Consider the following 288358-nt stretch of genomic DNA (forward strand, 5'->3'; position numbering starts at 1 on the left):
TGAACATTTAAAGATGTTGAGGATACAGGGAATTTTGCTGACGACAGACCATGAGGCAATACAGAAAGGGTGTGAGGTAGGCAGCGTGCCTGGCTTCCCGAGCGTGAAACCTGTGTGTTCACCCGGAGCCCTGGACTCAGAAAGATCTACATTCATTTTAATGTTGTGCTGATACCATTGTGAAATTGTTAACACTTTTTAAGGAAAGAGACCCACACTGTCATTATGCCCTAGGGCCCACTGGTGTCCAAACTTCTTTCTTTTCTGCCGCACATTAGGATTAGAGTTATCTTGGGCTACATATTAAATACACAAACACGAACTGTGGGAGGTGGACAGGCTGATCTCTCCATGGGGCCTCCAATTCAGAAGAAAGCATGAAACTGAGCCATCCCTGTGGCTCCTTATCAAGAACTCTGCAGATGAAAGGAGACTGGAGGTAGCCCCCACAGGGTCACATCATCAAGACCACCCCTGCCTGGAGACTCAGCAGGCAGGTGGGACCTGTGGACTCCTGATAGGCATTCAGATTGGGGAAGATAGCTTGTTTTCCCTGTGGAGATGAAACTTGTTTTCCCCTCCTGCTTTCTGAACATGTTATCAGGCCATTGTTGACAATTTATTGCCCTGTGTTCTTTCACCCAACTTTCCTGGGGACTTGGGATTCTTTTTTATTTTCTTATTTTTGAATTTTGACACCTGTGCATTTTTTCCCCGAATGCTTTGTGTTAGAGATCAATAAAAGGTTTCTGAGGAATTGGACCACTGCTGCATTGCCTCCATCTGCCTCTCAGCTATCGAAACAGCCAACACCCCTCCAGGCTTCTCAGACTTTATGCATTCAATTGGGGTGAAGTCTCCTTCTTTCTTCAGCAGACTCTCCCTTATCAGTCCCCAGCTGATGAGCAAAAGAAAAGGTCTGTGAATACTTTTCATAGTATCTGACACCACTACAAAGCAAAAAAATCTTCAAATAATCTGCATGTGGCCCACAGGCCACAGGTTGGACACCCCTGAAAGGCTCTGCAAATTATGTAGAGAATAATGATTCTTCAGGTCTAATTGAAGCTTCCTCCTAGGATAAGGTGAGGGAGTTGGGAGGAGGGATGCCTGGTGAGGGGCAATGCCCTGGGAGCACTTGTGCTGTGGGTCTGGAGAGAGGAGGTGGCCTCACTCAGGTTCAGGCACAGGAGGTGCTCAGTCATTTCCCTTCTAGACTGCACTGCGAAGTGTGGTGCTGGTCTCCCTCAAGTCCCATCGTAGGCAGCATTGTATGTGGAAGAAAGTCTTCCTACACGATATCATATAGCCAGCTACACATTTCAACTGTAGTAAAATATATTTAGACTTTTGCTTTCTGCTTTCTGAGTATGATGTCCACCTTAAAAAGCCTTTAACCCCTCTCCCCAAACTATCATATTTTGCCATATAGAGGCACACATTTTTTTGCCCACGTTTTTGAAGGAAAAATAAGGATGCTCATTATGTACACATAGTACAGGTCAGGAGCGGGGAGCCCAGCAGGCTCCCTGGGGTCTCCATGTCCTCCTGCCTGGGTCTGCTGGGCACATGGGATTCCAGTCTGGAGGATCTAGAATCTGGTGAGAGCAGCCAGAACGGCCTCCACCAAGCACGGCAATCAGGGGAGGTGGTGGTGGTAGGGCTGAGGAGGCAGCCACAGCCACGCAGGTGTGGGCCAAGGCCTGAGGTCCAGCCACATAGAGGGGACCAGGAGCCCCATGCAGGCCCCGGGGACCCACCTGGCTGCCTGTGAGCCAAGTGGCCTCAAGCTTCTGCCCTGCTGGCCATGTATGTGACCATCGTGGCTGTGGCCCCCCACGTGATGGAGAGGGAAGGACTTCTGGGAGAGAGGGAAGGGGACAGCCTTCCCAGGGTGAGCAGCTGCCAGAGGACAGTGTGATCTTCGTGCCACCCGGGTCTCTCCCATCAGGGAGCCGGCCACTTTCTCCAAGGGTATTTTCCTGAAAGTTTGGGTCAAAACCATGAGTATGAATTAGACATAGGAGTGCATTTTACACAGCAAAATATGACATACAGTTTCTTAAGTATCTTCCAACAATTTTTAGTTTTTATGTTTAGCCATAATTCACCTGAAATGTTATTATTATATGGTGTATAGAAGTAAGGATTTAATGAAATTTTCCAATATCATTTATTCATCAGTTTATCCTACATTAAAATAGGTCTATTTTTGGAAGTCTCATTCTATTCTATTGATCTATTTTTCTATGGTAGGCAACATCATCGTTTTGCTTACATGATCGTGTCTCTAGAGTATATTTTAATATTGTATGGTAAAGGCTGATTTCTTTTTCAAAAGTTTTCTTGGCTTTTCTTACTCATTTCTCTTCCAGAAAAACTGTAAAATCCATCTTGTCAAATAACAGAAATAATTCTGCTAGAATATTGATTTGTATTGAATAAAGTTGATAAATTCTGTTAGGAAGAATAAGCCCTTTTACAATATTATCTCTTTTCATTTGGGAACACGGTATGCAACTTATGTTTTATGTTTTTTTCCTTGCTTATTTTTTATTTTTATTTCTTTGCTTTTTGCTTTTTTTTTTTTTTTGGGACGGAGTCCTACCCTATGCCCTGAGCAGAGGACAATGCTGTCATAGCTCGCCGCAACCTCAGACATCCCGCTGCCTCAGCCTCCACAGGCCCCTGGGATTACAGGTGCTTGCCTTGTCGCCTGGCTGGGTTTTTCATTTATTTAGGAGTTGGGGTCTCACTCTTGCTCAGGCAAGTCTCACGTTCCTAAGCTCAAGTAATTCTCGTGCCTCAGCCTCCCACAGTGCTGGGATTACAGGCGTGAGCCACTGCACCTGGCTAAATCTTCAATCCTAATTCTGTTCACCCACCTATGCTAATTTGTTTATTTTACCAATAATTTCGTCCTTTTCACATTTTCTACCTTTGGCGGGACACATGGCATCTCCCGATTTACAGCCATATGTATTTCTCCGATAATTATGAGGGGCAGTAAATTCAAAGGGAATAGAGAGTTGGAGGCTAGTCAAAACTTTATATTCAGAAATTTTCTCACTGCTAGGACCTTCTGCCCATTTCTTACATTTAAAATGTTGAATTGTTTATTCTCTTACGCATTCTGGAAAAGATTTGAAAAGTTTTGTTTCAGATCCTGAAGATATGTATGTCAATACTTCCTCCATAATCAAATCATTAAGATACAAAGACATAGGAAATTAAATGCCATGCATCATTCCGAATCAATAAGGATATTCAGGAAAAAAAAATATTTAGCCAGTTTACCTTCTCTACTGTCCAAGGCTAATCAGGCATATGGTTAATATACTCCCTTAAAATTGCATCCTGGGCAGTGTTTTATGAAGGTTTAGTGCAAAAACTTTGGAAGCATCTGAGTGCTATGGTGAAGTTAGTTCTGTTCATTTATGACTTAGCATGAGTTTAAAGAGTAGTTGATACTAAAAGCTAATGTTTTTACTGTTTTTCATAAGCATTTTCTTATTCAAACTGAACTGAAAATGTTGCCAAATGTTGGAGGTTAGTTAACCTGCTAAAAGACTCGAAGCCAGAGATTTGGAATCAGAGGTGGTGGGTGGACTGGACAGTCTGATAAAATCATGGAGCCCAGCAGGTGGCAACAGCAGCTCTTGTCTTTCCTCCTCGCCCCGGCATTTTGAGTTATCTTGCTTCTTAACCCGTCATTAAGGCAAACGTAATTTCAATTATGGTCCCCTTGTTCTCACGGGAATAAGGGCAGGAGGACTCAGAGTAGAATAGAAGGAATGAAAGCTTGTCCATAAAGTCTGAGCCCTAGAGAAGGGCCTTGCTTTCCTCAGTGACTAAAAATGCCTACTCATAAAGAATATGGACATTTCAGGAGTCTCTGGACAGGTTAAGCAGTATAAGGACTTTTTAATTTTTTTAGTTGGGCCACGTCAATACAATTTTAACCATCAATAACTTTCAGTTTAATAGTAAGGCTCTTGGAAGCTTCTTTGGTATAACTTAACTAGTTCAAAGGGAATTCACCGATATCCTCGACCTATAACCTATTCCTGACTATTTAAAAGAGTGAAAAATTTTAATATCCCCAGTGTTTTCATGTGAGACAGAGAGCAAACCAAGGTGCTATTCACAAGGAAAATTTGGAAGAAGGGAAAATTCTATCACAGGTTGATTTAGTATTCTAATTCACACCAAAATAAAAGAAGAGATAATTGTTTACAAAGTATCTCAAAGATCTTTCCAGAAGGAAGACAGGCATTATCTATGATGGGTTTTATTTGGTTTTAATATTTTTGAAGTATCATTGGTGGAAACAGAATAGACTTTGGTGCTTAGAACTTGAGTTAACAATTTCATCTCCATCAATTATTACACATGGAATCTTAAAAAAAGACTCATCTTTTTTGTACCTCAGATTTTTATCGGTAAAATGAAATTAATATTAAAAAATAAAATTAATATTAGAATTTATCCCATAGGGCTGAGAATAATAGATGTAAAGCACTTAGAACAGTATCGTCTTATAGAAGTACTCAATCGATACCGGCTATCATGGCAGAGACAGTTGGTGCTCACTGCTTATTAATTTGTTCTTTTACATTTCCCAGCCAACCTTGCAGTTAGTTTAAGGCCATGTGTTTATTTATAGCCAGTGAAATGGAGGAGAAAGATTGAAGCATTTAAAAGTGGCTGGGCCAGTGTCTCACATCTGTATTCCCAGCTGTTTGGGAGACCAAGGTGGGAGGATCGCTTGAGGCCAAGAGTTTGAGAGCAGCCTGGGAAATATCGTGAGACCACCGTCTGTGCAAAAAAAATAAAAATGAAAATAATTAGGGTGGTGCCTGTGGCTCAAAAGGGTAGGGCGCCAGCCTCATATACTGGAGTTGGTGGGTTCAAAACCCGGCCCCAGCCAAAAAAAAAAAACAGAAAAAATGAAAATAATTAGCCAAGTATAGTGTCACTTGCCTGTAGTCCCAGCTACTTAGGAGGCTGAGGCAGGAAGATGGCTGGAGCCCAGGAATTTGAGACTGCAGTGAGCTACAATTTCACTGCTTATTGCGCTCCGGCCTGGGGGACGAAGCAAGACCTTGTCTCAAAAAAACAAAGGGCCAAAGTGACTTTGACTTTGAACTCTCTCTTTCCCTAATGAGGAGGCTTTAGAGGCCCCAATATGGAGGAGAGCTACCACCCGTATCCCACAACAGGGTATGAAGTGAACTTTTGTTACATAAATTCACTGAGATTTCAGGGCTAATTTGGTACCATAACTTAGCTTCACTGTAGAAGAAAGATGTAACATTTGATGAAGTTTCTTTAAATGTACGGTATTATTATTTCTAAATAATGACTAACAAAATGTCAAGGTAAAATAAGTAACAGACTGACTTCTAGTTCTTAATAAGCAGAATGTAACTGTCTTTGAGAGTAGAGCCTTTATCTTATTTATATACTTACTAAAACCCCAGTATCAAAATAATGCTTGGCACAAAATAAGTGCTTAAATATGTGTTTTTCTGAAAATGCTGCACATTTTCAATATGCATGGCACTGTGCATAAATTGTCCAGAACACAAGAAATTAAAACCATGATGTTTGCCCTCAAGGAGAATATAATCCAAACTGAAGAGGCAAGTGGCCGGGTACAGTGGCTCACACCTATAATCCTAGCACTCAAGGAGGCCGAGGCGGGTAGATTGCCTGAGCTCACAGGTTCAAGACCAGCCTGAGCCAGAGTGAGACCTCATCTCTAAAAAAATAGCTGGCATTGTGGCAGGCACCTGTAGTCCCAGGTACTTAAGAGGGTGAAGTAAGAGAATGGCTTAAGCCCAAGAGTTTGATGTTTCTGTGAGCTGTAACACCACTGCACTCTATCAAGGGTGACAAAAGGAGATTCTATCTCAAAAAATGAAGAGTCAAATACAACCATCTCTTCTCTTGTCCCCTTCTATCCCTAGATGCACAAACCAGTGACCTTGCTGCGTCAGCTAAGAGACACTATATTTAAATGCTAACTTTTGCCACAGAATGAAATTATACAGATGAAAGAGTGGTTGGAGGGCTGCAAACAAGTGGGACATGAAGAAGGGATAATATCTCAATAGGTTAGTGAAGGAGAGAGACCCAGGTTAGGGGTGAAATATAAAAAGTGAAGACTCAGGATTCTGGACATGATAATAAATATGGTAATATAATAGGTCCAGATTAGAAGAAAAACAAGTATTGGAGAAGAGAAAGATAAAGAATTAAATGGTGGACACTGCGGTGGCATTTCACCTTCAGATTTCCACCTTCAGAGCTAAAGCCCTCATTCCCCCAGCAGCTGGGATTGTTGATTGCCAAAGTCTTGCAGCTGTGATCCCTCCAGGACTTGCTCTCCCTCAGATGAAGAGAGCCACCTGGGCCACGGTCTCATCCCCACTTCACAGGACATGATATCTCATGACTGACTGATGCTATAGTCTAAAGGCTATGTACCCTCTGCCTTAATGGAGGGACAGCTCCGCAGGACCATCCCAACTCCAGGGCTTCCCACAGGACCATCACAGGACCCTGCTGTGACCATACCACCACCTAACATCTCTCTGCCCAATCCTGCTCCTGTCAAGAGCTCTCCATGTAAGGACATTTTCCCAAGGCTGTGGATTCCCAAAGTGAGTTCTGTACTTTTCACATGCAGATCGCTACACCAAAATCTCAGCAATAGACAGTAAAAGCGAAACAACTACCTAGAGGGTCACAACAGCCAGGAAAAGCTTATTCTTGTAGAAGCAGAAAAAAGAGAATAACTAATGGTTTCTGAAGAGTGTCATGACAGTCTTAGCAGGATAGAGCTTGGAAATGGGATGGAAGATGAGAGGCAAAGCTCCTACACTGGGAAAGGCAGGAATTGCTTTCAGGAATTCTGCTAGACAGGCTGTAGAGCACTAGAGTGCAGTTCCACTGTCTAGACCCCAGAGCATTTGCCTGGAATGGGCCTCCCATTTCCAAGCCCACATAGGGCTGACTGTGAGCTCCAAGGTTAATGAACAAGAGAGTGAAATTCCTTTCATGAGTCTACTTCAGGTAGGATCATTTGACCAGAGATGAGTTTAAAGAGTAGCCAGAGTTAAGGGTGAATTCTCCCTTTCTTGAAGAAAATGTTAACATTTTGTGACCTTTCACAGTACAGAATCTAAATTGTGAAGGGATGTGCAATTGGAAGGAAGATATTGTCCTTAGATGGAGAGTTCGCCACAGCAGCCTCCTCCTTACCAGTCAGGTGGTAGCATTCAGTGGTAGTGTTGGCCACAGAATTAAAAACCAGCTGACCGTAGTATTCTGTAGGCAGAGAAAGAGAGAGAAACAGAGGACAGGGAGATAGCTAACACATGCTAAGAGACATAAGCAGAAAAATATTGTGCAACAAATATTATTGATTGTTTGACAGGATAACTTTTCCAGACATAATATTTAAGATCATTTCTCTAGAAATCATTCTAAGTGCCAACAGGAAGACATCGTCTTTCTTCCCAACCTTCTTTTGATTTCTTACCTATTGTCTTAAAGACAGTGCTAATGACCCTGGGAGTACCAGGACATCACGCCCATCACTATCATAATATGCTCATTTGACAAAAACTAATGTAAATCTAATAAATGTTGTCCATGGAGTCTTTGGAAATGATTATTTTGGCTGGAGCAACTTTGGAAGCATCGATAAAGCATTTCAATAAAAACTTTGGGGAAAAGGTGAGTTTCCCAAAATGTTTTTCTAATTGGGCCATTATTCCAATTCTGCTTGGCAAGCCCTGTTGGTGATCCCAGATGGATGGAGCCAGTGCTTAAGGCATAAGTGTGGGAATTTATTTATTCAAAGGAAAGAACAAAGGTGGGACTCCCAAGACAGGATGTGTGCACTGAATGCTTTTGACACTAATGAGTCCAGGAGGGTGGGAATTATCTGCCTTCTAAGCTCAGTCAACAAACATTTCTTAAGCCTCTATTGTGTGCCAAGCAATGCACGGAGGGGTGGTGCATTTGGCAAATGTATGAAGAATTAGAACTGGGAAGACTTTCTGAATTCAGAAAGAAGAGGGAAAATTCAAGACTAGGGGGAAAAGAACTGAAATCTATAATTTGGCAAATCAGGAGAACTGAGTCTGTACTAAGAAAAGGTTGCTTGCTGAAATGCCCTTGTAACTGCAACCAAAGCAGGTGATCCTGTGACTTCTGAGAGCAGAGGTGCAAGGTAGAATTACAGCGTGATTGGAACAGTGACTTTCTTTTTTTTTTTTTGGCCGGGGCTGGGTTTGAACCCGCCACCTTCGGCATATGGGACTGGTGCCCTACCCCTTTGAGCCACAGGCGCCACCCTGGAACAGTGACTTTCAATGGGTGTGCCATGAGAGGATCTTAAAGTTATGGTGAAACTTTTTAAAGATTAATTAAATTATTTTTGAAAGAATTTCAAAGCACAGTATGTATATTCTTTCCCTCTCTCTCTCTCTCTCTCTCGATCAACATAATTTAAGTGTGCCATGGAAGTTTAACTATACTATAGGTTCACGTGTGCTGTTAGACGAATGTGTTCCAGAGTCAAGCTGCCCATGTTCACATCCCATTATCAATCACTGCATTTTTGGACTTGGCCTAGTTTCCTTAATCTTTTCACCCCACAGTTTCATCTGTACAATGAGGCAAATATAGCACCTTGTGGAGTTGTTGCTAGAAATTAGTAAAAATATTTCCGGCCGAGTGCTCAGCATCATGCCCGACACGCTATGAAAGGCTTTGTAGATGTGCACGTGCCCAATCATGGTAGAAGTGGTGCAGGGGGCCATCTCACTGGAGACATGAAACGGGCATCTGTCCTGGGATGCCATCCGGCCCAAAGTCCTCCCCAAATTCCTTAGAGGCTGAGAATGGAGAAATCACCCCGTACAAGGGGAACAAAACTGGGATACATTCTCTATGGAGTCATTCATCTCATTACAGACATCTAACCGACATGTGATTTCTTTTCTTTTAAGTTTATAGCTTATAGAGTGTCTGAGCGTCTGATTGACTGCAGGTACCTGCCGGCAAGACTTAAGCAATTTTCTCAAGTTTTGCTTAAATGGAACAATTCATCCTAAGTGCCAAATCTTTGTAAGTAGTTTCTGACAGATGAAACAGTTTATAAATCCTCAAGATCTTTCTGTCATCCCTTGTAAGAACCTTTACACTTACTATCTGTGTGCCCTGAAGGTCTGTTGTATGGGAAGGATACTCACTCAAAAGAACAAAGGCGGGAAAAATAAAAAAAAATAAAAACCATAGTTGTCCTGCACAACAACGACTGTCTTCCACTCTGTGCCTTGAATGACTGTTCACTTTTAGCATAAATGCATTGGCGAAAAATAGGAGTGAGCCAGATTCACAGGACCTCCATGTCAACAAAGCTGGGTCCTTGCATGACAGGTGACAAATGGCTTCTCTTTTTTTTCCCTTCACCCCAGTAACCCCTGACATATCTGAACTCTGCTCTTGCTTTTTCTCTGGCCTTTGAAGATAACAAAGGCGCCCCATTTAAGCAGAGATTAAGTAGCCTTTGAAAGGATTATTTTGGCTGTCATAAAGTCCAGATAAGAATAAATGAAAGTAAGGAGCAGTGATTTAGTTTGCTTCAAGTGACAATATAGTCTGACAGGAGAGAGAAATAATATTTGGGGGTCTTTCTGATGCCTGTTTGCTGCATCAATCTTTAACTCCCATCAGATGCCCCGAGCCAGATTTCCCAGAAGGGGAATTCGTCACTTGCTGTCTCTTTCTTAGCTGGACACTGGGCTTTCTAGCTCTCCTCTCAACTTATTCCCAGCTCCTGTCCCAGCAGGTACCAGAACCATGTCAAATACTAGAGGATATCTTCGTGTGCCAATTAGCTCAGTAAAGGCCCTTGAAAAACTCCTTCCAGAGACACGATGTTGGGGCACAATTCTCTATGCGTCTTATATTGCTTGCAAAAGATGTACTGACTGTCCTTTGTTCTGGTTCATAGTTTAAAGAAAGTTTATGTAATGAGAGACGTGGTGTCTCCCTCTAGAGCAGTGTTTTTTCCAACCTTTTTTTTAATCTCATGGCACGCTTGAACTTATAAACTTCCAGAGCACACTTAAATTATGTTGACCAAAAAAAGTAAAAAACAAACAAAATATATACATACACGCATACACCTATATACACTTACTGTGCTTTGAATTTCTTTAAAAAATAATTTAATTAGTGATCTTAAAAAAAATTTTATGGCACACTGGTTGAAAATCTCTGCTTTAGAGTAAGGGGTAGGTATACTGACTGCCTTTATGAAAGATTCCGGTTCCCTGGGCTCAGGATGGTTCCTAAACGTAACCCACCATGAGTGCTGGTGTGGTATGGCTCTCCTCACGCTGACCCGGAGAAACTGGGGCTCAGGGACCAGCGTAGAAGTGTTGTGCCTGCTTCTGTCGTGTGTTATAGGCTATCCTTTATCTCTGTTCAGGAGTCTTGTGTCTTTTGCCAGCAGCCATAAAACTATGGCCATCTAACTTGTTTGGATGTAAGTTAAAATATTAGATCTTTCCCAGTTCTTGGTACATGCTTCCAAATTTAAAATGATCTCAAGAGACTTTTTAATGCACAGAACCCCTGACAAGCATTCCTTATGTGCTGCCCACCATGATGTTATACTGAACTGCTCAGAATATCCATCTACTTTCTCAAATTCTCATAGACGCATCCTAGCAAGTGTGTAACAACAGCTGCGCTCAATCAGCCTTCTCCTTGAATCCTTATTTCTGGAACCTTTTAAAAAGTTGACCAAAGAAGCCTTCAAACCCTCCTATCACTTTCTAAATGTTATCAGATCTCTATTCCATGGAATAAGGATTAACCCTCTGTAAAAAGCTCAGGCAATTGGTGTTTAACAAGAACGTAAAAGTTGCTTCCGCTCCCACTGCATAGATTGGCCTAGTCATTCTGATCCATTCATTTATTCAAATCAATTTATGCATTGAATTAAAAAATATTTTCTGCAGAGTTGAATAAGAGAGGTGTAGTACCTGCCTTTATGGAAATTATAGACTAATGAGAAAGAAAATATTAAAAATAATTATAGAAAAACTACTTCATAAGTCACAAATACTATGAAGAAAATACTATGAAACATGATGTGAAAATACATAATGGGGGATTGTTAAGATTCTGAAATGTCAAAAGTAGCATAAGTTAGCAAAGAACTCCACTATAAAACATTTTGGACAGTTGAGAAATCAACGTCTCTTTTTCCTTACTTTTTCTTTTCTTTTTTACAGATTAGCTTAGATCTTAGCAAATGAATAAAAATTAAGAACTAAAATATATGCTCTTCACAATTTTACCCAATAAAGGAACGTTTCCCCTGGTGAAGTGGATTTTTGGAAGGTTTCAGGAAGATCTCTCGAGAAAGAAAAAGCATTGCTCCACTGGCAATCTTCAAGGAGAAATTGGAGTTTGCTGGCTGTCATGTAGGAATGAGATGCTGAGAGGAATCTGAGAAAAAAGAAGAAACATACTTTGCTTCTTAAAATAGTAAGGTAGACTTAAGTCATGAAAGAATTTCCTCTTTTTTCTCAGCAATATTGTAGACTACATGTAGGTGACATCAGCCTATAGTGATGAACACCTCATCTGTTAAGCATTAAATTTAAAATAAGCCTGTTAAAATATGAAAGGGGAAAATATGAATACCTGGAAAGCAATAATTAGTGAAAACCATTCCAAATAAAAATTTCAGAAAAAGAGAAACTTGTGAAATTTTCCAGGGAACTCTCACTTCATCCAACTCCCAGGTTTGATTGGAGCAAAAACATTACAAAACAGACAGGATCAACCAGTATTTTAGAGCTATAGGGAATAGGCTGGTTAGCACACACGACTGTCTCTCCTTCTCACTTTCTTTGCTACGCAGGTGTATTTTTTGCTCCAGTTTTCTGGAATGTTTGCATTATTTCAAATTCTGCAGATAATTTACTAAAATTAGCACTTCACACCCCCTTTTGCTAAGAAGAGAGGGTCATAAAATTTGTGTACTAAAAGTTATTTTCCAGTGGGAATGAAAGAAGAATAGGATAGAAAGGGATCTGACTGAGGAATGGCTTAAAAAAAAAAAAAAAGAAGGTATTATTATGTTCATCTAGATTAAAGGAACCTAATCTAATTGAAATTCTTCTTTTAAGGCAGTGCCAGGAAGGAATTTATTTTTCTTTGTAGTAATGCTAGGACTTGAAATAACTTACCCAGTAATTAGTTACTTCATGGGAAAGAAAAATCTCATTTGTGTTTGCATTACTAAAAATGAAGAGGAAAAGACCAAGCTGTGGTAGACCAGTTCTCTCCATCTGTCAGCAATGGTAGATGTTTATCTGTTTTATCCTGAACGCTGCGTGTACGTCTAGATGAGGCAGAGGCTTCCTGCCAACATAGACAGAACTGATCCTTGCCATCCAACGAACCACACTGCTTCCAACTATGGCTTCTGGCTGGGTGACCTCACTCTGCAGCTCAATTTGGACAGGCACTGTTCGATATGATCACCTCTTTCTCCTAAAAGCAAATGCATTACAAATGGGCATAAAATTTCCAGTTTCTTTTCAGAGCATTGTTAGATGAGTGTGTTTTCTCTGACTCTGTCACTTTCCTCTCCTTCAACATTTTAACTCTAAAACATCTTCCCCCTCTGCCATCAAGATCAAATAAAACACCCTAAAGTCTGCAGCTCTCTCCATCCACATCTTTATCCCCGTGAGGGAGGGAAAGGTGTGCATGGGGCTAAAAGGTCTCTTTGTGTGAGAAGCAGGACTTTGTGGATATTGCCTGCATTTATCCCAATAGTGTTCAGTTTCTTTTTTGACACCCAACACTGGCTATTTCTGGCACCTAAAAACAAAATCCTGGTGTTTCCTGTACGATTCTTGGAGACAGCTACTACTTTATCTGAATTACCTCTTGTAAAATAATGTAAGCAATTGCCTCATATTGTATTAATGAAGGAAATTCTCCTGCTGGCTCCAAGTCAATCTCACGTTGTCTAAACAGAAACAACCGTATTGCAGCGGGATGGCATTCTTAGCTCTGTTTCTACAAGGGTGGACCTAAGTGATATTACCTTAAGAATTTTGTATACAGTGAGCTACTTCCATTTAATTGCACCTGAAAATAAAGCAAATATTTTCATCTGCAGAAAGTTATCTTACATAAGCAAAAATTTCCATGGACAATTTGAAGTAAGAGATGGTACCCAGAGAAGCTCTGTCTTTGGATGAGTTTTTAAGTGGGGTAGAATAGAAAAATGAATTTTTTTTTTTTGAAGAAATAAAAAACAAGGTAAGGGTGATGGGAATGCTGAGAGGAGAGTTCAATTTAGATGGGTAGTCAGATAAGTGTCTTGAGAAGAGATACTTGAGCACAGAATTAAAAAAGAGAATGGAGGCCATTCAAGAGGCCATTCTTGATAGTCTGTAAGTTACTCCACGTCTCCTAGGGGCTGAAATAGATAAATACCAACCTTGACTACTGATTTTTGGACCAGCTATGTCAATTTCAGTAGGGGAAATTTAAAAGTGATAGAGATTTGAAGACAGAGGCCCCACAGATTCAAGTTCAGTCCATCTCAGACACAGCTTTGTCTCAGTTTAATGTCACTTGGACATCTCTCACTTGATTTTAAGATATGCCACGTTTAGTAAACTATTTTGAAATCCATAATATACTTTAGTTACTTTTTCTGTATTGTTTTCTCATGAAAATATGGGGAAACAAAATGACAACCTTTGATCATGCCAAAATAAATACCCTAGTGCTTTTTAAACTTTTTTTTTTTTTAAATAAAATGTGATGGCAAAGCACTGGGTTGTTAGGAAGAGCCAGCTCAGGCAAACTTATGAAATGTGTCAAACATGGCTTAGATACTCTGTACCAGGCCCTCCCATAGTCCATGTTTGTACCATAGCCTAGGTGTTTGTACCCATCAGGATAAATTAGGTTATACTGTGAAAACAAACAGTCCCCAAGTCTCAATGGCTTAATATAGCAAAGCATATTTATTACATATGCTGTGAGGAACTATGGCTTTGCTCCATAACATTTTCTCTGGGGCTCAGGTGGACAGAGGAGCCTCTGTCTAGAACCCTGCTGGTTATTGTGGCTGAGGGGCAAAGGAGACATTGTGAACTATCTCTGGCTCTTAAAGCTTCTTCCTGGAGAGGATCTGTGCCTGAATTCCATGGGCAATGTATATAATTCTCCCACAGGGAGGATATCACATATTTGAGAAGGAGAGAGCACTACATAATTCTCTTTAGAACATAAATAGTGCTAGTGTTAAGCGAACAGAAAACAAGTATTTGTCAAGACCTACCATGTTCCAGACACTGCCTGGGAGGGAAATCCGAAATCAATGGAAAACGCAAAATTCCTGAACTCTTAGGGCTTTCAGAGAGGGAATGGAAGGGGGAAATAAAAATAAATGTTTGTTGTTTTCTTTTTCTGAAGAAAAACAAAACAAGATAAGGGAATAAAAGTGATGGAAATGCTGAGAAGAGAGTTCAATTTAGACAGAGTAGTCAGAGAAGTGTCTTGAGAAGAGATACTAAAGCACAGAATTAAAAAAGAGAATGGAGCCCATTCAAGACTGGAAGGAAACGACTTTGAAACACAGACAGCAGCAACGGAAAAGCTCTTAAGGCAGGAATAAGTATGGCCTGACTGGGCTGACTGGGTGTCTGAAAGGAGTAAGCCTGCGGAAAAAAGGAATAAGGTAGAAAAGGTAGACAGGACCCTCATTAAGTAGGACCCTGGAGAGCCCAGTCAAGGCTCTGAATTTTCTTGCAAAAGATGAAAAGCAATTGGAGGATTTTGTGAGAGGGAGTAATATAATCATATTTTTACTTTAAAGGAATTTTTCCATCTCCTGTTTGAATATAGACTATAAAGAAACAAGAGTGGGAGAGGGTGACCAGCCAGGAGAGGATAGTTAGGGAGAAATATTGGTGGCTTGGACCAAGTTGATGGTTGTGAAAGTGAGAAAAAAAAATTTTTTTTAATATATGATAGAAAGAGCTGGCTAGATTTACTGATGGGTTGGATGTGAGTTCTGAGTGAAGAGAAGGACAAAAAAAAGAAAAAGAAAGAAAGTAAGAACCTTTCTTGCCTGAGTAACTGCGTGAATGAAATTCCACTTTGTGTTGAGAACTGGGAACTTGGAGAAGAACTAGGGGAAGATCAAACATTACTTTTTGAGCAATTTAAATATGAGATGCCTATTACACATCTAAGTTTGGGTGTATGATTTGGAATACAGAGGAGAGTCTGGGTTAAAGTTATAATTATAAACTAGGGAGCCAAGAGATGGATGAAATCTCTTAGGAAATAAGTGGAGATAGAAATGAGAAGCAATCCAGAGCTGAACCCTAGGATACTCCAAAGTTTTGGAGCTTGAAGTGGGAAAATATCCTGCAAGGACTACTGAGTAGGAGAAGACCATAACATATAAGGGAAACTAGGAAAACCTGGTACTCCAGCCTTTTAGGATGGAGTAATTATGTATGTCAAGCACTGAGACATTGACAAAAATGAGGACTGAGAATTGACGGATTATTTCAACATTGTGGAGGTCAGTGGTCATTTTGGCACAGGAGACTTAAGCGAAAAAATAAGTATATAAAAGCTTGACTTGACCAAGGTTGGAAACTGAAAATTTGGAGTGCAAATACTGACTCTTTAGTGGTTTTTCTATAAATGGCAACATATGGGGTAGGGTTCATTACCTAGTAGCGATCTTTTCAACTGTAATTGTACCATTATGCATATACTTGCCAGTAGTATTTTAGGAGTTCCCAGTTGTTCCACATCCAATACATAATAGTGACCAATTCTTGCTAATTTTAGCCATTCTAATGAGTACATAGCTGCATCTCCTTGTGGGCTTAATTTGCATTTCCCTGATGACTATTGATATTGAGCACCATTGCATGTGCTTATTGGCCAGTTGTACAGCTTCTTTTGTTAAGTTACTTTTCCAACTGCCCATTTTCCTACTAGGTCTGCAGCCTTTATCACTGAGATATAGGAGTGCTTTGTGGACCCTGGAGACAAGTCCTTTATCTGATGCTTGTTTCACCAATATTTTCTCATTAACCATGGCTTGCTTTTTATACTCCTGTCCAGCTCTCTACCCTGTAGTCTGAAATTCTCCTCTCATTCTGCAGCTGCTGGAGGCTCACTTTCTTCTTTTCTCTGGCCAGAGTTATTTCTTGGAGTTTTAGCCACATACACTACTGTGGCTGCAAAACACAAAGGTCAGAGCCACAAGGGGAAGAAAAAAGAAAGGAGAAGCAATCCCTTTCTCCAAGTTTTTACACCCTTTCAAATGATGATTACATTGTAGCATCTTCAGGTAGTTTTTTTGTTGCTGTCGTTGTTTGTTTTTGCATAAGTTGATTTTTATTCTTCTTGTTTGTTTATCTATAACTTCAAAATTTTCCACTACCTTTCCACAGGTATTTGTTGTTGTTTTTTTCTATTTTCTACAGATTTTTTGCTATACTCAGTGAGAGGAATAGGGCATGATGAAATTATGTGCAATGCCAGTACCAAGAAGTTTTAATTTTTAAGTAGAAAACTACCCTCTTTTCAAGAGGAATTTTGAATTTTGTATCTTATCCAGTAAAGTTTTCTTGACTCCATGACTTGTCAAGTTTTCTTGACTCCAAATATGTATTTTATACATATTTAGAAAGCACGTAATCCATTTCGTTTCTTTGAGCACTTTCAAAGTTCTTTGGTTTTGTTTGTTTTATCTCAAATTTACTTAATATACAAATAAAATTCATTTAAAAAATTTTAGTTTTGATAAAATAACCTTAAAATTGACCATCTTGACCATTTTTAAGTATATGGTTTAACAGTGGTAAATACTTTCATATTGTTGTACAAACACTCTCCAGAACTTTTTCATCTTGCAAAATTGAAACTCTATGTTCATGGAACCATAACCACCTATTCCCACTCTCAAAATTCCTTTTTTTCTTTTTGGCATGAGATGACATAGATCTAATTTTATTTGTTTGTTTACTTTAAATGGATGGTTAACAGTCCAAGCACCATTTGTTGTATAGGAACATCATTTTTCCAGTGATCTGAAGCACATTTTAAAAATATAAACTAAATTTGTATGTGTGGGGGTCTGTATGTATGCACATACCTGGATTTATTTCTAGATTGCATTTCATTCTGTTGATCAATTTGATTATTATTTTCTAATACCTAACATTATTACTTTAATTCCTTTTTTGATTATAATATATATTATTCTTATTACTATATTTTCACAATTATATAAAAGAAATGACATCAGCAAGATGGAAGAGTAGGAGATCCTGGGCCCCCCTTTCCCATGCAAGCATACCAATTCAGGAACAATTCACCAACAGAGTCCCTTTCTGAAAAATATGGAAACTACTCAGAAGGCTCCACAGCCCTGGATGACCACAAAACCAGAATCATTGAAGCTGGTAGGAAGATTTGGGATTCTTCTTCACTAGAATCCATACCCATGGCACAGGCCATATGATCAGGAAGAGACTAAGTAGCTACCAATTTCTCCCAAGGGAGGAAAAGATCTGGTTTAGGTATCCAGAGCTCCAATATTCCTGAAAGCTTTTGTCTTGTCAGTTGTGGAGTTCTGATGGGTCCAACACAATCTCACTGCCTAGAGGAGAACAAAAACAGAGGCTTAGTCTGGGACATGACATAGCTTCTCCCCCTCTCAGTATAGAGCAAGAAGATGAAAATCATAGCTCTCTGCTTCTCTTAGGGGAGGAAAAGAGTTGATAGAAGCCTCAAAAAGCTCTGTCTGGAATGATTGGTGGGGTCTTCCCCCAATGCAACACTGCTCCATGAAGACTGGGAGAGGCACCAGGGAAACATATAGACAAATAAAGAATATTGTATTACTATGATGGTGGTGGATGTCACTTTTAATTTTAACATAAAATTTAAAAGACAAAAGCATTAAAAATAACTATAACTAAAAAAATCTTAAAAGATACACAATAAGAGGCAGTGCCTGTGGCTCAAAGGGGTAGGGCACTGGCCTCATAGGCCCGAGGTGACGGGTTCAAACCCAGCCCCAGCTAAAAACTGCAAAAAACAAACAAAAAAAGATACACAATAAGAATAGGTGTAAATTGTGACAATACATAAAATGTGCATGTGAAGTTAGAGTGCAGATGTTCTTGTATCTCATTGAATTTCATTTGTTATCAGCTTAAAATAGACTGTTACATAATTATAACATATTTTATGTAAGCCAAAGGTAACTACACACTCGCTCACACAAACAAAACAAAACAACAACAACAAAAACCCAGTGGAAGTTACACAAAAGAAAAAGAGAAAGCAATCAAAGCGTAGTAATATCAAAAAATCAACAAAACATCAAAGAAGACAGCAAAAGAGGAAAAGGCAAACAAAAGAACTACAAAACAAAGGTAAAATGATTAACAAAACGGCTATCGCACATACTTCCCTATCAATAATTACTTTAAATGTGAGTGGATTAAACTCCCCAAACAAAATACATAGAATAGCTGAACATATTTGAAAAATAAAAACAGACCCAATTTTATGCTATCTGTAAGAAACTCCCTTCAGATTTAAGGACACATCTAGGCTGAAAAGGAAGGAACAGAGAAAGATATTTCATGCAAATAGTAACCAAAAGAGAGCAGAGGTGACTATACTCAGATCAACCAAAATGGAGTTTAAGTAAAAAATTATATCAAGAGAGAATGAAAGACATTGTAAAATGATAAAAAGATCCACCCACCAGGAAAATGTAACAATTATAAATATATATGTGCACTTAACATCAGAGCACCTAAATATACAAGCAAGCTCAGACAATTAAGTTTGTCAACTCATCATGGCTGAATATCACTATAATCACCTTCAAAGTACTCTCCTTGGGAACCTATGCACCGATTGCCAACACCTACTGCACACTTCAAAGCAATTTCCACTGTTTCTGGAATGGCCATCAGAGTGGTCATCCTATGAGGTCTATTTAGTTTGTGAACTCATCCTTAAAAAGTGCTACATACCTCCTTGCTGAATATCACTACAGTCACCTTCAAAGTACTCTCTTTGGGAAGCTATGCACTGGTAATAGCACCTAGTCCACCCTTCAAAGCTCTTTTTCAGGGATAAGTTTGTGAACACAATTGTCAGACCTCATACAATGACAGCTCTGATGGCCATTCTAGAAAAAGAGCTCCAAAATTGTTTAAAGAGTATACTAGGCACTGGCTTCAGTTCATAGCTTCCCAAGGAGAGTATTTCAGAGATGACCATAGTGATGTTCAGTAATGAGGTATGTAGCACTTTTTCTAAGATGAGTTTGTGAACTTAATCATCTGACCTCATATAAAACAAACATTGACAGATTGAAGGAAGAAAGAGACAGTAATGTAATAACAGTAGCAGACTTCAATACCCCACTTTCAATAATGAATAAATCATCCAGACAGAAGATCAATAAATAGGGATCTTGCGTGACAGTATAGACCAAATAAATCCAACAGACATCCATACAGAACGTTTCACACAGCAGCAGAATACACATTTTTCTCATCAGACATAGATCTTTCTCCAGCATAGACCACATATTAGGTCACGAAATGACCTATAATGAATTTAAGAAGACTGAAATAATACCAAGTATCTTTTCTGAACACAATTGAAAGAAAATATATATCAATACCAGAAAGAAAACTGGGAAATTTACTAATTTGTATATTAAACAACACACTCTTGGGCAACCATGGGGTCCAAGAGGAAATCACATAGGAAATTTTAAAATATCTTGAGATAAACAAAAACAAAACTCAATATATCAAAACTTATGAGGTGCAATAAAAGTAATAATAAGAGGGAAGTTTACTCAGATAAACACCTACATTAAAGCAAGAAAGGTCTCAAATAAGCAACCTAACTTTACACCTCAAGGAGCTAGAAATAGAAGAACAAAGTGAGTCTAAAGTTCAGATGGAAGAAAATAACCAAATAAGAACGAAAATAATTAAAATACAAGAAAATAGAAAAAAATAAGCAACATTGTTTTTTGAGAAGATAAATAAAATTTACAAGCCCTTTATTAGACTAAGAAATGAAAGAGAAGATAACACAACTGATGTCCCAGAAATAAGAAAAAAAATCACAAGAGACTACTATGAATAATTGTATCTTAAACTGGAAATCCTAAAAGAACTGGAAAAATTCCTAGAAACATATAACTTACTAATACTAATTCATGAAGAAATACCAAGTCTGAACAGATGTAAACTAGTATGGAGATTGAATCCATAATCAAAAATCTTCCAACAACAACAACAACCATCCCCTACAGAATCTCCAGTAAATTCCACTAAAACATGTAAGGAAGAATTAATCCTAAGCCTTCTCAAAGTATTCCAAAAAATGGAAGGGGTTAATTTTATAAAGCCAGCATTACTCTGATACCAAAGCCTGACAGTGACTTCAGAAGAAAAGAAAAGTTTAGGTCAAGATTCCTGGTTATTATAGATGCAACAAAATACCAACAGGACATGAAAAGAATCGTACACAATGAACAACTGGGATTTATTCCTGGGATGCAAAAAATGGTTCAACACATGGAAATCAATTAATGGGATGTTCCACATTAACAGGATTAAGGATCAAAATCACATAATCATCTTAATAAATGCAGAAACAGTTTTTAGCAAAATTCAACATCATTCCCTGACAAAAACTGTCAATAAAGTAAAAATAGAAGAAAAGTACCTCAACACAATATAGACCACTTGTATATGACAAGCCCTCAGCTTACATACTCAGTAGGGAAAAACTAGAATCCTTCCCTATAAGAACAAAGCAAGAACTTCCACTCTTCCCAATTTTATTCAATATAGTAGTGGAAGTTCTAGCCAGGACAATTATATAGGAAAAATAAATAAATAAAAGACATCCAAATTGGAAAGAAAGAAGCAAAATTGTTCCTGTTTGAAGATGGCATGATCTTATATATGCATAGATAACTCTGTAAAAAAGTTAGAAAAATCAAATTCAGTAAAGTTGCAGGATACAACAGCAACATACAAAAATCATTTGTTTCAGGTGGCCCCTGTGGCTCAAAGGAGTAGGTTGCTGGCCCCATATGCCGGAGGTGTGGCTTCAAACCCAGCCCCAGCCAATAACTGGAAAAATCATTTGTTTCTGTAATGCTAACAACAAAGAACCTAAAAAGAACATTAGGAAAACAATCCATTTATAATAGCATAAAGAAAGAATAAAATACTTCAGAATAAACTCAACTAAACTGGTGAAAAAGATGTGTATTGAAAACTACAAAATGTTGATAAAAGAAAGAAGGCATAAACTAATGCAGTCATTCCATGTTCATAGTTGGAAGACTTAATGTTGTTAAAATGTCTGTACTACCCAAAGTGATATACAAATTCAATGTCATTTCCATCAAAATCCTAATGGCACTTTTGACATAAAATTCTATAATTTAATACAAAATCACAAAAGACCAAAAATAGACAAATTAATCTTGAGAGAAAAAAAAAAGAACAAAACTGGAGACATCACACTTCCTTGTTTAAAAATATATTACAAAAGTATAGTAATCAAAACAGTATGATGCTGTCATGAAAACAGACATGTAGAACCAGGGACATAAATAGTCATTTCTCCAAAGAAGAAATAAAAATGACTAAGAGATGTATGAAAAATTCTCAACATCACTAATCATCAGAGAAATTCAAATTAAACCACAATGAAATATATCACTTGTCAGGATGACTATTATCAAGAAACAAAAGATAGTAAGTGTTGGTGAGGATGAGGAGAAATTGGAATCCTTGTACACAATTGGTGGGAATGACAAATGATATAGCTGCTAGGGGGGAAATGTGGAGGTTTCTCAAAAGATTAAAAATGAAACTATTATATGAGATCAGACAGTTAAGTTCAAAAATTCATCCTAGAAAAAGTGCTATGTACCTCACTCCTGAACACATGGTCCCCTTTGAAGTACACCCCTTGGGAAGCTATGTAACAACACCAGCACCTCATATACCCTACAAAGCAATTTTGAAACTTTTTTTTCTGGAATGGTCATCAGAGCTGTTGTTGTATGAGATCTGACAATTAAGTTTGCAGACTCGTCCTAGAAAAAGTGCTTTAAAGTGTAGATTAGGTGCTGACATCGATGCAAAACTTCCCAAAGGGAGTTCTTTGCAGATGACTATAGTGATAACCAGCAATGAGCTATGTAGCTCTTTTTCTAGGATGAGCTCACAAACTTAATTGTCCAACCTCAATCTCACAATCCTACTTGTGTGCATATATCGAAAAGATTAAAATCAGAATCTCAAAAAGTTATGGACATTCTCATATAAGTTGTAGCATTATTCACAATAGCCAAGATATGAAAACAACTCAAATGTCCCTTCCCTGAACAGATGAATAGATTGAAAAAACATGGTGGATACATACAATAGAATATTATTCAATCTTTGAAAAGAAAGGCATTGGGCAATATGCAATAATACGAATGAATCTTGAGATCATTATGCTAATCTAAATAAGTAAGTTGTAAAAAGGCAAATACAGTAAATCCTCAGTATCATCGACAAGTTTTTGGAAACTTCAATTTTAAGCAAAATAATGTGCAACAAAACTAATTTTACCATAGGCCAATGGATAGAAACCAGAGTTAAGTTCCTATGGCATATTTCTGGTCACAGAAACATCACTGAACTTCTAAATAAAGACCAAAAACCCTTCTAATATTAAACATTGAAATGAATGTGAGCTATGCATACATTTAAGAATGATTAATAAAAACAAATAAGATAATTATTTACCCAAGTTTTGGTAAATCAGTGAGTGATGGCAGTAAAAGTAGTGATTAGTTAAGTCAAGAAATAAATGTTTGCAAAGCAAAATTTGTGAGGAGCAGCTCATCCCATCGTGCAGTGCAAAACCAAACAAGAGCAAATATGGTGGCTTTATACTGATTATTTATTGTTGTGCATTTGTATAATAATTTGAAACTTTATGAATTTTTAACACAATAAATTGTATTTATTCATTCATTTTCCAACCTTTTTATTCATGTTGTAAGTGGTGAGTGGCCAGAACCTATCCTGGAAGCTCTTGGCGCAAGGCAGGAACCAAGCTTGGACAAAACACACACACACTCACTCAATCCTACTGGGACAATTTGGACATGCCGAGTAACCTCAAGTGTTTGAGACATGGGAGGAGAGCAGAGTATCAGAGATAACTCATCAGACATGGAGATAATATACGAACTGCACACAGAATGGCCCTGCCTTGGGATGGACTTTTTTTCTGATCAACATTATCAGGAAACCACATTCAATGAAATAGCATAACTTGAGGATCTGGCATGCTGCATAATTCCACTTATATGAGGTATTTAAAATGGTCAAATTCACAGAATCAAAGCGATTGCCATGGTCCAGGGGGTGAAGGAGAAAAATGGGGAGTTACTAATCAATGGGTGTAAAGTTTCAGTTAAGAAAAATGAAACAGAGAGATCTGCTATATAATATTGTACCTACAGTCAACAATACTACACTGTACGCTTAAAAATTTATTGTCAATCTCATGTTAATGGTTCTTGTCACTAAATAAAATTTTTAAAAATATTATGTAATATAGGACTCTAACTTTCTTAAAATGGTTAATTGTTTTGCAACTGTTTTTTCATAACCCATGAAACTGAAACCCATTTCTCACTGATTTGAAATGACTTCTTTTAATAAAAGTCATGTCTGTTTATACACACACTCATTTCTACACGATCTATACCATTCCATTGACCTATTTGTTACTTTTCCAGTATTTGGCAGTACCATATTAAACTCTTCTTGATCATGATGTATATTATTCTCTTAGGGAAGTTCCTCATTACAAGTGCTAATATTTCATTTAGGGTTTTTGTATCCAGCTTTGGAAGAGGTTTATTGTGTTCTTTCCTTTAACTATCCAGGTCTGGCTTTGTAGAATTCTCTCATAAAATAATCTGGGCCTCAAAGCTGTAGATGCTGGCATGGTTGGAGAGAACATGAAATTCTTTCACATTGTTGGAGGAGTTGAAAACTAATATAACCTCTTTGGGGGAAAGTATGGAGAAGCCTCAAAGAGCTAAAAGTAGACCCTCCATTTGACACCACAATCCCATCACTAGGTATCTACGAAGAAGGAAAAAAAATCATTTTACCATAAGAACATTTGCACTAAAATGTTCATCATAACTCAATTCACAATTGCCAAGATGTGAAAGCCATCAACCCATGAATGTATTAATAAACTGTGGTATATGTATACCATGGAATACTATTCAGCCATAAAAATCTGGAGACTTTACTTCTTTTGCATTTACCTGGATAGAGTTAAAGGACATTCTCCTTAGTAAAATCACAAGAATGGAGGAAGCAAGTATCCAATGTACTCAATACTAATATGAAGCCAGTAGATGAACAACTGCACATCCACACAAGAAATGGATAATTAAATTCAAAAAGCATAATTAAATTCAAGTGAGGGAGGGGGAGGAAAGGGGAAGGAGAGGCCAGGGGAATTGGCAAGCTCCCACTTACTGGGCACAATGTAGGTGTATATGGCACCTGAGTGAAGGCTCGGCTACAACTTGGACTTCACCTAACAAATGCAAACATTGTGACATAACCATCGGTACCATCACATTAATCTGAAATAAATAAATAAATGGATAAATAAATAACTTCAAAAAATCATTCTGGGACTGGCCTTTGACTGTATTTTCCATTTTGCCTCTGGTGCTGGTCTATTCTGTTTTTAATTTCTTGATATAATCTCATATTTTTCTAGGACAGTCAATCATTTTGATTTTTAAAATGATGTTTTATAACAATGTTCTTCATTGCTTTAATAATTCCTAAATTTATAGTTTTGATTTTTTATCATTCTAATTTTTTTTGTTCTTAATCAGATCGCCAGAGTTTTATTTATTTTATTGGCATTTTTGAAGGCAAATTTTGACTTCACGTATATATTCTATTGTAATTTGTTTTCTATTTAATTAATCTCTTTTTCTGTCCTTTGTATCATCTATGTTCATTGAGTGTGTTTTTTTTATTCTTTGTCAAGTTTAATTATGTAGCTCATTTACATTTAATTTTTATTTCATTAAGCAGTTTTAATCTTTGTTTTACTTATTATCACCATTCCGTATGTTTTCAAATTTCTAAGTGAATTGATTTTTCTGTCTTGGTTTCTACTTTTTCACCTATCCTTCAGGAGTTTTTAAAATTTTATTTAAATGCATTTTGGTTTGAAGATGTCACATTATGGTTTCTAATTTTTTGAGCTTATTAATTTTTTATTTTTAGCTGAATATGTGATCTACTACTGTGAATGAATTCTATGTGTTTGAGAAAATTTTCCTTTGATAAATGTGTATCTGTTTAAACATATTTTTTTCTAAGTCCGACCATACTTTTTCTTTTCTACCTGTGTTTCTGAGAAAGGTTGCTAAAGTTTCCCAAATTAGAATCCTTTCCTATTACTGGAATAGTCCCAGCAATTATATCCTAAAGTACCTATAGATTGCACTTTCCATGACTTTTCATCACCCCTGGAACCAGCTCAGAGTTCCAGCAGGAGAGAGCTAGGAAGACAATACCCCAAGGGCCTCAACGCAATGCCTGTTGCATCATCTCTTTGCTACTCTAGCTAAAGCCAGACCCGCCGTGCACTTGGCAAGTCAGACCCTCTCTCTGAACGTAACTGCATGTAACTGATGAGCAAAGCAGTCTCTCTCTTTGTGTGACTTTACTTGTAAGATGTACCTGATTCAAAGGAGGAAATAGAATTCCTTTCCCCAAGGAATTTACTTCCATAAAATACAGATTTGTAAACCATTTAGCAACTAAAAACCTTTGATAATGCTATCTCCTTCTCAAGGAAGAAAGTTTGACTTGTAAGGAAGTTGAAAATGTCACGGATTGAAAGACATTTTTTCAAAGCAAATTAAAGTTGCTTATACTTCAGAGAATATTTTCGGATACTCTAGATAGTTTCATATGCACAATAATTCTAGGAGAGAAGTAAAAAAGTGTGACTATCATCACCGTTCTGATAGATACCACCGAGTACTGGGAATCAGAAATGACTCATTCAAAGTTCTACAACTCTGTACATGATGAAATCAGTGTTGGAATACACACAGTCTGACGGCAAATGTCCAGGTATTTACACTTCATCACAGCAGTCCCTGAAAACCTGGAGACGCCTGGACTTCGATGTATGTGAAATTCCTCAGATGTAGTTGTAGAAGAAATATTAGTTGATTTTAATAGAAATACGCTAGATCTTTTCCAGTTCCTCCACTTATTCTTTCCACCCTGTTCTGCACAGCAGGAGGCTGACTAAGCACAGCATCATGGGGCTCCCTTGCCCTTTGAGATCCAGGAGAGTTGACGAACGGGAGAACCAGTCACTTAAAGTGTATGGTTTCAGTAAAAAAAAAAAAAAAATTTCTGAGTGAGGGGACAAGTTTCTTAGCTAAGTCTTAAGCTATTCATATACTAACATTTGATTAATACAGTTTGGAAAAGGAGTTGGCTTCTTTTAATATATTCTTCATTGGGGATTACACATTTTCTGGACCAGAATCATAATCAGATCCAAAAGATTTCTAATACTTTATATATTATTAATACAATTTAACAGTAACAAAAAAATAAAGAAAAACAACACTTTCAGTTTCCAAAGCAGAGAGAAAAACCAGTGCAGTGTTCCTACATCATTCTGTTGCTATGCTAACCTCACTGCCACACCACCCTGAGAATTCCTTAGAAGAGTGAGCGTCTCCCGATTCTGAGTCTTTGGCTAACTGAAGACTGCACAGGGCACTGCAAAGCTCACTGTCCAGCATTCACTGAAAGAAAAGAATCGGATTGATGATCACATATTAGAGGACGGATTGAAACGTCTCACATTCAGCAGGTAGCATCTATGCATGAGAGTTCACACACACACACACACACACACACACAGAGCCAGAAAGGCAAACCTGCAGAGAAAAGGGTGTGATTTTCAGAATTCATTCTGGTGCTTGGAGACTAGATAGGAATGGAGGCTATTAATTTCCCTCTGAGCCAGAGCACGGTGATATTCTGACATGTTTTGTATTTTCTGCCAGTTGGCCACAATTCGGGTGAATGGGAAAATAGACTTCATTCTCCTTCTCCTCTCTTATTCCCTTGCCATGGGCTAGGAATACAATACAATACCATAAGAAACATTATAATTCAAAAAAAAAAAAATACTAGGCTGCATAGTTGCCTAATTGATGTAAGACAGGTTTCCACTGTCAAAGTGGAACGGAGCTCCATCCTCCAGGGGATTTGTTTTCCTGGTGTTTGTACAGGAGTTAGACTGACCACATTTATTAGCTCTTTTGCATTTTAATGAGAAGAGGGGATTGAAAACCACACATTGTGGTTGAAGTCACTGAAGGTGAGATGGATTTCAAAAGCAGGTCTTTCATTTTAACCATTTTCAGTTTTGAAACGAAATCTCTTCTTTGTCATTCACGCTAAGGAGACAATGTGGTCTACTAGAGATTGAAATTTTAAATTTTGTGTCCTTGAATTACTGTGGGCTGCTAGTTCTTTGGTTGTATTTTCAGCAATATAATAGATACTTCCCTAGACCACCAATTTAGGGGGCACAAAATAACAAAACTGTTTGTGCATCATTCTTTTTTGGTTAAAAACAAGGGAGATGAGAGTAAGCACTTAGAAATTAAAATTATGATTAACAAAATTAATATTTATTTTCTGGTTTCTCAAAATGAGGAGAAATATCTGTATCTTAACTCAAAATTGATATACATTAGAACCTCTGTAAATTGGCCCCCAAAGGATGATAACAAACTGGTCAATATATGGAGGTGGTCAACATAAGGAACTAGGCCTGCTGTACTGACACATACATGTGGTGAATGGCTGGTCTATGAAAATTAGGTCAACTTAAGGAACAATCAGTGTACAGAGGTGGTCGATTACGGGGGTCCTACCGTATTAAGAACCACAAGAGGCTGGGTGCTAAGGCCACACCTGTAATCCTTGGGAGGGTCAGGCAGAAAGATTGCTTGAGGCCAACAGTTTGAGACCAGCCTGAGTGAGACCTTGTCTCTACAAAAAAAATAGAAAAATTACCAGGCACGGTAGCATGCACTTCTAGTCCCATCTACTCAGGAGGCTGAAGCAGGAGGATCACTTGAGCCTAGGAGGTTGAGGTTGCTGTGAGATGAACCGATTCCACTGTATTCTACCTGGGGGACAGAGTGAGACCTAGTCTCAAAAACAAAACAAACAGAACAAAAATCCATAGGAGCAATAGAGCTAGCTAGACACTCCTGGCATTCTTTCCCCATAAAAACCCCAAATAACAAGTAAACAAGTATCATTTCAACCAAAACAATTGAAGGAGAACACCAGAGAGCAGCAAAAACAAAGCCAAAATCCTGTAGAGCAGAGAAACTCAGGATGGCCACATACAGACGGCAGGAAACACTTTGTCTTCATCCCCCAACCTCCCACATCAGGATCAACTCAGAACCAGAAGGACTTCTCCCTGTAGGGAAAAGGTAACCTAGAGTACCCTAGCACCGGCTGTCACCACCACTGACACCTGCAGTCTATACTACTGCAGGCTCTTTTTGTCCTCACAGGCTCTGAGCCAGATGAGAGAGCTCCCCAGAGTCCACATGCTGAGCCAGCTACCCCCAGAGAAAGTGACAACACTGTGTCCCCCACCCCATGTGGCCTGTGCTGCTCCTTTTCTGCACTATCTTGGAAAGAGAGATACTGCTAGAATATGCCCTGTTCTGGGTTAAGCAGCCTTGCATTTCTTCATCCCTGAGAATTAGCTACCACTACACCATGCTCACCCATCAGGTGCTGACTCCAAGCCAAGCTGATACCACCAAGGGTTGGGTGACTGCACAGCCACCACGTTCATCCCAGTCACTGGTACACTTTCCCCTTAGGCCCAAAATGAAGTGGTGCCCTGTCGTTGAGGACTTGGATCCTCAAACTATTGAAGCAGTCATGTCTTCTGGCAGCACCCTGGGCCCTGGCAACCCCACCCTCTAGCACCCTAGATCATTTGCTCCCACCTTAGCACAGGGAAGGCAGCACCCCATCACCTGGGGAATCCATGTCCCTGGCATACCAGAGTGGTTGGACCTTCTGGCGCTACTGCTGACACTGCACCCTTTCCCTGTTATCTGGAGGCTCCGCTGACCTAGGTAACCATGCTTTCTGGAGCTAAGCAGATATGACACCAGTGTTGCAAGGAATCAAAGCCTTGCCTGAGCTATACCATATTAGGTGATCCAGGCCCAATAGCCACAATATCTAACCTACCTGAAACTGAACTATACCCTCCCACACACACCATATTCCAAGCTTCTGAGGCATCTTGCCTCTCTGGTGTGTGGAATCATGGCTGCACTATTCCCTGTTCCCCAGGGCCCTACCTACATTAGCAATTTCCCATTCCTAAGTCTCTGCTGCTGCTGCACCTGGTCCCAGAGGACCTGGATTACTGCCTTGTCTCACCATCCCAGGGTCAAGAGTCAGCTCTGCATGCTACCTTATTCACTGGAGCCTAATCTATCACTATACCCTATTGGTTCCAGGTCCAAAATTTTCAGCTGTGCCCTACTCCGCAGAGCCTGAGCCTCCAGAGCACCCTCCTTTCTCTAGAACCATGTCAGTGCTGTTCCCTTCCTATCAAGAACAGAACCACATCTAAATCCCCTCCTCTGAACCTGAACTGCTAAGGCGTGCCTAAGAGCAATAGACCCTGATTTAATGGAAGAGCTGTGTCTACTTGTGCTGGAAAGTGAATATGGACCTCAAGTCTCAGGTGCTACTATAGTTTCATAAAACCTTGAGCCCAAAACCTGGCCCACAACTGCTCTAAGCACCTGTGCCCAAGAATGCCATACCGGGCAAAGCTGGCCCTCATAATGAAGGAGAAATAAAGTATTTTACAGATAAGCAAAAAATGAGGGAATTCATTACCATAAGAATTGTCTTATAAAAATTGCCGAAGAAAGTTCTTTAAGCAAGAATGAAAGGATGATAATTACTACCACAAATGCATACAAAATATAAAACTGACTCGTATAGGTAAATACACAGTAAAATCTAGAATATTCCAGTACTGCAATGGTGGTGTTTAAATAATACATTTCTATAGTACGAAAGTAAAAATCCAAAATCGTCAACAATTTAAAAAGCTAAAATAGTTTTGTAAGTAATAAACAATATAAAAAGATGTAAATTGTGCTATTGAAATAAATTGTGAGATCAAAAACATAAATTGGGGGGGTGGCAGAAAAGTCTAGAGTTTTTAAATGTGATGAAAGATATTATTAGCTAAAATAGCAAATTATACCTACAAAATGTTCTGTGTAATCCTCCAGGTAACCACAAAACAAAAAATTGGAGCAGGTATACAAGTGACAAGAAAGAAATTAAAGTTTAGCATTACAAATAATATTGTCAAATCATGAAGATAGACAATCAGAGAGAAAGAAAAGGGGTAAACTGCTACAAAGCAGTGAGAAAACAAATAACAAAATGGCAGTAGTAATTAATCTTTATACCAGATGAAATAGACTACAAGTCAAAAACTGTTACAAGAGATAATTGAAGATTATTATTTAATGATGAAAGGATCAATTCATCACAAGGATATCATTATTGTAAATATACCTGCACCCCCTTTGAAAAACCTAAATACATAAAGCAAATATTAATGAACATAAAGTGAGAAATAGGTAGTAACATATTAATAGTAGGAGACTTCAATACCCATTTACCGTGAGATATCAACTAGACAGAAAAGTATTTAATAAGAAAATATTGGACTTGAATTGTACTTTTGATCAGCTAGACCTAACACACAGATACAGAACTTTCCAGACAACAGCAGCCAAATACAAATTTTTTGTAAACACACATGCTGCATTCTTTAGGATATACCTATGTTAGGCTACAAAACTACTCATAACAAATGTAAGAAGATTGACATCATATCTGGCATTGTATCATCAGACAATGATAAGAAACTAGTAATCAATAATGGGATAAACCTTGAAAATTCACAAGAAGATGAAATTAAACAACATGCTCCTGAACAATCAATGAGACAAAGCAGAAATCAAAAGGGAAATTTAAAAATATTTGGAGAAAAATGACAATGGAAATACAGCATACCAAAAACTACAGGATACAGCATTTTGGATGCAGTTTTAAGGGAGAAGTTTATGGCAAAAAGTGCCTATTTTTATTCCAAATAAATAGTCTAACAGTATGTCTCAAGAAACCACAAAAAAAAATAAATTAAACTCAACATTAGCAGCAGGAAGGATATCATAAAAATCAGAACAGAAATACATCAAGCAGAGAATGGAAAGCTATAGATTCAATACAAATAAGAGTAGATTTTTTAACAAAATGGACATATCTTTAGTCTAGCTAAGAAAAAGAAAGAACACTCAAAAAATAAGAAATAAAAGAAAAAATACACTTTAAAAATAAAAAGAATTATAAGTGACTATTATGAACAAGTGCATGCCAACAAATTAGATAACCTAGATGAAATGGATAAATTCTTGAACAAATACAAACTATCAAATTTGAGTCAAGAAGAATAAAAAACCTGAACAGACCAATAACAAAGAGATTAAAGGAGTGACCAAAAGCCTCCTATCAAAGAGAATCCCACAACCAAATGGCTTCATAGTTGAATCTACCAAAAATCAAGAACATTAAAAATAATTTAATAAATAAAAATAAGTGTTACATTCTTGATTATAAATCACAATATTTAAAGACTATTCATCTGTTAATTTTGCTCAAAATAATCTACAATATCTGAATATTTTCATTCAAAATTAAAGCAAGATATTTTTAGGAACTTGTAAATTATTCTAAAATTAATTTCAAAAAGAGTTTAGTGAAAAACCCAAGAAAACTTAAAAGGAATTATTTATTTATTATTTATTCATTTATTTAATATTAAATCATAGCTATGTACATTAATGTGCATTAATGTGATCATGGGGCACCATACACTGGTTTTATAGACCATTTGACACATTTTAATCACACTGGTTAACATAGCCTTCCTGGCATTTTCTTAGTTATTGTGTCAAGACAATTTATATTCTACATTTACTAAGTTTCACATGTACCTTTGTAAGATGCACCGTAGGTGTAATCTCACCCCCCTCCCTCCTCTTCCTTTCCCCTTTCCCCCTATTCTTAGGTTATATCTGGGTTATAGCTTTCATATGAAAGCCATAAATTAGTTTCATAGTAGGGCTGAGTACATTGGATACTTTTTCTTCTATTCTTGAGATACTTTATAAGAAGAATATGTTCCAGCTCCATCCATGTAAACATAAAAGAGGTAAAGTCTCCATCTTTCTTTAAGGCTGCGTAATATTCCATGGTGTACATATACCAAAATTTATGAATCCATTCGTGGGTCGATGGGCACTTGGGCTTTTTCCATGACTTAGCAATTATGAATTGGGCTTCAATAAACATTCTGGTACAAATATCTTTGTTATGATGTGATTTTTGGTCTTCTGGGTATATACCTAGTAAAGGAATTATAGAATTGAATGGTAGGTCTATTTTTAGATCTCTAAGTGTTCTCCAAACATCTAACCAAAAGGAATGTATTAATTTGCATTCCCACCAGCATTTAACAAGTGTTCTCTTTTCTCCACATCCACGCCAACATAACTGGCTTGGGGATTTTCTGATATGGGCTAATGTTACTGTAGTTAGATGATATCTCAAAGTAGTTTTGATTTGCATTTCTCTGATGATTAAAGATGATGAGCATTTTTTCATGTCTGTAGGCTGTGCGCCTGTTTTCTCAGAGAATTTTCTCTTCAAGTCCCTTGCCCAGCCTGTGATGGGATCACTTGTTCTTTTCTTGCTTATACGTTTGAGTTCTCTGTGGATTCTGGTTATTAAACCTTTGTCGGAGACATAACCTGAAAATATCTTCTCCCATTCTGAGGGCTGTCTGCTTGCTTTACTTACTGTGTTCTTGGCTATGCAGAAGCTTTTTAGTTTGAGCAGGTCCCACTATGTATTTTTGAAGCTGCTTCAATAGCCCGGGGGGTCCTCCTCATAAAATACTCTCCCAGACGGATTTCTTCACAAGTTTTCCCTGCACTCTCTTCTAGGATTTTTATAGTTTCATGTCTTAAGTTTAAATCTTTAATCCAGTGAGAGTCTATCTTAGTTAATGGTGAAAGGTGTGTGTCCAGTTTCAGTCTTCTACAGGTTGCCAGCCAGTTCACCCAGCACCATTTGTAAAATAGGGGATCATTTCCCCACTAAATGTTTTTAATTGGCTTGTCAAAGATCAAATAACGGTAAGTAGCTGGGTTCATCTCTTGGTTCTCTATTCTTTTCCATACATCTACCTTTCTGTTTTTATGCCAGTACCATACTGTTTTGATCACTATTGATTTATAGCATAGTCTGAGTTCCAGTAGTGTGATTCCTTCTGCTTTGTTTTCATTACTGAGTAATGTCTTGGCTATTCAAGGTTTTTTCTGGTTCCATATGAAACAAAGTATTATTTTTTCAAGATCTTTAAAGTATGACAGTGGAGCTTTAATAGGGATTGCATTAAAATTGTATATTGCTTTGGGTACTATGGACATTTTCACAATGTTGATTCTTCCCAGCCATGAGCATAGTATATTTTTCCATTTGTTAACAGTTTCATAGTTCTCTTTATAGAGATCTTTCACATCCTTTGTTAGATAAACTCCCAAATATTTCATCTTCTTTGGCGCTACTGTGAATGGAATAGAGTCCTTAACTGTTTTTTCAGCTTGACTATTGTTGGTATATATAAAGGCTACCGATTTTAGAATGTTGATTTTGTAACCTGAGATGCTGCTGTATTCCTTGATCACTTCTAAGAGTTTTGTAGTAGAATCCCTAGTGTTTTCCAGATATAAAATATTATCATCTGCGAAGAACAAAAGTTTGATCTCTTCTGAACCTATGTGGATACCGTTGATCGTCTTTTCTTCCCTAATTGCGATGGCTAAAACTTCCATTACAATGTTAAAGAGCAGTGGAGACAATGGGCAGCCTTGTCTGGTTCCTGATCTGAGTGGAAATGATTTCAATTTAACTCCTTTCAATAACATATTGGCTTTGGGTTTGCTGTAGATGGCCTCTATCAGTTTAAGAAATGTCCCTTCTATACCAATTTTCTTAAGTGTTCTGATCATGAAGGGATGCTGGATATTATCAAAAGCTCTTTCTGCATCAATTGAGAGAATCATATGGTCTTTGTTTTTTAATTTGTTTATGTGCTGAATTATACTTATACATTTACACATATTGAACCAGCCTTGACTCCCTGGGATAAAATCAACTTGGTCATGATGTATAATTTGTTTGATGTGTTGCTGGATTCTCTTTGTTAGGATCTTGTTGAATATTTTTGCGTCTATATTCATTAATGTTATTGGTCTATAATTTTCTTTTCTTGTTGGGTCTTTTCCTGGTTTGAGGATCAGGGTAATGTTTGCTTCATAGAATGTGATGGGTCGTCTTCCTTCTTTTTCTACCTTTTGGAACAGGTTGAGTAATATAGGTACTAGTTCCTCTTTAAAGGGTTGGTAGAACTCTGACGTGAAGCCATCTCATCCTGCGCTTTTCTTTTTAGGGAGATTTCATATGGTTGATGCTATTTCATAACTTCATATTGGCCTGTTCAATATTTCCACTTGATTCTGGCTATGTCTTGGAAGATGACATGCTTCCAAGTATTGGTCAATTTCCTTAAGATTTTCATATTTCTGAGAATGAAGTTTCTTGTAATATTCATTAAGGATTTTTTGAATTTCTGAGGAGTCTGTTGTTATTTTGTCTTCGTCATTTGTGATTGATGAGATTAGAGATTTTAGTCTTTTTTCCTGGTTAGGTTAGCCAAAGGTTTATCTATTTTATTGACCTTTTCAAAAAAACAACTTTTTGATTTATTGATCTGTTCTATAATTCTTTTATTTTCAATTTCATTTAATTCTGCTCTAATTTTGGTTATTTCTTTTCTTCTACTGGGTTTGGGGTTGAAATGTTCTTCCTTTTCCAGTTGCTTGAGATGTCCCATTAAGTTGTTAACTTCATCTCTTTCTGTTCTCTTGAGGAAGGCTTGCAGTGCTATAAATTTCCTTCTTAGGACTGCCTTTGCGGTATCCCAGAGGTTCTGATAATTTGTGTCTTCATTGTTGTTTTGTTCCAAAAATTTGGCAATTTCCTTCTTAATCTCATCTCTGACCCAGCTATCATTCAGCATAAGGTTATTTAACTTCCATGTTTTGTATGAGTATACAGATTCCTGTTGTGATCAATTTTGGAGTATGTTCCATGTATTCAGTTTTGTTGAGATGAAATGTTTTGTAGATTTCTGCTAAATGCAAATTTTGGATGGTTAGGTTGAAATCTAAAATTTCTTTGTTCAGCTTTTTATTGGAGGATCGATCCAACACTGCCGAAGGCATGTTGTAATCTCCAACTATTATGGAGTTGGAGGAATTCAAGTTGTTCATGTCTGTTAGAGTTTCTCTTATAAATTGAGGTGCATTCTGGTTGGGTGCATAAATATTAATAATTGAAATCTCATCACATTGAGTATTATCCTTAACAAATATGAAGTGACCATTCTTATCCTTCTTTACTTTTGTTGGTTTAAAGCCTATTGTGTCTGCAAATAGAATTGCAACACCTGCTTTTTTCTGATTACCATTTGTCTGAAATATGGACGACCATCCTTTCACCCTGAGTCTATATTTATCTTTTAAGGTAAGATAGGATTCTTGTATGCAGCAAATATCTGCCCTGAGGTTTTGTATCCAGTCAACCAACCTGTGCCTCTTTAGAGGACAGTTTAAGCCATTCACATTAATGGAGAATATTGATAAGTCTGGTAAAATTTTGGGTATCAAGTTTTTCAAAAGTTCAGTGGACATTATTAATCCTTTCGCCACTGTGGAAGTTAGAGTTTGATCAAAAGTTTCTGAGTGATTTTACTTTTGTGGTAGAGGATTGGGCTGGTCATTATGGAAGATAGGTCTGAGAATATCCTGAAGAGCTGGTTTGGTTATGGCAAATTTCTTCAACATATGAATTTCATTAAAGTATTTAATTTCTCCATCATAAATGAAACTCAGTTTAGCTGTTTATAGGATCCAAGGTTGAAAGTTATTTTGCTTTAGGAGATTAAAAGTTGATGACGACCCTCTTTGGGCTTGAAAAGTTTCAACAGAGATATCTGCAGTCATTCTAATATTCTTCCCTTTGTAGGTAATGGATTTCTTAGGTCTGGCTGCTTTCAGAATGTTCTCCTTCATATTAACTTTAGCGAAGTTAATTATGATATGCCTGGGGGATGTCTTATTTGGATTGAGTCTTGCTGGGATTCTAAAACTGTCTGCTATCTGAATTTCAGAATCCCTTGGCATGTCTGGAAAATTCTCTTTCATAATTTCTTGAAGAAGGGGCTCTGTGCCTTGTGAGGCCACTTTATTACTTCCAGGGATTCCAATGAGGTGGATATTACCCTTCTTCGAATTATCCCAGAGCTCTCTGAGAGAATGATCCATTTTTGCTCTCCATTTCTCTTCCTCTTTGAGAGTTTGGGAGCATTCAAAGGATTTGTCTTCAATGTCAGAAATCCTTTCTTTTGCTTGCTCCACTTTGTTACTGAGGGATTCTACTGTATTTTTCAGATCTTTGAGGGCTGCAAATTCTTGCTTCAGTGCATCAAGATCTTTGGTGGTTTTGTCTTTAAATTAGTTAAATTCTTGAGATAACTTTTGAATTTCTCCTCGAATTTCTAATTCCAACTTTTGAATTGTTGCTCGAATTTCTAATTCCGAATTTTCCTCCCTTCTATTAATCTTGTTTGCAATCCAAATTCTGAATTCAATTTCTGACATCTCGACCAGTTGTTTATGAATGGGATCTTCAGTTACATCTGCCATATCTTTCCTTGGGGGGAGGGGTTGATCTACTCTGGTTATTCATATTGCCAGAGTTTTTCCACTGATTCCGCCCCATGTTTATTTTACACCTTTTGACTTTTCCCCTGGAGCTTTGCCGAGGACCCATACCGTGCTACGGCCTGAGAAACTGGGAACCTGTTTGGTGTGGTGGGGCTAAGTGGCTCTGTCTTGTTTTCAGCTGGTCTCTGTCCAACCCTAGTGAAAGAATTACTCTGAGTTGAAGTCTCAGCTGTGGAGAAATACCAGCAATTAATTCACTCCGCCCCCCACAAGTAACAATTGGAAAAGGAAAATCAATCCTTCCTACAACCACACACCCAGGGCACCAATTGGATAGTCCTTAGGCGATTGCCTCAGTTCAAAAGGTCCAAATCAATTGTTTCAGTCAGCACCTGTCTTTGGTGGGAGAGTTTAAAAGGTCTCTGGCAACAAGATCACAGGGGTCTGCTGACAACTCAAATATGACTTGTTCCAGTGCTCCGTGAGGTCAGGAGGACCCACCCAGCAAATAGATTAGTCTAGGAATGTTGATGCCTCCTTCCCCACCTTGCACCTCTGTCAAACCCAGTCACTGATAACCCCGCAGGGCTGTGACCCAGTTGCCTCCAATAAGCAGATATTCCAGGTGTTTTGCACCTGCCTGAATTACAAGGAGATCTATGTCTGCTCATCCAGGCCACTGCTCTCTGCCACTATCCAGCAGGGGGAGGTAAGGCCTGACAATCTTGGGAGGCTGGTGCTTTTCACTCAGTTCCAGCCCCGCTCCTGATTGATGTTACTGACAGAATAGAACAACTTTGCAGGAATTTGTTTCTGTCCCTGCTAAATTCCCCTGCAGAAGAGGAGCTGTTTTGAGTTCCCAGAACCTGTGCCTCAGGCCCTGTCTGTGCTGCGTACAGTCTCAGCTGTAGTTTGTACCCGCAGCTTGGTTACCTGTCAGTTCCAGCCTCTGCCTGCCCTCTTTTGTTTAGGGGCAGATGATCCCCTGGGGGCCAGGTGCATCTTAGGCTCAGTAAATGGTCCTCTGTGTCAGCCCCACCCTGGGAATCTCCCTGCTCTGCATGTGCATTTTATAGTCCCTGTGCTCTACCCAGGCCGGTACTGCCTGAGGCAAACCCTTTACTCACGGGGCTGCCATTGGTTCCACCTGAGAAGATGTCAGGCCTCCTCTGGTTGCCCAGAGTGACAGGGGGTGTGACTACAGAATATCTATGGGTGAGCCCTATTGTTGAGAAAAACGGCTGCTGCTCTGTGCCTCGGGGCACTGCTGCTCTGGTGTGGTTCCCTCTCAGCTAACCATCCTTTCCTCACTCCCATGCCACAGAATCAGCACTGACCATCTGCAGTCCAGGCCCTATCCACACCCCCTCGAGAAATCACTCAAGAATCTTGACTCCTGGGGGACAGGCCTCCAGACCTCAGAGTGAAGTGGAGGTAGTGCTGGGAGCTCAGAATTATAGGTAGAAAATATATACAGTTTTACACAGTTTTATGCCTGGCAGGAGAGCACCATGGCACCCTAGTAGGGGAAGTAGGTATAGTTTTTAGATGGTCTCTCCCATGGAGTATAATTGGAGGACTTTTGAACTCTGCTCATTTGTTTATGGGGTACTCCACGCCATTCTCATGGGGGAGAGGACTCCCGTCTGTTTGGTGATGGATTTTGTACCTTTTGTTTGTATCCTTGGTGTTGTACCTCACCTCAACAGGGTTGATGTGTGTTCTTCAATCTTCTCTCTTAGCGCAGCTATAATCCACCCGGTTACTTGCTAAATTTCTGTCCTTTAACTCTCCTTCTGGATGGGAACCTCTTCAAGCTCCTAATCTGAAAATTCTAGGATTGTAGGAGGTTATCTCTCCCAAAGTTCAGAGTTGATTGTCCTAGCAATAGCAACATAGCTTGTTACCACACCAAATGATTTTTGGCACCTCTGATCAATTGACTACTGACTGCGAAAAGTGAGGACTTAATTCCCAGCAAAATTATCTCCTGAACTAAACATTCCAGAAATCTGGCTTTCTGAACTGGCAGAGGCAGGGAGAGATCAAACGCACACCAGAGAAAAAGGAAGAAAAAAACGGAACAAGTTAAGACAAAGTCTTCAAGCAGAGACGGTCGCTACCTCGGCTAGGCCAGATTTTGAGGTCTGGGGTGAGGGTTCTTCCCAGACAACCACAGGGCACCCGAGTTCACTATGGAAACACTTAGGAGACACTCCCCAAGTAGTTTCAAAAGGAATTTTTTTAAAAAGGAACTATAAGCATACTTATTCCACTAGATATTAAAACATATGAATTACAATATCCAAACCAGAGCTGCTACCAAGGCACAGAGATCATCTAAATTGAAACAAAGAAAAGGAGCTAAAAATAGACCCAAGGATATGTGGTAGTTAAGTATATCATAAAGATAGCATTTCGAATTGGTAAGATGAATAAATAACACTGAATTTACTGGCTAGACATTTGGGAAAATGAAAGTTGAATCCTTTATGGGAAAATAACTTCCAGATGGATCAAAGATACAAATGTGTAGGAAAAAAGGAAAGGGAAAAAAAGAAAGGAACTATAAAATACTAGAAAAAATATGAGTGAATAATTTTATAATCTTAAAACAGGAATGTCTTTTTAAGCAGTATAAGAAACTCAGGATCCATTACAAAATTTAATAAGTTTGGTTACGTAATAATATAAAATTTCTAACCATAAAATTACCTTTTAAAGTAAACCTCCAAAGAAAATACCAACTGGAATACATCTGAAAAAATTTATTATGTAAAGAGTTCTGGCAAATCAAAGAGATACAGCAACAATTCCAACAGAAAAATTGTAAGGAAGATAACAGGCAGTTCAAAAACAGAGAAATAAAAAGGATTGAAAAACAAGTGGAAAAGAGAGCCACTTTCACTAACAGAGACATGCAAAGGAAATTATATGTAATTTTCCTCTCATAAAATTAATAGACGTTCATGTGACCATAGGTATCACTGAAACACCTAAGTCTTACTGGCAAGAATGCAATTATATAGATTTCTGGAGGACAGTGTGAGAATGTGTATAAAAACTTAAATAGGATAACTTTTGGCCTTACAACTACCCTTTTAGAAATTTAGGCAGAAGAGATAATTATATATGTTAAATTAATATATTTTCACCATGATTTTCTTTAGTATATTTAAACAATATGCAAATGTCTCTCAGTATGAAATTGATTCAATAAATTACAGTACAAATTATAGAGCATTAGATAGTCAATAAAATATCAATAAGATCTGAGTATAATTAACCAAAAAGGTGCTCCTGATGTATATTTTCGTTGAGAAAAGCAGGTTAAAAAATAGTAGGTATCCCACATAAATATTGTCAACTGATCTTTGACAAAAGAGCAAAGGCAATACAATGGAGCAAAGGTAGCCTTTTCATAACTGGCCATCCACATGCAAAAAACAATAATAATAATAATCTATACAGAGACTCTACATCCTTCACAAAAATTAACTCAAATTGGATTACAGACATAAATGTAAAATGAAAACCATAAAACTTCCAGAAGACAAAATAGGAGAAAATCTAGATGACTTTGGATTTGATGATGACTTTTTAGATGTGACACTAAAGGCATGACTATAAAAGAAAAAATTGACAAGAGAGTTAAATTAAGTTTGTTTGCTTTTTGAAAGATACTGTCAAGAAAATTGAAAGAACAAGCTACAGACTGAGAGAAAATATTTGTGAATGGTATATCTGATAAAAGACTGCTATCTAAAATATACAGAGAACTCTTAAAACTCAACAATAAGAAAATGAACAATCTGATTTTTAAAATGGACCAAAGACCTTAACAGACACCTCACCAAGGAAGATACATAAATGGAAAATAAATACATAAAAATATATTCTACATCATGAATCATTAAGGAATTGTAAATTAAAATGGGACACCACTCTTGCACCTAATAAGATGCTCAGAGTCCAGAACACGGACAACAGCAGACACTGGAGAGGAGGTTGAGCAAGGCGCTGTATGAGAACTCTCAAGACATTTTGGCAGTTTCTTATAAAACTAAACATACTATTACCATACAATCCAGCAATTGTTCTCCTTGATATTTATGGGGGGGGAAGCTTAAAACTTGGGTGCACACAAAAAAACAGTACATAGATGTTTATGGCAGTTTTATTTAGAGTTGTTAAAACTTGAAAGCAACCAAGATATCTTTCCGTGGGTGAACAGATAAACTGTACTACATCCAAACAATGCAATATTATTCAATCCTAACAAGAAATCAGCTGTCAAACCAGGAAAAGACACGGAGGAAACGTAAATGCATATTACTATGTAACAGAAGCTAATCTGAAAAGGTTACCTACCATACGAGTCCAACCATCTGACACTCTGGACAAAAACAAAACTATGGAGACAGTAAAAAAATCAAGTGGTTACCAGGGGTTGGGAAGAGGGATACAGATGAAAAGGCAGAGCACAAAGGAACTTTCAGAGGAAAAAGCCTGTTCTGTATGATACTACAGAGCTGGATACATGCATGTCATCCCATACGTTTGTCCAAGCCTGTAGAATATACAGTACCAAAAGTCAATGCCAATGTAAGCCATGGACTTCACATAATAACGCTGTGTCGCTGTGTTCAATTGTAACAAATGTATTCAGTCCTTCATAGTACTCATCTATTTAAAAAAACCTGTGACAGGTATCCCACCCTGCTGGAGGATATTGATAATAAGGGAGAGGCTATGCTTGCATAGGAATAGAATATATAAGAAATTTCGGTTTTGCTGTGAACCTAAATCTGCTCTAAAAGAATAAAATGTTTTTAAAATAGTAAGTAAAGAATGATGATTATGAGATTATACATAATAATATCCAACTATGTATATGTATACATAGAAATAAATACACAAACTTTTACGATCATGCATCAGTTAGGTTTTGCCAGGCATGGTGGCTCACACCTGTAATCCTAGCATTCTGGGAGGCCAAGGCAAGTAGATTGCCTGAGCTCAGGAGTTCAAGACCAGCCTGAGCAAAGAGTGAAATGCCATTTCTACTAAAAAAAAAAAAAAAAAATAGAAAAGCTAGCCAGACATTGTGGCAGGTGCCTGTAGTTTCAGCTATTCAGGAAGCTGAGGCAAGAGTATCACTTGAGCCCAACAGTTGGAGGTTGCTGTGAGCTGTGACCCCTCTGCACTCAACCCCAGTCCAAATAGAGTAAGACCCTGTCTCAAAAAAAGAGCGGGGGAGGGAGAGAGAGAAACTCAATCCAAACTACATAGTTTAAGCGAAAGGAAAACTTTGGCTCAGATATTGAAAGTATAGAGTATTTATTTTCGGATGCATTTTTTTTCAGGGCTTCAAACAGAATTATCATAGAGATCCAATGTCTCTTTGCACGTAAAAATTCAGAGGCACAAAAAAGTTCAGATGCACAAAACTCAGATGCACATAAAAGTTCTCTAGGCACTGATCTAAGGTAACCATTCACCAAAGGCAGCATCAGATAGGCTTTGGAAAGCCACCCTTCCCTCCAGTGACCACACGTAAACTTGCCATCAAAGTAAAAATTACTTTGTCTCTCCTGCCTTCTCTGTGAGGCTCCATTCTCAAAACAAGATCTTGCCTCATGGTACCAAGATGGAAGCCCTTGCCTTCCTGTCTTCCTTTCAGTACTCACATGAAACAGAGAAAATGTTTTCCTGGCTCTTCAATCGAAAGCTCTAGGTTCCTTAAGCCTGACAAGGGTGCATACCCAAATCAACACTGTATTCTACAGAATGTAAGACAAGCGGGTGCTGTGTCACAGCTCCACCCTGAAGGACGCTACCTACAGCACATGACCTGAGAGCTGGGTAGCAAGGGGGACAAGGAATGTCCTTAAAGAAAAACTGGCTGTGTAATTACCTGGAGAAAGGTAAGTGGATGTGCTGCCACTAAACAAATAGAAGAAATCTATCCCTTCATCATGGTGTTTCTTGGTATACTGTTTCCCCCCCTACTTTTTTGTATTATTTGAGAATTTACCTTTATTTTGCTACTTAGCAAAAACTATGAAAATCCATGTGCATGCATCATTTGTGTATTTAAATAAATAATAAATCCATTTTCAATATAAATAAAATATACAGATACTTGTTTCTGCCTTATGCTACTTTTGTTCATTTTTGAGCCTTGTCTTTTACTTATATATATTATTTTCATATAAACCCCTCAGTATTTCTCCTTTCTGTTATCTTTTCATAGCTGCTATTCAAACTTTTAGAAGTTACAGGTAACAGAATCTGTGCAAAATGTGAAGTTATTTATCCTAGGAAGTATTTTAGAGAAAGAAGGGTAGAGGTAAAGAAACGTGGTGGCTCGAGAACGCTTGAAGAAAGTTTTACAGAACTGGTCTTGGAATTATATTTGCATATCAAACATAATTTTTACTTTGATGGCAAGTTTACGGGTGGTCACTGGAGGGAAGAATGGCTTTCCAAGCCTATTTGATGTTGCCTTTGGTGAATGACTACCTTAGATCAGTGGCTAGAGAACGTTTATGTGCATGAGTTACCTAGAGATCTGATACTTTAATGGCAAGTTTATGTGTGGTCCCTGGAGGAAAAAGTGGCTTTCCAAGCCTATTTGATGTTGCCTTTGGTGAATGGCTACCTTAGATCAGTGGCTAGGGAACGTTTATGTGCATGAGTTATCTAGAGATCTGATAAAGTACAGACCCACTATGAGCCACTATGTCTGTGTTGGGGACCCAGGTTTGTTATTTCTCATAAACTCTCAGCTGATGCTCACATTGCAAGTCCATAAACTAGACTTGGAAAAGCAAGGATTTGCATAAAGTATTCCTGTCTACCAAGTAAAGAACTGCACAAGTCATCTTCTGCATATTTTTATTAAAACTAGAAATATATTAAAATATACTTTTAACTACTATAGGTTCATTTCTCTATGCTATTATTTTTCTATTTTGGGCTAAATAAAGCAAAGTCAATAAAATTTGATTTGGTAGTACCTCATCTTAAAAGAAGGTAGTATTTGAATTTTCTCCCCCACCATCTAACATAAAACCTCAAATCTCTTTTTACACTATTCAGCAAAGGAGAAAGTGCTTTCTTGCTGTCATAAATGCTATTTTTCTTGTTCTTGAACCAGATATGACTCACTTCAAGTTTGAATTACACTGAGATTGTGTGGAAAATATTGTTTGAGATTTGACAGTGTGCTCTGTCAAGGGCAAACTCAAGAGCCAGGGGTGTTTATTTTATGGCTGTCAACAGTGTAATTTGTAGAGTAAAAGGAGCAAGGTGCTAAGGATGTGTGTTGGAGAAAAAGTATTTTGAAACTTACATCCCCCCTTGTGCAGAAATGGCAGCTCTTCCTCCTTACTGTGGGCCCATGTGACCTTGAGCAGCAGACATAGCCTTGTTCCACCTTTTAACACCAATATTTTCTAAAGATCCAAGACATTTAACCTGTCAAAGGCCAATTTTGTGGCTACATATGAATTCACTTTGGGTTACAAACAATTTTTTAAATAATTTTTATGTTTTCAAGCTTCACATACCCTCTCCAACTTTAGGCCCTTTGCCAGTCTCTCTTGGCTCCATTAAGAAGAATGGAATCTGGAAAACAAGGTCAAGAGCAAGAGTCTGCTTTGCTTAAGAGGAGTGTGTGTGTATGTGTGTATATGTGTGTGTAACTGTGGGTGTGTATGTGTAAAAAAGAAACTCCTTTCTTCTTGCCTCAACCGGTTTGAGTATCTTTCTGCACTCTGGCAGGCCGTTCCAAAGCAGCAGATCTGCTATCATTTTTACCTATGTAGAAGGGCCTCACTTGCCTTCCATTTCAGCTTGTGTTTTTGAATATGCAGCGCCTGCTGGCTGAGCCATGATGTTGCCACTGAGCCGTTGTTGTTATCCTGGCTACATACTCAGGTTACCTTACCTTTAAGGAGCTTGCTCAGTTGGACTTTCACACTATACTCAGCACCTACAACTGTCTGCCTCTTCTCTGGCTCCTACTGATGTCCACTGGCTAAGTATTTTTCACATTCTTACTTGTTTGGTTATGCCTCTGTTAAAGTGTCTGGCACTTGCAAAGAAAACAGACTGATACAATAACAGCAACATTTATGAGAACAAAAAAAGCTTATTGACTATAAAATAGTGACGTTTGTTTGATGTTGGGCCTTTGGGTGACCACTGGTGCAGGCAGCCAAAATCCTTGTGTGGGTTTAGCCATTAGCCTTGCCATATTGATGACAGAAATAGAGACTCTTCCAACACCCTCCTCTCACTTCCAAATTTCCTTTACCCCTCCTTCTCTTGTCCTCAGACACTGTGATGGCATGTCATTTCCCCATCAGGTTACTGGGAACCTCCTTGGAATTGTAGAGTTCATGGCCACAGAACAGTTAATAGACAGTGGGGAAAAAAGGGTTGTAGGTCTAGCAATGTAATTATTCTTTAAATGTATAAGAAGAAAACTATGGTTTCAGTTCTTTGATTTTTGGATGCAAAGCTTAAACTATGGAAGAAAAGGAAAATGATTCAAATATGTTTTGAATAATCATGTATTTTAATGCATCTGGCAAACATAAATGTAGAAGTATGGAAGAACCTCCATGTTAACAATGACTACTTTCTAAAGAACAGTAAGGGACATATATTTTAAAAATAAACAGCAAGAAAGCTTAAACCACAATCATCTGCCACAGAAATAATGACTACAGAAATCACAAAGAATGGTGATAATAAGCAGAAGGTTATGCCTTTAAGTCCTGCCAGTGAAATCCAATTTAATTAAATGCGGGTTTAATTATAAAAACAAAGATGACTTTCACTTCTATTTTTAATTTTATGGATGAAAAGTAAGCCTTGGAAATATGAAAGAACCAAATAAAGTCATCAAATCAGAATAACTTAAACTCCTTCTGTTATCCTGGTTTGTAGGGGGCTGGGGAGTTGTAGAGCAGAGGACGTTTGGCAGGCAATAGATAAATATAAGCAAACTGCAAGTCCTTGATTTTGCCTTAAGTGGCAAAATGCATGATGAGGACAAGGCTGAAAGGGTTTGAGTTGATAAACATGAAGGCAATTATTGTCCTTATTATTGGCTTCTCAAGTACATCTTGCTTAATACGAGGTGCCGAGCTGCTGGGAAGCAGAAAGACTAGTAAAACCCCAACATGAAGATGTCCTGAGAGCTGAAGCCAAAGGTGAATTTTTCATTACTTCAGAAAAGAAGGTATCATATGTAGAGCCTCACCCAAAATGAATGCTATCCCACGTGTCAGGGTGGCAGTAGCGTTGAACTTGAATGAAGAATTTAGGTTAAAGTGTTAAAACTAATGAACATGCTTAGAATAAAAGTTATTCTCACTCTTATGTCCCTTTTTAAACATTTTTTTCTGGGTGAGAGATGATTACAGGGAAGGGGTGGGGAAGGGAGGGAGGAGGCAGGGAAAGAGTCCAGAAAGAGAAGGGCCGCAGTGGTTAAGCAAAAATTGGTTAAGTTGATTCAGAGCAACTCAGTGGGAGGTTTATATCATATTTTTTAAATTTTGTAAGAAATCCAAAATTGTATGGGTCTATTTTTCCTACACTGACAACCCTATGTGGGGATGCTCCTCTATGCCCAGACCGAATGGGCATAAGCACAAGAGCAAAGAGCTAAAGAAAAAAAAAAAAAATGTGTCTGTCTCCAGGACATTTTAAAACGAATTTACGTTACTTTACATCATCATCAAGGAAGATTATTTAAACAGAGGCACAGTCTACTTTTTGAACATCCTACCCTGGGACTAAAATTAGCAACTAAACCCTTGAATTTAAACCATTCCACGTTTCGAATCCAATCGTATTAACCTTTCTACCAGTTTTCCTGCCTGGTTGAATCTGATAGCCCCAGGAGATGGGCTCTGAGCAGTGCCTGGGCTATTGGGGAAGGAAGTGGTTAAGAAGGAAGAACACTTCTTGGCTGAGTGTCTGAGCATGCAAGGACTTCACTCAAAGCTGGAGTAGACAGTGCCTATATATCTTTATACCCAAAACTATAATTTAGAGACATCACAAGGCTTATCAGCTCTAATAGTCCAGATAGCCCTACTGTAAGTTCACTCAACAAAGACAATTTGTTAATTACACATTTGGGGCAGTAGGCAAGTTTTGTGCTTGGTGTCTCTGGATGGCTTGAGGGGTGAATGAGACACGGTCTTTGATTTCACAAAGAGACCTACTTCACATCTGCTGGGCTCTGTCAAGAGTACAAGCAGAAACTCACATACTGCATGTCTAAATATTTAAAAGCTATAATTTAACTTTTAAAATAAAAAATATTTGTCAAGATGAAAATATTTGTTTTAAAAACAATGAAATGTCACTAAATATTTTTATAAAAATACAACTATTTGCATTTCTAGCATTGAGTATGTCTTTCATTGCCAATATAAAGAATGAGTAGCATACTTTGTGCATATGATTTCTGGACCTACACATGTGAACAGTTTAAGGTTTCAAAATGTCCTTCAACCACTATGGGCAACTGTTGTGAATATCATACCGCCAGAGGCTTGGATTGGAGCGCAAAGACAAGCAGGAAAAGAGACTCTTGGCACTCTAGAGAAATGATTCTTCTCTGCAAAATTTTGTTGGATTCATGCTGTATAAATGGAAGAATTTGACGCTTAATAACTGTATTTTCCTTAAAGTACCTCTGCCCACCAGATCTTTTTCTTACTTTGGATGAGCATTTTTTAAAAATCATTTCCTTCTGACAAGGGCAGTGGCAGAGACAATGAACCTTTATAATACTCAAGGGTAATCATCTTGGTCTTGAGGACACAGGACGAGAAATATGGACTAGGCTTTGCCTGGACTTGAATGGAGCTGGTGTTTTAGGATGATGGGCTACATTTTACCAATGTTAAGAGGGGAATCTTGAGTACCTATGCATTCTTTAACAAATTTAGCATTTTGGTGTTTACAACATATGGGACTCAGTAACACGTAGCTTCTGGGTCATGGGTCCCTCTTACCTAGGCCAAGGGTGAAACCGCCATAGAGCTTATGATTTAGCAAGGAAAATAGACCTAAAAATCATGAATTATCGTAGAAGATTAAATGAAGGAGCACTGTGATAGAAGTATCACAATAATACCCAACTTTTATTGGCATATGGGAGTCTCACAAGGGCTTTATATACATAGTTTCATTTGAACTTCACAGAAGAGTAAAAAGTGAGAATTATTACAAAACACGGACTAGAGGCACGGGAACATTAGGCAAGTTACCCAAGGATGTGAGTGTCAACCAGAGACCACATTTTTATATAGAAGTCTGCTGGATATAGTGGTTTATCAAATGTTATTTTAGATTTTTGACTATATGTTCATGAAATGCACTTTTTTCATTATTATAATTCTCTTGTTGGGTTTTGAATTCTTAATAAAAATTTGGCAAGAGCTGTATGTGTTTGCACGTGTGCAGTTTTGTAAATGAAGAGGCTAAGTCTAAACTGTATATGGAAAAGTCAAAGGCCAAGAATGACCAGGACAACATTGCATAAGAACAAAATTAAAATATCTACACCAGTACATATCTAGACACGCCACAAATCTACAGTTATTAAAACAACATGGAACTTGCAAAAAGAACAAACAAATCAGGTAACACTGTAAGAAAGAAACAGAACCACACTTCCAGGGACCTTTGATCTATGCCAAAAACGGTCTTACCCAAAAGTAGGGAAAAGGCAGACTTTTCAATAGATGATGACAAGTCAATTGGCTAACTAAATATGAAAATTAATGAAATTTGAGTTTAACATCACATCAAACCCAACCACCAATTCCAGGTGGATTGTAGATCTAAATGTGAAAGGCAAAGCTTCAGTGCTTCTAGAAGTTAATGTGGGAACATTCCTTTCTGACTTTGAGGGATGAATAGACAATTTTTAAAATGGAACATAAAAGCACTAATAAAGAAGAAGATTTATAAATTGAAATACATCAAAATTAATTTCTGTTCATCAAAAAAACATCAGTAATGGAGAGAAATCTTGTCAGACTGTGACAGATATTTACAGTGTACCTTGAGAGGATTCATAGCTAGAAAATATAAGGAACTCTACTAATCAGTAAGAAAAAAAGAGCATGCAGTAGAAAATGGACAAAAACTCTGAGCAGGCACTTTGTAAAAGAGAGTATCCAAGTGCACAATAAACATGAAAATGTGCTACACTTTATTACCCTTGATGGAAACAAGTCAAAACCACAATGAGATATGACAGTATTTGCAGAATAGCTAAAATTTAAAAGATGATTATCAGCATGAAGTGTTGATATAGACATAGAACTCTTATACTTTGATGGCACACATGTGAATTAGCACAATTACTTTGTAAAACTTATCTGCAGTATATATTAAACTTGAAAAATTCTTATTTTATAAAATAGTAATTTTGCCCATAGATACACAGCCTATGGAAATGTATATATCCATGCATTAAAACATATGGCCAAAAATGTTCATATCTGTATTATTTGTGATAGTTCCACATTGGAAACAAATTTTCCATCAATACTAAAATAAATAAATATGTTGTGATACAGGTTAATATGTATAAATACATCGCAATATATTTATACAGTCAAATAAAGTTCAGCAATGAAAATGAATGAACCACAACTGTTTGCAGCAACATGGGTGAATCTCATAAACTCCATTGCATGGAAATGCTTAGGTGTGAAAAGCAGGTTCTGCCTCATGAAGTTCAAAAACACACAAACTTTCTACGGTGCAGGTGTCACATTTGGGGCTACCTTTGAGCAGAAGAGGAGAAATGGCCCAAAGGAGGGATGAGGTGGGACTCTGGGATGCTGATCATGTCCTACTTCTGGACCTGCCCAAAAGTATCAGGGGTACCTATGTAGAAATCTATCAAGTTGTAGCCATGATGCATATACTTTTCTGTAAACACTAAATATTGTGATACAAGGTTTTAAATTCTGTGAATGAAATAACATTGGTGGAATAGAATATAATTGGATTATAGCTTTCATATAAAAGCTATAAATTTGTTTCATAGTAGGGATGAGTACATTGGATACTTTTTCTTGCATTCCTGAGATACTTTGCTAAGAAGAATATATTCCAGCTCCATCCATGGAAACATGAAAGAGGTAAAGTCTCCATCCTTTTTTAAGGCTGCATGTTATGAAAGCTATAACCCAATTATAGCCCAAGAATATGGGGAAAGGGGAGAGGGTGGGGAGGAGAGGAGGGAGCATGGGCGGAGGGAGGGTAATTAGTTGGACCACACTCTGGTGCATCTTACAAGGGTAAATGTGAAACTTACTAAGTGTAGAGTATAAATGTCTTAACACAATAACTTAACACAGTAACACAGAAAATGCTGTGAAGGCTATGTTAACCAGTTTGATAAAAACATTTCAAATTGTATATAAAACCAGGACATTGTACCCAATGATTGCATTAATGTACACAGCTAAGACTTAATAAAAATAAAGAAAGAAAAGACATAAAGGAGCGGCATGGGGGAAATTCGCCTTGTGAAGACAACACATTAACAGTCTTAGAGGATAGGATAGAGGTGACAACTTGGGAAAGCCTTATGCTCTCTGCAAAGGTGAATGCATTACCTTATTTTCCCACTGATTGTGTAGTTATACAATTAATTCATTATTGCTCTTTTTGTCTACCAAAGAGCAAGACACTGTGCCACAAAAAAGATGCCTTGTGATGGACCGCAGGACTGAGGGAGATTCAGAATTACGCGATGCTCACGTCTCCTGCTCTCACCCTCAACCCTTGCCTCTGGTAACCACCATTTGACTTTCTGTGTCTCTGTATTTGACCTTTTCTTTTCAGATTCCATATATGAATGAGGTCATGCAGTCTTTGTTTTTCTGTGTCTGGCTTATTTTACTCAAAATAATGTGTTGTCATAAAAGGCAGGATCGCCTTCCTTTAAAAGTTGGGTAATATTCTGTTGTATTAATACATATATAATGTACATCATATATCACAAAGTCTTCATCTCTTAATTTTTGATACATTCATCAATCACTGGATATAGGTTAATTCCACATCTTGGTTGTTGTGAATAATGCTGCAATGAACACGGGTCTATAGGTATTTCTTTTACTTTGGATATATATCTGGAAGAGGGATTGCTAGGTCATATGGTGGTTGCATTTTTAATTTTTTGAGAAATATCTATGCTGTGTTCCATAATGACTAAACCAATTTACATTCCCAACAGTCTACAAAGGGTCCCTTTTCTTCATACTCTCACCAACACTTATTTCTTTTTGATAATAGCCATCCTGACAGGTGGAAGGTGATACTTCATTGTACTTTTGATCTGCATCTCCCCACTGATGAATGACATTAAGCACCTTTTCAAACAGTTGTTGATCGTTTTTATGTCTTTTTTGGAGAAATGTCTATTCAGGCCTTTGCCTGTCTTTTAATTGGGTTATTCATTTTTATTTCTACTGTCGTGTGAGTTTCTTATCCATTTTTGGACCACTTGTCAGACATATGGATCCTAATCTGTAGGCCATCCTTTCATTTTGTTGATTGTTTCCTTTGTTGTGCAAAAGTTTTTATTTTGATGTTTCACTTGGTTACTTTTGCTTCTGTGTTTTCGTGTCATATTCAAAAAGTCATTGTCAAGGTAGTGTCAGGAGCTTTTTCCTTCATGCTTTTTTCTGGGAGTTTTATGATTTCAGGTCTTAAGTATATGTCTTTCATCTGCTCTGAGTTGATTTTGTGTATGATGTAAGCGTTCTAATTTTATTCCTCATTACATGGATATCCAGTTTTTCCCACACCATTTATTGAAGAGACCCCATCCTCCATTGCGTCTTCTTGCTGCCCTTGTTGAAAACTAGTTGACTTTATATGTTTGGATTTGCTTCCAGGCTCTCTGTTATGTTCCACTGACAGCTTTTCTTATCTTCATATAGAGTTATGAAAATTCTTGGCTATGCAACAGAATAGGTAAAAATTAAAAAGTCATTAATAACAGGGTGAATCAGATTCTGGCCACACTGCTAAGAAAAGAGAGTGAGAATTAGAAAAGCTCCAAGATTTTTCAAGTTGTCCAAATGCCAAAATACAAATAATTAATACTAATAAACTAAAGTCTAATCAGAAACTATTCACATGAGATGCTTTTGATACATAGGCAAAAATTTAAGGAGAAAAAGTATAGCCTCCCAGAACCAATCTCAATAATCCAATGATAATAAAATATGAATTCAACATACATTATAATTATATTATGGCATTTGAAAACATTGAGCTTTCATAATAAAGGCATAAAATTTTCTCTAAAATTAATATATCCCATAAAAATAATTTGTAAAAGAACAAAAAAGGCAATGTGAGATGCTGCCCAGAATATGTGCTCCTGCAGAGACATCGCTGGGAACAGAGCGAGGAGAGGGAAAGACGGGGAGATGAAAAGAAAGGAAAGGGAATATTCAGTTCCATCCTGTCCACCTTCATCACGCCACCTCGCTTAATCCCAGTTACTGAATGGAAGAAGCAGAACCAAAAATACCAACAAAGACAAGAGCACAAGAAAGTGTCTGAAGACGGCTGCAAAATATCCAGTTATGTGTGCACAGATAGCACCTGCACGTAGACCCGACCGTGCATTCACATGAGCAAACACACGGGAGGGGACCCAGCAGCAGCACAAATACCAATAGTGAGTGTGGAGAGGAGAGACCGAGAGGAAGGGCTCCATCAATAGAGAAAATCCTTACATTAGATACGCAAGTTTGTGTGACATCATCTGGAAAATATTAGCTGCTATTTGGACGTTGTTTATTTTTCAAAAAAAAATTACATGCACAAAATGTAAGAACTGATGAACAAAAAGGAAATGCAAAAAAAAAAGAAAAAAAAAAGCTCCCGAATGACCTCAATTGATGTTATAAATGAATAAATTAGAACCACATACAGGAACCACAGCAATACAAAAAAACACACAAAGCCATTCTCTACTGACCTTCAGTAGCGTCTTTGCATTAGTAGGAAGTATCTCACACGTTACTCTTCTGCACAAACAGCTTTTACATACAAACTTGAGAGTGCTTGTGCTTTTAGGCGAAAGGCTTTATAGGCTAACGAGGGTGAAGACAAACTTTTGCACCTCACAGTAACATAAACACTTGTGCATTCATACACACTAACTCTAGCTAAGGTTTGAGAGAATCTCACAGTGTAATTTAATTAATTCTTCTCTCTGACTTTTTATTTCAGGTATTTTGTTGTGCACAAAAAGACCCAAAACAATCAAACGAGCTTTAGTCATGGAAATAGTCTGAAAAAAATATATAAAATCAAGGACAGTTCACATTAGATTTCTAAAATGATCACAGTGCAAGACCATAAAATTCTCTTTTCCAGGTGGGAACCAGATGCTACAAGATTATTTTAAAATACTTTCTCTTCTGAAAAGACTTTTCTTTCAACATATTCTCAAGGATTATGTACCAATGATTCACACTTGTGTTGAACACATTCCAAATTGCCTAAATAGGAGTACCTTCTCACAAAAATCAAAGGCTTTTTGAGCACTTATTTAACTGGGTGGTTTATGGAAAAGCATTTATTTTCTAGCACTTCAGGAGAAATCTCTGAAAACAAGTAAAAATGTAATGGAATATTATAATTATTAAAAAGCGATCAGTGTTATTAAATTAGAGCTTATAAGGCCGTAAAAAGGGAAAAAGTAATAGGCATATTTTTATTTATAGGCTACTTCATCTTTATCATGTGAGGCAATAGCCAGCTCATTATAATAAAAGACTTCTCTTGGAGTAAACAGATATGAAATTGCTAGGAAAAGAAATTCAGTACTATCATAAAATGTATAAAATGATGAACCCCATTGTTTTAATAAACTTATATGTAGCCAAGCATTATAAGATTAGCATATATACACATATATGTGACATAAATGTTATGATTAGATTGAATAGAAGTAAATTCAATTTCATTACACCCTAGGTAAAACTAAGAAAATATTTGTACTTCTTTTATTTATTTGTTTATTTATTTATTATTATTATTATTTTTGTAGAGACAGAGTCTCACTGTACCGCCCTTGGTAGAGTGCCGTGGCGTCACACGGCTCACAGCAACCTCTAACTCTTGGGCTTACGCGATTCTCTTGCCTCAGCCTCCCGAGCAGCTGGGACTACAGGCGCTCGCCACAATGCCCGGCTATTTTTTTGCTGCAGTTTGGCCGGGGCTGGGTTTGAACCCGCCACCCTCAGCATATGGGGCCGGCACCCTACTCACTGAGCCACAGGCGCCGCCCTGTTTATTTATTTTTAATTTTCTCTCTACATATGCATGTGTTTATTTGGTTTCCACTTTTTGCCTTCACAAAATTAAAAAGGGTTAAAATTTAATAGCAATAACAATGTATAAGATAAGGACTAGAAACAAAAACCTCGTAAAGAACAAACGAAGACAAATACTTTCAGAAAAGAAATGAAAATATTTATACTTCTGTCCCCAAATTTCTTGCTAACTCTATGCCCTAAAATTAAAGGCTAGAAAAGTACAATTTATACATATATACCATGTAGAAACCACAAAGCTGATTATGATCATTATTAAACAATTTGTATGTAAATCAAATAATCACTATGAATATATACACCCTGTACTTGTCAAATATTTTAAAATAAAAAAATTAATTAAAGTTCCAAGTAAAAGCCCACAAAGCTTTCAGTAATGCCCGGCCAAATATCTCCACATCCCATCGGGTACTCCTGTGAGCCCTGAATGAGGGGAAGCTGGATGTGCACAACCAGCAGTCTCCAAAAATCCATTATGAAAAGAGGAATGGGTAAAACAATTCCATAGCAGCCGAGGCATTTTTCTAAGTTAATTGGGATGTGACGATATCACAGCAGAATGCTCCCTCTGTCTACACCTACTAGTTTTCAATGACCACAGCAGAGAAATTTCACCTTGTGACTTTTCCTGCATCAGGAGAATAGCCAATTTCATCCAGGCCAGTGATGCATTTGCCAGATAAATGCTGGAAGCAGCTTCCATAGACTGCCTAATGTGCAATTATCATAACTCCTTAGGCAAACTCTCTAGGACCACACCCACGAGGACCCTCCCCAGAAAAATGCACCTTCCCCCCGCCCCCTCTTTTTCCCAGGTCTCCTCCTGGCCTCCTTTCCCTCTGGGGCTCATCCTCAGACGCCCATTTGCTCCCTTTCACCCCTTTTTATTTTTCCTCTCTCTCGTTCTCTTCCCCATGCCATTTTCTTCTTTCTTTTCCCTCTATTTCTTACTCTCTCTTACCCATTTCTTCCTCCCCAACCCTTTTATCATACCCTTCCTCCTCTCTATTGCTCCCGTCTCTCTCTCTAATCTAATCTTTGGGGATGGATACTTCGGGGGTGGACGCCTTTCTGCAGAGCCTGTCTCAGCAGCTCTCCTCATGTCATAACCTTTGCTTCAAAACCTGCTCATACTCACTCTTTGGAACCCAGACACATCATTGCCTTTAGGGAGATGGAGTGGTTAGAGGGAGAAACACCTTACAGAAAAAGCAAAATCCTACTGATTTATTAGCAACAATAACACATTTAGGCCAGATTTTCGAGGGCCTTCCTTTTTCAGAGCCTTCCATTTTTAAGGTGCCTGTTTGATTTATGCTTAAAGCCAATAAATTGTTTTCTGCAAAATAAGAAGTAAAAAGCCAACTTGCTCTCATAAATTGGATGCTGTTCCTTTGAAAATCTAGCCAGAAATGTTGGTGGAATTGCTCCACTCATCAAGACTCAAAAGAGAAAAAAAAAAAAAGACTCAAAAGAGGAAGAGAATGAAAATCTTTAGGAGAGGGAAAAAAACCCACCAGGGGCTGTGTCTGCTATCTCAGTGGTTTAAATAGATGATGTCAGAGCCAGCAACTGATAGTACTGATGAGTTACCAGGACGTATCAGTAATGAAATTGTTAAAGCAAAATATGCTTAAGGTGTTCAAATGCATCCTCTCCAAATATGTTTAATTATATTTGTAAATAGTTCACAGTCATACATCAAGGGAAAAAGCCCCTTGGAGCTGAGTTAAAGAGTGCTGTGTGCGTGGACATGGCTCTGTGCATTCAAAAGTTTGAAATGTTGCTGTTCCCCCACAGTAATACAGCTGCCTGGTAATGAACTGGACTATTAGATTATGTGCCCCTCTTCCCTCCTTTCAAAATTCAGACTGTTTGACGCTTACATTGTGCATTTTCTTAAGATAAAAGTAAGGGTTAAAAATAGTGCTTGTCTGTGTTCTTGACAGAATTTCAAAGGCGCCTAATTCTCTCATCCTGCTTGAGCCAGGCCAGAAGTTACTGCTCTCATGTTCTCTTACTGAATCCTATCAGCTGTTTCATGATTCACAACTTACTATGTGATCCTGGCATTATCTGTGATTAGCCTCATATTAAAGTTTACCTTGTCTGCTTTTTTAGATTTTCTTACTGGATGAAAGAAAAATCCTGAGCATTCAGTGGGAACTACGATAATGAAAATGATCCTTGCCAGCCATCCTGGCACTGAATATGTGCCGTTTGCTAATTGCAGAGGAGAAAGAAAACCTATCCTGTATCAGACTGAAATCCTCATCTGTTAACGAGCAGAAAGCTTGTTTCTTTGTTGAAGGAAGCCTTTGGGCGGCGCCTGTGGCTCAGTCGGTGGGGCGCTGGCCCCATGTGCCGAGGGTGGCGGGTTCAAACCCGGCCCCGGCCAAACTGCAACCAAAAAATAGCCGGGCGTTGTGGCGAGCGCCTGTAGTCCCAGCTGCTCGGGAGGCTGAGGCAGGAGAGTCGCTTGGGCCCAGGAGTTGGAGGTTGCTGTGAGCTGTGTGAGGCCACGGCACTCTACCCAGGGCCATAAAGTGAGACTCTGTCTCTACAAAAAAAAAAAAAAAAAAAATCAATTGTTCTCTTTGTATCAGAGTCTAAGAAATCTGCTCTTGTCACTTGAAAAATTTAACAGAAGTTGATATATTTGTATGTAAATGCAGACTAGAGAAACATTTTTAAATGGATAAGGGTACAAGCCAAGGATGAAACGGATGCCAGTTCATTGTTTAAAGCCTGTGAGTATTCCGTTTCAAGTAAGATATACTGTAGATATGTATTCAAGATCTTGAAATGTTTGAATGTTTTCAAGCAATCATACAGTGTTTACATTGAAGCGTACTTTAGAGACCATTCATTGTTTCTTAAATTCCGCTTGCTTCAGAAATACCTGCTGGGCTTGCTAAAGCACAGATCCTGGGCTCACCCATGGAGTTTTTGAGTCAGTAGAATTTGCATTGCCCATGTGTCCCAGGTGATGCTGATATTACTAGCCGAGGAACCACGCCGAGAGGACCTCTGACTAGTCCAACCTCTGGTTTTACAGACGATGCCCAAGGCTCAACAGCTGGTGAGTGGATGAGGTAGGAAAAGAAACTGATTCTTCTTGTTCAGTGTTTAATTCTTCATTTACTACGGCAGCGTTTCTAAAACTCTGATGTGTATACAAATAACCTGGGGAGCTTCTTAAAACACAGACCATGGTTCAGAAGATCTGGGGAAGGATCTGAACTTCTGCATTTCTAAAAAGCTCCCAGGCACCATTCTTGCAGCTAGTCTACCAGCGCACTTCAAGTAGCAAGAGCCTGCACTGTGCTATGTGGCAGGGCTGTCTTTTATTTTAATTACTTACATTAAAAAAATAAAGGGTAGAGATTCTTTTATTTTTTAAATACATATTTTAGAGCAGTTTTAGGTTCATGCCAAAATTGAGCAGAAGGTTTCCACAGACCTGCCTCCCCTATCTTTCCCACATTAAACCCACCCCCTACTCCAGCCCCACCCCCTGTTATCAACATTCAGCACCAGGTGGTATATTTGTTACAACTGATGAGTCTACACTGACACCTCATTATCATCCAAAGTTCATAGTTTACATTAGGGTTTATTCTTGGCGTCATATATCCTGGAGGTTTTGGCAAATGTGTAACAACTTGTATTCCCCATTATAGTATAACACAGAATGATTTCCCTGCCCTAAAAATGGTCTGTGCTCCAGCTCTTTTTCCTTTCTTCCCACCTAACCTGGAAACCACTGATATGTTTACTGTTCCTGTAGATTTGCCTTTTCCAGAATGTCATATAGTTGGAATCACAGAATATGTGGCCTTTTCCGATTCTTCCATGTCATGTAGTAACATGCATAAAATTTCCTATCTTTTCATGGCGTGATGACCCCTGTCTTTTTTAGCACTAAATAATATTCCATTATGTGGATATACCACAGTTTATCCATTCACCTAATCAAAAACTTCTTGGTTGTTTCCAATTTTTGTCAATTACAAATAAAGTTGCTATATAATAACATGCAAATTTTCGGGGAACATATCATTTGAGTAAATCCTAAGGAGTTTGACCACTAGTTTGTATAGTTAAAACATGTTTTCTTTTTAATTTTTTTTAAACTGCCAAACTGTCTTACAAAGGGGTTGGAGCACTTTGCATTCCCACCAGCTGTGAATGAGAGTTCCTGCTGCTCCATGCACTTGACAAAACATTGAGGGAGGTTTATGTTTAGTGGGCTGAACAAAGAAGAGAAATAAAATAGAAAAAGGGCATCTTCAGAAACCAGGGAGAAACTAATAATCAGAGCTCTTTTTAAGAATGGAATAGAATTGCCTATTGCTTGCTTGCTATCATATTCCGGCAGACATAAATAATGAATATCAAGCTTCTCCTCAGCGTTTTAGTCTATAGAAAACTTAACTGCCTGGAGCTCATTAGGACTAATAGTTAAGGCAGAAAAGGGGGCTAAACTTCAGGGATTCATATACATTTTAAAGTCATAATTTTAAAAGATATCTCTTTTTAGCAATTGAAGTGTAAACTAATAGGTGAGCTCTTCTAAGTGTAATATACTTTAATGTAATTTAATAAGACAGAATCAATTGGCTAGATTGCAAGCATTAAGAGGGCAGGGACTCTACTCCTAAAGGTTAATTACCTAGTGTTTTCACCTCTAATCCTGCCCTTTACTTCTTTAAAAACTTACATGTATTTTTTAAAGCAAGTTCTTATTTTCTCTCTACATTTATTCACAATGTAGCTCAGTTGTAAGCCCCTGCTCTTTTTGGCAGCAGATTTTTCTTTAGGGAGCGATCTTTCTCTGACCAGACATTTCTGCCTTCCCTCCCCTCTTGTGTAAGACCTCTACCTAAATTTTCCAGCTATATTTCAGCTAAAAGATCCCTTCTTTCCTGTGTGGGTAAGACGTTTCTCTCCAGTTTACTTTCTACTCTGCAGTTTCCCTGTCTCTCCCATAGAAGAAAGAACCTTTAGAGAACTTTCTTAGCTCTCAACGTATAAGAGCCCAGTGATTTAGAGGTGTGCTAAAATTTTTTTCTCAGATATGGCTTTTTAGATTGAGAGTTAATACTTGTAAATACCAAGAATCTCTTCTTCAAGTGGAAACTTAAGTCTAACTTTAACTTGTTATATGCCAATCAACTGATTTTCATTTTCTATATAAGCTATTCTTTTTGGTTACCATGTATGGGTTAAATATAAAGCATTGTTATAATTTAAGGATTTTTTAGGATTAAACACAATTAAAATAATTATTATAGACCATCACATCGGTTCAGAAATAATTCTGCATTTAAAATGAAAATATAAATACAGAAAAATAAACTTCTAACATCATCAAGCAGAAGGAAGGAAATAATAAAAATAAAAGCATTTATCCATTAAATTAAAAACAGGAAAACCACAGAGAAAATCAATGGAACAAAAAGCTGGTTCTCTGAAAAAAAAATCAATAAAATTGATAAACCTCTGGCAAGACTGACAAGAAAAAAGAAAGAAGGCACAAATCACCAATATCAGGAATGAAACAGAAACTATCACTGCAGATCCTGCAGGCATTCAACGAATAAGAAGGTAATACTACGAACAACTCTGTGCTCATACATTAGACAAGTTGGAAGAAATGAATGTGAAAATCCACAGACTATCAAAACTCAGCCAAGATAAAACCAGTAAACTAAATAGTCCTACAGACACTAAATTTAATTAGGAATTAGAAACTTTCTGGAGGAAAAAAAAAAATCTTTAGGCACAGATGGTTTCACTGGAGAATTCTATCAAATATTTTAACAATTAAAATCAAATTTATTGGCCAGGTGGGGTGGGTTCATGCCTACCATCTTAGTGCTCTGAGAGGCTGAGACAGGAGGATCCTTCGAGCTCAAGAATTTGAGACCAGCCTGAGCCAGAGAAAGACCTCATCTCTCCTAAAAATAGAAAAATTATCCAGGTGTTGTGGCAGATACCTGTAGTCCCTGCGACTTGGGAGGGTGAGACAGGAGTATTACTTGAACCCAGGAGTTTGAGGTTGCTGTGAGCTAAGCTGAGGCACTGGCACTCTAGCTGGGACAGAGTGAGAATTGGTCTCAAAAAGAAAAAAAGGGAAAAAATCAATTTTATACAATCTTTTCCAGAAAATAGAAGAGGAAGCAAGATTTCCAATCTCATTTTATGAAAATAACACTATCCTGATACCAAAATTAAACAAAGACAAAAAGAAAAAAAAAAACTATAGGTAAATGTCTCTCATAAGTTTAAATGCAAAAGTTCTTAACAAAATAGTATCAAATCAAATCAAGCAATGTATGAAAATTATTATATAGGATGATCAAGTGTTATTTAGTGATGATCTAGTTTTGCAAGCCTAGTTCAACATTTGGAAATCAATGAACATAATTCACCATATGTCCAAGCTAAAGAAGAAAAATTGTATGATCATATCAATTGATGCAGAGAAAACATTTCACAAAATACAACATTCAATCATAAAAATCCCCAGAAAACTAGGAATCAAGGGGCACCTTCTTTAACTTGATAAAAATGCATCTACAAAACATCTACAATTAATATCATATTTAATGATGAAAGACTCGAGGCAAGAATGTCCATTCTTACTCTTACAATAGTAATTATGTTCATAGTAATGTAATAAATGATGTTATTAGCCTCTTCAAAGAGGCAAAAAATTAATGAAACATGCATATGTTAGAATGAAATAAATAAAACTATCCCTATTTGCAAATGACATAATTATATAGACTATCTTGAGAAATCCTCAAAAAATATTTCTAAAACTGCTACATTAAGTAAGGTCAGCAAGGTTGCAGGACCCAGAATCAACACACAAAAATGTATCACTTTTCTATATACAAAGAAAGAACATATGAAAACCAAAATTAAAATCACATTAGCATTGACAGTCCAAAGAAAATGAAATACTTATAAACTTAACAAAACATATACAGTATAATTATACTAAAGATTACAAAATGCTCATGAAAGATATCAAAGACATAAATAAAAAATCAGTTTCAATTTTTTTTTCCATTTCCTGATTACTTGATACAATTTTATCATTACAAAAGAAGGGAAAGGAGTCAAATTAACATCTACTTCTATGGGGTTGGGTGCAGGGGCTCATGCCTGTAATCCTAGCACTCTGGGAGGCCAAGGCAAGTGGGTTGCCTGAGCTCACAGGTTCAAGGCCAGCCTTAGCAAGAGTGAGACCTCATCTCTAAAAATAGCCAGGTATTGTGGCGGGTGACTCTAGTCCCAGCTACTTGGGAGGCTGAGGCAAAAGGATCCCTTGAACCCAGGAGTATGAGGTTGCTGTGAACTATGATGCCATGGCACTCTACCAAGTGCCACAGAGTGAGCCTCTGTCTCAGAAAAAAAAAAAATCTAATTCTATGAAAATCTAATAAGGAATTACTAATCTATTTTATAAAATGCTAATGTTTTAGATACATTTATGTAGGTCATTAATTAATTGTATCAATTCTACAATGAAAAGTAAAAATCTCAAAATTTCTGTGCAAAAAAATTATAAAAGTACAGTCAAGAAATTAAAGACCAAAGGCCCTATGAAATTGCAAGCCAAGTCTGAGGTCATCTAAGTTAATGATAGTCCATCTCTAACATTGGTCACACAAGCTTGGTTAGATTCCCAGTGATAGGTCAGTGACTATTTTGCAAAGAAATTTCTTAAGCCATTCATTAAATTTTTTATTAGTACCTATTTCTTTTTTCTATAAAACTAAGTTTACAGAAATTAATGAACTACAAATATCTTAAGTACCTAAAGAAATATATTGCCTACTTATTAATAGGATTGCTTGCTCTTTTATTGTCGATTACTTTGATTTTTCTGTAGATTCTAGGTATCAGCCCTTTGTCAGATTCCAAGCATGCAAAAATCTCCTCCCATTCTGAAAGTTATCATGTATGCTTCGGTCCAGTGGTTCTCAACCTTCCTAATGCCGTGGCCCTTTAATACGTGACCCACAGATTGAGAACTGCTGCTTTAGTTGTTAAAACCCTTAGCTGCAAAGAAGCTTTTTAGCTTGCTCACTTATGCTCCATGTATTTATTCTTGATGTTGCTGCAATCGCCAAGGAGGTCTTCTTCATAAAATCTTTTCTCAGGATGATATTGTCAAGACTTAATCCCACAGTTTCTTCTGGTATTTTTATTGTTTCATGTCTTAAATTTAAATGAAATTCCTGGGAATGTACCTAAAAAAGGACATGAAGGATCTCTACAGAGACAACTATAAAACCTTGAGAAAAGAAATGGCAGGAGATGTTAGCAAACGGAAGAACATACCATGCTCATGGCTGGAAAGAATCAGCATTGATAAAAGGTCCACACTACCCAAAGTAATCTACGGATTTAATGCAATCCCCATCAAAGCACCAATGTCATACTTTGAAGAACCTGGAAAAATAGTACTTTGTCTCATATGGAAGCAGAAAAAAACCTAAGTGGCCAATGCAATTCCAAGAAACAAAAAACAAATCTGGAGGCAACACATTATCAGGCTTTAGGTTATTCTACAAGTCTACAGTGATCAAAACAACGTGGTATTGACACAAAATATATAGTTCTGTGGAATAGAACAGAGAACCTAGAGATGTCACATATCGCCATCTGATATTCAGCAAACCAAACAAATATATACTCTGGGGTAAAGAATCCCTGTCTAATAAATGGTGCTAGAACAAGTTAGTCATACGTAGAAGACTGAAACCAGATTCACGCCTCTCAATACTGACAACCATTGACTCTCTCCGGGTAAAAGATACATTTTCATTATTTTTAATTGACAATGAAGGTAGAGTGAAAGATGGTTGACTGTTAACCAATAGTCAAATAGGAATCTATTCACAAGGATGAATTCTGTGGGCTTAGAGTTTAAGGATGGTAACACTAACATACAAGTCTTCAGATAACTTTTCTCTCAATGTTGTTTTATTATAACAGGAATGAGGAAAAAAAAATTGATTCCTTGCTAGGGCCACTATCTGTGTGGGGTTCGCATGCATTCTCCCGTGTTGGTATGGGCTTTCTCCAGGTACTTTGGTTTCTTTCCATATCCCAAAGATGTGCCTGTTGGGTGAATCAGCGTGTCTAAATGGCCCCTGTCTGAGTGAGTGCAGGGGCATGGGAGTGTGCCCTGTGATGGGATGGTGTCCTTGTCCCCTGAGCTGCCAAGACAGGCTCTGGCCACCCACGACTCTGTTCTGGGATACACAATTTGGAAAGTGGATGAATGAACAAATACAGATTATTGCAAAATGAAAACATGGAAAGCATATGATAATTATACAAATGCAAAACAGTAAATGCTGTGTGAAAGCATTTGTGATTGGTGTTTGTTTTTGAACTGTGAGAGGAAGGGCTCCTTAAATTTTATTCTTTCATCTAATTCGCCACCACTACAAACGCCATCACTCACTGATTCCCCCCAAATTGGGTAAATCATTATTTTTATTAATCTTTCTGAAATGTATGTATAGCTCACTTTTATTTCACTGTTTAACGTAAGTGTCTGGGGTTTTTATGTAGAAGTTTGGTAATTTTTTATGATCAGAAATAGAACTTAACTGGTCTTTATATCCATTAACCAATTCAGTCCATGTTAATATTGGTTTCGTTATACATCCATCATTTTGCTGAAAGTCCCAGTTTTCAAGAACCTATCAGTGCCATTGAGTGAGGTCTTACTCTATAGAGAAGTCTGGGATGTTGCGGTGGGATATAAAGAAAAAGATAAATTAATACTTATCATCATAGGGCAGTGTGATGAAGAATTAATCTTTTCCAGATGTGTGAAAATTTGTCAGATATGAATTTTCTTTCCAGTTGTAGTTGTTTCTGCCTACTGAATCTCAAGCTGATAAATAATTTAAGTGTATATGTTTATCATTAATTCTCTGAAGAGTTTAGGAAAGGTGCTGGGATCTCTCCATTTGCATATTAATTGATGTGGGATGTCTCTCTTTTTGTGTGTGTGTGTTCATCTGATACGCTTTCATATCAGACACTTAGTAGAGTCTAATGTCTCTTTCCCTATTCCCCCTGAGTCTGAGCACTCTGTTCTACGTGTGAGAGAGATTATTGAAGAAGGGAAGGTAGAGAAGTGATAAAGGAAGGCGATTATCCCACATAGACTCCATTGAAAAACTGATCTTAAATTTCTTTGAAATTCCCAGAACCACTTCCATTAACATAGGAGGTGATTTTCATCTTAGTAAAAAGTAGCGATAACAAATGTATTGAGTTCAACAATCGTAAAGCAATGTCTCATTTGTCTGTGGGTGTTGATAAAGCCTCAAATACAATTGAGTTATAAATTTCTTTAGATCATTTTCGAAACCACAGGCTACAATCTTGGAAATTTTTTAAGCATTAAAGTAGTTTGACTTTATCATATTCCAGCTCCAATTTGACTACTGAGTGACTTAAAAAAATATGTTAGGTCTTAAAATGTGAACATGAAGAACTTTCGCATCCACCCTGCTCTCTTAGAGCTATTGTGAATTTATATAACAGACCTGTTTACCTCTGCACATTTCAAAAAAGAAACCTATTCAGATCAACAAAGAGTGTTTTTAATTTAGCCTGATGAGCTGTATTTCAAACAGCCAGGCAGATAGGAGACTGGAGAATCATTTGCTCACACACATACACACGTACACACCTACCCATTTGATGATCACAAAGCAAACTCTTCTAATCACAAGATTGCAGGGCTGAGCTCCTTGGGGGACATGGCATTCTGAAACCCACAAGTTCACAGGGACATTTAATTACTACCTTGCCCCACGGAGCTTACTCTCAACTCTTGACGAGTGGATTTCATGTTGACCTTGTAAACAAAATGTCTAAACTCTTTCTGCTCAGAACTTTTTTAAAAAAATGGATGCACATTTTCTCAAGTAATCAGTCCCAAGATGAAGAATCTCCAAAGAAAACAGTAATTTATTTCTAAGTTGGTGTGGTAATGTCAAATACCAGAAACCATACAAAAATACCCGGTAGGCCTAATTCATGCGAAGGTCTAGTTTACTCACCTGAATAAACCAGCCTCTGATAGGCCATGAGTATGAGGTCAGAGTTCTCTTCCTTGGATAATACCGAATATGGAAGCTCATGAATCCTGTGTTTCTTTGAATAGCTGTGGTTTTAATTATTTGAAAGCATACATGGTATTTGAGTATGATTGAGTGCACAGTTTCAAAGCATTTGTTTCAAATTATGAATTTTTCACATTGGACAAATCATCACACCAAGATGCCTAATAATTACCCTCAAGGACCAGACTGGTAGCTTCTTCTCCTGCACTTAGGTTTTCTCCCCAAATCTGTCATTTCCTTGATGTCCAAATAGGAACTGAAGGTAGTTAAAAATAACTGTAAAGGCAGCATAGGAGACGAAAAAACCCAAGGACTGGGTTGTTCTTACAGGGTCTCCATCTTTTGCAAGTGTTAACAGATTGAAATTCTGGGTTTGTGGTTTTTGGCAAGTGTGTTCATTTTGTACTGATGGAAATATTTGGCTTTGCAAAATGTGTTTTGGTCAGGTAAACTCATGACCCAAGCCATTCATCACTAGGGTAATGTCAGAACTAGGACTACTTGGCACATCACTAGGAGAACATGAATTTCCAGGATATGCAGCAAAGAGCATTCCTCAAATGAGCAGGTGTCTGGGGTGGTGCCACATGGTCCAAGTACCAGTAGTAACCGCAGGTCCTTCCCGCCCTCCCCATTCCACCCTGTGTAGACCTGCAAATTACAGAGTGAGCCATGCTTTCCTTACTGCTGGGAGAAGAGTATAGGGGACCACAACAACTTGAAAGGTGAGAAGAGGTCTCGTGAAGGTCTGGGCTAACTGTCCTCACCTCCCAAGCTGGGGGGATCGCTCAGCAGTCATTCTATCCTATTGTATATGAGAGTTCCTGCAATAGGTCTGGCCATGTGGTGGGTGTGAACTGGGGGTGTGAGGTGCAGAGGCTAGATGATGACACATCCTTACTCTTGCTACAAATTAGCACAAAGTTTCTACTGTGGGTCACACTCAATCACTGTAAATGGCAAAGTACCGTAATTCACAGCGATTAAGACTGTCCACACATATATGCCAAAATCCTGTTGCAAGGGATAGGTAGGCCAGATGGGCATATTATCAGCATTTAATAGGAAGCCCAAGCACAATTTGCTGTGGCATAATGCTGCAATGTTGCTATCATTACATTAACAAAGTGGGGACAAAAACGTATTCCTTGTTTGGACTGTACCTAATGCCTAACCTCAAGCCCTCTGTCCCTAAACTGGCTTGTACTTAAACCCGGTATACCATGTACAGAAGGTTGACATCCAGCTATTATATCTGTGCTGTAACAAACACTATTGACAGTTAGGATCAAATGCTACAATATCTAAAACATCTCCTCATTTCCTCAGAGCCACAAACTTTCCTTATGCTTAAAGCATGCCTTGCTTTTCATTATATCCGGGTATGATTGGAGACAAGCTCCTGATGTGATTTTTCCAGACCCTTTGGCTTGTGCTACAATCCCCTTCGCTAGGTGCATTGCCTGTTTCAAAGGCATTTGTTCTTGAAGTGCCTAGTTTTTTTTTTGTTGTTGTTGTTTTTATCTGATATTATAGCAGATTTGTATTTTCACAGTTTATAGATGTAGACCTCTTCATGGTGAGTTAGGCACATCCCGGCGCCTCGTCATCAAAGCACAGGAGAACACTCTCCACTACTTCTTTCATCGTGGGGTCTTGAGCCCCTTCTGTGTGTTTAGGAGTTGGAAGTCAGAGTGGGGGCATTTCTATTCATAGATGAAAGATAAATTGAAGAGACAGACTATTTAAAGATAAGCTCTGGCAACATACGCGTAAAGCTGGCACTTCAGTTCCCGGCCGCGGAGTGTCTGGGATGAGGAGGAACGCTGCAGACCCAGCTGCTTCTTATTTGCCGCACCGTGAAAAACTCCCTGCTCTGAAACGCCTGCTTTTTTAGGTATCACATGATTTTTGCAGCTGAACCAGGCCTTCTCTAACTTGGCTCTTTTACATGCAAAATATTTGCAATCAGATGCCCATTTGCAGAGAGAACCTTAATTCCAATCTTTTAATTTAAAACAAGATTTGTTTACTTTTACTAAAATAAGGAGGGGCTCTTGTAGGGCAAGAGGGGTCAAAAATGCTTAATCTCAGTTGGATGCCATGTTTATCACCTTTATTGTTCCGAGATTTTTCTTTCTGATTATCTTATGTTTCCAAGGTCTAGGCAGATTTATGTGCTAAAATGTTTTTGAAAAACTATGCCAGAAAGAAAGAAAACAATTGTCTCAATAAAGCCAAAACCCAAATATCCTCAACTGATTTTTCACCTAATTCCTCAATCCTTTTCTAAGAGTGCAAATGATTAACAAAAATTCATTACATACACATTAGAATTAACTATGTCCAGTGTGCACCTCTTGGACTTGTGATCTTAAATAGAGGGACCAACTCTGGCTTTTGGGAGCTGAGGTTAATGAAAGAGAGGGAGAACTTATGGAAATCAGATTTACTAGTGACCCTCTTGAACAGCGTCTGGACTTCTTTTCCAGTGCTCAGATAGGTGGAGGCCTCTTTATTCTGGGCAAGCTCTGCTCAGGTCATGTTCTCTAAGAATCACGGATCTGTGACCTATTTTGATAGGAAACGCAGAAGGATGTGTATTTCTGGAAGCATATGTGAAACGCCGGCCGTGGAGTTGTCCCCACGTGGCCAGCATTCTGGAGCCACCCTTGGTTTAATATCCAAACTGGATCAATACGCTGGCCCCGTGCCCTTCTTGCGTTTTCCCAGATTTCCCAGGGCGCCATGTTTACCGACAGTCTCTTGTCTGAAGTCCGCGCCTGTGCAGCCTACCCCACATCCCACTGCGCATGGCCGAGGGTTATGTCATTGCACAACTGTAGGGGGCAGCACTTCCTTTGCACTCTTAAGTGAACGCTACCTTCCAGGGCACATCTTGGAGTAAATGATGTCCCTGTAACTAAGCTACATCTGAGCTGCAAACAACTACAGACAAAATGACCAAAAACACCTCTTTTTTTTTCATTTGCCACAGAACTCAAGGCTGATATGGGTGATAGTAATCTACAGAGGCGTTGTGACTGACAGGGAGTGAATTACATTTGAGATGAGGACTGCTTTTAGGTGAGATATTAGGAGGGAGGGGACTTGACTTTTAGAGCCAAACAGTCCAAGACCACGAGGGTATTTTCTTTTTTTTTCCTTTTTTTTTTTTTCAGTTTCCAAATGGTTATTCTATCAGATTGTTTGAACATTAAATTTATCCTTGTTTGCAAAAATCCAAAATAGTTACCTGAAGTTTGCTGTTTTTTTTCCGTGTGTGTGTGTGTGTGTGTGTGGGTGGGTGTGGGTGTGTGTATTTACCTTTATTGTATATGTTTTCTAAATTCTTTGGCACAATCCTCTGGGGGCATTCAGACAGCCACAAAACTAAATCTGGACAGAGCTTTTATCTTGTGCTTCCAGTTCTGAGCATTGAAATTTTGGTTTGGGTTGTGTACAGACCAAACTTGCTTGTTTTTGAAGTCTGTATTCGTTATTCGTAGCAATTGTACTTTTATTTTTTCTATATCCTCTAACTTCAGAGTTTTCTTTTTAAAAAAAAAAAAAAGGGATTCCATCTTCTTCCTAAACCTTTTCTTCAACATGCTAAAATGACAGGTGTTTTTATTGCCTTTACAGATGGTTTAAGGAGAAAAGAGGAAAGGATAAGATGAGACCATATGGATGATTTAGAACTATGGCAAAGGCTCAAGCTGAAAACCTGAACTTCCTGGATTCATTTCTGTTTGCCGTTTCACATTATGTTTGGTCTTTCCCAGAGTAAGAGCAAGAGGAAAATACGGCTTTCAGAAACAAGTTTCTCTTATCTATCCAATGTCAGCCAATCGTTGGCTCAATCGATTTGAAAATCTTCCTCCTACCCTGAGTATTTCTTACATTGCCAATTAGCTTGTTTCTAATGTCCTGTCATCAACATTAGATCCCCTGATTAGGGATTTATAACTGCAATTTCACTTTTATTATATTTCTTGACATGGAAAATTTCCCCCACTGGGTAATTCCTCTCTCCTAAACATGATTGGTAAATACATATTAAATGAGTGAAAAGTAAATAAATTTTCCTTTTATATAACTGATTTATGAGACCCTAATGCAATCCAAATCAAAGTCTTCGATTATTCTTGAATCCTTCAAATAACTACTTCATTGAATATAAAATTAACTAATGTTGTACCCGTAAGTTTTCTTTATGAAGCACTAAAGCTAAGTAAACTGAATAAAGATTCTCACCTATGGAGAAATTAGAAAGCACCAATTAGACAGAACCACATCCAAAATAATCAAGTAGTTGGGAAAATCTGCCCCTGGTAATGGTACTAATAGGCTATTCCAGACCACCTCATAAAAGGGGAAAAATAGAAATACAAGGACTAGACAGAGGACTAATTATCAAGCAAATTTAGGGAAATACTTACAGGATTTTATGTATTATAGTCAGTGAAATGAATTTTACATACATTTAAGAAATATGGAGAAATAGACAATTTCTCCATTAGAAACTTAGATTAACTTCTCTTCCCTATTATCTTAATCAAAAATTACACCCCATACTGCAGTTTCAGTAGCTTCTTGGAATACATGGGTGAGTTGCTACAGAGAACCTATACTGTTTAAAGGAAAACAATCACAGTATGAAACAGAGTAATTGAAGACATTAGAAAAGATAGGATGGAGGTTAAAAGGCAAGAGACAAAAGTAATAATTGAGTCTGTTGGAACAATACTATCTTCTCCATGTCAATTTGACCCAACATGGGTCTCTTTTCAGCTCCCTGGTTAAATAACATGTGGTAGGTGTTTAAATGAGGTTCCATAGAAGCAGTGAACACACCTAGTCACCCGGGTGTCCCGTAACAGACAAGGGCAGGTTAGCCATATGAACAAAATGAGATAAGGGCATAAGGAAAGTAATCGTTAAAATTTACATGTTTCAAACCACAAGATCTTTTACTTCCTCTCTTATGGAGCATCAAGAGGCTGCCTGGTGCTGGAGAATATTCCTTGCAGACCTCTCTCCTCTACTGTGGGGAGACGAGCTAAGGATGGCTGGGCTGTAGTCATAGCTCCGTTAGGATGGTCCGTCACATCTCCCTAAAATGGCAGACAGCCAGGCCTAAATCTGTGTGGTAGGGAGTTGCCTCTAGCATGTTTTGAGAGGTTTCTAAAAGCAGCTCTGTCATCAAATAACTTCTGTAAGAAGGTGCTGCCATAACTTTGATTCCTTTTGCATAAAAGACATCCTAACCACACTGAGGAGAAGCCTGAATACCATATAGAGTTTATCAAGAGATGGACCCACATCCCATAACCATACGTAGGACCATACAGAGTTTATCAAGAGATGGACCCACATCCCATAACCATACGTAGGACCATACAGAGTTTATCGAGAGATGGACCCACATCCCATAACCATACGTAGGACCATACAGAGTTTATCAAGAGATGGACCCACATCCCATAACCATACATAGGACCATGCAGAGTTTATCAAGAGATGGACCACTAGTGGCCTTAACTTGTATAGGTTTATCAGTTTGGTTTCAGAGCCTATCAAGTATATCTTAGTGGCAAGTGTTGGGTGGAAACAGAGAAGTTGGAGAAGTGGCACACGTTCCAGCCCTAAGAGAAAAGACTCTAAGAGTAAAGTGGGGTCTTGGGCAGTGCAGCCCTGGGTGAGAACAATGGGTTTCTAGAGTCCAGGGAATGTAGGGACTGTTTTGAGAGAGAGGGCAGTTGAAAAGAGAATTGAGCTGGTTGGTACCCAACATAAACTTTGCCAATGCCACAGTTTTGCAGTCAAGTCCTGACCTTGAGGAGACCCTGCTTTGGCAGCAGCCATTATGACTCATGTTTGATTATCCAACAATGTAAAATAGAAGAAGTTTCAGAAGTCTGGCTGCTATGGGCTTCTGGCTCCTTCCTGAATGTCAACGTTGAACAGGAATCTGTCATCAGGGGTTTTTCTTTGTCATCAACAAAGACACAGGGCTTGCTGTTTTAACTGGCCAGTGTTTTTTGGCCACATACTCTGCCGCATTCAGAGATGTCATTACAAAATTGTCCCACGTTATTTTGTTAATTTTCTTACCTTCCATAGAACTGAAAAAACAATAAAACAGAAATGAAATGTGTTGTGCTGTGTCTCCGGGGTCACAGTCCAGGCACCTGCACATCCTGTACCAGTCAGGTTCTCTGCACAAACCAGGAGAGGGGACAAGGCCACATATCAGTCAGCACATTTCATCTTGCTGATTTCAGGCATAAAAAATGCCAGTGCAAAGAAAGTTAAGCCAGGTGACAAACCACCACAAAAAGGGATTGTCTTTCAAGTTTTCTTGCCTGAAGAAGACAGAGGAAAAATAGTAAAGGTAACTGCGTCAGGCTTCTGAAACCTTGAATATCATGTAATATCCCAACCCCATCCCCAAAGAGGGCTGGTCCCACCAGCAGATCTAATAATGATACGAAAGCAAAAAGGAAAAGAAAAGACTGAACTGTTTTAACACTCTAGATGTTTCCTGAGAAAGAAATTCCAAGAAGAAAGTAAAATAAATGAATCCTGTCCATGAGGCTGATTAAAGAGCGGCAATTGTATTGTCAATCCTTCCAGGACTCAAATGCCCCCGCAGAATTAGAGGCCTAGTAAGCCTCTTGATCTAGACAAATGGACAACAGACATCTGCCTGAAGGTGAAGAACCATTTTACTAACTGTCTTGTGTGGTAATTGACAGAACCTGACAATGAAATGGCAGAGAAAAGGGTTAAGGGGTCAATCATCTGCCAAGCCCTGTACACCCGGAGCATGATTTGAATGTTATACATGAACACAAGAGAAGATGGCTGTGCGGGTGTGACTGTGGGTGCAGAACTCACTGCTCCTGGGCCAGATGACTTATGCTGATGCCTCTTCTTGTGTCACCTGTCAAATCACTGACTGCTGCCTATTTCATCCCACCTGGCACATTAAGGATGCATGCAAGATGAAGGTTTGTGTCGGCTCCAGTCTTGATTATTAGTTCCTAGATTGCAATTGGAAAAGTTCTGCAATAATATAATTGGTCACAAGATTTTTTTTGTTTTGTTTTGTTTTTGAGACAGAGTCTCATGCTGTAGCTCTGGGTTGAGTGCTGCGAAGGCACAGCTCATAGCAACCTCAAACTCTTGGGCTTAAGCGATTCTCTTTACTCAGCGTCCCAAGTAGCTGGGAGTACAGCTGCCTGTCATAATGCCCAGCTATTTTTTTTATTTTTGTTGTTGTTGTTGCAGTTGTCATTGTTGTTTTAGCTGGCCCAGGATGGGTTCAAACCCCAGCCTCAGTGTATGTGGCCAGCGCCCTACCCACTGAGCTATGGGTGCCACCAGTGGTCACAATTTTTAAAGGAGAAGGGTATAAGGACATTTCAAAGGCTGTTTAATATGTACATCGGGTCTAATAGTAAAAACAAAAGAAAACATATAACTGGAGGCAGACTAAATGTCCATCAATACATTGAAATATTAATCAGCCACTAAATCAGAGGTGGTGTATAAGTCTATGCATAAAATGAAGTCCCTAAAATGCCCTAAATGGCTAAACATGAAAAAAATTAAATTGGGGATGAGATATATATTTTGATTCTATTTTTTGTTAAAAAATATGTTTGGATGTATGTAAGGAAAAGTGTATACTCCAAAGGATGTACTTGAGGAATGGGCCTGAAAAGAGTAAGGTTTGGATTTTTTAATTATTATTGAATATACTTCTTTGTTATCTATGTTTTCTAAAATGGGTGTACATTAGCTTATTAATTTTTAAAAATAGCCATTTCATTTTATTTAAAAAGAGAAAATGGTGGGGGGCGGCGCCTGTGGCTCAGTGAGTAGGGCACCGGCCCCATATGCCGAGGGTGGCGGGTTCAAACCCAGCCCCGGCCAAACTGCAACAAAAAAAAAAAAAAAAAGAGAAAATGGTGGAATACAAAAAAACAATATGGAAATAACTAAGAGATGTACAGAATTCAAATCTCTGCACTTCCATGTACAGATCACTTGCATTGGCAGCGGTTAATTTGATTATAAATTAGTTTGTGTTCAAATTCTGGTGGATAAGTTAAGATTGATATTTTCACTTCAGAATTTCTGTGTGTATGCAGGGGTGTGTGTGTATGTGTGTGTGTGTGTGTGTGTGTGTGTGTGGTTTCTGCTAACCACAACGAAAGAAAAGAGGAGAAAATATTGAATTAACTTCTCCCTTTCTTCTTTTTGTTCCCGATTTTGAGAGGCTTTTATTGTTTTTTTTCCTTCATTTATCACAGTTTTTTTGTTTTTTTGTTTTTGTTTTTTTTTTTTTTGCACTCAAGCATCATAGATTAGTCATGAATCTTCTGATGACAAGAGACAGAAACCAACTCAAGCTAGTTTATGCCAAAAAGGGAAGCTGGGTGGAAATTCTGTGATTGTATAAGCAAGAAACCCAGGGGCTTAATTTTTTTCATGAAGATTTTCTTTTTCCACCTGTCATTGCTACTTTTCTCTATATAGGTTTCATTCCCCACCAGGCTGTCCCTTCAGGGTAGCAAAGATGTCAACCAGAGCTACCCCAGACTCCTACCATGCTCTGAGCTAACCAACCTAAGAGACAAAGAAAGAATGCCTCTTCTTCAATAGCTCCAACCAGTGCCCCGTGCTGTGCTATCTCCATGGCCAAGAGGGTGAGAGACACAGAATGGTTAGTGTCTGTCATGTGCTCATCCACCACGAAGGAGGCGGGTCAAGCATTTAATCCATCTATCACTTGGAGGCAGGAGGAGTTTGCAAAAGAAAAAAGGCAATAGCCCTTCAAAGAAAGAAGATGGTCTGTCAAGACAGCAAGTACAACAGATACACACTAAATGTGGGGCTTAAATATATGTCGCATTTCGTATGAAGAAGTAACAGAGCTACTACTCTCATTTTCTCGGTCTTCCTAAAGTGTTGAAAGTTTCCCTGCCCAGGGTTTCTATTATTTCTTCTAAAAATTTCTCACTGGCTTGGAAGGCACGGTTGTTTGGGGTTTTGTACCCTTGTGTACAGAAGGGTTATGAGCAGAAGGCTTTCTTTCTCTGGTTTGCGCAATTGGCTTGTCACTGGCCAAAAACAATGGTTTTTCTCAAAAGGAAATTCTGGTAAAATGAAAAATTCTGATTTTAAGATTCCTTATTTGATTATGGGGGAAGAAAATACACTGGTTCAGATAGGGTTTTTAAAGTCTTGAACTGGCCAGTTGTTGCATAAAAATAACTTATGTTCTTTTTCCTGAGCCAGCAGTACTTTAAAAAGCAGGTGTTCCGGATATTAGAGATGACAAACAGCTTTATAACTAATGTGAGGAAGAGCAGAGGACAGCAGACTCCTCTGCCAAGAGTGAAAGCCAAGGGGAAAATAGCCCCGAATGGAGTTTTCTGTAACCATCTCAAAACAGGGGAAGCCAGAGGATTAGTAAAACAGTAAGCTACAGTCTGGTCACTTTGAAGCTGGACACATTAGCTGGTTTGCTAACGGCATACATTTACATAGACCTTATAAAGGGAAAAGAGTCTTCCTTCAGCCAAGTCTTAAGATCCCATAGGGTTTTTTTTTTTTTTTTTTTTTTCTCTCTCTCTCTTCAGCTCATGTTGAGTATCATCAACATCTGTTGCATAGTCTCACTTGGAGTGAGACTATTTTTATGAAGTTTATGAAATGCACCCTGGATGTTTAACCCTCTGACTGCATAGGCTTATTTTCTGATTATTGAGTTGTTTCTGGACTGAGAGAAAGAAAGGGAGATCGGATGTAGATTTGGAGAATCATGTCTACTCTTGCTCCAATTGAAAAAACACAAAAGATCCAGAAAATTCTGTAGTCCCTTTGTTACTGAGCACAAGCATAAAATAGTTGGTTTGGTTTTATTTTTAATATTCTCAGTTTTGTTCTTTGGGAACGTCTACAGAGTACCTCAGTCATTTTCTCCTGGCATTTATTGATGAGTTTTCTACCGAACATCAATTTTCCCAATACTGTGTACCTGTCACCTCCATCTGTTACCTTCCCTGTAAACTTGATGATTACCCACCCTTTTCCCCCTGTTCACAACACTGCCATCATTTTGACAGAATGGTTTGAGATGGATGTTTATGGAGCAGGTAGGATGGAGGAGATTTTTCACATTCTCAAGACCAGAGCTGTCCAACAGAAATACCATCTGAGTGAAATATGTGGTTTTTAAGGTTTCTAGGAGCTAGATTGAAAAAATTAATGAACTATGATTTAACAATAAAAAATAAATAAATAAAATATTTCTCTCCAATAAATAATGGGCTTTCCCAAGTGGAAAAAAATAAATAAAATAAATAAATACCAGTACAATAAAAAAAAGAAAAAATTAATGAAAATAACAGATGAAATTAATTGTAAATATTTTATGTAATTTATCTAAATATTATGTAATTATGAATAGGATGTTTTACATTATTTTTTCCTTACTAAGACACTGAAGTCAGTGTATATGGTACCTTCATAGCACCGCTCAACTTGGAGGAGCTAAACTCCAAATGCTTCGTACCTTTGTAACTGCAGCTTCTGTTACAGTTACACACCACAGCCCCACACCGCCCCGTAGGGTCCAAGTATTTGCTGGGAATTTATGGTCCTTTTATGTAATATGACGTAGTTGTGAGTAGTTCAGGATACTGGCAACACAGAAAGTTTGTTGTTGTTTTTTTTTTAAATCCTTGTTTCTTCACATCTGTACCAAGATTCCCAGTTCTTTTCTCCTATTGAGTATAGCTACTAAAAGTCATTTCCGAAGTCAGGATGGATTTTAGACAACGTGGAATGTTAGAGGGTAAGGAGGAGCACTCCAAATTTCCAGGTCAAAATTATCAAGTTAAAATCCATGTAAGATAATAAAACATTATAAAGGAACCTACCAGCTTGTTTATGATTCTCATAGGCTTTTTTTTCATCACCTTTATAATTTGCTGCTACCTGACTTAATAATGTTCCATTTATTTTGTGTTCCAGTCTCAATTGTCCAAGGTTTGGGGATAATTAATCTCTTTTTTACCATGGCTCCAGTAATGCTACATTTCCAGTAGCCTTGCTCACATCAGGGAGGCGGCCCTAGGGGCCTGACTTTCCCCCAAGACTCACTGTCCAGTGATCAGCAAAACGCAGTGACCCTGGGGACAGAGAGGCTTTGCCATCAGTGTAATATGTTGGATTTCCACTTCTGTTCTGGCATCCATGGCTAGCAGTGGTGGTGTTGACGACTGTTTTTGTTTGTGTAAGTGTGTGTTCCGGTCCGAGAAGTAGATTGCATATGACCCTCCTGAAATCCCTGGTTATTTGAGAACTGCTCCAAACACCTTTTTGGCTTCCGAGTTTGGTGAACAGCACTAAGCAGTGCAAGCTGCTTCCTGTCCCTGGAATATTCTTTTATTATTCACATCATTAGATTCTTCTGGTTCTTCAAAACTCAGAGGTCTTCCCTTAACCACCCAATGCTATATTAAATCCTCTCTCTATTTTCTGCCAAGGTTTTTGCCTGTCTAGCTCTGAGCAACACTGAACTATACTTGTTTCTTGTCAAACTAGCAGGGAGTCTGCTGGGTCTTTCCCGTTCACCTTGGTGTGTCCTAAACAATTAGCACAGTGCCTGGTGCACGGCAGGTGACCATGTATTTCCTGACTACGTACGTAACAGAGTACTGCGTATTTTCCCAAGCTATACTTCTCCAGTTATACCACATTAACGGTAAATATATCAAAATCATATCAAATTCAGTCCTGGAGTTAAAAATGCTAATGATATTCCTGTCATGAAAGATGTTTCATTTGTGAAAATTCTTCCTTTATATTTGTTCCTGCATTGTTAGTCAAATTACCATCAGAGGTCTGGATAGAATGTTAAATGCTGTTTACAATCCAAAGTTAAGTATCAAATGAGAGGTTCCAATTTTTTAAAAGCCTTAAATTACCACAGAACCAATGGAAATACTTAAACATGAACCAAAAAGTTTTCTAAATAACATTTCATATAATCCTCAGTGATTATAATAAAAGTGGGATTGTGAACAATTATACACATCATCATATAAGAGCATAAGATGTACTATTATTATGGTTTAAGGAACAAAGAATTCTAGTTCTATTTAACACTGTGAGGTACACAGAGAAATTGAGATAGCTATCGCCACCTAGCCCTGCACCCACCTCCACAGTCCTTATCGCTAATGAATTCACCCAGGTGCCATAGGCTCTGTAGAGTTTATTTACTTGGCCAATACATCCATTTTCTTAATATGTTTAATTGCAGATTCTTTTAAGTATTACCTTATTTAATCCTCATAATAATCTTTTGAAGTGGAGACTATTAGAATCCTATTTTGTAGTTGAGGAAACTAAAGCCTGGTCACATTAAATAACTTAGAAGATAAAGAAGTAAAGCTGAGATTTGAAGCCAGGGGGTCTGACACTTAGGTCAATACACTTAACCCCTTTACACTACAGGGCTACCTTGAACTTTGAGTTTAAACATAGGTATCCTATCAACAGTTTATCCTTTCTCTATTGCTGCAAACTAGTTTTTTAAAATTCTTCATGATTTACAATGAACATTTTTTTTTTAAATCAGCTGTCAGCATTTTTCCATCCAGTTCATTATGTATTTAACATTTTTTCTTCTTACTTTTTTTCTAAAGAGGACCATATGTCCCCAGGCCAGGAATTGGTTACTGGAAGCTATAACTTTGGAGACAAAAGTAAAACAAGATAGACATATCTAAGAAAACTGAAAACCTTACTTCATTTTCAGAATTAGTTTTTCTTCCTCCAAACGGTTTGGAAATAGGATTTATTCTGCTTTGAAACAGTGGGGATTATAATTACTTAAGCATTCCTTTCACTGACAGCTTTCTGCTGCTGCTTAGAGGTAACCAATTCTAATGTCTTTTTGCATGACTTATCCAGGGGGAAAAATTTGCTGTTCTATTAACCCGCTACAAGCTGCATAAAGATAAAGCAAGAGACTAAAAGTCAGTTATAGCTTTAATCCCCCTAAGATCTAAATCCTCTTTTTCCATTTCATAGCCAAATGTATGTCCTTGGTCTTAAGCTAGAATAGGCAACAAAAATTGTGAATTATTTATAAAGACAACAAAAAGCAGATTTATACCCCTATCATAATAATAGCAAAGCATAGATTATATGCTGTAGTAAAATTATCAAAATGAAGAGAGGAGATTCTGTAGTTGCCAATAGGACCAGATGCAATTAAATACACAGTGAAGTTACTATTGATAAGTAATCTATGGAATGCATTTTTGTAAGTTGTGTAGTCTGCAACTGTGGCAGGTCCATGGGAATGTGGTGTGCTGTTCGGAAAATGACCTGCATTCCTCTTCAAATCATTTAACCACACTCAGCTGACCAGAATTCTTTGTTAAAACAACCTAATCAAATTCATTTCTGATACCAAAACCTTCCGTTAGAGATTTAATCTGTGTTTATGCACACGTGTGAAATGTTTAATATCTCAACCTGCCTTGTCTTAGTACTATGTGTTTATGAAATATGAATTTCATAAGACTTCTCAGTTTTTCAGTCTTAAATGAACTGTCTTACTTCCCCCCCCACCCCTGAAAATGGAAATCCCTAGACAGGGTCAGATTGTCCTCAATGACGTTTGGTTTTATCAGAGAATCATTCTGAGAGGGAATCTACAGGTTCCCTCCCTGAGCACCTCAACCCCCACTCCCCACCATGTGGCCTTTTAATCTTTAAGACACCAATTGTTGAAAGCACTCTTCCTAGGTCAAGGATCCATGTGTCCTATGGCCCAAGTTGGAATATATTGTAACCCAGCAGGCAAATTAATCCCATGGCATAATGTCCAGTATGGCTGAGTTTTTAATAACTAAGGTATCGTTATATACATGTCATGTTATGAAGCAAATATAATGCCCATTCAGCAAATATATATAACACTTTCATTTATCCCTAAGATGAATACTCTCATGTAGGAGGTTTATTTATTTCACCAGTAGAAAAAACAAACATGGGAAAAAGTTTAATAATAAAAATATACAACTTGAAGGGTTTTAAACACTGCTCAGTTATTGCTATTAAGTATTTCCCTTATAGGCAAAAATGTTAGCTGTAATAAAATAACCATCTTATTCTTAAATAACAGATCCATGATAAAAATTCACATTAGTGACTAAAGCGGCTATTAATGAAAACAAAAAGAAAGCACAGAATCCAAAGGGGAAAAAAGATGGTGTAAAAAACAAAAAGCAGACAAGACTGATTTTATGCAGGTTCTTGAAACAGAACGAGCACCCTAATTCTGAATATCAAAGCTTTTCTGCACATTGCTTTTGCCTTTAGGGACAAGTAGACAAATTATAGGTGGGACAATTTACAGTTAGGGATTTTTGCAATCAGAGGAAGTCTAGTCTAGGTCAGTTAGCTAAAGAGGAAATATTTCTGTGTCTAGTGAGTTTCAGAAGGACAGTTTTAATCTCAGCTAATCATTCATGAGATAAAGAATGGGAAATCAGAGTGTCTGTGTCTGGTCTTATCAGCACGTTCAGGCAAAAGGGAAAAAGTCTGTGTTTGATCTTGTCATAGGTAAACAAAGGAGTAATCTGTGAATCTCATGGGAGTCATGAGAAAGAGTGGACTGAGAGTTTTATTTAAGTCATGTAGGCAAGGGTGGCTTTTTGTGCTGAGCCATTTCCTGGAGCACAAAAAGGAGATGGAGGACACGCCTCAAACTGCAGTGTCTTCTAGAGGCACAGGTAGATTTTTCACCACTGTTATTGACAACTTGATTCTGACTGGAAGTGTCAGTAGATAGGGAGATGTGATGTGACTCAAGGGGAGTCATTCAAATAAACTTGAAAACAACAAGCCACCTTGGCAGGGAAAAGACTTTTTAGGAAAAGTATCCAGGACAAAGCAACTTGTGAAGGCAATGTGGGCAGTATCCCTAAGAGAAGAGACCAGTCAATGGGGCTCAGGGAGCCATAGACATACCACTTTTAAATCAAAACTGAAGGTTTACAGATGATGCTTAACTAGGATGGGCAGAGAGTCTCTCAGAGCCAAGGTGAAGAGAGAGCCCAAATCACCTTCAGTGCTAACATGCAAAAATCTGACTATTGGGTTAAAATGTACCTAAATCTAGTCACAAAGCCTACACATTTCCTGCCTGAACAGAGTTTGGAATTCGTAATATTCTATGAATTCTCTCTGTATTCCTACAGCTTTGCAGATTCACTGTCATAATAATTCATGATGGAAAATGAGAATGGGGGCAAACCATAGCCCCCAAATCAGATGATTTCCAGAAAAGCCCTTAGTGCCATGGAGGTATTCTCTCTGTATTTTTGCTTGAGGCTGCCTCATAACACATAGCAAGACACATTGATTTGATTGTATTTTTGTATATGGTTTAATTGTTTCCATTTAAAATGCCAAAAACAAAATTTCTAATGATATTTAAGAATGGGTAAAGCAAAGTGATAAGATTAATCAAAATCCCAGTGTAATTTCAGGGAATAAGTTTGACAATCTATAAAAGTTCTTACACTGGGTGGCACCTGTGGCTCAAAGGAATAGGGCACTGGCCCCATATGCCGGAGGTGGTGGGTTCAAACCCAGCCCTGGCCAAAAACTGCAAAAAATAAAAAGTTCTTACACTAAGTCTTTTATGAAAGCTTCTATATTATAAGCAGCTATGGGATTTCATGTCTTGCCCCACTTACAACTTTACTACAGGTGCTAAGATGAAGCAAAAGGCTAAAACTTGGACAAAGAAAGAAAAAGAAAGAAAGAAAGAAAGAAAGAAAGAAAGAAAGAAAGAAAGAAAGAAAGAAAGAAAGAAAGAAAGAAAGAAAGAAAGAGAAAGAAAGAGAGAGAGAGAGAGAGAGAGAGAGAAAGAAAGAAAGAAAGAAAGAAAGAAAGAAAGAAAGAAAGAAAGAAAGAAAGAAAGAAAGAAAGAAAGAAAGAAAGAAAGAAAGAAAGAAAGAAAGAAAGGGGAGGGAGGGAGGGAGGGAGGGAGGAAGGGAGGGAAGGAGACAGACTAAATACTGAAGGAAGAACTTAATCGTTTAACATGAAAAAAGGGATCATAGAAAACAGGTCAGGTGAGAAATGTCAAAATCTTAGTCATGCTCAGCTCATGGGCATGAGGACACACAGGGTGACAAAGATGGGCTCTGATCTAAACATGTATAAGATAATGAAGTTATGTTCAGGGAAAAGGAGGCAGAGATCAGTGGTGGGGATTTCCTAATATCTGGTAGAAAACTGGAAACTCCATGTTTTTCTATAAACATTCCTTTCTTTGTGAAATTTAAAAATATTCAAAACTGGGTTTCTAATCATTCTTGGTCAAAGTCCACATTTTTTTTAACTCTTGTTTCTGCAGTTATTTCAGAAATTAAAACTGCTATAGAATTCATGCTTTTCTTCTCCATCAATTTTTCAACATGTTTTATACCTTTTACGTAAAATACTCAGGAAATTTTCTCATGCTTCGTAACATCTACAAGGAAGCATAATATGTTCACACTTTCTCACGTTATTATTTATCAGTTATTGTGGGTATGGAGTAGCATTGCACTTCCTTGTTCTAATGTCGTTGGCTAAAGCCACACAACTAGTTCTGGCCAATGAGTTATAAACAGAAGTGACTTGTGTAACTTCTAAGCTGGAGCATTTAATTCCTAGTATAAGATACTCCAGAGATTTCTCCCCCTATCCAGAGTGACCAGCCACATTGCTATTAGTGGCTGCTCCACTGGATTGGCGTCTTAAGTGGAAAAGATATGAAGCAAAGATCCGGCTTACCTGCAATTGTCACACAGTGAAAGGAAGGAACACATTTTTATTAATCTTTGGAAGTTTGGGTTTGTTTGGTGGAACTGTTTGTTACCACAGCATAACCCAACCTATCCTGACTGATAGTCTCATTTACATAAAATGTATGTTCTGATTCTTGATATAACTTACAATAATTTATATATGGTGGCAGCCAAGCAAATAAAACAAGCTTGTCTTCAGAATGAGTAGCCTGATGCAATCAAATTATAATGCCCAACCAGAAATTAGAGATGACTTCATAAAGGGCTCTCTTCAATAACCCAACCTCAGCAATGAGAATAAAAAACCTGAGACTTTACTACAGAGCTGGATGTTTCATTGGGTAAAATCACCACTCAAAAAATAAAAACAAAATAAAGGAAAAAATTTCTGTTTGATCACTGGCATCTGCTAGTTTTATCTAATTTTTGTAGCACAATGAAGATGTAGAAATTGAGTAAAAGGATAGAAGAGGCAGATGTTTAATTGTAGTCATTGAATGAACAATTACATGGCAGCTCTTTGGCAGATGATATACAGTGAAATGTACTTCTGTACTAATTATTTTCAGTAGCTCACTCTGAGTATTAAAATGTGTTCAGTGTTGAGGATCCAAATATGAGTAATATGGAGTCCCTTTCATCATGATGGGAACTGAGAAGTGAATAGAAGGGGACTAGAAACAGACACAAAGCAGAAAAATGCTAAAATTCTCTAAGAGGAGCACATCCCATACTGTGGCAGGGATGGGTGTGGGCTATTCCTAGAAAGGGCGAAGAGTCCCGGTCAATGTCTGCTAAGCCACTTCACTGGTACTAACTAGCCTATGGAGGCAGCTGCTAGATTAGAAAATGGGGTCAGAGACTGGCTGTCAGTAAGAAGCAACCGACACTCCACTTCCACATGATGCTGTATCAATTTGTGGTTTGGATTTGGCAAGGGTTTGCACAGGAGAAGCAAACCAATAAACAAACTCACAGGCTATGTGGGAAAGTGTATATAAGCCTAGATTTAAATCAGTGTAAAAATAATCACATGGAAACAATGGTAAATATGTAATCAAAAACATGTTCCAAACAGAAAAAAAGACATAACAAACGAACTATAAAAAATAGGGGAAAGTATTTAAAAAAAAAAAACTCAAAAATTGTTCTTTTTACAACACAGCATGCTATTATTTCTTTGGCTATGCAAAACCAGAAAACTTTCCTTCTCAAGATGACCCATTTTCTGTATATACCACACAATCGGACCCCTTCTTGTTGAATCATTTATACTGAGTTAACACCTGGATCCTTGTTAGAGCTAGTAGGTGTTTAGGACAGCTGAAAGGAGATAGCTATTTATAATGCTTCAATAAATCACTCCTTCATTCAGTTAAAATGTAATTTTCCAAAAACAGGGTGTCAAAATATTTAAGAGGATGGGAATGTAAAATGAAAGCATGTTCTCTATAGATCACGTCAAGGGTGACACCAATTCTATCCACATCTTGCTTTTCTCTCAAGAGTTTACACCAGGCCCAAAAAAAAAAAAAAATGTTTTATTTTAACCAGATGTGAACAAATTAAACCCAATATTTTCGAGTATTTTTAGTGCCATGTGATGTCATCCGATTTTATATTTTCTACTGAAGGATAATGTGTGTTTTTAAAATAGTGAAGGCACTTTCCACGTATATACCTAGTCTTATACGTGATAAATTACAATAAACAAATTACAACACTATAGACAAGCTCTTGGCTGTTTGTTGAAAGCTGGGAGAAAATTTTTGTTTTTCAGTAGGAAATGGAATGAGAAGCACGTGACATGTCTTTACTAGTATTCTAGGTAGTCCTTATTTCAGGGACTACCGTCCTGGTCAAACAGGTTCAAACAAGCATTGCTCTGTCCATACCCTCCTAGTGCTACAATCGGCTTTTCCTGAATGCCAACAGAGCTGCCTGTGCACCCCCAGGTGCTGCCTGGAGTCCCCCTGCTTACCCCGAAAACCCAGATTTTTAAACAACCAGTTGCGCCTTCTTTCTTGTTAGCAAACATTTTCCATGAAAGGCTCACACAAGACATCCCCGTTGCCACTGTCCCAATAGTGCAGCGTTTCCCAGGATCTTGGTGCCACTCTTGTCACCTGGAACTAGCAGGGGCGCAAGGGTGCCCCGAAACCCACCAAGCATCACTTCCTTACACCCTTCTCTGGGGCAGCTTCAGGCAAGCAGCCATACCCTGGAACAAGAGTGTGGTCCTCTCTGGTTCTGCTGAGTGAACTTCTCAGAGTCATCTCGCCTGGGAAAAGGATTTCTTAAAAACCATTTAAAGCTTTCCAGAGGGCAACAGCCAGACGGTCGTGAGCCAACGGTACCATAAATGCTTCCACTCCCCCTGATTTCATTTCGGAAATAAAGAGGCAGTCACCACTGCAGGCGTGGCTGACGTCTCATCCATCAGCCGCCCCCACCCCACCCCTCAACAATTAAGAAACGATAAAAGTAAATATTACTGGGGGACGTTTGGTACATTAAAACGTTGAATTAAAAAGCCATTATTTCAGATCAAAATCTCCATCCACCACCCACACTAAAGCACACAACATTCCGGGCAAAACCCCCTTGCCCTTCGCTCCTCTGCGAAGTGCTCGAAGGTGGGTGAGCGGGGGGAAGGCTGGGGGCGCAGACTCGGTGCCAAGGCAAAACAGTCTGCCCAGGGCTTCTCAGACACAGCAGTCCTTAGGACCCCGGCCACCTTCCGCGTTCCCCTTTCCCCAGTCTCCTTTCCCAGCCTAGGCTGGAACCCTGGAATGGTGGGGGACCAATGAGGTGGCCCGGGCTGACGCTCTGCCCACGGCGAGGGGGCGACTTCATCTCCAGGGGGAGAGGCTGACACGCCAGGGGGGTGGGCAGAAGGGAAAGTGGGAGGGGGGGCACGAAGTGGGCGGGGAGGGGAGGAGAAGCCCAGCCGGGGAACAGCGAAGGCAGTCGAGGTGGAAGAGCCAAAGGTACAGAAGAAAGAGCAGGTTGGTGGACAGGAGCCGGCGGGCGGCCCGCGGGGATCGGGGCGAGGTCGCGGCGAGGGAGGGGCGTGGGCCGGGCCGGGGACGCGGCGGGGAGGGTCGCTGTCACTCAGGCCGAGCGGGGCTCCCCGGCCCGGGGGTTGGGGGGGCGCGGCAGCCGGAGGGCGCGGAGGCTCCGGGAACCCCGGCGGGAGCGGGCGCGCCCCGACCCCGGCAGTGCGCCCCCCGCGCGCCGAGTCGCCCCGCGCCGGCCCCGGGCCGCGGTCGCCCCGGGGCTGCCCACTCGGCGCGCGCCCGTTGGGGGCCCGGGGGAGCGGCGCCCGCGGCCGGGCCGCATTGTGACGTAGCGGGGCCGCGGCAGCGCCTCCGCCGCCCGCCCGCCGGGGCCGCTCCTGCTCCCGCCGCCGCCGCCGTCCACCCGTCGGTCCGCCGGTCCCCCCGCGCTCCTGAGCTGCCCGCGCGCCCGGCGCCCGGCGCCCGGGGTGAGTCCAGGTCCCCGGCGGGCGCCGCGGGGAGGCGAGGGGGGCGGCGGCACGGGCGGCGGAGCCTTTCCAAGTTTGCACCGGGCTACCCCGGCGGGTGTCGCCCATGCCCCGACCCCCTTTGTGCCCCACGTCCCCTCTGCTCCGGGCAGCAGCGGCGCCTCTGCAGGAAGGGTTCGGGGGGAGGTCTCTATAGTAACGGTGGCGGCGCAGGGGCTGCCAAGCGGCGACTTCACAGAGGGAAGGGGGAAACCACCCTCGCCTGGATTTCCAGAGGATGGTTCTTTTCATTTCCCGCTTCGTGTGGTTCTTATTCTCGCTGCCACCCGGGATCCTATCGGTAGCAGGGATGGGCAGTGCCGGCTCCCGTGAGCTGAGATCCGGAGGGGCCAAGTAACAAGAGTAACACCAGTACTAGCAACAATAATAATAAACGGGGAAGGGGGGCGCCGGTGCTGCTGCCGGTCAGCGCCCGCTCCCCGGCTGCCGCGTCCCGGCCGCCCACTGCCTCCCTCGGCTGCTGTCCTGCGTCCGGGGCTGGTCCGCGTCGATTTCAGCGGGGACTGTTCCTCTCTTGGCCTTCTTTCTTGGCGATGACTTTCATCTGCAGGTGGTAAGTGAGGTGGACACAATTTTGACTATTGTCTAATGCCACGTTTTGTTTATTTCATTTTTACGAAAAGAAAAAAGGGAAAATTATGAGCCATTGCTGGCAGCCATACAGTTTCCACAGGAAATACTAGCATTCTTGGAGGAACACGCTACTGCTTGCAGCGAAGAAAAGTCTTTAGGAAACAAAAAGGCGGCGGCATTGTTGCTCATTTTCAATGGACCGCTAGGAGGGGAACCGTGTTGTTTTTTCCTGTGGGAACGTTGCTTGCCCTGGGAAAGTTAATTAAGGAAGCATTACTGTCGGTGTCCGTTTTTCACGTGCTGAGGGCTGGGCCCCCCTGCTCTTGGCTATTACTGACAAGTGCCCATCAAAGAGCCCAGAGCACAGAGAACCGTTGCAGGACGGTCTCGCCACACACCACGTGCCGTGGAGCCCTGCCAGGGTGCAGTTTGCAGAATGAAATAAAGGCTGTCTGGGGAGGTTTATGAGGATTACATGTGTGCAGAGGATGTCAGTTCTCCGAGGTGTCACTCTAAACACGTAATTTTCAAGCACCACTTTCGTTACTGGATAGGCAGGAAGGCAAAACCCTATTTCTCTTATTATGGAACAGACATCCCAGTTGGGAATGGGTTGAAATCTGTATTTCATTTGTACATATTGAAATTTTAAGAGGCAAAGAGAACAAGGTCTAGGAAAGCAGTATGCTGATATGTACACATCTGGGGAGAGAGAGTCTATGGCTGTTTCTGATGCATCTCAATGTTAAATTTAATTCAGCACAGTTAGAGTGTAAGGAGACATTTCTAAGGTGTATTTAAACCTATTTGAAAAAAGATGTGACATCATGGGATCAACCAGAAATCTCTCCAGAAGGGAGTATTAACTGAGTTTACCTATAGCCAAAAATGTATGTATTTCCAGGTATACAATCAGAAAGAAAAACAAGAGGTTTCTCTTACAGATCTTTGGGTGTCTCAGTTAGAAATAAAATATAAAATGGGATTTTAAAAAGAAAGGATGTAATTTTTAATATAAACTTCATTTTCCCCGTAGGAAACATTTCACGAAGGAAGGTTTCAGATAGAAGATTTGAAATGATGATGCATTCATTAATTTGACATTTACAATTTGCTGATGTCTGAAAGGAAGTGACTAAAGCAAATGGATTTATCTGTCTCCTATGTTGCAGCTTTGCTAATTCCAGGCAGATGTTCTGTCTCAGGTGTACAGTGGAAATGCGGAACAGAGGCCAAGAACTTTGTATGTGCTTTTGTTCTGGAAGGAATTGTAGCAGTACTTTATTGCTCTTAAGAGGAGGGAAACACAAACATGTAGTACAAATGATCTTTGATATTATCAGAAAAAGTCTGGAGCTTTTTTTTGTGCCAAATTTAAGGCATGTCTTGTCAAAAAATGAAATCTCCCAAGAAGCAGGTGCATCTTTATAAGAAGCACAAGGGAATTGCTCTTTTAAATGCAAAATCTAATTGAACAGCAACATGAGAATCAGTAACACTTAGAATAGAAGCTTTGCTTTTTGGCAGTCTGTCAGGTTACAGTTGCAAACCACACAGGAGAAATTTGTGTCTTGGGAAAAAATAATATCCTGATGAAAATCAAATAGTTGCTTCTGAAACTTTTGCCCTTATATTTTTGTACCCCCTGATTGGTAAGCAGATTCACTTGCAGGAAGCAATCTTTACTGAAAATGAATCAATAAATTGGTTGCTAATACAATATATGCTGTTTATGATTCTGTACTTCATATAAACTAGATAACTAGATTTTATATTTTACATTTTGCATCTTATCAGCTTTTTAAAACCTTGTAAAAGTAATGATCAAAGCATGTGTTGAAATGATGATTGTTAATTGATGTGATTGATAACTGGGCCTTGAAAAAGTACTAACTGATTCCTAAATAGTTATTGTGTACTCACGTTGTACATATGCTATAACACTACAAAATGAAAAATCTCTTCACAAGGAAAATGTAAGGGGAGAAATAGGACCCATGAAAAATTAAATAGTGATGCAAAGAACATAAGAACACATTTTATAATTGAGATACTAAATAGCAATTGAAAAAGAAATTCTTTGGAGGAGAAAGTGATTGAATCAGTTTAGATGTTATATTGTTGCAGGAAAAAATCCCCCCAAAACGTAATTACTTAAAGGAGCTATTACAACTCATGATTCTGGTGGTCAGCAATTTTGGGCTGGGTTCAGCAAGATGGCTCTTCTGCTATTCTTAGTTAGGTTTTCCTCCGGCATCTTCAGTCAGCTGGTGGAATAATTTTGAATGGCATCATTCATATGTCTGGCAGTTGTCACACAGTTGGCCAGGTTAACAGGTGACAGGAACATGTACATCTCATTCTGCGGCATACTACCCTGGGCTTCTTTATACAGGTGTCAAACAGTGTGTTAAGAGCAGGAAAAAACAACCCCCAATATAAAAGCAACTTTTTGTTTGTTTTGGGGGGCTGTTTTTGCAGTTTTGGTTTTTGGGGGTTTTTTGGTTTTTTTTTTTTTTTTGGCTGGGGCTGGGTTTGAACCCACCACCTCCAGCATTTGGGGCCAGCACTCTACTCCTCTGAGCCACAGGCACTGCCCTACAAAAGCAGCTTTTAAACCTATGTTTGTAACACAGTAGCTATTCTTCCATTAGCCACATCAAATCAAAAGTTCATCCCAGCTTCAAGAGGCAGAGAAGGACTCACCTTATGATGATAGGGAGCTGGAAAAACATGATAGGTATTTTTTTTTCAATCTCCTGCATGTTTGTGGATACTTGTTGCTAGCAGATGTTTTCTGCTGAGAATAATATAAATTAGGAGGGAGTTAAAGCCTGCTTATGGACAGCCAGAATTACATTAATTGAGGAATTGTCCTCCTTGACCTGTAATCTTTGTTCTATAAACCACAGGTGGAAAAGACATGACATAATGATAATAAAATGTTAGCCACATCTTTCTGACAGTGGAATTGAGATGGTTTGGAAATAGTAGCTTGGTGGCAGAATCAGCAGAGTATTGTTAGGTGTTGAGGAAGATTCTGACAAAAGTGAAGACCGAGAAAATGGAATGGAAGGAACCAATCTGGGACATGCCGTAACCATGATTAGATGACTATTACAGGGAATTACTGAAAGCAAAAGTCAAAACCATTCTGAGATTTAAAAAAGCTTAAGTGACTGAACAAATGATTGTGCTATTGTGAGAAATAGAAAAATCAATAAGTGATTAGGGGAGAAGAAAAATTCAGTTTCAGAAAGGTTGATTAAAAGAGATAAATTGAATGCAAGAGTACTTTATAGGCTGCAGGGTATGCTGTTAGTGTTAGCTACTGTTGAGTGTTTAAATCGCTGTAGACTATTATATATGTTAAATAGTTAGATTTCTTTAGTTGTAAAGCAACAGAATTCCAGGAAGCACCCACACCCTTAAGCCAGAGCATTGACTGACAGTACACAGTGGGGAATCAGTTGGAGCTTCTCAAAGGAGGTTGGAGCACTGCTATCATAAGAACTGAGGATAGAGACACAGGGTGATACGACCAATAATGCTCACCACAAATGGGCAAGGGAAGATTGATTTGAGTCTAGGCATGGGGACGCACACAGACAGGACAGGAGGTAACAATTTAGGCATATTTACATAGAGATGTAAATGCATTAATAATAGTTGGACCCATGCTGGAGGTGGGGTTTTCTCATGGAAAGTAAAGAAAGAATAGAGGGCCTGGCATAATGCCTTATCCAGACTCCTCCATAAATGTTAGTGGATGTTATATTAGAGAGCAGAGGAATTCTAAACACTTTCTGCTCTTTCACCTAAAAGCTCATTCAAGGTGCTGCTTCACCAGCCTCATTTTATAGATGGCCAAACCGAAATTCAGATGGTGCCCTTCCCACCAAGTGCAGCTGGTGGGCCAGACAGAAACACCTGGCCCCTCGACTTCACGCAATTAGTCTTGAACAGCACACACAGCTGCTCTTTATGGATCGACCTTGGATGGACCAGCTCAAACCCAAGAACACACTTCTCTAGTTTTTATTGCAGAAGTCTAAAAACCCTGAAGATACTCAATAAATGTTAATTGAATGAGTGGACGTGCCATTATCTAGCGCAGTAACAGTTTCTAAAACAATCTGGTCTGGCTTTTCATTATTCAGGATAGAGTTTGCTATAAAATCCCTAAGTGCCTTTTGTAGACTTAAATGTTTTAAGGCACTTTTGTCACAGTAAAGTAGGCCTTTTTAATTCACCACTCATAAAAATAAACTTGTTTCTTTATTGAAACACATTTCTCTTTACTCCTTACATTTGTCAGAACTCTTGGTTACAAGTGAGAGAACCCACTTTCTGCTTGGTCAAGTAGGAAAAGTCATACATATCTGGCTCCAATAAAAGACAAGGTCAGAAGGGATCAAGTTCTGATTTCTTCTTGTCTTAATGGTGGCAAAATTGTCATCCACAGCTTTAGGTTTAACCCCTGCTGGAATAGAGAATTGGGGACTAACTATAATTAGACCACTTTGATTGCATGTGCATGTCTGAAGCAACTCCTATGGCACAGATTTGGACCATGTCACTGGATTCAGCCTTGACTGTGTGCCCAGTGTTAGAGACTGCTGGAAGGGGCAGGTGGTGTGTGTGAGGAGTGGCGGGGTGCAGGAGGTGGATGGGAGTGCATGGGAGAGTGGTCAGCAAACCCCTCCTAAACTATATGACTTGAGAGCAGGGAAGGGTGGTTTTGAAAAAGCAAATATTGAAAAGAAGAGAGAGTGGATGCTGTGTAGGCAGAAACAGCACACAGCTACCCTGTTTCCCCGAAAATAAGACAGTGTCTTATTTTAAGGTGTGCTCCCAAAGATGCGCTAGGTCTTATTTTCAGGGGACATCTTATCTTTCCTGTAAGTAGGTCTTATTTTCGGAGGATGTCTTATTTTGGGGGAAACAGGGTACTATTCCATCTGTTTTCCCTGAGGATATTCAGTATCATCCTGTCACTATACCCCTGGGCCAAAAACCTGGGAATGATCTGGACCTGACCTTCCTTCCCCCTTTCCTCCTCCACCCACTCAGTCACTAGGATGCTTGCTTCTTAATCTTCTCTTCCTCCTTTTAGTTTAGACCACATTTCATTCTTCCCAAGTTGCCTCTAAAAATGTTGCCTTCAGTGTCTCTGCTTCCAATTTATCCTATTACCACTGCCAGAGTGCTCTTCCTAAAGACCAGATAGATACAATCAAAGCCTGTAGCTCCCTGATAAGAACCATTCAAAACCTTGTGGTAGCCCTGGGAAAGTTCAAGGTCCTGACCATGAATTCCAAGGATCCCCAGATAAGCGTCCTGCCTCCTGTGGGTGAAGCAGATGGGTAGACACCAGTGTGTTCAGCAAAGCCTTCTAACTGCCTGCATTATCCTCATGCTGGACTGACCTGTGTGATGTTAAAAAATTCCATTTTCTCTCTTATTTTATGCTGTCGTCTCTGTGGAGTATTTCTTCTTTCTTGACTTTGAACATTTACTTACCTTTCCAAAAACTCAACCCAAGTATTACTCTTTCATGAGCCCTTTGCTGAACCCCTCCTCCCCCAGCCCCTGTGTCATGCCCTACTGTGAGGCACAGCCTTGGATAGACGTGTCTGTCTCTCCTCTGGACTGACAGTCTTCAGGGATAGACTGTGCTTTTTCATCTTTGTACATTCCTATACTTAGTACCAGTGCCTCTTACATGATATGTGCTCAATAATGTTGACGTGAATGAATGAAAACAATGAATGCTGAATCATTAATCTTTAGGCTTGTCAGGCAATTTTCTTTTAGGTCAGTGGTTCTCAACCTTCCTAATGCTGCAGTATTAAAAAGGGGGTCGTGGCCCACAGGTTGAGAACCGCTGTTTTAGGTATATTCTATTTCCTTGAACTTGATTTTCACTTTTGCATCCAGAATACTGGCTAGGAAGACAGGTTCTCTTTCAAGTTGGTGCTCAGACACATAGTCAACAGTTTTCCCAACTGTCTGTGTGCTCGTTGTTTACTGGGTCACTAGTAACTGCCTTAAGATGCTGAAACATTTCTGTCGTCCAAGGTAAAAAAATCTCTAGGCTAAAGTCTGTGGCTCAGAAACCAAAGGAGGAATGAGTTTTCTTCCTGCCATCAAAGATGATATTTAATAGTTAATATTTATGAGGCACTCTGCTTTGGGTGCTTTCCAGATGACTTACAAGTAATTACCTTCTTATTTAATTCTTACGGCAGCCCTATGAAGGAGGTGCTATGATTATTATCCTTTCTACATGGGAGGAAGTGAAGATTTAGAGAATCCAAGTGGCACACTCACCCCTAAGCTCCCTCTTCCTGGAGATGGCCAAACTGCCATACACTCATCTGGGTAGCTGAGGAGTAGAATCCAGCTTCCACTTGGCTCTTCCAGTTCATCTATTATGATTATTGTTCTTCTTCTAGGGAAAAGTGACTACCTCTTAAGAATAAAATAATCCAGCTGCCTTCCTTGGCCATTAATTGTGTCAAAAAGACTATAGAAAAAGATGTATCTAAAGAGATAAGGGCTCTAGAACTATAGTTGAGATTAACATGAATTTATTTCTTCTTTTTTTTTCCAGACAGAGTCTCACTCTGTCACCCAGGCTAGAGTGCCATAGCCTCAGCCTGGATCACAGTAACCTCAAACTCCTGGGCTCAAACAATCCTCCTCCCTCAGCCACCCAAGTAGCTGGCAGTACAGGCATGCACCACCACACCTGGCTAATTTTTCTATTTTTTGTTTGTTTGTTTGTTTTTTGGTAGAGATGGGATCTCACTTCAGGCTGGTCTCAAGCTGCTGACCTCAAGTGATCCTCCCACCTTGGCCTCCCAGAGGGTTAGGATTGCAGGCATGCGCCACCATGCCCAGCCTAACATGAATTCCTGCTTTAGCAATTCCAATCTTATTCCTGTGACACTACTGCTGCCCAATAATAAAAACCTCTTACATGCTGTGTATAAAATGCAGGTCTCTTGAGCAGCCATACAAAAAGCTGGATTTTGAGAGTCACTCACAGAGGTATTCTATAGACACGTAAAAAGGACTAGACGTTTTGGAAGCCACAGAAGCTCTGTGGTTCCCAACCTGTTTTCAGTCGGAGAGCCTTTTGAGGTTCTGATGAAAGCTTTGGATTCTTTGCTTGGAAGATAAAGATGGGCACAAACACACCACTTTGCATTTAATTTCAGGGGTTCGAGGATCCATTGAATCCCATCTATGGATTTCCTAGGACTCCACAGACTCCAGTTTAAAAACTCTGTTTAAAAGCTGACCCAGAAAGAAGATACTAGCCATTGTTATGTATTTAGCATGTAACCATCAATTAAGTGTTTACCACACACCAGCCCCTTTTGAAAAATGCATTACTGCTAACCAAGCCTCTAAAGACGTGCATTATGAGCCTAGTTTTAAGCTAAAGGGGAGAATGAGATTCAGAGAAGGAACTTACCCAGAGTCTGCCAGCTGGCAAATGGTGAGAATGGAGTGAAACTCAGAACCCAGGTCTAAATCACTGCTGCTTCACGCTGCTCCCATGTTCATTCATCTTACCAAATGTGGTATATGACCTGCCCGGTGAAATTTGGAGCCTCTGTTGGTCCTGACTTCCCTTGGCCTTCAACTCCTCTTGTTGAAAGTAGATTGACTACTTCTGGCACAAGAGCCTTCTGGACTGTTTCCAGTGCAGGAGCAGTTGAGGACGGGGAAGGTCTCTGCTAACTCTCCTCTTTCACCTGTCACGACTTCTTCACACACCAGGGCAGACGACATCACTAGTGTGATAGCACCACTGGTTTGATTCCTACCTGATTCCTGACTGCAGTTTGCACACTTGGAAACTTTAACTCAACAGATGTTCAATGACAAAAATGACTGCAAACCCTCCATGGGATTCCCCTTCTACAGACATTTCCTGGGCTCTGGGCTCGAAGCTACAGTCACAGCAGTGAGCAGACACATGTGAACCGAGAGCTCGTGGCACTTACATCTAGCTTATATGTAGTATCTTGCCAGGAAGGAGGCTAATAAATAATCTAAATGAAGTGTGATAAGTTTTATGAAAAAGGAAGTATAAAGGATTTATTCTACTCAAGTTTCTCCATTCTTTGCAGCTTCAAAACTCTTTGTCACAAAACAGTGTCTCCTTCTCCAGCCCTTCCTTCCCCCAGGATGTGTAGAATGCTTTGTGTTTCTGGAGACTTAGGGGGTGGAGTCCCAGGCAGAGCAGTTAATCTCAGTCTCCCCTTTGCAGATGAGAAGGCAAGAGTGACCAAATGACTTAACCACGGACAGGGTGAAGACAGGGGGGACTAGTTGGTCTTTTCCCCAGTAGAGCATTGCTCACTGTACAACCCCAGCTCCTTCTGATTTATTTGAGAGGTTATTACCATCACTTTTATATTCTTGCTCTCTCTTTCCTGCAAATGAATCTGCAGACAAGCACTGCTCAGAAAGCAGATGCCCCATCAGTCTCTGCTCCCTCTCTGTTGCTCCGGCTGGGTTCCCCTGTGTGTTTTCTTTTCTTTTTCTTTCTTTTTTTTTTTTGCTCCATAATTTCTTCTCCCCATGGGTCTACCCATGTCCAGGGCAGTGTCCCCAAATGCAGTGTTGTGACCACTTCCACTGCGCTGGCAGATAGAGATGTAATAGGATCCAAAACTGTGAGCCAGAGAGGTAATTTCACATTCACATTTTCTGGTAGGGACCTTAACAAAGTTAGGGAAACAGGTGACATCAATTGTAATATATTTTACTTATTCCAATATAGCCAAGATAATAGCATTTCCATATGTAATCAATACCAAAAAAAGTGAACTAGATACATTCTTATTTTTTTATACTAAGTCTTTGAAATTTGGTGTGTATTTTATACATACTTTAAGAATAGCCACGTTCCCAATGCTCAATGCCACAGGTGACCCCATAGTGGACTACAGGTTTGGACTCTGAAGAGGCCCAGGGAGGCCCAGGACTCACTCAGCCACCATCTCCTCAGTCTCCTGCAGCACTTGGCTCAGACATGATTGTTGCCCCTACAGGGATGTACATGGCTGTTTGTGTTCTTGAACAGCAGTTATTTGTTACTTTCCCATCCCCTGCAAATGGAGCAATGCTTAGCAGGGCCACGATTGACTGGGTACAAGGTGAATCATCAGTGAACCAAGGAGGGCATTTGTGAGCCCAGGAGCTGACAGGTTGCTATGTGGAGGCTCATGTCAGCAGCCCCTGCTCACTGGCTCTGCTCCCCCATCCCAGTGTCACCCAGCACTGTCCTATACCACTCGCCTGCATTTGAGTCAGACGAGTGGACAGGAAGCCTCTCCGGTCACTGGTGTAGGCCTCTAACCTGAATTGTGATGAGCCTGTGCACATCTTGTTTAGCTTTTGGTTTCACCTCTTATGATATCAAATACTGGAGGAACTTAAAGCAGTCTTTAACTTGTAAGTCTTATTTAATAAGATGAGGGGGGGAAAAAAACAAAGAGAACCCACCAAACACAAAAACAAAAACTCATCCACTGAACAAGACTTCTACTGAGATTCCAAAAAAGGCCGACTGACATCTAGAACATAAATACGGGAAAGACCAGCCTGTACCAGGAATCTGTCAAAGTCATCATAGTGTGGCTTTCTTTAGGTTTTCAGTAGTTTTAGAGTCATCATTCTCTTCCTAAGAGAATATAAGATTTATACCCTAAGTCAATTTGCCTTTGCACACACACTATTTACATTTTGCAAGTGCTTCTAACCAATGTGCATGTATTTGCTCATCTACTTTACCCCCGAAGATAAATGTCACTAAAAATAAGTTGTACAACACAGTCTAAAAGATGGGTACTCTCCTACAACCAAACCAACCACGTATTCAAATAAACCCAGAGTTTGAAAATGTTGTTTGATCTTGTAAATCATATAAACTTTTTAGAAAGGGAATTTTTGTCTCAGGAAAGAGTATGGTACCTCAAGCCCACTGACACAGGTCATTGAAATGGAAAGTTAGGTAAGGTCTAACCTCGGTCTTACGGGTGATTACCAGGTTCAAGGGGAGCCCCCATCGCCCTGCTTTGGGTTTTCGTTTGTGAGTGCATACAGGAAAAATAAATCCTGCTGCCACATACAATGTGTTAGGAGGATGAATGAAGCCTAGAAAACGATTTGAACAATTTCTCCAAAAAACTATTTGGAACAGTTTGGGAGTGAGGGAGCCTGCCAGTATGTTTGCAAAGTAAAATCTTTAAAGAAAAATCATAGCATACATCATATAGGAGATAACAGAACATTAGCTCTGTTTAAGTAATTTGATGATCTCTTCTTTAATAGGACAAAGATAGTTCAAGATAGAGTTCTGCATCTGTTGGCTGAAGTTTAGGGAATGTTGCTTTCATTTGGGTTTCTTAAAAAAGAAAGCATGCCTCTCTGCAACTCACATATATTTCTTTAAATGTGACGGCTCTGGTGTGCTGTGTTGGTGTAATAGAAAACCTATAAAAAGACTGAGAGCTACTTTTGAATTGGCTCAGTGAACTTGGACTGGATTTGTCAAAGTGGTGAAAGGTTTAAAGGAATTTTCATAAATGAGGTCTCCAAGCTGTGTTTTAACCAGAGAATTCCAATGAACTCCAAGGCCTGTGAACTTGGAGAATAGTGCCTCAGAGAAGAGCCGTCATATCAAGATGAAAATAAATGATTCATTTTCATTCCCCACGTTCTGCAGACATAAGCACACTTAGCCGCTGATAATCATAATTTAGCAGCGCTGTTGTGCACTAAAAATACCATTTAAAAGCCTAATCTTTAATTAAGTTGAGTACTCACAGATTAGCCTGGTTACAAATCTTGGACACTGGATGTAGTACAATGTTTACCCTTGTTGCTAGGAAATACAGCAGAGCTCTTTGAAAGTTAACAATTGATTTGGTGAGAAGAATGATGTGTCTCCCAGTAACCGACTTGATCATTGCTTCTCTCTTATGTAATGTATGTAAATGCTTTTCATGCAGCAGAAATCCTGCAAACTCGGATTTTGCTGGCAATAGAAGCACAGGTGCGTGAACCTAAATAAACCTTAAGAGCATATTTGAAAGAGTAACTTTTATCTAGAGATCCTGGATGAAATAAGCATCATGAAGTGAGTATTTGGGTTCTAGTGAAATACGTTTTTCCATTTGTTAGAATTATCAAGAGAATAAATTGCTCTTTAAAATCTAATTATCATGAGGGTAACTGATGGCTTTGCTTCCTTGCCATTCATGGAAAACTTATATTAAAACAGAAATTTGGTCTATGTTGATGGTTTTCCAAAATTATTCAAACTTGCATGTAGGAAACCAAAGCTGCTTTTCTTTTCTTTCTTGCCCAGACTTTGGGGAACCTTGTTGCATGACACATCATGCAATAGTTTTTTAAAAATGCGAAGTTGGTGTTTGCACAGCGTGACAGGGAGTAGCTATTCCAGCCCACTTGCCTTGTCCCTAAAAAAGACGAAAGATCGCTATGTGCTATTTCAGTCAGGATCACACACGAAAGGTCAAAAGCATAACTAAGAAAAAAACCTATGGTGACAAATTCCTATTTGATCTATTTGAAGGAGGTCCTTACACAAAGGGACTGGCATTTCAAAGTGGAGAGGGGTCCTTCCTAAGAGATGGAAAGTAACAGAATACTTTTTATCATCTCAAAGAATGAAAGCAGAGTTAGAATGACTTGTACATATTACAGGATTATATCCTTTATCCAAACTCAAGACAATCTGGATAGAATTAGGGCAGGACATGCTGGAGGCCAGGATCATGACCTCCCTCCAGCGTGCGTGCCTGTGACATCTTTGTAACTCACACATTTTGATTGCCGTTTGAATAATTAATTGACTCCTTCCCATAGAAAGCCAGTTAATGTTGGTCCTTAACCTGTGCAGGTAGCTAGCATAGAATTCGGTGTGTACTGTGCAATCAATGTAGCTGAATGAATGAATCCTTCCACTTGTCTTGCAAATAAATGTGTGCCTACCATAAGACCTAAGGCTTACTCCATTGTAGTTAATAGAGGTTAGGGGCTTACTTTTGCAAAAGATACCATATTACCTGTGTTACTGACACTCAGAACAATCCGCAGCAGGGACTGTAGAAAAAGTGGACAAAATGCTGTTTGAAGGAAGTTTTCATTGCTCAGCCACTAGTTGCAATAGGTGGTGGAATTCTAAGTTTAAGACCTGCTTTTACAAAACTATTGCTAGTAGGCAATTTGGATCTTTGACAATAGGAGATGAAAAAGTAAGATAAAACTGACACACAGATTGCACACTTTTTTAGGGTATTAATTCCAGTCATCGCCAATATTTCCCAAAACACCCAACAGCACATAAATGGCACAGAGATGGTGGCTACGCTGCCAATAGCATGCTGGTTATAAGCATGGATTGAACCTCAGACCAAGGCCACACATGGTGTGCGTGATTTGGGACAGCTCACTGAACCTCTCAGTATTTTGACATGGTGTCTTCCCATTTTTACCAACAAACATTTATGGATTACCTCATTTATTCAAGGTAAGTTTTAGACACTTAGGATAAAATGTAAATAGTAGGTATCAGATCTAATTGACTTTTCTCTGCCAGCTCTGTGTGCTCAGATGGCTGCCCAGCCTGTGGAATGAATCAGCAGGCTCCTTTCTTCTCTGGGTCCTCATTGGCTTTGCCCAATGGGAGGAATCACCAGGAGACTGGCAAATAGATGGGGGAGTTTGGGCTATTTATTCCCTGGGCTGCCTCCTTATCAGGTCACTTTGCTGTAAGGCAGGCCATACCTGCTGGCAGGCAGTGTGTCTGAGGCTGCTGTCTGGGTCCTGGTAACTGTGCCCTCCCCACCGACACCTAAGGCTGATAACTGCTCCCCTTTCGTGTTACTAGCTCAAGGTACTCCCCCATTTCTTGTTATTCCTCCAGATTTTGGCCACACCTTTGCATATAGTCCTTTTATTAAATAACCTTCACATTGCATTTGAGTGTGCCACCTGTTTTCTGTTGGGAACCTGGCTGATGAAAGTGATTATCTGTCCCAGAGGACACTGTAGGAAAGGCATGATTTAGGTAGAGTTTAGTACAATGATTACAATGATTCACGTATATGCAGTCAATAAAGTTAAGTATTATTACCATCATTAGCTTTTCCTTTTTTATTTTTGGAACTATATATATACTTTTTTTTGACTCTCCAGATTTCAAAATTTACATACTAAGATTATTTAAAAGCATGTTAGTTATTTTTCTCATCATAGTTTAAAATGTAAATCTTTTTTATAATTGAAAAGTAAATTTATTTCAGGTTTATGTGAGGGTACAAACAACCAGGTCAAAATATTTGATTTTGTTAGGTAGAGTCCCTCTTATGGGTATGCCCCAAACACTGAAGGTGTGCCAAACACCCCCACCCCATGCCCATTCAGCAAGAGCACCCCATCCCCTCTCCCTCCCTCCTTAACCCTCCCCCCAACTTGAATTGAAATGAGTTTTTCTCCAATATGGGCATGCATTAGATCATCTACTGGCTTCATATTAGTATTGAGGACATTGGATACTTGCTTCTCCATTCTTGTGATACTTTACTGAAAAGAATATGTTTCAACTCCATCTAAGCTATTTCAAGAGATGTGACGTCACCATCTTTTTTATGCCTGAATAATATTTCATGGTATGCATATACCACAATTTGTTAATTCATTCCTGAGTTGATGGGCATTTAGGTTGTTTCCATATCTTGGTGATTGTAAATTGAGCTGTGATAAACAATCTAGTGCAAATATTTTTATGAAAAAAAATGATTTTTTTTTTCCTTCTGGGTAGATGCCTAGTAGTGGGATTGTGGGGTCAAATAGAAGATCTAATTTGAGTTCTTTGAGGATTTTCCATACTTCTTTCCAAAGAAACTGTATTAGTTTGCAGTGCCACTAAGAGTGGAAAAGTGTTCCCCTCTCTCCACATCCGAGCAAGCATCTGCAACTCTGGGACTTTGTGATGTGGGCTAATCTTACTAGGGTTAGGTGATATCTCAGGGTGCTTTGATTTGCATTTATCTGATGATTAGGGAGGATGAGCATTTTTTTCCTGTATTAGCTTTTCTTTTTAACTAAGTATTGGGTTTGCAGTGTTGTTGCCTTGTTAAATTTTAAAATTTTCTTCTCTTTTAAAAATTTAAAATGTGAAAATGAGAGTATTATCTTTCCAATGTGAAATGTGAGTATGAAACAGATCCAGGGCTAAGGTCCCATGGTGCACCTTGTTTCTCTGTATGGGGTACGTAGTCACAACATGTCTAGAAAAGAAGGCTGCAACTTCAAAATCTTTACTAAATTAAAACATGACCGACTTGGGATAATTGGGTATGCCTCAAGTAATAAACCCTATTTGTGAACTCTAAATAATAACTGGGTTGAATCATAGATGGCTCAGCATCTTCAACTTCATTACTGCAAGGGCTGGGACTATACATTTTCACATTTATATCCTCTTGTTAATTTCAAAACAGATAATTCTTAGGACTACATTTTGTTCTTTTTTTTTTAGGACTAAATTTCTTTTTTTTTTTTTTTAATATTCTTTTTTTTTTTTTTTTGTAGAGACAGAGTCTCACTGTACCGCCCTCGGGTAGAGTGCTGTGGCGTCACATGGCTCACAGCAACCTCTAACTCTTGGGCTTACGCAATTCTCTTGCCTCAGCCTCCCAAGCAGCTGGGACTACAGGCGCCCGCCACAACGCCCGGCTATTTTTTTTTGTTGCAGTTTGGCCGGGGCTGGGTTTGAACCCGCCACCCTCGGCATATGGGGCCGGCGCCCTACTCACTGAGCCACAGGCACCACCCGAGGACTAAATTTCTTATAGGCTTGTGAGGGTAGATCTATTCATTTATGATCAACACTGAATAGGTGACCAGTATTCTAAGGCTGCTTTAGCAGATTTTCTGCTCATACGCTATGTTTTTCTGACCTCTGTCTTATAGTTCTTGAGACACAAAATAGGTCACGCTGATATTTAGAGTCATTTCATCTATAACTTACAGAAGTTACATGACAGATATTTAGAGTCATTGCATCTATAATTTACACTCATTGACCTGTTTTTCAAGAACGAAAACTAACAAATTCTCTAAAAGGGCAATGATGAGTTTGAAAAACAAAACATACTAAAACTTCTTTCAATTGGATAATAAATTTACCATAGTTATCGAAATTTCAGACCACATGAATGTATTGTCTTAGGAAAATTGTCCCAGTATTCTCCAACTAGAAAGGAAAAGAATTTCAGAAATGTCTCTCTCTCTCTTTCTTTTTTCTTTTCTTTTACAATTAAATAGAGTCAAGGGAGAAATAGTAATTTGAAAGGCCTTTTGATGTCAGCCCAATAAAGATTTATAGATTGTCCCTTCTGTGCAAGGAGCTGAGTAGGCAAAAACAAATTTCCTGTTGCCAGAAGATCTCATGCTTCAGGTCTCTTTTTTTCTTTTGCACTCTCTTTACGATCAACCCCGGGCAGGGGTCCTGCCTTCTGTCTTTATAAAGAATATGCTTTCACGTATTGGCACTTAATAAATAGAAACTTTCTGAACTATTTATTTATTGTCTTTGAATTATCTTTTTTGGAGGAGATACTGCATCAAAGGGCCATAGTGACCTCCCAGTTGATCCTAGTGAAACCTCCCATTGCTTCATTCCAGGCTTACGTCTGTTTAGATTTCATGTCTTCTAATTTTTTTGCCTTGAATGAAACACAATCACTTTTCATTTATAGGAACTAGTATAATCGTAGACTATTGTTCTAAATGATAACACTGTTTTTCACCACGCCAGTTGTGGTGACATGAGTACCAGTGATGTGAGAATAAACGTTATTAATGGTTCATACTGGAAATACCACATTATACCAAAGAACTTGCTGTGGCTGCTTGCCAAACAAAAGTATTCGTGGGTCTTTTGAGTAATTAATGGTGTTTGCAGATGGAGGACACATTACATTATGCTGTCATTCTGTGAACATGCTTTGGTATCTTGTGTGGATGCAATGTTTTCCTTTCAGAATATTTCTATCTAGTGGAGAAGAAAAACTTGTGTATCAATAGTAGAAGCATGTACCAAATGTTATAGGTAGGAAGGAGGGAGAAAGCAATGAACTCTACATGAAATGGGGAGGAAGATAGTCAGATTATCAAAGGCTTTGTAGGAAAAGTGACATTTGATTTAAAGTTAAAGGCCAGGTGGTGTTCACCAGGCAGACAATTGAGGGGAGAAGGTTGGGGTTTGACAGAACTTGGGAAATTTTAAGTCTTTTGATGTGACTTCAAAGTAAGATAGATGGTGCAGAGTGGCAGGAGATAATGCTAAAAGGATGGTCTGAGCCAAGTTTTGATCTGTTTTCCGCTGCTTATACAGTTATATTTTCCAATTAATATTAATAAATAATCCTACATAGATTGTGTCATCCATTCTCAAGGCTTATACCAGCATCTTATTGGTGACTTCTGAAATTTTATTTCTAGTTGCAGGCTCGAGATCCTCTTTGTCTTCAGGCCAACTACATTTTGATGTTTATCAGCTCTTACAAAATCTGTATATCCAAAGGAAATTCATGACCTTTCCTTGAAAATCTTGTCTTTATCTCCACTTCCTGGTTTAGAGAATGGCCCCAGCTTTCAAAGACAGTATCCGTAATATTCTCATCCCTTGAACAAATCTAGCCTTAATCATTTGTTAAATTGTTCTCAACATTTTTTTCTCTTTTTCATGCCCGTTTTCAGCAGCAACTTTTTGGGGTTGTCATCGTTTTCCCCTTTGATTACTGCATCAGTCTCTTAACCCAATTCTGCCTCTTCCTGATCAATTCCTGCACCATGATCACCCTTGAATTTTCTGAAATTGGTTATGCTAGTAAATTTTTAGTAAGTCCCTACTGGCTTTAGGATACAATCCAAATTCCTTAACATCTCCTATTAGCCCTTTTGATTTTGGCCCTGTCCACTTGTCTGGCCTTATGGGACCTGTGTCCAACCCTCTACTCTTCTCGAACCTTATTGAATGATTTGAGCATTTATAAAATTTCCAGAACCTATTAGTCTTTTTGGTAGTTTTATATTTCTATTCTAGTTCTTCCTAGTCTTCTTACCCTGTCTGCTTATTTCTCCTGGCCTCTGCCTCTATCCAAATGGAGAAAAGTGTTTTCACAACTGTATGATGATAGATCAGGACAGTCCACATATTTCAGAAAAACAAGTGAGAATTTCAAAAGGATCTCTACCAGGGTAGAGGTGATACAAATTGATTGGAGAGAATGTATTACAGTGATTTCTAAAGATACTGACGGGGTGGATAAATAGATAAATAGAGAGCCTAGCTTGTGTTCCTTAGAACCCACTGAGGAACTTATTTAACTTAAAAATCTTAGTAACTTTATGGGCGGTGCCTGTGGCTCAAAGGAGTAGGGCGCTGGCCCCATATACTGGAGGTGGCAGGTTCAAACCCAGCCCTGGCCAAAAACTGCAAAAGAAAAAAAAACAAACTTAGTAACTTTAGTAAAACAAGCTTATTAGGATTAGAGAAGCAGCTGTGTGATACAAGTGCAGAAACAGCTTCAAAGGCAGCAGCTTGAGAGGCCAAAAGCAGGTAGGTGATGACAGAGCAGAATGGCAGGACTTTTAAAAATAGATACTTAAAATTATAAAAGCACATATAAAATTAGTAAGTTACATGGAATTGCTCAAATAAGTATGACAGTATGTTATGCACTTTAAACTTGTTTAATCAAAAATGACATTGTAAATGGTAATTGTAAGCTTAGGGGCAGTCAGGACAGAGTAAGAGTTAAAAGGACGACCCTGGGATCAGGGTGCCTGGTTTGAATTCTTGCTCACTCATTTCCTAGCTGAGGACCTACAGAAAAATTACTAAACCTCCAAAATGGAAGAACCTTCTTTGTTGGGATGTTTTAAGAATTAAATGAAAACCCAGCCTCACCCCATCAGGCTTGGAGAAAAAAAAATAATTGAAAAAAGAAAAGCACGTAGCCCTGTAGCATCGTGGGATGTGATGAGCACTCAGTGAGGTGTGAGCTTGCCTCCATGTACAACTTCACTCCTTAGCAATAGTGAGGAGGGAGCCTTCCTTGTATTTAATATTGTTGACCAGCTTTCACGTTTTATAGATGTGTTATACAAAAGATCTGTCTTGTTTTCTATTAAAAAATGGCAATTTTTCTGTACCAAGATTTACTTCCAGGAACTTTGTGTTTGTTAGGATACAGTCTAAGGAGATTTTCTTTTCCTACATAATTTATGAAAAAAGTTTCTGAGATGAGCAAATGTTAGTGGTAACCCATCATTTAGTGCATCCAATATGTTAGAAATGGTCCATAGTTCATCCTTGTTTGGCGGGAAATGTCGAGTTCATTAGTTTTGAGCAGTCTCGGTTCCTATTCATTATTTTAGCTACTTAGTAAACCATTTTAACAGAAAGAATCCTTAAAATACAGTTTTCTTGATGTCAGGAGATATAATTAAGTCTTCACCTATTTCAAGGTACTGGTTCCCTTAATGAAAATTGTCTATAAGTAAAAAAAGATTCATTAATTTAATAAAAGATTCATTAATGACTGCCTGTCTTAGTTCTTTCAGGCTGCTATGTTGATAATAAAATATCACTATTCAGGTAGCTTATAAATAACAGAAATTTATTTTTCACAGTTATTTGCAGCTGGGAAGTCCAAGATAAGGCCCCAGCAGATTTGGAGTCTTGGGAGGACTTGCTTCCTGACAAATAAATGGCATTTTCTTGCTGTGTCTGTGCACGGTAGAAGGGTCAAGGCAGCTCTCTGAGGACTCTTTAATAAGGACACTAATCCCGTTCTTGAGGACTCAGCCTTCATGACTAGTCACCTCCCAAAGACCCCACCCCAAACAGCCCAAATCGCATTGGTGATTAAGTTTCAACATAGGAACTTTAGGGGGACACGAATTTTCAGACCATAGCACTGCCTAACAGATAATAAATGATAAACATCTGTATTTTTTAACCTAATGAGGCATTTCTATTTATCTGGTTAGCTGCTTTGCCCTCCTTAGTTTCTTTGATTGATACAGACTCAACACATCTGGTGACTCCTCCGAACCCCCTAACCTTCTCTGTAACTTTTATATTACTTTTGCATTATAACACTTACCCCAACTTAATATCTGATGTTTGTTTAAACAAACAAACAAACATCTATCTCCCTTACAGAACATTAGATGATAAGTACAAGACTTTCCCTTTGTCCACTGCTATGTTCATCAAACTTAGCACAAAGTCTCGCCCATAGCATAAATTTAGTAACTATTCGTTGAATGATTAAGTGTACAGATGCAGACCTGTGCTATGTAGACAATCCTGAGCAGATAATGCTGCCATATGAGTGCATTTTTGGTAAACATTGTTTGCTGAACATAATGCAATACTTGTTGACTGTCTTTGAATTTTTCAAGTTTTGTGTTTACACAAAACTTGAAAAATATGTCAATATTTTTGAAATATGAATATGAAAGACATGTCAATATGTAAATTTAAAATCATTCTCCAATCTGAGTCAGTAATTTAACATTTTGGTATGTCTTCTTCCTTCATGTACCAATGTCGTATTATGTTTTAAGTAATGGTAGAGTGAACTTATTATTTCTCCCCACCTCACAAAATAACAGAACTAATGAAAAACGGTGACGAAAATCCATCTGGAATGAAATAAGTCACTGGCAACAATCCCCAAGCACAAACCTTGGCACATCATACCTGCTCAGTCTGTAATGTTTGGACACAGGTGAAGAAGGACCTTAAGCAAGATATAGATTTCCACCAAATTAGGTGCAATGCCATAAAAGGTATCTCCAGCATTCCTGGAATTATATGACTCTGGGAGAAATTGAGAGTGACTCTGTAAGAATCCAGGTATCACTCCTGAAAGGCAAGTGAGTAGAGACCAGAGGAGAAACCATTCTAATGCACCAGTTTAATTTTCCTTCCCCCTGGCTTGCTGGGTGAGGGAGCCTGGTGTCAAGAGGGAGAGCAGCTGCCGTTGCCCTTGAGAGCTTTGCTATGAGGCCTATTAGAGCAGGCAGTGGGGGGAGCAGGACATAGAGAAGAAAGTCTTTCTGGAAGAGTTGGCCAAGCTTTTAGGAAAGTGCTTTACTTATTTCAACCTCTGAAAACAGTCCAAGACACTAAATGATATTTGCTGAACTGAAAGGGTGAATGCTTTCTCCTAACCTATTTGGTCTAGAGACATGGCCTCTATGGAGAAAATAACCCATTAAGATTAGAAATAAGAATGAAATAGCTGAGCTTGTACAAACTTGGTGTAGTTTGCAGAAACAGGTTAGCACAAAGATAGAAGCCATAAATCATAGATTCAGCAACATGGCACTAAAGGGCATGTGTTTCTGTAATTGTAAAACGAGCTTCCCAGCAAAAGGTAAAGCTCAGCTTTTCAAATTGCTGCAGTGTCACTGCTTATTTATGAGCCCAGATAAAACTCATTTTTAGATAAATGACTAAATTGAAATACTATAATGCCTACCATTCAAGTGCTGTTATGGTTAAAAAATGCGACTATAAAAATGTCACATTATTACGGAACCTATTTGTTGGTTAGGTATTTCCTGAGTCCTGTCGACTCGGCTCATTGACTCCCGTTAGGTTTTTCTGCTGCTTGCCTTGCATAGCCAATGCACAGTAGCTATTATGAAGACAGAGATAGTCCTTTTACCTCACCCAGACCTGGAGAATCTCAGAAACTCTTTAAACCAGAGCTGATATTGTTGTTGATGATGTTAGATGACGGAGAAATAAAAGCACTTTGTTGGCAGAGACCATACTTCATTTACAAAAAAAGCTATGGTCTCTAAAATTCAAGTTCATGTTTAATTTGAATCTACCTTTTACTCTAATTGTTCTACCATTTCCCTTGGGTGCTTAAGCTATCACAGTGTCTCTCTGCCAAACTGAGCCAGGATGGAGCTTATTATATAACCTATTAAATAAGGAGCACCAGGCTGCCTGATAGCAATGGTCCTATGTTTTGAGTTCCTTGAAAGCTTTGTAATGTACTGTCAGTGCTAGTAAATCAGACTTTGTACGTTCACGTGGCTAAGTGGGTGAAATATTTACAGAAAGACAATAAGAAGTGACAAGTTATGGAAAAAGGAATATACACTGGGGTGGAGATGGATTTGAGCTTTTATTTTTCTTGATTGAATCCGAAGTACCCCTTTGAAGGTGTAGCGCAAGTTTGTACACCAGCTTTAATGAAAAGCAAAAGGGGCTTGGTTGTCACGGTACAGGAAGCACAGCAAGTTTCAGCAGGTTTCCTTAAGCTAGAACTGTGGCACTTCAGTTCTCCAGGAAACAAATTCTGGGCAGGAAGTTTATTAGGAACTGCTCTGGGATCCAACACCTGTGCAAGGAAGAAGAGTCAAAGTGGGCGGAGGAGAAGCTGGGCTCTGATGAAGTCTCACCTAAGGCCTTAGCCAACGCACAGTGAGCTCTGAAGCTGGGAGGGCCTTCAGCATTGTGCAAGGTGGAGCATGAGAGCCTGGCCTGTCTAACTCCATGCCGTCCGTCACTGGGTATAGGCTGCCCCAGACAGATGGCTCTGTGGCCAGGGGCCTTCCTCTAGAAAGCAGACAGCTGAGGGATGTGAGGCACATCCTTTCTCAGGGAGAGGATATGGAGGGAATAAATCCTTCAGGCTCGAGAAGTAATCTGGACAGTAACACAACAGTTACCTCTCTAGTCACCCACTAAAATATTTTGAAATTTTAAGAAAAGTAAATAAACGAAAGGGACATTTTGTTGTTGACATTTAAGTTATATATAGTGTTATCACAGAGGCCTTCTTCTACGGACACAATAAATCTAAGAGAAATCTTATTATTTGAATGAGCCTTTTTTGCATAGAAAGAGAAAGGACTTTATATTCATATTCTGAATGACTAACTGAAATATTTAGGTTATTAAGGGTATGTGTGTATGTTATAGATAAACAGAGCATGCCACTTTTAATCTTAAGGGCTGGATTAGGTCCTTAACATATGTTCAATAATTTAATGTTTTTAACTCTGTTGTAAGGAAGGTACTGTTGTCCTAATTCTACTGCTGGGTAAACAGAATGAGAGAAATTAAGGGATTTGGCCAAGTTCAGACAGCTAGTTAGTAGTGTAGTCATGACTCTAGCCAAGTCCTCCCAAATCATAGTCTTTTTTTCTCAGACCTATGTTGCTGTTTTGTTCTAGTCCTTGAACCTCACCCAGACATTTTCCATTTCAACCCATAGGATTCTGCTCCCAGCTTAATAATGTTACTGTATCTAGTTTTTTTGCCCTCATAGAACTGAGAAATTTGACTTTTAAGCTGAGTATTTATCTTGTGTGTCCCTTGCCACAGCCGTGGTCAGCATACAGAAAAGTGTTTTATCTGCCCTTTAGCTGGACTATAGTGCTGATGAGTGAGGCCAAGGATCTTAGGAAAATAGGACCATCCTGGAATGACTTCTCCCCTACACTTTTGCTTGCATTTAGTAGACAAGCTAACAGGGAAAAGAAATCCATGATGCACAATGTGGTGGGAATCAGAGAGTGAATGTGGGTCTATAGATTCCAAACCCTACCCTTGATTTCTTCCTCAATGGGATTAACATGGGAAGAGGAAGAATATAGATGTACACTACATTGTATAGGCAGAAGCAAAATCTTTAAACAATCCTTCATTTTATTTATGGTGAAGAGATTCTGGAACCAGTTGATAGAAATAATTTTAGTGGCCATTAGGAAAAATACAAGCATATACACTTTGAGTATGTTACTTAAATGAATTTTGAAATGAACTTAAACCTCAAATTAGAATAACTTCCTAAGAAGGGCTTCTTGATTAGAATGCCTGGCCCGTGGGTCTCTTTCTCTGAGAGAATATGGTTGACTGGTTCCCCACAGTTGAATCAGGTTACAAGGGATACAATATTTCCATGGCTCTGTGACAGTCTGCTTCCTCTGGTTTGTTTTTGACAATTAAAGTAAAAAAGTTCTCTTGTTTCTTTGTTTATTTTAATAGGGGACTGCTTGTGTTAGATAATTCAAGAGGTTTTAAAACGTTTATCAGATTTATATATAGTATTTCATCTTCTGTAATAAAACAAGGAATAAAGAGAGCTATTGTAATATTTTCAGTCACTTAAATCCTTTGATGCAAGCAAACAACAGATAATCTCAAGTCTGAAGTCTTTTATATCATTTCTCAAGCAATTATAACTTTATTCATATTACTAGTTTCAACTCAAGTCTTAATTTAATGAAGGATTTTAAGAACAATTGAACAGAGCAAATACTTCTGCAATGCAATGTCTTATATATATAGTGTAACTGAGCATTACAAATTATTTGTTATGTTAGTATTAAAAACATGATAATATTTTGAAATGCAGAAATAGGGACATAGGAATTTTAATGTGTTACAAACACATATACATGCAGGTGTGTTCATTAACAGCCAAAAGTCAGCTTTAAAATACACATTCACCGTGTTGGGAGAACTGCTCAGCTACATGTAAAAGATGGAAACTGGACTCCCACCTCTCATCCCTTACACAAATTAAGTCATGATGGATGAAAGATTTAAGTTTAAGATATAAAACTATAAAAACCCTAGAAAAGGTGTGGGGAAAACGTTTACTCTCATCTACCTAGGAAAAGAATTTTTGAAGAAGATCCCACTGGCAAATGCAGCAACAACAAAAATAAATAAATAGGACCTGATTAAACAGTTTCTGCACAGCTAAGAATACTATCAACAAAGCAAAGAGACAACCTTCAGAATGGGAGAAGATACTTGCATGCTGTGACTTTAGCAAAGGGCTAATAACCAGAATCTACAAAGAACTCAAGCAAATCAGCAAGAAAAGAACAAATAACCCCATTAAAAACTGGGCAAGAGACACAAACAGGAACTTTTCTCTTGAGGACAGATGAATGGCCAATAAACATATGGAAAAAATGCTCATCGACCCTAAGCATCAGAGAAATGCAAATCAAAACCACTTTGAGATGTATCACCTAACCCCAGTGAGAAGAGCCCACATCACAAGATCCCAAAGCAAAGGATGCTGGCCTGGGTCCAGAAATAAGGGAACCCCCATCCACTCTTGGTGGGACACACACTAGTGCAGCCTCTGTGAAAAGAAGTATGTAGATTCCTCCAAGCACTAAGACCTACCATTACATCCTGACATTCCATTACTAGGTATCTACGCCCCACAAAAAAAGACATTCTACCATAAGGACATTTGCACTCAAATGTTCATGGCAACACAGTCGTACTCACAAAGATGTGGAAACAACCCAAGAGACCTTCGATACATGGATGAATTAATAAATTGTGACATATGTACACCATAGATATTATTAAGCCATAAAAAGAAGGAGATGTTGTACAACTTGAACACATTTGGAGATCTGTTTCCTAAGCATAGTATCACAAGAATAGAAAAACAACCATCACATGTACTCAGTACTAAATAGTAAATCAACAACTACCTGATCAAAGAGAGAGAAAAATTTAGTTAAATTCAGTGGGAGAGGAGGGATGGGTAAGTTCCCACCCAACAGGCACATTGCGCGGGTATATGACACACTTCCTGGAGGAAGGACACAACTACAACTTGGACTTGAACCTTACAAAAGCAAACCATGTAACTTAATCATACGTACCCTCACAGTAATCTGAAATAAAAAAATAGACATTCACAATTTACAGGAACTAATTTAAAGGTCTACAAATTGGGTTATCATTACTGGTATTATAGAGATCAAGAATTTATTCTTTTTTATTGGTCGGGGTATTAAGATGGTTGCAGAACTACAATAATACTATTTTTTATCCACACATACAAATATTAAGTTATACTTGATACTAACAATTTATAAAGATTTATGAATGAGAACCAAATTAAGGATGTCTTTGAGTTTTCTTTTTGTGATTACATGAAATCAAAATTCAAGTACTATTATACAATCTTGAGAATTCATATTTATTGTACAGCAATTTAATAAAGACTTTCAGGTTTCATTGTTTTAGATTCCCTAGCATTTGGAAGAAGTTGTGTGTGACTTTTGAGTCTGTTGCCCTGAATCTTTAAGGGAATGCTCATTTCCTAAAACATGTTATGATCTAAAAATAAGAAATCATAGTAGGAATTACATGCACCTCTTCTTCTTAGCCAGGGACCCCAAAATTGTGTTTGTGCAGAGGCCAGAAAGTACTTCAGTACCAGGAGGAGCACCTGATGTACTGTGGGAAGTGGTAAAGACCAGCAGGGCAGATTGATTGATGTAGGCCAAGAAGCAGTTGGGTTTGTGATTGTTTGGGAATGTGATGCCAGTACCCTCTGATTTTCCTGCTTTTTTTTTTTTTTTCCTTCTTGGACACAGAGTCTGATTTTGTCACCCTGGGGTTGAGTGCCGTCGCGTCATCATAGCTCACAGCAACCTCAAACTTGTGGGCTCAAAGCGATCCTCTTGCCTCAGCTTCCTGAGTACCTGGGACTACAGGCATCTGCCACCATGCCCTGCTAGTTTTCTATTTTTAGTAGAAATGGGGTCTCACTCTGTCTCAGCCCAGTCCTGAACTGAGCTTAAGTGATCCTCCCACTTCAGCCTCGCAGAGTTCTAGGATTACAGGATTACAGGCATCTGGCCCTGACTTTCAATATAAGATAAAGCTATGGATGTTTTGGTGAAATGTCCTGGTTTTTAGACTGCTGGGTGGGCCTAATCAATCCCTCATATGGGCTGCATGTGGCTCAATGGCCTCTTCTCTTCTGTTCTGTTCCATCTGAGTTGATGGGAGGCTGAAATCCTAAGTTGTCTTCTATTTTATATACACAGGATGCCAATATATTTTAATATATTTTGAGTAGGAAATAATTATCTTAATGGAATCTTCAAAATAGACTCAAAACCAACTTTTAATAGGTTAACTTTTCTTCCTCAAGTGTCAAAAATAAAGTGACCCTCCAGTTGTTTAGTTTAAGCCACATATGTGTACGTTTTAGCCACTGGTGGAGCTGTTGGAATTCTATTTCATTTGGCATATTGTCTTTTATTATTGATTGGTTCAAAATTGGACCCCCGATTTCCTTTTTTCCATTTATATCTCAGTCTGAGGTTTCCTGTCTTGATTCAAACCTTTGTGCTCAGTTTTTATCTGATCATTTGTCTGATATCCTTGATATGTTTTTATAATATTTTTAACAGAAAATGTAAAGGCAGTTTATAGAATACAAGCTGGTCGGCCATGAAGGGTCTCTCGAGATTTCTCAAGTTGTTTTCACATTCAACTGATACTAGCTTCTAGAACAGAAGTCTGGGAACTAACAATGAATGTTAGATCACTGAACACAAGTTTCCTTCCCTTCCAAGTCTGTCTTCAGGGGCAGAGGGAAAAGATGAATGAGAATGGAAAATAGATGAGTATGCAGGGAGTTAATTATATTAATTTCATACTCAACTCAGCTTGAAAACAATATGATAATCTATAAAAAATGGAATGCCAACAAGCTAAGCTACTATTACCTTTTTCTTGTTAAGAGCACAATATGTTATAGTAATCAGAAGCTCATAAATTGCCCTTACAAGCCATTTAGAAAAAGACACCACACAAAACATTGGAAACTGTGTAGAGAGATTCTTTTCCCCATTGCACCTGAGACATTTTTTCCATATGTTGAGTTTTATTTGGGTTGTTCAGCAGAGAACATGGGAGTTCTGCTGTGCTTCCCAAACTGGATGGATGAGGCCAGGATCAAGATGGAACTGAATCATCTTAAATGCCAAGGAGCAAGATGTAAATAGTACTCTGCAGCACTGTCCCTTCCTTGCATATGAGAACACAGGATGCTGTCACGTTTCCCATCTTATTAATTATATGAAGTTACCTGGTATGAATTATTAAGCGGTGGATGAGAATGAGAATAAATAGAAGGGAATGACAAAAACTTCCAGTTTCTTCCAACACAAACCTCTCTCTTCCCTCACCAAAAAAGCTTCTATTCCTCAGATTCATCAACAATACAAAGAGTCTACAAGTAAAAGAGAATTAAGAACTGTTGATACTTCAATGCAAAGGAATGGTTTTTAAAATATTTACAGCAGCAGGGAAAGTAACTTAGAGGCAACCTGAACTTGATCAGCATTGTCAGTGGTCTACGGCGTCCTTAATATTTACTGTTGTTTTGTCCTACATGCACTACCAATCATTTCAATGACTGCTTTTGTTAAAATATGTGAACATTTATATGTAATTATTTGAAAGCTCATGATCCTATAAGTTCCATGGAAATTTTAAAGTACATTTTACTACGTCATCACCTGTGTCTAGACAAATTTATTAGGCACTTGCTAATGGTGAGTAAGATCTGTTTATTAAGCTGATTTGCAGGCTGCTTACATGAGCGCTTTCATAAATTAGGTTTAGTACCTTAGAATTTAAATTTAAACAGGGATTAGGCATTCATAAATTGAATCAAGTGATCCTGGACTAAGAGGGAAGAAAAATGTTTTTTAATGTATTTCTGGCCCACCACCCCTCCCTTTCTTTCCACCCCAAGAGCCTGCTTTACCGTTAAGGACATATTTAAAGTCAGACTCTCGAGTGCCAGAAATTTCTACTTTATGTCTTGGCTAACCAGTGAAGATAATCAGCACCTTGTCTCTCTTAAACCTGACATGGTACATTTTTTAAGTGTTGAAAGAGAAGTATACAGAGCTTACAGGTTGAACAATCTCAATTCCCTGGCTCGGCAAAGGTTTGGAAACTTAACGTTGTTTTCAGTTGTCAAAGTCAAGCGCCATGGTCAGTTAAATGAATCAGCTACTTTAGTCATTGATATTGTTTTTGCAAATATAGAAGGATTGAAAGTGCATGCTCTGAGATATAAAAATCACCATTATGCATAGCAATGACCTTTTTTAAATAATTTTATGTTGCTTTCATCAAAGAGAACAATATATTTCCCGGTTTGTCAGCTGTTTCAGTGTATGAAAAAGGCAAACCCATTTAAAGACTCAGGTTTAATCCTTTGGAAATTAACCCAATCCTAAGTTTTAAGTGAACTCTGCCTAAATTCAGAGAAGTGTAGTGAGCGTTCTGTTTATTTTGCACTTTTATTTGGAAAACAGTATGGTTTTCCACACCACCCTCTGTCACTGTTTAACGCTGCAGCCCCTCCAGAGCCCCTCAAGTCATCTGTAAGAGCCTTTGTCTCTGCAGTTCTGCAGGAAACTCGGTTGTCTTTGGGCAGACGCCAACATGTGAAATCCACGCCTTGTATCTTGGAAACGCTGGAGAGGAGGAGATACGGTGGGGTGTGGTGGGAGTAATCAGTACTTAAATAAACAATACTCCATCCTGAATTTCGCTGCTTACTAAATCCCTTTGTCACAAATCCACTTCTTATTTATGTCATAGAATCAGAAGTTAAAGGGGTATCAAATAAAGGTAAAGGAAGTTTCTGTAGCAAAGTTAAACAAAATACACTTTTTGTCTTTAGGCTACCTCCCCCACCCCCAAGATGGGAACTAGCATTTCTGCAGAAGATGATGTATAGGATGTTGTAAGTTGTAGCTATTTGCCCGTCAGTTGCCCACTCTTACACCGATCAAGCTACCAGTTGCAATTGTTTAGTTTTTCCTTTCCTCCTTTTCCATTCTTCTCCTCAATAGCCTACCTGCTGTTGTCTTGTCACCCGAGTACGTAGGTCAGAGGGAGGAGACCAGAGGACAGAGCTGGGCAGTTTGGGAAATGGAAGAGTGAAACAAGCAACTGTTCTGTTCATCCCAATGGGAGTCACTGCCCCTAGTGTACAGGTCTTCAGGTCATGTCCACAGGAATGACCACTGCAGGCGTCCAGGAACCTCCTGCAAGCACAAACCTGGGATGTCTTCCCCATGGTTTAGATCATTGCGTTGGATTTGTTTACTAAAGAAGACAAGGCCATTTCAATCCACAGGCGGCCATGACTGAAGTCCTCATGGAGCACCTAGTGAAGTGGGAGTTCCTTCTCCTTTAGTGCTCAGGACGGTTCTAGGGGGACCCGGGATGACCATTACCCCAACTTACAGATGAAGAAACAGGGGCTTCCAGGGAGAGTACAGAGCTTGCCCATGGTCATTCTTCAGGTAGGTGGTGGTGAAAGGCCTCAGTTCTGGCCTCAAGCCCAAGTCCTATTAAAGCCCTGTTGTCTCCCAGCAGCCAGTTTCACTCACCAGTGAGTATAGCATTTTTTACAACATTAGCTTCCTTTTTCTGTTACTTGTTTTCATGGTGACAGTGTGTTGAATAAGGCGTTGCTCTTTTTCCAGTGACAGAATGTGTAAAATATGTCATTCTTAGAGATGGTTTGTAAAAGATATCTGCAATTGATATATGAAATGGTATCTCCGTATTTTCCCTAAGTTAGTAACAAAATAGAATGTCTTTTTCTTCCTTTCTTAGTAAACATGTGATTACACTTGTATTGGAAGAGATTCCTGGGCAGATGGTATCTTAAAATAGTTTTAGCAAATATGTTCATGAGTTAAAATTATAGAAGTCCTCATACCAAACAGATTTTCCAATGGCATGATGCAAACTGAAGGCACTTAGCTCTCGAACTAAATCAACTCTTTTCTGTTGACTTCTTAATTGTGGACAGCTAAATATTTGCTTACAGAGCTAAAGTCTTTCCTGTTAAGAAGGGTTTCTCCTTCACCTCACTTTTTTTCCTAACAGTTGCTACCTTCTGGATTCTTTCATTCAAATAAGAACACATCAGTCAGATTGGCACACACTTTTTTAAATTGAATAATTTGAACCAGAGACGGTTGTAATACAAATTTTAACTACTGACTAAACAACAGCAGTATGGCTTTTAGATGTAAGCAGTTTTCTAAACTGAAGTAATGGAATATTAGTAATTATAGCTTCCTTCAGTGGAGCACTGAGAATCTTTGGCAAGTTGGTGCTCACGGATGACAGTTTGTTGTTCCTATTTTCTCTTAGGCAGCTACTGAGGGTTTTGCAAAGGCCAGTTGTGTCTCAATCTCCTCAGCAGCATCTCTCAACCTCAGTCCTACACTTTGGATGGTGTCATTTGTTTTTTGTGGGCGCTGTCCTTGTGCATTGTAGAATATACAGCAGCATCTTGACCGCTACCAAGTAGAGGCAAGTAGCAACCTCCTCCCCAGCTGTGATAATCAAAGATGTCTCCAGACATCGCCCACATTCCCCTGGAGATAAAATCACCCCTGGCTGAAAACGACTGCTCTTTGATTCTCAACTAGATGAGAAACCATAGTTAGACAGGCATCAGAATATCAGCTCTGTTAATGTCCAAGCTGAAGAACGTGCCTAAGGTCTAAGGCCAAAATGGTTTTTTTCTCCTTTCTTTTTTTTCTTTTAACATTTTTGGCCACGTGTCATTTTACTAGGCCTTCCATGGCCACTTATTCAAAAACAACACAACCGTATGCCTGTTGCCCTCTAAACTATCCATCCTCCCTGCACCAATTTCTACCTAGAATTATATATCTAACTGTCAATGGTCTTCTTCCCCCACTAAAATGTCAGCATCACGAGGACAGGACAATTTTTTTTCTTCAGTGCTATAATCTGAGAGCACAGATCAATGCCCGGCACATAATTTGCAATCCATGAGTAATTGTTGACTAACTGAGTCAATTATTTAGAGATACTTGCTGTAAAAGGGGGAAGACTGAGGATATTAAAGATCACAAATGTAGCTGAAAATGAATTGTTGAGAGAATTTTTATTGAGGAAGCAAAGCTTAAAGAATGATAATCCTACCTAATGGTTTTATAATTAATTATTCCATAATTGAGATTTAAGTTTTTCCCTCATTTTATGTAATTGGTTTTGTTAGAGTCTATTTTTCATGTAGAGCAAACAATGCCTTCGGAGAGAAGAAAGCTTTCAGCTGTAAGGAAATGGAGGAGAGAAGGCCCAGATGATGCATGAAGTGAGAAAATGGTAGGAAAATTCCTACCTTTTTTTATACCATTGCTGCAAATATATCAATAAGCAAAAGGCTATTATTAGGAGTTTCACTGCAAGGTACAGAAGAACAAGCACAGTATTCCTTTGACTGCTGTTTTGAGTTACAGAGCTAACAGCTAAGAGTTTTGAATTTCAAGCAAGTAACAATTTATCCATTCAGAGTATAAACATTTTATTCTATATTTCCAAAGCTTTTCTTGATTTGTAGAAATACTTTTTTTCGGCTTCCCAAATTTAACAAATATTTTTAAGTACGATCGTATTTAATTTTTTGAATCCGAAGTAGTTACTCTCAATAGAAAATCTGCATTTCATCATAAAAATGGAACACAAAATCCTTGGTTTACTTGTAAGACTCAGAAGTGGTTGGGCTAAAATGCTGCAAGATTAACAAATAAGAAAGATACACATCCCATCAAATGTTTTAGTCTTGAAAAATTATGGACATGTCTGCTGGCAAGGTAAAGAACTCAGCCTCTTCAGACTCTCCTGAACACCCCTGAAATTATATGTGGCAAGAATGACCAACCGGGTCATGGGAAGATGCCAGAATTCACCAGGATTGTCAACAAGAGGACTGTGGTAATTTAATATTTTAAAATTGTTTATATCAACTTTATTGTTATTGGTTAATTGGAATGTCCTCCTGTATTTCTTAATTACAGTGCCTATTGAGCTCTTTCAAAGAACATAATGTTTCTTACTTTTAAACATAGGGTCAAAATAATTAGTAAGAATATTGGGTTTGTCTGCTGGTGTTTTTTAATTTTTTTTCCTTTCCCTATACCTGCTTCCTGGGGGATATGTAAAGCTCTGAAGAGGCTAGTTCAGCCCTAAGGCCATGGATTGGGCTCCTGTTTCTTATAGATTAGTTACAGGTCTAGAAGAACTAAAGGGAATATTCTGTACCATTTTCCATTGGGGGAGGCGTGGGGAGGAGTTGACTCCCCCACTCCCACAGCACCTTGGCGATAGATACTTTTCTGAGACCCAGCTCCCATGATATCTGTGCAGTGTTATTCCCATTTTCTATTTATGGAATAATATGAGCATATCCTATTCCTTCTGGATTCTAACATGACTCAATACCTAGTATAGTTTTATAATGATGATGAGGGGAAGAGATAGGGAATAAAGAAAGAGGGAAAACGAGCAGAAGGCTGCTATTTCCTGAAGTTCTGATAACAGAACATTATCAGTAGACCTGTTAAGTCTCCAGTAAGTGCAAAACATCACAACAAGTGGATATGGGGAATACAAAGAGGAGTATGACCTACAGTTCAGGAAGGCATGCCTTCCAATTGTTAGCTTCCTTGAGATGGTCCAATGCAGCCTATAAGCCACAGATCTTCCTGGACATGTTAGTGATTCAATAAAACTATGCTCCTGTGACTTTTGGGTACACAGCCCAACGCCTTAACCTACACAGTGAGGCTAGTAGAATTTTTATTATTCTTTAGAATTCATCCTCTCAGAGACTTCTTTAAAAAATTAATATGTATTTGACTTATCCCATGACTTTTTTCTGGGTGCCTTTATATTTTCTAGGTACATTAACATCACTAAATGAAGTTAGAAGTGGGAGTCCAATGTTACCAATGAGGGAATAGAACTTGTCTCATTTAGCGGATGATTTTTCCAAAGTCAAAATGAAACTTCCTCTTTTCCCTTCCTTCAAATAGAAGGCAGTTTGACCAATGAATTCAATTAGGTCCTATCTATTGCAAAGCCTCACAGACTATTAATAGAGTTTTAAGCTCTAAAATGAGAGATAACCTAGACAACTGAGTCGAGTAGATACTTAGTGCACATCTTCCTTCTAGTCATTGAGTAAGAGGACTCATATTCATTCCCAATGACTTATTGGACTTCGAGTAAATGAAAATAGGATTGAAATGATCTATTAGAATGTCCTTTGACGTGTCCGGTCCATAATAGTATGAGCCAAGAAGTCAATTTTAAAATCATTTATTATCCACATAAAAGTAATAATTTTGACTACTGAGGTATTTGAACTGCGAGCTTCTAAGGGACACTGATGATATAATTGTGGATATAATGAAGAAAGCAGCTGTCAATGGATTGTCTAGGGGTTTTTTCAATCATATCAACTCTATTACCAAGTAATTAAAACAGAATTTGAGACAAGCTTTCCAGGAATGATTCCCAGATGTGAGTGAACTAATTTTTATCATTAGATTAGAGATAACCCAGTTGGTTAATGCAGCTGGAACAAAAAAAGCATCAACTTTGGTAGAACCTTCAAGAAGCCATTGTTACTTGCCTCTCTTCATCTTACCCACAAATTATTTGAAAAAATAGACTATGAATTCTTTGTCATCTATAATATGTTACAGCTTTCAGGAAGGTCTATGTGAAAATTGCTTTTCAAAGCTTGCTGGGATCAAGTGGCGATCATAATATCTTTACCACAAAGAACATCTGTTTACCAGCTCTGTTTTCTTTGACCGGTTGTAGGAGTGCTGTAGGGAATGATTTCTTTTTTTTCGCTTGACAGGCTTCTGTGCTTGAGGCCAGACTGCAAAGATAACAAAAGTATGTGAGTGCTTGTGTTTCTATGTGTGTATGGATGTGGGCACATGTGTAGCGCATGCTAAAATCATGAGCATAGCCAAGTAAGAATGTGTTGTATTTGTCCAGATGATTTGAAGGTCATTAACTCTTCTATTTCTTTTCTAAGTTTCCAATTTTTATAAATTTTATATTTTTAACTAAAATTATACATTTGATGTTATGCCTTGGAGTAATGAACACCTATTCAAACACTTCTATTTGTGTCTCATTTATAGAATATTATAGAAAGAAGAATCTTGGGTTTTCTCACCTAGAATAGGACTGAGAAGACAAGGTTGAATTTGGGAAACGTTCATTCTCATTTTTCCTCTGATGACATTTTTAATTTTTAAAAATCAAAAATAAGGGTATTTTCTTTTCTATTTTCCATTTTTCCCTTAGCCTTTGAATATCCAACATTATCAAGCATACTATGAGCAAACCAAGCTATCAATACTTTGTTTTTACCTCTTAAATCAGTAATAGTTTGTGAATGTTTAAGAATTCTACACATATTGACTATATTTAGTTGTTTCTCTAATTAGTGGGATCCCCCATTATTTCAGATTTCAAAGGGCATTTATGTTTCATTCAAAATATTTTAACAATAGAGATACAATGTGAAAATTTTTAAGTATTTATATATATATATCACTTAAATAAATGCAAAACATAGAAACAACTATTTATAAAGTTTATTCCTTCATATTTGTTAGGATATCTTTGCTCATTAAAGGAAAAAGATATAAATCTGGATTTTACTTTCTTTCTGCAACATTATAGTCTAGGCAATTACTACTGTTTATTACCTTGATGTTGTTTAATAAGTAATGTGGTAATAGGCCCCCTTCCCTCAGCATCTGAGTCCCCACAGTTCAGATATAAGGTGAGTTGTCATAAGACAAACATGTTCATTGATGAAATGACTAATTATAATAGCAGTCTTCTTCTAAAACCCCGTGAAGTTAATGTTTTGTTCATCAGTTTGAGGCTGATTATAAGATATTTACAACAGTTTAATGCAATAAAAAATATAATACTGAAATTATAGTACATACTGTCCATATAAGAAAGCAAATTTATTTTTAAGACTTAATTCAGAGAAATTAATTTTAAAAAAGCTGAATCCCATATAAATTCATAGATAAATGAGGAGCCAGCAAAGTTAGGTCATTGAACAACTGAAAATAAGAAAATAAAAATGGATGTGGACATCCGTACATGTTTTATGTGAGAATTATTTCAGAATCAAAGAAGAAGAAAATCGCTTAGAAAGTAAAAGATGACTTTTTAGCATATTTGCAATAATAGCTCGAGTTTAGATTGCATTGTTTTGTAATTTTGTACAAAAAAAATTGTGGAAAATATTCTTCTTAGCAAGGTATCTAAAGAATGGAAGAAAAACTACCCAATGTACTCAGCCCTAATATGAAGCTAATTTATAGCTTTCATACGAAGGCTACAACCCAATCTCAGTACAAGAATATGGGGAAGGGGGCAAGGGACGGGAAAGTAGGGTGGAGGGAGGGTGATTGGTGGGTCCACACCTAGGGTGCATCTTGGAAGGGTGCAGGTGAAGTTTACTAAGTGTAGAGTATAAGGGTTCGAACACAATCATTAAGAACATGCCATGAAGGCTATGTTAACCAATTCGGTGAAAATATTTCAGACTGTATATGGAACCAGCACATTGCACCTCATGATTGCATTATTGTACACAGCTATGATTTAATAAAAAATATATATATAGTATGTATGTATATTATGTATATAGGCAATTTTCAAATAGATGTTTTGCAAATCTTTAAAAAAAAAAAATTGTGCCTGAAAAATCTACATTGGATTGAGTCGTTACTCCAGTTTATAGTTGCAATTATAGTTTAAACTTTGTCTCTGGTGATATAATTTTTAATGAACTTATTTAAGGTAATACTGCAGTATGATCTGTGTCACTATTTCTATGAAAAAGTGGGTGACTCTGTTCTGTTACCACTTACTCTCTAATCATGAAGACCTCTGGACTGAAGCCATGACTCTGAATTTTCCATCACCATGGACTATGAGTGGATGTGCCTCAGTTGCTCCTTCCATCTATCTCCCTTTCCAGGATGTTTATTTAGCACAGGGATTCTCATCTCTGGTCAGACATTAATGTTACCCGAGGAGTCTTTGAATATACTAATGCCCAGACCCCACTTCCAGAAAAATTAAATCAGAGTCTCCAGGGTGGGGTTGAAGCCTGAGACATTCTACTTTTTAAAGCTTCCCATGAGATTCTAGTGAAGCCCACTGATAATACCTAAAAAGGATATTAAAACTTCCAGCAATCAACTTTGCAACTAAAGAGATAAATACGAAATATGATTTGCCTGTCATCCACACTGTTTTAATATGTTGAAACTTCTCAAGTGTGCCTTTATATAAATCAATTTATGAAAAAAATGACAGCTTAGTAGGTTTTTAGTGACAAGAAAGAGAAAATTCTTAAACAAGATAACTCGTTTCTGTATTTTGACCAAGGTGTCTCTTCGATTGGTTGTTTTTTCTGTTCTTTCTATCTTTAGAGGAAATACCACAGTGAGAGTGAGGGCCTGGTGGGCAGGACCTCCATAAAGTCTCACCACCTCATGCTTTCGCCCCTCTGCTGTCAGAGCCCATAGTGTGATCCACTCTAGCTGCACAGAGGTTTCTTTATTTCCTAAGCTCATGGTGTCTCGCTGGGCTTGTGTTGCTTTGGATGGGGCCCTTCCTTTGCTCTTGACTGACCTGCTTGTTCACCCCTCTGAAGATCACCTCTGGACTTCCACAGCCCTTTGCTCCTATCAGCGGAGGGTTCTCTGAGAAGAGCAGCAGTCTTGTCATCTCCCTACATGGAGATAATAATTTGCTCATACGAGTTAGACTCTCCTTAAGTTCTTGTTCACCTAGGGAATGATGGAAAAAGGACAGACGGGTGGGAGGCAATCTCAAAGTTGCATTTAACTATCATAAAAGTCTATGCAGAATTATTTTAAGAAATGCATCTTCTTGGTCATGTCACATTTCTACATTTGGTATAAGTTAAGTGTGGTAGTATCTGAATTCAGGAGTCCATCCCAGCTGAAAAGTTTTGTAAATACATAAATAAGTTTTCTGATCTTTATGTTCAGAGAAAAGAAACATCAGAGGTGATTCTTCCAAATATGGCAAATAATATCCTCCTTCTTGATTCAGTTTCCCAGAATTAGTTTTAACTAATGAACTTTTTAAAAATTAGAATAATTTTTTAGTATTATTTTTTAATGTCAGTATATTCTAAGTAGATATTATAGTTTAGATGTACACATTCCTTTTGGGTGCAATGCATCACAAAATGTTTATAAGGATTAAAGAGCTTTGCTTGCATCAATGCTGATAACTAGGGAAGTCTTACAAATCACTCTTCTGTTTTCTAGCGTAGACTCACTCACAGCTCATTGCTGGCCAGCCTTACTTGCAAGTGTTTTAGTTTAACAAACATATTATTTTACCTTCCTTACAAGTAAGTGTAAGGAAGTCTGGAGCTCACAGAATGTGTAGAGTTGTGGGTTATGAGATGGGTACCCACAAGCAGTTTTGCAGCAAAATCTGACAAAAAGAGGGGCCTCAGATGAGAAGATGGAGTGAAGGAAAGGTTCAGGGGCAGTCGTAAGGAGATAAGGGTGTTTGTGATGAAATGAGGGGAATAGATGGGGGCAGCAGTAAGGGTTTTCTTTAGAAGGAGACTTAACAGAAGCCGGAACACCAAAGACAGTGTAGGAGATAAGATGTTCCGTGTTTACTGTTGCTGATACTGTGCAGCACTGTTGACTGTCTTTGCCCTTAAAGGCCATCGTTGGAAACATTACATATGTGTCTAACACATCAGTTACTATGACCCATATCCCGTTTTACTTTCCCTCCACTGTACCACCAACATTTTTCTATTGATTCAGCATATTTCATTTGTGTTCTCTTTAGATATAAAAGTGTTACCGTTTTTAAGACTTTTTCTACGCTGTATAAATTCAGTTTTGTAATATCTTTTCTCCTGAGTTAACATCTTCCTTCCCAACTTAATACATGTGCTTATTTAATTGTAAAGGAAAATTAAGAATGCGGACTTACTAAAGATGTGTACGTAGCATAGCCGGTGAGCAGCCTTTCTTGTTTTGCACTTCACATCATTAGGACCCAGACAGGCCTGAACAAAGGATACTAATCAGCGGCGTGCAACATCTCCTGTCTGTGTTTGGAGCCAGCTGTAACTGGGATGTTTGCACTGACCTCATCAGGGAAGGCTGGCTGCTTAGCAACTTTGGCCAACTCTAACCCAGACCAAATAAGTTTGTATACAGTGTTTGAGTTGTATACCAGAAGACCAGATGATGGCCTTGCTCAGGAGAGGTTTGTCAGTGGAGATGACCTCTTGTCTTTAAAAAGCAGGATGGTCTGATCTCACCCACTAATAATATCTTCTAGGAGGGAGGCCATGTCTGATTCATCTAATGGCTCTGTTGAAAGCAACAAGGTTAGGAACCAACAGCAAAGTGCAATTTTCAAAATCTTGGACCCTCAGTGTTTGTAAATGATGTTTTCACAAATGTATTAAATTGGTAAATGTAGAATTTGTAGTGGAAGTCACTTACCTTTTTGTCTCTGCTCCTCTTATCAGATTTCACCTAGACCCTCCCAGAAAAAATGAGTTTCTGTGTTACCAATTCTACATTGTTATCCAAAAAAGATTACAGCGCTGCTTAGGTAAAAATCTCCAAGGTCGTTATAAAGTTTCCAGCGATGTTATTAAGTCTCCTTTTTAAATGTATTCATAGATTTGACAGATTCTTTTATATTAGTGGTCTTTCCATCGTGCTAATCTTCTCTGATTACTGAGTTTTCTCCTTCTCTTACTGATGGACAAATTGCAAATACGACATTCGAGTGATTTTTTTTGCATTTGCGTGGTTCTGTTCTATCATAAATCTTCACTAAAAACCTTTTTTTCATGGTTTTATATAGAGATGGGAAAATTGCTCCCAACTACAAAAGCAGTTCCTGGAGGATTTTTGTTTCTTTGAATTTTCTAACATCTTTCAAATTTTAGATAATTCTTTCCCAATATGAACCTTGTAAAAAGAATCAGACTTTTTAATCCTCATAGTCAAAAACCAAGGGGAAAAAAAAAGCATGAATTGTGGGCAGACAAGACATCAGAAGACAACTCTGGGTTTCTTGTCTTATTTCATTCATTCAACAAATATTTATTTTTAGCTTTATGCAAATGAGTTGCAGGCTACTTGAAACCACCTTGTTTTATAAATAAATTTTTGGTTATCCATAGATGCCTGTAACCAAACAATGCATTAGAACCATAGAGTCTTGAAAAGTTTAACTAGAACAGTTCTGGAAGCATCATCAGCTTTTGTTACCCATCACCAAGAACATGGATTTGACATCTGCATGGGAAATCCTTTACTACCCATACAAAGATGACAGCACCCAGGCTGGTGGTTCTTAACCTTCCTAATGTCTCCTAATACCCTGACCATTTAATACAGTTCCTCATGTTGTGGTGACCCCAACCATAAAATTATTTTCGTTGCTACTTCATAACTCTAATTTTGCTACTGTTATGAATCATAATGTAAATATCTGATGTGCAGGATGTATTTTCATTATTACAAAGGAGTCACGACCCACAGGTTGAGAACCACTGACCTAGGCTTTACCTGCTCTGAGTTTATTACTATGACAAATTAATATTACCTCTGATACTTTCAAAAGTATTTTTTTTTCATCTGTTGGGTTAGTAATTGACACTAGCAGAATTTTAGAACTGGAAGGAATTAATAATTAAGAGCATAGATGAATTTTCCAAATATTATATGAGCCCAAAAAAAGGGGGTGTGTGATTCGAGAATACATGTTACATAATCCCATTTATGTAAAGTTAGCAAGGGAAACCAGTCTATTGTGTTGGGATTTGGGGTTGTGCTTACCTACACTTGGGATGGGACACTGACGGGAATGGGTCAAGGGGAGCATGGCTTTTAATTTTTGAAAATTCAGTAAGCTGTACAATTATGATTTGTATACTTTTCAACGAAAAGCTCTAAATCATAGTAAAAGATAATTAGGCAGAAAACCAGCCACTGTAGTTTGATCAGGGATTGCAGGGAGGCAGGAAGAGCCCAACATGGGTCTGGGTGAGGTGAACCCATATGAGAATCACAGGTCTAACCCCACCACCACATTTTCCAGTTGAGGAAAGCAGAGCTCCTTCAGAAACTATGATTTGCCCCAAATTATATGGCTATTGATGACACCATTTATTAACTTATTTAATAACTATATATTGAGCATATACCATGTCCCAGGCCTGGTGCAGAATACAGGATATAGAGTGGGACAGTCTGGGACCCAGCCGACCCTGACCTCCCAGAATGTAGACCTCAGGTCTTCCAGCTGGCTCATCTGCATGACCTGCCTGGCTCCAGTAGACATTGGAATGAGCATTTCCTTGATTCACATCAATCTTCCTATTTCTGAAAACTATATGCTTCATTTTGTTAAGGCACAGACTGGACTTTCCTTCCTACTTTAACTTGTTGCATGTTTCACTGTGGTGAAGGAGGGATGTTTTGAAAATTGAGTATAGTTTAATCTACTTTAAGAGAGACACTGGTCTTCCGGGGAGGCTGTGATGAGAGCAGAGAGAATTCTTGCTTAGAGCTGCCCTGGGCTTGCAGGCTACAGAGCCTGTCAGTTCCGTGCAGTGGACTGTTCACATCTCTTGGCTCCCAGGCCTGTCATTTGATCAGGCTCTCATCTGCATGTCAATGAGGCTTAAAGCCCATGGAAGGAATTAACTGGCCTGGGATGTTTATGCAACTTTTCAGCAAAGGCAATTGAAAGGAAAGTTGCCCTGACTGAGATGATTGTCTTGGAGCAGACATGTAGTGAAATAATCATGTTAATATTATGTGACTTGAGTTATATGATCCTTTCAATGATCAGCCTAGTAGGAGTTTAAGAGCAAACACAAACTAATCAAAAACAGTAAATGAAACATCCCTTTTAAAGCAGATCAATTGGCCTTTTATTTATTTTTATACTTCTTATTCAGATTAAAGCATAGTATGAATTCAGATTTTCTTCAAAGTATATGAACCATGCTTTGTATGGAGTTTTTTAACCAACAATATTAATTTCAAGTTATATGTCTTTTCCTTTAGGACTAATTAAAGAAAATATGTTTGTTTTTCTAGGCATCACTCCCAAATCTGCAAGTGCCAAGATGTAAATTCTGGTTTTATGTTCCAAAAGAATGTTTAGGTTTTGAGATCATATAATCTTTAGTCGACAAAAGTGTGTGTGTGTGAGAGGGCCCATGTGTTCTTTGTTCGGGAGTTTAGCCTCATACCATAAACATTTCTAGAAAGTTAAGCAAATGCTGTGCAAAGACTTTCCTGTTACTTGTCCACAGGTTAGGTAAACAAACACATAACGAATCCAACTTAGATTCAAAACAATATTTCAGAGGATATTTCATAGGTTAAAACTCCTTGAAATTTGAATATTCTCTTTTGTTTGTGTTAATATCCTTCAGCTATAGGATGACTTCCCCCCAAATTTCTTATGAGTGGGCTTGATTTTCAAATTCTTCCAAACCATGTAGTAATAGAAGATCCTTCATGATTTTTCTTCTAAGTAGAAGCAACTCTGTGCTAGTAATACTCATCTTATAAAGCAATTAGGTTATAAATTCAATACATAAGGCAAAAGTTATATCTAGTCAAAACGACCCTTAAAAGCCTATTAAATTGTCCATAAAATTCACCTCCCCATAAACCCAGCACAGCCAGTTTTTCACTCTAGCATTGGACTTATCATTCTGTCTCTGAGCATCAGATGAAGAGCACTTTGTCTTTGAGCATCACACTTGCTATCTTGCAGGAAAAGGTATGTTTCCTTTAAACACTGGCCTGTAAGATCCCATACCATGAAATCAATGGAAACCAAATTAACAGAGAAAACAGCTAATTTGCTGTCCTACCTCCCGTGTTGGTTAGCAGGCATAAACTCATGGAGGGGATGGTAAGTCCAAGTTCATGTACTATGCCAGTTGTCCTCCTTTCTTCCCGCCTGTCCAGGTACAGTTGAATTTCAGTTAAATGCACCCCTGCAGGGCCAGGTCTGGGTCTGTGAAGCTCCTGTAGGGTTTTTCCTGCAGACACGTATAACACCTATAATACAAGTCAGGAAATAGGTTGTCAACTCTGAGGTTAAACACTTGAAAACAACACTTACGATGAAGGAATTAAGTGGTTTGTACCCCAATTCTCCTAGTAGATACCATTTGATGATGGTTTAGAATACCTGTTTTTGAAGGCAGATATCAGTTATGCATGTTTAAATTAAGTACATAGATTATATTTAATACTACACTGAAAAGTAGTTTGTCAATGATATAATGTTGCAAGAGTTTCCTTTTTAAAAGATCATTACCCGGTTTATGTAAAATTACAGCAATTCTTTTTGATCAGACTGAACTAATTGGACCCATTGTGCTTGGACTTTTCCTCACACGTACATGCACACATTCATGCACACATTCATGCACACATTCATGCACACATTCATGCACACATGTGTTCACCTGCTTCCTAGCATACTTAGCTAAGGGCTTTTCTGATGGGACAGCTTCTGGGGATTTGAGCACCTTCTTTCTCTTGGTGCCAAGGCAGTTCCTTGGCAGTGGTTGGCAGCATTGTTGTGGGATAAGGTCTGCAACTAACCTTGGACTCATCCTCAACTCTTCCCTTTCCTCCTTCATAAGACATCCATGCTTGCCGTCTGCCATCTGTCACCCAGGCCTGTTGACGCCACCCTCATAGTTCATTCTGAGTCTGCCCACTGGCGCTGCCCTGCTGGAGTGTGGGGCCTGGACCCGGGCAGGACCCTTCTCATTGGCTGCTCCTTTTACACTTCTTCTCTCAGTCTGGTCTCTGCTAGTCCGTCGTTTGATCTCATTAAACATAAATCAGCTCGAAACTCTTCCCCTTGAAACCTTTCACTGGCCTCACTATACATCAGAGTAAATTTCAGACTCCTTTCCACGGGCCATAGGGCCAGCATGCTCCTGACTCTGCCCACCTCTGTCTCCCGATTCTCTCTCATTCTCCTGCACCCTACCCTTCTCGCTGTGTCTATCCCCTGAGCTCATTCCCAACACGAGCACCTTAGGACCTTCTAGTGTCCTCAATCTGTACTCTTCTGCCCCCATGTTTTTGTATGGCTTGGTGTCTTTGACAATTAGATGTCTGCTTTCATGTCACCTTTTTTTTTTTTTTTTAATTTTTTTTTTTGTAGAGACAGAGTCTCACTGTACCGCCCTCGGTAGAGTGCCATGGCATCACACAGCTCACAGCAACCTCTTAACTCTTGGGCTTACGCGATTCTCTTGCCTCAGCCTCCCGAGCAGCTGGGACTACAGGCGCCCGCCACAACGCCCGGCTATTTTTTGGTTGCAGTTTGGCCGGGGCTGGGTTTGAACCCACCACCCTCGGCATATGGGGCCGGCGCCCTACTCACTGAGCCACAGGTGCCGCCCTCATGTCACCTTTTTAAAGAGGAATTTCTTAATCCACCAAATTGGAGAGGACCCAACTTTCTCCCCTTCCTCCCCCAAGCCTAATTATTTTCTTTATTGCACTGATCTAAGCCTGCAAATGTCTTAATATACTTAGTTACTTACATGTTTATTATCTGATTAATCTACTAGAGCTGTGCTTTCCAATAGGACACCATGTGGCTATTTAAATTTAAATGAAAAAGTATCCAATGTACTCAGCCCTACTATGAAGCTATAACCCAATTACAGCCCAAGAATATGGGGAAAGGGAATGGGGGGAGGGGATGGGGGAGGATGGGTGAAGGGAGGGTAATCGGTAGGACCACACCTACAGTGCATCTTACAAGGGTACATGTGAAATTTACTAAGTGTAGAATACAAATGTCTTAGCACAATAACTAAGAAAATGCCATGAAGGCTATGTTAACCTGTTTGATGAAAATATTTCAAATTGTATACAAAACCAGCACGTTATACCCCATGATTGTATTAATGTACACAGCTATGATTTAATAACAAAAATCAAAAAATAAATAAATAAAATAAATGTATTAAAATAAAGTTTAAAATTCACTTCCTCAGCTGTACTAGCCACATTTCAAATGCTCAATGGCTACATGTGGATAGTTGCTGCTGAATTAGACAGCACAGATACAGAACATTTCTATGAGCCAGAAAGTTCTGTTGGACAGTGCTGTGTGCAGTGTGAGCTCTGTCAGAACAGAGGGCCTCTTTGCTCACTGCTGAATGCCCGGTGGCCGTGTCTGATGCACGGTGCTCAGGAAGTATGAGTGAAATGGATGGATGAATGAATGAACAAGAGCCTTATGTTTTTCAGGAAGAATGGGCATCATCATTTTAATATTCATCTTCTTTGTTTTTGTTCTGTTGTGTTTTGAGACAGAGTCTCACTCTTCATCCTGGGGAAAGTCCCATGGAGTCATAGCTCACAGCAACCTCAAACTCTTGTGCTAAAACAAACCTCTTGCCTCAGCTTCCCACATAGCTGGGACTACATTTTCCCACCACAATGCCCAGCTTGTTTTTCTATTTTTAGTAGAGACAGGGCTTTGGTCTTGAACTCCATATCTCAATCAGTCCACCTGCCTTGACCTCCCAGAGTGCTAGGATTACAAGTGTGAGCCACTGCGCCTGGCCCTAATATTCATCTTTAATCCTTCTATACTTCCACATAGACTTAAATTCCAGAATTAAAGAAATAAAACTTTGTTTTTTAATACATAGGGGAAGACTTGGGAGAATATTTAACCATGATAAAGGACTCCCTTCTAACGCCCTTGAATTTGCCATCTATCACCTCATCTCCTTAAAGCCTTGCTTTGGGAATTCATGTGCTTCGAAAAATATTCTTATCTGACTCCCAGAAGAAAGGCACATTTTTCCTGGTATCTATTAGTGAGGTAAACCATGTTCTTTCCTTTATCTCCACAATGTATGCAGAGGGTTTGGTTTTGTTTTGTTTTGTTTCTGACACTGACTTAGGCTATACTTTCCAAAAGTTAGAAATATGGGATGTTTGTGGCTGCAGCTTGAGATATTTTTCTGAATTTACCTTGTGAAAAAAATCATACTTTTTAAATGTGTCTTGACCGTCTGAACTTGCAGCACCCTGTTTCCTGCCGGCTTGGCCAGGTCTGCCGCTATGTAAGGATTGTAGCCGTGTTGATTAAAAGCAGTACTTTCCCTCTGGCTGGCTTCAGAGCTAATACCCTTATAAATTATTGCTGTGAACTTTTGAACTCAGAGAAACTTCCGAATATATGTAATAAGAAGTAAGGTAATCCAGAGATGAGAATTTGTGTCTTCCCTGAAACAGATCACATGTATTAAATTTAATGTTTGAAATTAAATTATAATCTGGAAACTTTAAATCTATGTCATGTAAGGTTTTTAAAGAACAATTATTCATTTACAATACAATTGTCTGGATAAGGAATTCCATAAAGTAGAGATGAAATGAAAATCGCTTTCAATTAAGAATGGTTTCAAAAACAACCATTTGTCATTTTGAAGACAAATACATCATTTAAGCTGAGAATAATTGACTAAATCATATTATGAAGTCTAGATTCTAGAAATTTATCCAATTTGGACTATCAAAATAATGTCAAAGAATTTATATTTTTAAGCTTCGTGTCTAAATGCTTATTCCCCTGAGTAAAACGTGAGATTTTTTAGACTTTGAATAAAACAGGTATAATTTGAAGATTCACTGTGTCTTTCTCCAGTAAGTTTAATGAATTAGTGAACACTTTTATTTAATAAAACATCATAAGATATATATAACAGCTATTAGTGGAAAGATGTATTAAATTTACATTTTGGGAGAAAAGTAAAGCATAAGGTGTCTTTACAAAGCTGAGTGATGAGCAGCCCACGTGTCTATAGGTTTAGAGATAGATAGATAGGTTTAGCCTTGTTATATAACGTGTATCACTAGCTGTAAACAATAATGCTTTTGGCTTCATTAAGAGGAGAACCTCATGCTGCAGGGATGCCTGTGTATGGGACAGGGCATACCCCAGAGAACCTGCTGGATTGTGAGAACCTCTTTATTGCAGTCAAGGTTAATTATCATATGGAAAAGTACTGTTCCAGGGAGCACCTAATACCACTTTCCTCGCTTTTATTATTATTATTATTATTTGTTAACATTTTGATGTATGAATTGCTTTGGGTTCATTCGAGACCTAAATGTTTAGTAACATGGCCAACCTTTCTGCTCAAAAGAATATTCCACAACAAGCAAATAAATAGATGCTTGAAGTGCTTCAGATGTCTGTAACACCAGTTGAACAGAATGCCTGAAGCCATGTCCGAGTAAGGGACCTTCTGTCTTCCTGATAGGATACAGCCTGCCCCAGAAACACATTTCAGTTTCTCTCTTGTGAGGCTGGTGATGAATAGTTCGTATTAGCAACTGAAGTGGAAACTATCGATTCTGACCCACTCCAACATCCAGCCCCATGTGTACTATCTTGTCAGCATAAGGTGGGATGATTTTAGGCTCTTGTTCATTGTAATCTTTTCTCCATTGATGTCACTTAGCCTATGTCTCTGTCTTCCCATCTCTAAAATGGGTTTATAATATTACCAACTTGGTAAAGTCATCGTAAGTTTTAGAAGTCTGCACTGCCCAGCATATGGTAGTTACTCAAGAAAGCATACTGTCTCTTCAGTGGCATGAAATTCACTAGCCGGAACTCTACTTGTAGATGAGGAGAACTCTGGTTTTTAGGACTATATTCACTTAGCACTTGGATGTCTAAGTAATGTCTATTTATTTGTAATGTCTAAGTATATTCTATGAGAAAAAGTACAGTTGTATGTACCAGAGATCCTCATCATCTGTGAATAATTAGGAGAGGAGGAAAAAGACCACTTAAAAAATGAAGCCACAAAAAACTGGAAACATGTTTTCATAGTAAATAGTAAAAAAAAAAAAAAAAAAAAAAATCTTCTATTTGGATTTTGTCTTGAAATATTAAACTGGAAATTACCAAAATCAGTCCATTGTGCCTATACTTAAGGAAATTTAAGTTAGATCTTTGGAATGAATTGGCAATCAACTTGTTCAACCAAATTATTCAGTAATATTACGTGACATCTTCCAGATTTTGCGTGGGCTTTGCAATACATAATGAGGGAGTCATTTTTTGCAAGAAAAGAAAAAAAAAATGTCCTTGGGTTTTATCAGTTTACCTTCTCTTTATCTTTTTTCTTCTTTTTTTGTTGTTTTTGTTTCTTTGTCACAAAATCCTCATGTCTAACTCTATATTTTGATAGATCACCCTCTTGGGAGCCATTTACCACACCACTATTTTTGTTATCTTTCCTAAAGTATTAACTGCTCCATCTTTTCTAGTGGCCTAGTATATATTTCACTTACTCAACAGGACTTTGTAAAATCTTGGTGTTTTGCAAGCTTTGCAATTTCTCTTCCAACCTACTTGCATTGTATTTGTGTTATACTGAAGGAGGGTTTGAAACCTTCCAGAACCAGTAAGGTTCCAAGGATGTTGATTTAATGGACACAGAAAGAAGCTACTTATCAATAGGGATGTTTGAAGGAGGAGTTTTTTGTTTTTTTAAATAGCCAGTTTATGAATATTTTCATGTCATGATGACTTTTATGTCTGTATGCAACCTTGAGTCGACCCTGGGAAGTTGGATAACCAGGCTGTCTTATGTGGAATTACATTCCCACCCCCACCCCCCACCCCCCCGCAGAGCTCTATCACTGTCCTGAAGGTCCCAGCGTGGTCATTTTCAGCATGGTTGCTCATGCCACCCTTAGATTTTCTAGAACAGCCCCTCCATCATCTGCTTCCACATCACCACTTCCTAATGACAGGCTAGAAAAAGGGAAGATCTCTCATGCCCTGTATCAGCAAAGTCAGCCTTTAACTTTTTATAAAATTGGTCAGTAATGATTAAAAACGAATAATTTTGTAACTTTTTACTCCTAAGAGGTGGATTCAGTTTGGGGACAAGAAAAACAGAAGGATGATATGTGCAGGGATCCTGATTTTCTAATCAACACTCACCTGGGTGCGCTGAGCAATTTTGCTTATCTAATTAATAGAAACACTACAGTCAATCTATGATGGAAATAATGAAAACAATAACAACTAACATCTACTGAGCGTTTATTCTAGTCACAATTTTCTGGACTTCGCTTGTGTTATCTTATTTGATCTTCGCATACCCTCAAAAGTATAAATGTGCCTATTTTACAAATGAGGACACTAAGTCCCTGTCTCTTAAAGGCCTGGGAATGGTGGGCGAGGGTGCAGAAATCTCTCAAGAATATGATAGAAATACAAAGACTGTTCATGTGGCCCACTACGAGGAAGTGTTGGGAGTTAGAAATCTGAGTGTTTTCTGACCCCAGGAATAGAGAAATGTAAGCAATAATGATGGTAAGACAACGTTTTCTCTGTGAAGCTCACAGCTCTACAGTACAGAAGACTTGTCAGTAGAAATGGGGTGTTCGATGTTAGAGAAGGCACAGGCATGTGTACCAGTTACCAAGTGCAGAATCAAATTAGGTGGGAGAGGAAGGAGCTGGAGAATGTCTGCCTTTCACTAGATAAACAAGGATGGAGTAAATCCAGAACTCAGCTGGAGTTTGACCAAATGAAGCAGAGGGTCCAACTGAGGCTGAACTGAGCATGAACTACGCTCACTGGCCTTGGCAGTGCCCCTCTTGATAATGACTTTATGACAACAACACATGCAAAAGAATTCAATAATGCAGCAGAGCTCACTGTAATCTCAAACTCCTGGGCTCAAGTGGTCCTCCTGCTTCAGTTTCCCAAGACACTGGGAGTATAGGCCTGCACCACCACATCCAGCTAATTTTCCTATTTTTTGTAGAGATGGGGGTCTCATTCTTACTCATGCTGGTCTTGAACTCCTGACCTCATGCAATCCTTCCACCTTAGCCTCTCCGAATGATAAGATTACAAATGGGAATCACCGTGCCCAGCCCTCATTTTCTTTATTACCATTATTTATTTTTCAATACATTAAAAATGTGGTATTAGATAGAACAACTCAGGAGACCTGTGTCCTCCACCCAGCTGTGGCATCAGAAAACGGCATGGCCTTAAGCACATCTGTAGATCTCTTTTTGCTTATTTATGAACTGACACAACTGTCCTAGATAATTCATGATTTTGTAAATGTGGTGTTCAGTGGTTTCTTTTCCAATGAAAGGAAGCACAGAAAAGAATAAATTTGAAAAAAAGGCACATATAAGGCAGTTGGGCAAGACTAGAGTTGGAACATAAAATGAATCTCAAAAGAATCTGCCATTTGTATTGTTGGTCTCTCCTCCCTAGGGTTCCCTCCTATTTTGTTGCCCTCACCTGGCCCTTGGTCAGTCTCATGCGGCTTATTTACTGAAATGTCCATATTCTCCTCTTTGGACCCATGAACCTTAAGGTTTTTAGAATTATGACTTATTTTATGATACATGCCTTTCCCCAAAATGCAATATGTCTTATATTTATTTATATGTTAATTCAGCCATGATTTATTTTGTGGTAAGACTTTTGCTTTAGTGCTGGTGCAGAAAATTTGGGATACCTTCTGTGGATAAGCCAAAGTCGGCTTCTTCTTGAAAGATCCTTGTTTGGTTTCATTGTTTCGTTCTTTAATGTTTTTTCCATTTACTCAACAAATTTTTGAGTGGTTTCCAATATGCCAAACTGTGTGCTCAGTCTGTGGGTTATAGCCAACAAGACAAAGGATTTCATCATGAAGGACGCAGATGCACAAACAGATGGTGATATTAATCTATAATAAATACGCTGAGTGTCATTTGCTGAGAATTTTGCACAGAAGAGGCAGGTAAATAATCTAGACTTGAAATTAGATATAAACTTAACAAGTTTCTTAAGAGTTACTTCCTAAATAACCCCTAAGCTATGTATTTTGAATATAAGAGGTTTTTTTGTTTTTTTGTTTTTCAATTTTACTGATTTATTTTTTCCAAAGATACCATGATTTTGGGCTACCTATAAAAAGAGAGTAAAAGTAGCTTTAGTTGGGAATCATATAAAGAAAACAACTTGGCTGATTATTTCACTTTTCAATAAGTAATAGTTTACATTTAAGTATCTATTACAGGTTATGCCTATAGCAATACGATAGATGCAATAATTTGATGTATACCATTCATTCCATAGGTTAAATCACTATTATATAAGTCTCGTCTTACACTTTTTTTGTCTGCTTTATCTACTAGATTTGGGGAGAGACTTACTAAAATATCCCTTGATTATGGATTTGTCAACTTCCCCTTATAATTCTGTCCATTTTTATTTTTACATATTTTATTTTATTTCTATTTTTAATTATAGGTATGTACTAGTTATATATCTTTATAGGGTACAGGCATACAATATGAATTAATCAAATTAGCATAATTGGCGTATCCATCACCTCGAGTATTTATCATTTCTTTGTGTTAGGAACATTCCAGTATCACTCTTTCAGTTATTCCAAAGTATATCATGGCTTATTGTTGATTATGGTCACTTTGTTATGTTACCAAATAGTGTTCATTCTAACTATAGTTTTGCACCATCCTCACTTTATCCCCTTGCCTGATATCCTGCCCAGCCTCTAGTAACCATCGTTATACTCTCTGTATCTGTAAGATCAATTGTTTTAATATTTAACTCCCACATATGAGTGAGAACATATGAGATTTGTCTTTCTATGCTTGGCTTATTTCACTAAACAGTCTCCAATTCCATTCATTTACTACAAATAACAGATTTTATTCTTTTTATGGCTAATATTTCTTTGTGTCTATGTACCACATTTCCTTTATCCACTCATCCACTGTTGAACATTTAGGTTGATTCCAAATCTTGGCTATTGTGAATAGTGCTGCAATAAACATGGGAGTGAAGATATTTTTTGATACCAAATTCCCCTCCCTTGGATATATATCCAACTATATATCCAATCCAATGGGATTGCTAGGTCCTATAGTAGTTCTCTTTCTAGTTTTTTGAGAAATCTCTATACAGTTGTCCATAGTGGTTGCACTAATTTACATTCCCCCCAGCAATGTGTAAGGGTTCCTCTTTCTCCACATCCCCACCAGCATTTGTTATTACCTGTCTTTCAATAAAATTCATTTTAACTGGGGTGAGATCATGTCTCACTGTAGTTTTGATTTGTATTTTTCTGATGACTAGTGATTTGAGCATTTTTTCTTTTATCTGTTGTCCACTTATATGTCTTCTTTTGAGAAATATCTATTCAGATTCTTTGCTCATGTTTAATTGGATTATTTGATTTTTTTTCCCTATCAAGTTGTTAGAGCTTCTCATAAATTCTAATTATTATTCCCTTCTCAGATAGGTAGTTTGCAAGTATTTTCTCCCATTCTGTGGGGTATCTCTTCACTTTATGGATTGTTTCCTTTGTTGTGTAGAAGCCTCGTACCTGGATGTGGTCCTGCTTGTTCAATTGTGCTTTGGTTGCCTATGCTCTGTGGGTATCACACAAGAAGTCCTTGCCCAGACCCACATTCTGAAGCATTTCTCCAGTGTTTTCTTTGAGTAGTTTCATAGCTTCAAGTCTTAGATTTGAGTCTTCAATCTATTTTGATTTGATTTTTGTATGTGGGAAGAGATAAGGCTCTAGATCTAGATTCATTCTTCTGCATATGGATATCCAGTTTTCCCAGCACCATTTATTGAAGACACTGCCCTTTCCCCACTGTGTGTTTTTGACGCCTTTGTTGACAGTAAGTTCACTATAGATATATGGATTTAATTCTGGGTTCTCTTTTCTGTGCCAGTGATTTATCTTTCTTTTTATATAAGTACCATGATGTTTTGGTTACACAGCTCTGTAGTATAATTTGAAGGCAGGTAATGTGATTTGTTCTTTTTGTTCAGGATGGCTTTAGCTATTCTGGGTCTTTGTAGTTCCATGTAAATTTTAAGATTATTTTTTCTATTTCTGAGAGGTATGTCATTGGTATTTTGGTGGGAATTGCATTGAATCTGTACATTACTTTGGATAGTGTGGATGTTTTAAAAATATTGATTCTTCTAATCCACGAACATGGAATATCTTCCCATTTTTTCTGTCTTCTTCAACTTCTTTCACAACGTTTCCTAGTTTTTGTTATAAAGTTCTTTCATTTCTTTGGTTAAGTATACTCCTAGGTATATTATTTTATTTGTAGGTATTGTAAATGGGATTACTTTCTTAGTTTCTTTTTCATATTGTTTACTCTATTGTAGGTATGTTGGAATATAGCAATGCTATTGATTTTTAAGTGTAAATAAGTGAATTAAGGTTAAGTCAGAATAAACAGAAACTACTGTAAATATTTCGAAGAGAGGCAAATTAAAACAGAGAATTAGTTACCCCCATGCCAGAATTGCTGAGACACACTAAAGTAAGCAAGATAAGGCAATACTGTGACTAGCAAAAGCAGGGCAGGGAAACCGCTACCACCCCTGGGGCTTAAAGGTCAAAGGAAAGTTATCTGTTATCATCCACAAGTTAAGGCCTTCTAACGAAGCTAGGCTGATGCTGGAGCTGCCTCATAGGAACTGATGACATGCAGAAGATACTTCCTGTGGCAGGTCAAAGGTGTATGAGACAGAGCACGGAATCCTAACCATTAGACCACCAGGGAATATCGGGGGTGGGGAGAAGAGACTAAGTACTTTCTCCATGTCCTCCTCCATTCTTCTGCCTGGGCATGCCATTGGCCCAAACTACCTGGAAGCCAGTTAACTGGCAAAGGAACTTAAAATACACAGTTTCCTAAGAGAATAGATCTGAGAGTAAGTAGACAAATGATTGCATCATTCATTGGCAAGTAGAAAGCCAAAACTCAGGGATTTGGATGATTTGGGAGAGGAATGGATGGACGGGAGAGGAATATGATATATGCAGAGGTAGCTTATTGTGTCTTATGGAAGGACTGACCATCTTCCCTATAGGCAGTGGGAAAACCCCAAAGGACTTTTCAGTGGGGAAATTGCAAGGGCATATAAAATGTATTTTAGGTTACTTTGACAGGTGTGTAAACTTAGAGATTTTTTTTTTTTTGAGACAGTCTCACTATGTCATCCTTGGTAGAGTGCTGTGACATCACAGCTCACAGCAACCTCCAACTCTTGGGCTTAAGCAATTCTCTCCCTTTAGCCTCTCTAGTAGCAGGGACTAGAGGCGCCTTCCACAATGCCTGGCTATTTTTTGTTGCAGATGTCATTGTTGTTGAGCTGGCCTGGGCCGGGTTTGAACCTGCCACCCTCGGTGTATGTGGCTGGTGCCGTAACCACTGTACTACAGGCGCCGAGCCATAGACACTGATTTTGAAGAAGCAAAAGTCCATTAATTTCTTTGCATTTAATCTTGTCTTTATCCAATTGATTCAAGCAAGGAACAATAAGAAGCGACAGTAAGAAAAAAGTTGGAAAAATGAAAGTATAAAAGTGAAATTGGCAGGATGATTGAATATGCAGGTAAGGGAGAGGGAGGGGTCTGGAATAAGGCCCAAGTCTTTAACCTTCGCTGACCTGAGGATGGTGCTTTTGCCAATTAAGGTTAAGTTTGAGTTGGGGAGCCTATGGTACATCAGGTGGAGAGATCCAGGAGCAGATGCAGTCGGTTCACACAGGTATCAATGGTTTAATGAGAAGTGGACCAAGACTTTTGACCCTAAGGAACAAATAATATTTAAAGTGTTAATGGAAAACCCAAAGAATGCCTGACAGGGGTCCAGGTGTGGATGCATTTAGTGGTAGGAGATATACTTGCCCTAGATCATTTCCAGAGGAACAGGTAGTAGAAACTAACTTGTGCTGGGACAGGAAGGAAAAGGAAGACAAGAAAGTGGCGACAGTGAATGTAGATGCCTCTTTTGAGAGTTTGGGTAGGAGGGGAGAAAAGAGGGGATGGAATCCAAACTTGGAGTGGGTTTCATTTGTAGGGTTGGTGAGACTTGGGGATGTACATGGTCAGGTGCAAAAAACCAGAGCTGAGTTTAGTCTTTAGAGGACATAGGCAGTAGAGATAGAGGGCAAATGGTTCAGAGCTGGACTGAACCCTGGAGAAGCTTGAGGAAATCTTCCACAGCTGCTTGCCAAGGAACTAAGCTTATGCTGTAAAGACTGTGCCTTTAGAATTCCAATCTTTGGCAAAGAGCCTGTGTAACACCTTCCGGTTATAACCAGAAAGCACCTCTATTGTATGTATAATTTTGGGAGATAAACAGTGGCAAAAACTAACAGTTGTAGACTTTGCAACCTTCAAAACAGGTTCAGAGGTTCTTTTGTTTGTGTGTTTCTTTTTTAATAAACAGCGTTTTGCTCTGTTGCCCAGGGTGGAGTTCAGTAGCGCCATCATAGCTTGCTGCAGCCCCAAAACCCTGGGCTTGAGTGACCTCCCTGCCTCTGCTCCTGAGTCTCTGGAATCGCAGGTGTGAGCCACTGTGCTCAGTCCCAGAGTTTCATTTGAGCCCCCATGATCGTCTCATAGTTGTGCGCGTGTAAACATACAAACACATACACATATGCATACAAGTATTTATACGTCAATGTATATTCTGTTCTCTGAGAAAATCCTTATAGGGAACTTGAGACACAGAGCAGACAGGACTTGCCAAACCCTTTATAATCCATGCATGATTTAACCCAGATCTTCTGGGCGTCTTTCACAGACTTTGTCATTCCGATACATTGGCCTAGAGAGCGTCGGGTATATAGACACTGCCCTCTCCACTTTACTTCCTGGGTCACCAGGCATTTCAGCCTCAGATGGTCTGGGGCCTCTTACATAGCACCCCTAGTGTTCCAGGTAGTAAGTGGTTTCCTTGAGCACCACAGAGTCAACCTTCTTATGGTGGAACTCCTCTCCCAGCCTCTTGTTTTCTGACATCAGGCTTCCCCAGATTCCCCCCACAAAGCTTTTCTTTCTGAGGCTCTTCCTTTCCACACAGGACAAGGTAAGGTATTCTCATACTTGGCTGACTTTTTCACCACAGCCCAGTTCTCAAACCCTCTCATCTTTCTCTGCTACCAAATTTCATCCAGTTTTTGAATCTGGCATGTCCAGAAGTCACAATTTCTCCCCCTTTCTATGGAAGGCCCTGCCAACCCACTGCTTTTTTGGAGCCACACAAAGCTGGTGGGATTCCTGACTCAGTCACAGGCCAACTGGAACTAACTGAACAACTTACTGAGCCATATTGAATCTAATAATGCCTCATAGAGTTCTCGTGAGGATTTCAGGAGAGAACGTATGTGAGGGGTACAGCTCAGTGCCAGGCTCAATAAATCTTTGCTCCCTTCTCCCACCAGCGTGGCCTGCAGCTCTTACTCACATTTCCCAGCACTTAGCACAGTAATAGAATTAGCAACATTAGTATATCTGAAAGGCAATCACTATTTAATTGCTCTGGCCCCAGCCAGCCTGAAGTTCCTCTCCATTCACTTCTAATTTGGGGTTAGGGGTTTTTAAGTCTTACCCTGGCTGGTCACAAAATCACTGCCTCAGAGAGAATTGAAAATGACTGTAGGCAGGCATTGGTTACGTGATGAAAGATTAGGCTATTCCTTCCATTTTGTTCTATATATATATATATGCAAATACCAGTTTGCTCCTGGCCAGTGAACAAATCAGGCAATTCTAAGCAGCGTCTCTGAGAGTTAGTGAATGATCTCCTCAGTCAGACCAGCACGGCTCTCAGCAAGCCAGCCACACCCCCAGATGCCCGATACTGATCTTCATTAAAATAAATTAATGCTCTCTTATAGGTTCAGACTCGGAGTCAGGTTTCAAGCATCCCTTCTCAGAAGACATTTATTTATATTACATACTCAATTTAAAGGAGTAAATGCCCTTCCCTCAGCCGGCGAAGTTTGTTTATCTTAGCGCTACTGTGAGAGCTTAATGCCCACATGCAGGCAGTGTGTTTTATCTGTCCTCTGACCCAGCGTCCCATAAAGTAACAGCAGTCTCTAATCTAGAGGAACCCGACGTGCTTTGAGATTGCCAGTCGCAATCTTTAATATTAGACTGCACATGTGCTTTGGAGGAAACCTAGATTTGCCTTAAGCCACACAGAAAGCATTCACATCTGAGCCGCTTTACATGTGATTGCAAGTTAAAGTAAATTCTAAATAACTTTTAGCAGTTTGCTGTTTGGAAAACGGCCTGGGCCATATAAGCTCTCCCTTAGTGCTTTTTCTGTTACATCTTACGCCAAAGTAAATGGAAGCTGTAGAGAACCTTTGAACTCCTCAGCTCTCAAGGGATCTCAGTCAAGTCGGATTGGCAGAGCCCATGTTTGGTTCTCAAAGGAAGATTTTTTTTTGGTCCCCCTTGAAGTGTTTACATCACAGTCACCTTCCTTGGTGAGGAAGCTGTCTGGCCTCCTGGGCCCCCTTGGCTCTGGCCTCTGAGAAATGGGCCTTCTGCTGTTAGGAGCTCATCCGTGGGCTGTCAGGGGTGGCACCCAGGTTTCTTCCCACCTCTGCTTCACGATCCAGTCGGCTTTGCTTTTCGCCTTCCTTTTCCTTTCCCGAGGAACTGCTGAATGCAAGAAACCTACAGTTCAAGGCCCCCTCTGCCCAGGGCAAGTGGCTTTACTTCTCCAAGTTGCAGATTCCTTTTCTGTGAACTAGAGATTAAAACTAGTATGGTAGATTTCCAAACAACTTGTAGAGAACTGTCATGTTCCTAACAGAGAAAAGATAACTGTTCGTGGTGATGGATATCCCAACTGTCCTGATTTAATCATTACACTTTTTTTTGATCATTGCATATTGTATACAAGTATCAAAATGTCACAAGTACCTCCAAATCCATACATATCTATTACATAAAAAAAATCTATATGCTCAAAAAAAGTAGTGTAGCCCACATAGATCCCTCCCTTCTCTAAACATATTTTCTTATACTCACAACCACACAATTTATTACAATTGTATTAGTGATTTTTATTGATTATTAGTACATATTATTTTTTGACATATAAATATTGTATTTAATATAGACACAATATAATGTAATATGTGTCATATACTAGTATGTCCTTACTACCAGATCATATGCGTCTAGAAGGCCAGGACAGTGGCTTACACCCTGCATATCATTTTTAGAGTCCAGGCCACACTGGTCACACAGTTTCTCAGTAAACAACTAACTGAATGTAATCTTAAGGGAGGTACCTCTGTTGCCTTGGTTAATAAGGGAAAGTATTATTCATCAGTCAGGCAAACACCCACAAAGATTGATTTTTTTCTTCTCATATTTTAATGTGTGCTGTTACTCTAGTTTGGAGATAACTCTGAAGGAAAAAATGGCACATATATTATGCATCTTTGTCCTAATGCATGTTTTCTTATAGTTGAAAAACAAATGTTTGTATAAGCTTTAGGAGGAGGTGGTTTTACAAAACATGTCCTTACTGTTAGCCCTCTTATCATGTATGTGAAAAGTCAGTATTATTTGTGAAAAATTATTATTATTTGGGCATGGTTGAGAAATAGCATCACATAAACAATTTCTTAACTCGTTACTCCAAAAATGAATCTCAAGGTGGGCTAGGTGTTGCCCTCCATTTAGGGTTATACTCTAATCTCCAGATTTACTTCCGACGGTCATTGCCAGTACTGGGAGTTCATTACTGCTGGAAACAGCCTTTTTCCATTTTGAGTACATCATCTTGAGCTGGGATACAGAAGTTTTCAGATCTTTGTCAAGTACAGAAGTGTGAACATTGAAAGAGAAGGAAGAAGACTGATCGCCATTCAAAAATCTATATGACTTGCATATTATAAAGCAGAGGAAATGCTTCTCCAAGGGAGTGCGTTTGTAGGCTCTGTGTGCTGGATCTACCGACTATAAATCATTAGGAGGAGATTGAGAAGAGTCAGGAAGTCTGCAGTCTGACAGCACGTTGGAGAGGAAGTGGCTGGGAAGCAGTGATTTTAGAATCAGTCAGACCTGGCTTTGGTTCCAGTCACCATTTGTCAGTTGCTTTGACCAATTTATTTTATTCTCTCCTCTCTTGTTTTCCCTTCAGTGAAATGAGAATGACATGAAGGATTAAGTCAGACTAAATTTGTAAAGTGAAACATCAACACAGTGTCTGGCCCAGTTGGTGTTAAATAGCAGTCAATATGAGCTTCGTTATTGCGTGGTATTACTGTCGGAAGCCCAGGATACTTACTTAAGTGACTATAGTTGAGACTGAGGTAATGGATGTTTCTTAAGGAAGGAAAATGTTTGGGGACTGTGCATTGACTATCTCAGTAACCAACTGAGGAAAAGGAGATTAATAGGAACTGTCAGCCCCCAACTCTCACCTCCTTCCCAGCGATATTAGGGAGCCCGGCTTTCCCACCTGCTTTCACCTTCATGACGGTGCACTCTAGTTCTCCAGACCCTTCCTGAAGGGGTTGGAGGGTACCACACGCTGACCTTATCTTGAGAGATTTGCTCATGGACATGGCACCTATGTTTATAGAAGTGTCTTCTTTCTCCCTCTCCCTCCTCCCCCCCCCCAGCCTTCTTCCCTTAACAAGCGTTTTCTATCATCGTTATTTCTATTCCTAACAACCCCAGGAGATCAGAACAGGTGATCGTATTGCTGCTTTGCAAGAATGATAGCAAACTAGAAAACCAGGCTATTTGCATAAATCGATCAGGTTAGTATCTCATTCGTACTTTGCATTTTGTTATTTTGAACTCTCCATGGTTATTCAGACACATCCTACTTCCTTAACTTTTTCCCTGAATGGGGTAGGGTAATTTTAATCTCTAGCCACCTTTTTTGTTGTTGTTGTTTTTGCTGTCATAAACTTCATTTTATTCTTCCCCTCAAGGCTGCTGAAATCTGTATCATACTGTATCTAGGAAATTGTATTACAGTACTATAAATACATTTCTGAGAACCTTTAATTAAGTGATGATACCTAGAACTTTTTCATCTTGGCTAGGTCCCTGGAGGTGACCAAACAGAATGCTCTAGGGAAGCAGTTCTCTCTTCAGCTCATCACTCCAGGAGGCAGAATTATGTTACAGACTTTGAACTGTTAGGATGGTACCAACTGATGATTTTTGTAATATATAGTGGATTTTTTTTTTTAAAAAACCCAAGTCTCTTCATTGAAGAATTCTCAAGACCTTTGAAAGTTTTCTGAAAGCCTAATGACTTGAACTGAAGCGAGAAAGACATTCGAGATAAACAGCCTGGCGTTTACCATGAAGCCCTCTGAAGACATGCTTGAGATCATCGCCTGTGCCGTTCTAATCCTTGTGAGTGTTACTGGAAACGTCTGTTTATTTCATTCTACAAGGAAGTGTGTCACTGGACGTTTACAGACATCCTTTCTTCTAATTTTCAGCCTTATATTTGTCCACCTTCTTAAAAACTTGGTGGTGAATGTCATGAAAATTGTTTACTCTTCTGGTATCATGTTGGATTCAGCTGGCTGCAAAGTTCTGCACTTCACAGCGGCCCTGACGACTTCCCTGGCCATCTGGTTCCTGTTATACTTTGCCTTGCTCTACCACTGGAAGCTTTACCAAATCGTTCACCCCTCGAGTGAGGAGCTACACCCGGACCGGCAGACCCATTCCTTCAAGGTGGTTTCTGCTCTCTGGGTGGCTGGCGTGGCAGTGTACATCCCACTTTTAATTTACACTAGAAAACTGGAATTCCTGAATGCAGGAAATGATACCAACCCCTCGTCTACTAACAGGATTTACATGGATTGCCTAGTTGGCTTTGGAAACCAACAGGTAGAGTTTTACTATGGAAAAATATTTTTAGTTTTAATTGATATTCTCCCTTTAGCCATTTTAGTCTTTGTCTGTTTCTGGATGTCTCTCCTCCTTTCAGAAAGAAAGAAGATGACATATGGTGACATCTGGATTGGAGATGATGATGCAGAAGTCGAAATCCTTCGAGGGGCCAAGTTCAGTATTTTATTAATGTTGTTGATCACTCCACTTTGGATTTCTCACTTTATCTTAGTTTGTTTCTTAAAGGACTTGGCAGCACATACTTTCACTCCAGCTGTTCTCACAGCCCTCTCCTCAGGCTTCTCGGCTCTCAGTCCTTTCCTGCTTATTTTGGTGAATTACAGAATGAAATTGGTGTCCTTCTGTGGTACCAAAGAGGAAAAGCCCACACCACAGCTTACAAATGCTACTCTTTCTCCATATGCTTAAATGGCAGAGAACTCAATTTTCATCATTGGAAAACAGGCCCTGTCATTAGAAGGCAGAGCTGAAGTTTTCGTAGCCCTCATCAATAGACAGTTTTTGAAAGGTCTGCTAGAAAATTGATTCCTCTCCAGAAGTGAACTTCCAAGGAAATGGTACAAGATATATGAGCCCTAAGTTATTATAAGTTGAAGAAAAATAGTCATCGTGACATTTGTTATTTAGGACAATACCAAGATTTTTAATGTAGATATTCTAAACCAGCTCAACAGGGATCACCATCTGGAAATGAACTCAACCTAAATGATACATTTAAGTATTTACTCTGTGCAAGATATTATGTTAAAAAACAACATATTGTTGAAACTGGAGATAATACTTCCTATCTGAGTTTTTAAAGGTACACATGAGTAATCTGATGTTTTCATCTTATGTTTTCCTTGAAATGCTTCCACTCATGGGAAGTGGATGGGTACAGGGTGGGTGTTCAGTTGTTGCATTTTTAGTAACAGTGCCCCCTCTGGGATGGAAAGGAGATTTAGTTCACTGCCCTTATCCTAAGCATCTTTAGGAAATTAAGGCTAGAGGAAAAGCTGGATTAAAACTGGTTCTTCCTACATTTTACCCCATGTATAGGTATAGATGTGTGAATATCTGTTTGTTACATTCAGATCGCTATCCTTAATTATTTAAAGGTATTAAACTATACTCTTTCCTTCATAAAAAAAAGGACATTTATTTTATAGAGAATTTGGTCATTAAATTGGTGTATTTAAAAGTTGGAAGACTTTATAAAACCTCCCTTTGATTTCTGGATTTGGAATCAATAAAAATAAACATGTTATGAATCAAATTAAAAATACACGGCCAAGTTTTCATTTTTCCAGCTTGCCAGTTTTCCCATTTAGATGCTTCTGATGCAATGAGTAATGATACTAAATATCTATGCAGATGTTTGTGTAAGCATTGAATTTTAAGCTAATTATTAGGTTTTTGTATTTTTTTTTTCATTTTTATTCTCTATTCATATGGCCAGGATTTATTATACTATAGTTCTAGTGAGTGGATATCCCCAAATTGAGATTCCTGCTGCACTGAAAATTATAAACCTGGATCTCATTAGCAGGAGAGACCTAGAACATCTTTGTTGCCATGAAGTGCAATAGAGAAAGGAAATTTTAAAGTCACAAAGGCCCAAATTCTGTAAAGTTGTCGGCCATCGTCTGTCCCTTGTATAACACGGGGAATTTTTTTTTTTAATGGCAGACTTAATGCCTTTTGAGATTTCTGGGTGGTCTTCATGGGAAATGCATAGTTGAGTCCACTGAGGCAGTTTAATCAGAAGGGCATAGAATGTATAATGAAGTTAACATCTGGGAAGTTGGGGGATGTGGGGAAGAGGTCATCATGTTTTAATTAAGTGCAGATGTAGCCAGAGCTGGGACGTGCCATTGATCTAAGGTCGTGGTTCTCAAATGTGGTTCCGGGACAAGCAGAATCAGCATCACCTTGAAGCTTGTTAGAGATGCAAATTCTTAGGCCCCACCCTAGACCTATTGGCTCAGAAACTCTGAGAGTTGGAGCCAGCAGTCTGTTTCAGTAAGCTTTCTGGGTGATTCTCGTGCATGCTAAAGTTTGAGAACCACTGGCCTAGGATTGCTGCAAAGTTTAATCCTCACAAATGAGCAGGATGAAGCCAGGACAACTGACTCAGGATATCGTCTTCAATGCTCCCTGCATGTTACTATCGTGTCTGCTCCTCTCTAAGAGGACAGCCCGGCTCGTCATCTGTGTCCCATACATTCTTGATAATACTTGCCAAACAAATCCCCTGCAAAAATTAAATAACCTTTGAAAACTTGAAAAGAAAGCGTGACTACTTCAGGTGCGCCAAAAATTTGGAACTTGGATTTGGATAGTTTCCTGTCCATAACTAAGCCAGGGATCCAGTTCCCAGATTATTGCAAAGTTCCTTTCCAGAAGCCGGTGCAAGCTACGGTTGGCTTAAGCCCATGCTCAACTTCCCAGTGCTAGAAATGTTTTCTTTTGCTTCCCAGATATTTTCTTTTTGTTTAGACTTCATTAGGTCATAGTTTTGTCCTTGAGGAATTGATAAGTTTTCATCTACAGCAGAGAATGAATCATACACTCACTGAATAAGCAACATTCTAGTTCTCTTTTCAAAGTTAATGTTCACTTTTAACTCTTGCTGTTCCTCTTCTTTCCTCTCCCTGAACCTCCACATTTCAGTTGAGTTCCTGGTGTAGTTGGGACAGCAGGTGAAAAGACGATAAGACAGGTTCAGCAGAGATTGTCAGGACAGAGCCTGAAGAGGAGCGAAAGTCGGTCAGGACTATGTCAAGGTCCTGGTTTGGTTTCAGGAGTGTTTCCTAGGCCATCTCAGACCACACAGAGTCTTTGGAATTGGAAGGTCATCTAATTTTCCTTCACAAGGAAGGATTCTGAACTTCCTCTATCAGGGGAGCCCTCCAGACTCCTATTTCAGTTTCTTGCTGGGGTTCGGGGAGTGGGGGTGTGATCTCACAAATCAGCCCATTCCTTTCAAGCCTATTTGAAATGTCATTCTCTGGCAGTCTTTGCTGAAACTGATCTCCCTTAAACTTCCTCCAAGATTTACCCGTGAGATCAAATCCTCCTTTCACCTGCTGGATCTTTAGATTCCGAGAGAGAGAGAAGTGAGTTTCTCTTTCGCAAGTTACATATTTCCTTAGCTGTGCTGTGTAACACAGAGTTTCCCACCCAGTAGGTATCCTGCTTCCTTGCTCTGTCCTGGTACATTCCAGTTCACCCGCGGCCTTCTGAAGAAGTGGCACCCAGAACTGAACACCATTTATTTTTTGTGTGCATTTGTGTTCTTTTGTCTTCTCTTGTACAGCTGCTGTGAGCATGGATTCTTTCTTTTCTTCTAAAAAGAATTTAAAATGTTAAATCCATTTGAAATCACACACACCCATATGCGCACACAGATACAGATTAAAAAGCATATGAAATATGTATATCTACAATAGGCTGAAAAACTAAGTTTTTCAAGTTCTAGTATGAGTTCATTCTCAGTATTTGGATTTCAGAAATCATGCAGTGGTCCCCAAATCATTTGCAGGAATTCTAAACTATAAATCAGGGCTCAAAACTACAAAAAGACCAACCCTTTAGAGAGATTTGTCAGAGAAATCTTGAGCATAAAGTTTTCTAGTACACTGCCACCTTCCTTGTCTTTGTAATAAGACATATAAGGCTTGGAGTTTAAGACCAGGCTGAGCAAGAGCAAGAATCTATCTCTACAAAAAATAGAAAAATCAGCTGGATGTGGTGACATGCACCTGTAGTCCTAGCTACTCAGGAGGCTAAAGCAGGAGGATCATTTGAGCCCAGGAGTATGAGGTTGCAGGGAATTTTCTTTGAAGATGAAGTTGAAATATTAAACCAACTTGTTTTGAAATGTACTGTTTTATAGACTAGTTCAAAGATATCTGTGGGTAAACTATGTTTGGTACACGAAGATCTATATACTTTTCTTTACTGATGATGATTGTATCTATCATTTCTATTTAGACTCTGATGAAAAGAAGAATAATTCATTTGGAATTATGGTTTGTGAACACCTGAGCAATATAATCTAGGGCTAAGGATATCTATGGAATTCTGACCTAAATGGTGCAAAGAAATACCCATAATTTGGAGCACTCCGGAGCAAATCAGAAAAGCTGTACACCTGTTAGCAGGAAGTGATTTGCATTCCAAGGCTTTGCCTCTACTTAGCAGTGAACTTGGCTGGAATACTTCTGAGTTTTGCCATCTGTAATATAGGAAAGAAATTACTAAAATCACAACGCGTGATGCATAGCCTCTGCCTCCCTCGCAGAGTTGTAAGAAACAAAGATGGACACCTTTTGGGGGTGGGACACAATTATAGGAGGGACTTAACCTAGCAAATGGAATCAGTGTAACCTGGTTCTTTGTACCCTGGATGAATCCTCAACAATAAAAACAAACAAAAAAAAGATAGACAAAAAATGATTGAAAGTGATTTGAAAATATAAAATGTTTGACACAACCACAGTTTATTATTGATGTTTCAGCAAGTTGAAGTAAGAGGGGAATAAGTCCTAGACTTAAAACTGGAAGCCCTAGCTGTGTGTCTAAGAAGCTATTACAGAACCTCTCTGAGCCTTGGTTTCTTTATCTCCGCAAAGGCTATTATAAAGGTGTTTATTCTTCGTGAGACAACGTTAGTGAGCGAACATTATGGAATGGCACCAAATTCTAAATCCTGGTTCAGAGTTTTCTTCACCTATTTTTCTGTGGGTGTTTCCCACAGGAAAGCAAGAAATACATGCAGGAATCCCTCCCCAAGAGCTGGAACAGACTCAATATGTTAGACTGAAGTCTCTTGTTTGATATCAAACATTCACTCGTATTTTTACAAACATGCCAGAAAGCTGACATTCCAAGAAGATGTGCACTTTTTACACTCTGGCTTTGGAAATACTCCCCTAGGCCACCCCTACTTATCACCCCATCCTGGCCCCCACCTTTCCAGACCCATCTTTAGAATCAAAAACACAGCAGTAGATACCAAATCAACGTTATCCATCTTTCTAGACGTTCTGATTTGGCTTCTCCGCTTTGCCTGTGCTGACAGCACTGTTGGAACACCCCCTCCTGCCCCTGCAGCTCCTCGGCTTTGCCAGGCAGGCTTCTGTCACCTCCACGGTCTCAGGTGTCTTGGGCTGCTGTGTATTCCTTTGGGCAAATGCCACATCATATTGTAGTGGCTTATTTTCTTGTTTGTCTTCCCCTGTACTGTACGTTTTCTGCCAGCATAGAGAGTAGTAGTGTAACAGACAGGTACACCCAGTGGGTGGTGCCTGTGGCTCAAGGAGTAGGGCGCCGGCCCCCTATGCCGGAGGTGGTGGGTTCAATCCTGGCCCCGGCCAAAAACTGCAGAACAGTCCATAAGTGAAGAACTGGATAAAATCGACAGTTTTTTGTGTTTTTTTTTTTGTGCTCCCCGCTTTTTCCTTGTGTGTACTTCTTGGCTTTCCTTCAGCAGCATCTTTCCAGTAGAAATATCTTGCCTCTTTCATTTTTCTGCTTCGAGATTAGGCATTTAGTGACTGCCATGCCTCTGGCCACTGTTGAATCCAAGAGTGAAAGAAACGGAATCCAACATTTAGAGTGAGTTGTTTCCTTGCCAGCCAAGCTCCTGAGCCAACTGGGGACAACATTTCCACCCAAACCTTCCAGTACTTAGTTTGTGATGATTTTGAGCTCTTACACGGAAGAAAGTAAGCCTAGCATCTATGTGCGGGCTTTCAAGTTGAAAATTTATCACAGGACAAATTTGGCAGGCATATGTGTGTGTGTGCGCGTGCGCACATATAGACGTGGAAAAAGCAGCTGTGTTTCTTCACCTCTGGTAGACTAAAAAATAAAGAAATAAGTTGTAATGCAAATTGGTTGTAGTTACCTCATCACCAAATGTATTCTGCTCATTTATTTTGACAAGTCCAACTTACTCTTCATTACCGGGCCTCCTAGCATACTGGTAAATGCAGCAATAGGGACTTTGGCAGAAAAGGAGAAATCTGTGTAACGCGAGCCTTCAGAGTGAGTCCATGCTGACTCCTTGTAAAAAGGAGTGAGGCAATACATTTATAGAAAAAAAAAAATTTCAGTAGAGCAATTTATGTGATATGTGACTGTAGTCGCAAATCAATGAGCCTTTTATGAGCCAAGCACACCAGAATGTGTCCATTAAAATGAGTGTAGTTTCCCAAAGAAAGTTGGTTGGCCACTCCAAGCTTTTTCCAGGGAGGCTGCCATGATGCAACAGGTTTTTGGAAGTCTTCATTGGGAATCATTTTCAAAGTCACTTTTCAAGTCATAAAAAATGAGATGAAAAATATCACCTGAAAATCCTAATTCCTGAGTGGGGGGAGGCTATTTTTAAAATTCCTTATCTATTTTGTAACATCCGATTTGACTCTTGCTTACTTTGTGCTCTTCCCCACATGGAATCTCCCCCTGAGAGAAGCAGTCGGGCCATCATTGAGGTCGCTCCCAACAAGGTAACATGTCGCTGACAGACCCATTGGGGTATGCGCCCCTCACACACACTTTAATAGGCACTGGAGCACATTTGGTTCTTGGCGGCTTACCAAACCATGAGAGTGGAAAGAGTCCTACAAATGCTGCGTATAGTTGACGCTGTTTATTTTGTGCTTTTCCTTGAAAACCGGGCATCGATGTGGGCAAGGGTTTCCCCCCCGTGCCCAGCACATCCAAAGAAGGGTGTCAGCAGCAGCAGCTTCTGCCCAGCACACAGGGCTGGGTTCCCCAGCCCTAATACGTTTCTTCTTTCCCTCCCTGTTAATTTTCTTTTTTTTTTTTTTTTTTTTTTTATTGTTGGGGATTCATTGAGGGTACAATAAGCCAGGTTACACTGCCCTCCCTGTTAATTTTCCTACCCAAATCAGGAGAGCTAAACCATTAAAAAAATGTTCCCTTTACCTTTCTCTACTCTCACTCCCTGCCCATCTTGCCCCGTTTAAAAAAAAAAAAAAGACACAACACATCTTTCTAAGTAACTAACAAATTAAAATTTGCCAGTGTCAGTGCAGAGAAATTGAAAGCCCGGTTGAGCTTGAAATGATTCCAATCAATTGACAGTACTTAAGGTGGACAGATCTTGAGAGAGGTGCTTTGGAGGTGAGGGGCTTAAATATAAAAGAAAGGCCTTAGAAGACCTCAGAGAACCAGGACAAGTGATTGCAGCTTGTAGGGTCAGGGCTGATGATGTCGGAGTAGAGTAGAAATTTACGAATGACTAGGTCCTGAGATTCAAAGAATCCGGGGCCAACTGTGATGCACAGCAATAAAAATCTCATGTGAAAGATTTTAAGCTAGACTGCCCTTTCTGCAGAACCGGAAAAATATTTTTACTTAGGTGTAAACCCACTCTTGTTGGCCTGAGTGGGGTTGACCCTCTTGCCTCCGAGCTCCTGGTCTGGGCCAGATGGAGGATGGCCTCGGGTCCTTTTTCTGGGCTTTCCCTCTTGTCACAGCCATGAAGGGTCACCATGTAAATCCAACCCAATCACAACAAAGCAAGGACCCTTCCTTCCTCCAGTTGTAAAGTGTGGGAAACATAATCCCCACCTCGTAACATTTTACTGTGTTTGTGAAGGTTTTCTTTTTCTAGTACTCAGAGATAAAATGGAGACTCTGTGAAAGCACAGATTGTGACATGCCAGTAGTTTATTTGTAAGAAATTATTTTATTGCTGTTGTGGTATTAGAATTTAAAACAACCTTAGAATACAAATGAAGTCAATGTCTTTAGCAGGAGGCACCAATAAAAGATGGGATGGGGGTGTAGTATTTATTGTTTAATGCCAAATTCCTCCAAAGGGTCAAACACTCAAATGCCCCCACAGCCGGCTGGCCGGCCAGGCAAGGCTTGTGGCAAGCAGAGCGGCCTGGCAGGGCATCTGGGGCCCTGGGAGCACATGTCTCCTAGGCAGGTGGGGGCAGCCTCTGCTCAGCTCCAGGCCCTTGTTGCCATGGGGAATGCGGACCTGTGTCACCAGAATTTTAGATATTTTTTAAGTAAAGCCAGAAATCCAGAATTTTATGTGAAATTACCCAAGTCTACAAATTGGCAACTGATTATTTTTTTAAGCACTGCTAGGGCCAAACATATCACATCTGTCGTCCAGATTTGGCTCTCGAGTGTCAGGTGTGTGCCCTCCATGGCTACGCCGCCTGTCAGAGCATGATGCCCTCAATTTTGAACCAGGGCTTGTTGGTTTCCACTGTGGATTGGGGTGTGGCATGGATGGTGGCGGAAGCGCAAAAAGGGAAAAGCAACCAGTTTCTGCCGTATCATGTTTGCATTGATTGCAATGTGTAACAGCTGCTCTAACCTGACCTCTCACTTCCCATCTTGTCCCTAATTCCTCAGAAGAGAGTGCCCGAGGGTGGCTGAGACTCAGTGGAGGGGCAGATGGGTAAAGAGGCATTATAATAATCACTGGAATGACTGTGGACTCACTCTTGCCCATAAAGAAGCAATTAATAGCTGAGTGTATTGGTGTGCACCTGTAGTCCCAGCTACTCAGGAGGCTGAGGCAGGAGGATGGCTTGAGCCCAGGAATTCAAGGCTGCAGTGAGCTATGAGTCCATCCAGAAGGGACCCTGTGTCAAAAAAAAAAGGAAAGGAAAATGAAAAGGAGACGCAGTTAATGTTGAGAATGTTGGTGAACCATGGGGGATTACTGTGCATTATAAGTAAGAATATAAATACTCTCAAAGTGGCATCTTGATAGAAGCATTGAAACCACACAAAATAAATTGGGTCATATATGTTTTAGAAAAAGAGGCATCTTTAAGGAGATAATTGCATGTGAAGGCTCACTAGGAAATAAAGGAAAGTTTCAGATACATTGGAACCCTTGGTTGAAGGCAAGGTCATATAACCCACAGAAATAAATATGAACAGTGCCCAGAGCTTCCAGGGAAAGGTTACGACTTGTGTAACTCTTGTGTTCTGGCACATAGACTCAAGAATCTCACTACTATCCTCAAAATGAAAATACATCTTTCTGGTTTAATGTCATGATCTATATCATCCCTCGGTTATGTTCTATTAGAGTGGCCACACTCAGCTGGACATCGCTGCCTGTACTTACTGCTCTCCCTATTGTCAGAGTGCCTCACACAGGGTCAATGGCTGTTGGTTAACTTGCTTAGTTACGATGCATCCTTCAGCATTTTGTGTCTCCATATACAGTGTATTTAAAGATCCACCCAGCCCTTAGCTCTGATGTACATTTTTCTGCTTCATTTCTTCTTTTGTCCATGTTCCCACGATGCTGTGTTTGTACCACATCCTGACACCCAAGCACCATCTTTGTGCTGTTCATCAAGGCCGTGGGAGGGAGTAAAGTCTGTGAGTCAGCAGTTCATCGCGGAATACCGATGTAGTGACAAGAAATGTCTTGTTGATTGGATGTGAAGTTGCAATCCAAAGACTCTGGATTAGCTCTGAATCCATCAGCATGGAAGAGAAAGTTATTTTGAGTGACGTGAAAGTATGAATGTCTGTATTTTCCTCTGAAATGCTGTGTGTGGATTAGAAGAAAAGTGACATATTTTTATACCAAGAAATGTGCTTGAGAACCTATTGTATATTTTTATAAATAATATGATTTCTGATTTTAAATTATTCCATAAATACAAATCGGTTTTATTTTCCTTTTAAACCTTATGTGATTGTAGAAGACTTTTTAATATTTATTCTAAATAGATAATCTCATTTGAGCTTGGAAGTAGCATCCGAATCCTTTTTTGTCTGGAGTCTATGTCTGCTATAATTAAGACTAGGTAAAAATAGTGTATGCATATGAGAAGGAGAAAAGAGGAAACATCAAAAATTAAATGACATGATGGATTTGAGGTATGGGATGGTGAGTGATTTTTTTTCCTGTTTATCATAATGATGCTGTTTGTGCAGCTTAAAATAACTTAATAGATGAAAATGAGAAAACAGTGCCTTCAGAATAACAGTTTCCTTTTTAAAAATTAGGTCTTTTTACACTCTTGATCTTCTATTAAGAAGGCCATTTTCATCAGGCTAGCTGTATTTTCACTTTCCGGTAATGTACCCCTTACTGTTCAGCCAGGTACACCATGATTAGAGAACCAAAAGAGGGCAAAATGAATTATTCCAGATACTCAAGTCTGGGTACACGAGGCAATTTTTATAATAAGAAAGACAAGTTGCAGGAAACAGAATCTTACTTTGATATCTGAGAGTTGGCTCAGTAGAAGATAACTGCACACCAAGGCGCTGTCAGGAAACCTCTATCTCTGTTCTAGACATCTGTAAGTGCAGCTGCCACCGCCAGTGGGGATGATGTTAAGTGTTGAGGAAATAAAGTGGGAGGTGATGGATCTCACCTTGACAGATTTAAAGGATTGCCCCAGGCAGCCCTGAGGCCAGTGCTGACTGAAGGTATACCAGGGCCTATGTCAGGTCACTTGGGCTCAGTCAGGCAAAGCTATTTGAAGCAGAGGGCAATGTAGCAAGTTTGTGCTTTAAATTTGCACTTACATCAATCCTTCCTTCCTTCCTTCCTTCCTTCCTTCCTTCCTTCCTTCCTTCCTTCCTTCCTTCCTTCCTTCCTTCCTTCCTTCCTTCCTTCCTTCCTTCCTTTAAGGATAAACTGGAGGTTGTATTACAAATTCTAAAATACTCATTACTCTTGGTTAGCTGGTATCTGTATTATACCTACATGATTCCTGTGGACATCCTGTATTAATTGCGCCATTTAAAGCATCCAAGGATATGTCCACAGGAAGCATTTGGATTCGGTTTTCCTAAGATTTTCAGGCTGGCTCCGCATCCCTGCAGCCCCAATTTTGGCCCCAGATTTGGTGAGCTTGGATCCTGACATTGACCATGGGGGAAATTCTAACCCAAGTGATTCATCTGGCTTGGCACAAATCAAATAAAGTGAAGGACTGTGGTGCACATTGCTTCTGAAAAACCTGTCTGGGGGAATTTGGAGAGAGGAACTGTGCTCCAAGGCAACACATGTACCCATAACCCTTTCCATTTGGTTTGGTTATAAGACGACTAACATTTTTTGCCTTTATTTTCTACTTTTGTCTTGCCAGGGATTTATAAGTATTTAACTCTACTCAAAATGTGCAGAGAAGAATAATGGAAGCCCCTGAATATCTTGATTTGGATGAAATCGACTTCAGTGATGAGATATCTGTAAGTATTACTGCTTGCAAGCAATGCTTCCGGGATGCTCTACCTTTAACTTCAAGACTGCTTTCTCCATGATGTCTGTATATTCTCAACTCTCCCAACTACATCTATAAAATGACAGTAGAAATCTTGTGTGACAGACAAAGTGTGGTTTGGGGGGCGTCTCCTGGATTAAGAAGTGAATCCTACTTAAGTGTGTGAGTTTGAAAAGGGAAGGCATTTAACCTCACTGAGATTTTCATTCCTAATCTGTTCCAATATTGTCAAAATTATTGATTAAACACACTAAAATGCCTGCATATAGTAGCACTTTCATAAAGTCAATTCCCCAGTTCCTTTTTGTGGCTGGCTATTCTGCAGCCAACATTCTGTAGAGTTCATAGCACACAGCATAAAGAACAGCCAAGTTAGCACTTACTAATTGGTGAACAATAAGGAGAGTACTTCCCATCACTGTAGGTATCGAAGCACAGATTGGACACTTGTTGGGAATATTGAAGAATAGTCACTCATTGACAAGGACTGACTGATTGGCTAACCTCTGAGGTCCTACCCTGTTTCCCCGAAAATAAGACATCCTCCAAAAATAAGACCTACTTACAGGAAAGATAAGACGTCCCCTGAAAATAAGACCTAGCGCATCTTTGGGAGCACACCTTAGTTACCTTAGTTAGATTTCTCTAAAGCTTGGGTCACCACTCAAAGTCACCACTTGGAAATTGTCTTGAGATGATGAGCTTATGTTAACGGGGCTCTGGTTTATTCCCCTGCACCTTACCTTGAAGTAAAACATACATACTATGCATAAGGATTGAATTTCTGAGATGAGTCTGATGAACTACCTATTTTATACAACCTTGGATAAGTCTTTTCTTTTCGTACTAGGAAAATGTGAATTCATCACTCCTCTGTTTTAGCTTCCAATTTTTATCAGTCCTCCTTAAGACCAATATGAAGTGAGCTGCTTTTTCTCATGCCTTTCTGTCTCTTTCTCTCTGAATAAGAGAGCTTGACTTGGAGTGTTCAGAGCTCCATTCTTTCATGCCAACTCCTCTCTAGGTATTTTGAGCAGAGGGGAGAGAGGCAAGGAAAGTAAATGTTAGTCTGGGAGTGCGTAGGTAGGATGGAAGGTGTTGTAGAAAAAGAAACTGTTGTGATTAGGAGTTGGGGAGTAGCTCTCTGAGCTTTGATAATAAAGTTGTTTGAAGAACATAGGCCTTGAGGGCAGCCAACCTGGACTCCTACCTTGTTCTGACCTTTCCTGGCTAGATAGTGTATGAACTTTACCTCTTTGAGACATCCATCTCACTTTTAAGGTTGTTTTGAGGATTATGTGAAATAATAATATATGTGAAACACTTAGCTTGGCACACAGTAAGTTGCTCTTAAAAATGGTAGCTTTTGTTATTATTTCAATGAATAACACAATAATATTTATATGACCAGTGGTGAAGAAAGAACTCGAGGGAAAAGACCAGGCACAATGTCAAGTTTTTTTTTTTAATACAACAGAGCAGTTGTATTTACAGAAGAATCATCTGGCAGCAGCCCATAATTTTGATGAATTAGGAATCTCCACATGAAAGATAATAATAAAATATGTTAAGCAATAACTGAAGCTGTTTAGCAAATTACGCTACAGGATTATGCAACAGTTGAACTATAACTTGACCGCTCTGAAACGTAAATAAAGATCTCCATCTGTAATTGTGTAACTACACCCTTAGACACATTTCTATTGTTTGGAACATTTAAATCGGATTTTGAAATTGTGTAGAATTCAAAATCTATGAAATTGCATATAATTTATGGTACAATAATAATGGCTAACCCTTGTTGAGCATTTACTCTGGGACCGGAATTATCTTGATTAGTCCTCACAATAGTTCTATGAAAGTTCTGTTATTGTCTTCACTTTACAGATAAGGAAACCGAAGCATGAAGATCTTATATAACTTATCCAGGGTCACCCAGCTCATTAGGAGTACGCTGTCTCCAGAATATCCACTGTTAGCCTCAACTCTTGACTGCCTTTCCAGAGAGAATATAGTTTCTTGAAGTTGTTCACACCAGGGAGGATTTTACCTAACATGTCCCTACCCCAGGAATATTAGGCAACACCTGGAGATACTTTTTTGTTGTCATGCTGGGGAAGTGTTACTAGCATCTAGTGAGTAGAGAGCAGAGATGCTTCTAACATTATACAATGCACAGGACTATCCCCTGTGGTAAAGAACTCACCAGCCCAAAATGTCAGTAGTACTACAGAGAAATCCTGGTCTATTTTAATCCACCTGCAATTGAAGAAGCTCTACTTGACTGGAAACCTCTACAATATAGTAGATTATTTTATTGTAATTCAGTATGATACATGTTCACTATCTTAAACATGCCACTCATATTGTTCTGACTTAAAGATTTCATGGAGAAAGAATTAGAGACAACCTCCCAAATATTGAAGTGCTTGTTGTTGGCCTATTTAGGGAAACTAGGAACCATGGACATTACAGCTGTTTTAAGGATTATTTTTTTATTTTATTTTTTTATCATTAAATCATAGCTGTGTACATTAATGTGATCATGGGGCACCATACACTGGATTTATAGACCGTTTGACACATTTTCATCACACTGGTTAACATAGCCTTCCTGGCATTTTCTTAGTTATTGTGTTAAGACATTTATATTCTACATTTACTAAGTTTCACATGTACCCTTGTAAGATGCACCGCAGGTGTAATCCCACCAATCACCCTCCCTGCACCTATCCTCCCCCCTCCCTCCCCTCCCTTTCCCCTTTCCCCATATTCTTAGGTTATAACTGGGTTATAGCTTTCATGTGAAAGCCATAAATTAGTTTCACAGTAGGGATGAGTACATTGGATACTTTTTCTTCCATTCTTGAGATACTTTACTAAGAAGAATATGTTCCAGCTCCATCCATGGAAACATGAAAGAGGTAAAGTCTCCATCTTTATTTAAGGGTGCATAGTATTCCATGGTGTACATATACCACAATTTATTAATCCATTTGTGGATCGATGGGCACTTGGGCTTTTTCCACGACTTAGCAATTATGAATTGGGCTGCAGTAAACATTCTGGTACAAATATCTTTGTTATAATGTGATTTTTGGTCTTCTGGGTATATGCCTAGTAGAGGAATTATAGGATTGAATGGCAGATCTATTTTTAGATCTCTTAAGTGTTCTCCAAACATCTTTCCAAAAGGAATGTATTAATTTGCATTCCCACCAGCAGTGTAGAAGTGTTCCCTTTTCTCCACATCCACGCCAACATCTCTGATCTTGGGATTTTGTAACATGGGCTAATCTTACTGGAGTTAGATGATATCTCAAAGTAATTTTGATTTTCATTTCTCTGATGATTAAGGATGATGAGCATTTTTTCATTTGTCTGTAGGCCGTGCGCCTGTCTTCTTCAGAGAAGTTTCCCTTCAAGTCCCTTGCCCAGCCTGCAATGAGATCACTTATTCTTTTGTTGCTTGTACATTTGAGTTCTCTGTGGATTCTGGTTCTTAAACCTTTGTCGGAAACATAATCTGAAAATATCTTCTCCCATTCTGAGGGCTGTCTGCTTGCTTTACTTACTGTGCAGAAGCTTTTTGGTTTTATCAGATCCCAGTAGTGTATTTTTGAAGCTGCTTCAATAGCCTGGGGGGTCCTCCTCATAAAATACTCGCCCAGCCCGATTTCTTCAAGGGTTTTCCCTGCACTCTCTTCTAATATTTTTATAGTTTCATGTCTTAAGTTTAAATATTTAATCCAGTGAGAGTCTATCTTAGTTAATGGTGAAAGGTGTGGGTCCAGTTTCAGTCTTCTACAGGTTGCCAGCCAGTTCGCCCAGCACCATTTGTTAAATAGGGAGTCTTTTCCCCACTGAGTGTTTTTAATTGGCTTGTCAAAGATCAAACAATGGTAAGTAGCTGGATTCATCTCTTGGTTCTCTATTCTGTTCCAGACATCTACTTCTCTGTTTTTGTGCCAGTACCATGCTGTTCTGATCACTATTGATTTATAGTATAGTCTGAGTTCTGGTAGCGTGATTCCTCCTGCTTTGTTTTTATTTCTGAGTAATGTCTTGGCTTTTTGAGGTTTTTTTCTGATTCCATATAAAATGAAGTGTTATTTTTTCAAGATCTTTAAAGCATAACAGTGGAGCTTCAATAGGGATTGCATTAAAATTGTATATTGCTTTGGGTAGTATGGACATTTTTAACAATGTTGATTCTTCCCAGCCATAAGCATGGTATGTTTTTCCATTTGTTAACATTTTCAGCTATTTCTTTTCTTCAAGTTTCATATTTCTCATTATAGAGATATTTCACGTCCTTTGTTAGATAAACTCCCAAATATTTCATCTTCTTTGGCACTACTGTGAGTGGAATAGAGTCCTTAACTGTTTTTTCAGCTTGACTATTGTTGGTATATATAAAGGCTACTGATTATGAATGTTGACTTTGTAACCTGAGACGCTGCTGTATTCCTTGATCACTTCTAAGAGTTTTGTAGTAGTAGAATCCCTGGTGTTTTCCAGATATACAATCATATCATCTGCGAAGAGTGAAAGTTTGATCTCTTCTGACCCTATATGGATACCCTCGATTGCCTTTTCTTCCCTAATTGCGATGCCTAAAACTTCCAGTACAATGTTAAAGAGCTGTGGAAACAATGGGCAACCTTGTCTGGTTCCTGATCTGAGTGGAAATTATTTCAGTTTAACTCCATTCAATACGATATTGGCTGTGGGTTTGCTGTAGATGGCCTCTATCAGTTTAAGAAATGTCCCTTCTATACCAATTTTCTTAAGTGTTCTGATCATGAAGGGATGCTGGATATTATCAAAAGCTTTTTCTGCATCAATTGAGAGAATCATATGGTCTTTGTTCTTTAATTTGTTTATGTGCTGAATTATACTTACAGATTTACGTATATTGAACCAGCCTTGAGACCCTGGGATAAAACAGACTTGGTCGTGATGTATAATTTGTTTGATGTGTTGCTGAATTCTGTTTGTTAGGATCTTTTTGAATATTTTTGCATCTATATTCATTAGTGATATCGGTCTATAATTTTCTTTTCTTATTGGGTCTTTTTCTGGTCTGGGGATCAGGGTGATGTTTGCTTCATAGAACGTGTTGGGTAGTTTTCATTCTTTTTCTATATTTTGGAGCAGGTTTAGTAATATAGGTACTAGCTCCTCTTTAAAGGTTTGGTAGAATTCTGACGTGAAGCCATCTGGTCCTGGGCTTTTCTTTTTAGGGAGATTTTGTATGGTTGATGCTGTTTCAGAACTTGATAGGGGCCTGTTCAACATTTCCACTTGATTCTGGCTAAGTCTTGGAAGGTGACATGCTTCTAAGTATTGGTCAATTTCCTGGAGATTTTCATATTTCTGAGAATAAACTTTCTTATAATATTAATTAAGGATTTTTTGAATTTCTGAGGAGTCTGTTGTTATTTCGTATTTGTCATTTCTGATTGATGAGCTTAGAGATTTTACTCTTTTTTCCCTGATTAGGTTAGCCAGAGATTTATTTATTTTATTGACCTTTTCAAAAAAACAACTTTTTGATTTATTGATCTGTTGTATAATTCTTTTGTTTTCAATTGCATTGAATTCTGCTCTAAATTTGATTATTTCTTTTCTTCTACTGGGTTTGGGGTTGGAATGTTCTTCCTTTTCTAGTTGCTTGAGATGTCCTATTAAGTTATTAACTTTTTCTCTTTCTGTTCTCTTGAGGAAGGCTTGCAGTGCAATAAATTTCCCTCTTCCGACTGCCTTTGCGGTATCCCAGACGTGCTCATAATTCATGTCTTCATTGTCGTTTTGTTCCAAAAATTTGGCAATTTCCTTCTTAATCTCATGTCTGACCCAGCTATCATTCAGCATAAGGTTATTTAACTTCCATGTTTTTGTATAAGTATGCAGATTCCTGTTGTTACTGAGTTCAACTTTTATTACATGGTGGTCCAAGAAGATGCAAGGAATAATTTCTATTCCTTTAAATTTACTCTGGTTAGACTTGTGACCTAAGATGTGATCGATTTTGGAGTATATTCCCTGGGCTAATGAGAAGTATGTATATTCACTTTTTGGGGGATGAAATGTTCTGTAGATGTCTGCTAAATCCAAATGTTGGATGGTTAGGTTTAAATCTAAAATTTCTTTGCTCAGCTTCTTATTGGAGGATCGATCCAACACTGCCAAAAGAGTGTTGAAATCTCCGACTATTATGGAGCTGGAGGAAATCAAGTTGCTCATGTCTGTTAGAGTTTCTCTTATAAATTGAGGTGCATTCTGGTTGGGTGCATAGATATTAATAATTGAAATCTCATCATATTGAGTATTACCCTTAACAAATATGAAGTGACCATTCTTATCCTTCTTTACTTTTGTTGGTTTAAAGCCTATTGTGTCTGCAAATAGAATTGCAACACTTGCTTTTTTTTTGATTACCATTTGCCTGAAATATAGATGACTATCCTTTCATCCTGAGTCTATATTTATCTTTTAAGGTAAGATGTGACTCTTTTATGCAGCAAATATCTGGCCTGAGTTTTTGTATCCAGTCAGCCAAGCTGTGCCTCTTTAGAGGACAGTTTAAGCCATTCACGTTAATGGAGAATATTGATAAGTCTGGTAAAATTTTGGGTATCAAGTTTTTCGAAAGTCCAGTGGAAATTTTTAATCCTTTCGCCACTGTGGAAGTTGAAATTTGAGCAAAAGTTTCTGAGTGAGTTTACATTTGTTGTAGAGGATTGGGCTGGTCATTATTGAGGATAGGTCTGGGAATATCCTGAAGAGCTGGTTTGGTTATGGCAAATTTCTTCAACACGTGAATGTCATTAAAGTATTTAATTTCTCCATCATAAATGAAACTCAGTTTAGCTGAATACAGGATCCGTGGTTGAAAGTTACTTTGTTTTAAGATATTAAAAGTCAATGACCACCCTCTTCTGGCTTGAAAAGTTTCAGCAGAGAGATCTGCAGTCATTCTAATATTCTTCCCTTTGTAGGTAATGGATTTCTTACGTCTGGCTGCTTTCAGAATTTTCTCCTTCATATTAACTTTAGTGAAGTTAATTATGATATGCCTGGGGGGTGTCTTATTTGGATTGAGTCATGCTGGGGTTCTGAAACTGTCTGCTTTCTGAATTTCAGAATCTCTTCGATGTCTGGAAAATTCTCTTTCATAATTTCATGGAGATGGGCCTCTGTGCCTTGCAAGGCCACTTCATCACTTTCAGGGATTCCAATGAGACGGATAGCCTTCTTCAAATTATCCCAGAGCTCTCTGAGAGAATGATCCATTTTTACTCTTCATTTCTCTTCCTCTTTGAGAGTTTGGGAGTGTTCAAAAGCTTTGTCTTCAATGTCAGAAATACTTTCTTTTGCTTGCTCCACTCTGTCACTAAGGGATTCTACTGTATTTTTCAGATCTTTGAGGGCTGCAAATTCTTGCTTCAGTGCGTCAAAATCTTTGTTGGTTTTGTCTTTAAATTCGTTAAATTCTTGAGACAACTTTTGAATTTCTCCTCTAATTTCTAATTCCAACTTTTGAATTGCTCCTCAAATTTCTAATTCCAAATTTTCCTCCATTCTATTAATCTTGTTTGCAATCCAAATTCTGAATTCTATTTCTGACATCTTGGCCAGCTGTTTATGAATGGGATCTTCAGCTACATCTGCCATATCTTTCCTTGGGGGGGTTGATCTATTCTTGTTATTCATGCTACCAGAGTTTTTCTGCTGATTCCGCCCCATGATAATTTTACACTGTTTGATTTTTTCCCTGGAGCTTTGTCGAGGACCCATACAGTGTTATGGCCTGAGAAACTGGGGACCTGTTTAGTGTGGTGGGACTTAGTGGTTCTGTCTTGTTTTCAGCTGGTCTCTGTTCGACCCTAGTGAAACAGTTATTCTGGGTTGAAGTCTCAGCTTTTGTTTGTATCCTTGGAGTTGCAGCTTGCCTCAGCAGGATTGATGTGTGTTCTTCAACCTTCTCTCTTGGTGCAGCTCTAATACACCAGATTACTTGCTAAATTCTGTCCTTTAACTTTCCATCTGGACGGGAGCCTCTGTGGAAAGCTGGCTTCAGTCAGCCATCTTGTCTCCGCCTGTGTTTTAAGGATTAAATAGAGATTATTCAAATGCTACAATTGAAGAATGAATATATTTTCACTATGCAGTTTCCCATGAACGGACTTTTATATTTAGGATTCAGTAAACCTCCACCTCTGACAGCCATTAAGCCTCTTTCCTGGTTAAGTGGAGGAGTGGGAGAAAAGTGCACATTCGATTTAAAAAAGATGTTTACACAAAAGCTGCCCAAGTTTAAACCCCTCTTCTTACTCTCCAGCCCTATTACGTAGTCTGGGCTTTCTATTTCATAGTTTTTCCCTCTGGTCATGAGCCTGGTTCTTGTTTTAATTAAAACACAAGCTGTATATTGGTAGGAAAAAAAAAAAAACTAGAACTTTTTTGCTTTTACCTAATGAGACAAAACATGGCAACTGAATTATTTTGAGGTTTCCCAGACTCAAAAACAATGCACATCCTTTGCAAAATGCCAAGTTTTAAACTGTACATTCTCGTAATGTTGCCATCTATCCCCCAGTCAGTGCAGGTCTGGGAAGGAAAGATGACGCACAGAAATGCAGCGGTCAAAGTCAGGCTTTTGCGCAGGGGCAAATGGGTTTATAGACTTCTCTCTCTCATTCCTCTGGGAGCCAGATCCTTCTATCTTATAAAAGAAAAACGAAACCCTCTGGAATTCTTACGAGCTATGGTGTATTTATTTTATTAATAGAGGCAATTTATTATTTTCAAAAATAGTATCATGGGCAGTACTGAATAAAATGGAAACTGACCCCTGGAGCTATGAAAGAGCATTGCTCATGGCCCTGCCTGTCAAGCACTGGCAGGGCCCCACATGGACCTGAACTCCTGAAGTCCATTATTCAAGCCTCACATCAACTCTGCAAGGTAGACTTTACGTTCATTCTGTTTGGCAGATGACAAAATTGAGGCTTAGGGAGGTCACATGACTTTCACAAGAAAAAATAGGTGTCAGGCCACGACTGAAATTCAGAACTGTGTGACCACATCTCTCTCCTCTGAAGCATCTATCTAAAGTAGAGGCACCTCTAGGCCAGTCACCTTGCCCATTCCTGTCACCAGCTGTCACGGAAGTAACTACAAGTTGCTTTTTGGAATTAAGACAGTTGGTATAGTTTATGAGTAAATAAAATAAAACCACCTAAAGAGGATTGAAGTCAATCTCTTAATTTTACTATACCTTGTCTTTCCCATCTGTAAAGTGATAGTAATCATCTCTACTTATTGCTCTGAATTTTATGGAGAAAAACATGAAAATTTATATATATATACACATATGTATTACGTAGACACATACATATGTACATATGCATGTGCATGTAAACATGTACACACATACACATATATGGACATTCACATATACCCATAGCTACATGTACATTTAAATGTATACACATGTATATGCATACACACAAATAGAAATAGTGAAATAGTTTATTCCCCTTCACAGAATTTTTGTTGCCTTTCTAAATGACTCCATGACTTTGATGAATAGTGACATTTCTTTTTGGCAATTGCATAACCTATTTTTCTTTTCTTTTCTTTCTTTCTTTTTTTTTTTTTTTTTGAGACAGAGTCTTTATTTTCTCACCCTCACTAGAGTGCTGTGGCATCACAGCTCACAGCAGCCTCAAAATCTTGGGCTCAAGTGAATTTCTTACCTTAGCCTCCCGAGTAGCTGGGACTACAGGCACCCACCACAATGCCCAGCTATTTTTAGAGACCAGGTCTCACTCTTGCTCAGGCTTGTCTTGAACCTGTGAGCTCAGGTGACCCGCCTGCCTTGGCCTCTGCATAACCTATTTTCTGTGCAGGTCAAATAAGATCAACATAAAAGAAAATGTTTCTCCACTTTACTATTCTCTTTGATCCAAGCCATTGCAACCTAGAGTAACAGCACAGAATTACAGGGGTTTGGTTTCCTAAGGTACTCAAACAATTGGTAGAAAAATTCTTATGGTAAGCTAATCTCACTTTCAGTGAGTTTTCACATTTTTCCGTCCCATAGACTACACATTGTTTTCACTAAAATATCTCCTCTTATTGTGTGCATCACCTTTTATTTAATCTAGTCCACTGACTCTTCCCAGATTTTGCAACATTTTGATAAAGACCCATTTCCCAGCAGTGAGAGACCATGAGCAAGGGGGGGGGGGGTGGACCTCATACCAAGAGGGCTCAGGCAATGAATGAGGGCAGGTAAAGAATATAGCTTTGCCCTGATGTTAGGCGTGAAACGAGGCATAAAGATACCCAAAGTACAGAGAACCCGGCTGGCCTTTCCTCTCTGGCAAGAAATCTACAAGAGTTCAGATGGATCCTGTTATACCTCCTTCCACTCCTCCTGAAAGAACACAGACTTCCACAGGGCCTCTGGGTTCTCCGCCCCCTCTTGACTTGCAGTCACCCTACTCTTACCTGTATTAACATTTGTCTTAGTGTTTCTTAACATGATCCAGTTTTAACAACTGTTCAGAATACCCCACCTCTTTGCAGCATTTTTTTGGTAATATCCTGCTTTCAAGTCTAAACTGCCTCTCACTCTTCCCTTCTCCAGCCCTGAATCGTCAGAAACTTCATACATTATTCTAGCATCAAATGCCATATGTGTGATCTTGTTTCATTAACACCTGCCAGGAAACAAATTAGAACCCATCCAGTCCAGAAAAGATGAAATCTGATCTATTTATGCCCCCACAGCTTGTGTTAGACCCCAGGACTAGAACCCAGGTTCCAACTCTTAATTTTGGACTGGGCAATTCTCCCAGAGAAAAAAAAGTAGAGCACAACCTTCCAGATAAAATGGTTTCTAAGAAGAATGAGCAACTTCCAGATTTTTTGTACTTAGCCTTTTCTTACTCTACAGATGACCCTGGTTTTTTTCTTGCCTGATAGTCACAGGATTTATTAGATTGACTATGCAGGTGATTTACATAAACTGTTTACCTTTTAATCACAATTAGCTTTAATTCCAGTCTACTCAACAAGCCTATATTAAACCTTAACAACATGCCAGGCATGGTTCTAGGCTTGGGGTGAATGACACGGTCTTGGTCTATGCTCTCATATAGTTTATTATGTGCTATAATAACAATTAAGCATGTTATGAAATGTCAGGTTAACTTTATGGTAGGTCACATTTAATTACATTAAACTCCATTCTTGACAGTCTTTACACTTTGACAGTGATTGATTATTGATGCCAATTAAAACTAGAGCATCACTGAAGTTGGGCAAGATTTATGATTGGCCATCTTCCCAACTGCAAGATAAATTTTTCTTCTAATTCTTTAGTAATTTGTAATTTTTGCTTCAAAAATTATCCTTATATTTGATTCATTTTTAAATGCTCATTTGGGTACTTTTAAATGTAAATAATAAAAAGAGCTAACGTTTATTGGGCACTATTAGCTCATAAGTGTCACAGCCACACCGATGTAGGTACCATCATTACCCTGTTTGCCGATGAAGAAACTGATACACAGAAGTTACGTAACAAAAACTAATTAACTAGGAAATGGTGAAGTAAGGATATAATGCAGACAGTCTGGCTTTAGAATCCATCTTGGTAACCACTGCATTGAATATTACTTCTTTTGGGCCCCTTGGTCACCTCTGACCTTCCCAGTTCACCTAGGTCTCTTCCCCACTCACGTCTGCTTCTCACAATAGAAGGAAGTCATTTAACGCTGTGGTCTCACCACCTTTACCAACATAAACTTTCATTTTTTGCTTGCCTACACATTACATCAATTCTGTTAGCAGTGCAATAAAGTAGTCCTTGATGTACTCTTGAAATTGTCAAAAAGTTACAGAGTTTTCCTGAATGCCAACCACAATGTCTTAGCATAAAATAATTTTATTATTGTTATTAAAAAAAAAAACTCTTGGAAAATGATAAAAAAATAAGGAATAAGAGCAAAATTCAAATGCATTTAAAACTAAGATTAATTAAAAAATATTTTTCATGAAGCCTAAGTGGTGGAAAGAAATGTATTTAGACCAGAATGTGGTAGCCACATGAATTTGTGGGTCATAAGCATCTGTACTATGTGGTTGCAACTCTGGGAGTAGGTAAGGTCTACTGTAAAAACAGAGTATGGGAACAGAAGAATGTTCTAAGGAAAGAAATGTGCAGAAGTATATCCCATGCAGTGAGGGGAAAAGATGCTTCTACAAAAGAAACAGAGAAAGAAGTTTCAGAGATATATTAATAGGAAAAAACTAAGCTGAAAAGGTGGGGGAGGGTTTAAGGACTGTACAGAAGGGAGGAATCAATAGTAGCAAATTAGTCATCATAAAAAAAAAGGTTGAAATTACTCACTGGATTTTCCAGTTAAGGTGCATAGTGGCAATAATAAGCACAGTGTCTGTGGGGTGATGGGGCAGAACCATGTTGTGGGGACTGGAGGAGCAAATGCAGACATAAGAGAATGGAAGCCAAGAACAGAGACAATCCTTCCAAAAAAGATGGCTGATGAACCCAAGAATAGGAAATACTCATACTGGGCCAGGGAGGCAGAATGTCCTGAGGTGCTGGGGTGCTTGTTTATTTTTGCAGGGTAAGAGAAAAAAGCCAATATTGAAAGAGTGGCTGATGAGGAGGAAAGAGGAAAGGAGGATGCAGGGCATGAGTCCCCAGGAGATGGGGAAGGAGGACTCCTGAGCGCAAGTACCCAGCTGGCAGTGAAGGGGTGGGCTGTTAGTGTCACATTCTCAGGTAGCTGGTTCTGGAACCCAACACGTCATGGGGGTGTGACGTCAGGATGTCCCTTCCTGGGTCAGAAGGGCAGGCCTTTGGAGAGATGGACAAAATTTTAGAAAAATATCATGCCCTGAAAATCCCACTGCAGCTGTGTATGTGTCTTTGTCTTTGCCCCCAGCTTCACTTGTATAAGTGATGCTCATTGTTCTTACTGCGTGCCTGTTGAGATAACCTATCTGAATTTTGGAGAGCCCTGTTAGAAATCGCTCATTTCATGATAATTGTTTGGATGGGTAGCCTAATGGTTTCTTTTAGAAATTTAATGGGATATTAACTGTTTAAAAGTCTCTAGCCTGAAAAGGTGCTTGGGATGTCAGTTCTTTTATTTTCTGTGGCTCGTTACCATTTAAGTAATGTCTGCTCGTTCACCCAACTGGCTCCAGTTTTCAGGAATAAGGGCCAAAGCTTTTTAGTCCTAAACAGTCTCTCCATTGGTCAGAGATCCCCATAGCCCAATGTAGAAATCATGCAGTGTCATTAAGACTCTCATGCACGTTCCAACTGTTTTACAGCAGGGTGACAAAACTGGTGTGGGCGGGGATATGTAGGATTGTCTTGCACTGTATCCACTCTGTAGTTTGTGAAGCTAAGTTTTCAGTGTCAGGTCTTGGCCACAGACTCTTTTGGGTGAGAATAGAACAAAGAAAAGCCAAGTGATGTGCTGAGATAGACTGAGCTATCTTTCCTTTCCTTTCTAGTCCCAGCTTGGCCCTCCCTCCTGCCTTAATTCCCACATCTCCATCCACTGAATTTAAAATCCAATGGGAATGAAGATGAGATGGGAAGGGGCTGTGGGGCACACATGGAAAATGGGTTTAAAAGAAGAGATGAAAACATTTAATAGCACTTTACAGTTTGTAAAATGATTTCACCTACATTATCTCATATAATTATCTGTGTTTTACAGATAAGGAAATTCACCCGCAGAAGTATGAAACAAATTATTTGTCCAAAACCACAGTTAATAAATACCAGAGCTGGGCCTTGAATCCAGAGCTTCTGATCCCAAGTCCTTTATACAGAGGCTTAGACATCTGCCTGTACTCGTACCCTTAATATATGAAGTGCTTTTTCTTTTAAATATGACATGATTATATTGCTAGACTTAAATTATAGATTTTCCAAGATTAATGCTATATAAATACTAACTGTTATCCTTATTATTACTGCCATCAAAATTCATTTCATTTTTGAGAAATTACTTAATTCATTTAATTCAATTCCACTACATGTAAGTACCTAGCGTCTTAGTTAAATAAAATACTGTCCACACCCTAAGAAAACAATTATGTAAACATATAGGTGAAACATCACATAAATGGACGTGTACCTAAGGTAAGGAAATAATATAGGCAGTGCTTCTCAAATTTCATCGTGCATCAGAATCACCTACATGACTTATGAAAATACAGGTTGCCAGGCCCCACCCTCATGGTTTCTGGTTCAATAGGTTTGGGATGGGGCTCAAGAACGTGAATTCCTAACAAATGCCTAAGTGGTGTCCATACCCCTGGTCCAAAGACCACACTTTGAAAACTGACTTTACTTCCCATCTGGGAGGATCATAAAAGATATTGTAGAAATGATACCCATGCAAAGCTTGAAGAATTGAAAGGCACTGGCCTAGTGAAATGGATAGGATGTCATTTCAAGTAGACGGAATGTAACATGTAAAGGTATGGACAGGTAAAACAAAAGGTAGGGGAAGCACGAGGAATTTGTTACTGAGTAGTGGACACTGGCAAGAGATGAGCCTGAGCTCCTGAGAGGCTTTGTGTGCCATGCTCAGGCACGTGGTCCTTGTCCTACAGAGCCACTAAAGCATTTGAAATGGACACGTCTTAGTCAAATTTGCATTTCGGAAAGCTAATTCGCTTTTGCGCTAGTATGAAGGCTTAGAGGAAAGTCCCATTGGCTAAATATGAAAGAGCTCCATTAAACGTCCCCAGTATTATGCCCAGGGATTAGTCAACTGTGTGTACATCTTAGTATTTTAGTCAGTTACTCAGGCCCTATGTGCCATGCACATATAAAGTCAAAGACATCATCCTTTCCATCAGGTGTTTATGGGCAGCAACTCTTATACATAGGTGACAACAGACCACAAGATAAGGCAGAAATTTGCCAAGGGAAGAAAAGACAAAGGTTTTCTGGGACAAAGGGCCCAGAAAACCAGGCAAGGCATCCTGGAGAAGGCAGAACATTAGCTGGCTTTCCTTCTGCAATGTTGGCATTTGCAGGGCTAGAGGAGGGCATTGCAGGCCGGTGGGACCCCAGAGCAAAGGAGCAAGAGGCAAATTAAACTGTTGGGTGCACAAGGATGATGAAGAAGCTGAGCAGCTGGTCAGCCTTCAGCAGGGGCTGTTCTTGAGACATGGTGACGTGGAGAGGTAAGAAAGAAGGTTAGAAAAGAAATTTGGATCGGAAAGTCTATTTTCATTGGGAAAACCTCTGAAGAATTCTAGAAAAAGAATAAATAAACTTAACAGGAGGAAATATAATGCTTTTCAGCTAACACCAAGCCTCCTGTCCTCTCTTATCACCCCAGGACAATAGGAAGGAAGGGAACAGGCTACACAAGTTTCAGCTGAGGGCCAAGAGGCGGGGAAGATGCATTGAGCTTTGTTTCTGTTAGGGCAGAAGTGACAGTAATTACTGTCCTAGGAGCCGGCCATTGTCCTGAGAATGATGTGGGTTGGTGACCTGACAGCTCCTTATGAAATAACAATCCCTAATATTTTTGGCGCCAAAAACTGGTTTCATGAAAGGTAATATTTCCACAGACAGGTGGGGGTTGGGGGAGGACTAGGTTCAAAGGAGTGTGCAATCTAGATCCCTTGCACGAGCAGGGTTCACATCCTGTGAGGATCTAATGCAGCTGCCTCCTGATGGGGATGGGAGAGCAGAGCTCGGCAGTGATGTGAGCCATGGGGAGCAGCTGTAAATACAGACGAAGCATGGCTCCCTTGCCCACCTGCCACTCACCTCCTGTTATGTGACCTGGTTCCTAACAGGCTACAGACCAGTACCAGTCCATGGCCCGTGACCTAGGAGTTGGGAGACCACAGTTATAAAAGACCATCCATCCTTTGAACTGGAATAAGGGCCTGGGAAGCCTTTCCTTCCAGCCCCAGATCATAGCACAATGCAGACCTGCAAGGGAGATATCCTGGGTCATTTGCTTATTCTGAAATTTGCAAATGTGGGAATGCTTTTGCATGTTGGTTTTTTGAGTTATGTGTTTCTGTGCAGTTCACATAAGAACTTCATGTCTTTCCCTTCCACTTTGTCTTCCATCCAAAGAGCAGTGTTTGCACTTACTGAAACAAATCCACAAATTGATTTTATCTTGCGTCTTTATGAAGACTGATGAATTTGTTCACAGTGTGGACTGGAGTCATTGAATTTGACATTCAATACCCTCTTTAAATTATCTAAAACTTTAATTTTCTGTCTTACTTTTCTGTATAACAGTTCATCTTTTTCTAAGGTTGCTGTACTTTTTATTTCTATTCCTAGGAACAGCATATGACTTTTTCCTCAAGGTCATTATTCTCAAAGAACTAAAATGTACTTCTTCGTAAAATTACTTTTTGTGTGATTGGGGGTGAAAAGGTAGAGTGCCAATTTGATGTAGGTTGAGGCAGCAGGCCCGGCTCAGCCAGGCTAGTCCCTGCCTATGGCTTAGTCCCCACACCGACCAGGCAGCCTGTGCTGGTTCTGCTTAAATTTCAACCTCATCAAATTAAAACTTACTAAATACTCTGGGCCTTTGACAGCAAATAGGAAGAGTTGAAGGTACAGATAAATAAATCAGAGATCCTGATGTTTCTGACTGTGAGAATACATGTGCCTGGAAATGCAGAGAGCAGTTCACCCATGTTAATCAGATATATATTATTAAGTCCAGTGAACAAATCCTATTGAATTTATCATTAACTATATTTGAACACAATCAATCTTAAAGTTCTCCTTTCTAAAATTTTGCCTTGGAAGAAAAGCAAAAGAAAAAGAAAGAGGGTAAGACTTTGCCAAAGGGTATTTCATGGGGTGTATGGTAATCCAAAACAAAAGGCCCAATTTTAATTGAATTATAGACTGTGTAATTATTTAACCTGTACCAGCTGGTCTCAAGAAGCTACCAGATTTCCTTAGAGAGCTTATACTTGGCCAGAAACATCAGGTACCTTATTAGTATCAAGAAAAATGCTTTCTGCACCTGTGTTGCCCCTAACCTCCAAAGAACATTATTTACAAGGAAAAAAGTACTTTGAGGTTCATTCCTGGTTGAAGAGGCAGTCATGCCTCCCAGTGCATGAGTAGATTTTCTAAAGCACCTGTGGTCTCTGAGGACCAGCCAACATAAACAGGATGTTATTGCATCAGGCAGGTACGCGTAATTTCTCTAATTAGTCATTTGAGATTTCGTTTTTCACTTGGAAACGCTGGAAATTTAATTTGTTTGTGATGCACAGTTGGCAAACTGACAATATATACAACTGTCTCTCTCTGTCTTGCTGTCCCGATACCCTGTGGAAAGCACCAGAGAATCATGATGTAGACACTGCTTCATCTATGGACGGCAGGCTAACTAAAGTACCTTCTTATTGATAAATGCGTCCTAATTACACATTCTTCACTTGTAATGCTACAATAATCCTAATGAGTTTCCCATGGTCATTTTTCTTTGTATTAAATGTTTTTTCTCAGTCCTCCCCAGCAATTTTGCAATGACAAAGTAATTTATGATATATGCTTTTTTACATAAAAATATTGTTCTTAGAGGTAAAGAGCAAAATATTTTTAGAAAGCTATGTTTTATGTTTTATTAAAGTGTGGGCATGATTGAAGACAGTCCCTGACTTGGCTGTTGATGAAAGGAAGAGTTCACCCTATTTATTTTGTTTTAATACATCCCACTCTAAAGAAAGATTGATTGACATCAAATGTAGTCCTCATCAATCATAGCCATTGATTTTACATTTGTTTGAGCTCTTCTGATTTTATGCGTCTTTGTGTCATAATTTGTTATCCTGATAGCCAGCCCTGAGTTGGTGCTGGGACTGAGCCTGGAAGGTGGTTTCTTTCAATTCAATCAAATCTATACGTGAAACAGAAGAGCGCCCGAACATAGAACCATACGCCTCTTGCTTTCTATACAATTATCTCCCCTGGAGATGCCACATAGTAAAATCCGTGACAAGTGGCAACATGAGGGAGTTTTGCATCAGCACAGACATGTCTCCCAACTGCCCTGGGTATTCCAGGAAGCCGGGTGCTCCTCCTCTTGGCTTTTGTCTCACACACCGACCCTTAGGAGATTTAGAATGCAAATAGTAAGGCCATCTTCTGGAAACTCTGAAGATCAGACAATTCTTCTGTCTTCTACAAGTATCAAAAGCAATGGCAGATGGAATATCTGCTGGCTGTACCCCACCTTTTGTATGAAAGAAGGGCTGCTCAGTCTTCTTAACTCACATGTATGCACACAGAGCTTAGGATACTGCCAGATCCCCAAACAGTAAAGTGGGATCAATTTTCTGAATATACCGTGTTGCTTACAAGTTTAGCTTCTAGTGTTTTGTTTTTCTGGCCTATTTTAGTGAATGCTCTCATTTTAAATTATTATTTTATACCCTTTCTCCTCTGGCTTCCCATTCAGTACTCGGTCACATCACTCAAGACAATCCCGGAACTGTGCCGAAGATGTGATTCGCAAAACGAAGACAGATCAGGTAGGTTTCACTCCACCACTCTGCTCCTCATCCCGAGTCAGGGTTAAGTGCTCCTGGAAAGCCGATCTCCCTCCCATGGGCAGCTCCTGCTTTTGGTTTTCTTTTCCCTTTATGGCTTCCCCACTCACACTGCCCTCCCTGGCCCCCCACCTTCAGCAGATGTTAGGTCATCCAGGAAAGGCTAACAGCACAGGGAGGCCCTAATGAGGGCTCAGCTGTATACAAATAAATGGAGATCATCTCAGCATCTCCAAGCCACAGTATATGCAGCAATTTGCTGAAAACCCAAGAAACCATTGGTGACAAAACATAATGATGCAGGCGCCAATGAAAAAATGTTGGATGCGTTTACTACCCATATGGCAAGGACCAGCCTGGGGGATGGTACTCTGCCAAAGTCAGAAACCCTATCAGAGATGCGACATGATAGAATCTGCAATAAGGCATACTGTAACCGTTAAGATTAAAGCAAAGCTTTGGAGTTTAACAGTGTAAACTAAACAGAGAATTATGGCATATAGATGAAAACCATCTGGTTGACCTTTTCTCCTTGCACCCCCCAACTAAAAAAATATATTTAGAGTTTCCCCCATCTGTAAATCAAATTAAGCCTCTCTGCTTTTCTCTGTTGATAGGCAACACTGAAAATTAAAAAAAGGTTATTGATGGCAATGATACCATGGTATTAAACTATGAAATTATGTTTATTATTTTTTCCAAGTAATTACTCTGAGGCATCACCATTAACCTTGCCAAAGCTGGACCTCCTCTGATAATGACTAGAATCCTGAGAACTGTGGGTGATGGAAGGCTTAAGATAATCCTCATATTACATGTATCATGTTTAAAAATAAATAAATGTGCCCTACCTATACAGCTACTAGAATTCTTTCTGACTTTTACAAAACTAATTTACTTTTCCCCTGGACTGTGTGTTTTGACATTTTGCTTAGATGAGATGGAGAAAATAATGTTTTTCCAGGTTTGTTGGTCTCCATGTTTTCTTACAAGAGTGAAAGTAATGCTTCAATGTTTGGGATCAGATACATCACAGAAGATAGTCTTCAGTTTTCTTAAGTTTTTTATTTCAGAGACACCCCAGTTTCTATAGGGTTTAACAAAGCCTTTTGGCTATAAGCCTTATAAGGATGTGTCTCCTTGAAAAGCAGTGCTCATTTCAGAATCACAAAGACAACTGTGGTCAGTGACACAGGCAGCAGATCACAGCTGTGAGCCTGCCAACCTCAGAGCCACCAGACGTGGTTTCAAGTCCAAGTTCAGCCATTTACCAGCTGAATGACCTTGAGCCTGTGACTAATTATAAAATAAAGAAGAACGTTCTACCAATGTTGCCAGGCTGTTGTTAGGATCAAAATTAGGTGACGTGTCTGAAGATACTTTGCCAAATACAAGATTCTTTTTTCTTTCATTGGAAGTGAGATGAAATAATAGCAAATACATCAAGTGCTCAATGTGCTGGATACTTGATAAACACTCTACTTACATTAACCCAATTAATCCTAGAACCCTCCTGAGGTAAATTCTCTTAGGGTATTTATAATATAGATGGGGAAACTGAGGAACAGAGATGAACAACAGTGCAGTGTCTCACCCAGAGTTACACAGCAATTAAGCTACAGAGCAGGGATTCCTCCCCCAGGAAGCTGTCACTAGGTTCTGTTATCTTATCTATTTCATATATTACCTCTCAGAGAGGACAGACTTAGTGGCAAAAATTTAATTTTAGGATGTTACCTTCTTAAAATTTTTAAAATTAGCCTTTTTTCTGATTAAGTGTGGTGAAGTATTTCTCTTTTAAATGGGTACTTTTACCAAGTTTGTGAATAAACAGAAACTTTCAGCAAGCGCTTTTCCTGGGGTTAGTTCATTTCATTTTCTTCAGGTCTTGTGACTTGTAGCCGCTTCCATTATAAGTGACCTTAGATGTTTCTTCTGTGTTTCATCTTCTGTGGTTGAGAAGGAGGACAGTTTCAAGTTCAGAATCTTTTAGGCTTTACCCAGAGCAAAAGACCTAGTGCTCCAGGTAACCAAGAATAATTAGAACTGACAGGAAGTGGATTTGGAAAGACTCAGGTCTCTTAATGGAATTCATGTACATTTCCATTCCAATTTGATGGCCCATTTGGAGGCTGGTTAACCCCATTCTGACACATTTGAGAGTGAGTTTAGGAACAGGAACAGATGGAAAAGTTCATCTGTCCATACATCACCATAGAATTATCTGTGGGCTTCTTTGCAAGAAATGGTGACATTTTCAGAACTAGTTTCTGAAAGAATTCAGGCATCCTCAGTCAGTTCCATGGGCATTCAGATGTACGCACAGAAATAACCTTCTCAACCCTCTTTCTTGGGTCAACTACCTGGGGGTCAGTTTGCTCCAGAAATACTAGCAAATTTCTATCTTTTCAAAGTGCTGGCAGCAGAATGCACTTCGGCTTCTGAATAAAGTCCATCTCTTCTTTGGGACAAGGTGCCCTCCAGGGAAAAATTTCCCCTAAACCTTCCGTCTTTTATAATATACCTGCCACTTCTCTTTACCTTTCTAGAACACAGTGAGCTCTATTTTGTAGTTTGCCAAATGTGAACGTCCATCCTCATATGTAGTAACAAGTCTTTGTCCAGATGTTCTCATTTGTTAACTTGTTTATTCAACAAATATCTTTTGAGTGTTCTCTGACCCTGAGAATATGGTTATGACTAAGACAGTGTCAAGGCCTTGTGCTCACAGAGCTTACGTTTGGGAGTGTGGAGGGTTATAGCCAAAAGGCAGGCAAACAAATAGATAACGATCAGAGGCGCCGTGAAGGAGAAGGTGGTGGGTTAACATGCGGGAGCTGGGAGGAAGGGCTCAGGGGGTCGGGCATGTAAGAAGGCCCTCGCCAAGCGTCAAAGGCACAGACGGAGCAAGTGCAGTGTCCCTGAGCCAGGGATCCGCTCAGCAAGTGTGGGGAAGCATGGCCGCAGCATGGTGACCAGAACTGAGGAGCGAGAAATGACGGCGGAGAGACAGTTGGGGCCAGATTTTATGCTAAGTGCCCTGAAGAGCACACCAGTAGGATTCCACTTTTTCTAAAACCCTATGACCCCACCCGCGCAGCTGCCCGTGAGGCCCCGCCCCCTATTGTGAAGCGTAACAAAGGGGCCAGTGAGGCCCCGCCCCCTGCCCCACCCCCATCCGCGCAGCCGGATTCGAACCGAATTCGCAGCCGTGTTCTCTGCTGCTTGTTGTGGCGCTGCTAGGCAGTGGCTGTGGCAGTGGCTGTGTCTGTGGCTGTGGCTGTGGCAGCCAAAGTGGCCTTGTCGCTATGGAAGGGCCCGGGGCTGCTCCCCAGCAGTACCCAGGGCTGGTCCTGGGAGAGCTACCCAGGATTGTGGCAATATTGACTGAAGATAGGAAACCAGGTCCTAATCCTTTTGGTTTTTCCTGGGAATTGGTGATATGTGCAACTATTGTTGTATTTTTTGCTATTCGTTTTTGTGTGTGGAGAAGTTTTCAAGCGGGTAGAAGCTGGCTTTATGTGGTTAGAGAGGAAAAGCTTGCTACAGAGCTTTCTGGACTAATTGAAGAAAAATGTAAACTACTTGAAAAATTTAGCCTTGTTCAAGAGTGTGAAGGCTTAGAGTCATCTTTAAAGGATGCCAGCTTGGAGAAAGAGTCAGCAGAAGCGCAAAGTTTGGAGGCAATCTATGAAAAGCTGAACAGGTCCAAATGTAAACATGAGGATGAAATACATTGTCTAGAAAAAAAATTAAAAGAAGAGAAATCTAAACCTTCTGAACAAGATGAATTGATGGCAGATATTTCAAAAAGAATACAGTCTCTTGAAGAGGAATCGAAATCTCTCAAATCACAAGTAGCTGAAGCCAAAACAACTTTCAAGATATTTCAAATGAATGAAGAACGGCTTAAGATGGAGTTGAATGAAAATTCTCAACTTCAAGAAAGCCAGAAACAGCTTTTCCAAGAAGCTGAATTATGGAAAGAACAAGTGAGTGAACTTAATAAACAAAAAGTAGCATTTGAAGACTCCAAAGTACATGCAGAACAAATTCTAAATGATAAAGAAAATCACTTCAAGTCTCTGATTGAAAGACTGAGAAAGATGGAAGATTGGACGGCTGTGCTTGGAGAAGACCTAATGGATGATGATAACTTGGAGTTAGAAATGAAGAGTGACCCAGAAAGTGGTGCTCACTTAGATAATGAGCCAAAAGGAGCTTTGAAGACACTGATTCATGCTGCTAAGTTAAATGCTTCTTTGAAAACCCTGGAAGGAGAAAGAAACCAAATTTACACTCAATTATTTGAAGTAGATAAAACCAAGGAAGAACTTACAGAGCATATTAAACATCTTCAGACTGAAGAAGCATCTTTGCAGTCAGAAAATGCACAATTTGAAAGTGAGAATCAGAAACTTCAACAGAAACTTAAAGTAATGACAGAACTATATCAAGAAAATGAAATGAAACTCCACAGGAAGTTAACAGTAGAGGAAAATTACCGGTTAGAGAAAGAAAAACTTTCCAAAGTAGATGAAAAGATCAGCCATGCAGCTGAAGAGTTGGAGATCTACAGAAATCAAGCCAAAGATCTTGAAGACAAACTAGAGCGAACCATTCGTTCTTATCAAGGGCAGCTTATTTCCTATGAGAAAAAAGCACATGATAATTGGTTGGCAGCGCGGACTGCTGAAAGGAACCTCAATGATTTAAGGAAAGAAAATGCTTACAACAGACAAAAATTAACTGAAATAGGGTTTAAATTTGAACTTTTAGAAAACAATCCTTATGCACTTGATGTTCCAAACACAGCATTTGGCAGAGAGCATTCCCCATATGGTCCCTCACCATTGGGTCGGCCTTCGTCTGAAACAAGAGCTTTTCTCTCTCCTCCTACCTTGTTGGAGGGTTCACTCAGACTCTCACCTTTGCTTCCAGCGGGAGGAAGAAGAGGCTCAAGAGGCCCAGGGAATCCTCTGGACCCTCAGATTACCAGTGAGAGAGGAGAACCCAACTGTGATAGGTTAATAGATCCTCATAGGGCCCCGTCTGGCACTGGGTCCCTGTCATCTCCATGGGAGCAGGACCACAAGATGATGGTCCCCCCACCAGCCCAAACATATCCTGATCCAGCTCTTCCTCCACAATGGCAAGACAGATTTTTTTCTAATTCTGGTAGACTGTCCGGACCAGCAGAACTCCGAAGCTTTAATATGTCTTCTTTGGATAAGATGGATGGACCAGTATCTTCAGAAATGGAATCCAGTAGAAATGATACCAAAGATGATCATGGTAATTCAAATGTGCCCAACTCATCTCTCCTTGCTGAAAGTGAAGCAGCAGGCCCTGGCTTTGTTCCTTCACCTTTTCCTCCAATGAGAGGACCATCGTTTCCAGTGGATACGAGGGGCCCGTTCATGAGAAGAGGACCTCCTTTTCCTCCACCTCCTCCAGGAAGCATGTATGGGGCTCCCCGAGATTATTTTCCACCAAGGGACTTCCTTGGTCCACCACATCCTGCATTTGCAATGAGAAGTGTCTATCCACCGACGGCTTTTCCTCCTTAACTTCCCCCAAGAGCTGGTTTTTTCTCTCCACCTCTACCTTCTGAAAGTAAAAGTGAGTTCCCTGCAGGGTTGATTCTGCTTTCAAACGAGCCTGCTACTGAACATCCAGAACCACAACAAGAAACCTGACAATGTTTTTGCTCTCTTCAAAAGTAATTTTAACTTATCTCTCATTTTCAGTTTAAGTAACTGCTGTTACTTAAGTGATTATACTTTTGCTGAAATTGAAGTTTAATGAAATTATAATTCTCAGGATAGTATTTTGTAAATAAAGATGATTTAAATATGAATTTTATGAGTAAGTTATTTCCATTTTATTTTATTCTACATAGTATGATTATTTTAATTTGATTAATCTACTGCTACATAAACAATAATGGGAGTTTTATACATGTAATCTTGCAGGTGGGGATATTATAAATTCCAAGGCTGTGTCTTTATGCCAAGAACTGTATTTACTGTGGTTGTAGACAAATGTGAAAATAACTTCATGCTTAATAAAAAATTTTAGTTGGTTTAAAAAAAAAAATCACGTAGTTCAAAGCCAATTAGGTATTTGAAGGTGAAGTCTTATCCCAGCCGTGGGGTCATCTTGCCTGTACTTGGTTTCGGTGATAGGAAGTGCCATCTTACAAAACAGCCGTCCACAAAGTTAATTTTTGTTGTTGTTGTTCAACCAAAATCAGTGTCCCTTGACTTTCCACCCATCCATCCTATTCTTCCTTTGGAACCCCTAAGAAGGACAGTCCCTCCTGGGCAAGAGTGTCCCTAGGTGTGGGAAGATAGCATTCCCTCTTGGTCTTGTGCTCTCCAGGTTAACATTTCCAGTGTTTCCCTCCACTGTTTTAAGAAGATCCTGCTCGTTCTTTTTGCTCACTGGTGAATGCACTGCTGATTATAGGCATCACTCTGAAATTGGAGCACGAGAACCAAGCCCAAAGTCCCTCCATGCCTGGTCTGCTCAGACCCGTCAGCCCCACAGGACAGCCCCCAGGGTTTACCACACGCCTTTTCTTCCTTCCTGAGTGCACGTGTCCTTTCTACCTGTCTTCCAAGTGTCCTGAGAGGAGCAGAGGTGTAAAGTGATCCCTGTGGGTGGCTTATGAAAGCCCCTCTGTGTGACGTACACCCCAGGCCTCACCTCACTTTATCCCAGCAGCCTGGGCCAGCTCTGGCCATGGGCTCCAGGAACGGCAGGTGGCAGAGTGTTGTCACAGGCCTGGGCACCATCTCCCTGCCCCTTCCACTCACTCACACACCACCCTCTGCGTGCCCTTCCTTTAGCCAAAGGCTGTGATCCCCATGGAATGCCTATTCCTAGTGGGAATAATATTTTAAACTTTTCTCCATCAATTATACTACATGAGGATTGCATTTCCAACTTTTGTGAGAAAAGTAGTTTTGAAAGAAAGGAAGTGTGAGGGAACTAGAAATACAAGAAGCTGGGGGCGGGGGCAGTGACAGATGAGGCGTGGGAAGCGTGAACACACACTGCCTGTGCTTGGAACTGGACAGGTGCTGTTGGGGTTTCTGGGTGATCTTACAGGAGATAAGGGTACCAGGCATTGTGCCAGGTTCTTTGTAAGCAGCTTATTTATCCTGGAAATAGTTCTCTGAGGGAAGACCATTATTAGGCCCCTTTTATTGACAAGGAAACTGAGGTTGTCTCCAAAGCTCTTCATATGTAGTAACTAGTGTGGGGTGAAGATCAGCACCAAAGAAAGTTATGTGTGAAATTTTTGCATGTAAAAATGTAAGTTATTTGTGAAACCTTTGCACACATACTCTGCTTAATACCTGTTACTCACATGGGAAAAAAAGGATATAGTATAAGGCAGTGAATAGTAACTCAGCTCAATGGTTTTCTCCAGATGAGGACTAAAATTACATTATGGCGACATATGTTATTCAAATCAAAACATATTTAATTTCATTGACTTAGAGTTTTTTTAATTAAGGGAACATTCAAATACACATTTGTTTCCATTCATGGTGCTTTAAATGTCTTGTGATTCTTTCAAAATATGTATCTGCTAAGCTCATTGTATAATTTTCTTATGAAAGAAGGCAGATAAATATTAATGCAGCTTTGTATCTGAAAACTCATATGTGCTGAGGTTAGAATATTCAGTTACGTAACATGAACAAATGACCCTGTGACGTGTTTGAGAATAGATTCTGAGAGCAATTTTCTACCCAATTAATGTTACTTGTGTGACCATGAGTAAAGAAGCCATACTTTTAAGGCTTTATATCCTTTTTTAAATCATTGTGGATGTGTGTTTAAAACTATTGCAAATTTACCATATTTTTAGACCTTGTGCACATACAATTTTGTGACAAACTCTGAAACTAGGAAAATACAATATATGGTATTCTAATATTTCAAGGATTTCAGCAGCCAGCAACTAACATAATAAGTTGACATGACATTGATTATGTGGCTACTGCTGTGACATAATTGATGAGTCTAAATATAGAACAATTCTATTTACAATCTATATTAGGTTTAATGCTAACCGCCTGAAGGTGAAGGTTGGGATGGGATTTTCAATTGAAAAGCCTCCTGATTAATCCATTTCACGTGATGTAATATAAACTAGAAAAAAGAATAGGGAAACACATTCCTAAGCTCTCAATCAAGAAAATGAATACTGGACGGTGCCTGTGGCTCAAAGGAGTAGGGCGCCGGCCCCATATGCCAGAGGTGGTGGGTTCAAACCCAGCCCCGGCCAAAAACTGAAAAAAAAAAAAAAAAAAAAAGAAACTTCAACCTTATATGGCAAAAAATCTAACATTTATAACAAAATATCTCAGTTGACTTAACCAGAATAAAAATTTGCAAATGTTGTACAACATCTAGAAGAGAATGTTGATGAAATAAAACATTTCTTTTCATTTTTCTTTAACAAAATTATAACTAAAAAGGTGATATAATCCATTAAAAAAACAAATGGAAAGTTAAAAACCGCAATTGGCCTTGCCACCCCAACAAAGTTACTTCATTTCCCTTTCAAATATTTTTTTCCCTTGAGACATATGTTTTTGTATAGCTATAATCACAGTGTGAACACAACTTTGCTGCTTTTTCTCATGCTACAGTACTGTATGGCCCTCATTTTGAATGGAGCACAGAACTTACTCATGAAAGTAGGGCTGCCCGCTCTGTCTAAAGGGAGAGACCATCTCTACCTTTAATACATTAATACTTCATTTCTGTTTCTGAGAAGATGGATGTAAGTCAATATGAGTAAAGACGGGGGTAGGGAATGATGGGAAAGTGAAAATAAAACTCTGGTGGTGAAAATAACAAAAAGGGCTGGAAGTAGCTGCGCTTGAATACATTGTATCTTGGCCCCTTATCTTTACTAACATTTCTTCCTTTTGCTCAATCATAATTATAAGCATCACAGCAAAATGATTTTCTAAAAGCTTCACAGCAGTGGAATTAAAGTCAGGAGCAAGACAGTATTTAAGGGAAAGAAAACTTAGGGGAAGTTTTCCTCTCCTGTGCTTTTCTTTATTTTTATTGGATTCCCAAAAACATATCTTCTACCCTCAAAACTGATAATTAGAGAACGTTCCTGTTGGTAGAAATGAGGTCAAGGAAATCTGCAATAAGGAAGGTTGAGAAACCAGAAGTTCAGAGAGAAGCATCATTTAGGCAAGGAGGAAAAGAGCTGATGCATAACAACAAAACCTGGTACCAAGCAAAGGCCTTGTACTTGGTGTGGCTTGGCAGTGACTCAGAAGTGTCAGCCCTATCGTAGGGAGAAGTAGTTTCCCCTGTCCCATCTTCCCAGGCTAGGCCAAAAGTATGAGTATGTGCTGGGATGTTTCTAGTTTGGGAGCCTTGTAGCATCTCTTATAATACCCTGCTCTTTACCAAAAGCATATCCTTTTTCTTTTGTCTTATGTCAAATAAGCTCTGTTTTCCCATTTCAAATAACCTGTCTACAACATACTTCCTTTGCCCTGACTCTTCCCTCAAAAAAAAAAAAAAAAAAATCATTAAATAAATAAATAAAATAAATCAGTAGTGTCTAGCATCACATAGTTGAAGGGCCCGTTGAGAGAATGGAGAGTCATCTCCAAAAGGCCTGACCCTTCTGTGGCACCTGCTGGCTCAGGCCCTTGCGTCTCACAGTCTAATCCAGGACCAGACCGTCAGCATCCCCAGGAGGTTTCAAGAAATGCAACCTCCCAGGCTTCACCTCAGACTCCTGAATCACAATCTGCATTTTAACAAGCTCAATCCCCAGCTGATTCATTTGTACACATTCAAGTTTGGGAGGCGCTGACCCAGCTCACTGGTGATCCTTAATGAGGTGTGGTGATCTGTTCAGGCAACAGTTTTCCAAGATAGTTCTTAAGACATGCAACGGGAAACTCTGTTAGGCTGCCTTCAAGCCCAGGGTGATCCCTAGACAGCAGGCTGCCTTTCATGCCCTCTCCCCCTGCCTTCTGCTGCCAGGCACATCAAGGCACCTCCCTCAGTCTGGTGGATGTGCTGTGCTCCTGCACATGGGGTGTCCTGACTTTTCTCCTGACTCCCTAGACCAGAACTATCTAATAAAAATATAATGCAAGCCGCATATGAAACTTGAAGGTTTTCTTAAAAAGTGTAAACAAATGGGTTGATTTTACAGTATACTTCATTTAACCCAGTAAGTCAAAACTATTATCATTTTGACAAGTATCAGCAACCACATTTTCAGTGTGTAATAGCCACAGGTTTCTGTTTGTTCCTATATTGGACATTGCAGGCCTAGATTAGATCAGCACCCCACCCCACCCCAGCTCATATATTTCCCAGCTCTGTGTACTTTCCCTCCTCTTTAAAGATCTGTGTTTTAAAAATTATCAATAATGTGAACATTTGATGGCAGTTTTTCCTATTTTGTTCACGGTTTTGTTCACGGTGGTATCTGTTGTGCCCGGCCTCTGCTGTAACTGTGTGTCTGAGGTCTCCACGGACAAAGGAATGTGTGAAGAGGTGAACGAGACCCCTTGGGGGTTTGCATCAGTATGAAAGTGTGAGACAGCTGGTACTTGGCTTGCCTTCATTTGGTTTGGCGCCTTGATCCTTCGCCCATTTCCTCTTTCATCTGCACCATTAATCTCTTCCTCTCTGTGGGGCCGTCCGCTCATCAGACCAACACTCTCTACCTCTCATCTTAAAAACAAACAAAACTCCTTCTAGCAGCTCCCATCCTGCACCCAGGGCTATGGAACTCCTTCTCCCATCCTCACTGTCTACCCACCTTCAGCATCTCCAGCACGACTTCCACGGTGTCCTATCCACCAACATTTTGCTGTTCTCATCCTCCTTGGCCTCGCCAGCATTATTTGAGACTATTGGCCACTCTTTTCTGGAAACAATCTCTTCTCTTGGCTCTCCTTATTTATCTCCTAACACTCTGACACCTCCTTATTCTCCTTTGCTGACGGACCCCTTCTCTGCCCGATCTTTTTTTCTTTTTCTTTTTTCCGTGCAATGCCAGCCAGGTTTATTTTCAACTTTACTCTGCCTGATCTTTAAATAGTCCAGTGAAACTGAATATTCAGTGGGACCTTCCCTCTCTCCTCTCAGCCTCTCCGTGGACACCTCATCTGTTTTCAGAGACCATCTACCTGCTGCTGCTAATCTGCACACTCCAGCCTCCTACTGAGTGGCCCATTTGATGCTGACATTAGATGTCTCCTGGAATTCTAAAGAGGAATTCTTGAATTCCACCCCCAACACGCTCCTCCTCAGACTCCCCTCTCAGTAAACAGCCCTCAGTTTACTAAAACCTCCCCCCAGGTGCTGAAGAATCTAATCTCCTTCTCTCTCACATTCCACAATCATGTGTCACTGGGTCCTGAGTTTTCTGTGCTCAAAGGAAATCCCTGTGCTATAAACTGAATGTTTGGGTGCCTCCAAAACTCCTGCGTTAAAACCTAACGCTCCAGGTGATGGTACTCAGAGGGGAGGTGGCTAGCTCATGAGGGTGGAGCCCTCAGGCATGGAATTATTGCCTTTATAAGGGCAGCTCCAGAAAGTTCCCTTGCCCCTTCTGCCATGTGTGGACAAACTTCTCTGGGAAACCCCTCTGGGATGCCTGTTTTGGTTAAAGCAAAAACCAAACTTTCAGTTGTAGCCAATAAAACCTCCACATGGACCACTGCCTAATAATCCTCCCCACTTCAGCTTCTACCCCTTGATCCTTAGCTCACTCTATTCTAGGAATTAGAGCTGTGGGACCTGCCAGAGTCCCTCCTGCTTTAAACATTTGCAAGTGTACCTCCTTCCACTCAAATCTTCACAAAATCATCTTTCTCGTCATGTTTCCCCCACATCCTCACAGAACTGGCTTCTTCTCATTCCCTGGATTGTAACTGAAGGTTGCTCAGCTGTTCTCTATTACAGGTCCCGCGAGGCACTTTGCATTCTGTAATCTTTGACTCAGCAGTGTACTTGCATTATTGTTCAGGCAGGATCGTGTCTGTTCATCCTGCACCCCCAGACCCATGTGCACAAAAGACGTTGGACAAATGAGTGTTGAGCGGATGAACTCCGCGAGAGGACCTTAGCATCCTGCCAATTACCAATTACTTTAACACTGAGCATACTTGGTTATAGTCTGCATTTCTTGCTTACACGAACAAAAAAAAAGATCACCACTTCTAACCTGTCGAAGGATTTGACAGCTGGAAGAGCAGATTCTCAGTGGATGATTAAATTTAGGCTAACAGCTGCTAAAAATAAAGAGATGGGATATTCTTCCACTCAACTGTTTATAGGAAATGTTATTACCAAAAACCATTTTCCAGCTGGGTGCCATGGCTCTCACCTGTAATCCTAGCACTTTGGTAGGTTGAAGCAGGAGGATTGCTTGAGGCCAGGAGTTTGAGGCTACAGTGAACTATGGTCATGTCGCTGCACTCCAGCCTGGGTGATGGAGCAAGACCCTGTCCCTAACTAAAAGGAAAAAATAAATTTCTTACTTTACCCTCAAATAGAAGGTTTGTAGAAAACAGTTACCAAAAATTAGGTAGAGAGCTCAGTTTGGGATTTAATTAAAGTGAATCTGAAATGGATATGACCAGGCTTTGCCACTGGTTTCTGGAATTCCATTGCATCTATGTGACCCAAATAGAGAAAATGTGCATTACATCTTTAGGGAATAATTTTTATTTCCATAAGGCAATCCTCTAGTGTTACGGAAAGAAAGTTAGAGTCAGGGAAGTTCCCGGTCCTGGTTGAACACTCAGCATGCTACATAATTTTCCACATTACACTTCAAATGTCCTGAGTTCTCATTTATTTTCAAGTGGGAATATGTAAGAGCTGCTTATCTATCCTCCAGAGCTGTGAAAGTCTCTGATGAAGTCACACACTTGCCTTTACTGAGAGACATAAAAAGGTTTACACCACGGATGTATCAGCAATTTTGAAGTCTCAAAGAGAGGACTTCTTAGAAAAATTCCAATTAAGAAAGATCATTTGGTGGAATTCTTAAAATACATTTCAACCTTTCGCTTTGGTTTTTTTCTTTTTTTTTTTTTTTTGCAGTTTTTGGCCGGGGATGGGTTTGAACCCTTCACCTCCAGCATAGGGGCCTGGTGCCCTACTCCTTTGAGCCCCAGGGGCCACCCTCAACATTTTGCTTTTTATGGCAATGCCTGGGAAGGGTGAAGGGACCTGCAACTGCTGGGGAGGGCACACTAGCTCCGCCCTCGCTTACCCTGGGGAGAGCTACTGTCTGCTGTCTTCCCACTGTGCTTGAGCCCTGCACCTGCCTTGTCATGGAGTCCAGGCCACTGTGAGGAGCCCCAGTGGGGGGATCCACGGGCCTGCCAAGAGCAGGCTGCAGGCCTGCACTGGGTCTTCCATTCTCCTCCCCTAGAGACCTTAAAGTGTAGCCCTCTCACAAGAAAGCCAGCTTTCACAGACTTGTTACTGTGCTTCTCATGGAAAATAGAATAGAATATATTTAACTTATAGCTAAAAGGCAAGAAAAAAAAAGGTAAGGAACACTCTTGTACCCTAAAGACATATCCCCTTTCCCTTTGTTGCCCTGGTGTCTACAGCTAATTTTCTAACACGGACACATCATCCGTATTTAGAAGTAAAATAAACAGGCGTTGAGGGAGCCTTGGTTTGGAGATGGGGAGGGGAGGGATTTTCAGCCTCCTCCCAGCCCGCGCTGCCGTCCTCCTCCTCTCTCACCAAGGCTCTTTGTCCTTGACCGTGGATCAGCACTGTGAAACGTCGCCACCTTCAGTTAAAGCTGGGGAGTGCGCGCCCACAGCGCCAGCAACCGCACTGGGCTTGCGCACAAGCTCTGCCCAAAGGCTTCTGGGCTTGAGAAGCCTTTTTACTGCTCCTCTGAGTGTGTCTCTCTGCATTTCCACAAGAGAGGGAGGGAAGCGAAGAAAGGAACCCTGGCAAGTGGGCCTGGAATGAACACAAAACTTAATCCACTCACGAGGTTCTGCTAGTGTCAGAGTGAAAGTCAGCATACTTTTCAGATGACAGGATGACTCTCAGACCCTGTCCTTTCTTCAGCCCACCAATTGCTATTCTAGGGAAACTGTACTTTTGAAGACCAAAGGTTATAAACTGTCAAAATATTGAGTCTGATTTCATGATAGAATATGCCTCTTTGGTGAAAGAGTATCTTTTCTGCCCAGGGTATTTAGGGGTTGAGTATTTCAATGAGTTTTCACAGAACAAAAAAACGGAGGCAGGAGGGTGCAAAGTTTTGTAAGCAGGTCAGGACAGTGGGAGCCAAAGTGGGAAGGACAGCAGGTGACTCCGTTGGGAGTAGCAGCAGCTGCTTAGATCAGTAGCTGTTAAGAAGTTTAGAGCCCTAATCAATGAATCTTTTCCCACTGTGTTTTAACATCCTGGTGTGAATAGAGCATTGGCTGCTATTTTTATAATAATAAAGTTGCCTGTGTTCCCCTGCAGCCTCATGTGCCCTCACAGGAGGGTCTGTGGCATCAATGAAAGGAGTAAGCAAGCAACCTCATGGGAATATTCCAGAACTGTGCAGTCCTCAAACACATGTTCACTTCACTTTTCCCAGCACAGTCCCCCTAAGATGATTCTTCAAATCCTCAAGAACTCAGCCTTTTCTTGATCAGGTGACAGTCTAATCTCCAAGGGCAATTCAGAGAAGCATCCAGAAAGCAGTCCTCCTTCAGCCTCCAGGCCCTTCTTCCTGCTGTCAGGAGAGGGTGGGAGCCACCTGTCTGCCCTTCTTACCATGTCTGATGTGTGGGCGCTAAGTGGGTCTGCTACAGACTTCAGCTGACATAGAATTAAGGAAACTCAGGACTCCAACATTGGTACTCCTGACCTTCCAGAAAAAGGAAGGAAGTAGAATATTGGAGAACTCGGAAGTTATGTCCTTGACAGTGCCAAGGTTTCCAGGAGCTGTAGAAGTGTGAAATGTATTGTTAAATACATTTTCGGGTAATTACAGCTGAAGCTGGCCACTTGGTTCTCGTGCAAAACAGGATCCATTTAACTTAAAAAAAAGTAGAACACTGTTTTACCCTAAAGACACATCCCTTTCCTTTCTCTTCTTGATGTTTCAAACTAATTTTTCTAATATGGACACATAACTCCATATTTAGAAATAAAATAGGCATTTGGGGAGCCAGGACTGACATTCAGTCTTGAAAATTGGATCCACTGTTGCAACAGCAAACTGTACATTATCTTCCTAAGAAAATACTAATTTATCAGTCCTAGGAGCCAAAGAGTTGTTCTGTGTCAGCAATCAGCTTAGCCTCATAATTATAAATTTGCAAGGATCTGGGAAAAGACATGGATCCAAAAGAATTATAGTGTTTCATGGTGAGTCACTCAGAATAAAGAGCCTTGTCATTTGTAGACATTCCATGCAGTCACAGACGTTTAGGAGTGGATCAGGTCTTAGCAATCATATAGTCTAACCCCTTCAATTTAGGAAACTGAGGCTTAGAACTTATTGTAGGAAATAGCTAAAAGGACCTCAATATTCAGCACTAAATATCTTCAGTAGTTTACTGTCACTACCTGTAAATATGCGGCACAGGAGGTATGCCCAAAATGTGGCAGGATTGATGAGACTCTGATTTATTTGCTATCCTTTGGATGTCTGGTCTGGAACATTCCTTCCTTACTCCCTGTCTTTCTTTTCTTTCATTCATTGAAATATTAAGAGATTGATTCCAAATATCTCCAAGGCACTAAAAAGGGCTGTTAATAAGCACAAGTGGGTTCTCAAGCCGTCTTTGCCCTTGAGCAATTCTGAGGAGAGAAGGTCAGACAGACACTGTGAGTGATGTGTGCAACAGAACTTCAGAAGGGCCCAACTCTAGGCACATGCAGGTTTCATCAGGACACAGAGACACAAGAAGCAACCATTTCCTGGGAGGGTTAAAGGATGTGCACCAAGGACATGAATCTGAGTGGAACTGTGTGATGACTCTGCATCTCAGGCAGAGAGAATAACAGGACACTATAGGAAAGGGATGAAACTCCAAAGGCAGGAACAATAACGGGGGAGCATGTGGTATATCCAGCAAGGGAGAGTTTAGCAATGGTGGTGCAGGGAAAATTAGGGATTTGGGAATCATGAGTGCTGGGACAAGAAAGTGAATTAATACATGAAGGAAAGAACTGCTACATGCCATGCTAAAAATTGTAGTATTCTCCTGAATCCAGGGTTTCCCAAACTTAGTAATTTAAGCGTCATTGCCACAACACATGTTATATCCAAGGTCTACCTCTGTTATTTTTGCTACACCTTCATACCACTTGTACTAATACTTAATTTAGTTTATTTTTCTAAAACACCTTTTAAACATATTCGTTTTTAAGAGAAACTTTATGTGGCTGATATAAATAGAAACCAATGTCACTTGCATTAAATTCAAGATCATCATTAAAATGAACATGATTAATTCTTTGCTTATGAAAGTCTCTCAACCTGAGGACTGTAGTCTTATTGTTCTAATGGGGCACTGTAAGTTTTGGAGAGGAGTTAAATGCATTCTAGCACCAAAACAAGACTCCATGCATTAATTAGAATAAAGAAAGAAGATTGGCTTGGCGCCTGTGGCTCAACCGGTTAAGGCACCAGCCACATACACCTGAGCTGGTGGGTTCGAATCCAGCCCAGGCCCGCCAAACAACAATGATGGCTGAAACCAAAATATAGCCGGGCATTGTGGTGGGTACCTATACGTCTTAGCTACTTGGGAGGAGGAGGCAGGAGACTCGCTTGAGCCCAGGAGTTGGAGGTTGCTGTGAGCTGTGATGCCATGGCACTCTACCCAGGGCCACAGCTTGAGACTCTGTCACAAAAAGAAAAAAGAGGATTGATATGGTGTTCTCACTCTATAAATGATGGGTCTTGGCTCAGCACCTGTAGTTCAGTGGCTAGGGCACCAGCCACATATACTGGAGCTGGTGGGTTCGAATCCAGCCCAGGCCTGCCAAACAAAAATGACAACTACCAAAAAATAGCCAGGCATTGTGGCAGGCACCTGTAGTCCCAACTACTTATGAGGCTGAGGCAAGAGAATCGCTTAAACCCAAAAGTTTGAGGTTGGGTGAGACTCTATCCAGGGTGACACTCTGTCTCTAACTAACAAACAAACAAAAAACGATGGATATTTAACATGACCATTGCACACCCTGTTAGATAATGCAGGGTTATGCACCCCATATATGGGGAAATATTGTTTTAGGCAGGCCAGGGTCACCAGAGTTATTTAAGCTGATTTTGAGTGACAAAATCAGACTTATATAAAGAGGGATGTCTCAGGACTGGAAAAGGAGACCACAGGAAGTAGAGAAAATCTTGCTGAAACAATGGGAGATAGTCCCAGTGTGGTCCACTCAGTTAAGTTAAGATGAAGAAGAGGGTTCAGATGTTAGAGGGACTGAGGATAAGGCCACAGCAGGACTTGGTACCTAAGGGGTGACAGGCAGCAGTCACAGAAAGAGAAGGGTCTGAGATGCCTTGGAGATGGCTTGCGCAGGAGAATGTACAAGTGGTCGTGCAGTTATCCAGGCCAGGACCATGAGTAGTGTGCTCAGGGACAAGGAGAAGAGTGTGGACGTGTTGGGTGAAGAGGAGAAGGGAAGGAAGTAGGCTAGGATGGACAGAGAGATGTCCCCTGGAAGGGGACATGCTGCCTGTCAGGAATCCTGGTTCCTCATGAAATACTGTAAATAGCCGTGTGTGGATAGTCAGCAGACAATTGGAAACACCCTGGTAAAGTTCAGAGGCTTTCCAAGTGCCCACTGGATTGAAAGAGATAATTATGGCCTATAAAGCAGCATCAATTACACGTCCACTTACGTACTGACATTTTGGAAAACTTGTGACAAAATCAGATAGACGGGTTTAAAGCATATTCGGCATGTTTCCTCTCTCGTGAGATGTTAAACATGAACCCATTCAACCAAAAAGTCATTAATAAGCTACTTATGGAAAGCAATTTTCTGGGTGCTTTAAGGAATACAGAGATAAATTAGTCATAGACCCTGTTCTCATGGAGCTTGTAGAGAACTAAGATAGATAAAATTTGGGGGGACTTAAATTTTGTTAACATGTAAAGAATTTATTCATGATTTCCAAAAAACAAATATAGCCTCAAAATCTTCCTAGTAAGCATAGTTAGTCTGGACATTGTTTCCATGCATGAGAAGAAATTTATTATAGGCTTGGCGCCCGTAGCTCAGTGAGTAGGACGCCAGCCACTTACACCAAGGCTGGCAGGTTTGAGCCCGGCCAGGCCTTCTAAACAGCAATGACAACTTCAATGAAAAAATAGCCAGACATTGTGGTGGGTGCCTGTAGTTCCAGCTACTTGGAAGGCTGAGGCAAGAGAATAGCTTAAGCCCAAGAGTTGGAGGTTGCTGTGAGCTGTGATGCGGTGGCACTCTATTGAGGGTGACATAGTAAGATCTGTCTCAAAAAAAAGAAAGAAAGAAATTTATTATAATGTTGGGTTAGAGTAACAGTATGAGTAAAATTTTTAGTAGATTTAAAGAATTTGAAGTAAAAATCTCACCATCATTAACAGTCCTTCTTCTGTGTTGTTCTTAAAATACCCTTTGCCAAGCTTAGGAGCAATAAACTAATTGAATTTTGTCTTTTGTATATAGCATAGGATTGCCCTTCTCATCCAAATATAAGATATAGCAATAAATTAGAGCATTTTCATGAAGATCCATTAATCCATTTTCCATGACTGAGAGTTTTTTCTTGGCAGTCAAGACATAAACTCTAAAGCACAGATTTCACCCTCAGCCTCAAAGAGTCATGGGTTTGAGTTAGGCAAAGGACAACAAGTTTAAATGTTGACGCTCCTTCTTCAGTTTCGAGACCCTTCTGTGGAAAGAAGTGTTTTCCTAAGACTCAGAATCCATTTCCATAGAGCGTTCTTAATGGCTCCCGTCAGAACTAAACAGCTGGGAAACATATGGTATCCATTTCCCTCTATCACTTGGAAAAAATTTCACATGTAAATAAAGCCAACATAAAAGAGTAGCCCTTTGAACCCACGACCTTATATAATACATAAATATATTGGTACAATGCACTCATTGTATTGACCCACTAAGTTATGTGGCTTGAAACATTTTTTATTACATTCTGAGACGCACGTTTTCTCATCATTCCAAAGAAATCAATGTGATTGGCGAAAGTAGCATTATAATATTTCATAATAAGTATGTATCGCAGAAATATCTATGACTATGCATATATATTTCTTACTGTACTTAAAGATTTTTGGAAATTTGATTAATAAAATTAAAGGCATATTTGCACCGTACAAATGCTATGTCCACTATCTCTCTGCTGTTTTAAATAAGTAAGTCACCATGTGTGCTTGAAAGGAAGAGAGAAAGCCTTGGCAGAAATTTCTGGCAGACATTAATTTTTCATGGCTTTACATTTTTCGAGAGAAAAGGACATAGAAAAAAATAGAAAATGTTTAAATTTATAAGGGACCAACTGGAATTAGTCTTTGCCTCGCATATTTACATTTCATAAATAACTAGAAAATCTAGCTCTTAATGGTGATTATCACTCCTCTGAGTTTATTAACAAGACTTTTGTCCCCTGTGAGATTAAACTGCAAATCCCTCAGAAGGATGCACTTTGTACCTTTTTAAAGATTTAATGTACCGTGCAAAGTGAGATTCAAATTCGCACACTCGCAATTGTTAATTGTCTTCTCTGTGCCAAGCCCTGTATACAACCAAGAAATGGAGCCAACAACAGGGAAGAAAAGCATAGAGCTACCTTCCTTCCCTTCTGGAACATTCTCTGTTACACATTACATTTTGGAGAGAATCCAGTCCTCCCTCCACAGCTCTTAGGATTCTCTTCTTAGATTCTGCAGGCCAGAGCCAGAAAGGCCTCAGAGGTGGGCGGCAGAGTGCACACCCTCTGAAACCTCAGGCAACATTAGGGTTGATCTGGGGAAAGAACTCACTGGCAGCTGTGTGGCATCCAGGCTCTGTACCCTTAGCTTAGTTCCAAAACTCTGAGTCCTTTCAGAAAAAATGCCAGCAGGAAGAAAAACGGCCAGCAGACTAAATTTAAGAAACCTGAATGATGCACAGGCCACTTTCACCCCAAGAATGGGTCCCAGCCAGAGGCTGTTAGAGAGTTTATAGACCTGAGTACACATCCATCTCCTGTTCTTTTATTCTTTGATTGTGCCCAGTAGCAAAGCGCACACACATACACAGACTTTTGCATTAAATACTTCTCACCTGTTGTTGTTTAAGAAGAGGAGCAGTAGATGGTGGGTCCCTGGTCAGGGGGCATGCTCAGACGCAAGTGACAAACCAAGTGACATGCCCATTAATCAGCGGCCTGCAAGTTTCCAAGGGTTCTAGGTCGTCTGTTGTCCAGCAGAGGAGGGTCCTGCAGAGGAAGCCTTGTCATCGTGGCTGAAGAGACTGCTCTGCTCCATCTGCATGCTCCAAGGGGGGGTGGCGCTCATGCAAGGCTAACTGGGAGAGATGGTCCTTCCCCTCCAGATGTGTCTACCTATTTCACTCATCTCAACCAGACCCTTACCCAAATGCAAATGAACACAAGATCTGTACATAAACTTTGCGCAGAAATGAGAGGGGGGGAAATACTGCTCTGCCAAGCCCATCTCCTCCTTACAACGTTCTTCTCCTGTTTGTTTCCAGCTTTCCCAACAACAGAAGGCATTAACGAACATTCTTTGTAGTGATATGTTAGTGGCTTATGTTGCTGTGTCATATGTCAGAAAGCACCATGAAACCCCACCACGGCCGGCCGGGACGCTTTGTCCAAGGGGGGGGTGAACTTCACCACGGTTTGTCTCCTATGGTGCTTACAACTCCGGATCATCCACTCCTTTCTGTTTTTCCCCTAATCCACTCATCTAGTGAGTCACCCAGGAGGGCACAGTTTGAGTTTGTTTAATATTAAATCATTTCCCCTGCTTTATATAGACTTCTGAGGCACTGGGAGTGTGTGTCTATGCTCATGTGTTCTCATGTACACACACAGATCCCTTTTCTCCCTAAATTAGTTTGGAAGTTTGTTTAACACACACAAAGAATCTTTTCCTCTAATCCTGTTTTTCAGGGTGGTGGCAAATATTGGCATGGAGGTAGATCTCTCCAGGGAATAAGCCTAAATATGTATCTGGGTTCGTTTGCCTTAGCTGTGTGCTTTGGCCATTACTCCTATTTAATCAGTGCTGTGTCAGTGTCTTGTCACTTTCTTTTATCATTCACTGTTTTCCGGTGGTAAGTGTTATTTTATGGATCTGTGCCCTCTCTAAGTCATCTCTACACAGGGGCTTAATTTGGGCATAATAGGAATGGACCACGTCTGCCTGAATAGCCAAGATATATTCAGCATTCTAATTTTATTTTTTTCAACAGTCTCTAGCTCTAGCTGGAATTGTGGCGTCTCAACTCTGATTACAAACACGCAAAAGCCCACAGGCATCGCTGATGTCTACAGTAAGTTCCGCCCGGTGAAGAGGGTTTCCCCACTGAAACATCAGCCAGAGACTCTGGAGAACAATGACAGTGATGACCAAAAGAACCAGAAAGCAGAGTACCAGAAAGGGGAAGAGCCTGACCCAGGCCCCCTGCCTGAGGAGCTGTGCCCCAGAGATGGAGCAGGTGGCCCTCTGGGTAAAAGCTCGGAGCTCAGCACTTCACTGGGCGAACTGGAACATTATGACCTCGACATGGATGAGATTCTGGATGTGCCTTACATTAAATCCAGTCAACAGCTGCCCTCTTTTACCAAGGTGACTTCAGAAAAGAGAATTTTGGGTTTATGCACAACCATCAATGGTCTTTCTGGCAAAGCCTGCTGTCTAGGAGGTTCTGAGAACTCGCCATCCACCATGGCCTCATTTTGTGTCCTTTCTCCTGTGAAAAGCCCCCACTTGAGAAAACCATCAACTGTCATCCGTGACCCCCACAAGCTCTCTGCGGAAGAGCCCCAGAGCTCACCTCCTTTGGTTAAATGTGGCTCTGCGTATGAGCCTGAAAACCTGCCCTTTAGCGATTCGCATAGTCACAAAGTTGAGAAGGCAGTGGCAGACTGCCAGCTCAGGGCCTTCCATCTGCAGTCAGCACCCACAGAACCCAAACCGGAAGAGCAGGTCAATGGCCTGACCTGGACCAGCTCCCAGGGCCCAGAAGAAAGGAGTGAGTATGTGAAAAAAGTAAAAAGCATCTTGAACATCGTTAAGGAAGGACAGATATCTCTCCTGGTGAGTAATCCAGTCCAGTAGACGTGTTAATTAACGATCTGAGACCCTACTTTTATCACCTCCCTTTGCTGGAAACAGAACAATGCATTAAGCAAAGATGCAATGCATCTTTGTTTAATCTTTTTATTTCTGCCTTTTGTTGGGAGATGTGACCTTTTAAATGTTAAAATAAAAAGTTAGGAGGTTAAGACATAGACAACAAATGACTATGGAAGGAGTGTTATTTCATTTTAACTTTACGTGAATTCATATGGAAAAAACTCTTAATCTAAATTGAGAACAACACAGAGAGCCCAGCGCTGTCTTTAACTTGAATTTTAATGTCTTTCTTTTTGCTTTTCAAATGGTTCCCAGTGCTCTCACTCAGTTATTTGTGGGGATGTCAGTCCCTTGCTGATGGTGGAGCTGCCAGACATGTGAACAGAGTATCTTCTGTTTTATACTAATAATTATTCAGAAGAGTTGGATCAGGATGTCTGGAAAGCATTTGCAGACAGAGACTTACCCGAAAGCTCGACTGCCCTCTGACCCTCATGGAGTTTTTATTTAGTTCCAGCCCCACATGTCTAGGGAGCATGAAGAAGCTTTTCCAAAGACTCTAGACACAGAGTAATATGACATAAGAAAAGTCTGTTCTGCTTCGGCTCAGGGAAAGCTAACCTGAAATAGCACTACATCTGCCTGAGTCATTCTTTTCCAGCTTCCAGACTTGGATCCAACAGTAGCAAGCCTGGGCTTGTACCATGATGTTCATTAAAGTCTCATTCAAGAAAATCATTGCATCTTGGCAATGTGACTCTGCTTAATGTAAAGCCATACATAGATAAGTACAATGTACTTGGTCTATTCTTAAAAATACTATTGTGATAGGATGATATAATTGAACGATTTTACCAAATAGAATGGTAGGGTTTTTTTGTTTTGTTTTATTTGGCTCCTGAAAGTGTTTGTTCCATTTTCCTAGCCCTTCCTCTCCTTGGTTCATTTCTTTCTTTCGTCCTTCCCATGTGTTCATGTTTCCTAACTGCTAACCCCTCTTGGTTCACACAACAGTCTCTAGCAATCAGTTCATACTCAAGGGACTAAACTTTACTAGACGTGAGAAAAGCAAAAATCAGGTAGCCTCCAATTACCCCGAGAGTCTGATGACAGTGTCCAGAGACATCTAGAAGGGCGCTGGGAGCTCAGAGTAGCCGTGGTTGTCATGAAGTTTGCAGTCAAAGCCAGTTCTCTGCAATGCAAGACAAGGTAAACATGTGGAGACAACTAGTTCATTCATTCAACCAACCTACAGCAGGGAATAAAACTCATCCCTGCCCTCCAGGACTTCACAGGCCAGTGGGGAAGGCAAACAGGGCACCTGCCAGTTGCCATAAATGGTTTATGGTTGTTTAGAAAGCCAGATATGTGCCCCTTTGGCTCATTGGCCCTAGCTCTGTTGCCCTATCTCACAGGAAGATTTGTCTCTTGAGAAAGCATGCTCTAAGGCATGTTAAAATGAAGAACCATAGCAAGGATGCCTAGACTTACTACATTCCCACAGATGCCACCAGAGCTTCTGTAAGCTCATTCCTTCTTCCCAGAGCAGAACCCCCCTAGCGTCTTATTCTGACTCACTGATTTAATTTTCTAATCTTCCTATTTGTACAGCCACACCTAGCCGCAGACAATCTAGACAAAATTCATGATGAAAATGGGAACAACCTTTTACACATTGCGGCATCCCAGGGTCACACAGAGTGTCTGCAGCACCTCACGTCTTTGATGGGAGAAGATTGTCTCAATGAGCGCAACTCTGAGAAGCTGACTCCGGCTGGCCTGGCCATCAAGGTGACTGCTTGGGGGCTGGGCCCTCCACAGCTCAGAATTGTCGGATATCTGTGTGAGAAGGGAAAGAGAAGGAAGTACTTTATGGAGAAACCAGCACATATATATATAAGAGTAATCATTTCAGTCACTAACTGCTTTGAGATTTTGAGATTGTGTTCCAATTTATTGTCCAGTGAGGGTAAGCTTCAAATCAACTAATAAAGAGGAAGGAAAATGATGTGTTGTGGTTCTAAGAAGTTTTGTTCTTGGTCATGACTGCAATTTAGATTCTTATCCACACCTGGATTTATAAGTGACTGTTTCATTTTTTTCCTAGTGTGAGGATAATGAGCAAGATAAACAAGGAAAGGGTGTTTTATAAGGGATCAAGACTTGGAAGTGTTTCAGACAATAAAGTGGGCTTTTCATGAGACATAGCTGAAGTTGGAATGCCTTCAGTATCAAGAGCAGTTTAGAATATTAGTACCAAGTCTGAGTCTCACTCTTGCAGAACACAAGCTGCTGTCAAAAACTACACAAATTAATGCTGATGAGGATAAAGTAAAAACGTAGAAAGTGAAAAAAAAAATGGACCTTTATAGTATGGCAGTAAGTGCCTCTGCAAAATATATCACATCATATAAAACCAGTGTATGGTGCCCCATGATCGCAAAAAATAAAAAAATAAAAAAATAAAAAAATATATATATATATATAGAGAGAGAGAGAGAGCACATCACTAGAAGATTAGCTATGAAAAACTAAAATTACTTTCAAGATCTTTAGCAAATAAATGTAGAATAGTCATATTTACTAAAAAGTCAAAAGCGAAGTTCAAGGAAATATAATCCATCTTGTGCTCCTGCATATGTATTTTGTTTTACATAATTGTGTGTTTCTAGAAGCCGAATAATCATAATCTTTATAAATAGAATCATATTAAAATTGATGAGGGAAATTTTTAGTTAAAGAAACCCATTAGTGAATTCACTAAAGAACATTTTACATATTCGAAAACCAATAGTTGCTATTCTACCCCTAATGCATCCTTCATGCAAACCTGAATTTTTGTCTTTAATTTGTTGCTCCTTCAGCAAAGCTCTATATATTAAAAATATTTTCCATTTTATTTAACTTGCTCAATTAAGCAACGTAATTAGTAAGGTCTGGCTTCAAAAATAATGTATGAATAGAAAATAGCATTTTCTGTAATGAAATAAGAAATCTATGACCCTAGTGGATATCATTTTCCTTTTGGTATGATGATGCTATGTCAGATTAAGAACTAAGCTTTAGGCAGCACCTGTGGCTCAAAGGAGTAGGGCGCTGGCTCCATGTGCCAGAGGTGGTGGGTTCAAACCCAGCCCCAGCCAAAAACTGCAAAAAAAAAGAAGAAGAAGCTGCAGGAAGTTATCATAAAGAAAAAGAAGTCAAATGTTAAGTCAATGTTTAGTGTACTTGAGGTTAACAATATACACCAGTTTACCAGGGACCACCTTAGGTGCTGGCAGTAAGACAGAGTGCCTTCTCTTAAGGAGCTGATAGCTGATGTATAAGGCAGGCAATTAGGCAACTTATCAGTAGGACGAGCGCAGGATATACTCCTGTGATAAGGTCCTGTGGGAAGATGGGAGTTGGGATGTATCCGTTATGAATAAAAAATTCTTGCAGTGCCAATAAGTGTTGAGATTTTCCTTGTCATTTTCGTGTTTATAAAATACAGTTTTCAGTCTTTCTAATGATAGATTATTGAATATCTCCTGATTATATAGTGAAATGGAATAATTTTTATTTATTTATATTTTCTATTGCTTGTTGTGGTAGATTATAAATCCCTGGGTATGAAGGTACATAAGAAACTTCGTGGTCCTTAAACCAACCTTCAGCACAAACACCTTCTCTGGCACCCAGGTTATGTGCTAATTCATTCTGAAACGCCTGCAGTCAGCACAGGATTGTCATTCTACAACCAGTGTGCAAACAAAATAGCAAATATGGTTTTAAAGTGTTTGAATGAAAGGTATTGCAAACCCATGCAACTCAAAAGCTATTACAGATTTGGGGGTCTCGGGCTTTTCATATTTTACTTCTGAGTAATGATTTGAAAAATGAAAATTTTCTTCTGTTTTTTAATCTAGAATTTACAAAAGCAATAAATAAATATTTCATAACAAGCACCACCCCCTTTAAACGTTTGTCCTGATGCATGTCCTGTCCCAGTCCATTCAGCATGTTTTGCTGGATATCGAGGATGAGAGCATTTGGGAAGTCATCCTTCTTCTGTGTTAGGATGTTACTTTGAACACCAGTAATCAACTGGTCTAGTGCTGTTTCTCCTCATCAAACACAGTTCTGAGAGCCCTGCTGTCACCAAGGACAAAGGAAGTTGGTATAGGTGGGCAGAAGTTGCTCGGATAATATGACTTGGCTGACCAGAAGCAGAGTCAGAGATAAAGTATCAAATAAAAACAGCACCTGAGAAAAAGGGGCTTTGACGTCAAGTCAGGTCTCAGGACATCTCTCCCCTACTCTTAAATTCCTTAAATGGAACATAATAAATTTTACCAGTTACATACATAATTTATGAGTACTTCTGGGTGACCCGAGAGTAGATACTGTGGGAGTTCAAAGTATTATTATAAATGATCAAGCAAAGTAATTGGAGAGAAAGATTTCTAAAAGGTGAGAACAGTCTGTTTTCTAAAATGGGGCCAGCAGAAGGAATTATTTAAGAACTAAACAGGTTTGGAATGAATAACCTTAATTTCCTTTCATTTCTCATTCATTCCTTCTGATTAAACGCAAAGGCAAAGTATTGGTCTAGTGATTACATGACTTCAAACACACAACCTTGCTTGCATTACTTTTTAACATAAAGTGAGTGACCCAGGCTCAGAGACTTTGGCAGGCAAAAATCTCCTGCTAGATTTAATAATATTTTGGGTTTGGTTTTTTTTTTTGGTAAATATATTTGTGGCAAGATAATTGGTTTCAAACTTATAGTAGTGATATAATATGTCTTTCTGCCTTTCTTATAGCATTTAATTTAAGTGTTAAATAAAATACTCCTTGAATAAAACTAGAGCTAACAGACATCTACTAGAATGCTCTACCCAGCAACGGCACAGTACATGTTTGTATCAAGTGCACATGGAACATTCTTCAGAATAGACCATATGTTAGGCTATAAAACAAGTCTCAATAAACTTAAAAGGATTGAAATACAAGGTTGTATCTTTATACCATGATAGAATGCAATTATAAATCAATAACTGAAGGCAATGTCGTTCATAAGTATGTGGAATTACACTCCAAAATAATCAATGTGTCAAAGGAGAAACCACAAGGGAAATTAGAAAATATTTGGAGATGAATAAAAATGAAAATACAACATACCAACACTTACAGGATGCAGCTAAAGCAGTGCTTTAGAGGGAGAGTTATAGCTGTAAATGTCTGTACTAACAGGAGAAGAATGGGGGAAAAAGACCTCAAACAATAGCCTAGTTCCAACTTAGGAAACTAGAAAAAGAAGAACAAACTAAAACCAAAGCAAGCAGAAGGAAAGAAACAGTGAAAATTAGAGCGAAAATAAGCAGAAGAAAGAAAAATCACAGAGAAAATCAACTAAACAAAACTTGCTTCTATGAAAAGATTTTTTTTTTTTTTTTTGCAGTTTTTGGCTGAGGCTGGGTTTGAACCCGCCACCTCCAGCATATGGGGCCAGCACCCTACCCCTTTGAGCCACAGAAGCAGCCCCTATGAAAAGATTTTTTAAAAAGACAAACCTTTTAGTTAGTCAACTGATGCAAAAAATGAATAAATACGAGAGAGAGAATATGTATTTCTGAAATAGGAAATGTGGCCTCACGCATCTGTTTTCTGTGTGAATGAGCTTATATAAACCATGTTGCCTAGTGGATGGTCAGGGTACTTCTCATTCCTTTCTTCATTCGGAGGGAACGAAACACATTGTTTTAGTGTTTTGGCTGTTGTTTTTAATCCTGGTAGGAAACACTCTATATGCACAAATTGTGAAATTTAAGAAAAGTCTGCTACAGGTATCCCAAAGGTCTCCCATAAAGTTGCCGTACATGGAGAAAAATGGGGAGATTTTTACAAAGTGGTGGCCAACGTGTAAAGAATACACATATTCATAAATATTTTGCAAAGTTCTGTAATAAATATTTTGTAAGTAAAGGTATATTTAGCTATAATTTCCCCCATTTTCCCTATGTACGGCAGCTTTATAGGCAAACCGTGGGGCAACCCTATATTTCACAATTGAGAAAACTGAGTATCAGAGGGTCTCGTAACTAAGTGGCATATTAAGGATTTAAATCCTTCCCAGAGTCTGAGTTTTAATTACTAGGATGTGATATATACATGACACTACTTTAAGTGGTAGGGAAAACCTCTACCATAACATGTTATAGACTATATTTTAACAGTTTACATGTTTTGATCATTTTTTGAAACTCTCACAGAGCCTGTGAGTAGAGATCTAATAAATGTTAACTGGCTTTATAAAACCTTCGCAAAAGACTGCAAGAAAATCTTACTATTTTTTTTTCTGCTACTTTTACTTTACTGTCCCTCTTGATCCTATAGTTCAAGAGGGTTGGTGTCCCAAAACATATAAACATGTAGATATTTTACTTTCTATGGCAACAGTTTTATTATTTATAAATGATCAATAATATTTCCCTTTTAAATTGTTAAAAATATTTTACTAATTAAGATATTCACTTGGTCACTTAAATTTTTTATTTCAAGTCTGAATTTGTTAATTTTTCACCAACAATATGATAGTCTGGGATTTGGAGATCAGTTGCTATATCTCATAAACTTTAATTAAAGAATAACTAAGTAGTTGACATGATCACGGGTTGGATTTGGAACAAGTAGAATGCTCGTATCCTGCTAGTGTTGGGGTAAAGTGGTCAACCACATTGGAAATAGTTTGATACCTTTTGATTAAGTCAAATATACACCTCCCATATTACCCAGATATTCCAGTCCCAGGAAGGTACCCAGGAGCAAGAAAAGTATATACCTATATTCACAAAGAATATTTGTAGCAATTTCATTAGTAACATCCCCCAAATAGAAACTTTTTAGGTTGATGGAAATTTTCTGTATCTTGATTGAAATTGTAATTACGAGAGTGTCAAAATTTATCAAACTGTATACTTAAAATCAGTGCATTTTACAGTATGCAAATTATAACTCAATAAAGTGATTTTTTAAAAAAACTAATGAAAATTATGAAAATGTATTTAAGTAGAAATTTATTCAGAGCCAACACCATGGATCAAGAAAACATATAGGAGGTGATACAGTTATATCATAAATTAATTGAGGCAGATATAAAAGACAACATTCATATAATTTATTTTCTTAGCAGAATTACCATCTTTGAGGTATTTTTCAAACCTGAATTATCTTGAACTTCTTCCTCTTTTTCTTTTTTAAAATCTAGAATGGCCACTTGGAGTGTGTACGCTGGTTGGTGAGCGAAACAGAAGCCATTGCAGAATTGAGTTGTTCTAAGGATTTTCCAAGCCTTATTCATTATGCAGGTTGCTATGGCCAGGTATGAAGGAGCTTTTAAGTATCTTCACTTTGTATGCCGGGTAATCTTCCTTCTTTTTTTTTTTTGATTAGTCTATCAACATCCAAATATAGGAAATCCTCAACAATGTACCCAGAGTTATAAGCAATGATATTCATTGTTGCATTCTTTTAAGCAAAAGGACATAGTTTATTGAAAGATAAAAGAGATGGATAAAAGGAAGAGGAAGAACAGAACCTCCAGCCACAAAGGGGGAAGCCCAGTGTTGCATTTTTTAAATGAAGAAACATTTCAAACGACCTAAATATCTCAAGATAGGATATTGCATAAATAATGAACCAACATCTATTGATAGAATTTTATGAGAAATTGTTCTGTATATAATATTAAATACAAATATACAATACAAAGCTGTTCTTATAAAGTGATAGCAACTTATTAATAGAATTAGTAGAATATTAAATGCAAATATACAATACAAAACTGTTCTTATAAAGTGGTAGTAACTTAATAGAATTTTGAAGAGAAAGAGAAATGGGAAGTAAGACTAGAAAAAAACTTTCACAACATATTTATAATACTTATTACTCAGAGTGGACTTACAAATGACTTTTCTTTTCTACATTTTTTTGTTTTTCAGTATTTTCCAAATCTTCTACCATAAACGCATTTAACATTTATTAAAAGGTTATGTTTTCTTGAACACAAAGTTACAAAGAAAATCTTCTTAATGTCTTAAGACATTAATCAAACCTCACTCAATTAAAGATGAGCAAGTCTACTGACTAGTTGGCTCTCAGTTACAACCAACTTCTACAGCAGGGAGTCCTGTTGTTAGTAATTGTTGTACATAGATCACGATCCACTGTATGCAGTTAAAAAAAAAAATCACTACCTCCCTTTGAAAGGGATCAGTGTGAATCATCTTCTTTAAAAATTGGAACAATACAATTCCAACCTCAGCTCAAAAAATAATAAAGTTAGTACTGTATTAACATAAATTTAATCATACTCGTTTGTGGCAAAGAAAATGGTTTCTCATGTATATAACCACATTCTCTTTGGCTTCACAAACTTTCCCAGTAGAAGTAAGTTGTGGTCTTGTCAACAATAGATTGTACTTATTCAAATATGGCTATCTCAAGTTCGAAAAATAGGCTTAATATCATTACAGTTTGAGGAAGTCATGTCTGCTATGGTAACTGCAATTAGTATTGCATATATTATACATAAACATAAAATATTTCCTATGTGTCCCAGGCACCACTCCATTAGTTTTTTGTACATTATCTGAGTTTTTTTCCTCAAAACCTTATGAGTCTGGGTGTGGCGGCTCAAGCCTGTAATCCTAGCACTCTGGGTGGCCAAGGCAGGAGGATTATTTGAGCTCAGGAATTCGAGACCAGCCTAAGCAAGAACGAGACCTTGTCTCCATTAAAAATTGAAACTGGTAGATGAACACATGAGAGAAAAAACACAATTAAATTCAAGAAGTGGGTAGGGGAGGAGGGAAAGGAGACCCAGTAAGCTCACACCTAACGGGTACGATGTAGGAGTATGTGGCATACCTCCTAGGTAAAAGACTCAAATACAACTCAGACTTTTCCTAACAAATGCAACTAATATAACCTAGTCCTATGTATCCTTATATTAATCCAAAATAAAAGACAAAAAGAAAAATTAGCCAGGAATCTGGCATGCACCTGTAATACAAGCTATTTGGGAGGCTGAGGCAGGAAGATCACTTGAGCCTGGGAGTTTGAGGTTGCTGCAAGCTATTATGACACCACTGTATTCTACCTGGGTTGACAAAGTGAGACTTTGTCTCAGAACACACACACACACACGCACACACACACTAAAAAAAAAAAATACAACTGTATAAGATTTTGTAGTTCTTATCTCTATTAAGATAGAAAGTTAAATGACTTGCCCATGGCCTACTGTCTAGGAAGAGCAAGATGAGATTTTAACTTAGATCCTGTGACTTCAGGGCCAGACTCTGTTTTGTCTTCATCTGTGTAAATAATTTGTACAGGTTGTTTATAGAGGCGCTGATTTAACTGAAGAAGTCTTTTTTTTGTTTTTCAATTTTATCTAACAATACATTGAACAGATGAGCAACCTTATTAAGTATATGAAATGAAGACGGGTCAGATCGAACATTTAAAATTTGTAAAAACCACTGTCTTTGAAATATTATAATTACTCTGTTCTCTTTGTGCATGGTTCTTACTAGTTCCCATCCTCAGTGACCTAAAACTACCAGTTCAAGTTCATAGGCAGTATATAAGAACTCCACTTTTTGCTTATATAGATGGTCCTCCACGTAACCTTGGTTCGACTTATGATTTTTTTTTTAACTTTACAATGATGTGAAAGAAATACACACTCAGTAGAAATTGTACCTCAGGTTTTGAATTTTGATCATTTCCTGGGCTGGCAATAAGCAGTGTGATCCTGTCTTACGATGCTGGGCTAGGCAGCAACCGTGAGCCCTCCATCGCAGTCAGCCATGTGCTCATGAGGGTGGACAACCAGTGCTTGACAGTGCATTAAGTGCACTTTTAACATAACAGTATTTTCTACTTATGATGGATTTATTGGGCCATAACATCACTGTAAGTTGAGGAGCATCTGTAATGGCAAAAGGAGAAATAGAATTTCCTTTTTTTTTTTTTTAATTGTTGGGGATTCATTGAGGGTACAATAAGCCAGGTTACACTGATTGCATTTGTTAGATAAAGTCCCTCTTGCAATCATGTCTTGCCCCCGGAAGGTGTGGCACACACCAAGGCCCCACCCCTCTCCCTCCTTCCCTCTCTCTGCTTTTCCTCCCCCCCCCATGACCTTAATTGTCGATTTTCAAATGACAAGAAGCATTTGATCACTGTGAATCTTCAGAGATCATTTTCAGTACAAAACAGAATTTTATCAAATTGTGTGAATAATTGCTTCCCTGGTTTCCTTTGCTTCTAGAAAGCCTAACGAGGAGTTTCAGGTGTCCGCGGAAAGGCTGCCTGTAATTTTGGCAGAGCTTGCCAAAGAAAAGGAGGAAAGGATTGCATGGCCCTTCTGAGACCCCAAGTAAATAATTGGGCTCTGGGCACCCTTTGCCTTGGGAAACGTTGCTTATTTACACCAGCTTTGTTATTCAAATCTCACAGCAGTCTTCTCATAATTTTGAAGCTATTGAGGCAGAACAAAAAGAAAGTGCCCTTTCTGGGACTGGCTGGGTAATAGGGTGGCAAACTTGGAAAATATGGAAATTAGTGACCCATTTGGAGAGCTGTGTCAAACATTTGCTTCATGCTAGTACCAAATATGCAGGTTATTATTTCAAGCTGATAAGCATTTCGTGCAACCTGAAGTACAGCTTTGAGGGGGGCATTCCCGCAGTGCCCTTAGGAAAGCATCTTACCCAAATGGAAAATGTAGACGCCCGTTAGAACTATGAATCCTGTCCAGCCACTTATGTAACAGATAACCTGCGGAGATGCTGAACTTGGAACCATTACAAGGCTAATATTTTCCCAAGGAAGACTGTTATTGAACAGTTTTTTTAATGGATTCAGCACATGCAAGTTTTTCTACATCAAGCAGCCACTTGAGTGTGTTCTGGTTTTGTTTCTTCAGTAAATACCTCTGGAAAGGACAGTACAGAGGAAAATTCCTCTCTTGGTTTATTTTAGTTGCCCTCTGCCCCTTATATAGATCCTTAAAGAATAGGTTCTATTTGACTCCCAATGTGTGTCCTTTTTCTTGTAAAAATTACCTTTAAAGACTCCAGTGCCACAGGGTAGCTGGCAGTTTTTAGTGGTCTCCTGGAGTGATAGATCTTCGGGTGATAAGAATTGATTTTCCTCTTGACACATGAACTCTCAAAGGAGGCAATTATTTCACTGCCTGATTGTACCGAGCAGAACCAGCCACGGGGAGCGTGAAAGTGGGAGCCTCAGCGAGACCCAAGCACCAAGCGGGGGTGTCCTCGGATAGGCCTGCTCTGCTGTCCCTTGAGAAGGACATTGCTGGTATAACAATTGAGACAGAGAGACCTCAGTTCAAGGCTTCCGCCTGTATAATTTGGGCCACTCTATTCAAGCATGAAGGCTCAGCTCGTCTCGTCCAGGCTGTCCCAGCAAAGCCCCTTGCCCTCAGCTGCTTGGGGGGCTTCAGGCTCTTCTGCTCTGGTCACTGGCCCCAGCGGCTGTGTGCTACTATCAGTATCAAACATCAAATTGGTTACTCCTTTTGTTTGGGAATCATTCACATGGCTTTTGGTCAAGAGATTCTTTTGCAAAAGCAACCTGCATCACAGCATTGAGCATTTACTGAGAAGAGCCTCTGCCTGCATTGAGTGTCTTCTCCATTTTAAATGTTTGCTCTGATATGGGTTTTTTTAAAGAACATTTTTTGAAAAAGGAAATGCTCAACAGTTCATAAGGGTGACCACGAGCAGTGAGAGGCACTGGTGTGGCCGGTGGGGGGCGGGGGGGGGGCGGTGTTTCCAGAGGCTGTGCTGCTCTGGGGCTTTTCTGCAGCTTACTTTAAGAGGAGAAAGACGCCCCTGACTTTACTGTTTCATGGTCATGGGATAAGATTAAGAAAACAGGGCTGAGAGTTCTGTGACTACAGACGAAACAAAATAGAAAAATCTGTGATTCACACGAGCTTCCACCTGCTCTCCAAATACTGAACTTGAAACAGTGTAACTGACACAAACCCCCAGAGGACAGATGGCTAACCAGGACTGTCCTGACTCAACAAAGGGAGCATGTCCTTTACAGAGTCAGCGGTCACGGAAGAAGGAGCAGTTGTGCTCAGAAACAGAATTCGTGCTCAGAAACAGAAATTTGTGCTCAGTTAACAGAATTACGAAGAACACTGGTTCCTTAGTGGAGCTGTATTGGTTTTAATCAATTCCCTACCACTTACTAGTTCCAAGGCCTTCGATATTTTTGTTTTAAAAAAGAAACAAAAAGAAAAGAAAAGTCTTCCTGGACCTCAGCTTCTTCATCTGTAAAATGGAGCTAATACAACCTTCCTCACATGGTTATTCGGAAGACTAAGTAAGAAGAGCCACATTGCCCAGCACTTGATAGTCACTGGACAGATGTTGGCTGGCGTGACTATTGGCTTTCTTCCAGTTTATTGTTTTTATTGCTATCAGTATTATTCAGCTTATTTGTTTTACCATAAGTAACATACAGGTGGCCATAAAGTTCATGTGCGATTTAAAATAGTTGTCTATATACATCTGTAATAGTTGTCTATGCAAAAATAGACAACTATTACAGATGTATATAGACAACTATATACACACAATATATAGTGTGTATATTTTTTATGCACAAATTTTTTATGCACTATATTTTTTTATGCACAAATTTTTTATGCACTATATTTTTTTTATGCACGAATTTTACGGCCACCCTGTACAACAGAAATTGGCCAAAGAATTGTGTAGGCCACAACCTATCTAATCAATTCTTAGATGTGCTTTTTCTTCACATGTTACCATCTCTGAATTCTACATGCATCTTATACTAAATAACATGAAATTATTGCTAGTCACTTTTTTAAAAATATTTTAACATCTTAAAAACTGGAGTGACTCTAGTAATTGATGGCATATTAGATTTGATAATCTGTGATCACAAACAAGGCTTTGTGCTTTAGAGCTCATAATTACACCACAAAGTGCAGAGATTTTACTGATACCAGCAATAAACCTGTGATAGACTTTTCAATGACATTCCCATTAGACGTTGGCCAATCTCATAGGCTTCATGAATTAATTGCCTCAATGCGAGTTTTAAAGAACTTGCATTGCCCTCAGGAACACATGAAATATACCATTAAAACAAGTTACAAAAACAGCAGAAAACACAGCTATGATTTAATTAAAAAAAAAAAAACAACAACAACAGAAAAGCCCTAGAAGAGGAAACTTGATGTGAGCGAAGTTTTCTTTCAGCAGATAAAAGTTGGCCGTGTGGGTGGATGAATCACAGGTACATTGGCGAGGCATTCAGTGAAACAGACATAATACAGAAGGGCCTCTCCATCCAAGTGACCGCAGCAGATGCTTATGGGGAAATGAAGATCTGAAGTTACAGTCTTCGTTTAACATTTTCCTGCCACACAGAGGGAGAGGGGGTGGGAAAGAAAGGGAGAAAGAGGGAGAAAGCACTCACTAAGGACTAGGAGGGGAGGGGCTCCCTGCATGTACCTCTAACACACGTTTGCATTAATAAAGGCCTCCCCAGGCAGAGAGAATAGCCACTTTTGCTCTGTCCTCCTCATGAGCTATTTGTCAGATATATCGCTCTTTGAATTATAGGATTGTGCATCTCCTCAGACATGTTCTCCAAAGTCAGAGCAGGACTTCTCAGAAAGTGGAAGTTAAATATGCTTTTACCAAAACCAGGGATGCTGGCCGTCTCCTCATCCATCTCAAAAATCCTAAACGTTGGTTGTTAGAAGGCTGGTGTCTGGGCGGCCGGTTGCTGTTGGTAGTACTTTTCTGCCTGGTAGGATGGGAGATTTTTGTTTCCATATCATGTCTGAAAGAAAAGGACACTTTCATATCTTTTTATTTAAAATTCTTTTTCTTGTCCTATAAAGAATACAAAACTGGATTTGAAGTAGTGGGCGTCAGCCATCTCATTTTGAAAAATCAAATAATGACTCTTTAGGAAGTCTTGCATATTGAATTAGGTAGAATCCTTAATTACTAGCAAGAAGAATTATCCATGCCATCAAAAAGAAAGAAAGCAGGTTGTTGTAATAATACAGATTGAACCTGAGTTGGAGAGCCCTTAGGAGCCAAGGCAACTCTTACCTCACACAGGCCTCGTGGGTCTTATTTTCCCTTATTACCAAGCCCCGCAAAGGCCAAGGCCCTAGATTCTCCCCAGTATTACAGTGGGAAAACTTCTAGTCGTATGAAATGTAATATTCCATTGCCTATAATTCTCTTACTAACATCAAAACACTGTGATCTTACTAAAGTGTGTTTTTTATGCACGTGAAATAGATATTCCCACCATAACATTTAATTCAGTCTGAAATACAGTAGGACCTCCATAGCTGACCACCTTCTTAAGTTGACCTAATTTTCATAGCCTGAACATGCACATGAGGACAGTGGGCCTAGTTCCCTATGTTGACGACCTCCCTCTGTTAACCAGTTCATTATAGTCCCCAGGGAGGTCAACCTAAGTTCCACTGTATATGGAAGTACGTCTGACAAGAAGGTACAGATAAACCTTTTTGTTGTGTTGTTATTGTTGCAGTCTTTTGGCCGGGGCCGGGTTTGAACCCACCACCTCCAGTATATGGGGCCGGTGCCCTACTCCTTTGAGCCACAGGCGCCGCCCCAGATAAACCATTTGAAAATATCTTAAATGAGGGTGGCACCTGTGGCTCAAGGAGTAGGGCGCCAGCCCCATATACCGGAGGTGGTGGGTTCAAACCCAGCCCTGGACAAAAACCACAAAAAAATAAATAAATAAAATATCTTAGACTCCTCTGAGATTTACTTTCCAAAGAAAGAATCCACTAGAATACAGCAGGCCTTTGAATAATATCATTTTGTTCAATGTCATTTCTTCGTAACATTGATGAGAAAGATAAAACGAAAGATTCTTGGCTGGAGTCCGTGTGGAGTTTTCACATTCTCCCCGCGTCTATATGGGTTTTCTTCCAGTATTTCAATTTTCTCTCACGTTCCAAAGATGTACATGTTAGGTGGGCTGGCAAGTTTGCATGGTCCAGTGTGAGTGAGTGGGAGGCGTGTCTGTGAGTGCACCCCACGATGGGATGAGTACACCCACGATGGGATGGCCCCTGTCCAGAATTGGTTCTGCTCTTGTGCCCTGAGCTGCTGGGTTGAGTTCTAACCACCACAACCCTAAACTGAAACAATTAGGTAAATAAATATCTTACTAATAAGATATTTATTAATTTTTTTATTAATCTTTCTTAGCTATTTAGGTAGCCAGCATTCATGTCAGTGTTTAATATTACAAGTCTTTGGTCTTTATTTAAATATTTAGTGGTGTTCTTATGACCAGAAATATGCCATAGGAACTTAACTCTTGGTTATAGCAATGAGCCTTTGATAAAACTGGTTTTGTTATATGTCATTTTCACTTAAAGTCACAGTTCTTAAGAACCTGTGGATGGCATTAAATGAGCACTTATTGTATACCATTGTCCTCTTCCTCAATTTTCTGATTTATAAAGTAAGGCTGTTTGAATTGGATAATTCCCCCAAAATCTCTCCAGTTCCAAGATGTCATGATTTAATAAAATGGAACAAACCAAGTCCATATAAGTTCAAGAATGACCACTGAGGAGGATTTATTCCACTCGTGTTAGGGCGATCCAGTCTCAGCAGCCTGCCCTTAGGCGGTTTCCATTTCTTAGGCCTTAACCTCAAACTTGTTGGTTATGTCTAGTATCCTGAGATACTCCCACTCACCTCGATTTTTTTTTTTTTGGGGGGGCTTGGGCCAGGTTTGAACCTGCCACCTCCACTATATGGGGCTGACGCCTTACTCCTTTGAGCCACAGGCACTGCCCTCTCACCTAGATTTTTAAAGAGTTAGGATCATGGAGGCTGGGTGCAGTGGCTCATGCCTGTAATCCCAGGACTTTAGCATTTGCTTGAGCCCAGGAGTTAGGAACCAGCCTGGGCAACATAGCAAGACCTCATCTCTACAAAAAAAAAAAAAAAAAAAGGAAAGGAAAGAAGGAAAAGCACTCACATAGTATAATCATCTATCTCTAAATAAAAGTAATTCAGTATTTTTCCCCTACCTAATTAAAAAAAAAAAAATCAAAGGAAGTGGCTTTTACTGCATGGTACAAAAACATCACCTGCTGTAATCCAAATATCAGCTCCAACTTTCCCCAGGTTTGTCTCTGAAGAACAAAGCTGAGCATATCAGGATATCTTTATCCAACTTCTGACTCTTAGCCCAGGCCTCCAGGCTCTGCTCTGCCCCTTTCTCTGGGAACCCTCAAGGGCTTCGTTTCCTACAGGGTCTGTGTGCTTTTGCAGCCAACACTCCCCCTGCTTTCCTGAGTGCATTTTCAGTGGGTTGTGACATTGATTACACTTTTCTCTTCTTGCTCTTCGGGGGTCTTACTCCTTGCTTGCGCACTTGGGAAAAGTGTAGTGCAGTTGTTCAGTCTTCCCCTGATGTGTCAGATACTTCATAAACAGTGCCCCATTCCCCCCAACCCCAATAGGAGGGGAAACATTAAAGGAGCTGGCTGTTTTCATCCAACATTCCTTCAGCAGATTAGTTGGCATGTTCAGAAGATGAAGGCAAACTTAATCCAGAAAAGTATAAAAGTTCATGACCAGTCTGAGCAAATAACTGGGAAAAAAAATTCTTTAAAAGGCTAAGAAGAAAGAAGTTCAAGGCTATTTCAAACACATGATCATCTTTTTAAATGTCAAATTCCACCCACTAAACTTCATGCTGTTGTTTTTACCACCTTCACTTTTTTAAACTTTGTGTTTAATTCTTCTGTTTTAAAATAGTGAAATCCCATCCCCCTGCTTTCTCCCAAGGCCAAGCATAACATGAAAATACCACGAAACACTCAGTGGGCAAATGCAAACAGATTATGACAAAACATACTGACTGTTCTTTGCTTTTGAAAGGTTTGTGTTCAGAGCTCTTGGTTCCCTTCCTTCAAAATGAAGGAAGATAAAGCTTTGCCTTTAAAATAATACTAACATTTGGGCCAGGCACTGTGGCTCACATCTGTAATCCTAGCACTCTGGGAGGCTGAGGCAGGTGGATTGCTTGAGCTCATGAGTTCGAGACCAGCCTGAACGAAAAGAGAGACCCTGTCTCTACTAAAAATAGAAAAACTGAGGCAAGAAGATCACTTGAGCCCGAGAGTTGGTGGTTTCTGTGAACTATGATGCCATGGCACTCTACAGTCCCAGTGCAACAGCTTGGGACTGTCTCAAAAAAACAACATTTGGTCATAAAAATTAAGAGGGTCATGGTTTTATTTCAGGGAGGTTATCTTGTACTTTGTGACTTAAAGCATGGCCTACTTTCATAAGCCTGTTGAATGCAGGAGGCATAGGATTGGGAAGGCAATCCCTTAAGTTTAATTATAAACTCAAAAGTAGAAGCTAGTTATCTCAATAGTCTATGGTTTAATAATAATATTCTTGAAGCCCACAGGCAGTATTACACAGTAGCAAAAGCACTACTTTGGAAGCCTTGGAATCAAAAGACCTTGATTCTCATCCCAACTTTGGATCTATCTAGCTGTGAAACTTTGAGGAGACACTCACACTCCCTATGAATTTATTTTCCCATCTGTAGAATAACTAAAACAAGGTCATTTCCATGGCAACTTTCTGCACTTAAAATTCTCTATGGTCCTTTTTGGTTCATTTCAAAGACCCATGGATGTTCAGTTCATGCTAAATGGGAATTTACTTTTCCTACAGGAAGCTTGGCTTTAGATAAAGTTTTACAAGTTAGAGTTTTGCTTTCCTCTGTCTTTATATTTGACTTCTCTGCATGATATTCCATTAATCCCAACTATGTTTGTGCTTGTAGGAAAAGATTCTTCTGTGGCTTCTTCAGTTTATGCAAGAACAGGGCATCTCGCTGGATGAAGTTGACCAGGATGGCAACAGCGCTGTTCACGTAGCCTCTCAGCACGGCTACCTCGGGTGCATACAGGTGCGAGGGAGACACCGCTACTCTCCTGCCACTTTTGGAGACAATTGAGTGTATCCAGTGATTAAACAAAAAGTTGAGATTTTTGTTTACTGGGAGAATTTCTGGATTGAATCACCTTTTATATTATAGTAGGCAATAAAAAATTATATTGATCTATTTGTTTTGCTAGAAATCCACCATGTAAGTGTAAATAGCGCTAAGAGTTTTTAAAGGTCATAGAGTGTTGAAATATCTGGAAGACATGTTGGGCTAAAAATTCCTGCTCCCCAAACACTACTCTAAAGTTCCACTGCTAAAGACAATAGACATAAAATACCTCCATGTTCTCAAGACACCAGGGAAACCACAACTACACGACATCACTCAGTCTGTCATGTGGCACACCATTTGTGCTCTCATTAACACATCTCTCCTTCCTAGGGACATGGAAAAAGGGGCAGATTTTTTAGAAACAGATTAGGAGAATTGTTCATAGTAGGGAGTGGTAGGCTAGAGAAAGAATGCTGTGGCTTCGCCCTTTTTTGTAGGACAACTGAGTTTCTCAAATGCATTCAGAATGGTTAAGAATTGGCTAGGGTGACAAGGCTTAGCTATTGATCCTCTCAGCCCTTGCGCAAGACAGCCAGGGCCTTGGTTGGCCAACTGCTCCACCCAACAGCCTCAAGTAGCCTTATCCTTTTAACCCAACACGTCTTCCAGATGTTATCATGTCCAGTGTGTGTAACGATATAAAAACTTGGGGAAGACAGCCACAGGAGAGGGGAGGGAGTCTTGTCCCCCACTCCAACCCACAAGAGGGTTTCTGACAGAGTGTGGGACTTCTGTAGGAGAGGAAGTGGCATCACCTGCCTCCACCAATGCAGAGCTGCCCAACAGTGAGCAAAGCCCAGTGCTGCCATCAGAGTAGCACGTGGTGGGAAAGCCCAACGGAGTGGTCTCTAGAAGTTTGGGGTGAGTGTGGACATAAAAACCAGATATACCTTTTCACTAGAAAATAGTGAAGGCTTCAGCACCTCAGCAGGGAGAGAGGACAGCTGACGCAATAGGAGCAGGTAGAAGAGGCCAGGCAGTGTAAGGAGAGGAGAGGATTTGAACTGGACACACAGACTTGAAGCTTGGATTTTGCCAGGAATTTTATTTCTAAACATAAATCCTAATCACTAGAATCAGACAAATCCATTCTTATCATTGAAAACGACCCAACATCTGTGGCTTAGTTCCCATATCTACCTGAGGTATAGGAAAGGGAAATTGGCAGCGTGTGATTGAGGGTCATGTTTAGAGAAAATACATTCACCTCCACAAGCTGATACAGTTCAAAATGTGTGTATAACATGTGACATAGTTTCCATCTCTGAGAAAGCAGCACTCTTTGTGGCCGTGGATAATGTGTTGTCCTGTGTTGAAACTCAGTACGCTCATTTATGTAACACAACAGGTCTTTGCTAAAGTTCTGCTGAGTGCAAGATAGATGGTCCAAAACACAAAACTGGGCAGAGGGAACCAGTTGCTCAGGAAGATAGAGAGGACCTAGGAAATGATGAGAAGATGTATGGGGAACAGTAAGTTTAAAAGGCAAGAGATTAATAAAAGGAACAAGTAGGCTCGGCGCCTGTGGCTCAAGCAGCTAAGGCACCAGCCACATATACCTGAGCTGGCGGGTTCGAATCCAGCCCAGGTCTACCAAACAACAATGACGGCTACAACCAAAAAATAGCCGGGCGTTGTGGGGGGCGCTACTTGGGAGGCGGAGGCAGGAGAATCACTTGAGCCCAGAAATTGGAGGTTGCTGTGAGCTATGATGCCACAGTACTCTACCCAGGGCGACAGCTTGAGGCTCTGTCTCAAAAAAAAAAAGTAGATGTATCAGCAGAAAACTCTCCAGAGTGCCTGGTCTGTGAAACTACTCTTTGAAGAGCTAACTAGATAGAAATAGTCCAAGTATCTGAAAGTTTTCCTATTATGTTGGTGAAGTGTGTCCCTTCTAGTTTAAGGCACCAAGTTTTAAGAGGAATTATAAGAAATTAGAGAGCATATAAAGGATAGAAATCTAAATTCTTCACAGAATCTGCAGAAAGATTAAAGAAATAGCATGATTTTTTGTGGAGGAGTGCTAATATTTAATAGTCTTGAAATAAACCTTTTATCGGCTAATAAATGACAGAAAGCCAAAGAAAACCAGCTGGTATCACTAATTCTCTTTGAGATTTTCATTGTTTTTCTTTTTATTAAGTGAAGAAAGACCATTTGCCCTTCCAGGGTATTCGTCACTCCACTTTACACAAATGATATTTTTGGCACCAGATACCACGGATGTGGAAACGTGGGTAATCTTGGAAGAGGGTCTGTCTGCTGGGTGTGAGATTTAAAAAAAAAAAAAGATCAATTTTTAAAAAAGATAATAAGAGACTGAGAGTGAACGAGGGATCCTCTGAGGTGAGGAGAGGGCTGAGCAAGGAAAACAGTGGGAAGAAAACTGCAGAGGTGGGAGTCAAGGGCGAGTCCTACCAGGATGTGTCTATCTTGCATGTCTCCGAGAACTACATGAGCTCAGGGCAGACACGGTCTCTGCGACACGCCTGTGAGGTAGGTGGCAGTGACTTTGTGGTGAACTGACCTTGCATGGGAGTGATCATAAACAAAGGGGAAATGAAGCTTCTTAACAGCCTCTGAGTCATCTGAGAACTTAAATACTATGAACGTTGCTCGTAGGGAAAAAATACCACCTACTTCCAAAATAAATCCAGAGGTTTGCAGTCTCATTGTAATATGGTCAAAGCCTAGATCAGACGATGGAGGTCGATGACTGTGGACATAATAGCTTTTGGCGGAATCTAATGACAGTGCTGTAAAAGCACAAAACAAGTGGACTGGGCTCTTTTGAATTATTGATTTCAACCCTGCTTCATCAGATCTCTTTCTTTCTCTACTAATGATAGAGAAGAGATTGGCCAGATTCTATAATGTTCTGCTTGCTTAGTATGGCTATTAAAATCTACTCCAAACCAGTTTAAAATCTCAAATTTTATTTCTGATTCGGAGCATTTTCCTTCCCAACCCAGGTTAGATTCAAGGTTCACGAGACTTGGGATGGGCAGCGAGGCATGATGGGCTTTGACTCACTTTCACGTCTATTCCCTAATCTCTTTGGGGCTGTAGTCAGGGATAAAGAGGTGTTCTGAAAAGAGAAAGTCAAATGCCTCTTTGCTTAACTGGGAAAGGCATGATACTTTCACTGATCCCATTGACACTGACACTGCCACTGTCCTCAGTGGCAACCTTCAGGTGCTGCCTCCCTGGTGGGAGCCATGTGGAAGGTCTGCAGAGGGCCCTGTGGGGCCTCCATGCTGGTACCTGGTGTGGGAGATCGGGCCCCAGCTTTACCTCCTCCCCATAGAGTTCCCTCTGCCTGTGGTGCCCATGCTGCCAGAGAACCCTCTCTTGGTTAGTGAGGTGGTAACAAGTTCACACCCAGCTTCCTTCTACAACATCTGTTCAATCCATAGACATACTTTTGCCCTGGCACATGGTGGGAGTAGGAGGCTGGCCCCCAGCCTCTCTGCTGTCTTCCGTGTCACTTCTTTTCTGTTCTCCTTCCTCCTGGTCAGTAAGGCTCAGCAACAGACCGGCCAGCATCATTCCAAACTGACCAGAGCCCAACCAAATAGGAATAGCTGAAATTCCCCTCTCTCTGTAAAGAGGCGTCTCTGGCTTTTTGAATCATTCCCTTGGAGCCCAACTATCAAAAGGAAAAAAACACCTCCCACAAAGTCTGCACCACATGTGTCGTAAGGAAAAGACCTCTGCAGACAGCAGAGCCTCCTGCGCCTCCAGGCTTTTCGTAGGGATTAGTTCTGCTACGCGTTTGTAGGTCTGAAAGGAGGTGTCCGCCAGCAACTTCCACAAGGCCCCTAGAAGCTCTCTTTTGTATCAGGGGCTGTTCTACCCACTCCCAGGACTCCACGGGCTCTGATAACTGGTTTTGGAATAACAGAAAGTCCTCCTCAACATTCTGTTATGGTCATTTAAAAATGACGTTTAGAGGGAGGTCCCAATGCAACCACAATCACACGTCTCCATGTTTTCTGACAGACCTTGGTTGAATATGGAGCCAACGTCACCATGCAGAACCACGCCGGGGAAAAGCCCTCCCAGAGCGCTGAGAGGCAGGGTCACACGCTGTGCTCCAGGTACCTGGTGGTGGTGGAGACCTGCATGTCACTGGCCTCGCAGGTGGTGAAGTTAACGAAGCAGCTAAAGGAGTAAGTGGCCTGTGGTTTCCATGAGAACAAAGTCTCACTTCTTACTGTTGTGCTCGGTTTCAGCCAAGTGTTGTGGTAAGCTGCCTTCAATCCATTTGTACGGGGAATTCTTTGACAATTAATTCTCTAACTCATCTAGAAAAATCGTTACAGACTTCACTGCTGCATATCACCATGGTCAGCAGATGACCAATGGGAGTACTTCAAAGGTGACCATAGTGATATTCAGCCAAGAAGTATGAGCACTTTTTCTAGGATGAGTTCATGAAGTTAATTTCGTTCTAGAAAAAGAGTTCCAAAATTGTTTTGAAGGGTGGACTAGGCGCTGGGGTCATTGCATAGCTTTCCAAAGGGAATATCTCAAAGATGACTGTAGTATATTTAAGCAATGAGGTATGTAGCACTTTTTCTAGGATAAGTTCACAAACATAATTGTCTGACCTTGTATGCTGTGAAGGCTGTGGAAAATAGTAGTACAGTTGTTAGAAACAGATGCAAAGATATTGTTGTCTTTGGAGGCAGAAACATTAGTCCTTTCTCCATTTTATGAAGAGGGTTCCATCGGATGACTTTTTAACATTGATGAGCATGTTGAACTGGTTGTGGCAGATTTGTTGGCAAATGCTTGCTCTTTAGCAGACATTGCGAGAGAAAAAGCTTTCAACTTTAGAGCTGTAAGACTCCACTGAAACATTCTGCAGGCAGAGGAGCCATGTGTGCGTGTGCCTCCTACAGGGCGGTTAGCCCTCTCACTGCATTGTTGGGGTCTTATGGTGTGAATGATGCACCCAGCTCTACAAGATTGACCCACCAGGCGTGTCCTCCAGTTATTGGGACTGTGCCACTCACAAAGCCAGGGAAGCTGTGAGGACAGAAACAGGAAAGCTTCTGAAAAAGAAATGACCTGCTGTGATATTGTCAAAGAAGTGGCAAAAATCATGCACGTAATACCTGAGGAAATTAAGGATAAAGCTTCTGAACTAAAACTCAGCTGAGCTGGTGAATTAACTAAGAGACTTGGGGTGGCGCCTGTGGCTCAGTCGGTAAGGCGCCGGCCCCATATACCGAGGGTGGTGGGTTCAAACCCGGCCCCGGCTGAACTGCAACCAAAAAATAGCTGGGCATTGTGGCGGGCGCCTGTAGTCCCAGCTACTCGGGAGGCTGAGGCAAGAGAATCGCTTAAGCCCCAGGAGTTGGAGGTTGCTGTGAGCTGCGTGACGCCACGGCACTCTAGCAAGGGCCATAAAGTGAGACTCTGTCTCTACAAAAAAAAAAAAAAAGAGACTTGGAGCTTTTCTAAATGATACAAGGGAAGAAGCAGAGAGAAATATACTAAGGAATCTTTGAAGGAAGAAGATGAGTGGGATGGTAATATGTAACCATTTACTCCAGCATCTGTTCTACTTTAAATTTCTACTGCAGTCCCATGGAACTCTTTAGCCCTGTGATTTAGACAAAGTTGCTGACCAATGTTCATTAAATGTTTGTCTTGAGAAAAAATTCATCAGATGATTCATGAACCCTCAAATATAAAAATATGTTCGGTCAGCCTGAAGTTATTTAAAACACTCTATGACTAACTAAAGTCAGTTGTTTTCTTGATAAGATGACAAGTTTCGCAGTGCCTTTCTCGATGTCAAGGAGGTATTTCTGAGAGATCGTTGTGATATTCTTGGAGAATGAGGGGCCAATGGGAGTTCATCAAGCAGGTCTCTAGGAAGCTGAAGGATTCAAAATTTGACATCTGCCTGAGGGGACCAAGGAGGGCACACCATGTAAATTACAGCTGCCACATTGGGGAGGATTTCCTTAAAAAATTAGAATCAGTATTCAAAGTAATGATGATGTATTAGGAAAAGAAATCTTAAAAATTAAGTTTTAGAGGGAAAATATAAAATCTTCAAGTTATGAATGTGTGTGTCTGTGTGTGCAAGTGTATTTATGTGGGGGTGTGTGTGTATGTGTGTGTCTGAGTACAGCTCATTTGAAAAAGCCTACGGTGGGTAAAAGACCTTAGGTAATTATAATTCATGCAACAGGATAAGAAGGCCTTGGACCCTTGGTCTGTTCTCTAAGTTTGGAGAAACCTCTATCATCTCTTTCCCACGCTCTTACCTTAGAGCTACAAGTCTCTGGGCCCTTCTATTTCTTCCCCCTGCCAATACCCACAATAATCTTTTTAATGAGTTTAGACTTTTACTAAAAAATACAATAAAATTTAAAACTTAAAAAATAAATGGGTTACCACCAAGCTGCCCAGTTATACAAAACTTCTCCAGGTAAGATGAACTAGGTGAGCTTAAAGATCTCAGTATAATTGAAGGAAAAAAATGCACACAGAATTAATAACTCAACTCAGTAAACTATCTTTCCACAGTGAACATACTTGTGCATATACCTTTATGTACATGTATAGATATTTCTAAAAGTAAGTTCCTACAACAAAAGTCATACATATTTAAAACATGGATAGATGTTAACTAATCTCTCTCCAAAAATTCTGTACGGGGACTTTACCTAACAAATGCAATCAGTGTAACCTGGCTTATTATACCCTCAATGAATCCCCAACAATAAAAAAAAAAAAAATTCTGTACCAATTCCAGTCCTTTTAGTAATATATGGATATATTAATAAAAAGGAGCTTTAAAATGATCCAATAGAATGTGTTTTCTAAAGGTTAATACTCAGAGAAAAGGCGACAAAACATTCTCCTCAGTCTCCATAGCATGAATTCTGGAAAGTATTATTGAGCTGCAGAAGCCATTCTGTTGGTGAACTGTTCAATGTCAGGGTCTTGGCCTCTCTATCCCTTAATAATCCTGGGACAAAGTATACATATATGCTAATAGACAGCATTCCTTCAGTTGTCTCCAAAGCAGAATTACAGGATGAAATGTGAGGCCACACAGAGTGGCTCAGACCTGCAATCTCAGCACTTTGGGAGACTGAGGCAGGAGGATCACTTTGAAGCCAGGAGTTTAAAAACAGCCTGGACAACATAGCAAAATCCTACTTCTAAAAAAGAAATTTAATTTTATTTTTAAAAATTCAAGTAGGTTAGAAACAGTAAGTAACATTGTGGAATGTATCCTTCCATTTTATACACACACACACACAGAGTGGTCGCAAAGTTCACGTGCACTTTAAAATAGACAGCTATTTTAGTAGGGAACTGTATGTATATGAACTTTCTGGTCACCCTGTATTTTGTGTGTATATATTATATATGTGTGTGTGTGTGTGTGTATACATATATGGCTGTTTTTTGAAAAAATGAGGTTATAGAGGCTTCTCAATTTATGATAGGATTATGTCCCAGTAACCCCATTTTCATACATATCAAAGTCAAAAATACATTTATCGCACCAAACCTACCAAATGTCATAGCCTGACGTAGCCTGGCCCACCTTAAGTAGCATAGAAAACTTATATCAGGCTATAGTTGGGCAAAATCATCTACCACAAAGCCTGTTTTACCATGATGACAATGAAGTGTTGATTACTACATAACTTATGCAATTTATTGAATACTAAAAGTGAAATGTGGAATGCTTGTATGGGTACTCGAAATATAATTTCTACTGAATATATATCTCTCTCACACTGTTGTAAAGCCAAAAAAATCATTAAGTTGAACCTTTGTAAATAGGGGACTGTATGTATACTACACATAGTATTTTGTAATTTCCTTTTTTAATTTAAAGAAAGTAAAGCATTCTTTATATACACCTTGTAGATATATTTACATACGTAAAAGTATAGTTTCTGTATGTATAGACATATATTATGTAAACCTTTTCTTTGTCAATATATATTCAAATATATTATCATTTTGGTAATGCAGTATCATTATAGAAATCATTACAGAAATACTACAATTTGGTTACACTGACTTAATTGATTAGGATTCATGTTCCTTATAGTTTTTCACTAATACTACATATTAATAATACACATCTATTAGGGGTACTTTTGATTGTGTCCTTAGGAAAATTTCTGAACTGTAAGGATGAACATTATGCCTACTTTAAAGCTTTGGAATTCATTATTACTTACTGTAAATTATTATTAAAAAATTATACCTCCAAATTTATAGTAATCCTATGTATCAGAGACTTTACGTGTTCTGATTATGTTCCCCAGGCAGACAATGGAGCGTGTCACTCTGCAGAACCAACTTCAACAACTTCTAGAAGCCCAGAAATCAGAAGGCAAATCACTCCCTTCTTCACCCAGGTAACACTAGGCACATTAATTTTTAGAATTCTTAAGTGTCTTAAATCTCTGAGCCTTCTTTTGGATTTCCCTTAATATCTAAAAGAGGATGACAGCAGAAAACATTTTATTTTTGTAAAAAAAGAATACCAATGGGGCAGTGCCTGTGGCTCAAAGGAGTACGGCGCCAGCCCCATATACTGGAGGTGGCGGGTTCAAACCTGGCCCCAGCCAAAAACTGCAAAAAAAAGAAAAAATTAGTGTAATTTTTTTTACAACGGGAAAGCACCAGGGAGTAGTGCCGTGGCCATAGGTTCTGAGGGCCTGGACTAATTGTTGACTCTGCTATTTCTTTGTTCCACCACTTTAAACAAGTCACGTACTCTTTCTGAGTCTTTTGATTCTTCATCTATGACATGGAATAAGGATACGTAACTTGGTTAGGTTGTTAAAAATGGAATTAATTCCTCAATGAGTCCCCAACAATAAAAAAATGGAATTAATTTTAAAAAATTCATGCAAAATTGACATGGAAACAATAGACTTGGCAGTCACAATAGTAAATACCGTAAGATATGAGTCATGCTCTATACTTGAGATGTGGCTGCTACTGTGGAATATTTCCACATGGTTTTGAAAAGACATTAAATGATTATTCTTATTCCATTCTTAATTATTTGTAAATTAGGAACAGCACTAAAGGCTATGCAGTGACTTCTGGCTGAGTCTTCTAAATGCAATAGGAAATCATCTCATATGTCCTTCATCCTCTTTTCAGTTCACCATCCTCACCTGCTTCCAGAAAGTCCCAGTGGAAATCTCCAGATACAGAGGACGAGTCCATAGCCAAAAACAAACCAGGAGTCCAAGAGGGGATTCATGGTCTTGGAAGCCTGGCAGCGTCCAGCCGGGCTAGGGCCAAAGTGAAAGATGAAGATTCTGATAAAATCCTACGCCAGTTACTGGGAAAAGAAATCTCAGAGAATGTCTGTACCCAGGAAAAGTTGTCCTTGGAATTCCAGGATGGTCAGGCTTCCTCTAGAAATTTGAAAAAGATCCCTCTGGAGAAGAGGGAACTGAAGTTAGCCAGGCTGAGGCAGCTAATGCAGAGGTCACTAAGCGAGTCGGACACGGACTCCAACAACTCTGAGGACCCCAGGAACACCCCTGTGAGGAAGGCTGACAGGCCCAGGCCGCAGCCCATTGTAGAAAGCGTGGAGAGTATGGACAGCACGGAGAGCTTACACTTGATGATAAAGAAGCACACCTTGACAGCAGGACGGAGGTTTCCTTTTGGTATCAAAGCCTCCAAGTCCCTGGATGGCCATAGCCCATCTCCCACCTCAGAGAGCAGTGAACCAGACTTGGAACCCCAGTATGGAGGCATGGGGAACACTCCTCCAAACCAGCCCTCTGGAGACCCCACTCAGACCAGTCCTGACAGTGCCGCGGCCCAGAAAATTGCCACGAGTCCCAAGAGTGCCCTCAAATCTCCATCATCCAAGCGCAGGACGTCTCAGAACTTAAAGCTCAGAGTTACCTTTGAGGAGCCTGTGGTGCAAATGGAGCAAACTAGCCTTGAACTGAGTGGAGAAAAAGATAAAGAAAGGGGCAGGATCCTCCATCGGACCTCCACAAGTGGCGAATCAGGGGATCAACTGAAAAGGCCTTTTGGAACTTTCCGATCCATCATGGAGACGCTAAGTGGCAACCAGAACAATAACAATAATTACCAGGCAGCCAGCCAGCTGAAGACCACTACCCTGCCTTTAACCTCGCTTGGAAGGAAGATGGCAGACGTCAAGGGAAACCCTGCGAGCTCTGCTAACAAAGGAAAGAATAAGGCAGTGAGTGCTATCCGGAAATACCCTTTCCCTTCCCTTGAATTGGTCGTGTTGTTCCTAACATTACAGATTGCTGACCTGTGCCACCCTGAGGGAATCCCCAGAAAGATTCCCAAGGGATTAACAGAAAGCCAAATTCATAATCTTTCTTCTAATATGTCATGTTAGAGGATAGACTCCTTGCTCTTCTTTTGGAAATTACTATAACAGAGAAAGGTAAATAAATCACAGGAGATTCTACTCTGGTCCCTAACTTTCCCTAAATAGCTTAATTCTTGGGTTTTAGGGATCCTAGACTGGGAGGCATTTCTACAAGACGGAACTACCAATCAATGCAAAATAAAGTCCTTCACTGGCATAGATTCTGTCTTAGGAAGAGTTTATTCTCTTCATGTGACTGGATAGTTTATTCTGAGGCCCAAATTAAAAAGCACATAAATAGAAACTCTACTTCTAATGACTGAACTACTCAACTTTGGAATGACCTTTGAAATGAACACACCGCAGGGACCTCCACGTAGGCATTTTACAACCCAGGCCCCTACGTGCTGATTGGAGCATGTAGGAGTCTGAACTGCCTGCCAGTCCACAGGGGATGGCAGAGTGTGCCATGAACTACATTTTATATTTGTCTTTATTGGAAAACCATGCACTATAATCTGTGGCTTATATCCAGTGAACAGGAGATAGGAACATCTTTGTAGACAGCGTTTTATGCATGCTGTATGCTTGCCATGCCATTAAAAAATGGTATAGGAGCCAAAATGTAAAACTCCCTTTAGAATGGAACGCCTCAGATCATCCACCATGCTGTCTACACAAGCCACCCAGGGGGCTACTTGCCACGCGCTATAATATTAAAATCCCATTACAGTGATGTCTAAGAACTGTCCCTATCCGCTTACCAATATCCACATCAAGTTTTAGTGAGTATTTCTCTAGTTAACCAAACACCAATTTTAAATTATACATCGATTTTTCTCTATAAATCGCCCTTGTTATGAAGAACTTTCTCATGCATTTGTTTCATTCTAAAAAAGATACACTTGAGCTGAAGGCACCAGACCTTTGGGTTAAATATATCAAAAATGGAAAACTTTTCCAAGTAACTTACTGGGTCCCTTGGCCCAGTAGTAAAAGAAGAATCCTATCAATAGTTTCTCCTTCTCCTTCAAGTACCCTGTAGGCCACCGTCCTCTCGTCTCTCATCTGCATGCTTTGTGGTTATCGGGACTTGTGCATGTGCTGAGCTGGTTGCATGTTTTCAGATGATTTCTAATTGCACCTCTCTAGGAAATACACAGCAGCTGCATCAATCTTTCCTCTAAATCACTGGCTGAAGAGCGCCCGCATAACTCTGCACGGTACGTGGTGCTGGGGGATGCATTGAATGCCATTGCCGTGCCCTTTGCTTTTAGTTGCATGAGCTTTTAAAGGATGGACCTGGAGCACCTTTCAGCAGGGGAGGACACCAAGGAAGAAGAAAGTTACAACTCTTGCCTCAAACAGAAGCAGGCACAGACCAGGGGCTAGATCTTAGAGAGGTTGCTAGTCCTCCATTGGAGGGGCTTTATCCCAGCATCAGCCAGAAGAATGCACTCAGTGCACAGCCTTGCTGTATAGCCTAGTTGACTTTGGCTTTCGATCTTTGTTTTACTGGAGTCAAGTACCAAGTAAGTATTGAAATTAAATTTCCTGTCATGGTGGAATGAGTCAGCCTCCACTTCGAATTAGAAGTTCAAAACAGAGCTGGAGTTTTATTTCAGTGCTGATTATAGACTGAAAGCTCCTTTCGTCACCATTCTCCTGATCTCAGGAAAAGCAAGGTCTTGCTGTTTCTGAAATTTCTCTAGCTTAGCATTATGAACCAGGATTCCAGGCTGGGAGATAGTCTTTCAGAGCTCACATCAATAAAACAAGGGCCTTTCTCCAACAAAATGTGTACTATTCAAAATGCATGGACTGTGTTCATAGAAGAGGGAGGCTCGGGTGCCCAGGGGCTGGGGCATTTCCTTAGATGCAATCCTCCCGCAGCAGAGCTTTCATCCTCCCAGAAAAGTGTGCTCAGTTTCCTGACAAGACAGGAAATGGGGAGGGAAAGAAGCCAAAAGGGGGGTCAGTGCTGTCAGTGTGTCCTAACTGGTGTATCTCAGAAGAGTCAGACCCTCCAAACCCATTCTACAAAACTCTATAGCTTTGAAGTCTTTTAAACTAATTGAAAAATCATGGGATGCTATTCAACACTGTTTCAAAATCCTCCAAAGAATTTAGGGGTGGTGGTGTTAGTATGCACGTTAGGGATATGCATTTTCATTGAGAATACGAAGGTGTAAAAAAACTAACTCTCATTTCCCCCGTTAAATCTAATTTAATCCCCTGTAGATCTTTTTCAGGCTATGGAGAAATAAAATCTCCATCATTTTAGGGGATGCCCCTAGGGGTCTCATTAATTCAGTATGTTAAAGGAAGAGCTTTGGAGCTTCAGTATTTACTGGTCACCAGTGGTCTGCTGGGGTCAGGCTCACAGGTGGCCTGAAGCCAGGCATCTGGACTGCTTCCAGCCACACTAGGGCAGGAAACTTGGCCAGTGCTGAGAACCCAGTGCCTGGGGTGGAAAGACTAGAAAAAGAAAAATACCCATCCGTCTCCCAGACATTGGTCTTAGCCCAATTCTGTTTCTCCACCTTCGGTTCCTTTCACTGTCTCCATCTTGTGTTGTAACTTGGACTACGTGGAAAATTCTGCTTTTGTCCTTAAACAGGAGTCACCAGCTGTACCCTCAGGCAAGGAAACAGAGATTTGGCAAACTCCCTGGGAAGGGGAAGGAGAATGCCTGTGTTTCCTCCAGGCTCCTCCAGCAACTGGGAGCAAGACAATTAGTGTCACAGTAGATTCTCCTGCCAGAAATATCTGAGTCCACCAAGGGAACAAAGATGAACCACCTACATTAATAGGAAAACAAAAATCAGAGCACAGAATGAGGTTACGGGCTACTAAGTTATCTGACACCACGGTAACACTTTCCCATCCAACTTAAGGAACCGTCCTAAAGACTCAGTTTTGAACCTATTAGTTCAATGACTTTACTCATTAATAGAATTTAATTTTAGCAATAAACACTTAGAAACTCCAAAATAAAAGCATTCGGGTTATTTAAATAAGCATCTTGACCCCTTCCATCACTGCCTCATACATTAACCTATACTTTATTATGGTTTTAGTTTAGCATATATTCCCATAGAAAGGAGAAACTCTAGTCTTTCATGGAGAGAGGGGAGGTTTCTCTGATTCACTCATAATCAGAGGCAGAGAGAACTGACCCAGTGCACTCCATAGACAAAGCAAGGGTGGATCTCTGTTGAATAAAGATTCCATTAAGAAATTAAGACCAGATTGGGAATATGGGCAAAAAAAAAAGAAGCACCTACTTTACTCTGTGGCATGTCTCCTTTTCCTATGGGAAGCTCACTACAAGAAGGAAAGGAACCCAAGTATTCATCTATCTGTAATGACTTCAAATCTTGGCCTAAGAATTTGCTCAAAAGCCAAATGGTTCCTTTCAGGAAGCAGATTGCCTAGGATCATATGACTTTAGAAACCAGTGCTAGTCCTTGGGTTGGAGTGGAGGCCAAACATTATTGCCATTAAATGGCCCTTTCAGTATAGCCTTGGGAACAGGAGTGGACACTGGAATTCCATTTTAGTCCCTAAGAAATTTTTTTTTCCTATTAAAGAAAAAGTAGAGACATTAATAAAACGTTTTAAAGGATATCAGCTCTGTGAGGGGAGTTCTGTTTGCTATTTCTTTTTCCAAATTGGTCACAGCTTGATAGCTAAGAATCTAAATTTCTTTTGAATGCCCTTTAAAATTAGATTCGACTTTATTCCTTTGAGCAGTTTTCCCACTGTGATTCAACTGCAGAGGATAACTTGGTTTATAACAAGCAGATTTATCTCTACTTTATCTTACAAAGGACAAGTTGGTTTTAAATTATTACAACTCCAAGGAATACTTGCAATTACTTGTCTTAAAATGCCAATGAAACATTCATTTCCCAGAGTTTAAGTCTATTTGAGATCTGTAACACACAAAGTGAGAACTGATTCCAGTTACCAATAGGCAAAGGGTGTTAACCCCTGGCCACCACCAGTGACACCCTCTCTGACCACAGTGGTACTGTTGACTGAGGGTCAGCACCAGGAAACGCCCACTCCTACCACCAGCATTAGCATGGACTCCTTAAAAAGACATTAAGCAATAAATACCATTAGTGTGGGTTTTCCTGCCAAGGAATTAGCCACCCTGGGAATTATAGACTCTGAGCCAAGAGCTACTATCAAACATTTTGCATTAATCTCAAGATTGTTCAACAGCCACTTCAAAGAGAGTGGCCTGTTTAGCCTGTGGTGAGGTGACATCTGCTGTGACAACAATCAGGAGAAGGTCATAGTTTCGGGTATCTTTCCCCTATGCCCAGCATGCACAAACATTTTCTTACTATCAGGACACCTAACTTAATAGAAAAAGGAGCAAAGATGTGTAGAACATTGGGAAGTAGAGGTGGGGCCCTGGCTGAAACACCTGTTCCCAAACATAGTGTGACCTCAGCCCCAGTGAATATCATTTGCAGGATCATTATGGGATAATGCAGCCAGCACAGAAGAGTCTGTGAACCTGGTAAACCAATGTGTCCTTGACACAAGTTTTCTGTATATAGTCAAATAGCCACATTTTAATCTTGCCTTCATTTTTTGGCTTTAAAGCATTAACATTATTTTTCACCTGTATGCTGGATTCTTGAAGGAATCCAGTGTCAGCCCTCGTCCGTGTAGGTGTGTGGCCGTGCTGAGTGTGTGCAGAGTGCATTGGTCTAGAGGCTGACAATATTACCAGTGCACGGTTCAGAAGATCTTACTAAAGTGCTGATACTAAAAGGCATTCCATAAAGTAAGTGGTGCTTAATACAAGAGGTATTTGAGTTCCTGCTCAGAATCTGTAGTTTTAAGTGCTGAGCCCTAACCTAAAGGTATTTTTCTGATTTTTCATTTCTAATCTACTGGCACTGGAGTCCAGGGCTCTGGGGTGGGATTACTGCCTCAGCTCCAGATACCCCAAGAGTTGCAGAGCCTTTCCTTCCATGCCCCCCAGGTGTTCTGTGCTCCCCATACAACTCCCATCCCGCTCATCCCCACATTTGCCTCCCCTAGGGTTTTAGTTTCAGAAAGAAAACTTTTCTACTAAAGCTTCATGACTATAACTTGGAGGAGAAGAGGAGACTTCAATCTTGAACCATTTCTTCATGTGAATTAAGTGACAGTTTCTTCTTCAAAACAGGCAAAGTTTTGGGATGGCCATTGCCCTTTGTAAACTATAGGCATTCATCTGCTAATAAGGTAGATCTCGTGTGTAGAGAAAAATGCCCATGTTTGGGGGACTAGTAAAAATGATCATCTTTCTATTATCTAAGCACAACTTAGCAAATTCTTTATAAAGCATGGCAGAGTTTCCAAGATTAAATCAAGTTTTCATAAATGTCATTTCATTTCATAAACTCCTTACACACTCTTAGGAAAGGAAAAAGCATGTTTTACCCCAGGAAGACAGTGAAACAAAGTTGAGTGTCATAGTATGATAAGCTGAGATATAGAAAATGTCACTGCAAGGAAGATCCCTTGTATTTTCTAAAATTACTGCCCTAGGAAGGCAGGAATTGAACATAAAGGATTTGTGAACACCCACGAACCAGTGACAGGAGGGTACAGAGAAAAGACCTGCCTTGGGAACCTAAATTATTCCACCAGAACACATTCTCTCAGCATGCTAAGCCTGTCTCTAAACATCCTTAAATCTGGACTTTTAAAAAACAATTAGTTGGTTGAGTTTTCAAAATACCAAGTCTTTACTCAGCCACTGCAACCCTACCACAGCCATGCCTGGTGCTTTCCCTTCCTGAACAGCACCCTGAGAACAGCACAGATAACTCCCCTCCCACCACATCCCTGCATTGCCAGGCCGTTCATTTCAACACTATTTTCAGCTCTAAGCCACCCATTTGGCTGTGCTGGGATAAGGCCTGGTCCCTTCACTCAGGGAGATCATAAGAGAGAATTAAAAAACGATGCGATTAAAACTCGGCAAACTCCACAGAAGGCATGAGAGCTTCCTGAGAGCAGTGGTGCTGGAGAGTACCATTCTACGGCCATTTGTACCCCCAGTCTCTAGCTTGGTTCCTGGTGCATGGTGGGTGGCAACTTCATAGATATTTGGGAAAAGGCAGGGCTGGAAAGAAGAAAAGGAAAAACAAGAGAGAAAAAAGAAATAAGGCTGTCATCCCACGGAACTTCCAGGATTGGGAGGAATAGTGTTTCTTGTATCAATCAAGGCCTCTGGTTACAAGTCACCTACTAACAGTGGGCTTCAGTTGGGGTACTTGGAGTACAAGTTTTTTGCACGTTGAATCATACTCCCATTTTTTTAGTAAGTGGGATGTATAGCAGCGCTCTAAGAAAAGCTCTGAGGAAGATCACAAAAACAGCCAGGTCTCCTCCCTGTCTTGGTTATCAGTGGAGATGCAGTGCGTGCTGACACTGATCCTGTAAGTTACCGTCTGCTCGCATGGGCTACGGAAATATGGAATCCATGCCTCAATGAGTCAGCAAGCTAAATTACTTGAAAAACTGCTATTTAAATTTAAGTCTTTTCTCCTTTCCAAGTTTGGTCACTCAGAATGTGATTTCATATCCAAAAATGAAATCGAGGAGCAGCAAATGATCTGCACAATCCATGCCAGAATCACCCAAACACTTTTGTTCTTTGAATGTTCTAGTAATTCAGTACTGGATAATTGAAGGGCTCAGGAAGGATTGAATTATCCTGATATTATTCAGATACATACCTCGAGTTAACATTTAACTTGCTTAAGATTAGACTCTAACCATGATAAGTTTTGTCCTGCAGAAAGAGTGCTCAAAGTGTTTTGTTTTTATTTCAACACTCCTTATATTAAAGCAGAAATGCCTCACCAAAGTCTAAACCACATTATCCTTAGATTTCTTTTAAACATTGTGTGATTTTATTGTTTTGTTAAAGTGGTACACGTACAACAGCATTTTATCAGAAGCTGGCTGTGTCCCGTAGCTAATCCACTCCCTGCCTCATTCTTACTCTCCTGAATCAACCATTTGCTTTTCATTCAGATGTTTTCTCTATTTCTAAATAACACATTCATGCAAATTATCAGTTTCAGATATTATCCCTGTTATCTATCGGCATCCTACTAATGAAGATAAAAATAATGACAGCACTTATAAACTTTATAAAGCACTTGCCGAGTCTGAGAGAATATTTCAGGCCCTTTACACATATTTACTATTTTAATCTTCACAATGACACTACATAGAAGATACTGTTATTATCTAAATTTTGCATATTGGAAACTGAGGCATGGAATGATTGTGTATTTAGCCCAATGATGGTGATAAATTTGTGGAATCAGGATTTGAACTCAATTTGGTCTGGCTCCTAAGTCCATATTCTTAACAATGAACCAAATCCATCTAATTCTATTTAGCTCCCAACACTGCTCTGACACACACACACACACACACACACGCACAAAAAAAAAAAAAAAAACACCCTTCTACTACTTGTTCATCTTGATAATTCCTTTTGCTTCTTTCCTATCTATACTCTATTTCCTGAATCTGTTTTGTCCTTTTCTTTGGTTTATTCTCATGCTTCCGTAAATATGTCTTCCCACCCAAGGGAATAAGTGCCAAATTTTTGAAGATCTTGCATGTCCGAAAATATCTTAAATTTACTGGGTTAGGAGTATTTAGCTGGGTATAGAATTCTAAGTGAGAAATTATTTTCTCTTAGAATCTTGAACATATTTCATTTTCTTCTTCTGTTGGTCATTCTTCTCTGCTGATCTTTTGGAAGCCTTTATGATTTTGTCTATATCCCCGATATTTTGATTGCTTGCTGCCTTGTTATAACATGGGTTTGTTTTCATTCCTAGGCTGCAGGCACTCATCAAGCTTTTTCAGTCTGGAAACCTAAGGGCTTCATTTCTAGGAAATGTTTTGTGTAATTTCTTTGAAAATTTTCTTACCTCCAATTTCTTTGTTCACTCTTTCTGGAGATCCTCTTATTCTAACATTGGACGTAGTGGGCTGATCCTCAAATTTTCTAACTATTCATCACTATTCAGACTTTGACTTTCTTTAGTTTGGCTTTCTAGGATATTTGAAACTTACCCTGCTATTTAATTTTGTAATTTCTGCTCTATGTATAATTTGGTTTATTTCTGGTAGTACTTTCTTGGTTTTCTGTTGGTTCTTTTTTTATAGTATTTCATATGAAAATCTTATTTAAATTTTCATAATAAAATGTAACTATAAATGTATGTCCTTATCTTTACTTCCTTTTTAATAAAGGTGGCGTATTGTGCACACAGTTCTGCTTCTTCCTTTTTTTCACTTAACACGTTGGAGGTCTTTATATATTAGTATATGCAGAACCATCTCTTTCATTCACATACTTACTGTCATCTTCAGAAGTACCTGGTGCTCTTAATTCCTGCGTCTTGCAAAGCAAATCAGTTTGTTGAGTTCCAGGACTGCAAGCTCAAGTTTCTGCTTTTCCTGTGCTACTAAATGAATTCTAATGTTCATCCATCTTTCTCTTTCTGAAATAGTATTGACATTTTGTCTGTTGTCATCTCCTGTTGAATTTCCTTTATTTATGTAGATTTATGCCTTTTTTCATTTCTTTACTTAGATTTTAGTGTTGTTTTGCCAGAGTTGATAAATGTGTATATTCAAGCCATTGTATTTAATTAGAATCCCTAGGATTGACCAAGTATTTTGACCAAGTATTTTATTTTTCACCTTCTTCCCTTTACTTTTTTTTTTCAAAGTTTTGTTTGTTTGTTCTTATTATATCAGATTCATTGAGGGTACAAAGAATTAGGTTATACTGTTTGTATTTATTAGGTAAAATCTGTCTTATAATTGTGTCCCACCCCCCAAGAGGTGTGCCATACACCATAACCCCCATCCCCCTCTCTTTTCCCCTCTGTCCACTCCCTCATTTCCTCTTTCCCTTCTTGCCCATAAACAACTTTCTAAAGTTATATTCAGAGGAAAAACAATATTTACAATTTTCAGATGATGACAATCAAATATATAATAGAACACTGAGAGCAGGCTATATGGTCTTCACGCGCAAACCAATTTTGAGGTGTAAAATCACACGCGGGGGTCTCCTACATCCAGGTGTGGCCTTGTGTTAGAGAATACATTTACCAGGAACAGTTTATGCTTGTCTGGTGTAACAACAGGAAGTAATTTAGTAATATGTTGGTTTTCCCACTCTCAGAAGATAGCTCCTCTCTGGAAGATTTTATGTCCAGAATCAGACTAATACACGTAGCTCATGAAAATGAATGCACCTGCCCAGAGGAAAATTCATTTAAAAAGCAAAGCTGTTCCATGGTCTGAGTGTGTACTCTTTTCTACAGACTTACTAGGTATCAAGTGTTGAGGGGAAAAACAACATTATTGTCCCCTCGTTTCTTCTTTTTCTCATAGATTTACCTACATGTAGTCTTTCATCCTGCTACTACTCAGTACTCACACTCAAAGAAAATTCATTCTTCTTTAAAATTTTAAGACTCAAGCTTATTTGGAGAATAGAAAGTGTCATCAGTAAATCCATGTAAATAAAATATAAATATCTCGTTTCCACTTGACCAGTAGTACTGTACTTCCTACTTGTTTGACTTGAAATAAGATTTTTCTCAACCATAGTATGTATTTCAGTGTGATTGAGAAATCACTTCCATATCCAAATTTAAAAATGTCCAGTCAGTGTGTGTTGTTGCATGATGATTGTTTTTATTGTTTAAAGAGTGGTTTATACAAAAAGAGAATGATTTGCCTATTGGAATGAAGTCTTCCCCAGTGTGGTTTGCGTAGAGATAATTTCCATTTTTGGTGAGCTGTTTAGTGGTATTGTCATGTAACTTGACCATAGTTTTATCTAATTTTGGCCTGTGGTTTCTCTTCTGCCTAGACATAATGACATCAATAGAAAAATGAAGAAATCCTACAGCATGAAGCACATTGCTGAGCCAGAGTCAAAGGAACTCTTCTTGTAAATCCCTTTTTTAAAATCTCCCACTGATGCCCTTTGAACACCATTGGAAGTTTCTGGACTATTCTTTATGGAAATAGAACCATGAGAACAACGCCTCACCAGCAGAAGAATAGAATATCAGGATGCCTTAACTTTATAGTAGTAGACTATGTAAGATGCATTTGGGGGGTGATATCTGTATATACAACTTGTTTTTTTTTTTTAAGAGATGCTGTTTAAAAGCATGATTGAGCAAATGTATGTTTTTTAAGACTGGATTGATTCAACCTACCTGCAGGACATTCACTAGCCACTGACACCATCTGTATTTCCTCAGTTGCATGACTATTTACTAATGTTGGTTGAACTTCCCTTTCCCCATAGTATGGGCAGATTTGGCCCAGCTCCTCAAAGAGACCAGGTCAGTGGTATTGTTTTCTGTCCAGTGTTTTTTTTCTGTCATTTCTACTTTTTGTATAAAGGAAATAAAATGATGTTAACAGCCACCTATAAGCTTGGGGCACCTACTTTCCAACAGATCTGTGATATTCTGCTTTTTAAGGGACTTTAAAAATATTTTGATTGCCAATATTTGATTTCAGGAACAAACTGCCCAGCTTATAGCTGTTGTCCCATAGGGGTCAAGAAAAACATTCTCTATTTTATTAAGTACTAAAAGATCAGATGTGTATATAAAGTAAGTCGATTCCTTCTGCCTTTTCAAATTTCAATATTGACTTGGGAAAATAACGACAACAGAAGATTTAGCCCCTTCTTGAGTCCCTTTTTTCTTACTTTAGCACATGTAAGAACCTAGGATGAGGTCTGCCTAATCCCTTTAGGAAACAGTGTGGAGCCCAAATTCATAACTGCCCTATTGTCCAATGAGCTCTTTCAATCTATGTAAGTAGTAAGTTCCAGGAGGTTTCCTCCTATCATGTAAAAATATATTTCTAGTGAAACTTCAAGAGTTTTATTTTCAAAGTGTTGGCATGGCCTATAAGAGGTCTGTCAAGTTTTAGTTTGCAAGTAGAATGTATTCTTACCAGTTGGAGGGAGCCCTGTCTGCTTTCATAGTTACTAGCAATGTTACTGCAGTGACATGAGTCGAACATAAACCACCGGGCATCTTAGTGCACAAAGCAGACCCAGTTACTGATTTGGGTGATAAGCCTGCATATTGGGACACCTAACAAACTTGGGTTTGATGAGATACAAGGTATGGAGGCAGATACAGGTAAAGAAGAAAGAGCTAATATCTGAGTGCCTTTTATGTACCAGAACGATTATGTAGTGAGATTACTCCTGCCATTTTATAGATTAGAAAAGAAAACTTTGGAGAGTTGAAGCACTATTTCCAAGGTAACATTGCTAGTAAATAGCATAATTAGACCTTGGTACAAGTTTACTCATTGTCCCCAATGCACCAGTGATCCTGTACTGTGCTATTTCCTTTGTACATCGGCCCCTGGCCTGGAACACGGGAAGGATGAGTTCTGGTGTCGGCTCTTCCTCTGCACAACTCTTCAATCTCAGGCAGGGATGTTACCTCCTTGAGAAATCTGGAAAACAGCAAGATTGGCCTACTTAGATAGCTGGGAGGCAGGTTTCTTTCAACATGTGGAGCAATACACCTATGAATGTCCATTAGTGTGCCCTGTCCTTGTTCAGGTCTTGTGAGTTGCTGCAATTAGAACCTGCTGCCATGTGTGGTTCCACATTTCTCACATGGTCTTTCCTCAAATAAGATGCCCCATCTCGAGGCCAGGCACAGTGGCTCACACCTGTAATCCCAGCAGTCTGGGAGGCCAAGACAGGTGGATTGCCTGAGCTCAGGGGTTTGAGATCCCCATCTCTGTTAAAAATAGAAAAAACTAGCCAGGCATGGTGGCGTGCCTATAGTCCCAGCTACTTTATAGGCTGAGGCAAGAGGATTGCTTGAGTCCAAGAGGTTGATGTTGATGTGAGCTATGACAGCACAGCACTCAGCCTCAGGGCAATAGATTTTTGGCCTTCTTTGATTGCTTCCTCACATTTTACTGCTCTGTCCTCTGGCTGGAGATTCTAATGGAGATATATAGCAAGTACATGTGAAATATAGATTTCTGGGTTTTCTGCTTGGTGCAGAGGAGGCTACATTGGAGTCACACAGTGAGCCAACATCTGGGACTTGGCCCAAAATGATGCATCAAAGAAAAAAGACCCAGAGAGTGCTGTCCGCTAGAGATCCCAGGTTCTTAAACAGTATTTTTAAAAGTGAAACATGAAAGAGGCTGAGCTTTCTACAGAGATTTCACAGGCTAGAGAGAGTTCCCAATTAAACATAGTAAAGAAAACGTCAAGAGTTTAGATGAGAGAGAGATGCTACCTTGACCTAGAAAACTCCAGCATTTCAATCATTCAGTCATATTAGCATTTTAGATCTCACAGTATTAAGTACAGCACAATGAAGAAAAAGATATAATAGCAAAGTTGAGCAGATTCAGATCAGCCAGACAGCAAGACGGTGCTTAATGATGTTGCTACGATACCAAAAATGCTAGCCCTTAAATCAGACATGTACATATCTTCACTGCCCATGTTTCTTATGAAATGGATGAATTACGGTTGCTTGAAATTAGCACAAATGATGTTTTCTTTACAACCAACTCAGTTTTATGCAGCATGTTTTAAAATGAAAACAAAAACTCTTATTTTTCCATAGAAATCTAGAACATTTGCATGTTAAAGAAAGAGTGTTTCTTTTTAGTAAGTAGAGCACTGGGGCCCCCTGTCCCAGCTCCCTCCCATTGGGCTAGTAAAATGAGTAAAGCTCTATCTGCATACCTAATTACATGCAGCCGGGTAGGGGGTAGGAACTCAGCTCCATTGTAAAAAACAATCACATCTGTCAGCATCTTTTAAAGACTGGCTTCTTTTATGTCACTAAAGGGACTTGTATTGCCAAAGTTCAACGCAGCAAATTAAGAATGTTTCTTAGAAAAGATAACAAGATAGCAACTGTCACCACTTCGAATGGATTGAATTTCCATTGTTCTCATAAAACAGTACTAAGACTTCAACTCTAATAAGAAAGTTCTGGATGTGCATGATGAGATTGGGAGTGCAGACGGGACTCTCAAAAGCCATTTTTAAGATTTTGAGAAATTAAATCATTTATTTTCTCAGAGTGAATAAATATAAACAACATGGTGGTCCAGGCTTAAGGAAATAACTAATTATTTAAATAATTCCCTAAATGACTCTTTCATACAAATTAGGTTAAACGCCTTTTCTACAGTGGCTCCTATATTCCTGCTGTTAAGTTCATAGAGCTAAGTGATCATAAGGAACAGGATTATTGCAACAGGGCTGGTGCCGTTTCCCCATAAAAGTGGAATTCATGCTGTCTACAGCTCATAACTCTCCCTTGTTGATAGGTCTGTCATTACATCCTGTGTGTCCCCTGGTATTATTTCCTTTTATTCTTTAACTATTGCATGCTTTTATGTAGCTTTTCAAACACTCGATTTCTGTCTCCTAATAGAATCAAAAGTTTGTTAATCTCAACAGAATCTTTGTATCACCTTTCATAGATGGTGGCCCAGTAACTATCTACCAACAATTTCTTTCAGTACCCTATTAACAAGCAGTTTTTCTTTTCATTTCTTCTCTGTTCTTCTTTCATCTCTTCCCCGTCCTCCTTTTCTTTCTCTCTCTTTCTTTCTCTCTCTTCCTTCCTCGCTCCCTCTCCTCTCTCTTTGCTGTTATTGTCCCTCCTATTTTGTTCTCTTTTCTCTCCCTCTGCTAACGAGATCTCTAGACCCCGTATAGAGGATCTTCCTTAGAAGAAACCTGCAAAGACATTAAAGTAGAAATGTACCAGACCCAGGTTTATAGTGAGAAGTAAGTCACTTCTCTTTCCTTGCCAGAACACGTAATCAGAACTAGCATCTTTCTAATGCTGATGTATTCAATAACTGTGATGAGCCTGTACCAGGAATGAAGCTAGTCACTCTATTTGAATTAAAAAAAAATAAAAATCCAGAAGTTGGTATCAGCTCTACTAGGGCATACAAGGAGAGATAAGTCTACCAAATTGTGCATTTGGAGAGACTTGTGGAAAAAAACTATTCCAATTGCTTTAGTGGTGGTTCTCAAACTTCACTCCACATTAGAATCGCCTGAGGGAGCTTTTAAAAATCTGGTGCCCAGATCAGACGCAGTGGCTCACTCCAGTAATCCTAGCACTCTGGGAGGCTAAGGCAGGATGATCACTTGAGCTCAGGAGTTCAACAACAGCCTGAACAACAGCAAGACCCCATCTCTACTAAAAAGAAAAAAATTAGCCAGGCATCACGATGGGCGCCTGTAGTCCCAGCTACTCAGGAGGCTAAGACAGGGGGATCACTTGAATCCAGGGATTTGAAGTTGCTGTGAGCTAGGTTGATTCCATGGCTCAAGCCTTCGCAACAGAATGAAATTCTGTCTCAAAAAATATAAATAAATAAAATAAATATAGCTATTTTAAAAAATAAATAAAAATCTGATGGCCAAACTGAACTCCAAAAAAAATAAATCCAACTCTCTGGGGTGGAACCCAAACATCAGGATTTGTATAATCCCCTTAGTTTCCATGTGCAATCAAGTTTTCAAACCAGAACCTTGCTAACTCAACATGTGGTCGGGAACCATTAGCAGTGAACACGGGAGCACGTTAGAAATACAGAATCTTCAGACACTCACTATTGCCTCCATTTTTAATTCCGTGATGCTTTAAACTGTCTTTTAAGAATATTTGAGAAGAACCATTTAACAGGGGGAAAAGGAGCTTATCGTCAAAGAGAGAGAAAGAGTGGTGTACTCCTAAACTTATGGTAGGATGTGGTGAAGGACCTGTTAGGTATTTTAAGGGAATGTGTGTACAATTTGAAAGTCATACTCAATGCTATAATTTCACGTATAGGAAATGTTTTAAATCATAGAATTATAGAAAGTGAAACTTCTTTTTCTGGAGGGGAAAGGTAGAAGGAAGAACAATAATTTTTCAACTCAGGATGGAGTCATGGCACTTTTATGTTGAATTGTAATGTGGCTAGATCTTCGATTTTTATACATTTCTCTTAATTTCCTAAAACATATATTGATACAAGTCAAATCACCCAAAAACTACCCATCTAGCAATAGCATGACCAAGACCATGTTAAAGCAAACACTAAAACCCACTCTCTCTACCACTCCCAACCATGACTGCAGGGCTCTTTGTGATACATGGTATTTTATGACCGCGTTACACAGTACAGTATTACTGGGTCTGTAGAATATGTTATTTTCTTCACACACACACACATTGAATACCTATTGTGCACAGCTCTGTCTCAAGTGATGGAAATAAATCAGTGGCAATAAATTCATACAAAGTGCTTTCAATGAAATGTGGAAAGTCTGAAACAGCATAAATTTGAAAAGCACAGCAATCTGTTGTGATGGCGTGTACTCATATGTATCCATATATTTTATAACTATATGTTTTTTCCTATAAAATGTGTTCTTGCAGTAGTTCAGCCAACTAGGAAATGCTAGCTGCCTTCTCAATATCCTGCCTCCCTTTCTTCCTAATTAAGGAAACCTAGTTCAATGTTAACCTTCACAGATGCTGTTGAAACTAGGAATGGCCACGTGACTCAGTCTGGCCAATGAAAGGTAAGTGAAATCCACAGTGTGAGGCTTTAGACAATTCTGTAGAGGAAGAATCTTACCTGACACTTATCTTTTACCCTTTGAGGGTAGAGCACCTCTTTAGCCATGAGGACAAAAGTCACACACCTAAAAGAGAGAATGGGGAAGGACCCTGGTTCCTTCAGCCACTGCATAAGCTCTGAACTGTACCACCTGTTAACTTATTGAGTAAAATAAACTCTCTTAATTGATAAATCACTGATATCCAGCTTCTGGTAGAAGCCACGAAATATAAAATCTAACTTTTGTGTTCAACAGACAGAATAGAGAGTACGCATCTAGGTCATTGGAAGAAAGCAGCATTTCACAAATTGTGCTCTATTTACCATGAGGTCAAGGGCAGCAGTCCTCAAACTTTGTGACAGCAAAGAGTGGTTTCGTAGAAGACAATTTTTCCATGGCCTGGGGGTGGGGAGAACATTAAGGTAGGGATGGTTTTATTATGGTCTCTGTGCAGACAAACTTCTCTGTTAATGATGATCTGTATTTGCAGCTGTCCCCTCTCACGGTATCAGCTCCCCCAGATCATGAGGCACTGGGTTCTCATAAGGAGCACACAACCTAGATCTCTCCCATGCCTACTGTCCAGTAGGCTTTGGGCTCCTATGAGAATCTAATGACAGGAAGTGATGGGAGGGACGGGGAGCAGCTGTAAATACAGATGCAGCTGCTCACCTCCTGCTGTGAAGCCCCTGATTCCCAACAGACCACAGGCCCGCACCAGTCTGCAGCCCAGAGGCTGGAGACCACAGGTCTAGAGGACATTTGGCCATGCTCCAGAATTAAAGTATGTTTTGCTGGTTAGTTTGGTAAACAGCACATACAAAGTCCTATAACACACCACGATGCTCCACCTTCAGTAACAAAGGACATACTCCCCTCTGGTGTTAACTTTCTCTAGGAGTCGCCACGGCCATGCTTCCCAAGAGCACACCCCTTCCCTGGGCAGCCTGTAACCAGTGATTGTCGGTGTGGGGTATGCAGGCCCAGACCCTCATTCAACTTGGGACAATCCCAAAATGCCATCCCGGCTCCAGAGCACTCTCTGGGTTGGCCCAACTTCTTCCCCTGCCTAATCCAGCTTCCTTCCCTTTCCTTCCACAGGTGTGGGTCCCAAAAGCCGTCTGCAATAAACGTCCTGCATATTAATCTCCAGGTCACAGTCTTCCGACCAGGCTCCGATCTTGATGGCGTATTATGATGCTCAAGTCTTAAAGAAGTTCTAGAGTACAAAGAAAACTTGTTTAACTGGGTTTGGTGCTTAAACTGATGTGTAAACCAGAGGCTTTTCTTTTAGAACACTTTTCACATCACCCAACGTGGTTTCTCTTAATATCAGTGTGGGATGTGTTGGAATCAATTTTAAGACATTTCACATACATATGAAATTTAGACTATTCTACTATCATGAAGGCCTCATGTCAAACTGAAATGTGTATGCCAGTACAGAATTATTTGCCAAATTTTAAAGAAATGTTACATTTTATTTGAATACAATTGTGTCATCATTATTACGGAAACATACCATTCCCAGGGTCCTTCCAGAGGTGATGGGCCTACCTCATTTCACTGCTGATGGTTAAACTACATCCTAAGTCTCTGTAGAAACATCATCTCTGAACTGTAGCATTTATCAAAAATCAATATTTGAAATACTCAGATAGAAAAATGTTTCTATATATATTTTTATAAAACTGTTATTGAAACCATCATACCTTTAAAAAGCCAAGGGCTCTATAAAGGACCATAAAATAAATTCCTCTTAGAGTTAGTGCTAGAAAAAGGAATGTACTTCTATAGAAAAATTGGCATGCTTCTTTTTATTAGCTAATAAGAACTTTATATAACTTGTGTTTTCCTTTTTGTCTTGTCTGCCAGGAAAAGGTCAAAAGTAAAGTTTGCGTTTAATCTCGGTAGCAGCCCTTAGCCTGCTTTTCCCTATAATAGTAAACCAATCCATCTCCAACCCCACCCCTGCCCTCTGTTCTTACTTTTTTATCCTTTCTGGTGGTTGTAGCTTATCTGTGCCTTCTATTATAAACCACCCCAGACCTTCTGAAAATAAGAAGGTTGAAATAAATCTAAATGTTTCCATCATTTTCCCCCTACCCTCCCCCCAACTGCCCAATCCAGCTCTTTCATTTTGTCCAAGTGATGTTGAAGCCCCCATCATTGTGTGTACCAGGCTATGCTGATTCAGTGTGTAAGACACTTGTTACCTTGAAATTGCCTATTGTCTATTGAGGATGGGAGAAACTACATACACACACACGTAAAGTGCAAGACCAAGAATAATACGAGTGGAGGGCCTTAATGTTGCTGAGAGCAGGGAGAAATTACTTTTGGTTTGGCTGAGACCAGGTAGATAGTCTGCATTTAACAGGGACAGATAAGTATATCCTCAGATGCGGGCGGCACCTGTGGCTCAAAGGAGTAGGGTGCCGGCCCCATATGCTGGAGGTGGCGGGTTCAAACCCAACCTCGGCCAAAAACTGCAAAAAAAAAAAAAAAAAAGTAAATCCTCACATGTAATAATTGGCTACCCATGCCCCCGGGTAACGTGATTAAGTGTCAATGTGAGAATCACAGCTATGAACCTCGTACTACATGTCCAGGCCAAATAGCCTCACCGGCAGCTGTCAAACTCAGAGAAACTTGGAAAAGGTTCAGTCTTTGATCAAGACTTTGATTCAAAAGCAAGTTCTCTATTTTTCTCAGTTTGTCTCCTTGCTCTGACCCTGATCCAAAGCCTTAAATTCTAAATCCTGGGTGTCTCCATTATGACCACTCCTACAATCTGAGCCATTGTAGCCCTCCTTAGGTGGCTGTGAATGGCCCCACTCAGAGCTCTCCCGAGGGAGCCTGCTGGAGGGAAGGCCTTGGCTCTGCTGTACTCAGCACAGCAGAGGGAGGGATTCAAGCCAGGACAGATCTTCCTGCCCTGTGACTCTTCCAGGGGACACCTGCAGCCTGAGACTCCCCTTGACCTGGCTGACATGTGTTGCCATCTGGGCCTCTTCACGCCCAGTCCTCCTTGCTGAGCCCTCGCAGTGTCTGGGGGGTTTCCTTCCCCTTCTGTCCCCGACAGCTGTGGCCTCAGATAAATCTCCTGCACATCTCCTCCCATGTGCGGGCGCTGGCTCAGACAACCTGAACTGACGCTCTCTGACCCTCCTCCTCTCACTCTGCCCCCCAGGGACAGCCTCCCCTTTTCTCTCTACTTTCTGTCCTTCCCTGCTAGGGAGGATGGTAGGTGGGCTGAGGGGGGTGCTTAGGATCCCCTGGGTGAGGAGTAGGGCTGCAGGCCTCTCTCAGCAGAGGCTGACTTAGTGCTAGTACGTGTGTCTCTTATAACAGAGTCTTAGTTTCCATTCCCAACTGGAGTTCTATTACAAAAAGTCATATTCTGTTCCCTTATGCCGCATTAAGTTCTAGAGTCAAGGACCAGGTTTTGCTTTAGTAGGAAGAGGAGAGGGGCTGGTGGGGTAGAGAGGGTGGTGTGGGACTGAAGATAACTCACCCTTCAGTGCAGGTAATTTTTATCTTTATCCGAATGCAAAGAAGAGGAAGGTCAATAAGAAGTAAAAGAAAACTTCCCCTTTACATTAAGCTCCCTCCTCTTTTTTTTGTTTGTTTTTACATTTCTAGCCCCTTACTTTTTTTTTTCAAAATTCAAATAAGTAAGTTTATTGGGAAAAATCAGTCTTCTGAAGGAGAAATCTACCAAGAGAGGAAAAACAAGGATCGTCAGAACAATGGGAAATAACCAGCATTTTCTTTTTTTTTCTGACTTTAGAATTTTATTTTTTTATTTTTTTTAATTTCTTTTTTTTTTATTGTTGGGGATTCATTGAGGGTACAATAAGCCAGGTTACACTGATTGCAATTGTTAGGCAAAGTCCCTCTTGCAATCATTGCCAAACACCAGATTTGTTGGGTCTTTTTTTTTTTTTTTTTATTAAATCATAACTGTATACATTGATATGATCATGGGGTATCATACACTCGCTTCATAAACCATTTGACACATTTTTATCACAGTGGTTAACATAGCCTTTCCGGCGTTATCTCAGTTACTGTGCCAAAACATTTACATTCTACATTTACCAAGTTTCGCAAATACCCCTGTAATATGCACCACAGGTGTGATCCCACGATCCCCCTCCCTCTACCCACCGCCTCCCCTTTCCCACTTCCTCCTATTGTTAAGTTGTAGCTGGGTTATAGCTTTCATGTGAGAGTCCCAAATTAGTTTCATAGTAGGGCTGTGTACATTGGGTACTTTTTCTTCCATTCTTGAGATACTTTACTAAGAAGAATATGTTCCAGCTTCATCCATGTAAACATGAAAGAGGTAAAGTCTCCATCTTTCTTTAAGGCTGCATAGTATTCCATGGTATACATATACCACAACTTATTAATCCATTCGTGGATCGATGGGCACTTGGGCTTTTTCCACTGTTCTGTACAGTGAGGTCTGGGACTTGCTAAAAGCCACACAACCAGCATAACAGCAACAAGACTGAACTCCCAGGCTCTAACTTTAAGTCCTATTGTCTTCCCCAAATGCCTTTTTTTTTTTTTAATTTAATTTTTTTTTTTTTATTGTGGGGGATTCATTGAGGGTACAATAAGCCAGGTTACACTGATTGCATTTGTTAGGTAAAGTCTCTCTTGCAATCATGTCTTGCCCCCATAAAGTGTGACACACACCAAGGTCCCACCCCCCTCCCTCCATCCCTCTAGCCCCTTACTTTAAAAAGTTTGCTCGGAGGTCCCCTCTCGCACCGTAACTTTCCCCCTCTGTCATCATTCTCTGTATTGACATGAGTTTAGCACAAAAAACATGTAAGAAGATGAGTAAAATTATCTGTCATTGTTTGGAGCCTTTATTTCCTTTACATTCATCTGGGTTGAAAAAGACGTACTTTTAAAAATAAACATACTTAAAATGTTAATAAACTTGTTACAGGTAGTAAGTGGTAGGCCCAGGGAGTAAATATTAAGTTAGCTTGAGATATTAATTTTTTGGCCCATGTGCAGAACTCATTGTCACAGTCAATGTTTAGAACCTGCAAAGACTTCGAGAAGGGGGCTGTTCAGTGGCGGGCTCGTCTGTATCACTGGCATCTTGGCTGCAAACCTTTGTGTCTCTCTGGATCTGCACACACGTCTGTAAGAAAAATCCCGATGTCATATTCCCAGCAACTGCAGGATTGTAATAAGTCTCCGGCAGGAAGCAATTCATCCTTAAGCTTTAGAGTAGTAAGAAGGGTAGGAAAAATTGCACTGAGCGATAAAATAAAATAAAATAAAAATGGTGACTTTATTTCAACATCTTTCAGCCTCCTTCCAGACGCGTTTACAATGCCGAGCATCCTCTCCTGTGCTCCTTTTGTTTTCCAGATGCACCACAAACCATCTGGAGCACATGGCCTCCGCTGTACAAAATGCTAAGTAACAGGGTTTCTTGATTGGCCATCCAATTAAGTAAATCTCCTTGCCTGGAGGAAACTAAGTTAAAATAACATTGAGGTCCATCCCCAAGCCCACAAAAGAGAAGAAAATTAAAAACCAGGGCTGAAAATTTCCTCTATTATGCAATAAGCATTGCAGAATGGCTGTCAGATGGAGTTTCAAATAAGTATTAACATTTTCCGAAACACAAGTTCAGACCCCTGCAGTGTCCTAAACGTGGCGGGTTTAGCTGACATTCATTTCTGGAAGATTACACTGTGAGAAACTGTCTGCAGTGAAGTGACTGAACAGCTCTGCTGGCTATTACTACGTATTTTCTTGTCTAGTCCTAAGGTCACGCGAGCCCTCTCTTCTGCTTTCCAGTAATAAACACATGCAGTGGGGAGAGTATCTCATGCTGGGCAGAGACCTAGGACATCAGCTGCCTCCCAATGCTTTCTGCACATGCACGTGATTCCAGACACAGGAAAGCATGAACTTTGTTTATTAAACCTCCAGAGAATATGAGATGCCTCTGTCCTCACTACTGAATTTAGATGGCTACAACCATTAACACCAGGCCCAGTTGTTTCCATGGGTGTCCCTAAACAGAAATGCTGCTATGTGGGCTCACTCACTTGACCGTGACAAGGACCCAAGCCAGTACAAGTTGAGAAAGAAGAGAGAGGAGTCGATTCTAAGAGCAGAGACTAGTTAAGAGAGGACCTGAATAGCCTTTCCAATGTAAGAATCGACACTTCATATTTTAATCATAAAGGAACTAGAATGTATCCCCAACCAAAGCCATGTTTTATTGGTATCTACATGGTTACGTAAGATGAAAACCACTCATATTCCCCTTGACCCGTGGAATAAATAACCATGAAGGACAAACTTCTTGTGGTTATACATCATCTTGTTTGTACATTTGTCATAATTCAATGCATAAGGCATCAGACCAACACATCTACTTCTTAATAACAAATTCATATCCCTCGACCAGCACTGTGAGACTTCTAGTGACAGATACACCAATGAATGAATTTTGTATCACACATCTAAAATCTAGCTTAGACTCACCTCTTCTCCCTTCAGCCCCCACACGGACCTATTACACGAGTGTTACCTTTCCATATTAACGTTTGATATCTAATATGGCTCGTTACATAGCTTACCATATTTTCTGGGCATCAGTATTTATAGGAAAAATTTCTGATTTATATGAGGTTTTGGACAAGTGAGTCACATAAACTGGAATAAGAGCGTTGTTGCTAAAACCTTTCTCTTGCTTTGAAGCCTCATCATACTGTTCTTGGGAAATCTTTAAGCAAAATGCCCTGAAGGGTAGGAAAAATTGCATTGAGCAATAAAACATCAACGAACTCCAGAATATGAACATCAGGCACTTTCATCTAAGCATGCCCTTCTCTCCTTTCACTTGGCCAGGGTTTGGTTTTTGAAAAGTAATAAACTCTCGCACTCTAGCTGACCTGGGATGTGTTTAAGAAATCAAATCTTAGAGCCAGAAGAAGTATGACCTTTCATGGGGACTCCCACCTCAGAAAAACCATAGAATGAGAAATATAAACAGAAAAGGAGAAGAGAAATATATATCTCAATTGTCCAGGTCTGCGATTTTTTTAAGAAGGAACACACCAAAACCCTAGGCCAGAAGAAACAACCTTGAATTTGTTTAAACAGGTGTGCAGTACTTACTATCATGAACAGCAAATGAATAGAATCATAGCACAAAATAAGGGTCTGAACAGGAAAACCTACCCATAAGCCAGGGTGACCTTTATAAACCTGAAGCAGACACAGTTCAGTCTCAGAGCAGTTTCAAGAAACAGCTTCCTACAGCCAAAAGTAATTTCAAAACAACTGAAACCCCTTCCTCATGTTTCTTAAGAACTGTAAAAGGCTTCCAAACCCAAAGACCATAACCATGTTTATTAAAACCCCTTTTGTCTTCTAACCCTTTCCCCTTATACTTGCTGTCAATCCAGAGCATTTTAATTCACAATTCCCCATAACATCTCTCAACACATCATTCTCCTTGCTCGGTCTTTCCTCACCCTCTCTTTTCTGTATCGCTTTATTATATTAACAGACCTTACTTCTCTCCTAGCAGAAAAGAATCCCTATTTATAGGAAGAAAACAAATCTGGGAATTGATCTGATAATTAGAGAATTCTCTTTGCCTGGGTAGGGAAATAGAGGGCAAATATTTCAGATTAATAAATTGATCCTGACTTACATATTTCCCGTGTTGTGAGGGTAAGAACTGTAACATCAATGTACCCTTAAAATTGAAACTTTAAAAATCTGGGAGACATCATGTAGATAGAAGCTGTTTGCATAGTTCTAGAGATAATGAATCTTTGCTTAGACAAACTCATGCTTATTAAAGTACAAAGAAGGACAAGTCTGGTCTGTATCTCGCGAACGTCAAGAGTCAAGTTTCCTTTTGGAAGTATACATCCAGTAAGTTACCAAAGGGAATTTCTAGAATTTCGTGGAGAAGAAAAGGGAAGAACCCATGGCAGAATGTTATTCGCCGACACTGGGAAATTTTCATGTCTTCACGTAGAGACCATAGTCACCTGGTTTTAAATGGAACTCAGGGATTGACTACACATGACCAGCATTAATCTTCTAATAGGCTCTATCCTGCAAAATCAGGGGTTGTGAATCCAAATGCCTAGGACTGAGTCTGGCTGTGTTCTGATCAAGTGACCCTGGCTGAGCAAGAACTATGGCAAAGCGGGGAGGCCCTGCCCTGTCTAAACAGGAGTAATTACTCCTCTCCCACTAATTCTTACCACATGGGAATGCTGGCCCATTGTTGCCAGATTCTCAATTTTCCAGGAGCACTTGAAAATCCAAATGCTATATATGATATTCCCCAAATTTTAAAAGTTGGCAATTTAATATTTTTCATCACTATAAAGGTGAAATAGCCATCCCTACAGGCTGAAGCAACCCACAGATCGCATCATGGTGGGAGGCAGCGGGCTGGAATTTCAAGAAGCAATGAATATAATACACAAACATTTGGTCTCTTTCCTTTGTTCAATATGAATATTCCATAGGAAGAATTTTTTGCAAAACGCATTCACTAACAAATAAAAAGGCTTAGAGGAAATCAAATAAGTAGGAATTTTACCAAATAAATGAATTTAATTAACCCTGTAAAAAAATGTAGGTTCAGGCCAAGTAAGAAGCAGGAAACTCTTTTGAAAAAGGCTTTCCTATTCAACAACTCCACTGACAGAAAATCATATGAAGAAAAAAAATCTTAATTGCATCACGATTAATATATGAGAATGTTTAGTGCAATAATTCATAACTGAAAAATGGGAAACAACCAGTTACACAACAATAGATGCTTGATTTAAGTAAATTTTGTAGGCTGGGCTCACACCTGTAATTCTAGCACTCTGGGAGGCCGAGGCAGGTGGATTGCCTAAGCTCACAGGTTCGAGAACAGCCTGAGCCAGAGCAAGACCTTGTCTCTATAACTAACCAGGAGTTGTGATGGGTACCTGCAGTCCCAGCTACTTGCGAGGCTGAGGCAAGAGAATCACTTAAACCCAAGAGTTTGAGATTGCTGCAAGCTGTGACACCACAGCACTGTACTGAGGGCAACAAAGTGAGACTCTGTCTAAATAAATAAATAAATTTTGCATCATAATATCCACAATGTGCAAAAACATATACTCACTAAATATGATGCTGCAGAAAATTATTTAATGGAAAAATGTTCTTGATATTATTAAGTGAAAAAGGTTATAAATTCAAAGAAAGAATGATTCCATTTTCTCACTTATCCATTTCTGCATATCTTTAGATCAAAGAAGAAATTACAAAGAAAATTTAAAACTAGTTAGAAATGGGGCTGTGTGGGGGCCATGCACGTACCCAGCCCTGATGAGAGGCCAGTAACCAAGACATCCAGGGATGATTCCTGCTTTGACCTGTGCCCTGTGGGACCCCACCACACCCGAGGTATGAAGGGCTGACCTGGAGGGCCCTGCTAGCTGTTCAGATCATGCATTTTATCCACCACCATCCTGGGCCTTACCTCCTGAGTCCTTAGCGTCATGGTTCGAAAGAAATGGGAGAAAAGGAGCCATGTGACCTATTCCATTCTGGGGCCCCTGTGTTGAGGCCTGGTTGGTGTTTGCAAACAAGAAAACACAGCAGGAAAATTGTGTGGTTTCCCTTTCCCTACTTTCCCTTCCCAGCCTCCTCCTTGGTTTTGGAGGAGGCTGGGAACAGAAAGTGGGGAAAGGGAAACAAAGTCTTAGAGTTGATGATTTTTTTTTAATTATGCACTTTGTTAGTGGTGGCAAAATAAACCAATCTAAAGGTTATTTTTCCACTGAGAAGACAGAAGAGGTGGATTTTTCCCATGTTTGATTCCAACCGTTTCTTCTAGCAACGAAGTATAAATTATGGATCTCAGAGAATAAGGCGGACCTCGGGGATTTCAGGAAAGCTAAGAAGCCCTCAGGAGAGAGGAGTGGGGTTTTTTTAGCCCTCTTTGTAAACCTGAAGTGAAAACATGAGTTGTCCACCAAGGACAGGAGACAGGGCCAAATCTTAGTTGCCCTGAGCAGCGCCCCACAGATCCACCATGAGAAAGAGCACTGGGAGCTCTGTGACCACCATGACCTCAGTGATGTCCTCCAGGACGGTGATGCCTCGACCCAGGAAACACTCCATGAAGTGTCTAGAGGTCATCTCCAAACACTGTGGTGAATGGTGACACCACACAAGAAGAGCATGCTGGGAAATGGAAGCTAGGATGTGATGTCATTATGGCAGCATTTCAAACCAATGGCTATGACGCTGCTGGTGGGACAAGCACAGGGATGTAGGTGTCATTGCTCTCACTAAGGTAATGGGCTTCATCATGAATCTGCCCTCCAGCCTATTCTGGGGTCCACTGAAGTCACCTCTTGAAAGGCACCCATGGATCTGTGTTGGAGAGGTAGAGGAGACTTCCGTAACATCGACTTCAAAATCAAGACGGCTGAGTGGATGGGAGACCAGAGCAAGCTCAGGACATCTGGAAAACAGCATTTGCCAAGAGACAGCTGTGAACTCCTGCTGGTGGTACCAGAAGCAGTAGAGGCCCATCAGAGTTGGAGGACCCATGTGTGACATGGTTCTGCCCAGCCTGGCCCATACCTCAGCCCCTTCAGTCCTCTGTGCTGTGGCCTCTGCTGTGGTCTGCCCTGGCCACTTCCCCAAACATCTCATCAGGTTGTTCCCCTTCAGATTTGGCAGGGCAGAGGACAGACACAGGGACTGTTACAAGAGCCACCCAGTGTCTGTTCCTGGGAGAGGAAGGAGGAGCTCGGTGCATGCTTAGGCCAAGTGATCATAAACCTCTGCTTTAAGAGAAGGAAAGCAAGGAGGGTCCTAGCTTGCTTCCACTTCTGTGAGGACTTGACATAGGCTCTGCTGGAGTGTCACTGCCACTCCAGACTCATGCGGAGATGTTGCCTCCTCTTTCCCTCCTGGAACATCAGGGGGTCTGAAGACACAGTATACACAAAGCCCTGGGACTGGCTTGAAGGATGCAGAATATAAAGGTCTCTCAGGAAACCATTACCAAACCCCCTATTTTTTTTCTTTTTAAGGCAAAAGACACAGTGTCCTGTGTTCCCTGCTTACACCCAGCTGCACTGTATTTTGAGTCACTGCTGCAAGGCTCTTGGGTGAAACCCAAGTCTCTTTTGTACCTGGGGCTGCCATTGGACACTGGCCCCACTTTTAAAATAACTGCCTTTTTCAAATTTAGGCAGCTCAGGGACAGATGATGTCACTTACCATTTATACACTCAATTATGAGAGCTCAGAGACAAATGAACAGAAAGCCCAGCCTTCTTCTAGGCTCCTCTCCCTTTAGTAATCCTAAGACTCTACAGGGAAGGTTATGTATATGCAGGAATTAGCCCTACTCATCACCACTGCTTGTCAGGGGAGTGAGAACCCAGACTTTCTCCCGAAACCCAGGATTAAGGATTAAATCCTTTAATGGCAAAGTGAGGAGAAGAATCTCTGCTCTGGTTCCAGATCAAGGTGACTCTAAGGAATTCTTATATTTAACTATTTTGTTAAATTACAGGGTCCATTTTCTATAGTCTGTGCCATAAGACCATAAAATAGCAGTGGTTAGGAAATCATTTTGTCTGGAAACTATTGTTGGCTAATTTGGTCTGATTAGAAAAATGTCAGAGATTGTACCTCCAAACCCCCAAACCTATGATGGACAGAGGGCTGTTAGCATGAAAAGGGCCTCCATTGCTCACTGATGATCTCCACCAAAGCAAGGCTTTGTTTACTGCCCCCTACCTTACAGTGCTGACTTGACCAAAAAATGACATGTACAGTAGTATGTCTGTGTATGAGAGAGAGAGAGAGAGGCACCCATCCTAATCCTATCAATTTCAGGTCCTGGAAGAACAGGCAAGACATTGGACCATTTTTTCAAACTGCAAATTTTTTTTTTTTTTTAGAGACAGAGTCTCATTTTGTCACTCTCAGTCGAGTGCCCTGGCATCACAGCTCACAGCAACCTCCAGCTCCTGGGCTTTAGCAATTCTCTTGCCTCAGCCTCTCAAGTAGCTGGGACTACAGGCACCCTACACAATGCCTGGCTACGTTTTTGTTGCAGTTTGGCTGGGGCCGGGTTCAAACCTGCCACCCTCGGTATACGGGGCCAGCGCCCTACTCACTGAGTCACAGGCACCACCTCAAACTGCAAATTTTCTTTTGGCCTCATTAATATAAATACAAATGTTTTAATCAACTGAGCTATTGATAATAACTCAGGGCACTGGAGCTCTAGCCCAGAGGAAGAAATAAGATTTCTTGGGCAGATCAGTGGAGCAGTCAGGAAGAAGGAGTGAGTTTTGACAGCATGAGGAAATTTAATAGCTGGAGAACAATAAATGGAGTGAAAGGGGTAGTTGGATGCAGAATACACTTGGCCTTCTCTGCATCTCAGCCTGGGGCCTGGTCACAGCTATTAAGACTCAAGCTTTTCTGCATTTTTGCCAACAGAGCCACTTTGGAACGTAGAGAGTACATCTGCCATGATTAAGTCCAGTTTCACCAGCAAAACATTCTGATTGTTTTTATATCTTTCTGATTCTCTCCAGTGAAAAATAGAAAAATGGAGGGAAGCCAATTACTACATTTTCTCTTGTCAATATGATATTGACAGAATCTTCCTCGTCTAGGATCTTACAGGAATTCCAAAAGCATGTTTTTCCTATTAGACTAAATTGATGACAATTTTAGGATTTATGAAGACTTCAAAATTTTAGAACTAGAGAAATTATTGGACATTGTCTATTCACAACTCTCATTTTGAAGCAAAAATACGTACTCTGGAGCCCTTCCTAGAAGCCAGGGACCAGAAGGAGCCAAAGACTTGACCTCAAATACTACAGTCTCCCTCGCTTACCTACCCTAAGCTGGTGGCCATGAACTTCTCTCAACATTGAACTGAAAGTTCTTTAAGCCACAACTTATCATGTAAGTAGTATTCCTCATATTGTTCCTACATTAGCTCTGGTGGACTTCAGAGATACAATAGAGATGCAGCATTATGTATAACAGACAAAAATCAACCCAGATGAGTTCATAGTCAAGTGAATCAGATATTGGCATAAATACCTCCTAGGACATCAGACAGTGATGAGAAATGAAGGAAAAGTCAGGGAAGGTGATCGAGAATGGTGGTAGGGCTGGTGACTTATTTAAATGGAGTGTTTAGAAAAGGACTCTCTGAGGAGGAGGTAATGCTTAAATAGACATCTAAATGATGTGAGAGATTAAACTAGGTAGACATCACCAAACAGTGTTACAGACAAAGGAAAAAAACAAATGCAAAAATTGAGGTAGGGATGAGTGTGGCATATTTAAGAAATAGCAAATTCCACTGTAGATAATAAGAGCAAAGGAGGCAGAGTGACAGGAGGTGAGGTCAGAGACAAACAAACAACAACAACAAAAAAAAGCATCTAAAGCCACCGTTGGAGCAATTTAAGTGATTTTCTAAGACCAGAGGTATAATTTGCCCACCACTTTCCATAGAGGATTTTAAAGATAACTTAGAGCTACCCTAAGTTTCTGAAGTCAAAGTCTATCCTTACACCATATAGTTCAGTTATATTACATTCTAAAACAGACCACAAAGTAAGAGAAGATTGAGAGAAAGATGAGTAATGCCAAAAAGGAATGAGATGACTAATGAAATTTTGAAAGGGAAGCTACACATGGAGAGATTCAACTGGAATTTTTAAAACCATGGAAGACGTGGTAGGGTCCTAATGGAATTATCTTCATCCTGTTCCTGAATATGCCTTGCCAATAAGTGTATATTCCATTTTATTTTTAGATATTTATAAAGAGAAGCCTCTGGAAACTCAGTCACTCATGAGTCATTCCCATGTACCTAGTCCTCAAAGAATGACCCTAGAAGCCTCAGTGCCACTGCCCAGGTCTGTTATCCAGAGCTGGATATGGGGCAGATCAACCATGCTAAAATACGTGGTCTTCCTTGTAATAAGGTAGACAGGTGGAGTGATAAAACACCATTTATTCAGGTGGTGCCTGTGGCTCAGTGAGTAGGGTGCCGGCCCCATATACCTAGGGTAGCAGGTTCAAACCACTGCCAAACTGCAACAACAGCAAAAAAAAATAGCCGGGTGTTGTGGCAGGTGCCTGTAGTCCCAGCTGCTAAAGAGGCTGAGGCAAGAGAATTGCGTAAGCCCAAGGGCTAGAGGTTGCTGTGAGCCATGTGACATCATGGCACTCCTTGAGGGCAGTAAAGTGAGACTCTGTCTCAAAAAAAAAAAACACCATTTATCCAAAGCTTGTTCTGCCAGGTGCACATCTTAAAACCAACTAGTTAATAGACTTCTAAAACCAAAAGAAAAATTTTTAAATGCATGCCAGAGTGCTATTTACTGAAAATATGACTATTTTATTATCTAAGTTACTTTAATACACTGCCCAAGAAATTAGTCCAGAAAAGAGAAATGCCAAGATAATTTAAAAGAAGTAAAAAAAGGAAAAACAAAGTAATTTCATACTTTATATGATTGCTGAATTATATTACCATTTATGTTAAGGAAGTCTTAATTCTCTGCATTAAGAAAGTATACCACTTTTATTAACAAAAATTAATATCTAGTCACCCTTACTAAGTAAATGTTAAACAAATACACAAATATTAATGATTTATAAGTGTGAAGGGATACCAAGTTGTCACTTGCACAGAGCCTCATATTTCTGGGTGCAGGCCTTCTGTCACCTGACTTTCTCAAATAAGCCAAGATCCAGAGACCTCTTGCTCTAAATGGAAATGAAGACTTGATCCTAGTTGATCCTATAACAGGTAAATGAAAGTCATGGGATTGAATATGTTTTTCCTCATATAGAAATAGAACATTTTAGGGATTTAAATATGAATCTTAATATCCAAAGATGTAAACTTAGAAACAGTTCGAGAAATTATTACTTACACAGCAGGTAGCAACTTAGGGAACTTACCACCCCACATGGAGAGAAATTCCTGACCACCTGCTCAGAGTGGGTAAGTAAAGGGATATGTCTCTTTCTGGTTGCCTTCAGGGAAGACAGCTGCACACTTTCCCAGATGTACCTTACCTCTCCAGGACATAAGAAAATTTTTGCTCACATGTTCTAAAAATAATGGCATAAGATACTAAAAGGCAGCAGTTTTTATTTTTCCTGCATTATCTTGATATTGTGAGGAGCTCAGAAGAAAATTCTTGCAAGTCAAAAGAAGTCATATTAACAAAATGTTGTCTGATAAATATTTATCTCTTAGAAATATTTAAGTTATTGACTAAACTGAGGCCTCTATTTCTGCTCAACGATTTTGATATTTTAGATGTCTCTCCACGTTTACCTCAAAAAGTTTTCTCTGACAAGGATGGAGAAGCATGAATCCTATATACTCAATTTTGATATGAGGACAATTAATAACAATTAAGGACACAGTGGGGTGAGGAAAGGAAGAGCAGAGAGAGGGAAGGAGGGAGGGGGTGGGGCCTTGGTGTGTGCCACACCTTTTGGGGGCAAGACATGATTGCAAGAGGGACTTTGCCTAACAAATGCAATCAGTGTAACCTGGTTTCTTATACCCTCAATGAATGCCCAACAATAAAAAAAAAAAGTTTGCTCTGACTCACAAATGCCCTGGAATCTTCTCTAAATTCCTGAAGAATTGGGGGTGGAGACAAGATGGCTAACTGAAGCCAGCTTTCCACAGAGGCTCCCATCCAGAAGGAGAGTTAAAGGACAGAAATTTAGCAAGTAACTGGGTGAATTTGAGCTACACCAAGAGAGAAGGTTGAAGAACACACATCAACCCCACTGAGGCAAGCTGCAACCCCAAGGATACAAACAAAAGGTACAAAATCCATCACCAAGCAGATGGGAGTCCCCTCCCCCATAAGAATGGCTCAGAGTGCCCCACAAACAAACGAGCAGAGTTCAAAGTTCCTCCCTCTACACTCCACAGGAGAGACCCTCTAAAAACTGGACCTACCTCCCCTACTAGGGTGCCACAGCATTCTCCTGCCAAGCATAAAACTGTATAAAACTGTATATATTCTATACCTGCAACTCTGAGCTCCCAGCACTCCCCTCCACTCTCACTCTGAGGTTTGGAGGCCTGTCCCCCAGGAGTCCAGATTCTTGGGTGATTTCTCGAGGGGTGTGGACAGGGCCTAAACTGTAGCTGGTCAGTGCTGACTCTGGAGCGTGGGAATAAGGAGAGGGAACCACACCAGAGCGACAGAGCCCTGAGGCACAGAGCAGCAGCCATCTTTTGTCAATAGTAGGGCTCACTCCCAGATATTCTGAAGCCACACCTCCTATCTCCCTGGGCAACCAGAGGAGGCTGCACATCTACTCAGGTGGCAACCACCACAGAACAGATCTGGGATGGAAACGCAGGCCCCATGAGTAAAGGGTTTCCCTGAGGCAGTACCGGCCTGGATGGAGCACGGAGACTAGAAATGCACGTGCAAAGCAGGGAAGTTCCCAGGGTGGGGCTGACCCAGAGGACAGCTTTACTGAGCCTAAGACGCACCCAGCCCTCAGGGGATCGTCAGCCTATAGACAAAGGAAGACAGGTGGCTAGAACTGACAGCTAACAGAATACAAACCTGCAGGAGCAAAGACAGGCCCTGAGGCGCAGGCTCTGGGAACTCAAAACAGCTTCTCTTTCACAGGGGAATTTAGCAGGGACAGAAACAAATTCCCGCAAAGTTGTTCTGTTCTGTTCTGTCAGCAACATCAATCAGGGGCGGGGCTGGAACTGAGTGAAAACCCCCAATCTCTATCAAGTGCCCGAATTTGTCAGGCCTCATCTTCCCCTGCTAAATAGAGGCAGAGCACAGCGGCCTGACTGACCAGAAATAGATTTCCTTGTGATTCAGGCAGGTGCAAACCCCTAGAGTATCTATTCACTACAGGCAACTGGGTCAAAACCCTGTGGGACTATCAGTGACGGGGTGTGACAGAGGTGCAAGGTGAGGAAGGAGGCATCAACCTTCCCAGACTGATCTATTTGCTAGGTGGGTCCTCTTGACTCCACGGAGCACTGGGGCAAGCCATATCAGAGTAGTCACCAGACCCCTGGGATCCAGTTGCCACAGACCTTTTGAGACAGGTGCTGACTGAGACAATGATTTGGACCTTTTGAACTGAGCCAATCACCCGAGGACTATTCAGGTACTGCCCTGGTTGTGTGGTTGTAGGAAGGTTTGATTTTCCTTTTCCAATTGTTGCCTGTTGGGGGTGGGGTAACTTAATTGCTGGTATTTCAACACAGCTGAGACTTCAATCCAGAGTAACTGTTTCACTAGGGTTGAACAGAGACCAGCTAAAAACAAGACAGAACCACTTAGCCCCACCACACCAAACAGGTTCCCAGTTTCTCAGGCCATAGCACTGTACGGGTCCTCGACAAAGCTCCAGGGGAAAAATCAAACAGTGTAAAACAACCATGGGGCAGAATCAGTGGAAAAATTCTGATAACATGAATAACCAGAATAGATCAACCCCCCCAAGGAAAGATATGGCAGATGTAACTGAAGATCCCATTCATAAACAGCTGGTCAAGATGTCAGAAATCAAATTCGGAATTTGGATTGCAAACAGGATTAATAAAATGCATGAAAATTTGGAATTAGAAATTCCAGCAGCAATTCAAAAGTTGGAATTAGAAATTCAAGGAGAAATTCAAAAGTTGTCTCAAGAATTTAAGGAATTTAAAGACAAAACCACAAAAGATTTTGACGCACTAAAGCAAGAATTTGCAGCCCTCAAAGATCTGAAAAATACAGTAGAATCCCTCAGTAAAAGAGTGGAGAAAACAGAAGAAAGGATTTCTGACATTGAAGACAAAGCCTTTGAACACTCCCAAACTCTCAAAGAGGAAGAGAAATGGAGAGCAAAAATGGATCATTCTCTCAGAGAGTTCTGGGATAATTTGAAGAAGGCTAATATCTGCCTCACTGGAATCCCTGAAAGTGATGAAGTGGCCTTGCAAGGCACACAGGCCCTTCTCCATGAAATTATGGAAGAGAATTTTCCAGACATGCCAAGAGATTCTGAAATTCAGATAGCAGACAGATTCAGAACCCCAGCATGACTCAATCCCAGTAAGACATCCCCCAGGCATATCATAATTAACTTCACTAAAGTTAATATGAAGGAGAAAATTCTGAAAGCAGCCAGACGTAAGAAATCCATTACCTACAAAGGGAAGAATATTAGAATGACTGCAGATCTCTCTGCTGGAACATTTCAAGCCAGAAGAGGGTGGTCATTGACTTTTAATCTCCTAAAGCAAAATAACTTTCAACCCCACATCCTGTATCATTTATGATGGAAAAATTAAATACTTTAATGAAATTCATATCTCAAAGTAATTTGCCATAACCAAACCAGCTCTTCAGGATATTCTCAGACTTGTCCTCCATAATGACCAGCCCAATCCTCTACCACAAAAGTAAACTCACTCAGAAACTTTTGATCAAACTCCAACTTCTGGGTGGCGCTGTGGCTCAGTGAGTAGTGTGCCGGCCCCATATACAGAGGGTGGTGGGTTCAAACCCAGCCTCTGCCAAACTGCAACAAAAAAATAGCTGGGTGTTGTGGCAGGCACCTGTAGTCCCAGCTACTTGGGAGGCTGAGGCAAGACAATTGCCTAAACCCAGGAGTTGGAGGTTGCTGTGAGCTGTGATGCCATAGCACTCTATCAAGGGTGATAAAGTGAGACTCTATCTCTAAAAAAAAGAAAAAAAAATTAAAAACTCCAACTTCCACAGTGGCGAAAGGATTAAAAATGTCCACTGGACTTTCAAAAAACTCAATACCCAAAATTTTACCAGACTTATCAATATTCTCCATTAATGTGAATGGCTTAAACTGTCCTCTAAAAAGGCACCGGTTAGCTGACTGGATACAAAAACTCAGGCCAGATATTGGCTGCATACAAGAATCACATCTTACCTTAAAAGAAAAATATAGACTCAGGGTAAAAGGATGGTTATCCATATTTCAGGCAAATGGTAATCATAAAAAAAGCAGGTGTTGCAATTCTATTTGCAGACACAATAGGTTTTACACCAACAAAAGTAAGGAAGGATAAGAATGGTCACTTCATATTTGCTAAGGGAAATACTCGATATGATGAGATTTCAATTATTAATATCTATGCACCCAACCAGAATGCACCTCAATTTATAAGAGAAACTCTAACAGACATGAGCAACTTGATTTCCTCCAGCTCCATAATAGTTGGAGATTTCAACAGTCCTTTGGCAGTGTTGGATCGCTCCTCCAATAAGAAGCTGAGCAAAGAAATTTTAGATTTAAACCTAACCATCCAACATTTGGATTTAGCAGACAGCTACAGAACATTTCATCCCAACAAAACTAAATACACATACTTCTCATCAGCCCAAAAAGCATACTCCAAAATCGATCACATCTTAGGTCACAAGTCTAACCTCAGTAAATTTAAAGGAATAGAAATTATTCCTTGCATCTTCTTGGACCACCATGGAATAAAAGTTGAGCTCAGTAACAACAGGAATCTGCATACTCATACAAAAACATGGAAGTTAAATAACCTTATGCTGAATGATAGCTGGGTCACAGACGAGATTAAGAAGGAAATTCCCAAATTTTTGGAACAAAACAACAATGAAGACATGAATTATCAGAACCTCTGGGATACCGCAAAGGCAGTCCTAACAGGGAAATTTATAGCACTGCAAGCCTTCCTCAAGAGAACGGAAAGAGAGGAAGTTAACAACTTACTGGGACATCTCAAGCAACTGGAAAAGGAAGAACATTCCAACCCCAAACCCAATAAAAGAAAATAAATAACCAAAATTAGAGCAGAATTAAATGAAATTGAAAACAAAAGAATTATACAACAGATCAATAAATCAAAAAGTTCATTATTTAAAAATGTCAATAAAATAGATAAACCTTTGGCCAATCTAACCAGGAAAAAAAGAGTAAAATCTCTCATCTCATCAATCAGAAACAACAAAGACGAAATAACAACAGACTCCTGAGAAATTTAAAAAATCCTTAATGAATGTTACAAGAAACTTTATTGAATTTTCATATTCAGAAATATGAAAATCTGAAGGAAATTGCCAAATACTTGGAAGCACATCACCTTCCAAGACTTAGCCAGAAACAAGTGGAAATTTTGAACAGGCCCATATCAAATTCTGAAATAGCATCAACCATACAAAACCTCCCTAAAAAGAAAACTCCGGGACCAGATGGCTTCATGTCAGAATTCTACCAAACCTTTAAAGAGGAATTATTACCTACATTATGCAACCGCTTCCAAAATGTAGAAAAAGAAGGAAGACTACCCAACACATTCTATGAAGCGAACATCACCACCCTGAGCCCCAAACCAGGAAAAAATCCAACAGGAAAAGAAAATTACAGACCAATATCACTAATGAATATAGATTCAAAAATATTCAACAAGATCCTAACAAACAGAATCCAGCAATACATCAAACAAATTATACATCATGACCAAGTCAGTTTTATGCCAGGGTCTCAAGGCTGGTTCAATATACGTAAATCTATAAATATAATTCAGCACATAAACAAATTAAAAAACAAAGACCATATGATTTTCTCAATTGATGCAGAAAAAGCTTTTGATAATATCCAGCATCCCTTCATGATCAAAACACTTAAGAAAACTGGTATAGAAGGAACATTTCTTAAACTGATAGAGGCCATCTACAAGAAATCCACAGCTAATATCATATTGAATGGAGTTAAATTGAAATCATTTCCACTCAGATCAGGAAGCAGACAAGGCTGTCCATTGTCTCCACTGCTCTTTAACATCATATTGGAAGTTTCAGCCACCACAATTAGGGAAGAAAAGGTGATCAAGTGTATCCATATAGGGTCAGAAGAGATCAAACTTTCACTCTTCACAGATGATATGATTGTATATCTGGAAAACACCAGGGATTCTACTACAAAACTCTTAGAAGCGATCAAGGAATACAGCAGCGTCTCAGGTTACAAAATCAGCATTCATAAATCAATAGCCTTTATATATACCAACAATAGTCAAGCTGAAAAAACAGTTAAGGACTCTATTCCATTCACAGTAGTGCCAAAGAAGATGAAATATTTGGGAGTTTATCTAACAAAGGACATGAAAGATCTCTATAAAGAGAACTATGAAACGCTAAGAAAAGAAATAGCTGAAAATGTTAACAAATGGAAAAACATAACATGCTCATGGCTGGGAAGAATCAACATTGTTAAAATGTCCATACTACCCAAAGAAATATACAATTTTAATGCAATCCCTATTAAAGCTCCACTGTCATACTTGAAAGATGTTGAAAAAATAATACTTCGTTTTATATGGAATCGGAAAAAACCTTGAATAGCCAAGACATTACTCAGAAATAAAAACAAAGCAGGAGGAATCATGCTACCAGACTTCAGACTATACTGTAAATCAACAGTGACCAAAACAGCATAGTACTGACACAAAAACAGAGAAGTAGATGTCTGGAACAGAATAGAGAACCAAGAGATGAATCCAGCTACTTACCATTATTTGATCTTTGACAAGCCAATTAAAAACATTCAGTGGGGAGGGGAGGCGGAGCAAGATGGCAGCCGAGTAACAGCTTCCTTGCATCTGGGCACCATGAGTCTGGGGAGATAGGACTCCAGGCATCTCTGGTTGGTGGGATCTGCCTATCATCACCCCTGAGAGGGTACAGGGAGTCAGCGAGAGACTTCTGGAATCCAAGAGGAGGACTAAAACAGTGGAAAACCGGCAAGTGGTCATGAGTGTTCAATCCGTCTAAACCCGCCCACAACTGTAAGTTCAGTAGCAGCGAGACTGCAAACCAGAAAGGCCTTACCTGTGAACTGTTTTGGTGTCTTTGGACTTGGCACTCTGCTGAAGTGCCTTGGGGAGAGCCTGAGCGGGAGTGTGGAGAACTTTGGCCTTTGTCTAGGGCCCCAGTCTGAGCTGCTGAGCCAGATGGAGCTAATAGTGTTTGGCTCTGGATCACAGGCAGCCATTGTGAGCGATCTGCCCCAGCAAACTCTGCCCTCAGGGTCGCAGAGCTAGAATTGGGTGGGAGCTGGTAACCCAGCAACCAAGTAGCCTAAGGGTGGGGTCTGAGCTGCCTTGCAGCCCTAACCCTCGGGGGCAGAGGGAGACCAGTTTTGGCACACAGGGTAAGTGGATAGCCACTTCAGCAGTGATTCCAGCGACAAGCACTTCCCTGGGAAAGGTTCTGCTCAGCAAGTGAACAACCGCAAAGTGCCTTTTAAGTGGGCTGAAGAGAGATTTAGGGTGTCTACCTGCTGGGGTTTGAAAAACTAGCAGCCTCCAGTCGTATCAGAACTGTGATTAACATCTCATACCCCAGAAGACCACGTGTTGCCCAGACCATATTCAATAACATATACATAGTGCTCTGTTTTTGGTTGTGTGTTTCTTTGGGTTTTTTTTTTATATGGTTGTTTTTTTGGTTTATTTTGATGTTGTTGATTGTTGTTTTGTTTTTTAAGTTCAACCTTTTCCATACAGATCCTTTTTCTTTCTCAATTTTTCTAGTTTAATTATAATTTCCCATTGCTGCTATTTCAATAATTAGAACTTCATTTTTGTTAGTGTTTCTACCACTGGTATTTGGTTTTTCCAGCCAATTTTATCCAGTAAAGTTTTCTGTTTGCTTGTTTTGGTTTGATTTACAGCATTTTTGTCTTTCCTCTCCACTTGGTGGAGGTGGGGTACTGTGTCTGATCAGGTTAGCAAAGAGCTGCTGACCTCAAGGGAACCACCCAACTGGGCACCCCCAGAAGGTATTTTTTTTTTTAAGGTTGTATCAAAGTACCCTACTGTTCACCTATATTGCTCTGTCTCCCTGTTTCTGTGCCTCTCTTCTTTTTGTCAATATTCCTTTTACCCACCCCCTCTCCTTTCTCTATTTTTCTTTTTTTTTTTTATCACTCGGTCCTCTTTTCTTTCATCCCTTTTTTGCTCTTCAACCTTCTCACCTTTCTGGTCCTGTAACCCTTAGTCCACAGGCACGAGAACGTAAAGAGCAAGAGGAAGTGAAAGGAAAATTAGGGGAAGGAAACAGATAAGAGAAACCACTCATGAGGAAGAATCAGCAGAAAACTCCAGGCAACATGAAGAACCAGTCCAGAACAACCCCGCCAAGGGACCATGAGGTAGCTACTGCAGAGGATTCCACCTATACACAAATGTTAGGAATGACAGAAAGGGAATTTAGAATACACATGTTGAAAACAATGAAAGAAATGATGGAAACAATGAAGGAAACTGCTAATAAAGAGGAAAATAACCAAAAGGAAATCCAAAAACATATAGGAGATGAACGACATGAAGAATATAAAAAGGATATAGCAGAGCTGAAGGAAATGAAACAGTCAATCAGGGAACTTAAAGATGCAATGGAAAGTATCAGCAACAGGTTAGACCATGCAGAAGAAAGAATTTCAGAGGTAGAAGACAAAGTTTTTGAGATAACTCAGATAGTGAAAGAGGCATAAAAGAAGAGAGAGAAAGCAGAACATTCACTGTCAGAATTATGGGACTTTATGAAGCGTTCCAACATACGAGTTATAGGAATTCCAGAAGGGGAAGAAGAATGCCCCAGAGGAATGGAAGCCATACTAGAGAATATTATAAAAGAAAATTTCCCAAATATCACCAGAGATTCTGACACACTGCTTTCAGAGGGCTATCGGACACCAGGTCGCCTCAACTCTAACCGAGCTTCTCCAAGACACATTGTGATGAACTTGTCCAAAGTCAAGACAAAAGAAAAGATTCTGCAAGCTGCCAGGAGTAAGCGCCAGTTGACCTAGAGGGGCAAATCCATCAGAGTGACCACAGACTTCTCCAATGAAACTTTCCAAGCAAGAAGACAATGGTCATCTACCTTTAATCTACTTAAACAGAACAATTTCCAGCCCAGAATTCTGTACCCTGCTAAGCTAAGCTTCAAAATTGATGGAGAAATAAAATCATTTACGGATATACAAACATTGAGGAAATTCGCCACAACAAGACCAGCTCTACAGGAAATACTTCAACCTGTTCTGCACACTGACGACCACAATGGATCAGCAGCAAAGTAAGATCTCAGAAATTAAAGGACAGAACCTAACCTCCACACTGATGCAAAAGATAAAACTAAGCAATAGACTCTCACCAAATAAGACAAATAGAATACTACCACACTTATCAATTATCTCAATAAATGTTAATGGCTTGAATTCCCCACTGAAGAGACATAGATTGGTTGACTGGATTAAAAAACACAAGCCATCCATTTGCTGTCTGCAAGAAACACACCTGGCTTCAAAAGACAAATTAAAGCTCCAAGTCAAGGGTTGGAAGACAATTTTTCAGGCAACTGGAATTCAGAAGAAAAGAGGAGTTGCAATCTTATTTTCAGATACATGTGGATTTAAAGCAACTAAAGTCAAAAAAGACAAAGATGGTCACTTTATATTGGTCAAGGGAAAAATACAACAAGAAGACATTTAAATTCTAAATATCTATGCACCCAATTTAAATGCTCCCAGATTCTTGAAACAGACCTTAGTCAGTCTGAGCAATATGATATATGATAATACCATAATAACAGGAGACTTTAACACTCCTCTTACAGAGCTGGACAGATCCTCTAAACAGAAATTAAGCAAGGATGTAAGAGATTTAAATGAGACCCTAGAACAACTGTGCTTGATAGACGCATATAGAACACTCCATCCCAAAGATAAAGAATATACATTCTTCTCATCACCCCATGGAACATTCTCCAAAATTGATCATATCCTGGGACACAAAACAAATATCAACAGAATCAAAAGAATTGAAATTTTACCTTGTATCTTCTCAGACCATAAGGCACTAAAGGTGGAACTCAACTCTAACAAAAATGCTCGACCCCACCCAAAGGCATGGAAATTAAACAATCTTCTGTTGAATAACAGATGGGTACAGGAAGAAATAAAACAGGAAATCATTAACTTCCTTGAGCATAACAACAATGAAGACACAAGCTACCAAAACCTGTGGGATACTGCAAAAGCAGTTTTGAGAGGAAAATTCATCGCTTTAGATGCCTACATTCCAAAAACAGAAATAGAGTACATCAACAATCTCACAAGAGATCTTATGGAATTGGAAAAAGAAGAACAATCTAAGCCTAAACTCAGTAGAAGAAAAGAAATATCCAAAATCAAATCAGAGATCAATGAAATTGAAAACAAAAGAATCATTCAGAAAATTAATGAAACAAGGAGTTGGTTTTTTGAAAAAATAAATAAAATAGATAAACCATTGGCCACACTAACGAGGAATAGAAAAGTAAAATCTCTAGTAACCTCAATCAGAAATGATAAAGGGGAAATAACAACTGATCCCACAGAGATACAAGAGATCATCTCTGAATGCTACCAGAAACTCTATGCCCAGAAATTTGACAATGTGAAAGAAATGGATCAATATTTGGAATCACACCCTCTCCCTAGACTCATCCAGGAAGAAATAGAGCTCCTGAACAGACCAATTTCAAGCACCGAGATCAAAGAAACAATAAAAAATCTTCCAACCAAAAAATGCCCTGGTCCAGATGGCTTCACTCCAGAATTCTATCAAACCTTCAAGGAAGAGCTTATTCCTGTACTGCAGAAATTATTCCAAAAAATTGAGGAAGAAGGAATCTTCCCCCAACACATTCTATGAGGCAAACATCACCCTGATACCAAAACCAGGAAAAGACCCAAACAAAAAGGAGAATTTCAGACCAATCTCACTCGTGAATATAGACGCAAAAATTCTCAACAAAATCCTAGCCAATAGATTACAGCTTATCATCAAAAAAGTCATTCATCATGATCAAGTAGGCTTCATCCCAGGGATGCAAGGCTGGTTTAACATACGCAAGTCTATAAACGTTATCCACCATATTAACAGAGGCAAAAAGAAAGATCACATGATCCTCTCAATAGATGCAGAAAAAGCATTTCATAAAATCCAGCATCCTTTTCTAATTAGAACACTGAAGAGTATAGGCATAGGTGGCACATTTCTAAAACTGATTGAAGCTATCTATGACAAACCCACAGCCAATATTTTACTGAATGGAGTAAAACTGAAAGCTTTTCCTCTTAGAACTGGAACCAGACAAGGTTGTCCTCTGTCACCTTTACTATTCAACGTAGTGCTGGAAGTTCTAGCCAATACAATTAGGCAAGACAAGGAAATAAAGGGAATCCAAATGGGAGCAGAGGAGGTCAAACTCTCCCTCTTTGCTGACGACATGATCTTATACTTAGAGAACCCCAAAGACTCAACCACAAGACTCCTAGAAGTCATCAAAAAATACAGTAATGTTTCAGGATATAAAATCAATGTCCACAAGTCAGTAGCCTTTGTGTACACCAATAACAGTCAAGATGAGAAGCTAATTAAGGACACAACTCCCTTCACCATAGTTTCAAAGAAAATGAAATACCTAGGAGTATACCTAATGAAGGAGGTGAAGGACCTCTATAAAGAAAACTATGAAATCCTCAGAAAGGAAATAGCAGAGGATATTAACAAGTGGAAGAACATACCATGCTCATGGAAGGGAAGAATCAACATTGTTAAAATGTCTATACTTCCCAAAGCAATCTACCTATTCAATGCCATTCCTATCAAAATACCAACATCGTACTTTCAAGATTTGGAAAAAATGATTCTGCGTTTTGTATGGAACTGGAAAAAACCCCGTATAGCTAAGGCAGTTCTTAGTAATAAAAATAAAGCTGGGGGCATCAGCATACCAGATTTTAGTCTGTACTACAAAGCCATAGTGCTCAAGACAGCATGGTACTGGCACAAAAACAGAGACATAGACACTTGGAATCGAATTGAAAACCAAGAAATGAAACTAACATTTTACAACCACCTAATCTTTGATAAACCAAATAAGAACATACCTTGGGGGAAAGACTCCCTATTCAATAAATGGTGTTGGGAGAACTGGATGTCTACATGTAAAAGACTGAAACTGGACCCACACCTTTCCCCACTCACAAAAATTGATTCAAGATGGATAAAGGACTTAAATTTAAGGCATGAAACAATAAAAATCCTCCAAGAAAGCATAGGAAAAACACTGGAAGATATTGGCCTGGGGAAAGACTTCATGAAGAAGACTGCCATGGCAATTGCAACAACAACAAAAATAAACAAATGGGACTTCATTAAACTGAAAAGCTTCTGTACAGCTAAGGAGACAATAACCAAAGCAAAGAGACAACCTACACAATGGGAAAGGATATTTGCATATTTTCAATCAGACAAAAGCTTGATAACTAGGATCTATAGAGAACTCAAATTAATCCACATGAAAAAAGCCAACAATCCCATATATCAATGGGCAAGAGACATGAATAGAACTTTCTCTAAAGACGACAGACGAATGGCTAACAAACACATGAAAAAATGTTCATCATCTCTATCTATTAGAGAAATGCAAATCAAAACAACCCTGAGATATCATCTAACCCCAGTGAGAATGGCCCACATCACAAAATCTCAAAACTGCAGATGCTGGCATGGATGTGGAGAGAAGGGAACACTTTTACACTGCTGGTGGGACTGCAAACTAGTACAACCTTTCTGGAAGGAAGTATGGAGAAACCTGAAAGCACTCAAGCTAGACCTCCCATTTGATCCTGCAATCCCATTACAGGGCATCTACCCAGAAGGAAAGAAATCCTTTTATCATAAGGACACTTGTACTAGACTGTTTATTGCAGCTCAATTTACAATCACCAAAATGTGGAAACAGCCTAAATGCCCACCAACCCAGTAATGGATTAACAAGCTGTGGTATATGTATACCATGGAATACTATTCAGCCATTAAAAAAAATGGAGACTTTACATCCTTCGTATTAACCTGGATGGACGTGGAAGACATTATTCTTAGTAAAGCATCACAAGAATGGAGAAGCATGAATCCTATGTACTCAATTTTGATATGAGGACAATTAATGACAATTTTGGTTATGGGGGGGACAGAAAGAGGGAAGGAGGGAGGTGGGTGGGGCCTTGGTGTGTGTTACACTGTATGGGGGCAAGACATGATTGCAAGAGGGACTTTACCTAACAATTGCAATCAGTGTAATTGGCCTATTGTACCCTCAATGAATCCCCAACAATAAAAAAAAAAAAAACATTCAGTGGGGAAAAGATTCCGTATTTAACAAATGGTGCTGGGTGAACTGACGGGCAACCTGTAGAAGACTGAAACTGGACCCACACCTTTCACCATTAACTAAGATAGACTCTCACTGGATTAAAGATTTAAACTTAAGACATGAAACTATAAAAATACTAGAAGAGAGTGCAGGGAAAACCCTTGAAGAAATCGATCTGGGGAAGTATTTTATGAGGAGGACCCCCCGGGCAATTGAAGCAGCTTCAAAAATACACTACTGGGACCTGATCAAACTAAGAAGCTTCTGCACAGCCAAGAACTCAGTAAATAAAGCAAGCAGGCAGCCCTCAGAATGGGAGAAGATATTTGTAGGTTATGTCTCAGACAAAGGTTTAATAACCAGAATCCACAGAGAACTCAAACGTATAAGCAAGAAGAGCAAGTGATCCCATCGCAGGCTGGGCAAGGGACTTGGAGAGAAACTTCTCTGAAGAAGACAGACGCACGGCCTACAGACATGAAAAAATGCTCATCATCTTTAATCATCAGAGAAATGCACAACAAAGCTACTTTGATATATCATCTAACTCCCATAAGATTAGCCCATATCACAAAATCCCAAGACCAGAGATGTTGGCATGGATGTGGAGAAAAGGGAACACTTCTACACTGCTGGTGGGAATGCAAATTAATTCCTTTTGGAAAGATGTTTGGAGAATACTTAGAGATCTAAAAATAGATCTGCCATTCAATCCTATAATTCCTCTACTAGGCATATACCCAGAAGACCAAAAATCACATCATAACAAAGATATTTGTTCCAGAATGTTTACTGCAGCCCAATTCATAATTGCTAAGTCATGGAAAAAGCCCAAGTGCCCATCGATCCACGAATGGATTAATAAATGTGGTATATGTACACCATGGAATATTATGCAGCCTTAAAGAAAGATGGAGACTTTACCTCTTTCATGTTTACATGGATGGAGCTGGAACATAGTCTTCTTAGTAAAGTATCTCAAGAATGGAAGAAAAGTATGCAATGTACTCAGCCCTACTATGAAACTAATTTATGGCTTTCACATGAAAGCTATAACCAAGTTACAACCTATGAATACGGGGAAGGGGGAGAGGGAGGGGAGGGAGGGGGGAGGTGGGCAGAGGGAAGGTGATTGGTGGGATCACACCTGTGGTGCATCTTACAACTTAGTAAATGTAGAATATAAATGTCTTAACACAATAACTAAGAGGGTGCCAGGAAGGCTATGTTAACCAGTGTGATGAAAATGTGTCAAACGGTCTATAAAACCAATGTATGATGCCCCATGATCACATTAATGTACACAGCTATGATTTAATTTAACTTTTTTTTTTTTTTTTTGTAGAGACAGAGTCTCACTGTACCGCCCTCCGGTAGAGTGCCGTGGCATCACATGGCTCACAGCAACCTCTAACTCTTGGGCTTACGGGATTCTCTTGCCTCAGCCTCCCAGGCAGCTGGGACTACAGGCGCCCGCCACAACACCCGGCTATTTTTTTGTTGCAGTTTGGCCGGGGCTGGGTTTGAACCCACCACCCTCGGCACATGGGGCCGGCGCCCTACTCACTGAGCCACAGGCACCACCCTTAATTTTAAAAAAAATAAAGAAAAGAATAATAAATTCCTAAAGAACTACCTGTTCCCCGCATTTGTCATTTAATATCTATTTATCCTGTAGAGTTCCATTTCCGTCCCTTTTCCTACTCTCCTTTCTTCTTCCTTCCTTAATTCTTTCCTCCTTCCTTTCTTCTCTTCCCCTTCTCCCCTGACAAGCACTAACTACTTATTAATGTGAGCAGTGTCCTAATATCTTTTCAGTCAGTTTTCCAATTTAATCTTCTCAACTCTATCACCTGTTCTCTCCTTGTTGGATTCTCTACTTGTTGGGTATAAAGACTGTCTTACTCCTTTTTTATTCTTTGGTACTTAACACTCTTATTCTTCCCAAAGAGTAAAACTTTGATCAAAATCTGCACACAACTAAAGTGTGCCCTTGTGCTTGATATATGGCTCACTCAAACAGAACTGAAAAATGAACTTCATCATTCTTATTCAGTTCAGTTATTATGTCCTAATTTGTAGCTATCATTATGCCTGGCAGGCCCTAGAACAAACAGAATGAGGAAGGAAGGGAGGGAGGGAGGGATACTCAGCCCTACTATGAAACTAATTTATGGCTTTCATATGAAAACTATAGCCCATTAATGTACACAGCTAAGATTTAATATTAATTTAAAAAAAGAGAAAAAAAGAAAGGAGGGAGGGAGGCAGAGAAGGAAGGAAGGAAGGAATGAAAGGAGGGAGGGAGGCAGAGAAGGAAGGAAAGAAAGAAGGAAGCAAAGGAGGGAGGGAGGGAAAGAAGGAAGGGAAGGAAAGAAAGAAGGAAGGGAAAGAGGAAAAAGCAAAAGAAAAGAAGAAATGAAAAGACTAGAAAGGAGGAAGGGAGAAAAAGAGGGAGGGTACTCAGAAGAAGGGGTGGCTGATCGCCTGACACTTTTTTGTTTTTTTCTGTTTTTAATTTTAGAATATTATACACGTATACATGTTTTGGTTACATACTTCACTTTTCCACATTTTAAGTCAAAGTTATAGGGGTGCCCTTCCCCCAGAAGGTGTGCATTGTACCAATTAGGTGTGAATTAACCCAACCTCGCCTCACCCCTTCCACTTACTTGATTCCGCTTGAGTTTTACTTATGTGTACTTAACTGTTAATCGCCTAGTTCCAATTTAGTATTGAGTATATGTGGTGGGGTTTATCCGTTCTTGCAATACTTCACTTAAAATGATGGTCTCCACTTCCACCCAGGTTATTACAAAGACATCAGATCACCATTTTTTATTTTTGTGGCTGCGCCTCCCGCTTTAAATAAGCAACAATGTGTGCCTCTTCTTCCGTGCTTCTTTCCCTCTCTGTTCTTACAAACCAGCCAAAAGAAGAACAGTAATTTCTTGAAGAACACTTTTCTATGTAAATGTAAAAAATGGTGCTTATTTTCTGAATGAGAAAGAGAAAACTGTGTGTGTTGGTGGTGGAGATAACAGGAAGACATTCCTAAAATCCTGATCAGCCATCCTAAAAGGCCTGTTTGGGGGGAAATTACAATTTATTTTATGAAATAGCTCCCTCTTTTCAAACAACTTAATATTCTACTAAGAAACAGCTTTGGATCGATTCTAAGTCCCGAATTCAAAGGCTGGGGTATTCAAATCTTGGCTTCTGAAACCGTGAGCGACCTACATGCTCATAGTGGAAGTGAAGGAGCCAGTTCAGACCCAGAGCCGGCCGTCACAGGCAGAAGTTTCTGTACTCTCATGGTGTAGCTTATCCCATTTTGCAAGAATGTCGAAAATAGCAGCTTTCCCAGAAAGAGATCCCAAACTCTATAGGTGATGCATCCCAAGCCAAGCATCCTTATGTGGTAGGCTGCAGAGCCAAGGAAATTTCTGTCAGTTCCACAATCTTTCTTGAATAATTTGGTCACCAGAAATCTGTAATCACAAATAAGAAAATTATCCAGGAAAATTTCACAGAGTATTAAAATGGTAATGCATGGTAATAGCTGCACTTAGAAGGCATACCACACGCCAGGAATTAACTGACTTTGTGTTTTTCCAATTTTTATAACATTTTATGAATAAGAAAATTGGAGCTCAGAGAAGCTAAGTAACTTGGTAAGTGGCAGGAGTGGATTTAGAAACCAGATCGAGCTCAGTGTTTCTCAACAAGGGGTCATTTTATCCCCTAGGGGACATTTGGAGGCCTGGCAACAGTGTTTGTTGCCATCACAAGAGGTGGTCCTCCAGTGTCTGATGCGCACAGGTTAGGGTGCTGCGGAACACACCAGGGTGCACAGGACAGCCCCCACCACACACAGTCATGAAGAAGTCAAGATGTCAGCAGTGCCAAAGCTGAGAACACCAGGACTGTCTGACTCCAGGGCTGACTTTGTGCTTCTACAAAGCACCCAGCATTTAGGTATGTGGGAAGACAGATAAGGCTATAAAGGTGAGGTCAGGGATAAAGGGGCTTGAAGGCAGTTACTGGCCCAAGGTGAAGATTTCCATTAATTTGTAATGAAGAGGTAGGAAGTGACAAGGATAGAATTGCAAGCCAATAAAGTTTCAAGCATTTAAATTAAGCATCCCCATCGAGAGCCCATGAACACTGCCCAGCATGGTCAAGGAGACAGAAGTCCAGGCCAATGGATCTGGTCAAAGCCAAGCATTCCAATCCAGGGAGCCTTTTGCTCTAGCTGCCTTCTGACCACTGTCTGCCTGCCTTGAGATTGATAAGGTAGCCAAGGCCACCCATTAGGGCTGCTTATCTCAGCACCCCATGGCTGACTGGCTGGCTGGAACGGGTCCTGCCAACGTCCACTTCATCACGGGCCCAGCCTCTGCCTGTCAGCACCTGGAGCTGGGCCAATGGGGCCCCGCTGGGGTGGCTGGTACCAGACACCCAGGCTTGTTCCCCGTCCTCCCCTTACTAATAAATGGCTTTCCAGGCGCTGCCACCACATGGATCAGTGGAGCATAGACTCCCTGTCGGCAAGACAGCCATTTTTCTAAGCCTGATTGAAGCATGAAAAACAGAAGCTTCCTTCGACTGCAGTTTTGCGTAACTGCTCTCTCACACATTTTCTCCATCATTAACCAGTCATAAATCAATCTACCAAGCAAGCAGCTTACCACTCTGGAAGTTTTCCTCAGCCTCTTCCAGAATCGGGCTATGCTGGAGGAGTCACAAAAGGAATTCATCAAGAGCTTTCCAAACTCCCCCAACCTGCCTTCCCCTCTGCTGTCAGTGGAAGCTGCAGCTTTGCACAGGCCTCCAGCCCGAGATCTCTGTCCTTTCCCGGCAGAGAACTCCCCTGTCTGTGCTGTATCTCCTGCTCACCTGTTTGTTTCCCAGCAGGCTGAGTGTTTGCTGGGCTCTCTCACCCACAGTTTTATTGTCAACATTAGCATTAGGCCTGGTATCAACGGATGGATCAGATTATACCGTATCTCAAAAGTCACCTCTAAAGTCGCCATACATAGGGAAGATGGGAAACTGTAGCTAAATGTACCTTTATTTACAAAATATTCATTATGAATTTTTATGAAGAGGTGGCCAACACGTAGAGAATATTTGGTAAATATTTTATAAAATGTATGAATATTTAGCTACAACTTCCCATCTTCCCTAGGCATGATGGTATTACGGATGGATAAATGGGAGCGGTATCTGTGCACACATCCTTTATAGCAACTGTCTTAGTACATTTTCTAGTTTAGGTGTCTGGCTCCTCTTCGCAAAAGAGACCTCCCTGAAGGCAGGGCCCAGGTCTTTGCTCTTTTGTATTCCCAATTCCTGGTACATTAGTAGGTGGTGAAATGGCTGAGATAAAGGAATAAATTGCAGCAGTTAATGAATCTGGGTTTGAAACTATCTTTATATTTTACTTCCAATATCAGAACACGGTACCAGGGGTTACACAACTCTATATGTTTGTCAAAATTCACAAAATTGTACACTAAACAGAGTAACTTTTATTGTTTATAAATTAACTAGATTTTTAAAAATATGAGACAGTAGAAAAATGTACCAGAAAGAAAAATCTCTTCTCTCTACTATGTAATTGTGACCATTACAAAATTTAAAAGTAACTTTCTCTCTTAAAAATGTTACACAAAAAAAATGCTTGTTATTGTAGAAGCATCATCTCATTATTGTACAAAATGGAACCTGTAATGACTCTCTCTGAAATGTCAGTGTAATCTAATTTTAAATACAAGCTCTTGGTAAAAACGAGATACTTCTAGTTCCTTAAGGCAACATTCAGCAGCAGATATCTCTTCGGAGAGAATATGTTCTTTTAGCAGAATATCACTCTATTAAATTTTTTTAAAATGACATGTGTTAGGATTCCTGAGTTTTAAAAACTGTTTTGCCTCAGGGATTTGTTTACCTGTGTCCCAACATATTACATCATAGAATAGCATGCCTGAACAGCCAGGAACAGCTTTCTAGGGACAAATAGACTTCACATGGGACTGTATAAACAGAATATATTCATAATTTAAAGTATTTCATGATTTTTTAAAAACCTCTTATTTTTGAATGGTAAAAATGACAGCAATCATGTCTTTGGAACAAAGAGGCAGCGTTATTGTGGTGTTTCTTGATGCTGTCTTCCATGACTCTTTTGGCTCATCCCCAAATAACCCACCTCTGAATTATGTTAGCACTTTCTGTTTATATCTCTTGAGGCTGGTCAGCACCCTGAGACAGATTCAGTCTAGGCCGCATGTAAAATCAAGGCAGTCTGAGTATTTTGGGTGTGGTATTTTGTGTGACTTCCAGGTTTTTTTGTTTGTTTGTTTGTTTGTTTGTATTGACGGAGTCTCACTATACAGCCCTCGGGTAGAGTGCCGTGGCGTCACACGGCTCACAGCAACCTCTAACTCTTGGGCTTACGCGATTCTCTTGCCTCAGCCTCCCGAGCAGCTGGGCCTACAGGCACCTGCCACGGACTTCCAGGTTTTTTAAGTTTTGGATTTGTTAACACTTTTTAAAGCGGCAAATTTCCTGTACAACTTCAGTATTATTATTTATTTCTCTTTTAAAGAGAGGGAGGGAGGGAGGGAGGGAGGGAGGAAGGAAGGAAGGAAGGAAGGAAGGAAGGAAGGAAGGAAGGAAGGAAGGAAGGAAGGAAGGAAGGAAGGAAGGAAGGAAGGAAGGAAGGAAGGAAGGAAAAAACAGAAAGATGTGGCAATGAGTATCATGTGGGACCCACAGGCCGTGACCTCTGACAGGTTATGCCCTGGAGATTTTCTTCTACAGAGGGTTCAGAACCACACGGCAGCTGGGATCCATCTCATCAGAGTGTTTAATTTCAAGAGCTACAGATCTTCATCAATGTCACTGCTAACTTCTGAACCTGGGAGAAGGACTCTGGCTTTAGAAACCATCATGGTTTTCTCAAGTTTTTTATTTTTTTTAATTTTTTCGATACTTACATACTTATGGGGTACCTGTGCGATTTTATTATAGGCATGGAACACATAATGATCCAGTTCAGGGTATTTAGGGTAGCCACCAGCCACATCCTGTTTTATGCTGGCTTTCCGTGAATGTTTTATTTGTTCAATAACATAGTTACTTTCTTGTGGCCAGTGAAAGGCCCAAATTTCCCCGTTACCTTCTATGACAAATTAATGTGTGTTAGGTATGTAGCTCCTAGTCCTGTCTGTCTGACATTGAATTAGGCTGTCTTCAGTGCCTGAGCAAGATCACCAAGTGAGGGCCAAGCAAGCATGCTGGGGACTATAGCTGGGCCCCAAGGTGGTGAGCTTGGCCCCTGCTCTGTTCTCCATGATAACGAGGGCTAGCTTCTCAGCCTATGCAAGGTTGGGGGTTCCCCGAAGAGAAGAGACCCTTTCATATGTATGTCTAGAAGCATCCCAGAATGTAATTTGGGGCTAGTTTGTGTTTGGCATCTCCTGGTTATTCCTGAGAATAGGGTATTAGATAGATCTAACATCCTCCACCGGACTTTGAGGCTAAAAGACTTCAGAGGGTGAGCCTTCCCTCTGAGATTGTATAGTTTCAAGTAACTGCCACCATGCTCTCAAAGGGGTTTTGTACCTATACTCAGGATTCCAATATAATAGAAATTAGCTCAAAGATCCATGAGCAGGAAGAGTTTTCTGTTGGGGTAACACTGGTCTATTAGTTTTGCTACTCATTAACATACCCCCTGCCTCCCAATTATAACCTAATTTGTACTTTGTGATTATCTCCCAACAATTGCTCCACCAACAGCTTTTCTCATTAGTAAGAAACTCGGTGGCAGATGCGAAATTCATGTGACACTAAATGTACAATGTTAGTTAATTTTTAGAACCTTGAAGCCTTTTGAAAAACCATTTCTGGGGAAACTTTGGTTGATGTCTTTATTAACAGAGACCCTGAAATAATTTTTTGTATTATCTACCTACACTTTGAATCTGATTCTTACCATGTTTGGACTCTTCTCTAGACTGAAGCTATTTGGGGAGTTTATTAATTCTTACATGTTACAGTAAAATTATGGCTTTCCCAGACCCAGAATCGGTTACTCTAACGCCCTTGACCAAATTTCTGATTGTCCTGTCCTCTGATTGAGCCTCAGACTCAATAGGATCTGAGTCCCCCCTCATCCCAGGCAGTGTGACAGGAGCCACAGAATCTGTGGTTCTGGCTCAGTAGATGACGAGGGACGGCCAGGGTCTCCTTGGGGCTTCATCTTAACTTGCGTTCCAAAAGCTCCAAATCCTCCTGTTAGTCGCTCCTGAGAATCTGTGCATAGCTCTCCGTGCAGCAGAACTGCCCCCACAAAGATGGCAGAAGGAAACCACTCGACCTCCCTGTCTGCTAGGCTTTCTGTGTCAGCAATCAGCTGGTCAATAACTCAGGTCCTCAAAAAAGGAACTATAAGGCCTAACAATGGGGAGCGCTCTTTTTAGTCACCCTTGGCACACAGGGTGGTTTAGTTTACTCCAAGTACAATGTGAAGTTCATCTCTGAGGCAGAAGGGCTGCAGCTCAGCCACATTTTTCTTGCGGCTTCCCTGCTGTCACTTTGGAGGACACCAAGTGGCCTTGGCCTGACAGCGGCATTCTTTTCCTAGCTTTGTCTCAGCTACCACCTCCTGCCAACACTTCCTCAGCTGAAGTTAAAGGAAAAGTCCTCATGGCCTAAGAATTCTGCCAAACCAAAGATCTCTCTTTTAATTTTCTTACACAGCCCCTTTCATCGCAGTCACTTTTGTTTTAATAAAACATTTTGCTAAGACCTAGCCATGCTTCTTCAGTGCCGGATTGGAAATAATAATGGTATTAACACCGAATGTGGTCGTTAGCATGCCCTAAGCACCACTTTAAGCACTTGACAAGGATTACATGTAATTACATTACATTTAATTACATTGATTGGCATTTGAGCCTTTCAACTGCTCTGTGAGGTGAGTACTATTACCATCACCACTTTAGGTGGGGAAACCAAGGCATTGTGAGGTTACATGACATGTCCCAGGTCACACAGTGGCAAAGCTGGGACTCAGACCAGCTAGTCTGGCTCCAGAGAGAGATGAGACAAGCACACTGCAGGGCTGTCCTGCAAGGCTTCCCTGTACCCAACTGCTAACTGCTATCCCCAGACTCACTAGATATGCCCCACCCCTCTCCTCTTGGGATGACTCCTTCCTGTGTGTCTGCACCTCATTGGTTGGAAGGAGGCCCTTACATGCTGTACTCCCCCAGTACCACCCTCAAATCCCCACTTGTCCAGGGATATCATTCCTGAGGGTTAGCTGATAGCCACTGCCTGACCCTTAAGTTATTCCCAGAAGGGCTCTGGGCTTCCCACAAGTAGAACAACAGGGGCTTCCTCCTGAAGTCCTCTGCACAGAAATAGAGGCAGAGTCTTCCCTGACCCAGCCCACTCCACCCCTTTCCTACAAGTTCCTTCATATCTTTCCACAAAGACTCTTCCCTTGAAGGCTTCCCTTGATGTTGGCTGTTGACTTGGGTGCTGTGTGCACACGTGATATAAAGACCCAATTTGGGGATGTCTGAGGGATAGGAGAGGACTCCTTGTGTACATGGAGGGAATTTGTGTAAATGGAGGGAATTTCAAACAGAATGGGAGGGAATTTCAAACAGAATGGGAGCAGGTTCATGGTTCTAAAGAACAACACAGCTTACAAAAATACTTGGAGACTTATGTGTCCTTACCCATTATTCTTCTAATCCTTGAAAGCCAGACAAACTGCTTTGATTTCAAATACACTCTGTTCTTAAATTACTTTTCAGCTTGCCTATATTAGCAGGTTATGTGTGAAAATATAGAAAATGAAATCTAACGTCATGCAAGTGTGCAGGAAGGCATTTCTGAGGCAGTGGTGCCCAGCCCTGGATGACCGTTAGCACCATCTGAAGCTTTTATGCAACTCATTGCGAGGCTACAGCCCAGATCAATTACATCAGCACCTCGGAGGGTGGGGCCTAGGTGCTGACATTTTTTAAAGCTCCCCATGCAATTCAATACACAGCCAATTCTGAAAACTGCTTTTGTAAAGGGAAGTGGATGTCCTGCTAACCCAGTTGCTTCAGAAGAAGTTCTCCTTAGCAAGTTTTCTCTCTTCATAAGGACTCAACTTTACTCAGAGTGAGAAGCTCAGTTTGCATTGGAGTTGATAGTCTGTAACGTATCTAGAGGCTGTTTGCTAGGGATCACCCATGGATGGTCTCACTGTGAACACTGGCAGGGGGAGCAGTACTTGTTCCCATTTCACAGAGGAGGAGACGAAGGCTCAGAAGAACCAAATAATTTTCCCAAACAGCTGAAAAGCAATAGAATCAGAATTTGACCCAAAGAGTCTGACTCTAGGCAGGGATTCTCAAACTTTTTAAACAGGGGGCCAGTTCACTGTCCCTCAGACAGTTGGAGACCCGGACAATAGTTAAAAAATAAAAAAAAAACTATGAACAAATTCCTGTGCACACTGCACATATCTTTTTTTTGAAGTAAAAAAACAAAACGGAAACAAATACAATCACACCGCCACACATGGCCCACGGGCCATAGTTTGAGGACCCCTGCTCTAGAGTCTCCCAGAGACAGAAACTTCTAAATTCCTCTGGATGAGCAGAATCTGAAAAACATTTTATGTTTTTCTTAGGTTTTGTACCTTCTAGGATCTGATTTGAAAACATGAGCTGTGAATTCCCACATGGAAACTGACACCTAGTATAATAATACAAGACTCCATCCTTCTCAGCTAAACGTCTCACTTCCAGATGTCTTTGAGTGACAGGAAAAGCTGTGCTTTCTACGGTTTATGAGTGTGGACCCCGGGTCTACAGCCCTCCTGCGATGCCCCCGGTGAGGGCACAAACCAAACGCCAGCCACGCAGCCAGGGTGGCCTCTCTGCCAGGCGTGGGGCAGGCCAGGGCGGAGGAGCCTGGTCCCTCCTCACACCACTTTTCAGGGACATGCACCCTCCTCTTCTTTCGGCAGATAAGGAAACAGGCTCAGAGAGTTTCCACAGCACACTGGAAGCTTCTCAGACAGCCGCATAACGGAGCTGGCATCCAGACCCAGGCGGTGGGCACAGATGTGTGCCCTGAGGGGGGTGTTCCCGCTGTCCCAGCCCAAGCTCACTGGAGAGTCCCCAACGGGAAAGGGGAACTTTTCTTTTTATAAATCAATGGAGGCTTCAGCTTCTCAGAAAAACAGGGATGGCCAAAGCCTGTACCAGAGTCCTCAAATAGTAAGACCAGTCACCAGAGGGAGACAGAGCTTGAGACATCACAGGCTCTGGTCTTCCAGCGTCTGATCCAGCGAAGCGCAGAGCCGGGAGGAAAAGTACAGAGGGAATCCTCTGTTTGGGTTTAATTTCTGCTACTGCTGTTTCTTATCTTCTCCCCTCGTCTCCTCCTCTTCTTCTCCTTTCTCTCCCCTCCTCTCCTTTCCCTTTGTTTGTTTCTAAGTGGTAAGAAGCTGCTTCGCAGGAGTGTGCAATCCAAGGAAGAAACTGGTGCAAATCTCCTCCCTCTGCCCAGAGCCGCCCCCTCTGACGTCCGGAAAAGCACACTGCTTTCTGAGTTCAAATCAGGCATCTGCAGAGTTTTCACGTCTCCTGTATCAGATTCTGGAGTTTCTTCACAGAGACACAGAAGCAACATTTTATATATATATAATAAATGTGTGTATATATACACACGCATTTAAATATATATTGTATGCGTATATTTTATATATACTTATAATATATAAATAAAAATATATATTTATATAATATAAATACATAAATATATTTATATATTATAATATATATTTGAAGAAAGAAATAGAACATTGACAAGGCAAAGGAGAGTTTGATGCAGAATTAATCTGTCTCATTGCATCATAAAATTTCAAGTTGTATTTTTAATATCAAAATGTTCCCTATAAATAGCAGAAGCACACGGGGCATGGTGCTCACACTCATAATCCCAGCACTTTAGGAAGTTGAGGCAAGAGGATCACTTGAGCCCAAGCATTCGAGACCAGCCTGGACAACATAACAAGACTCTATCTCTACAAAAAAGCACATGTTTAATTAGCCAGGCGTGACCGTGCACACCTGTAGGCTTGAAAGGCTGAAGTAGGTGGAGCCCTTGAGCCCAGGGATTTCAGGTGGCAGTGAGTTATGATCATGCCACTCCACTCCAGCTGGAACAGAGCAAGACCCTGTTGCTAAAAATGATAAAAATAATAATAATAATAAATAATAGATGTGAAACTATACTCATACCATCAAAATCCTTTTTTTTTTAAGAGCCCATTATCTAGGTTTTGGATTTTAAACTTCCTTAAGGCTTCTCATTAGAGTATTTGTCATGCAATTGGAAGGGAAAGTATTTTTAAAAATCAATAGAATTAAATAAGATTTGCTCTTGAGTCACAGATCTGATTAAAGAAGATGGTTAGGCTGTTGACACCAAGCTCCTGAGGAGGGACTTGATTTTATTAACCCAGACGTCTCCGAAGCATCTCAGAGGGCATTAACATGAGTAAGGTTCTCACGGTATTTATCCAATTGATTAGCAAATGACAGATTTGTAATTACCTGGTTTTCTCAGCACAAAACTCACAATAAAGAGAAAGGCCAATTTCTTCTAAACCGCTAGCATCCCAGCTGAGAAGACAGGCTTGCAAGAGCAGGACCCGATCAAACACACGCCACAGGCAAGAATCGCGGAAGTCGTCAACCTACTGGTTCTTCCCCTCACTCCTTTTTGCCTACTTGCTTGTCCTGTTCAAGGATTATTTGATTAGAAATAACAAAACCCACTCAATTTAGGCTAACGGGGGCAGGGAGTACACGGAAAGACTGGAGGATCTTTCATAGAATCAAGAGTGAGAAGTGTCGCCAGCCGTCTAGAAGGCCTGGGAATAGGGATAGAAAAACAGTGAGGAGGTGACGCAACCATGATCTTCTCCCAACTTCTTACCCCCTTACCAAATGGTCTGCCTTTCCACTACACATCTAATTCTGTTTCTGCGGATCAGCTTTCCCTGTCTTGCTGTGTATATGGCTTCAAACAATCCGACCTGTCCTTTGTACACAAGGTCCTGACTGTCACTATGGTCCAAATCCAGTTTCCCCAAACTTAGGAATCTGGTTCAGTTTGGGTCAAGTGTTAACCTCTAATGTAAGTAGCTGTGGTCAGAGGAGTGAGGTCACCTCACCTGTCACCTTCAGGCCCACCTCACCCTTTAGGAACAGCCACCTGTACAAATAAGCCTCTCTGTGGCAGATGCTGAAGGTTGATGGGCTCTGCAGCTAGCACAGTTTACTCTGGTCAATTGATCTTGATGGAATACGATTAAAATACTGGGAAAATGGATTCAGTATCTATAAGTATCTTCAATTAAAGCCCCTATATTTAAAATTACAAAAGTGGTTCAAAAATTCTTTCCTATAAATGGATGGTTTAGTTAATACTAATTTTGCCATGTAAAATCTAATGCCATATGAATGTTTTGCAAAATCTTGAGGCATGTTTCAAGCTGCCTGAGATTACATAGCTTTTGAGCATATTTCAGTTCTGCAGAATTAAAATATGTGATCACAAAATTGCAATTAAGACTGTGTACATTTCCATCAAAAATATAATATACCAACATGAAGTTGAATTTATCCCAGGGATGCACAGATGGGTCAACATATGCAAATAAATAAATGTGACACATCATGTCAACAGAAAGAAGGACAAAAATCATATGCTCTTCTAAAGAGATACCAGAAAAGCATTCAGTAAAATTCAACACCCCTTAATGATGAAAGCTTCAAAAAACTTAACATGATGAAGTATATGTGACAAACCCAGTTAACATCAGACTGAACAGGACAAAACTACAACAAGAAAAGGATTCTTGCTTTCACCACTCCTTTAACATGGTACTAGAAGTCCCAGCCAGAGCAATCAGACCAGGGAAAGAAATAAAAGGCATCTATTTGCAAAGAAGAAGTCAAATGGTCCTTCTTTGCAGGAAAAAAAAAAAAGATCTTATATCTATAAAAGCTTAAATACTGTACCAAAAATCTCTTGGATCTGATAAATGCAGTAAAGTTCCAGGGTACAATATCAACCTATGGAAACCGGTAGCATTTCTATACACCAATAACGAACTAGTTGAGAAAGAAATGAAGATGGCGATCCTATTTACAATAGCTAAAAAAAAAAAAAAAAAAACGACCTAGGAATAAATGTAACTAAGGAGGTAAAAGATCTCGCAGGGAAAACATTGACAAAATAAAAAGGACACAAACAAATGGAAAGATCCTCTACGTTCATGGAGAAGAAGAAATAATATTGTTAAAATTGACCCTGTAAAAATATCACTATCATTTTTCACATAAACAGAAAAAAAAAAAATCTAAAAATGATGATGGAACAAAAAAGAGCCCAAGTAGCCAAAGCAATATTGAGCAAAAAGAATAAAGCTGGAGACATCACATCACCTGACTTCAAAATATATTACAGGGCTATAGTGGCCAAAAGAGCAGTATACTGAAATATCAGAATAGAAAGCCCAAAAATAAATCCACATACTTACAGCCAACTGATTTTCAACATCAGCACCATGAACATACATTGGGGAAGGAACAATCTCTTCAAGAAATGGTGCTGGGAAAATTGGATATCCATATACAGAAGAATGAAACTGGACCCCTATCTGTCACCCTATACAAATATCAACTGAAAATGGATTAAAGACTTAAACATAAAACCCCAAATTATAAAACTACCAGAAGAAAACACAGGGAAAACACCTGAGGACTTTGGTCTAGGCAACAATTCTATGGCTAAGACCTCAAAAGCATAGGCAAAAAGAAAAAAAAAATAGACAACTGGGACTATATTAAACAAAAAAGATGCTGCATAGCAAAGGAGCCAATCAAGAAAATGAAGAGACAAATGACTGAATAGGAGAAAATATTTGCAAACTATTCCTCTGACCTATAGGGACCAATATTCAGAATACACATGAACTCAAACACCTCAACAGTTAAACAAATAACAACCGCGTTAAAAAATGCTCAACATCGCTACTCACCAGGGAAATGCAAATAACCACATAAAATATCATCTTATTCCAGTTAGAATGACTGTTATTAAAAAGACAAATAATAACAGATGCTGGGCAAGGATGCAGAGAAAAGGGAGCTCTTATACCCCGTTGGTGGAAATGTAAATTAGCAAGCCATTATGGAAAACAGGATGGGGGTTCTTCAAAATATAAAAAATAATTCCCATATGACCCAGAAATCACATAGTTGGGTATTTACCCGAAAGAAAAGAAGTCAGTTTAGCAAAGGGGTGCCTGCAATAGCATATATCTTGCAGCACTATCAACAACAGCCAAGATTGCAGCTTAATTCACAATTACCCACCCATGTAACCAAGCCAATCCAAATGCCCACCAACCCGTGAATGGATCAATAAACTGTGGTATATGTATACCATGGGATACTTTTCAGCTATAAAAAAGATGATGACTTTACATCTTTTGTATTTACCTGGATTAGCTGAAACACATTCTTCTTTATAAAGTATCTCAAGATAGAAAACATAGGCTTAGTGCCCATAGCTCAATGGTTAGGGTGCTGGCCCCATGCACTGGGGCTGGTGGGTTTGAACCTGGCCCACGCCTGCTAAACAACAACGACAACAACACCAAAAATATAGCCAGGCACTTGTAGTCCCAGCTACTTGGGAAGCTGAGGCAAGAGAGTAGTTTAAGCCCAAGAGTTTGAGGTTGCTGTGAGCTGTGACGTCACGGCACTCTACCAAGGGTGATATAGTGAGACTCTCTCAAAAATAAAGAAGGGAAGGAAGGAAGGAAGGGAGAGAGGGAGGGAGGGAGGGAGGGAGGGAGGGAGGAAGGGAAGAAAGAAGGAAGGAAGGAAGGAAATGCAAGTATGCAATGTATTCAAAATACTAATATAAATCTAATAGAAAAGCAACTATATGCCCATACGAGAAATAACACAAGTATATTCCACTGGGGGAGCAGGGAGGAGGGAAGGAGGAAAGGAGAGAAGGGCAGATTGTTGAGCTCTCACCCGATGGACACATCGTGAGAATATACAGCACACCCCCAGGATGAAGGGCTCAATTGCCTCAACTACAACTTGAACTTTACCTTAGAAACACAAACCATGTACCCTAATCATCTATACCTTCATATTAATCTGAATTTTAAAAAAATAAGCAAAACTTAACAGAGCAAAAACAAAAATAGCCCTGATATAAAATCACCGAAGTGTCCATTAAGGGATGAATGGATAGAGAAAATGTTGTCTATACACACCATGGAATACTATTCAGCCATAAAAAAGAATGAGATATTGTCACTTGCGACAACATGGATGAAATAGAAGACATTGTGTTAAGTGATATTATCCAGGCAAAGAAAGACAAATATCACATGTTCTCACTTGTGTAGGAGCTAAAAAAAAAAAAAAAAAGAAGTTGATGTCACAGAGGTGGAGAGTTAGAATGATAGATAGTCCACTGTCAGATACAGAAGAGTGGGTGAGGAGGGGGATGAAGAGAGCTTGGGTAATGAGTATAAACACACAATTAGATAGAAGGAATAAGATCTAATATTGATCGCCAAGTAGTATAACTATAGTTAACAATGATGTATTATATATTTCAAAGTAGCTAGAAGAGAGAACGTGAAATGTTCCCAGCATATACATAGAAATCACAAATACTCAAGGTGATGGACGCCCTAAATACTCTGATTTAATTATTACCCATTCTATGCATGTAATAAAAATCTCACATGTACCCCATAAGGAGGTAAAATGTATTGTATCAATTAAAAAAAAGAATGCATGGTGCCTGTGGCTCAAAAGAGTAGGGCGCT

General features: G+C 39.8%; 3 protein-coding genes across 9 annotated transcripts; all 3 read left to right on the top strand.

Annotated features, from left to right (window-relative positions):
* Positions 1–85695: 85695 nt before the first annotated feature.
* On the top strand, positions 85696–237846 carry SNCAIP (synuclein alpha interacting protein). Of its 7 annotated transcripts, none has more exons than XM_053567005.1 (12): positions 85696–85743; positions 157651–157753; positions 176319–176391; positions 197911–198761; positions 200412–200591; positions 206053–206166; positions 216750–216875; positions 220968–221137; positions 225284–225376; positions 226134–227202; positions 228493–228563; positions 237278–237846. In XM_053567005.1, exons 2-12 carry the CDS (start codon positions 157697–157699, stop codon positions 237360–237362), a joined length of 2889 nt encoding a protein of 962 aa, XP_053422980.1. In that variant the 5' UTR covers positions 85696–85743; positions 157651–157696; the 3' UTR covers positions 237363–237846. The 7 variants fall into 7 exon arrangements, with proteins under 7 accessions (XP_053422980.1, XP_053422983.1, XP_053422985.1 ...); XM_053567008.1 differs by having other exon boundaries at positions 197914–198761; XM_053567006.1 differs by lacking the exon at positions 85696–85743 and adding an exon at positions 86316–86835.
* Positions 145982–146953, top strand: LOC128568984 (uncharacterized). The gene has a single exon (XM_053567014.1). It carries the CDS (start codon positions 145982–145984, stop codon positions 146951–146953), a length of 972 nt encoding a protein of 323 aa, XP_053422989.1.
* Positions 179718–182269, top strand: LOC128568983 (melanoma inhibitory activity protein 2-like). Its single transcript, XM_053567013.1, has one exon. The coding sequence runs from the start codon at positions 179718–179720 to the stop codon at positions 181977–181979; it is 2262 nt and encodes a 753-aa protein (XP_053422988.1). The 3' UTR covers positions 181980–182269.
* Positions 237847–288358: the final 50512 nt, after the last annotated feature.

Source organism: Nycticebus coucang, chromosome 17, assembly GCF_027406575.1.
Source record: "Nycticebus coucang isolate mNycCou1 chromosome 17, mNycCou1.pri, whole genome shotgun sequence".
Classification (NCBI taxonomy): domain Eukaryota; kingdom Metazoa; phylum Chordata; class Mammalia; order Primates; family Lorisidae; genus Nycticebus; species Nycticebus coucang.

Bases quoted from the DNA above. Each gene is read 5' to 3' on its own strand.
- LOC128568984 (XM_053567014.1), top strand. From the start codon at position 145,982: ATGAAGCCCTCTGAAGACATGCTTGAGATCATCGCCTGTGCCGTTCTA.
- SNCAIP (XM_053567005.1), top strand. From the start codon at position 157,697: ATGGAAGCCCCTGAATATCTTGATTTGGATGAAATCGACTTCAGTGAT. The intron at 200,592-206,052 runs GTGACTGCTTGG...TTTAAAATCTAG, and splicing joins CGGCTGGCCTGGCCATCAAG to AATGGCCACTTGGAGTGTGT. The intron at 216,876-220,967 runs GTGCGAGGGAGA...GTTTTCTGACAG, and splicing joins GCTACCTCGGGTGCATACAG to ACCTTGGTTGAATATGGAGC.
- LOC128568983 (XM_053567013.1), top strand. From the start codon at position 179,718: ATGGAAGGGCCCGGGGCTGCTCCCCAGCAGTACCCAGGGCTGGTCCTG.